Source organism: Rousettus aegyptiacus, unplaced genomic scaffold, assembly GCF_014176215.1.
Source record: "Rousettus aegyptiacus isolate mRouAeg1 unplaced genomic scaffold, mRouAeg1.p scaffold_m13_p_2, whole genome shotgun sequence".
In the NCBI taxonomy this organism is placed as follows: domain Eukaryota; kingdom Metazoa; phylum Chordata; class Mammalia; order Chiroptera; family Pteropodidae; genus Rousettus; species Rousettus aegyptiacus.
Window position 1 is genome coordinate 135,340,112 of NW_023416295.1, and position 288,358 is coordinate 135,628,469.

At 34.1% G+C, this 288,358-nt stretch overlaps 1 protein-coding gene and 4 pseudogenes across 3 annotated transcripts; 3 read left to right on the forward strand and 2 right to left on the reverse strand.

Moving 5' to 3' along the window:
• Positions 1-23,384: 23,384 nt before the first annotated feature.
• ADAMTS20 (ADAM metallopeptidase with thrombospondin type 1 motif 20) lies at positions 23,385-168,750 on the forward strand. Of its 3 annotated transcripts, none has more exons than XM_016146470.2 (39): positions 23,385-23,786; positions 24,364-24,725; positions 39,800-39,962; positions 63,841-64,100; positions 68,108-68,191; positions 68,694-68,818; positions 70,143-70,183; positions 77,204-77,309; positions 79,104-79,250; positions 81,292-81,433; positions 82,862-82,966; positions 88,277-88,422; positions 89,599-89,780; positions 89,877-90,013; positions 91,826-91,943; positions 94,249-94,344; positions 96,680-96,846; positions 96,996-97,125; positions 101,956-102,082; positions 103,806-104,016; positions 104,150-104,314; positions 104,797-104,961; positions 106,141-106,260; positions 106,856-106,963; positions 107,698-107,862; positions 107,973-108,263; positions 109,032-109,193; positions 110,449-110,625; positions 135,349-135,516; positions 142,776-142,949; positions 143,025-143,195; positions 144,501-144,701; positions 145,401-145,530; positions 145,747-145,838; positions 145,926-146,020; positions 146,540-146,673; positions 150,026-150,117; positions 165,301-165,405; positions 167,434-168,750. In XM_016146470.2, the coding sequence occupies exons 1-39, from the start codon at positions 23,696-23,698 to the stop codon at positions 167,743-167,745; spliced, it is 5,967 nt and encodes a 1,988-aa protein (XP_016001956.2). In that variant the 5' UTR covers positions 23,385-23,695; the 3' UTR covers positions 167,746-168,750. The 3 variants fall into 3 exon arrangements, with proteins under 3 accessions (XP_016001956.2, XP_016001957.2, XP_016001958.2); XM_016146471.2 differs by having other exon boundaries at positions 167,483-167,689; XM_016146472.2 differs by lacking the exons at positions 23,385-23,786; positions 24,364-24,725; positions 39,800-39,962; ... (1 more) ...; positions 68,108-68,191; positions 68,694-68,818 and adding an exon at positions 77,479-77,611.
• A 21,521-nt stretch (positions 168,751-190,271) lies between these two features.
• On the reverse strand, positions 190,272-190,390 carry LOC118614738 (annotated as a pseudogene).
• An 8,600-nt stretch (positions 190,391-198,990) lies between these two features.
• On the forward strand, positions 198,991-199,109 carry LOC118614725 (annotated as a pseudogene).
• A 22,842-nt stretch (positions 199,110-221,951) lies between these two features.
• Positions 221,952-222,070, reverse strand: LOC118614384 (annotated as a pseudogene).
• Positions 222,071-223,045: 975 nt separating this feature from the next.
• On the forward strand, positions 223,046-223,166 carry LOC118613948 (annotated as a pseudogene).
• The last annotated feature ends 65,192 nt before the right edge of the window (positions 223,167-288,358 follow it).

Here is a 288,358-nt window from a genome sequence, read left to right on the forward strand (position 1 = left end):
ATCTGGGTCCTCTGTCTCAGGGTCTCTTACAAGAAGGTTGTACAAGGCTATAATCGAGGTATTGGTCGGGGCAGTGGTCTCATAATGAAGATCCAACTGGGGGTAGGTCTACCTGAAAGTCACTGACATTGCCGTTGATGGGACTCAGTTCCATAGAGGCTAGACTGAGGTCCTCAGTGTCTTGATGACTATCAAACACAGTCCTCCTTAAGTTCCTTGTTATATGGACCTCATATAGTACCTCACAACATGGTAACTGGTTTCCATCAAAGCAAGGAAGAGAGAAATAGGTAATGCACAAGAGGGAAACTGGAGGCATTTTGCACTCTAATCACAGAGAATTAGTTTACTCATGTTACCTAAAAGAGATAGGATATACCACTTTTGCTGTATTCTCTTTGTTATAAGTAAGTCACTAGGCTCAGCCTGCATTCAGATAGGGGGCATTATACAAGGCCATGAACATCAGGAGGCTGGGATCACTGAGGTTTTCTGTGGTTGCTTGTTGAAGGCAAAAAAGCCCTGGTTCACATGTCAAGACTGATGATGTGACACATGCACCAACATGGTAAGAAAATATTTATTGCATAATGAGACTTTCTAAAGAAAGTAGGGCAGGCACAAAAGCCATCTAATATGTCTTGAAAAAAGAGAGAATCGGGTGGCCTCGGCTTTTATTGTGGTGAGGGGTCAGGGCCTCACTGAGGGTTCCCATGGAAATGGGGTTTGGGTAGTTTGAATTTTCCCACCAGCACCAATGGATGGACCCCCAAGTCTTTCTTATTCTCTTGTTCTGAAAAGGGCAAAAAGGAAAGGGGGAGGTTAGGGCAAACAAAGATTTCATAGATCAAATATCAAAAATGCAGTTGGAGTCAGAATCCTTATTACAGAGGCTATTTTAGTTGATGTCTACCATATCCATTGTAATATAATTTCTTACTTATCTGTTTGTCTTTTACAAGATAAAAAATATATTTTACTTATCTTTACTTTCTCAGCACCTAGTGCAGTGCCTGACATATCGTGGTGCTCAATAAATGTTGGTTGAATAAATAACTGAATGGATAGGCTCTCCCTCTCTTTTTGCTTATTATTTATCCCTTGTTGCCTCTCTATTGATTTTTCAAGATTCAGGTCAAGTATTATTTCCTCCTCTCTGGTAGAACTGACCACACTCTTTCTCTGTGCTCAGCTGCACTGGGTACAGATTTCTATCATAGAACTGGCATAACCCAGTGGCATTTACTGGTTTACAGGATCGTATCCTTTACTAGTCTGAAAGCTCACCGAGGGCAAGAACTTGTCTTGTTATAAATATTTGTACCCTTGTGTATTATATGATACACACAGATATTCAGTTAATGTTGCACAAAGAAGTCAATCAATTCTACTGTGAAGAAAATAGTAAGAGAAAGCTAAGTATAAAAGGGGATATTTAATCTGGATCTTGAAGAGTAAGTAAAACTTGATTGGAAGAGGTACAGAGACGAGGAAGCTCTAGAAAGAGAATGCACTAAACACAATAAGTAGCAGAAGCAAAGACAATGAGTTGCAAAAAAATCCTGGTGTATTCAAGCAAGACCTAGCTGGCTGGAGAAAAGCTAAAAAGAAATGCAGGTTCACATCTAGGTTGTGAAACTTTGTAGGCTACGTTAAGTAGGGTGGACCTTTGCTTTAAGATAACTGAAAGTTATTTAATATTAAAAAGAAAAAACTTGGGTGAGGTTGTTAATCTAAGTAAGACTATTCTAGAAAAACAATCTGATGGTAGAGTAGAATGGATTTGAGTAGGGAGTGACCTGGAAACCACCAGGGATGGGAAATGAGTGGTTTCACTGGGACAACATGAATTCTATCTGGAAGGGATCAGAGTATAGATAGAAGGTAAGTGTCAGCATTCTGAATGCTTTTGAGAGTGAACCAGAGCACTGAGATTTTCAAGGTATGGAAAACAGAAAATTCCAGTGAAAGTGTTGTGAGGATGTGAGGCAATAGAGATAAAGACAACGGAAGAATCAACCAAAGAAAGATTAATTATATAGATAATAATTATTTTGGTATCCCTAATAAGGACTTTAGCCCACTATCAGTTTAGGACACATACTTTATTGTTAACACTAATGAAAGAAAAATAAAACACAAAACAAAACCTATGATGCCCAAAGCATCACAATGGATACAGAAAATAGTTTTTTCTGTCTCTAAGGGACTAACTCCCTGAGATTATATTATCTCCAAATACTACTTTTTTATTCTAAAAGTTTTCACAAATTTCTTATGACAAGTTTCAAAACTATTTTCTAATATGGACTTTCATGCCTAAGCTTTGTGTTCACCGAAGAATGTGGCAGTTGTTACAGGCTAGACAATCCTGTGTAATTCTGCAGAAGAGAAATAGAAATATTTCAAGGTCTTTGGTGTTTCTGGTTTTTAAGTTGGAGTCTGAAGGCATTCTGGTTAGAATCCATACTCTTATACACAGTAGTGGTTACTCTTGGATAAGGAGGCAGGGAACAGGCCACAGGACAAAGAGGTGCCCATTAGCCCTATTTTAAAATTTCTATAACCCTTCTAAAGAGCAGCCTAAGAATTTTGTGTGGAATTTGTTTTCCAAGGACTTTTTGAATTTAGAGCTGGCAATAATCTTCATTTCACCAAACATTTGAAGTGTGACTTCTCACATAATATCAGTTGTAATTTTACTATTGGATGACTAATAAAAATGCAAAGTAATAAAATACTTTTTTGAATTCTATATGTCTTTTAAATTATAATTTACTAACAGCAACAGTATCTGCACGTATTTGATGACATTAGTATTGCATATGTTAGTGTGATAGTACTAGTATTTATTCTGTTGTATGTTTGACTTATCTGAGTTACTTTTTAGTAACTCCATGGCCCTGACAGTTTTTCGACCCACAGGTTAGAAATGGATGCAGTTCAACTTTCTTGTTTTACAGATTATGGAACAAGGGATTTGGAACAGGTTGTTTACATGAATTGCTCAAGGTTACACAGAATTTTAAGGACAGAATAGACCCTAGAACTCTTGACCTTCAGACCAATTAATACAATTCTAAAATTGCCCAAAATCATTAGATATATTAACACAGATGCAAATTATAAAGTGTATGCTAAGTGGTGTGATGTATGAATTCTGCTTTTCAGAGGGTACTCTCAGAATTTGAATTTTCTGGCATATTTGACACATTGTGTTGGGCCCTATATTGCTATGAAATTTAAAAGTTATTTTCATTATTCGAAACAAATAATACACAAAGTTTAGAATCTATGCTTATCTATACATGCCCAGGCACTCGATACCATAGTTAAGTTCTTTTCCTATTAGTTTTTCCACTTTGAGAGTAGAAAAGATGGAATAAGGAAAATAAAAGCCCGAACGACTTGGCATGCAGGGAGAAGAACTATGAAGGATCAGGAGGGTAGACGTTTGAGATGCTGAACCCAGGTGCAGATGGCCCTGTTCCACTGATCCAGCCGAAGGAGTGTATTTGAAATGGCATAATAATTAGGCTCAAAACTTTACCCTCTGCGTGCCCTTCAAAGAAAAATCTTGGGTTGAACCTTGAGACAATTCATTTCTGATTTTGGACTACTGTAGAATATAGCTGCAGATGAGAAATCTCAAGAGAACTGGTTTTCTACTCTTGAGAGCTAATACTGCATATTTTCTTATTAGTCAAGGTTGGTGAAAGCAACTTCCCCTTGAATTTCAAATCAGTTATTAATTCTTTATGATTAAACTAGTTCAAAACCACAGAATAAAATTATAATTAGGCCTCATTTTCTGAACTTACATATTTCTTAAAAGGCATTATTATAAGATATAGTATCTGTAGACAGAAATTTAAAGTTACCATACATAGATTCAAAACACTGTGTAATTGATGTTCCCCTCAAATAATAAAAACCAGGAAAACGATAATCATATTGCAGAATTAAAATGAAGGTAGTTATTGCATTAAATGTGAAATATTTTTCTTTTATTTTTAAAGGAGATGGATTTAAACAAACATCTACTTGCTGACACTTAAGATAAGCATTTTAGAAGTGTGTAGGAGAGTGTAATGTTATGTTCTGGCATGGAGCCAGAATGTTTTATTTTCTTACTAACATTTTATTTCTCTTAACTCTAAAAGAAGTGACAGGTTATTTTGTCTGTAATGGTGGTTATTTTCGACTTCAAAAACTTTTCTGTGATCTTAAAACCTTATAATTTGTTCACAGTTACAAGTTAATACAGGCACTGAGCAGCATCTGCATGTAATTTTAGCTAAGAGATGTAGTGGGAATTCTTAGTCCTTCCAAACTTATTTCATTAGACATGCATTGTCCAGGACCAGTCTGCTGCAATTGGGGTACCAAGTTAGCCAATCTGTTGTCGGAAATGTGGACGTTTATGTGTCTTTTGGGGTTTTAGTGGTGTCCCACATCAGTTTTGTTCTCTGTTATTTGGAGACCCTGGAAGGCAAAAGAAAGGAAGGAAACACTTGGACAAGAGCTTGTAATTTCAGGCTCTGTAGTAGTGCTTTCTCATGTACTATACCACTTATGTCTGAAGAAAAACTCACCTCTCCCTTGACACTATGCTTTTTCAGTTATTCCTTTGCAGGGTGTTGCCATGATAGCATCTCTTTGGGTCTGCCCTTTCCAGACAGTAACCGGCCCCCTACAGCTTCTCTCCTCCTCTCTCTTCTTTCAGGAATTTCCCTGCAGCGTGACTGTGGCTTTCTAGAGATGCAGGGCTTAGTACAAATTAGTCTGAAGAGAGACAAAATAAAGATTGTGGGCAGGGCTTCTCACATCACACAGAGATTACTCTTGCCTTTTTGTAAGAAATAAGTTCCGTGATAGTCTTGTTGAAGTGAAAGGTAGAAAAGTTCAAAAAGAGGGGAAAAAAAGAGTTTCTCTGAAAACAAGAATTTAGTTTTTGTTGAAGTCTGTTATAAAAAAAGGGGGGGGGGAGGTGAGCTAGAAAGCATCAAACTTTGCAATTCACTTAAAGTTGGAGAGGGTCTATTATTTATGTGAACCGAGAATAAATGTAGTCAATGTCAATTTAAAGATCACAAGTCAGAGAGAAGTGAAAGGAATTGCATGCATTTTCAAAACTGTTTGCTTTATCACATCCAGTATTTTTATTTGCAATTGTGCCTAACTGTGAAAAAAATTATTAAAGCCAGTCTTACCTGATACATTATTAGACAAATTGATTAGGTAAAACTTTGGATGAAGTAGCTTCTTTGTGGATGTCTAAAAGTGCATATTCATCACTTAAAAACAAAACCAGGGACTCTGCCTGTTATTTTTCACATAAGGTTCTTGCCGTCTGGCAATAGGGACAGAGACTAGGGTGCTTTGTGGCAGCAGAAGGCTGGCAGTGAAAAATTTATAACAATGCCTCTGTTATCTGTTTCCAATTCTTGCAGCATAGAGCTGGAATCCAGAAAATTTGCCGCCTAGAATAATTCAACTTTCAGATCTGTTGGTGGTTCATGACAATTGTGACTTACTTTTCTTTAACATTTTATTTGCCTAGTTTTCATCCCTAGTTATTTTTCCTCTGCCATAATTTTTGTTTTCGATTTTAAGAATCACAGTAGTGATCTGCTTTAGAAATCATTAGCAAGACTAGTCAGAAATAAGACATACAAAGATATATGAGAAAAATAAAAACAACTTCTAAAATAAGAAGTCAGCCTGAAGTTTACAAAGCTTTATGAGCTTATAATGACTCTGTTACTCCACTCTGATGTTTTAGGAGAGCTTTAAAGCTCATTTCTTGCTCAGAATCTCCTTTGCAAATAACAGGATTGACATGCTCTAAATATTTATGGTGGGACTCCAGAATGTTACAGAAAACAACGCAGCTTCTAGCACATGTACTATGAAGCTAGACTCTTCATTAGTGTCACATATGGTGCTAGAATGGAAATAAACAGTCTAAAATAGGCAAGCCTGGTAGGATGGATCAGCTAATGATGATAAACATTCACATGTGTCTTCTCAGTATGTATTCTATTATGTATGTTTGTGTTTTCTTATGATAAAAAAATATCATTCTTGTTTAAACAGCATGAAAATGTTAGTAAAGAAAATGTAAACTGAAAAATATAATTACTACTTCCTAATGAAACTTTTCTTTCTCTGTGTCTCTCTGTATCTCTCTGAATCTGTCTCTCTGTGTCTGTGTCTGTGTCTGTCTCTGTCTCTCTGTCTCTCTCTCTCTCTGTCTCTCTCTCTCTCACTCACACACACACACACACACACACACGCACGCATGCACGCACGCACTGGCTAAGCTTGTCTTTGCCTTCCTTCTCTCCTCCTTCACACTCTCTTTTTCCACATGACAGTGACCATGTCTGGGAAATGCGGCTCCATGATAGCTTCATGACTTTGAGGAAAGACAGGGTTTCTTTCTGCTTGCTTCTGTTTATAAAATACTTCTATGGAATAATACTGATTAACCAAGATTGAGTCTTGTGCCAATCGCTCACACCAATCCCTGTTGCTAAAACAATGACCCTTTGAATGGCGAGCCTGGTTCATGTGCCCATGACTGACAGCTTCGCTAGTGTCAAAAAGTTAGAGCATGGGAAAATCAGTTCCCCAAAAGAAGAGGTTGCATTTACTAAAGGAAAGGGAAAGGGGAATATTCAGAAAAAGATAACAATGTCTACTATATGAAAAATTAAGAATATAGCGAGAATATCCAGATATCATGTTTTGCAAGAACTGGTTATGAAATCTTCTACAGATGACAATGTGCTTATTATATATTCAATAGACATTTATTAAGTATCTGCAACCGTACCCCTCCACATGCAGTTTTTCTTGTGTTAAGATATAAGGGTAAGAAGTAGGTAAAAGTCAAATCTAAGCCCCTTTTCCTGATGGAGTGGTTTACTCATGCTTCTTGTGACTTTTAGAGACGCCGCAAGAGGTTGTTTCTATAATTTTGAAAGAATTCTGTAATTTGTTAGCGTCCACCGATGCCAACACGTCATAACATCACAGTCACAGCCGCCCTGTTGATTTTATTTCCTCGGTGCCTATGCACGCACTGACCCCGCTTCACTGCTTGGCCTCTCACCTCATTCATTTGGGCAGACTTGAGGTTTGCTGTCTTCCCTTTGATATTATGCACATATTCTCATGCTTGCCAATATTTTCTCTTTTTTTTCTATCACTTTGATAGTCAGCTGAGGTAAAAAAAAAAAATTGCCTTCTTCCCTCAAATGAAATCATTCTTAACTGGCTCTGAAATAGCATCCTTGGCAGTACCCTAGACCAGGGGTCCCCAACTCCCGGACCAGTATCAGTCTACTCATGGCCTGTTAGGAACCAGGCCACACAGTAGGAGGTAAGTGGCAGGCCCGTATGTGAAGCTTCATCTGTATTTGCAGCTGTTCCCCAGCGCTAGCATCACCACCTCAGCTCTACCTCAGATCATCAGGCCTTAGATTCTCATAGGAGCTCTGGTCTCTGGTGCCAAAAAAGTTTGGGTACTACTGCCCTGGAGGTAAAAACCCTTTATTAGGCTCAATTTCATAAAGTTCTTCACCTGGGGCTTCTGAAACCAATTGTTGATAGTAGCTTGTATTGCTTACTATGGTTTCTCTTTCTGTGTCACTTCTGCCAGTGCCCTAGGGCCGAGTCCTAGTACCTCCGCACAGATCACTCAGGTTCATCTCAAGACTTTACTCCTCACAGGTCAGGAGGTTTCCTTACCCTGGACTTGTCTCTGTCACTGCTCTTTCAAACAGACTCTGAGCTCACATGCAACTGGAATCTCCCAAGTCTTTTTCTTTTATTCCTTGATATGTTGAAAATTTACAGCGGATGTGGATTTTGAGCTTTTGTCCTGCACTCTCTTGCTACATGACTAACTATAATATGAAACAGAATGAAACAAGATCAAAACGAAAGAATACAGAAAAGGTCAGGGGAATACAGACAAAGGACTAACTGATTCCAACTGGGGGAATCAGGTAACAATTTTCAGAAGCGGTGATATTTGAGCTGAGCTTTGAAGGGTTGATTAGATTTTGATTGGGGTTATGGAACATTTCAGATTGAAAGGCTGGTATAAGACAGAGAGCTGTGACATCCATAGTAAGTTTGGGAAGATAAAAGTACACAGCCACAGAATGTTGGGGGACTAAAATATATTCTTTTTATACTGGTTCTAAGTATTAATCAAAACATTTATGTGTTGGAAAGTGAATACAGAGAAAGGATCATTGAATCTTATCAGTGAATACTGAAGAGTTCAGTTTTAATTGGGAAGGAGCAGATATCATAAAAGAGCCTGAGCAAAGAAGTAATATTTTGTAAGAAAAATACTGAAAGTGATGTAATTTGGATAAAGAACTGCTAGACTAAGGATAAAATAACCAGCTAAGAAAGTACTATGAGTTGAGAATAAACCAGTTTATTAACTCACCTGAATTCAGAGGAGATGGATCAGGAAACAGTTTTGGAGGTCAGGAGGCAGGGAAGGGCTGCTCTTCTTTGACTGATACTGCTGTTACCGGCTGCTGGTGCCTCTGTAAGGCAAATGCTCAAATGCTGCTCTTCCTCTGATGGAGTCTCTTCTGTGGCTGCCTCTGAGACCCACCCCATAGGTCTGAGGACTTCCACATTGCACCATTCCCTACTGCTATGGACAACATTCAGCTTTTCGAGTTTCTTCCTGGAAGTAGGCTCCACATAGTCCTTTCTGCTGGATCCTCTTTGCCATCAGGTAACACTCTTAGGCAGACAACTCTTTTAGGCTGGAATCTAGCTTTCTTCATTGATATTCACTTGGTTTAGCAGAACTCACACGTTTGGGTTCTGCCAAACTCTGGCAATGTAAGCCAGCCTTTCTCACTGCTGCCCTCTTCTCTCTACTCACCTGGCAGCCACACACGACTGCAGCCACACATCACCTCCAGACTGCTCCAGGTGGGAATCACATACCTAAACTATCTGCCCTCTCAAACTCCATGAATTCACTAGGTTCTCTCAAGGACTCACACCTCACTCCTTTAATAGCTCAAGATGAGCCAAGGAGTTTATGCAGGTTAGGAAGAATCCAGTTGTGGAAGGAGATGCCAGTTGACTTTCCCTATGAGTATGCCACCCCCACAAATCTATCCCGGGGTTCTCCCTTGCCCTCTATTACTAAAGATTCATCCTACTAATTTCCCTAAAAGAACTTTCTAAGGAATCTCTAGCCTTACTTTTCATACACTGTTAGAGATGATGGCTTCTGAAAAGCTGGAAACCTCTTAGTACCTCTGGTAAGGGTGTGCCCTTTAGATCATAGACGTGACACTTTTTATCCATTGTCCTCAGATCTGGAGCCTCCGATGAAAATCCGAGAAAACCAGAATAGCTCTATTTAACATTTTTTTATATTCCTAAATGTGAATACGAATAGAAAAGTCTCAGTAGGAGTGTGGGCTGTGGAGCCAGAGAGCTGAGATCTATTTCAGAGTCTGCCACTTCCTAGACATGTGACAGGAACTCTCAGTACTTCATTTTCCACAACTGGAAAATGGGAGTGCCATTTGTACCTATCTTCTGTGATACAATACTGTAAACATTAATGGAGTTGATACATTTAAAAAGCTTAGGTATTGCTTGACCATACTAATATTTAGCTACTATTACTTTTTCTATTTTTTATCTTCTCCCCAGTTATTCTTATAATGGTCCTTGCTTCTTGCTCATCTTACATTACAATATTAGGGGAATGGCAAAGAGTATCAGGACATAATTTCTCCTAAACATTTAAGTTAAAATTATATTCTCCATTTAAGTGATAAATTAAATTAGATCTATTTCAGTTTGGTTAAAAGTGTTAAGATGTTAACATAAAGGTGTTTCATTCATTGAGACAATGAATTGGAGTTGGATAAAGTTTCATATACTAGGAATTAATGTATTGAGGCTTATGGCTTTTAAGAATAGGTAAGAGATTGCTGGGTTGGGAATGAAGAAACCAGGGTTTAATTCATGGTTAGACCATTAACAGAGTGTGTGAATATTGACAACTCACTTTATTCCCTGGGCCTCAGTTTTCACATTTGACAAATTGAAGGGGTTTGACAAATAGATGGGAAGACATTGTGGTGAAGAGTGTGAACTCTGGTCACAGAGAGAACTGGTTCCCTATTAATTCTGCCACTTGTTAGGTCTCTAATCACAAGCAAGTCATTTCATCTCTTTAAGTATCATTCCCTTATGTGCAAAAAAAAGGATGTTAATAATAATACCTGTCAGGGTTGTTGCAAAGGTTAGAGAATTCATCTAAGTACTCAACCCAGAACAAGACACATATAAACACCTCAGATTGTTATTTTAATAATAAGTAACTATTAATATCTTGGTTTTATTTTATTATCTCCACTACCATTATTATCTCAGTTTTATTTTATTATCTCCATTACCATAAATTAGGGCTGGAAATCTGTATCTGTATTGACTTTGTTTCTTTGTTTCTTGAGGTCAGCCCTCTGTCATTTGCCTACTGCCTCCTACTGATACATGAATTAAATATAATGATTTTCCTCTTAGTAAGCGTACTTGGGTTTCTTTTAAATACATATTCTCATGAACAAGTAGTGAATTGAAAGTACACTTATGTCTTTCCACATTCAAATTGCCAGTAATTTACTTTTACATTATACTAATTTTTTTTTACCCGGAACCCAAGATGTCAGTATTATATTTTCACAGCAGGTTGAAGAAATTCATCATCTAGCGTTGATTTCAATATATATTTACGAACATTTAGTAAGTCTGCTCTGTGCTTGACCCTGTTAGGTCCTTGAGATAGTGTCAGGAGGGCATGATCTCTGCCCTCAGTGGACTTACAGTGATATTATCCAGAAATATGAGAAATCGTGGGTGCCCTTTTGAAGCTTCAGTATTCACGTATTTAAATTAGTCTTAAAGGCTGGCAAAAGCCATGTAATTTCCATTAAATGATATAGTTTTAGGACTATTTAGAAGGCCTTTTTTCTACCCTCAATGTCTTTTCTACTAGGTAGCTAAGTCCCACTGAAGAAAATGGCCTAAACATGAGTCTGGTGCCACTGAGAACTCTTCTAGCCTCACGTGATTTCTCAGTACTGCCTGGCTATCCTTTTTCCCTATTATCTCCCTTGCGGCCTCATCAGAATGAAAAGAACTTTCAAATTCAACTTACCTGAAACCTCTTCCCTGACCTTTCTTTTTAGAAAGTAACTTAGTTACCTACACTACAGAGAAAACAGAAGTTTGAGAGTGGAATTCCCTCAACTTCCTGCCACTACTGTGATATGTTTATTTAAATTGTAACCCACCCTTTTACCAGCTGGATATATCCTGGGCCTGACCCACAACTAATCCATCCACCACTTCCCAGGAGCCTATCCTTGCTCACTTTTCTTCTCTGTCTTCAACTGCACACTCTCTACTGGCTCTGTCTCATCAGCTTTAAAATATGCTCAAGACACTTTTGTCTTTAAAAAGTTTAGAAAACACAAGCCCTTTTCAACAGTATCTCTCAGAGATCTTTCTCTTCACAACAAAGTCACGTGAAAGAGTTGTCTGAGCTTGTTTTCTGCAACTTCTCATCACCCCCCCCCCACACTTTCATTCTACCAATGACACCACCAAGGTCATCAGTGACTTCCTTTTTATGAAATCCAATACATATTTATCACTTCTCACTTTATTTGATCTGTGCCCCTTCCTTAATTGACGATACCTGTCCTTCTGGAAATACTTTGACTCTTAAGTAATCTTGTTTTGTCTCATATTTCAACATTCTGTCCTTATTTCTTAAGATGATGCCTTGAAATGAACTAACAGCTCTTTTTTCCAATTCCAGCTATGATGAATTAATCTCATAAAGGTGGGCATATCACTATTCTTGCTCCTCTATTAGAGAAAAATGTGAGTTTGGAGGGAAGGAGGGAGGGAGAGAGAGAGGGAGAGACAGAGAGACAGAGATTTCCTCAAGATTCTGGGGTCGTTTTGAGGGAAGTGGCTGCTGGTGGAGATTTGTGGTTACATAGCACTTAAGGATGACTCTGGAAAAAGTAAAATCCTAAGTATTATATTAAATCAAAAGAGAGACACAGCGAGAGGGGATTTAAATAAGTTCACATGTGGGGCTTTGTAATAATAATTGTAGGTTCATGCCTGCCAGTTCTCCCTGATTAGTCACAGATCAGTGGTTTCCATGGTAATTTTATACATAGCTCAGGCTCCCAATCCTGCTCCTCCCACCTTCACTATAGCTTACGTTAAATTAATCAAAGCCTGAAGAAGAATAATTAATCCATATTTCAATGCTATAAATTGTGGTCCAAATCTGGGAAAACCACTGTAAAAATGGATAGCTTAGCTTATCATTCTTGATTTTGTGTTTAATCAAGGAAATGGGAATCTAAATAATTTTGAAGTTTCCAAGCCCATAAGGCACAAGTTCAGTGTGTGTGTTAAAATTTTCATTTCCTTCTGGAAGAATGGAGAAAAGATGATGACATTAAGAGATGATAATATCTGGTCTACATTCAGCAGCATTTCTGTTTTGGATACCATAATCTTTGTCTGTTCTTAGTATCATCTCAAAAGAAAAAGTTAGAATAGCTCTTATTTGTATTTATATAAAATCATGTGAGTGAAAAAAGACTAATATAAAATTAATGGTTATAATTTTTGAAAAATACGGTAATGTATATTGGAATGAAAAATCCTGGATGAATTTTTGCTTGGTGTCACATTCTCTTGAGTGCAGACATTTGTTTGGTTCTTTGCAAACACATGACTAGAGTCTTATATTTAAACCACTCAGTCATCATCATGTTAGCCTGATATATTTTCAGTGACCTCCCCAGCTAGAACAGACTTGTATTAATAGCTCCTCCCATTTCTTCCAGAGTTTTGTAATTTAAGCTGGATGAGGAGAGATCATATCTTTCCTCTTCTGCCCTTGGAATAATGCCATCCTTCATTGGCTTGCTAAATGCTCCTTGCCTTATTTTCACCCCATTTGAGAGATGTTCTACCTTAGTTGGTATTTGATAATGTCACTGGGGTAAAATCTTTAAGGCTGGCTCCTGTGTTTTCTAATCTACCTTTTTGCTTTTTTCTAAAGGTAGTATTTGTTGTCTTAGTATAGAATTAAAAAAAATCTTAGTGGTGATAATTTTTTTGACTTTTTCTATCCCTAATAGACTGCTAGAATTTTGTCTCATTAGCAAAATTAAATGCAAAATATATTATTTATTAAATCCTTTGTTTAGAAAGGAGCATTTTATTTTTATGAATCTTAGACCATAAATTATTAAGAACTTGTTTTCAAGAATATTCGACCAAAAGACCAATTTTTAGGAGCAAGACACATCAGTTCATTATACTTTGCAGAGTTCCAATATAAGACCATTGTGTGGTCTAAACAATTGTGCAATTATTTAGAAGCTATTTTCTTTTAAAGCAGTTTACTCTTCCAATTATATTAACATTACTCTGCAGAGAAAGTCAATTGATGTATTCAGTATCAATTCACTGTGTCAGAAAAATTCTTTTATTAAATAATTCTACAATAATTTTACATCCAACAGATTATGGATCTTAATATGCAGTAGAGTATAAAAGGTCAAAATGTTATGAATAAGATATAAAATCATGATTAGACCCTTCAGAATTCTACATTCTTTTGAGTAAACATAGCACTACATAGTTTAAAAGAAAACCAATCAATTATTCATGAATCCTTCAAAATTAGGTGAAAGTTATTAGATTTTCTTTTTTCCCCTCCCTCCTTCCCTCTCTCTTTCTCCCTCCCTCCTCCTTCCATACCTTCCTTCCTTCCTCCTTCTCCTGTCTTCCTGTCTCCCTCCCTTCCTTTCTTTTCTAAGTCATGAGTTAAATACCATGTAACTAGTAATGCATTTTAATTATTAAATATAAATATGTTCTTTCCTTCCTTTTTAATTTTTAAAAATTGAATATCTGGTTAATTGACTGATTGTAGCTATGGAATATATTTTTGTCAGAATTTTTCTGATTTTTTGACTTGTGAGTTTCTAATTATGGGCTTTGGTTATTGAATTAAATTGTGCCTAGAAAGAAATATTTATCCCCAATACATTATTCTAATATTTAATTACCTGAGGTTCTTTTAAACTTTTTCTACATAGTTAAAAAAAAAGGTGAGTTTTTTTTTTCCATAGTAACATATTTAAATTTCAAGCATATTTATTATGGTATTATACACACGTATACATAGAAAAGTGATGCATATAAGTATGATATGAAAATACATAAGAGTGCAGAGGTATGAACTTTTACAAATCAAACCCCCCTTTAAAATTAGAACCCAGCTCAAGAAACAGAATGTTACTAGCATCTTAGAAGCCCACTCATCTTTATTTCAATCTCTATTCTCATTCCAAGAGTTAGCCGCTATCTTGAATTCTGATGGCATTGTGTAGTTTTGCCTGCTTTTGTATGATTGCATATAGATTGAGTCATGTAATATGTACTCTTTTGGGGGTGGGGGTTAGTCTGAGTCTTTCTCTAAAGAATATTTTTGTGAGGTTCATTTATGTCATTCATATATACGGTTTTAGATTATACATTCTCAATTTGTCTAGAATTTCATTGTGTGCATATACCACAATTTGTTGATCCGTATTATTGTTGATTATCTTTTGGCTAGTTTCTAGTTTGGGCTATTACAAAATAGCTCTGCTGTGAACATTCTTGTACATGTCTCTTTTTGAACTTATAGAATAGATGCATTTCTTGTGAGGTTGCACTCAGGAGTTATACACAATGCATATGTTTAGCAGTTGCCAAAGCAGTTGTAACAATTTGCACCCCACCAGTAATGTCTGAGAGCTCTGGTTGCACCATGGCTTTGTAACCACTTTATCCCATCTTTCAGATTTATCCATTCTGTGTGTGTGTCTGGTAGAATAGATACATTTTAAATTGTATTTTTTATTTTATCTGCATTTCTTTGATGAATAATAATGTCGAGCACATTTTCCTATATTTATTGACTATTTTGATATTTTCTTTTATCAAATGTATTTTTCAGTCTTTTGACTCTTTTCTATTTAGTTATCTTTCTTTGTCTTACATGAAAATGCTTCTAATATAGTCTAGATACAATTTTTTGTGAGATAAATGTATTACAAACAATCTTTCTCACAATTTTTATTCTCAATAGTTTCTTGAGCATAAGTTTTTAACTTTAATTACATGTATCATTTTTACTCAAGTATATTTGGAAACAAGTTCTTTGTAACACATAGAATTACAAATAATTTCTTTTACATTCTTTACTTTTCTAATGGTATTTTCTGATTAATGGAAATTCTTAATTTTACTACAATCAGTTTATTATTTTTGGTTGACACTTTGTATCCTTTCAAAGAAAGTTTTGACAATTCCATGGTCATAAATATGTTATCCTATGTTTTCTTTAAAAGATTTATTGCTTTATCTTTCACTTTTAGGTCTGCTATTTATCTGGAATTAATTTTTGGGTATATTGTGAGGTATGGGATCACATTTTAATTATTAAATTTTTATTTATTTAAAATATCTATTAATAATATAATTAAATATGAATCATTAAATTACCTTTTAATTATTATTACTAAAGGGATACATGCTCATTGGAGAGAAAAGTAGAGAATAAATATTACTTATGATCTACTGTCCAAGAATACCATAACTGACACTGTGGTGTATGTCTTTCTACACACTGCTTTTGTTATTAGCTACTAGTTTTATTACTTAGTAATACTGTCGTAAAGGTTATTATTATTTTTATTCCTCTCAGTTATGTGAATTGTGGATAAGATGTCTAGATTTTTCTCTTGGGACTTCGTCCTCATTGCCCATGACAAAAAACCAAAACAAATATCCCTATGATAATATGAGTCCCTTCTTATTTTAAGATTCATATGTTATAAACTAAATTCTCAAGAAGACTTTTGAGTTTTCCTTTTCCTATGGCAAATTGTCCTACAAAGATCGATTAAACGCATTACCTTTAGTATAATTTGAGGGCCTGTAGAGTTGTTCTCTAACTCTTTCATTTTCCCTTGCATCTTTATTAATTCCTTTATTCTACTTTTCTTTCATTTTCCCCAATATTCAAATTATTTGCTAAATTAATTTTTCATTTTTAAAAAAAAATGATCTAAAAATTTAAGGTTATAGATTTTTTTCTGAAGTGCTATTGTATCTCTATCCCCTGTATTCAGATGCATAGCTTTTTATTTTTGCTAATTTTCTAAAATATTTTTTAAATATGTTTGCATTTTCTATTTGACCCAAGTTGTTTTAAACTTCCTATGAAAGAACTTTTAATTTTTCTGCTTTTTTTATGTTTTAAATTTTATTATATTGTGATCAGAAGGTGTTGTCTAAACTAGTTTTACTCTTTGGACTTTATGGATGTTACACAAAGACTTAGATAAAAGGTATATTTTCAAGATACAGCTATTTTATTAATTATATTATTTGGGTCTTTTGTATTCTCACTTATGTTTTTGCTCTTTTCCTCCTATGAACTTATAGATGTGAATTTAAAACTCTCATTACAAATCTGTACTTTCCTGTTTCTCTTTATAATACCCACAGTTTCTGCTACACAGAGGTGGTTGCTATGCTATTCAGTTGTATATATATAACTGCCATATATTCATATCTTTATTTTTCATTTTACTCTATAAAATTTGCATTCTGTTCTGTTATTCTACATTTGTTTCAGTATTAGCTCTAAGTAAAATTCTTCTAAGTTCACCATCACTCATTTTGCCATTATTTACCCATTCTTTGGTTGGCAGCATTTTGACCTCCAGAAAAATATTCTCTGAATTCTTGTATATAGCTTGAACTTGAAGAACAGCTTGGCTGGACACAATCCTTGGATCACATTTTTTCTTTCATTAAATATATATGTTAAGGATGTCATTACACTGTCTTCCTTTGTTGAATGTTGCTTTATCGAATTATAACTTTATATTTGTTCTGTTCGTTTGATTTTTTTTTCTTTAGAGTCTATTCCAAATTATGTGTATGTTGATCTTGAATGCATATCTTTTCTGTTTTTCCCCCAGTTTTTCCTCCCTTCTTTTCTTCCTCAATTTGCATTTCTATGAGGTCACTTTCCCTATTTTTTTCTGCATTCCTTATTGTTTTGTTCATATTGTTTATTCTTCCTCATGCTGTTTTAAATTTTGTTTTTATTTTGTTAAGGTGCTTTTTCTCCTCTACTTCTTTCCTGAGTTCTGCTAGATTATATTTTACTTCTTCTTGTTTTCTTTATATACCTTACATTAGTTCTTATATTTCTGATTTGACGTATTACTTCAAAAATAATCTCTCTATTTTTTTAATCTGTCTCAAAATGTTTGGCCAAATTTTTATGTGCTCCATGGCAACATTCCTCTGGTGTTTTTCCTTTTACCTGTAGGTAAGTTTTGATGTTCTTTCGCACATTTGTTTCTTACAGTATATTTGCGTTTATTGTGTGTAACTTAAAACAAAAAAAGACTCATCCTTAAATTAATCAGATTTTCCAGGACCAGTTATTTGTTGGGACTGAGAGGTGCAGAGTAGCCTTCTAGCCATTCTCTCTGCTGTCACAGGGACAGACACTGCCCATATCTCTGGCTCCTCCTTGTTATTATTTGTGTAGCCCATTTCCTCTGCTCCTCTGGAAAAATACAGTCCAGGAGGACTTTTGCTAACACAAATGCTCACATACTCAATCTCTGATGTTCCAAACAAGGACTGTATCTTTCACAAAACAGAGTGAGCACTCATCTTCAGAGAGGGTATTTTTTTTTTTTTTCTGTGTGGCTTGCTATCTACTTCTGCTGAGCCTTCTTGTTCCTTTCTGAATATTTTCTTTACTTCCCTCTCAGGCCTTTAACTCACTTGTTTATGGTAACTGTTACATGATCTGGGAGTTATCATTCTCTCTCTTTTTTTTTTTTTTTTAAGAAATTTCCAGGAAGAGGTGCACTATTCCCATGTATATAGTAATATTAATCTTTTATGTTGATTTTTTATCATACTAAAACAATATGAAATATTTCAGTCTTTAAAAATATCACACATGCATATGAAGAAATTCCACAGGAATTGGGGAAGAACCACCCAAAAGGATTAGACGTAGCAGTGCCCCTGGTTCTCACAGAGCTTGGAATAGAATCTGTTCCCACTAACCAGACTGGAAAGCCTTTTTGATGCAGGAACATTGGGTAAAGTACAAAGAAAGGTTTTGCCTCAATAGTAGGGAATAATTATCCCTAGACTTAGCACTGCTTTACTTTCACTTAATAAATCTTAAAAGCAAGACCAGGAAGAATCTACCTGTTTCTAAGCAATCTAACTGTACCCCAGAGCAAAGATAAAGAAGATGAATAAGAACACAAAAATACCTAGCATCCGAAAAGGCAAAATTCACAATGCATGATATCCTGTCAAAAATTATCAGAGATTCAAAGAAGCAGGAAATATGACCAATACTAATGGGAAACAATCAATTAATCAAAACTGACCAAGAATTGACTCAGACTCATGTGTTAGAATGGACATTGACAGAATTGTTATAATGCATTCCATAAGTTTAAAAAGTTAAGTAGAAGGAGACATGTAAGATGCAAAAAAGACCCAAATGAAAGTTCTAGAGATAAAATTACAATATACGAGATGAGGGCTACACTGAGTAGGATTAATGCAAATTAGATATGGCAGAAGAAAAAATCTGTGAATTTGAAAAGACAGCGATAAAAATTATACAAAATGAAACACAGAAAGGAAGAAAAAGAATTTAAAAAACAGTTTTAGAGAGTTGTGGGACAACATCATGCAGCCTCATAAATGCATAATTGGAATTCTTGAAGGAGAGGAGAACAAACATACATAAAAAAATAATGGCCTTAAATTTTGCAAATTTGATAAAAATAATAAACTCACAGTCCCCAAAAAACAGAAACATGAAAGAACTCACATCAAGGCCCCCCATGAAGAACAATGGCACAAAACTGAAAAAGAGAAAATCTTAAAAACAGTCACAACAAAAGATATCCTATGTACAGAGGACAATGATAACAGATTTTTTTTTGTTAGGAAAAAAATTCGAGGAAGAAGAGTGTAGATCAAAATCTTTAAAGTACTAAAAGAAAAATAATACCTAGACTTCTAGACTAGAATAAAAAATGTTTTAAAAATAAAGGTCAAATAAAGACTTTTTAAAACATACAAAAGTTGAAAGAACACATCATCAGCATACCTATATTTTAAGAAATGTTAAAGGAACCCTTGCAAGCAGAAGGAAAGTGATATCATATGGAAATAACTATTTAAATAAAATTAACAATATAATATGGGATTTATAACAATGCAAAGGTTAAATGTATGATGACAACAGCACAAAGTTTGGGAGAGAGGAAATGGAACTGGCACACTGTCACTTGAAGGTAGACAGAGATAAGTTATAGATGTATACTATAAATCCTAGGGTAACCACCTAAATAACAAAAAGAAAGAGTTATAATTAATGAGGAAATTAAATGGAATGTTAAAATCCATTCAGTTAATTCAAAAGAAGGCAGAAAAAGGAAAAAAGAAAGAAATAGAATGAATAGGACAAATAGAAAACAAATGGCAAGATGATAGACTTCAATGTAAACATATTATATTAAATATAAATGGTATAGATATCCTAATTAAAAGACAGAGATGACAAGATTGGCTGGCAATTTGACTAATATTCCTTGGTTGTATACATTTCAATATTAGTATTCATTTATCTGATGAATAATTTATTTTGTATTCAATGAGTACAGAGATTTTGATGCTGAGGATCTCACCTCACAGAGGCTATCTATAGTTCCTCCTCACATGGCCCTTACGATAGTGTCAAATGAAAACAAGTAAATAGACAATTAGAACAGTATGGTAAGTGCTTGGACAGAGAAGTTTGAATCTTCTCTGGATACCTGGAAACAATGCCCTAAGAATTTTTAACACCATGACAACTGTTTGTGCAATTTTAATCACGATGATGGATAATTTCCCACACCTGCTATGATATATAAAGAGTTTCCACTGAACAACCAGTCATTTGTGATTTAGAATAGAGCAGCATCTATAAGGTCTCTTGCCAAATCCACTTCTGTGCATTTGTCAATTCCCAATTTTCTCCTCCTATTGGATCAATGGGTCTCAACTTGGCCCATTTTGCTCCCAGGGGATATCTGACAATATTTGGAAATGTTTTGGGTTGTCACAACAGGGTGGGGTACTACTGGCATTGAGTGAGTAGAGATGCTGCTAAATATTCTACAATGCACAGGGCAGCCCCCCAGAACAAAGAATCACCTATTCCAAAATCAATAGTGTCTTGTTTGAGAAACCCTGAACTTGGGTGACCAATTAATCCCAGTTTTCTCAGGACTTCCCAAGTTTTAGCATTGAAAGTCTAGCATCTCAGGAAACTCTCTAGTGCCAGGTAAACAGTGAAGATTGACCACCATACCTTCTACCTACTAATATTAGAAAAGTAGTCAGTATTCAACTAGTTGTTTCTTTTGGTATGAACATTCAGTTCCCTATTGTAATGTAATAAAAATTGTAATCAGCATGAATGAACTGAGCACATATTTCATCCAGTATTATGCCAAGTATATTATCTGTATTATTTCTTTTAATCATCTTAACAATTGTATGAGATTGCTATTATTACCTCCATTTTACAATTGAAAAAAAGTATGCTTATAGAGTTTAGGTAAATTGTTGAATGTTGCAAGGCTGATTATGATAGACTTAAGATTGCAAAACAAGGTCTATCTTGGATATAGTGAATATAGTGAGCATAGATCTGCTTTGCAAGATTTAAAATATTTGCACTGTGCCAACCTCATAGTGTAGCTTGTATTTATAATGATGATTGTTGGAATTACAAATCGAACAAAATTACATCTGATATAACTACAGCTTTCATTTTCCAAGTTGCTGGTTACAACAGTGCTGCATTAGATTTGATCTGGTAGGAAGAATATAGTCTTCTTGAAAAAGTAGGAAATTTAAAACCAAAGAGATTTCAGTCTAACTTGATAAGTGATCTGAGTGAATTACTTAATTTCTCCGAGTACTGTGTGTGTGTGTGTGTGTGTGTGTGGTGGTGGTGGTGGGCGTGGGGAGGATATGCAAATTAAATGCACCGACTTTCCTAAAGTCCTTGTATAGTATCTAGTCTGTCAAAGAAATTTCATAAGTGGTAGCTATAATTATTGTTGTGAGGAAATTGCTTGATTTAAATGGCATAGATTAGCTTATTGATGACAGTTTCATTAATAAAGAAGGAGAGAGACAAATGATGTGAATATCCTAACATTTACAGTTAAATATAATGAAAAGACTTTGGAGTCAGGAAGGATTTGTGGAAATTCAGCTTGGTTACTTAGATACTGTATGAAAAATATAACATTTATCTTCTGTTAAATGAGGGAAATACTGCTCTTTAATGAACATTGTAAAAATTCCAATGGCATACATAGAATACACATCCCATGCATTTTACCATTTAAAAAAATAAAAAGCATCCTTATTTTTAAAACGATGTTTATAAATAGAGCAAGTTGAAAATCAATGCTCCATTACAAATACTACTTTGAGTGACAAACATTCACGGATAGAAATGAAATACCTATTCTGCTTGCAGCCAGCAGTCAGATAGCCAATTAAACAGGTGTAGTTCTATTTTCTGTTATTTGTATAAAGGAAGGCTCCTAATGTAAAGATTCATTCAGAGCTGCAGTGTAATTAAAATGACTCTAAATTATAATGTACTGACGATAACCACTAAATAGACAGGTGTGGGTAAAGTCTGCTTTTGTTTTGTTTAGAGTAACAGTATGCTTAACTTAGAAAAACACCACTAGAAGTCTGTAATTCTGTGATGAATGAAATGACACTTGTGAGGAAAGGGTACAAAAGAAGGGGATTGATTGTAAAAGAATTACCAGGCAGGGTAATTTCCTTGAGCAAAGTAAGATTAAACTCTCCTTCCTTGAATAAGATTGTTCCACGTTTGTGGTGGACGACAGATGGACCAAGTGTATAATATTAAAGAGGCATGCCAAGAAAGGTCAATTCAAAGCAAACGAATTTCATTGTTGAGAACTCTAAGGAGAAAGGATAGCTAGGAACTAAGTTGAGAGTGTATTCCTTTGTGTTTGTGAAGATTTACCCATATGTACCTTTACTTTATTTCTTATTCTTTCTCTCTTTTGGTTGGATTTCAAGACAATCTTACCATGTCCCCTTTTGTTTTTGTACTGGTTATAGAGAGAAGCAATTATGGAACATGCAAACCAAACAGGCAGGTGTGGGAAATGAGAAAGTAGTTCTGAAATGATTGCTTTCTGCTGCCACTGATATGCATCCAATCGACACCAGGTGACATAATTGGATTCAGAGCTACAACAATTGTTTAGGAAGATAGTTGTGGATATAGTTGTGGGGGTCAATAGGATATTGTAAACGAAGAGAATATTATCAGTTAAAAAAAGTAAAACTGTTAGCAGAAAGCCTCAAAAATAATGACCCACAGGTAGGGGCAGTACAAGTTTTGTGGGGTTTGACAGTTATATAATTTTGGGAGCCCTTCATATACCCATTAAGTAGAAACAACGAATAAGTTACTGGGACTTTGGGGACAGGAATTCTTTTCTTCTGAAATTCCTTTAGACAATTTCCAGAAATTCTCACCCAGAAGTGTTTGCTGATTGATTGCAACTTCAGCTAACCCTCTGCACTCACATCTCTCTAAACAACTCCTAGAACACACAAGGGCCATTGAAAGTGAGGCCTGGCCATTAAGCTTTATTAGTAGCATCCTCTGCCTATAAGAACTTCCCGCTGTAGCTTATTTTATCTTGTTTGAGAAGCCTACAATTACCATGAAACATAAATAACAGAAACTTTCCATCTGATGCTTGTCATTTCATTATAAGAACTGAAAACCTCACACACCTATCACCTATCTGAACCTCGGCCTCGCATCTTGTATCAGTCCCGGGTTTTACAGGTACCGGGATGGTGTCCAGCTGGGCCTCGGGTTACCCACCACGTTGCACGCCCACAGCGGTAGTCAGCCGGGACCGCACTCCGCGTGCGGCTGGGGGCTGGGGGCCCCGCTGGCTGGGCGCCGGAGGGCGAGCCCGGGCTGCGTCTCCCGCTGATTGGCCGGGCCCTGCCCCTGGGGGCGGGCTCTCCCCCGCGCTGGCCTGGCCGGGGGTGGCTATATTGGCACCGTTCCTGCTGGGTCGAGTGGTTGCCTCGCGCGGAGCTGGGTCTAAGGAGAGTGCTTCTGAGAGCGGTGCTGGCGCTGGAAGCGGAGCGAGGCTGCGGAGAGCGAGCAGGGGGGCTGCGGGGCTGCAGTGCGATGAAGCAGCGGCTCAGGGAGCGGAGGCTGGTGGTGTGGCGAGAAGGGCCGGCTCGGGGCCGGGGCTGCTTCTCGGGAGGCTGCTGAGACGCCGCGGCGGCCAGCGCGGAGAGCGGCGGGCGAAAGGGAGGAGAGGCAGCGGAGCTCAGGGGAAGCCGGTTGGCTCGGTTTGGCCTCCCGGGTTGGGATCCCCCGGGTGGAAACATGCGGGTGGCCAAGTGGCTGACGGGGCTGCTGTACCAGCTCTCGCTCTTCATCACCAGATCTTGGGAAGTTCAGTTCCACCCCAAACAAGGTAAGGTCACCGCGCGGCCCCTTCGGCAGCGAGATGGGGGCTCGGGGCCCGAGTGGGACAGGAGGACGGGGATGGGGTGAGAGGCTCGGCCAGTTGGGGGAGTCTGGCCCTGCAAGGGCTCCCGGGTTAGTCAGCCCCCAGCATCGCAAGAGGTTGCGCCTGAGTCGGGTTTCGAGGAATCGCGCGCGGGGGACCTGACTCTAGAGACCACGCGGCGGGGGCGCGTGGGGCAGAGTGGCGCGTGCGCCGGGAGGGCAGGAGTTGGCGACACCTGGGAAGCATAGAGGGATGGGGGAAAGGAGGTGGGCTGCTCAGGGCCTTGAGTGCCAGGGTCTTTCCCTGGGGAGGGTGGAGCAAGTCGGGGGTGTGGGAAAGCAGAGCATGCAAACTCACAGAGCGCACGTGTGTGTGTGCGCGCGCGCTCGCCAGCCTGTGTGCATTCGCGTCCCCGGGTGTATCCGGACCTGGGATCTCGAACATTTGGGTAGACATTTGGTTGAGGAAGTTTGGGGTTGGGGAATTGGAAATCTGTGTGGGGGACGGTGGGGGATCAGTGGCCATATCGCTGTGGTTGCAGAAGCGCTGGTGAGGACACTGGCCTCCTACGAAGTGGTGACCCCCGCGCGGGTCAACGAGTTCGGTGAAGTGTTCCCGCAGAGTCACCACTTCAGCCGGAGGAAACGCAGCTCGGAGACTTTGGAGTCCACGCCGTTCAGGACCCATTACAGAATCAGTGCCTATGGGCAGCTCTTCCAGCTGAACCTGACTGCGGACGCGGCCTTCCTGGCCGCCGGCTACACCGAGGTGCACTTGGGAGCCCCGGCGACCGGGGCGGAGGAAGGCAGTGCGGCGCCCCCAGACCTGCGCCACTGTTTCTACCGTGGCCAAGTCAATGCTCGGGAGGATCACACAGCTGTCTTCAGCCTATGTGGAGGCCTGGTAAGCGCCCTTGGGTCCTTTGGCATTTTCTTGGAATACTGTCGAGAGCTACTTTCAGGCAGAGTGCAATGGGCTTTTCCGACTTGGTGGTTAGTGACCTAAAATGAGAGTGAGCCACAAGACGGATTAACACCTAAATGAACCCAAGCTAGAGGCCACTCCTTCCTGCAATGAGAGGGGTTGGGAGGAACACCATGTCTACCTCCTGGGCAAAATTGACTCTTCTGCATAAAGCAGAAGAGAGACTATTAAAGTGTCAGAAGCTGTGACTGAGTCAAGAAGTGGCTCTGTGAGGTCTCTACTAGTGAAGTGTCATTTCACTCAGACACATATGGTCATCTATTGAGGCAGAATCCCTTGCATTTACTTAAATTTGTTCCTAGAACTTAGGAAGGAAAAGAATGAGTATACATAAAAGAAAAAGGTTTAAAAAGGAAGAGTTGCTTTTTGATAGTATGGGGATGGCCATTAATCTGAAGTACAGAATAAGGAAGAGGTTACATCTGCTTGTTGAAAATTCATTGCATTTCAAAATGTACAAGGGCCTGGTGCCAGCAAATGGTCATTAGAGTGGCAAGAGTAAAAGGTGGAGACTTTGTAAAAACCTCATTGTGGAGAGAGGAAATGAAATAAAATACTGTGTTCTATGTGTTTCATTTGTTTCTCTCCCTCTAAAACAGGTCCTAAATATTTTTGGCGTTTACTTCAGCAATCTGGGGAAACCTAGGACCTCTTTTTTAAACTCTAAAACAATAACTTGTGTGTTCTTTTACACACTTAGAATTATCAAATTGGCTTCCCTTTAAATACTAACAGTAATAAAAAATGTTACAGCTATTAGTGGTGTGATGACATACTTCAATACTGCATGTCATAATATCTATTGGGAGGGATCTTTACACTATTATACTTTGGTGGTGATGGGTATAAGTGATCCAAATAGCCACATCAACTCTAATGTGATATAAAAATGCCATTTTATTGGTAACAAAGTCAGTGTCTGTGGTTTTACCTAAAATCATAATTGAAGGACATCTTAAGTATCGGAGGTTAGTGAAAATGAAGACTTAACGCTTTCTCATCCAAGTTCATGGAACCCCAGGTAGGTAACACTTGTTAAAACAGATATGAGCACACTTCATCATTAACTCCTCCAATACATGTTTAAGAAGAAACTACAAGTAGGACGTTGGTTATAGGATTCTAGTGTTCTTCCCAAGTAGTTTCGCTTTTTTTTTTAATCGGAACAAATCTTAAAGAATAGTTTCAGAACGTTAACACTATTTTTTGATTTAGCAATTGATAACAGTTCTCACCAGGCCAAACATAATACTTCCTCTTAGATTAATTGATGTAAGATATCTTCCTGGGTGTGAGTATTGGTCATAATAAATAAATTTGGAAAGTCTCTTTGGTCTTTGTCATGCTGTTATCTTGAGCTATGTTTACATGGAATGCCTTGAACAATTGTTTTTCTTTTCTGCTATGAGTAAGTGTAAAACGCTTGAAGTATCAAAATGGCAGAAACACATTAATATTTACATGGTCACCTATCCAACAAAGAAGAAAAACTCTTTTCTATAACCTTTCAAAATGTTTATCTGGAAAATTCTGTATTTACTACCACAAATTGGTCATGGTTAGTATGTTTTCTTGATTTAGTATTTTATGACAGGGAAGAAACATTCCAGATGGAAAACATTATTAGGAGTGATGTTTCTGCTCATGATGATGCATGACGTTGGCATAGTTCAAATTATTCAGTATTCCCTTTTGAAATCAAAAAACAGTTGGAAATGTTTAAATCTAAACAGGAGTTCATCCTTTCTTGTCACTGTCAATTTGGATATGGTGGCCTAAGTTATAATGCATTATTAATCTGATTTATGTATACACTTTGATTTGATAGACTTATTGATATATCAGAGTTTAACATTTTGAAAACTTTTCATACCTATGTGACTCAGTTTTTCTTTGTATTTCTAAGACTACGCTGAGAACATTAGTCATAGCAGAGATAGAAAATTTGCGGTAATACAGCAAATAATTAGGGGTACCAGGATCTAAAAATCTTTCGTAGTGTGATCATGACTAATTATAAGTCTAAATTACTAACGAGATCAGTCATATTTCTTTGATCTTTCTCTTTTGATATTAGCACTAAAACATATACATATGTACTTGATCATGTGTTTCATTTCTACTCTAATTCTGTCATTAAAATTCTGTCATTAACTTTCTTTAGAATAAGTTTCAAATAGTAAATTTCTGGTAGGTTTTCGACCCATTTGTCATTATATCAGATTCCTTTTTATAAGTCTCAGATTAGACTTTAGATCCAGATGAAATTGTGGTACCCACAACCTGGCTCAGCCAAGTCGTCTGCAGATTAATCTTGATATAATGCCCTGGAAGTCAATAATACTAACCTCCTGGCCCTGCTCTTGCTTGCTTCCTGATTTATCTATGGAACTTTGCGTCTGCAACTGTGACAATCTAGCCTTGACCTGTCAGTCCATTAAACTCTAAGGTTGATTTTTACTGAAGGATTCTTAGAGTTAGTCTTATAAACTTAGAGAAAATATCTTTTTTTCCTAGTTGCTCTTTGCTTTAGTTTTGCTTTTGATCATGAATGGATGCTATACTTAATCAAATGCTTTTCCTGAAAATATCGAAATGAGTAATTTCCTAACTTTCTCTGCTAATGTGTGTTGTACATTGCTCATTGATGAAATTCGACCTCATACAGGGCCATAATGTGTTCTGAGATCTTTGTGTTGTTTGGAATGAAGATGAGAAAACCGTGTTGTCCTCCGTTCTTCTGGTTTCTCATGTCCTTTGTGCCTTAGTCTCTTTACATCTTTCTGGCACCATTAGCCAAATTTTGGGCCTGAGAGCTTGTGGTCTGCCTTCTTTGCTTAGTTGGAGCTCACTGACTCATCCCCTCCTGGGCTCTCACTGGTGATGCATATCCTTCTGAGTTCTGGCTGTAACACTCGTTTGATTTCTTGTCTGATTGATGCCTTTACTGGGCAGACCTCAGACATAAGGGCTGCTTTGCTCCTGCTACAGCACCCTCCTATGTAGGCTGGTTTGGTGATGCTATAGATAATCTAGATTGCAAGGGTCTGAAACCGTCCATAACATTTGAAAGTCAAGGGGGACTTGGTTCCTCCCTTTGCCAAACTCCACCACATTTCTAATTTTGGTGTGTCTGTGATGGGGATTCTTTCAGAGCTTCCCTTTTTTGATCCAACGTAAAATGCAAAAGCACCTCTCTTGTCAGTCCTCTTAAACTATCTAATGTACTTTTCATCTCTAGGATCTTAATCCCTAGTGGAAAAATTTGCACACATGCATCTTTCAAACGATTCCCTTGGCCTCTATCACTTATTTCTTCCTGGAATCCACTGAGTTCCCCTTTCAGATCTGATTTAGTCTACCTGTTCCCCTTCCAACTTTCCACTTGAGGTATCATCCACCATTCCTTTCTCTGGTAGCTGCTGAGTAATGTGACTTTTAGAGGAAAAGAACGAAAACCAAATTAGTTTCAAAATATCCCTTTACATACAACTACTTTAGAAAGTTAACACTTCAACATGTATATAGTTTTTATTTAGTTGCTAATATTGCTTTAACCTCAAACATGTAAACTAATGTCCTCTTTTAATTTTTTTCTAATTTTAGAGGTCTTGGTATTTACATGTTTTTCATTAAATCACTGAACTATAACTAGTATTGTTTAGTTCTCTTAAGTATTTTGGGCCCAAGCTCCAGAAGAGGCTAAGAGTCTGCCAGAAATTATGTGTATAATTTTTACTTTTCTAAAATCTATTTATATTTTTCGAGTATAAATAACACACAAGTCAAACATTTCTGAAAAGAAATTGATACATTTCTGAAAAAGCCTACAGTAGGTATGAAAATGGAGCCGAATCATAAAATTACCTATAATGTAATGGCTAAAACTGTTTTTAGTCCATCGATATACACTAATACAGAATGTGTGGTATTCAGGTCTTAATATCCCTATATTCAGCTATCAACTTCATTTTCATGGTCTTATTCTCATAACGTTGATACACTCTTGCCAAAGTAGAGGTCAGTAATAAGTTGGGGTATTTTTGGTGTATACTTGTCAGGCCAGTATGTATTCATTCCCCACAACCACTGTTCTCTACTCACTCTCTTCTATTACCTGGGGGGTTCCATGCTCTCAAAGCCCCTTAGGGACTAACCTGACAGCCTAGACAGTTAACTTCACTATTGCTTGGTGGGATTTAAAGCAATGCTGTCTTCTTGGTTGAAACAGTTTCAAGATGTCATAAAACCAGACTCTGCATCTGGCATATACAGTATTCTCATAGAATAGCTCGCAGTGGCTTTGTACTTTTTTGAAGTTTCTCATGAAACATTCTATAGCATGTCAGGCATTAATGCTCTCTGATGACTGATTATCGAGTTGCTCTAGTAACTTCTTGTTCAGACAAGAAATAATTGTATGGGAACTATCAGTATTGTCTTCACTGGTTTTTGTCTATTCTGGGAAAATTTTAACTATTCGCCCAGGACTAATATAGTCCCAGATCATTACACATACCATTCTGTATTAATATTTTTTTCTTGTTGGAAAAATTCATAGGGACTCAACATACTCAACATAAGAGAATTTCTTATCCCTCTACTTTCAACATTCTAGTGTTAGTGTAGGGTCTTCCAAGAAGAAGGCAAGCTGTGATTAAATGTGCAAGGGTTTTATTTAGAGAAAGTGCCTGTTTTAGAGAAAATAGAGAGCCATGAAGTCTGAAACAAAAGAGGATGAGAATATTGGATTAGAAATATCCTAGGCTGTGGGGCAGTCTAAGGTTCAACAAAGCATACCTTGAGCCACATTTGTTTGGGAGAAGTCTCATGCCTCTTAAGAATGAGTTTACTCTTAGCATCTTTCCACACTCAGGTACTGACTAACACTTGGGAGATATGGCTTGCAGCACAAACAGTATGGTGGCTTTCAAAACCCAGCCGCTAAGGCCTTTGGACTATTAGGCCTAGCATTCTCGGGGCCAACATAATCACTTAAGATAGTTTAGGAATACAGAGAGTGCTGCGTGGACTGTGAGGAAGGACTGATTAAGAGTGTTATGAGAACTGTGTTGGAAAGGACTTCTCAAGTGGACTTTGAGGGATGAATAAACAAGTGGGTAGGAAACGAGCTTCTTCTGGGTCTGTGTACCTGAAAAGTAGGTTGGATTGGAAGGCGAGGCTGAAAGGTAATGTTGAAATCAGATTAAGGCCTGGAATGCGTTGGGAAGGATGAGGGCTTGAATGGCAGATGATGGGTTCATTGTGGTGGGAGAGGGTCTTCCCTTTTGTAACATTGTGCAGGGTACAAGGGAGGCAGTGAATCACAGACAGGATCGTTGTTGCAGTCCCCTGTGGGTAAGGAAGAGAGAGCACTTGAAGTATGTGGCTTAAGTGAAGAGTGGATGCCTGTGGAAGGTACACTATTGTAGACTGGTGGTTCTCATTTGGGGGCAATTTTGCCTCCCCCACCCCCCACCAGGGGACATTTGGCAATGTGGAGACACTTGCCTGTCACAACTGTACAGCGTGGAGGGGAAGCTACCAACATCTAGTGGGTAGAGGCCAGGGATGTTGCTAACCATCCCACAATGCACAAAACTTCCTCCTACAACAAAGAATTATCAAAATGTCAATAGTTTTGAAGTTGAGCAACCTTACAGGGGACCCATTAGAATTTTGGATCATAAGAGGTGACAGAAATGAGAAATCCTGTGGCACCTAATCAAGAAAGAAAGTGACAGAGGACCAGGTGGCAAGAAAGATTATTTTAGGAACATTCGTTTGATTCTATCATAGGTTAACTTTAATCTTCATAATTGTTTGAATTTATAGTTACTCTTTTTGTCTAGCATGTCATTTCCCTTAAACTACCCATCCTTTTCAGATTCGTTTTGAGTCTTTTCTTTCCCCTGTTCTTTATACAGAGCTGACCAGGCCTTCCTTTGTTTCATCGCTGGATATTTTATATATAATAGATTGAATTTTAGTTACTTGTCCACACTTCTACCTCATTTGTAGATTTTAAGTGTAAAGATGATAGTCATTCACTTTGGTACCCAATATAGCATATAGAAATTCTCAATATATAAATGAATGAACGAGCTAAAGCCGCTTTTATTAATGTGCCAAATGATTGGGCTAGCTCTTCTTTACATTAGACACCTCATGCAGGAAAATTATATTAGCAGCGTTAAGTACTTGGATATACTTAAAAAATTTGTATAGATTAAATATTTTTCAGATATCTAGGTTGTGTTCCCCTTATTACTTTGTTCATATGAGCTTACATTACACTCTTGTTTGTGGCTTTATTCCTGTTTCATTTATACCTACTGTTTTCTAAAAAATTGTAGTTAATTAAGCTGTTCAATATTAACATTTAGAGGAAGAAACAGATTGTTAATTCTTTTTCAACAAATGTTTAGCATTTATGTACCAGCCATATTTAGTGTTTGGTACATAATGTCCTTATTTCAATAGCATTAAATTAAATTTATTCATGAGCTACATAAATGATTTATTACCATAGTAATAGCATTGAGAAGGCATACCAGCTCTTGACTGCTTTTGTTCAAAGGTGGCACACACTTCTATGTACATTCGTTTGATGAAAACTAGTCGCCTGGCTCTACCTTGATGCAAAAGGCTGGAAAATGAGGGACAGCAGGATAGATACTGGTGATCACCAACAGTCTTTACTACAGGCTGTCCTTCTGTTCATCAAATATCCCTTTGCTCTTCTCTTCCTACACATCAAACAGTCATCTTGTCTATAGGAGAAAATCAGACAAGAGTGGTGTCTCTGGCTCAGTGTCCAGGATCTCGGGGTAATACAGTCTTTTCCATAAAGTTCAGATGTGGTTCTTAGTTAGCAACTAATGAATTAATGTTATTTGTACCTCTCCTAAGCCACAATCAGCATGACTGGTACCCTAGTCTTAGCTTCTTAAAGAAGAGGAGATGCCTAGTAGTCACTGACTTATAGTGATTCCGGACTTCAGAGAAGGGGGTGTGGAGACCAACTAAATGAGCAGAAGGAGAGTTTTTTGATTACCATCTTTGATTTATCTTTCTGGGAAGTCTATCAGTCACCAAGGTCCCTGGTTCTGTTTTCTGGGAGGGTGTTGCCCATCCTCCATGACCACATTTAAAATGGATTCTAGGGGGAGGATGCTATAGAGTTGCCGGCAGTGGGGGAGGGAGGGCTTCAGGAATGCTACGGTAATTCTGAGAGTCTCTAGGTTACAATGAAAGCAGTCAAAGCTACTTTAGTCCATGCTCATGGTTTCTTTAACAATCCCACAAAAACCTAATTGACATCTGATAGCAAATCAGGTTTTAATGCTTGCTTCAAGCTTCCTGTGACAGTTGCCAAAGGCATTTATGTTAAATCTGTGAATGCCAAGAATCACTTATAAGGGAAAACAAAATATTGGATTCTTACCATACTGGTAAACCAAATAAAATTCTAGCCATATTAAAGACCTAGAAAAACATTACATTTATTGTAACCTTTAGGGAAAAATACAGAGGGAGACAATAACAAATGAAAAATGTTTGTCTAATAATTGAAGAGTTCCACATGTCAAAATTACTGTAAATTAAAAGATAGACTAGGAAAATAAATGCTTAAATATGACAGATGTATGGCATTGTCCCTATAAATATATCTATGATTATCTTTTCAATTAATATTGACTTATTTGATAATATTTCATGAACGTGTTTCCATTATACACCTACAAATTCGTAATGATTTATATTTCTAGTTATAATGACTTTAGGTATTTCATATTCAGATATTTTAAGAGGTTGAGAGAGGCTCTCCTGAGAATAACTACCTAGACTCCACAAGAATTTGGCCATTTCTTTGACAGTCCCCCCTTTACTTTGAGTTCTTATGACTTCAAAAACATCTCAATGCCTAGAAGAAGTAGAAATATCATAGAATTTAGTCCTTGTTGTTGTTGCTGGGATGCTAGAACCCAAGTTATTTGGCTATAAATAAAAAAATCTTGGGTAGATGAGTCTTGAGTCTTGGCCTTATTTTCTTGATCCTCATGGGCAAGGACAAGGTGATAGAGCAGCCTCTTTCTAGGTGAGGTATTGGCAACACATTTCCTCTTTATTGTCTCCTCTCACTTTTATTCTGAAATTATCCTGTGGCATGGGGGGTAAAGAATACTGCTAGAGGAGAGAAGTCTTGTCTTCAATCTTACAATGAATTTTCTGCTTTAGACTTCTGGAGCCTATTTTCTCATTGACTCAATCTGTGCTTATGTATGATACAGTATTTCCTAGGCATGATTAGTGATGTTCTAATGAAAAACTGTCAGGGAGATGACTTTTGCATTGAATAAAGTGTCCCAAAATAAAAAAAGAATCCAAGTTAATCTTCATGACCTTTTTTTAACATAAGAATTATACTCTGCCTAGGGTAAAAAGAGTGGCTGTAAATCTATTTTTGGCGGATAATTTTATCCTATTTCAAAATATATTCAATTTTAAAATAATTATTGACATTATTTTAACACACATTACCTTTCTCAGGAAATTAGGTGGAATTAGTTCTGTTTTGTTTTACAGGTTAGGGAACTCGCAGGTCCAAGATATGAAGCAACTTGTGTAAGGTTCCATGAGTGCAAACACAAGACTCATACTTAGGTTCTCATTATAAATAACATCAAACCGATTCTCATTATGACATGATTAAAGACTGAAAAGCTAAATATTTCAGTTGTCTTGGTAATAATTTTCAGTGATCCGACCCATAAGTGAAAATCCAATTTAAGAGTGATTTTTTACTAAAATAATTTCTCAGTATAGACTGTAATCACTTTGATCAACGGTACCTTATTTGTGAATGTTCTCTAGTTACCTAACGTAATAACTAAATGATTTGGGAAGAAAATCCAATATTTTGACTTGTGTTTACCCTTCAATGAAATCTGAGAGTACATTATTGATTGTTGCTATAGTACATGTGTTTGCCATGTATTTGGAAAAATATATGGATGAATGCCACAATACTGAAATAAGAACATTTTGGAAAAACAATTGTATAAAAATCCTCTAAACATAAAAATTTTGGCCTATGAGAATAAATCGAAACCAGTTGTACAATCACTTACTACTTTTCAAAACAGCTTGGCAAATAGAACATCATTGCCCCAAGTAATTGGGAAACCATTGCCCAAGTGAAAACTAGTTTTGTTGCTTTTAATAGTTACCAAAAAAAAACTGTTTGGAATTTGATTTGCATTTCTCATGAATCAAATTGCAGTGCCCATCTGCAGATATGGAGGTTGCTAAAAATATGGCATGATCTAAATATAATTCTATGAACCACCTGTTTTAAGTCTTCCAATTCTTTACCAGGTTCTTTCCCAACTTAAAAAATTAAGTGCTTCCTTGGGAGCCTTTAGGCAAAGCTCTGAAGCTTTTATTCTTTGAATAGAAAGCCCTCTCCAGTAGAGCGAATTACAGAAAAATTGGTAGAAGTAAAATACTTTTAACTCCTTCAATAAAAAATACAGGGAAATCAGTTCAAGGACTAATTATTTGCCATTTACTCTTGAACTTAGTATTTTAAAACAAAAGTTTTGTTGAAAAGGATTTTGAGTTATAAAGGTAACATTCTTAGCAGGCTAGGGTGTTCTAGCACAGTTTACAAGGAGAAACTGATGGACTCTGGATAGAACTATATTTACTTCACATGGAAATATAGGTTGGACCCATGTGCAATTTTATTGGAACATTATGCTAGAAGTATCTCAGTCAGATTGTGATTTAAAGGAGTACTACAAAAAAATTTCCAAGGTATAAATAGCTTTAATATTCTTGGGAAAATTGTGGCATTATTCAAAGTAGTTTTATAGGTAGGTGCATTTGGATAGGTAACAAGCTGCCTCATGTCAATTTATATCTTTTACCAAGAGGCTATCACATTACCCATCTTCTGCATGCTTTTTAAGGAAGGCAGCAAAATAGTCACAGGGATGTAAAGTACAGCAAAAGGAATATAGTCAGTAATATTGTAATAACTAGGTATAGCGCCAGGCAGGTACTAGACTAATTGGGGGCATCACTTCGTAAATTATATAAATGTCTAAACCGCTGTGCTTTACACCCCCCCCCAAAAAAAATAAAATAATGACTGTCAAGTCTAATTGAAGAAAAGAACAACTTTATATGGGTTCATTCACTGGGACTTCAAAAACAATATCTTTGTAATTTATCGGTATAGCTAAAATTATCTTTCTGGGAAGATAAAACTGGGATTTTGATATATATTGGAGAGAAGTGATTGTAGTTATATTTAGAAAACAGGCACTGGTAGAAATAAATGTGCTAAAGTGTGTATAGGCCCTTGGAAAAGCATGCAATAAATTTAAGAATTCTGAATATGTATATAGCTTTTTATTTTAAGACTATAATTTCAGTATATGTGATGGAACTTAATTAATTTTTAAGCATTTAAAAAAGTCTAATCCCAACATATCATATCGCCTAATTGAGAGTGCCTGAACATTTTACTTCTCATTATTAAAGTAAAATTATGTAACTATCTCAGACAAGTTCCCAAACTACCATAACTTAAGAATGTTAGGGGGAAAAAGGATTACTCAGTACTATATGGGGGGAAAACCAGGTGTTCTACCATATTTGTTACAAAAATGGTCATTTCTACAGATACATGTTGAGCGCCTGCTGTTTCAGGCAATGTTTTAGATTTTGGAACTGTAAAAATAGGTTCTGTTACCTTTTGAAGAGAAATTGATCTAGTAATAATTATAAGCATAAAGAGAACTTTATGATTATAATTGCCACAATTTAAATGTGAAAAAATGATCTAAAATGTTTATTATTTACAATAAATTTTAGAGCAATAATTTCAAAGTCATCCCTAAATTTAATATATTTATAATTAAATATATAATTAAATATATTTATAACTAAAAATGGAAATGAAACTTCATTCGCTGAAACGATTTTTCATAGTATCTATAATTCAGTAATTCATATTCATTTGTGAATTGGTTCTTCACAGATATTTGCTTTTTTAAGTGGAAAAGTGCAAAGTATTAAGTGTGGATAAATATATATCTGTATGTTCTGAAGCACGATGGGTGCTTTTTTTGGAAAAAAAATAAGTTTATTGGGGTAACATTGATTAATACAATTACATAATTTTCAGGGCTGAAGGAAACCAGACTTTGGGTGGTAAATGCACAATAGAATATACAGATGTCAAATTATAATGTAGACCTGAAAACGATGAGTGCTTTTTGATGTCAAGCATCATGAATGCCACTGGCCCCTGCCTGTCCAGTTTCTTCTGCATATTCCCTTGCTGGCAAAGCTTCAGCCTCACTGTTCTCACTCTTGAACCTGCCAAGCTTTTCCTGTTACTGGGCTTTTCAGTCACTGCTTCTATTTAGAGTATTCTCCCTGAGTTCTCCACGGCTACATCTTCATTTTAATTTCAGCCTAGAGGGCCTCCCTTCTCCACTCTCTACCATTGCCTCCTTGCCTTATTTCCTTCAGTGCACCTGTTACCACCTGGCCTATTATATTTTTATTTATTGTCTGTCTTTTCCTTTATAAGTATAAATTCTTTGAAGGCAGAGATTTTGTCATGTTTACCTATGTATATAGTTTATAGAACTATGCTAGGCACATAGTGTAAGTCCTCATTAAATATTTGTTAACTATTTTGCAGCACTTATAAATATTAGTATGTGATACCAGTACACTGTAACAGATTAACACATGAATCGTGGAGCGAGACTATCTGGGTTCTCATCTTGGTCTTGTCACTTACTAGATATGAGTTGCACAAGTTAACCTCTGCTTCTCGTTTATCTCAGTAAGTGGGGATAATGTAACTTAGAGTTATTGTTAGGTTGAAATAATTTAGAAATATATACAAATGATGTTTGCTATACCTATTGGAGTTAGCTATCAATATTATAAATGCCTACCATTGATGATGTAGCCTTTCTGGACTAGGGAAAAGGATTAGTCTACAAACACTATTTGAGAGCTTCCTTTCACTCTCTTGACTACCAACAGATGCAAACCATTCTTAGTTCATACCTTGATGTCGAAACTAAAACATCCCCCCTTACTGATTTTCCCTTAGCTGTACAATGATGTTATTTAATCTTCTGAAGTTATTGCTCTAAGTGCCCTCTCTCCTCTCACTTTTCTTCAAAACCTTTAATTATTCACCAATGGAGCCCTTCTCAAAATGTTTTAAAGTGCCTAAGATAATATACAAAATAAATTATAATGAAATATAGTCATCAAATTATTAAAATAGTTACACAAACTTTTACTTATTAGCACATCACATATGATCTAATGGCAGATCTGATAACTAAATATTGAGCATAAACAATATTTTGATCTCAAACATCTTCATGTGATAACATCTATTTTCCATTGACAGTGTCACTGTGATCTGTTGCCTACATTCACAGCTAAAGAATATGCTTAATTTCAGATAAAGTTTAGTGATAAGGATGTAACTTTTTTTTCCACCCAAGTTTATGATCTCTCTTGATTAACACATCCCTGAATGCAAGAATCTCCATATTCTAGCTCCAACCTGTATTTCCAAATTTATGCTATATATCTGTTCAACACAAGCTGAGTTTATAAAGAGTAGGAAATTGAACAGCTTTCATGGTTTAACCAATATTTACTGTGTACCATGCCTGGTATGTGCTAGGTACTATATTAAGCAATGGAAATTCAGGGCTAGGTCTCTGCTTATATGAAGCCCCCTGTCTAATGAGGGAGAATAATTATAAATAGTAAATATATAAATACAACAATCAGTGCTCTGAAGAAATCAATATAAAGAAGTAATGTATTTTCAGGAGTAGGCATAGGGATGTGGTTGCTTAGATAGCTGGTCAAGGAAAACCTGAGTAATAGCTATTTAAGCTGAGACTCGAAGGATGAGATGGAAGCACCCAGAATGACAGGGATGAGGCAGGATATGAGGTGAAGTGTGGGAACTGGAATATTTTAGGCAGAGAAAACAGCATGTATGAAATACCTGAAGTAAGAAGGATGCTATACCTAGTCCTTCCTGAACCCACCTACTTTCTTCCAACTCCACTTGTAGGATGAATTCTCAGAAGGGCCATTGCTGTGCCAAAGAGGAAATACATTTATAGTTGTAACATATTGTCAAGTAGCTTTGCATTGTGATTGTTCCAATTGACATTTTCAACAGCAATGTATGAGAGTGCTGGTTTGTCCAGACACATTTGAAGTATGCTATTATAACACTTAAATTTTTCAAGTATCATTTGCAAAATGGTTTCTCAGTTTAGTATTAATTCCTGTTCTTCTTAAGTGAAGGTTAACATTTTTTATGGGTTTTGAGTAATGATTAAAATAGCCTGTCTTACTCCAAAGTTGTAAAAGTATTCTCTCATGTTATCCTCCAGTGCTGTTACGGTTTTATTTTAAAAGTTTAAATCATCGATGTGTTGGAACTTATTCTGTGGGATATATCCAAATTATTTTTTCCAGATGTCTGCCCACTTGTTACAATGCTATTAATTGAATATTTGCTTTCATCATTGACTTGAGATGCTGTCTACATGCAATACTACCAAGTCCTGTATGATGGAGGATTTATTGCTTGCCTTTCTATTCAGTTCATTGGCCTATTGGTCTCTCTGTGCTAGCATTGACATATTTAATGTGGCTTTATATATTTTAACATTTTCTAGTCCTAGTCCTACCTCATTGTTTTCTTACTATCGTGGCTCTTTATTTTTTCTATAAACTTTAGAAGTAGTTTACATATTTAAAAATCTTGATGTTTTCTTTAATTGGGATCTTATATTTAGAGATTCGTTGGGGGACTTTTACTATTTAAGAACAAGTCAAGTGATTCCATTTATTTGTTTTCTCTTGTAGTTCTCTAGTAATGCTCTATCATTTTATAGAGACCTTAAAATTTTTTTTATTCCTGAGCATTTAATCTTTTTATTTGTAAATGGGATTGTTTCATGTGTAATATCTTTTAGTAGTTTTATATATGTGCAAACTATTGAGGACTGTATATTTTATCTCACTGAATTCGCCTAGTGTTCTTAGTTTTCAGTTAATTTTTATTTTTTATGGTATATATTCATATCATTTATAAAGATGACAGTTTTAACTCTTCCTATTCATTTTTTTATTATTCTCATCTCCTTTATCTAATTTTGTTTGGTACAGGTGATTCTGGGCATCTTTGTGTTCCTGCCCCAAGTGAGGATGCCTTCCATGTGTCTTTGTTATGCCTGGTATTGTCTTTGGGCTGTGATGTAGTTTACCTTGTTAAGGAAGCATCCATCTATTTATATTTTGTTGAACTTTTAAAAATCAAAATGTTTGTTGAATTTTTCAAAAGCTATGTGATTTTTCTCTGTATAAGGGATTGTAATGAATTATATTAATAGATTCCAAGTATTAAACCATACTAAGTGGAGATATTGAATAGTAAGTTGGCTATTGGATTCTGATATTCAGATGACATGTCTTTGTGAAAACTCTTCAATGATTCACCATTTCTTACAAATTTCTTAATTGTTAGCATCACATTTACCATCTTTTTTCTGACCCCAGCCTACATTTTGAAGCCTTGTCTCACACTACTACTTTACATAGACTGAGCCTAACAGGCTTTTTTATTTCTAGAATGTGCTAGACTTTTTGCCATTTCGATGCTGGTGCCTATTATGACTAGACTGCCTGTCATCTCAGCTCTACCCATGGGAACAGTATTTAGTGTTCAGGGTTTTCTACCTGAGAATGGAGAAAGAAAAGTGAACCATGGAAAGGAAACTTTATGCTCAGTTGATGACATGCAGTGAATAGACTCCTGGCTGGCTTTCTTCCATGTGCTCATTTTTACCTATGGCACAGTGTGCTTTCTTTTAATAATAAAAAAATTAATTTTTATTTTTTTAAATTCTCAGATGGGAACATTTAAAGCACATGATGGTGAATATTTCTTAGAACCTATAATGAAGGCGGATGGGAGTGAACATGAAGATGATCATAACAAGCCACATCTTATATACAGACAAGAATTAAAGAGGAACTATTTTCTGCATTCTCATAAGCTTTGTGACCTTTCAGGTAAACTATGAAGTAGAAGTATTTGAGTTAAATTATAATATTTATATATTTTTCTAAGTTAGAATTTTTATATTTTCTTTAAATATTGAAGTATATATTAAACATTTTCTTGACCCATTAGAAATCATCTAATGTCTGTATTCAATTTTGTTACAGTAGACTAATTTAAATCCAAAAAGGTATTCAGTATATGAGATTTGCAGCAATTTTACTTCAGTCAGTGAGTCACACTGGAATGATTTTTCTCAGCAGAAGTTTAGATAATTAAGAAAACTAAACCTAAGCAACAATAACATGTTCAATTTTGCATGCTTTCAACCTTGTACAAAGAAACGTTATGCAGAGTTTTCTGTGACTTACACATTTTGACCTGACTAGTGACCAGGTTTCATCTATATTGGTGTATGTAGCAGCATTTTGAGTATATTACAGTTTATGTGTCCTTATTCTTGTTGATGAACTTTTGGGTTGTTTATAGTTTTTCACTATTAAAAACAACACTGCTATGAATATTCTTGTCCCCTTTTCCTGCGTTTGAGAATTTCTCCAGAGTATACACATAGATACTAGATAAGTCCATATTGTTTTGCAAAGTGGTTTTTATCATTTATACTTCAGCATATATAAAAGAGGTATATTTTCATTTTTCCTCTAAAATTCAGACTATTGAAGATTTATGATAGATGCCAGTCTTTGAATCATAGCTTTCTTTAAAGTATAAATCTGTTGCTGGTAAAATACTTGTTTATCACATAGAAGTCGTATTAGGAGTTGTATCCATAGAGGTACACGAATCTTCACCATATCATTGTATGTCCTTCTGTGAAGAATGGAGAAAAAGGCACCTGCAGTTATCATCAAAGTACAAAACATAGACAAAAGAGTGGGATTAGAAAGGATTTATTTGAGATTGTAGGTATCCATAAACTATAGTTCCAAGCACTGAGATGCCATCTGTTTTGGGATATAATGATATGTAGCCCTTTGAAGGTTTTCCCTGGGAGTGCACTTCTTAACCTTTGCTATTATAAGAGTGCCATTTTGGAGTGGTTCTCACTGTGTGTAAGGCCGTGTTTTAAATCTATTGACATAATAGATGCCTTTCTAATGCTTTTAATATGAGCATAAGGGTTTCATTTTTATGGCTTCAAAGAAAACACAAATGGGTACAGCTTCACAATAGAATTCTACAGAAGGCAGCTTATGCTTGTTCTGATCTACCATTCAGGAGCAGCTTGTTTAATGAATTGTTTAGCTTCTTCAGAAAACCACCAAGTAGACACTCTGAATGCATAAATGTTTCACATAATGATATGCAGGGTTTGGTATTCACAATCAGTGTTCATTATCAGAAAGAAAATGGTTCAAGAAAAGCCAGGCCCTTTTGTTTAAAAGAATTTTTTATACTAAAGATTTATTATAAAAAACTGCAAATAAAAAGCAAATAAAAAGCTATGGGATTTAGTTTTTAATTACAATATGGTTTTCCACAGCATTTATCTACTGAAATATTAAAGGTAGTATCATTCTTTTGAGTTCTTAAATTACCTCCATTTTTAGGTACAATTGACATACATATTTTTAATCACTAAAAAAGGCAATCAGTTAATGGCCTAAGTAATTAGCTGCTAATCATCATTTTGTTTGTAAAAATGGAGAGTTTTGAATGTATTTAGTAAAATGTTGTCGAAGGCTTCCCTCCACCCCCCACCCCCATTCACATGTTCTGAAATACTAGCAGGATCTGACGTATTCTAAAGGAGAACCTTCGGTTTAGGAGAATTCTTGAAATAGGCGGGCCAAAAGATTTAGCACATGAACCAAAAGGATTAAGTGGAAAAGAAAGTCATTTCTTTATTTTAAAAAATAATTCTACTGATGGTTTTAATTTATTTTGACTCTAAAATGTGGCAATTCACAGTGGCTTCAGCCTTGACGAATTAAATTGTTTTCTAAGTCAGACTTCACTGTGTGCCTTGAGGCCATAAAAATTACATTTAGTAGCAAATTTAGCTGTTGTGAATGCCAGGCTCCCAGGTAGCCATGAGACATATTCTAAGTCACATCCAGTGGAAACGACAGAATGCACACACATTAAAACCCTACGCAATGAACAAACAACTCACCCACACTGGGAGGAGGGATGCCCTGAAAAGATTGACAGGAATTTAAACATCTCTGGATTCTGTTAAGTATATTGTTATCGCTTATCCTCTAAAAGCAGATCAGAGCTGGTCTGTGTTCCTTAGGAGAGCCAGTGGGCCTTGCTTTCTTCCATTGCCACTCTGCTCCTCTTGTCACAGTGTCATGGGGCAGGAGCGTAGAACGTTTGTAGATCAGTGAAGCAGAGGATTTGATGTGAGTGAAAATGAAATGCCTTTCAATGCATTTTGGATGATGTTGGCCAGCTTTAAAATTTCTGTGCTTTTCCTAATTTTTTAAAAATGTATTCGTTCTTCTAGTCTTTGTGTTCCTAATGTGTGTAAATGATTGTATTGGGTAAGACTTGAGTCTTTCTTTCCATCCAGGTTCTCAAAGCCCAGTTTGTGTAAAAGAACACAAAAACAAATTTTACAAAACCAAGCCATGATCGCCGTAACGTTAGGAGCAATATGGCATGCAGGTCAAAGGGCTAAGCACAAGACTGCCCTGGGTTTTACCTAGGAGGTGATATTTCAACCATTTAATCTTCTAATCTCCCTGAGACCTTTTCTAGGAAGAAAGGGGGTAGGGGCAAGGCTTGTATTAAAAATATACCTGGGATTTGTTTTGATCAAGTATGGTTGAGCTGGCATGGAGATAACTGCCTTGGAAAGCAGAATTTATTACTTATAGTTCCAAGGAAAGGGGACATGCCATACCACATAGGGCCACATGGGGCGGCATCTGGGTCGGTTGGGAGGCAGAAGGAGTGAGGGGAGAGCATGGGCTTTGTTACTACAGTGGTGGGAAGTTAAGTGGGAATGTCCACTACTGGGAAAGAAGTAAAACACAAATGTTGGGTTTGTGGTTGGAGGGTTTCTAATATGATTTTAGTGTGCTAGTGAGAGCTAGACTGTGGAGAGAGATGTAAACAACTTCGGCTGTTAGGTTGGTCCTGGAATTACTGGATGCGAAGTCATCAATTGCAAAATTGATAAAAGCTGCCTAAAACAGGTCTATAGGTGAGAAGAAATAGAAATAGTATTTGTACCTTCGAAGTCCTAATGTATGTGGGAAAAAAAGTGTGGGAAGGCGCACAGAGGCAGATCTGAAAGGGCTTTAAGGATTTTGTAGGGTATCCCATAGGTGTTGTGGAAGTGAGGTTTAAAGCAGAGACATATGATCTCTTACTGCTGTATTACTGAGCTGTCAGCTTTATTTTTTAAAGATGGTTTCAGATTTGAATGAGAAGGGACCGAAGGCCAGGGAGACTGAATCAAAGGAAGCAGCTATCTTGTCAACAAGGGATTTAAATGTCAAACAAGTGCACATAAAGAAGTAGATTGAAGATAATTTCCTTAAAGCTTTTTCTTCAACTTTGAGATGATAGATTTTGTGTGCATGTGTGTGTGAGTAATCCATTAGGATAATAGTTCTGTGAGTGCATGAGGATGTCTTTTTAATAAAATTATATTTATATACAGATTGTTTCCTTTTTTCTTTTTAAGACGATAATTTAATCAGCATCTGTTTTGGGAAATCCAGATATCTTTAGTGTCAGCCGAGGCCACAGTTCATTTAGGAAGCTAGAAATGGGGAACAGAGTTCTGGCTCTGCTACTAACTGATTTTGATGTCTTAACCTCTCTCTGTCTTAGCCTAGAGTAAGTAGTGAATGGTTACTGAATTTAATGTTTCCTATATAAATGCAGAGTTTAGGGGTTTCACAGCTACAGGGACCAGGCAGTTGCCAGAAATGAGTGAAGTGAGGTTCCATTAGGATGTCGAGGTATCCCCAGGGCACTGGAAATATATATGCTTCTTGCAAAGGGTGCATTGGGAATGTGGGATCAGCATTACCAGATCTTTTGTATTTTAAAGAGAAGCTGAAAATGTGTGTGTGTATGGGATTGGGGGCGGGGGTGGCGACGTTCAAAACATGAGAACTGAATTTGGCTTGTTAGTTACCAATTTGCAGTCTCTTACTAAATGATTTCTAAGGTCCTTGACACTTCAAACATTTTATAAATTTGTGGACAGAATGAGGTACTATCAATTAATGTGGAGACAGGATTATGAGTGTGACCATGACTGTGGACAATATTTTTAACTAATAACTTGTTACTGGTGTTTTTAAGCTCGAGCTTCTAAATGCATGTAGAAATGACTGTTGAGATCTCACGCTTCTGCCCATCCTTTACCAAAACTACTCTCTCAAAGATCAACTGTGAACCACTTGCCAAAAGCACTATTACTTTATTTTGGGGGAACATTCTTCACTATTGCTCAACTCTGCCTAATTGAATTTTTCTCCTCTTTTGGCTTCTCTGACATACTTTGTTCCTTTTTCTTACCATTTCTCTTTCCGATCATTATTGCTTTCCTACCTTGGAATTAATTTTTAAGTGTTTTTCTTGTTCATTGCTTTAGACCATTTTTTATATAGTCCACATGATTTATTTTTTCTACTGTCCTAATTTAATTTAAATGATAACTTAAAAAATGTTTTAACTTCAGCTCGTTTTAAGATTAAACCCCAAGTCCGCAGCTGTCCGATACTCATGTTTCCTTGGATGTCCCAGTGTCATCCTCGATTCGGTTTGCCTAATCTGAAGCCATGTTCTTTCCTCCACCTCCCTTTTCGTCCATACCCCCCAAAAGAAGTCTTTATATTTTGGTGTTCAAATTCTGGCTAAATCAAAGACCTACTATAATGGAAACTTAAGTGTGATTTTTGGAAGAAGTCCGATGAACTAGAATAGACTGATTTAGATTTGAATAACAAATTTACCTCAATTATTCAGGTTGTCCCTTTTGCTTTGTTGATATGTATTCTAAACTGCATGAAAGTAGCTTATTTTCTTAAATAGTTGTTTTTCAGTTTTATTGTATTAGTAATGTTCTTAATGTGAATTTTGTCCCAAACCAAAAAAAAAAAAAAAATTCTAAACTCTGAAATTGGACCTGTTAAGGTTTCGAGATGGAATCATATGGTATTTGAACTACCTCATATATATTATGGAAAGCTCTATACTTTTTTAAAATATATATTCTTCTTTTAAGTATACAGGATCTTGGTTAGATATTTATATGGTTTATAAAATAATCCTCCTAATTGCTCCTTCTCTCCTCTGGTTTTCCACCTAGGCAATATATTAATGCTAACTACATTTCCTATGCTGTGATCCCCATCCCTGTGACCCTCTATCAACTACTAATTTGTACTACTTTAACCCTTCTTCCCCTCTGTCACCAAATTGTCCTCTATATTTGTCAGTTTTTGATTTGTTTTTTTTGTTCCTTTGATTCCACATATAAGCAAAATCATATGGTGTTTATCTTTGTCTGACTTATTTCACTCAGCATAATGTCTAGGTCCATCTATATTGTTGCAAATGGTAGGATTTCATTCTCTAAATAGCTGAGTAATATTTCATTGTGTATATGAACCATAACTTCTTTATCCAATTGTCTCTTGATGGGTAGTTAGGTTGCTTCCATATCTTGGGTATTGTAAATTATACTGCCACGAATATTGGGGTGCATAGATCTTTATGAATTATTGTTTGAGTTTTCTTCGGATAAATATCCAGAAGTACAATTGCTGGGTCAAAAGGTATATCCATTTTTAATTTTTTGAGAAGCTTCCAGACTATTTTCCGTAATGGCTGTACCAATTTGCAATCTCACCAATGTATGAGGATTCCCTTTTCTCTGCATCCTCTCCAACACTTGTTCTTTGATTTATTGACCATAGCTATTCTGAGAGATGTCAGGTGATATTGCATTGTGGTTTTAATTTGCATTTCTTTGATGATTAGTGACCTTGAATATCTTTTCATATGTCGGTCATCTATGTTTCCTCTTTGGAGAAGTATCTGTTCAGGTCTTCAGCCCATTTTTTAATTGAATTGATTTTTTTTGTTGAGTTGTACAAGTTCTTTATTTTGAATATTAACCTCTTATCAGATGTATCATTTGCGAATATCTTCTCCCAATCAGTCAATTTTCTTTTTGTTTTGTTGGTTTCTTTTGCTGTATAAAAGCTTTTTAGTTTGATGTAATCCTATTTATTTTTTCTTTTGTTTCCCTTGCCTGGGGAGATATGTTCAAAAAGAAATTACTTTTAGTAATATCAGAGTTTACTGCCTATGTTTTCTTCTAGAAGTTTTATGGTTTCAGGTCTTACATTTAAGTATTTAATCCATTTCGAGTCCATTCTCTTATGCGCTGTAAGAAGGTGGCCCAGTTTTTTTTTTTTTTTTGCATATTTCTGTCCAATTTTCCCAACACCATTTATTGAAGAGACTGTCTTTACTCGATTGTGTATTCTTTCCTCTTTTGTCATATATTAAGTGAGCACATAAGCATGGATTTATTCCTGGGCTCTCTATTTTGTTTCATTGATCAAAGTATGTTTTTATGCCAGTACCATATTGTTATGATTACTGCAGTATAGTTTGATATCAGGTAGTGTGACACCTCCAACTTCGTTCTTAAGATTGCCGTGGCTATTCGGGGTCTTTTATGGTTCCTTATGAATTTTAGGATTATTTATTCTAGCTCTCTGAAAAATGCGATTGGTATTTTGATAGGGATTGTGTTGAATCTATAGATTGCTTTGGGTAGTATGGCCACTGTAATGATGTTGAGTCTTCCTACCCATGTGAAAAGCTCTATACTTTCAAAAGCATTATTCATAGTCATATCTCATTGATCCTTAGAGTAACTGTGAGACAATCATTCTCAACTTCCAAATATTTTCTGTGAGGGGAAAATATCTAGTGGTGGTGTGACGGTTGTTCCATGCATACGGGTTATTTTATTATTTTGCCAGTTATGTTCTATACCGTAATACTGAAATGTACATATGTTTAATCATTCTAAAGGGAAGAATCAATTTTTCATGTGATGTATGCATAATGTCATTTTGTCTGTGGCAGTGTCCCAGAGCTTTGAAGTGCCATTTTATTTGTTTTTATTTCTCATGAGGTTGATGATTCCCACATTAGATGTATTATGTGAAATGGGAAAATGAGGAAGGGAACCAAAATGCCCCCAAAAAGGGTGTGTTTATTTAATGAGGTGTATTTTCAGAATATACAACATGACAAGTAACTTTAATGCCTTACATTATAGGTGCAGTAAACTTCCTTTCTGAAAAAGACTACCTGTTTACTCTGAAAAATTAAGTTTTAAAAAATCTTCCTTTCTTTACATTAGGATTGTGTATTTCATTAAACTGAGAATGATTTTTTGGGGGTAGAAATGTTTCATTTCAAGTTTTGAAGGCCAGGTTTTTTTTTGTTTTGATTTCTCTGTGCTACCTTGGAAATGAATAGAAGAGAATTGTGAATCTTGAGGTATAAGAAGCTACACCATAGTTACAATCTCTAATCAAAGAATAAACTATGTTTTATCTTTAATATAATGGTGTCATACCGCTTTCATGTTTGTTTGATTTGATCGCCTCCCAATGTTTGTAAAATTAGAGCTTCTCATTTGTTGCTAGGAATTCCAATATATATATATTTTTGCAACCCGTGTCAACTTCTTCTGGTTCTTATGTTCGTCAAGTCTACTCTTGAGGAGGGATTGAAACTATTACCTCTCCTTTGAAATATACTGTACATCTGTTTTTTCGTTCTCCCTCCATTAAGAATTTTTTTGTCTTTGCTTTGTATTGGTCCACTTCCTATTTTGAAATTCTTACATAAGGTTTTTAGATTTTTGGAATTTGGTTAAGTTCCTATGAGTTTTTAGTAGACAGCAATGTAAGCCTCCACTGTGATAACTCTTATAACAATATTAGCTCTTCAAAGATCACCTCGTATTTCCTTTGGCTTGTTTCATACTCTTAAGTCACTTACCCTTTAAGAAATTATTCCTTATAATTTTTTCCTTCCACAGTGGGATGTCTCAACTTAAAAAAAAAAAATCTCTTTGCTCTAAAAGAGTTTATTTAAATACATAAGATGCTTTTCACTTGTAGAAATAGAAATGTGAATGGAGTCATTTGTTTTAGCTCTTTTACTATTTGTACCTTATTACAGACTCTTGCTTTACTGGAAATTGCTCTTCTATTTTATAATTAGCATCTTATTTTTTCACCTATGGTTAATGTACCTGCTTATAATTTTATAAGATTAAGAGTGTGGGCTTTGGAATCACTGGCCATAGGTCATCTCACAGTGTAGGGGCTGTACTATCTATTCTGCACATCATTAACGCTATCTTACATTGCTTTTAAATTTGTTATGTGTCTCTGCAATCCCACTTATTAGTTTTAAGATCTTGTTTATTTCTTAAAGTAAAAGGTTACATTTTGTTTCATTTTTCACATTCTTTACAACTAATACTATGTTGTAGATACAACTTCTATGTAAACAGTTGAATTGTTAGTGCCAAAATAACTCTTCTGTCCACAAGTGGGTGTGTAAGATGAAGTTCATTCAGAAGATGACTTGTAGCCTAATAGGAAGACCTGGTTTACCTGAGAAAATAACAATCTGAGATCCAAAAGCTGAGTAGGGGTTAGGAAAAGGGTGAGGGTGAAAAGTATCCAGATGGAAGCAACAGCATGTGCAAATACCTGGAGATAAGACACTGCTTCAGCCACTTAGGGAACTAAAAGTATTTAAGAAAAAAGTGGGATACCAGGAAGTGGCAACATGTTGTGGTGCTGGAGAGGTAAGCAGGAGCAAGCTAATAAAGATCTCTGTTAAGCCCTGTTAAAGGATTTGGGCTTTAAAATTGACACCAATCTAGTGGGTGTTGGGAGTCATCTCCCTCAGTAGTTCAAAGTAAGGTCCTGGTGTAGGGTCTGATTACTATTTTGTTTGGCCTGAGCTAATTGAGGTTATTGGAGGCAGAGTTGTGATCAGCCAGACCCACCATGCTTGTGAGGTCAGGTCCATGCCACTAGAATTATTGACAAAGAATGGATAAGGATAGGTCCTCAAAGAGAAACTGGGGACTGTTGTAAGAAGTTAGATGAATGAATGCTGGGCGGAGAAAATGAGGACACACATAAACAAAGGGTGGGGTCAGTTGTGATATTAATGTTGGAAAAATTGTGTTGGAGTTGCCACCTACTGAGAGACAGAAAGAAGGGGATGTTTTGGACAGTAATAGATTAACAGCTAAACTCTGTTGAGAGAGAAGTAGAATGGCTAGAGGACTTGAGACATTAGCACTTAAAATACAGGCTACTGTAAAAGAAAGAGAACCAGTAATGTTATTCTTAGTGTAAAACTGTCTAGAATTTTCAGATAACTCATTTTCCCTCTGCTGCAGTATTCAATAATTTTGCATATATTCCATCAAACTAGGATTATCTAATGACCACTCTTCAGTTTTTTTTTTTTTTTTTATTTTGGAGATGGGGACATACAAATAAGGCATGGTAATATTAGGTTGTGACTTTCAAAATCTGATTATGCAACAAGAAAATGAAAGAAATTTCTGAATACTCTCTTTAATATATCCATTACTAGCCCTGGAGGACTCAGTTCATAGTATTCAGCTGGAAAGAGAAAATTTATGGTGTAGGGTCAATAAATTAAAAAAAGCCTGTCTTTTCTGTTTCCCACCTCATGGTAGGTCAGGAGCAGAAAGGAAGAGTACAGTGGTGTGAAACTTGTGTACAGCTTATCCCTGCTTTATATTCTGGGGTGGGGGTGAGCATTGAATAGGTGAAGAGAGAAGCTGACTGCCAAGAGGAGAGTCTTGTTCTTATTCCACATTAATAACCCTGGAAGATGAGGCTTCATCCTTGCCCCAACATGGATTTGTTTATCCTTATCCATTTGTTCATTCATTTATAAAATATTTCAGTACCTTCTTCACTGGAGCTACAAAGGTGCTGAGGCTTGCTTAACATGTCCCGCGACCAGCCTATACAAGTACAGGTGCAGTGAGGGAAGGAGAGAGATAGCAGGAAATGAAGTCACAGTGGTAGTGGGAGGGTAGATCACATAGTTATGGGTGAATCCAGGTGTGGGGCCTGAAGATTAAAAATAATTGGGGGGGGGTAAGAAAAATAATAGAAAAATTATGAATATAAAATTTCTAGGATTCCTTTCAAGGCCTTAGAAATGGATTTTGTACATGAGGACAGAGCCTTAAGCTGCTTTTAGGTTCCTGGTACATCTGCCTCAACTCATAAGACGTTGTAAGACACAATAATGGGTGACCATAACACTGCAAGCCACTGTAGGATTTTGAACAGAGAAGTGACATACATGATCAGTCTACATTTTAGAGGGATACTCAAATGTTGGTGGATAACAGACTAGCAGGACAAAGGTAGAAACACAGAGGGTTAAGAGGATACTGCACTAATGTTGAATAATGAAGTGGTCTGAATTAGGGTAGTGGCCATGAAATTAGTGAGAAGTGACCAGATGCAGTGTACATTTTGATGGTCAAGTAGGTGGGTGGGGTGGGGGTTAAGAGTTGAGAATAAGAGTTGTCACAGGTTATTCTAAGGTTTCCCCCCACCACCACCACCTGAGCAAATGGAAGGATAGTGTTGCCATTGTCATTTACTGAGATGGAGAAGTTTGTGGGAACCACAGGTTTAGGAAGGAGTATCAGGAGTTAGGTTTTAGATATTTTGGGTTTAAGGTGCCCAATAGACATTCCAAAAAGAAAAGTCAAGTAGGCAGTAGAATGAGTCTGAAGGTCTCTAGGGTGGGGGGGGGGGAGTAAGAGGGGAGAGTCTGGATTTGAGATGATAATTGAGGAGTTAGAATATAAATGCTATTTAAAGATATAAAGCTATCAGAAATTGTATAGGGAAAGGATTAGATCCAGAAGAGAAAATGTCAAGAATTTAACTATGGGGCCTGCCAATGTTTAGCAATTGGGATGAGGAGGAAACAAGGAGGATTGAAAAGTAGAGACCAGGAAGATAGAGAGCTGAGAAACATGTATCCCAAAGTCTAGTGAATAAAGATTTTCAAAGAAGGAATAATGAATTGGCGTAATGGTGTTGAGAATTCAAAGAACATGCTTTGGAACCGGTTATTGAATTTAGCCAAGTAGGGATGATTGGAGGCCTTAAATATTCTAATTGGAATGGGTTCAAGATCATCTTGGTTATTCTTAACCCTTTGCACTGACACATACATTTTAGAATTAGCTCGTTCCCACAAAGGGGAAAAAGTTGTTATTGGATTTTTATTGGATCAATAGATCAATTTGGTGAAGTGACATCTTTATAATGTGTCTTCTAACTTATCAATATGATATATCCTCCATTTTTCCTTAATTTCCCACATAATATTTTAGGTCAGTTTTTTATTGTAAGTAGTATTTTTACATTTTTGCTTTCTAATTATTCTACATAAAATACAGGCAATATTTTTCATATTGAACTTAGATTCAGTAACTGCTCATATATCCTACTAGTTTATCTGTTACTTTGGGGTTTTGTACATGAACAATCATGTAGATAGTTATTTCTTCCTTTCCAATGAACTGCCACACTCCCCCCCGCCTTTTTTTTTATTGTATTGGTTAGTATGTCTAAAACAATGTTGAATGGAAATGGCAGTAGTGAAAATCCTTGCCTCATCATCAGTTTTAGAAGGAAAGCTTTCAACCTTTTCTAATATATACAATGTCTGTCAGTTTTCCTTAGATGCCCTTTATATGATTAAGGAAGTTGCTATAAATTTCTAGCTTAAGAATTTTTATTACGGATGTTGAATTTTATGAAAACTTTCTTATTCTGCATATGCCAATGTGATCATGTATTTTTTGCCTTTGTTAATTTTCAAATGGCAAGATCACCTTATGTTCTTACCAGACTGTATTTGAAAATATTTCCTTTAGAATTTTTGCATCTGTCTTTGTGATTTTTTTTCTGATTATGTAGGAAAAGAGAGAGGAAGATGAGGGCCTGTTGGAAGGAAATAATTAAAATGATGGATCATAGTATACGAGCTGCGTAAAGATGTCATCATCTGTTTTATACACTTAATATTCTTTTAGATTTACTTATCAGATAAAGAAGTGAAAATAACAGTAGATTTGTAAGATTTTCTATCTAAGGTACTAGATCATTAATCAGCCATATAGCTCATTTTACAGTTTTCTTTGGTTGCTTCACCAAACACAACTTAATTGCAAATGCTCAGTGAGGTAAATTTTAATCTTTGGCTCCCTACTGCTTAGCCATATGATGCTTTCTGCATGAAGAGGAAGCAAAGATTTTAATTATTTGTAATTAGAATCTGATTCGGTATTACAGCATTCAAAAGCAGCCCTCTTTAAAGACATCGAGACATGAGACTGACCCCCTCTCACAGTGAGTACAAATGCCAGGGAAAACTGCACAAGGATGGTTCATGGTCTTGGCGCGTCCCAGCCTGTGTTCCAAACTCTGCGAACATCATTACTGTTGGAGCAAAAGTCGGGCCTGTTGCCAGGTCAGGCGACAGATACACTATTTCATGTGGAGAACATCCAGATCTCTGGGCCTACCCCAAGAAAGCTGCTTTCTTGGGCTTTTTCTTCCTTGGAAGAAAGCCAGAAAACTGAAAGGAAAAAACTCCCTCAGTCTGACCTGTTAGTCTGCAGCCTGCAACTTCTTTTGCACATACACAATTGTACCTGGATGTTAAATAAACATGGTAAGATTGACAAAAACATTCTTTTAAAAAGGAGTATTTTATTCCGAGATGTAGCATAAAGTAAAATAACAAACTACCTGCCTGAAAATAAGAGTTCAATCTATTAATGATCTAAGTTTGATTTTTCCCACTTTTGTCAAAAACTAAAAGTGGACTTAATAAAAACCGACAAAAGCAGTATGAATAAAAACTGATTCCATAATAAAGATATTAAGTGCTGTTAAGATACCATATAGAATTTTTATTTTTAACATTTAGTGACTGCCTTTTATTAGACTTAAGTTTTTCAATGTTAAATTTACTTTGGAAAATACCTTTTTTTTTTTTTAAATTTTGAAACGCTTTTAAAAAAATACTAGTGGTCAGAGGACTGCTTCACGTGAGAATTCTATTTTCAGTCAAAAGCTGTTTTAGTAACTACAGAGCCAGGAGGAGTCAATTATAATGGCTAGCATTAGAATAAAGAATGAGTTAAAGTATAAGCTTAGACCGTGTTTTAGATTTCTGAGTTATAATGATATTTTCCAAAAATATTTAAGACAAATTATAGTTAATAACATAATAGGAAATGCTCATACTGATAATTCAGTAAGTTACTTAGTAATAATGTGGAAAAGTAGTTTTATACCAGTACTTGAATTGATAGAGCAAATAGTTCTAATACTTGTAAACATTCACATTGAACTAAGTTGGGGGAAGTATTTTAGAGTGCTTAACACTTAAAATTACCTCAAGGCATTTTTGTAATGATTCCACATACATGAAGCAGATAATGTAATTTTGCTAGCTCAGGAACAATTCCTGTAAAAGTCTGAAGAACAGAGGGAGTTATATGTTAACTTACATTAGGAAATGGATTTTCATGAAGGCTAATCTTAAAATAGGAAGATAAAATAGATAAGGTAGAGTTCTATACTATTGTCAATTTTAATAGCATTAAGCTGTATTCTAACTTCAGCTCCACTTTCAAAATTAACTCACTATATCAGTGTTCAATGTGAATTCTGAGTAGCTGATTTTCTTTAAAGAATCAAATGTTACATTTCTTTTATACTTTGAGATGCTAGGGCATAAATCTAACTCATAAGATTTCCAAACATATTTTTTTAGGAAGTAATAGAGAAGTTCAGAGTAACACATTACTATATGTGTAATTGTCTAAATTCTTCTGACATTGTGTTATTTGGTTTGTCTTAGTCTCATTTTGCTTAGAATTTCTGATAAGGGACAGGATTTGAAGATACGGAAAAGAACTTTGCGAAATGCAAAGGGCTACACAGTTCTTCTTCTATGCTCTTCAAGTGTAGAGGTCGGGATGCCAAAAGCTGGAAAAAGATGGTGCATATTCTCTCCCACCAAAAAAAAAAATTTTTTAAAGCTTTTGCAATTATTAATGAATGTGTGCCTGTTTTCAACTCATGATCTAGCAAGAATCCTTGATTCAGCTTATCAGGAACATCTGCCTTACACATCTTTAGAGCAAGCCCCATGGTCTTGACTTCTTGAGAATGTGGAAGAAGAAAGGGTATTTACTCTGTAATACTTGACCAGTGTGCCCTTTTACCTGTCCACACACATAGAAGGGAACTAGAATTTCTTGCTGGATGCAGGATTAATGAGAGTAATTTGAGGGTTTTCAATGCCCCCTTTTTTACTTTCGGAGCCACTAGAGTGAAAAGATAGTACCAGATCTTTCTGAAGTCTCTGTACCGTAGAACTAAATGCATTTATATACAAATCTTAGCTCTATATTTCTGTAATGCAAGGAGGACTAGACCCTTTTTTTTTTTTTTTTCATGAATATGACTAGCTGGTTCCTCTTTTGGTTTTGTAGGAGACAGCATTTTCCATTATGAATCTGGTTACTAAATTCTTAACATTCTACATGTATTACTACATATGACCTTTAGAAGAGTCATGCGAAGTGGAATTCAGATGTAATACTTGATATTGAGAAAATCTGAATTCATTTCTTTGTTATGCCACTTATTTAGAAGGTGGCTGATGAAACTTCATGTAACCTGTGTCACATGTCTGTGTTTCAAAATGTGCACTGTAATAGTAACTGATTCAGGGATGCAATGAGGACTAATGATATAATTCTTTTATGCTTAAAGTTTCAGCTGGCCACAAGGAAGTCCAAAATCCTTTCCACATTTATTAGTAGTAGATGGGGTTCTAATTAGTCATTGGTGAATGTCTTTGAAATAAAGCTATAAAGTCTTTTATAAGCTATGTGTCACAATTCTATGAGATACTGAGATTTCTAATAATATTGACATCATGGAGGACTATAGATTTTCAGAAGTTTTTGTCATAGAATACTACTGTTTAAAAACTTAATAGGCTCCAATTTGTATTTTATTATGTAATTATGGGCAGTTTACTTAAGTTTCCTGTACCTCGCTTTCTTCATATATACAATGATGGTGATACTACCTACCTTATAGAGTTGTTCATAATATAAGAGATAAGTGTACTGGTACTTGGTACATAGTAAGCACTCATTAACTTTTTTTTTATTGCCAGCTCAGTCTGGCAACATAGGATGTGTAATAGATCCAGAACACAGTTTAAATCAGAAGAAAATATGAGTTAGATTTCACAATATCTGATATAGTCATTCTTTATTTGTAAAGCACACCAATTCTTTGAACTGGGAGTCCTGTTGGGCATCTTAAAGTGTTGATGTCTAGAATATGCTTCATTTAATTTTATGCTCTTATTTAGAATGAGTGGTTATGTGCTATTGGACAAATATAAAACTTGTTTCCTCATGTGACCAGATATAGAGCATTAGTATCAATTCTAGCCACTGTACTGAGACCAGAGTGAATGTTGTACTTGATATTAGGAGAGTCAAAGGTAATCCCTTCACCTTTGAATTTCTGCCGTTGTACATTACAATTTGTATTACATTTACCTGTAAGTTCTGCTCAGGTAAGCCTTTTGTGTTTTTTTCTCAATATATTCCTTAATATATTCCTTTTTTCCATCTTTTTCTCTCTGTCTTGCTTTTTTCCCATCTCCCTCTCAACTTTCCATTATCTTTCCTTTTCCCCCTCTTACTCTTTTGATCCTTTTCATGAACATTTATTGAGCACTTACAAGAGGAGAACACATTACTCAAAAGTGTTCTCAGTCTTTAGAGAGTTTAGAGCTTAATGGTCGTGGTGGTAGTGAGTGTGTTTAGTCATAGTCTAGTGGGCTATGGCTTGGTCTTCATCTTATGAGCAATGAGGATTCATGGGAATTTCATGAATAGGATGAAATAAAAGTGATCTTCCTAAAAATAAGTGTTTTTGGACATAAATAAAGGATGAATGGGAGGGATAAGAGATTGAAAATGGTGGGACCATTTGGGAGATTGTGTCTAAATTTTGCATTTTAGTTTTCTAATGTTCTAAGGTGATAAAGACTGAATGAGTTAACAGGCAAGGGCATTGTTGACAACAGGCACAATACAAGGAATATTTGGAAGGAGAAATGGCAGAACTTGATGGTCATATCCAAAGAGTGAAAGAAAGATAGAGTCCAATGGTAGTGTGCAGTTTAGTGTGAGTTATAGCTATCAGGAGGTAATTGCTTATATTAATAAAAATAGGGAAACTGGGAATAGAAGAAAATAATGGGTGAAGTTTTGTACATGCAAGAAGTATTGGTTTCTAATTATGTTGTGTAACAATATTTTTTTTGACAAAGCAGGGATTCCTTTTTTGTTTTTTTAGTTTTTCCCTTCTATAAGGTAGATATGTTAATTGTTTCTTCCCACAATGGTGAAAAGTGAAGAGATGCAGGAAAACTAATAGGTTGCCTACACCTAAAATAAGTAATCAGTTATGTTAACTATTGTCATCAAATCATTAAGCCAGAAGCATAGAGCTAGTTAGATTTATATTGTATTCTGTTCTAATATCAGATTCTCAGTCCCCTGCCACTGATAAGAATTGAGGCCAGGTTTCAGGGTACCACTCTGACAGAGTATAGCTAGGAACCTCGTTTTGTAGATTGTAATTCTACTCAAAGTTAGCACACAATCTTATTCTATCTTAAAGAAATTTACACACGCAGGCCAACCAGATTCTTGATGAGGAGACTGGCTGGTAGCTGTTTCATGTTAATGGTGGAATACTAGACCTCTTCTCATCAAAGAACCTATCTGCAATGAGGTAAGGAGCTAATACCACAATGTAAATCAACATACTGCCCTCATTCTCAAAGTTTTGCTATAAAAAAATTGTGAGGTAAACTTAACAGTATATTGAATAAACCACTTTTGAACTGCATATGTAGAAGACCACAAATTTTCAAAACTAAGATAACTAGATGTCTTTTTTTAAGTAAATGAAGATCAATTTTTAAATTATATTGAATCACATATATTAGAGAATTGGTCAGAGGAATCTTTTTCCCTAGGTGTGGAGTGTTCAAGTAGAAATATGTGTTTTTAATTACATTATGGTTTAACAGTTTTTTAGTAGTTTATATTTTCATGGATTAACAATCTCCTTGCATTCTAGAATACATTATGCTATCTTAAGGGTGTAATGAGATGTCATGAGGTGTAATGTCACTGATGTAATTTAAATATTTTATGTTCTAGTGGGAAGATTATTACTGTTGTATGATGTTTGTGATTCGGTGGTTTGGTTTGGTCTAAATTAGTTTTGGGTTATAATACACTTGTTATTAATAAAGGACAAGACATCATTTTAGCATTTGACTTGATGGAACATAAATAGAAGTACAAACATTGCATAGAAATGATGTAATTGAATTGGTAAATGAGCTTTGAATAATGCCCATTTATTTAGGGTATTTGGAAAGGTCATGTTATCATGTGTTACACTTCAGTATAAATAGCAGAAAAAGGTAATGAGATTAAATGTTTAGCATGTAAAATAGTTATAGATGCTGTTTTTAAAAAACTGCAATTTAAAAAATAACAGTAATAAAATAAACTAGTTGTGATGATTTAAAGGGTGCTAAGATGTTAGAATTTGACAGTTTTACTGCCCACTTGCTCAGTTACACCTACCTAGTACAGCCAATGCTAAAAGTTTGAGGCATATACTTCCACACTCTTTTGGCTCATTATATAAATTTTTATGAATATGTATTTGTATATTTTGTGAAAGTTTTTACAAAAATAGGATCATACTTTACATATTATCACTTACATTTTGTTTTTTAATTTAAAAACGTCATGGACATCCTTTTATATCAAAACACAGACCTAATTTATTTAACAGCTGCATAGCATTCCATTATTCGATTTCTGTGTTGAGGATTGTTAGTTTTAAATGCTTTAAATTGAGTGTTTTGGATTTTTAGTTATAAAAGCCATTCATTTGAAAAATCAACTTCGATGAAAAACTTTCTAATATTCAATGTATATTTCATTTTATTGTCTTACTACTTTAGTAACTACTGAAACAATAACATTTAATAGTGATGAGAGCTGTCATATTGTTTTAACAGCAATTAGTTTTGTATGCTACTATTTGCTAAGAATGTGTTTATAATTATTAATACAATTATAATACATATAATTTATGTCATGAATATATGATCCAATATGAAATATTATAGGACCTAGACAAAAACCCATGTGCAGCCATATAATTCTGCTCTCAAATGCCCTCCCATTTTGTCCACCTGCCTCTCCACACCTGAGGCAACCATCTTTCTAAATACCCATGTTTGTCATCTTGCTTTCTTCTTAGTTTGTTGTATCCAAATGTATTTGTAAAAGTAAATAATTTTATTTTGGCTTTTAAACTACATAAAATGTTATATTTAATTTCTATCACTTTTTTTTTTTTACTTAGTGACAAGATTTGTACTGTCTTGTGTTGATAAAATATGAAATTAAGTTTTGTCTAAATTCAATCGTTTTGACATACTCTTGAAATACTCTCATCTTCTGTAGAGATTAAATTCTTGAGCTCTTTATTGATAGCATGTATTTGGTTTTAAATATTCTTTTTTTTTTCTTTAATCTTCATTGTTAAACAGTATCTTTTAATGATCAAATCACTGACTTTGGAGCTGGAGCCCCAGGATTTGAAATTCAGATGTTCTGCATATTAGTTAATATATGGCTAGATTTTAATGACCCAGTTCTATAAAACTTTTGTTTTAATTTTCATTTTCTTGATTATCAGTAATTTTTGTCTGTTTCATACATTTATTCCTTTAAGTTTTATCTTTTGTGAGTATTCAAGTCTCCCTTATTTTTATTGTCTTTTTTCTTATTGATTTGTAGTGATTAATTGTGTAATTTCTGTATAAGCCCTTTGTTGTTTTTATTTATATTGCAAACACCTTCTCCTATTTCTTAATGGTGTCTTTTGTTGAACACAAGTTTGAAGTCTTAATTTAGTCAAATAAATAGTCTTTATGATTACTGTTTTTAAGGAATCCTTTTCTTTCTTTTTAAACTAAGATCATGAAGATATTGTCAGTGTCTTCTAAAAGCCTCATGAAACAACTTTGAAATTCTTTTTTTTTTCAATTCTTAGAGTATTTGAAAGAGTAATATTCTTTAAGTGTTTAGTGGTATTTGTTGGCGAAGCCCTTTGAGATTGGATTTTTTGGGAAGGGTTGATCAGGATTCAGTTTTTTAAAAGTTACATAGGTATTTAGGCATTCTAATTCTTTTTGGGTCAGTTTTGGTTGTTTTTATTTTTTTCCAGAAATGTTCTAGAACACATTTCTTCCAAAATTTGCATTGAGTTGCTTATAATCCTATTAATGTCTATAGGATCATGACGTTGTCTATTTTCCCTTTTTTATTCCTTCAGAATTGAATCTTTAAATTTGAAATTTATATTTTTGCTTGAGATGTTTTTCCCTCTGCTACATTATCTCCTTCAATGTTTTCATTCCAGTTTGGAATTTGTATTTGTTTTATAATTTTAGCCTGCACAGAACCATCTATTCCAGCTTTCTGTCAGTCTGACTCTTTCAAGTCACAGTGCTTCCTTAATTGGATTTTGTTCCTGTTTTACTTACTATTGTTAGCCAGAGAGATGCTTGATTTCTTAGCATCCAGGTGGAACAGGCTTTGAGAGATTTCTCAGATAGTGAAATATTGACATACTTCGATAACTAATCATTTTTCTGTTTCTATGAATTTATACTTCATAAGTAAAATCACATAGGATTTGTCTTTTTGTGATGGGATTATTTTACTTAGCAAGATTGTTTTTATCAACAATTTTATTTATTTTATTATGGTGACATTGGTTAACGAAATCCAGTAAGTCTCAGCCGTATAATTCAATAGTAAGGCATATATATGTTGCATTGTGTGTTCACCACCCATCTTTCCGTCACCACATATTTGACCCCTTTTACCCCATCTACCTCCTCCTTCCCCCTCCCTTCCTTCTCTCTGGTAATCACTAGTCTATTGTCCATTTCTATGAGTCTCTGTTTGTCATATTTGTTGCTTTTAGGTTTATATCCCACATATAAATGATAGCATGTGGATTTCAACTTATGTCTGGCGTATTTTGCTTAGTATGATTATCGCGAGGTCCATCTATGTTGTTGCAAATGGCAGTATTTCATCTCTTTTTATGACTGAGTAATAATCCATTGTATATATGTAGCACAGCTTATTTAGCCAATCATCTATTGTAGGACACTTGGGTTGCTTCCATGTCCTGGCCACTGTGAATAATGCTGCTATGAACATTGATGGGCAAATATCTTTTCGGATATGGGTTTTCAAGTCTTTGGGGTAAATACCCAGTAGAGGGATTGCTATATCATATGGTAGATCAATTCTTAGTTTTTTAAGGAGCCTCCATACTGTTTTCCATAGTGGCTGTACCAATTTTCAGTCCCACCGGCAGTGTATGAAGGTTCTTTTTTCTCTGCATCCTCTGCAACACTTGTTATTACTTGTCCTGTTGAGATCAGCTATTCCAACAGGTTTGAGATGGTATCTCATTGTGGTTTTGATTTGTATTTTCCTAATAGCTAGTGATGATGAGCATCTTTTCATATGTTTATTGGCCATTCGTATGTTCTCTAGCAAGAAGTGTCTGTTCAGGTCCTCTGCCCATTTTTCGATTGAATCATTTGATTTTTTGTTATCGAGTCGTATGAGTTCTTCGTATATTTTGGATATTAGGCCCTTATCGGAAGCATTACTTTAAAATATTTTTTCCCATTCGATACTTGTCTCTTTACCTTGTGGACGGTTTCTTTTGCTATGAGAAGCTTTTTATTTTGATGTAGTCCTATTCATTATTTTTGCTTTTACTTCCCATGCCTTTGAGGTCAAAGTACCAAAAAGTAGAAGTACTTAGCAAGTTTTATACATGTTGTAGCATGTAACAATTGTAACAATTTCCTTTATTTCCTTTAATGAATTTTAACAATAATTCATAGTGTATGTGTGTGTGTGTGTATATACACACACACCACATTTCATTTATCCTTTTATCCATCAGTGGCCATTGGGTTGTTTTCACCTTAGACTATTTTGAATAATACTACAGAAAACATGTGTATAAATCTCTCTTCAAGACCCTGCTTTCAATTCTTCTGGATATAAACTCAAAAATAGGGGATCTTCTCTTCTGATAGAGTGCCCAGATTGCATGGTACTTCTAGCTATAATTCTTTGAAGCCTCCTTCATTTTGTTTTTCAAAAGCAGTTGCACCATTTTATATCTCACCAATAGTTTGCAAGGATTCTAATTTTTCCGCATCTTTGCCAATACTTCTAGTTTTGTTCGTTTGCTTGTTTTGTTTTATTTTAAATAGTAGCCATCCAAATGGGTGTGAAGTGATCTCATTGTGTTTTTGATTTGGATTTCTCTAATGATTTGTAATGTTAAGCATCTTCTCATGTTTATTGGCTATTCATATGTTATCTTTGGTGAAATGTTTATTCAAGTCCTTTGCCCATTTTTTTTTAATCGGGTTATTTTTGTTGTTGAATTCTAGGAGTTTTTTTTTTTTTTTTTTAATGTTCTGGATATTAACCCCATACCAGAGATATGATTGCAAATATTTTCTTACATTTAGTAGGTTGCCTTTTCATGATGATAGTTTCTTTTGCACAGACATTTTTTAAATTTGATAAGGTCCCATTTCTTTTTTGTTTTATTGCCTGTGCTTTGGCTTCATATCAATAAATTATTGCCAAATCCAATGCCATGAAGCTTTTCCTCTGTTTTATTTTAGGAGTATGAGTTTTGGGTCTTACTTTTAGTACTTTAATTCATTTTGAATTAATTTTTATAAATGCTGTAAGAGTCTAATTTCATTCTTTTGCATGTAAATATCTAGTTTTTCTAACACCATTTGTTGAAAAGACCGTTTTTTCCCGCATTGAATTGTCTTGGTACCCATGGCGAGCATCATTTAACCATATACATAAAGATTTATTTCTAGGCTCTATGTTTTAGTCCATTGGTCTATATGCTATGAACATTCTTAAATCTTTTTATGGACATAATGTTTTCCTTCTCTTAGGTATATATCTAGGAGTAGAATTGTAGGGTCATGGGGAAGATACATGTCTAACTTCACTTAGAAATTGCCAGATAGTTATCCAAAGTCGTCATAACAATACTTGGTATTTCGTTTTTTGTTGTTTGTTTTTAATTTTAGCCATTTGGATAGATAGAGCCACTTTGTTCCTTGGTTAAATTGTTATTTGAAGCACTTAAGGTTACCTTAAATTTAACCTTAAACATGTGTTTACTATTTTCTCTTCCTGCTAGGGCATAAGCTTTATGAGGTGCTCTTTGCTCCTCTATTTATAAATGTTTCCTGACATACAGTAGGTACTCAATAATGTTTGTTTTGTATAAAATGAACAAATAAAACATGAATATTTACCTCAATATTTACTTTCTTACTGAAAGTGCTGTCATTTGTATATAGAATATTTATCCAGGTCTTCTCCAGAGCCCAATAATTGGTCATGGATATTTTAGTAGTTGAATCATCCCAAGAGAAAAAGCTCATAGGACATAGTTTAGGACTATGCACTCAATTTGCCAAATTTCTAGAATTTCCCACTGCAATAAACTTTAAGACCTAAGAGCATAGTAATATTAAAAGATAGGATGGTTGTAGGAATTAGAAAAAGTTCATCTGTGAAACAATGTTTAAGAACTTTAGTGTCTTTCTTGTAACCATAGGATTAGGTTATTTAAAATAAAATGAATTATTTTTATTAGGGAATACAATTACATTTATGTCTAATTTTTATAGTATAATTCTCAATTATTTTGGTATTGATTATCTGGTTTATGAACTATCTAAGACAGTATTTCTTCTTACCTAATTATTTTGTTTCATTTTTCTGTTCAAAATTATTTCACCAGGAAAATTAGAGAAAAATGAGAAAGGAAAGGGGAGAGTATAAGAACAATTTAAAGGAGAAGGAAAATAGGACACAAACCCATGCTGCCTTTGATTTTTTTTTTATTAGCACGAATAAGAATTTATAAATGGCTACAATAAATGAATAGGTATTAAAAATGGTTGCTGTAATAATCTCCAATGTTCAATGATTTCAATGCTGTGTTTATATAGCAAACAAAGTAATCAGATATTTTATATAATCAAGTATTATAAAATTTATATCATTTGATTTTCTGAGTTTGAAAAGCTCTTGTTATATGGTTTCATTTTCTGTTATTCTTGGTGCTCTTGACATATAACAAAAATGTTTTTTATATGTGACATTTTATCCTACAAAGTGTGATTATTCTGTAGTAAGATTAAATGCGATTGGTAAATTAATGACCAAATTTACTTACTGAGGAAAACATAAGGACTCCTTGATTTGTCTTTTCTATAGTGTGGTTAATGTTTTTGAATAGTTGTAACTGTTAAAAGAAGACAATGTAGTTTTGGTAGTGTAATCTATGAAAATATGAACATTTTATTACTATGAATAGTAATGCTCATGATAATGCTGAATAACACTGTTTTAAACATTTTTGTCCTTTAATCATTTCACATTGAAAGTAGATGTTTAGATACTACTTTTGACTATTCGGTGTCATATTTTCAGTCACAATTTAAAGATTTCACCTCATATTCTTTTTTTGCCCCCAGAAAGTCAAATAAAGAAAACCACTTTACCCTTTCGTAACTACAGCAACATGAATGAAGATCTTAATATAAAGAAGGCAATTGTTCTAGGATACCCTTCAAAAAATGCATCACTGGAAAATGAAAGAGGTCAATTACATTCCAGGAAAAAACGTTTTTTATCATATCCAAGATACGTGGAAGTTATGGTTACAGCTGACGCCAAAATGGTTCATCATCATGGACAGAACTTGCAGCACTATGTACTAACTCTAATGTCAATTGTAAGTAAACTTAACAGGTATTTTATATTTTCTAAATGTTTGATGTAATATTTTTTTCACATTTAATAATTAAAAAAGTTTTCCCAAACTCTAAATGTAAGTGAATTTTATCTACGTTTAATGCAGAAATAAGTCATTGAAATTTAGATTAGTTAGATATATAGCAATTATTCATTCCATTCTGTTACTTGGACAACTTTCTAAAACATTAAAAACTCTGAAACCACTTGTAGAAAATGCTTGAATGATTTTACATTAATGGCTTCTGCCCCCTAGTGACAGGGGAGATCCTAGTAGCATTGATCTTTTTGCCCCTTAAATCTGAATTTTTAAACCTCACCCTATTTTTACACAGAGGGAAGGGGATATTATGTTTACTTCTGATACAATTATCAAATCAGAAATTGAGACATATGATATTTTAAGTTATAAATGTATTTATGGGGATAAAAGGATAGGCTATTACTAATAGAGGTGCTTTAGCAAATTTATGATGTGAGATCACAGTAGCTATGAAAGTTCCTTATCTGATGTTTATATCTCTATTGAACAGTGATGGTGACAGTATCTATAGGACAGAATTCTAGTGCCAGGGAAGAGCACCACTTCTGTGTTAGTGGTAGCACTCTGTATCTGATCCGTACATACATATAGATATACACACACACGTGCGTATCAGTTGTCTGGAACATTCCTAGATTTAGGCCTGCTGTTACTAAAAGCCCTGTTTTATCCTCAGAAGTATCCTGGTTTAGTCGATGAATAATTATGAGTGCCTGTTTATATAGATTCAGGGTACCGAAACATATTTTATGGCTGGAAATACCTTTATTCACATACAGAGAATTCAGGCCCACTTGATTAAAAAGACTTGGCCAGGACACATATGTATATATATAGTAAAATATTATGTTGCATACTTAAAACCAATACAATGTTATATGTCAATTATCTCAATTTATATAAATGGCTAAAATGATAAAGAAGAAGGCAGACTCTAAACATGTCATATGTGAACATTCGCTGAAACTATATAGAAATTATTTCAAAATGATTGATCAGTTAATGGTGATAGTAATTTTTTCATGCTTTACTTGAAGTAATTTTGCCTAGAATTTTCCTAAAAATATTTAAATAATGTAATTCACATCATTTCTTCACCTTTCACTAAATAGCTATGAAATAATGCTACTATTTTGATACAGCTAAAGAACTATGTACTCTATATGCCAGGGAAATACATATTTCAAGAATAAAAGATTAAATACAGTTCATTAGATTAGTAAAAATTCTAATACATAGCGCATAAAATGTAGTGATTACAGTAATATATTTACAATGACACATGGCTTTATAACCATATGCTCATTCATCTGCCTGGTTCTCAATTCAGCTTAATCGAATAGTTATTCAATGATAGCACCTTTTAAACATTAAAATATAGTACAAGGTACATATATTAAGTATGAGCATGTAGATTACGAAGATCAATACTTAAAGCAAAAGAAATTGTAGACAGTTAAATGGGCAAGATGACTTTAAAGAAACATAATTTTAATATAAAAGCAAAATGTCAATCTGAGGTTTTTTTGGGGTGTGTGTGTAAAGAATTGTTTAAGTTGAACCATCTGTATTTGTTTCTTTTACCCCAAGAAAAATGAGTTTTTTAAGGGTAGAGAATGCCTTGTTCATCTCTGCAATGCACACAGTGTTTGACAGGCACTAGATATTTAATAAATATTTCAAGAATTAATGAAACTGATCCTTCGCTCTATATTGAGCATATTATGTTAACTAATTTGAAACACATGAACTAAAACTAGTATTATATCTAACATATGCCTTTTATTCTGAAAAAGTTTTATAAGTAGTAATAACTACCATTGATCCCTATGACCCAGCCCTAATCTAAATGCTTTCTGTGCACCATCTCATTGAATCCTTAGAGCAGTTTGATAAGTAGATATTATCAAAGAGTGGCAGTTGGAATCTGAGCCTGGGTCTGTTTAAGTGAGGTAACTATGCTTTATAACATTACCCAAACTGCATATGTCACATTACATTTTAAGGAAATTGTGCTGTAGTGATATATTTAAAACTCCACTGTTAGAACACTGGGAATATGTTTCCAAATCCCACCTGGTAGTTTGGTTCTCAATACAGGTACAGCATCTTTGTCCTTCTGAAAGTGAAAATACTTTTGTGGTTAAATATTTTATTGCTAATGTTATAACAATTAGATTGCCATTTGTAGTCAACATATTTAGGGCAATGAGTAGAGAAATTAGCCCTTTAGATAATTCATTAGGCTTAAGTTATTTTCTCTGGAGTACTGGGAATGCATGATCACCTGTGACATAGAAGTCTTCACAACTGTTTTATTTTTAGGAGAAAAAAACCCTTGTGCATACCTTTGAGGTATAGTTTACCTTGTAATTTGACTTAGAAAAGCATCTACTTTTAAACTCACAGAATCAAAGTACAACTCTGAAGTCACAAATATGAGTATACTTCTTTTCTACACTAGGTATATATTTTAAATTTGCATGGAAAATGAGTATCAATTCAGCTATAGATTTCCACAGCCCCCATTTTAAAGAAGCAATATTGCAGTGTTAACAGACATGCTTGAAATCACCAATCATCTGATTGGCCTAGTCTTAACTTACTCTCTACCTTACAGGGGCATCCACCACTTTTGCCATAAATGACACCCTCAAAGCCAAAGACATGGTTTCAGGTAGAGATGACACCTGTATCTGGCTGCACGGCTAAAACAATAGGAAAGGTGCTAGAATGTGTAAGTCCAAGCCGACCTTGCAGTGGTAGCATTTTCAGAGATGCTTTTGGCTCTGGGTCTGGTAGACTCTGTATGGCACTAGAAGCAGCAGGGGCAGTCATGTTACTCATTTTGCTCAAGCAGCTTTGGCTAATGGAGCGAGGGCCCCACCATGGTATTTCTAGCAAACGAATCTCCACAAGATTAGGAACCATGTCGCTTCTAACTAACAAAGTACAGAGTAGATGCTGAACATTTATTAAATGAGAGAAGTAGCATCTCCTGAAGCAATTGCTGTCTTATTTGGGCAGTGGTCCAGGAGATGGTGATCCAGGTTTCGGAAGCACTTTTCATTGCTCAGGTGGTCCAAGTCCATGGAGTTATGTCTCAAGGATTGCAAGGCAGAGGCGTTAGCCATGGAAGACATTTTTACTGCATTGGGAACCTCTGATAGCTACAAGAAGAGGATAGTGAAATGGGTGGCACCTTAACTCACAAACTGAGCCCATGCAAAGTGCCTCATAGACTTTGAGTTCTCCAATTGTGGAGACTTAAGGATTAGGTTGTGACCCATGACCTCTCCTATGTGTCTCTGTATGATTCTGGAGTGAATCTGCTTCCATGGATCCAGTAGTGCTAAACATTAAAAGTCATAAGCATACTCAGAATTGGAAATATGCAACCATGGCAGGAAAAATTGGGTAAAACTATCAAAAAAGAATAAGTAAAACATATTTTTTATGGAGTATTGTGGGCACATGAACTGTGGATTGTGACACAGAATTAAGTGAATTTCTTGCTGAATAATCCAGAACAGTATTTTCCAAGCTCTAATGCATGTTCAAATCACTTGAGGATCTTGTTAAGATGCAGATCTTGACTGACTAGTCCAGTTTGGGGCCTGAGATTCTTCATTTCGAATTTGCTCCAGGCAATATAGTGATACAGTAGCAAAGGTTAGGATACTGGTTCTCAAAGTTGGCTGCATATTGGAATGATTTTAAAAAATGAGGAATTTTAAAAGATATTGATGGCTGGGTCTCAACCCTAGAAATTCTGACTTAATTGGTAAGGGATGTGGCCTGAGTGTCGGGATTTGTGAAAATCTCTCTAGGAGATTCCAGTGTGTAGCTCAGTTGGAGAATTGATGCTCTTGGACTGGTTTCAATTTGCTTTTGAGAAGAAATATTCATGCTAGGCATCTAATCCTACACTTCTTTCTTTGCAGGTTGCGGCAATCTACAAAGATTCAAGTATTGGAAATCTTATAAACATAGTAATTGTAAAATTAATTGTAATTCATAATGAACAGGTAAGAAACAATCCTGAAATTAGTACTCTTAGTTGTGGTAGGCTCCTAGCACATTTATATATAAATCACAAAACGTACTAGAAATGAGGATTTTTAAAAATTTATGTTTAAAAAACTTGAAAGTGGTGAACTTAACTTTTTCTGTTGTGATGGAAATAAAATGGAATAACAGCAGAGGAAGTAACAAAAGTGTAAGATTTAAAACATCCGGGTATCCACTTTTATAATCTTACTGTTGAAGGATTTAAAAGATGATAATTTCTGGAAGGTAGTTTTTGATCCTAAATATTGGATGGTTATATTGAGAGGGTCTAATTAAGTTCCGTTTTGGTCACAGTGACTCAAGTATTGCTAAAATACGTTTGAGATATGAGGGAGAGATATTGACACTTCATTTTCCTATGAAAATGCTGTTTTTGATAAATTGTGTGGGTGCTGGCAAGCTTCGAAGGAAAAGAGGCCATTAATATTTTGATGTAATATTGCATATTTTTGTGTGCAGGAAGGACCAGTCATTAGTTTTAATGCAGCTACCACGTTACGCAACTTTTGTTTATGGCAACAAACACAGAATGTTCTTGATGATGCTCACCCTTCCCACCATGATACTGCTGTTCTTATCACTAGGTACAGTTTTATAAATATAACTCCTCTAATCGCAATTATTTTCCATTTCCTCCTGCATGATCAATCACTGGTACTTGTAACCTTAATTCTTTATCAGTAATACATTGCAGTGTTCTATGAGAACTTGTATACAAAAGATACTATTGAATGAAAGCATTCTTCTATTCTTTGAGACCAGAACACTAGTTGATTCCTTAGGAAATTAGCAATGTTAGGTGGTAATGGTTTGACCTAAACAAAATAAGTATTATATTAGTGGCAATAAGAGAATTAGGAAGAAGATTCAGAAATTAACTTAGTTATGGAACTGAGAACAGATTTTGTTCATTCCCCACTTGATCACTTGGAAAGAAGAGCTTTCTAATTTATTTCATTGTCTAATAAAATGGTCCTGCTACTTAAAAGAATCTGTTCCTTGTTTTGATGCTCAGTGCATGTCTTAATTAGTAGGCTGATTTTCTAGGGTTTTCTTCAAACTTATTATATAGAAAACAGCTTCTGCTATTATAAAATGATTATTTACAAGCCGCTATATGTGCTAATTTACACCTTTGTTTAAGCAACAATGATACTACCAGAATATTTAGATTCTAGGTTTGTTGTCCTTGTTGCTGGTTGGTTGAACAAAGGGAATAAATCTCTCACTTGAGGGTCAGACTTGGAGAAATCTCAGCTTTCTAGAACCTCGAAGTTAAAGCCTTTAGTCCATATATAACTGGGGGTATATAATCCTTGTGCTTTATCTCTTTGGAAAACTAAAGCAGAATTGACTTAATTTTATATACAGTATTCTATTATCAGTCCATGGTTCTGCTGTGGACTATAGTTAGAGGCCAAGCAGCAAAAACTGGAGATAACAAAGATGGGAGGGAGAAAAGGGCTGTGGGAGGAGACCATGAGGAAAGACACAAGACAACTGTCAAATTGAATGGTTAGAGACTAACCATTCACAAGCAACTTGATAACATCTGAGAACATCATTATTTTGGAGGAAAAAATAATCGCTGAGGCTCATAATGACATTGAGACTTCAAGAAAAGAGTGTATTTCATACTACTGCATAAGTAAATGTGGAGAGGTGAAAAATACACTTAGAAAACTTTTCATTGAACTCGGTTAAACTTCAGGGATTTACAGCAGTCACTTTTATATAGCACTCATTGCTATGCACAAATGATATATTACTCCACGTTTAAATTTATTGAGAGCTTATGAACTGGATTTTGGAAGTCAGTTTGTAGTAATGGTCACTTCATAGTTAAAGCTTTTTTTGGCTTGTTACAAAAATATTTTCTGAAAATACTTTAAAATCTTTTGTTTTAAGGGAAGACATTTGTGGAGCTAGAGAGAAATGTGACACACTAGGTAAGTTATTTTGTAAATTAAATATAGCCTATATAATTTTTTACTGAATTATTAGATGTAATGTTTAGATTTTCTTTTTCTTTGACTTTTCAATCATTTTGATCAGTTGTCTTAATGATTATAGTCATCAGTATTTGATTCTGCTTCTATAAATTTTAGAGAATAACTAATTTTCATATGCCAATTACTAAATATCAATTGCTGTGCAAAGCCTGACACATTTTAAAGTGTTTTATTACATTTGGTTCATACCAAATAATACATAGTAACCTATATACAGATTTAAAGCAAAAATGATAAAATGAATAGCCATGAATCTACCACAAGATTTAAGAGCTAGAACTTTATCAATAGTCCACATCCTCTATTCCCTTTCATTTCCCCAAGAGGTAGCTAATACCATGAATTTTGTATGTGCCATTTCCTTCCATCTTTTGAAAAACAGTTTTATTACATATGTAGGTGTTCCTAAAGAAATTGTTTGGTTTTGCTTTTTTTTGAGCTTTGTAGTTATAGTTAATGCATTTTCACTGTTGTATAATATTTTATCCATAGTTCACATGTCCTATATTCTGTCAGTAAATATTTGGACTGAGTATAACTGTTCTATTACCTTCATTGTAAGAGCTAAGGTATATTTTTACGATTAGACTCTCTATGTCAATAAATGTGATAATTTTCAACTTTATAAGATTTACCAAATTATTTTCTAAAGTGGTTGTATCAATTTACATATTTATAGGGTATCAATATTACTTTTGATTATATCCATATAAACACAAACTACCTGTAGATTTCTCATTTTCGCCGATCCAAATGTTATATATTTCATTGAAGTAATAATTTTGGTTCCATGATTACTAATAAATTTGAGCATCTTTTCATATATTTACTGTCCATTTATAGTTCCTTTTCTGTGAAGAGTGAAAGAAATGAAAGACACATTACCTATTTTTCTGCTATGGTATTTCTCATTTTCTTTCTGTTTTTTCTCTGTTCTTTATAACTTTCTAATACCAAACCTTTTAGGTTTATATGTATTGCAAATATATTTTTAAACATTTATTTCTTAGTCTTAATTGTTTGTGTATGTGGATGTGTGTGTGAAAATATATAATGTAGACAATTTATAATTTTATGGTTAGCAATTTTGTATCTTATTTAAGAAACCTTTTTGTAGTTCAAAGTCTAAACATCCTGTTTTCTTGTAAACATTTAAAAATTTATCCTTTCACAAATCTCTAAAAAGGTAGGAATAATTTTCTTTGATGCGATATCAGGTTGAGATCTACTTTCATTAGTTCCATTTCTATTTGAATAACCCATTTCCTCATTGAATAGTTCACCTCCTTTCCTTAGAATCTGCAATGTTATATGTAAAATTCCATTTTTTTTAGTGGTGTCTGCAAATCATCCCACCATTCCATTAGTCAATATTTTTTATTTAGTCCATGCACATTATTTTAATTTTTATAGCCCTATAATAAATCATGATAATTGGTATGGTATGTAATTACACCTTATTTTCTTTAAGACTATTTTGGCTGTTTTTGATCCTCTTCCATGACAATTTTAGACTAGCATGTCAAGTCATTATAAAATAATAATTTGTGCATTTATGTAGGTCTTTTTAAATGTCTTTGAGTAGTATGTATATTATTTTAAGCCTGTCATGCAAACTTTTGTTAGACTTCCATCTTTTATTAGTGTATATGGTGTATGTTGATTGACAGAAATTCAATAGATTATTTGGTTTATTGATTTTAAAATCCAGCTACCTGATTCACCACTTTAATCTTCACAATTTATCTAGATTTTTTTATGTGAACAGTTATATTATTTGTGAATTATGACAGTTATCCTTCTTTAATCCTTGTAATTTTTTTTCTTACTGTAAGAAAAAAACCTCTTGTATGAATAGAAGTGATAATACTAGCCCCTTTTTTCTACATTTTAAAGGAAATTCTTATAAAGTTTTACCATTAAGAATAATATTTGCCATAGGTTCTTGGCAAATAAACGTATGCTAGATTTCTGAGCCTTTAAAAATGATGTATGCTTTAATTTCTTAAAAGTTTTGCACACATTGAAATGATCATGTAATTATTATATCAATCTGGGAATTCCTTTCACAGATTTTTCTCATGCTAAACCAATCATGATCATGGTTTTTCTTTTTGCCTTTTTTTTTAACACACTGCTAGATTCCATATAATGCATATATTTTCAGAAGTGAAATGACCCTTTATATTTGTTTAATTTTGATACCAAGGTTTTAGTTGCCATAAAGAATTGGTTGGAATGTATTATTTCTTTGCCAGTTCTCTGGAAAATTTTATATAATATTGGCATGATCTATATTTTTAAAGCTTAGAAGATTCTACCTAAACAACCACCTGGGTTTCACATTTTATTTGTGGAAAGATTTTAACTATTTAATATTTCTAATGGTAATTAGACTATTTTTTTTCAAAATCTTCTTGAATATATTTTAAAAGAATTTTTTTCTAGATATTTGACTAGTAATAAAATTTGTTAGCTTAAATTGTTTTCAGAACTTTTTAAAATTAAGTTTTGTGTAGCCATAGTTGTGCCTCATTCTATTTCTAATATTATTTATTTGCAACTCTTATTTTTAATAGCTCAGTTTCACTGGAATATTGTCTGTTGCATTTGTCTTTTTAAAGGACTACTGTTTTTTTAATCTCTTGTTTTTACTTCATTAATTTCTGCTCTACTTTTTTCCCCCAGTGTACTCCTGCTGTTCTATTTGTGATATAAGTTGTTTGGTTAGCTGATTAACATTCAGGATTTTTTCTTTTCTAATTTTATTATTTAAGACTATCAATTTACTTTAGTGTATCATTTCTTTTTGTGTCCCATAAGTTTTGATAGGTATTTTTCATGTCATTCAAAAATCTAAGTGTAAATTTTCTCATGATTTCTTTGACATTTTAGAAGAGCATTTAAAAATTTCAGTGTGTGGAGACTTACTGTTTTTTGTTATTGAATTCTAATTTAATTTCACTGCAGTTGAAGAATAGGATCTGATACTCATGTTTTGAAATCTTTTTATATGACCTTGTCTAAAATGTGATCATTTAAAAATGCTCTGGTACACAGGGTACTATATGTCTGTTAAATCAAACTTATTAATTGTGTTGTTCAAATCAACTATATATTTACTAATTTTTTGCTTCTTAGGTTACAAACATGAAGTATGAGTATATATCTATCACTCTTCCATATAGTATTACAATTTTTTGAAACATATAAGTTGGAATTGAACCTTTTACAATTGTGTAGTGACTAATACTGCTTTTTTAAAGAAAAAAGTATAATTATATATTTAAAATATTATGTCTGACAATACTGTAGCTACCACTCAGCCTTCTCTTGTTTAGCATCTGCAGGATACATCTTTTCTTTCAATTTTCCAGTGCCCTTGAACTTTAAGTGTTTTCCTTGGAAACAACATATAATTGGATCTTTAAAATAACATCTATAATAATCTCTGTTTAACTGGTCAGTGCATTTAAATTTATTGCAATTATTTTTATATATTGACATATATATATATAATTTTTTTTTCTGTTTATCTTTTTGGTTTTGCTGTTTCTTTTTTATTGGGTTTCCTTCCTCCAACCCCACTTTTTTGGCTTTCTTTGGGTTACTACATTTAAAACTTTTGTCCTTTTGCAGGTTGAAAATGTGTATATTCTATTTTTGAGGTTATTGTGGCTTTTTACTAGCATATTTAAATTAACTTTTTCAAAAGCTCTATCCTAAACCATACACTGTCTTAAATCACTCTAACTTTGTTCAACTTCCGCCTCCCTTAAGTGATACTATTTTCAATCATTTTGTAAACTTTGCATATTAAAGGATAATGTTTTGTCTTTTTTTGCTTAAATCTGTGCTCATTTGACAAAATTTTTAATAGTTTTTTCTTACATCTCAAATCTTGTTTCCGAGGTCATTTTTTCCCCCCTGGAATTATATCCTTTAAAAGTTCCTTTAGTGAAGCTATATTAGTGAAAAATTCTCTTATTTTTTATGAAAATGTCTTTATCCCTATTTCTACTTAGCAATTCTAAGTCAATAGTTATTTTCTGTCAGTATTTTGTAAATATATTGCATAGTCTGTTCAGTTTTATATTCTTGGTAATCTGTCATTCTGGCTATTTGTTAAGAGCCACCTTTCTTTGTCTTGGATATAATGGAGTTTCATTAAAATTGTGTCAATAGATTTCCTTCTGTTAATTCTACTTGGGATGTGTTGTGACTTCTACATTCATTGATCAGTATCTTCAGCAATTCTGAAAATTTTCCATTTTTTTTTTCAAATTTTATCTTTATATTCTTTCTGCTATCTCATGGAACCCTAATTATATTTGTATTTGGTTTTCTCATTCTGTTTTCCATGCTTTCATTTTTTTTCCTCTTCATGCTTCATCCTAGCAGCGCTAACATGCATTTTTTATTATTTCTTTCTTTGGTTGCTTCTAATCTGAGAATTCGACCATCCTTGAATTTTTCATTTAAACATATGTTTTTCAATTTAATAGATCTTATTTCTTATTCAAAATCTGTTTATTCTGCTTATATTCTTTTAATATTTGCTCATATTTGTAATTCCCTTTCATGTTTACTTAAACATTTCATTTGGAGTAATTTTATATCCATCTCTGACAGTTCCCATATCTTAAACAGTTAAGGCCAAATTATGTGGTTCCTACTCATTTTTTCTTATGTCGATATGTTTGTATGTTTGGCGACCTCATATTTACTTAATGGTAATCCATTATATTAGGAGTAGAATGCTTAAAAAGTGCGTACTTTCCTTCACAGATTTTCTGTCTTTGCTGTAAACCAGAGGGTATTATTAACAGGGTCCCTGACTTAATATGGGAAATTCAGGATCATATCCTCAACTTTGTAGCTTCCTTTAGCAAGCTCTAAGTCTCTGGGTTATATTGCTTTTATTAGTATTTACTCTCAGAGTAGCTTCTATTCTTGCTATTTATTGCTTACCATTTAGGACTTAGCTCAGGGTAGGAGTGTGTGCGTGTGTGTGTGTGTGCATGCGTGCACAAGTGTATGAGAGTGGCAAGGAAAGAACGTGTGTCAGATTTTAAAGCTTGAAACTTGACAGTTATTGTAAATCAGGTGAGCTTAATATTCATTAAAAATAGCTTTTATTAATGATCTAATTTCTTTTTGTTAGGAGGACCCTTTAGGAACTCAAATCTACAAATGTGGAAAGAGTCACCTGCTCCTCTAATTTTTACAACAGACCTGTTCTCTTCTCCCTGCAAGCTATTCTCTGGACTTTTTAGGGGTATCTTATGAGTCAATCATCTAACAATCCATAGAATATATTTATTACAATTTCTATGCACAGTTGTCACATCTTTATACTAAAGTTAAATGTGACTATGTCTGCCATATCTTATTTTTAAATGATTTGATGCTAGACATTCTGGACTATTCATATAGAAGTGGGTGGTCCTCTAGGCCCACTCTGTATCAAATTTGGGCCCCTGCCACTTTATTCTACCATTTTTAGAGAACCCAGTACTAGCTCGAGTGACTCTAGTCAAAAACTATCAACCAAATATTTACGTAGCCCTGAAAATGAATATAGTGGATTTTGAGCCACTTGACATATTAAAAATACTAATGAAGGCATAGGGAATAGCGGATTCTGACAAAGGAGACATATAACATAGACTAAAACTGACTAAAACATTTCACATACAATATGAATTTTATAAAGTTAAAGAAAACAATAATTCTCTCACACTTTGGACACAGGAGTGTTAACGAATTTTTCTTTTTTTCTTGCTGGCTTTGGACCTTGATTCTAAGAAAAAGCTCTTTGTGGTGGAACTTTGCCCAATCAAGGACTTTTGGCTGTGGAGTCAGAGAGCAAATCTTTCCTTTTTGTTAAAAAAAAAAAAGTATCAGTGAATGAATTTGTTAGTCTGAATTTGTCCAGCATTTTTAGATTCCTCAGTTAAACTTCTCTTTCTTTTAAAGCACAACAAAAGCATTCTAATTGTTAGGATATTTACTTTGTAAATGCTAGCAAAATGTCTGTTTTTAGCTTTATGAACAAAAGCGTATGTAGAAGTAGAGAGTTAACACACAGTAGATAATACTAGTCTACTCTATATTAAGACATTTCTAACTGCAAAAATTTCATGGTAAGAAATTGGTTATATATGAACAATTCTCTTATGAAATGAATTGTAGGAGAATAGATAAATTTATAAGCAAATATTGAAGGATTGTAATAGCAAAAACCATGGTATTATGTTAAAAGTAAATAAAATTTGGATGATGGAATATGGATTGTTGTAATGAACACTTATTTTGAATTTCTTATTCTAGATTACATTTAAAGGACTCTGTCAACTATAATTATTATTGTCTTTGGTGTCCAGCCAGTTTATACTGTCTTCATCTTTCAGCACATTATTCTTTAAGAGTGACTAGATGTTTAGGATACATTTTCTTTTGCTGAAATAGTTACAAAATTATTGACTGCTTGCAATAATTCTTATGTCATAATCATGTTTTATTTAACATATATTAAATTTTAGGCCCTATTCTAAGCATGTAACACATATCTGCTAGTTATCATGAAATTAAATAGTATTCTGCCTGAAAACTTTAAAAAATTAAAGAAAATTCATAGATTTATAGTGTTCCATGCTATTTTCTTTATTGTTCTACTACTAATTTAACCATTCGTTGCTTTTCCTATTATCCACACTAATGTGGCCTAAATTATCCTTCCTGAAACAAATATTTTTTTTCTGTTTTATAAAAATTGTTTGCTTCATATTTTTGGATTATTTTCTTTGGTAAACCACCTTATAAATGTTCATGCATTATTAACAACAACTCTACATTCATTTCTAAGTAGTAATGCCAATGGTAAATACTTTAAAATTTAGTTCTTACTCCATGGTATTTCCCATTTTGATGAAATACAAATGTGAAATTTTTCAGGTTTAGCAGAATTAGGTACCCTGTGTGATCCTTTACGGAGCTGCTCTATTAGTGAAGAAAATGGACTTAGTGCAGCCTTCACCATAGCTCATGAACTTGGGCATGTGTAAGTACCTTCTGTCACCTCAGTACTATGCCTTCTATTCGTTTTAATTAGAATGCCAAAAATTCCATCTTCAATTAAATAATTAGCAACTTTATGTCTTTACAGAATATTTTTAGTACAATTCTTATCCCTGAAATGCTAATTCTGGCTCTTTTGTGATCTATGTTAGGTCAGACAGGATGCACAGATCAACAGACTAAGCAAAGAACTAGAACTTGGGAATTCTTTTATTTCATTTACTGTACTGGATTACATGACAAGTACTTCTGGCCTCTATTCCTTGTTATCCTATACATGACCAGGTACTGTCCTCTACCATCTTATGGGAGGGCCGACAGGGGATCCTGGTTCTGAGCAACTTCCCCAAATATTTGTAATACCAACTCATTTCTTATTTTTATAGCTCAGAGTCTCAGTAGAGAATGTAGCACATGGGGATTTATTAAAAATTAAGATTTTTTTTTAAAAAAAGCTTTCTCCAAGATCCATAGTTTTTTTTTGTAAAAATTTGGGGTTCTATATATTCCTTTATTATTAAAAATTCTACTGGGGTTCCCTGCTCTAAGAACGGAGGCTGCGATGTGCAATGATGCCCTTGGAGCTTTCATTGACAGTCAGAAACCCCTCTACAAACTCATTTTCTGAAAAATGATTCCAAATGTACCCTAGAACTCCTAAGATTTCTGGGGTATCTGCTAATAAGGAATTGAGGCTAGAGTTGCCTCTCTCTAGTTTGACTATATATTTTTTCCTAGTCTAATGCCTTGACATCATTCAGTTATTCAGCTAGAACAATTCCAAGTGGAGATCATTTTTATTAAACTAGTGTCTCTTCAGTTCCCTTTGAGGATGGTTACAGCTCATGGGCATCAACAAGATGCACACTCAGATTTCTAAGTTGTTTCTTGAAGTGGGGAATAGGGTTGGGAGCATAACTGAGGGCATAGACGTATTGCAGTGACATCTGAAAAGTGCTAGTTGCTGGTTTTAGAAACTGTTCTTGCAGAGAGTACCATCTTAGATATTTATTTTCTTCCTGAGAAACTCTAGGTGTCTTTACAAGACGGGTAAGTAGTTTAATTCAAAGATTGATTTAAGTACACATTTCAGCAGGCAAGGACTTGAATCAGGAGGTTTTGGTGTTCCTTCTAACTGCAAGTTTATACTTGGGTCCTCAAAAGAATCCATAGTACCTGTTGGTGACTACCTAATTATTTTTAATCTCATTGCTCTTGTGAGGATTTGGTTGCCTAAAACATAGAAATGTTTCTATTACTTCAGTTCTATTGATCATCACTTATTGATTATAGACCAGAAACAGTACTTAGGTATCTTATAAAATAGATGGATATTATAGAATTATATAAACTTAGGGATTAAAGAAGTCCTTTTGAAACTGTAGTAATAATGATTTAGAATTTAGTGTGGTATCAGCTTTACCTGGTATTTCCACACATTTACTAGGATATTCCTGTTCAAAAGTGCAAGTATTTTTAAGTGAATGCTTTGTCCACATTGTGCTGAAGTGATCCAGTCTATAGATTTTGATTGTTTAGATTCAGATATCATATCAACAGCCTGTGCTACTCATCAAAGTTGTAATCTAGTATTTCTCAGAGATCACGTGCTTCTTAACACAAAAGTAACCTAGTTTCATAATGTTTTATGAAGAGATCAAGAGTACAAATTCTGATGTAACCAAATTTATCTGCATCTAACATTATAACAATAATATGAGATTTGTTACTAATGTTGTATATACATTTTAGTACTCTTAATTGTTTTTATTTTTAGATTTAATGTTCCACACGATGATAGTTTTAAATGTAAAGAAACTGGAATTAAACATCAATACCATGTGATGGCTCCAACTTTAAATTACCACACCAGTCCTTGGACCTGGTCAAAATGTAGTCAGAAATATATTACTGAATTCCTAGAGTAAGTCTGATTTTATGTTATTTAATTAAATTACTGAAGATTTATTAGGTCATAAAATTTGAAATTTGTATATTTTTTAAAGTGGTTCAATTTTTGTTTAATTTTTCATTGTTTAGATTTGAGCTTACTTTCACTGTACAAATGGAAATTTAAAAACATGGTAAAGTGTTATGTGTATTTCACTCTTAAAGTTTTTTGGGGGGTGGGCATGTAGTTCAGATCTACCTATCATTCCTTTTTTAAATTTGGATTCTCTATTATGAAAACTTCTTTTGGAAGGAGACTTAATGAGAATCACAGCTTCCTTGTGTATGTTTGAAAATTTTTAGAAGCTATTAGGTGATATTTTGAGGTGCCTTTGAAGGACAGAGAGAAGCTAATGTCCAACTGTGAATGTTACAAATAGCTCTCTAAAGTCTCGGGGATGTGGAGTCTTTGGGTATACATATTCTTTTTATTTTTTAGCATTTTATTATTAGTTTCAAGTATACAGTACCCTAGTTAGACATTTATATACTTTACGAAACAGTCCCCCTAATTACTCTATTGCCCCTCTGGCTCTACACATAGCCTTTGGAGACTCTTCCTATCTCTGAAGAGCAGAGGCAGCTGTAGATTTTTCTTCTCTCAACTCTTCATCTCCCACTAGGTTTCTTGACTTCCAAACTTCTTTTATCCAAATAGTGTTTTTATCCTAGTTACTGAAAGCTGTCCAAAAGTCAAGGCCAAACTATTTCCAGATCATCTTTTTGTGTGTGTGTGTGTAAACACAAGACTTTCATTTTGTCTACATATTCTAATCACCCACTTCTGTAGTTTCTAGTTATCTCTCTTTATGAGACTGTGGGAATAAAAGAAACCATGCTTTGGGATATATATTCCATAATTAAAATCAGTAGTGATCATTTATTCTTGTATGAGAGCTTGATTTCATAGCACAACACACAGTTGCTGATTTATACATGATCTCACGTAGCTTTGTTCAATGGCTGAGGGATTGGTTAATAATATCAGTGTGTGTGTGCTTTCTTCTTTTTGGAAGGGGGGTAGTAGTGTGATTCTCTCCAGTGGGAATTTTAAAAGTTCACTTGTTAATTTTTTTTTTTTTTTTTTTTTTTTTACAATTTGATGTGTTCTTGTAGCCACTAATTTTCCCAAAAGTATTTCTTTTAATCATTGTAATGGAACAAATTGTTGCTTTTAACCCAGTTGGAATGGTTGAACATTTTCACAAAGTTTTCTGTAGATGAGATATTGTATGACAAACTATGAGTAACAAATACACATTTCCTCTGCTATTTACCACTTTTCTAAGTCCTTTAAGTATGTTATATACTCTAATAGCAACTTGCAAGGTAGATATTACCACTCAATTTACAGAGGAGGGGATTTAGTCTCAGGGAAGTTGAATAACTTGTCCATAGCTGTGCATCCTGGGAAGCAGCGGAACCAAAATGCAAACTCCCAAAGCTGGCATTTTCGACTGTGTGTACTCCGTTTTTAGAAAAACTCTTTGAAGTGGAGATAGCGTAGTACCTTTTGAAGTTCCTTTGTTTTGTTGTTGTTTAGAACTATAAATGTACTTTCTCAACTGATTTGAAAACTAATTTTTTTTTTTACATTTTGATTATTTGGCCATAAAATATAAGGCATTATTTATAGCAAAGTAGACCAAAAGTGTAGTGTGATCAACATATAAATGTATGCTTCATAAATTATATCCCGATGGATTTATTTGTCATTCTTTTTTTATTAATTAACTTTTTATTTTGGTGATATTGGTTAATGAAATCCAGTAATCATTGTTCTTTTTTGAAATTGTACTTTCAAGGCAGTTGTGGGGCTCAAATGAGAACACACACAAAAAGTTATTTTTAAACTGTGAGGTTTTCTTAACTTTGATTTGAGCTGGGTTTTAAATTATGAAAAAAATACTGAATTCTCTTTGAAAGTACAGAACTACAGAAAATGTGATAAAGAATCTTATACTGAAATGCATCTATATGCATTTACAATACTTTATTTTCTATCATCGATATAGTACTGGTCATGGGGAATGCCTCCTTGACAAACCAAATGGAAGAATATATGATCTGTCTTCACAACTTCCTGGATTAACGTATGATGTAAACAAGCAGTGTGAGCTTATGTTTGGTCCTGGATCACAAGTGTGTCCCTATTTGGTAAGAAAAATTTTCTTTTTTGTTTGAAAGCTACCATAAAGTTTTAGATAGACTCTATTTCAAAATGCATTCATTCTCTTGAACAGGTGAACTAAATGTATCTTAAAGTTTTAAGTCATAGAAAAATTTGGTGTTTTCCAAAAAGAAGTTAAAAAAGGGAAACTAAAATTTATTGAGTACTTAATATATGCCAAATACTGCATTAGGCATTTAAAATCATCTTCTTTAACTCTCACAAAATCCTATGAAGTATTACCATTTAGAAAACAGATTTTCGAAAATTAAAAGCATTTAAATATTTATTTTCAAATGATATTATTTGGAGGATGGGGAGAAAATTCTGAGACCATTTTGTATTTTGATAATAAGTTATCAATTTATTGGTAACTTATAATATAATTTACCAATAAAGGACTAGGAATATAATAGATTATATTTTAATTTATGTAGATTTGAATCCAAAGGAATGAGATTTGAGGCCTCTTGTTTAGTTCTAATTAAGCTATTTTAGATTGTTTCAAGGATTTTTCATAGGTCAGGAATAGTACTAGATTGTGAGGATAATCAGATCAGAAAGGCAACATTATTTATTTCTTTAAATGAGGATAAGTCCCCAGTGTTCAGTTAAGGATCTGACACATAATAGGTGTGATATAGTAAATGCCGTTGAACGAAGGAATGAAAGTTACTTAATAGTGAGTGCAGGGACATATAAGGAGTACTCCAAATAGCGAATATTGTTCCTAAAATCCCAAATTTATAATCACAAATTTTAGTAAGCCTATAAACATCCCATATGGAAAGGGAAGTTTACCTTAACTTTTTGTTATAATACATTTCTGTCCTACCCAATTTAGACAAGGAGTGACCTTTAAATTCAGAATAAGAAGTATCTTGGGTATAGCTTCTGTGTGCCTCCACAGATTTTTGTTTCTTGTGAAAATTTCAGAATCCTTTGTTAAAAAGTTGAAAGTCTGCATTTTATTCACAAAGTAGAAAACCAGTATATATTATACAGTATTTCTATGCACATTATTCATACATTCCACCATTGGATCAAAAGGGGCTTTTGGAAACTCCCTGTGAATAACTCATAACAACAAAATGTCCTTTCGGAAAATGTCTTGCAAAGACGGAAAAAATGTCTCACTTCATTTTGAATATTTCCACTCTAATTTATCTCTTCCATTGTTCAATGTTTGATGAAAATCTAAAAGTTTTTAGAAATTAAATGTTGCCATTTTATGTGTTCAGGGGAAAATCAATGACTAGGACTTAATAAAAATTGTTTGTTGACTATTTCTAGCTCTGACCGTGAAACTAGGGACTGTATAAGTTCAACTTATGAACTCGTGCATTATACTGAATCAATCTGGTGGTTGAGACATTATTTTTACACTTGCTTGCCTGCCTTTTGTTCCTCTGCAGAAACAATGCAGGCGCCTCTGGTGCACGAGTGCAGAAGGAGTTCATAAGGGCTGTCGCACCCAACACATGCCGCTCGCAGACGGAACGAACTGTGGTCCTGGGATGGTAGGTTTTCTCGAAGGGTGAGTCTTGTATCAAGAGATTATCCAAAGATGTGACTACCAATGGGTAGTGACAGAATAGTCATGGAGATATAAGTACCGCATAAGGAATATAGCAAATAATATTGGAATAACTATGGTGTCAGAGGGGCACTGGATTTATTGGGGTGATCACTTTGTGAGCTATATAGATATCTAATCACTGTGTTGTACACCTGGAACTAACATAATATTGTATGCCAACTATAACTGAAAAATAAAATATTATTAAATATATATAAAAAGATTATCCAAAGATGTGATTAATCTGCATTTCAGCACTCATCATTATTCACAGTCAACCTTTGTTCTGCTAGTTCTAGTAATATTGTTGCTGTATTTGTTCATTGTACTATGTTGTCAAGTAAATTTTAATTTTGCTCTGTTCTCAAGATCTAGCAGATGAATATTAACATTGCATATAGTTATATAAATAATTATGCAGTTATATAGTTATCTAAGTATATTATAGCCTTGTTATTAAAAATGAGTAAAGATATAAAGGTCTTATTATTTCAGAAAATCCCCAAGTTCAAAGATGTTACTGTTGGATACATTTTCTCCCATAAAATTCAATTAAGTATAACTGAAAGTTTAAAGTGGCTTCTTTAGGTCTCTATTGGTTCTAAACTATTAAACTACATTATACTCCTAAAATAAACTGTCTACAATACTACTTCTTGCCATTTTAACATCAGTCATGAACTTAGGCAAATTCGCCAGCATGATGAGTGATGGAGCTCACTGTGATAATGAAACATGTATGTTTGGGTGAACTCAGATTGTACTTGGGGCTCCAGCATGAAGTCAAGCTATCTGGGCCTTGGTGGTCAGTGTTGTCTGCACTGAATAAGTTTTAGGCTCCTAGGTTCCTCTGAGCTACCACAGGGCAAAAGGAACACTTGGTTGGCAATGGGTTGTCTAGTGCTGCGTGAGTTCACATTAGGCAAAAGTAAAAATTTCTTAAAATTAAGTTCAGTGCACTAGCTGAACTTGTGCCTTTACCACCTGTTGGCTTCATTGAAATGTTTGGACCAGCTACTGCCCTTCGCTTTTTCATCAAAAGCCATGTGTTTTCCATGAATATCACTCACATCACAAATGTATTAATAAAGATTAGAACTCTAGCAGTTTTTTGCAGTATCTAAAGTACTCATTGAAATGGTTTAGCACTCAAATTATTTTAGGATCAAAATGCTACTAGATTTCTTTAAGCCATATATTTAAGCTAGAACTGAATTTTCAAATTCGATTTTTAACATTTCTATTTCGAAGATAAGAATTATTAAAATATTTTTCTCACTTCTTGTGACCCATACTGGTAATTGAGTTTGTGTGAGGGGACAGAGAGAAGGGAGAGTGGGAAGGAGTGGCATTTGTGAGACTTACTGGTTGTTTGAGGGTGAACAGAGAAAAAACTTCTTTGAAATTTGAATGTTACTGTGCGGCTGATATTAGAAGACTGGCTCCAAAATGCTTATCTGATTCAAATCTAGGAGTGTCCCTTAGTGCCTTAGCAAATTTTAAAATTATTATATGCCGTGGACCTTCAGATTCGATTGCATGTGGCTGAACTAGTGACTGCTACATTTATAAATATCAAGAGATACACTATTTATAACCAATTCACAGAGCATTCCAAATCCAGTTTGAGTGTAAACATAATTTTTAAAAATTGAGATATATGACTAAAATGCACAGATCTTAAGTATATGGTTTGTCAGGTCTTAAAAATTGTGAATGTAGTTATATCCAACATCCCAATCAAATCAGAACATTTCCATCACTCTAAAAAGTTTTGCCTTTTTGTAGATATTTTTCCTCCTCTCCAGAGACAACTCTTGTTACTGTTTCTACCTCCATCGATTAGTGTGTTCTTGATTTAATGCAAATGGAACTATATAGTTTACCTTTTTGGGGGTGACGGGGAGTGTGTCAAGGTTCTTTTGTTCATAATGATTTTGAGTTTCATCCATATCGTGTGCATCAATACTTCATTCCTTTATGTTTCAGTATAATTTAACTATAAATATAATTATCCATTCTCCTGTTGATAGACATTCAGATCATTTCTCATTTTTGGCTCTTATGAATAAAGCTACTATGAGCATCCTTGTACAGGTCTTCTTGTGTGTACATGTTTGCATTTCTCTTGGGTAAATACCTAGAAAAGAATTAGTGGGTCATAGAGTAGGTGTATATTTAATGTCATAAGAGAATGCCAAACAATTTTCCAAAATACATGTACCATTTTATGCTCCCTCAAGCGATGGATGAAAGTTGCAGTTGCCCTGCATTCTCTGCCAGTTTTTAATATTGCCAGTATTTTAACAAAACTTTAACCATTCTAGTAGGTGTAAATTGGAATCTAATTGTGGTTTTAATTTAAATTTCCCTGCTTATTATCAGTCTTGAGCATCTTTTCATGTGCTTATTAGCCATTTGAACATTTCTCCAATGACATGAGGAAATGGTAGGCATAGATTTATTGGAATTAGGTAAATGTGAAGAGACACAGACCTATTTTAAAACCCATGTAGGTAAAACCAGAGTTGTTTGGGGTAACAACGTGTGGATCATAATAGATGTGTTTCCTTTTTAAAATTAATTGAAGATAGTGAGCAGCTATACATTAGCAATATCCAGTATTAAATGGACTTTTTATTCAAGGGAAATTTTAACCAAGTGTCCTGTAATTTTGCTTTAAATGGACTCTTCTTTAGTCCATTTATCTAGTGACTATCTTACATGTGAGACTATCTGTTAAATACTTTTTCTAATAAATCCATTTGTATGAAGACATGATGAACTCAGCTGACATGAGTTAATTTTACTACATGATGAATAGTATAACATTCTTTTTTATGCCATAATCTCTTAGACACACATAAACATACCCACATATAGGTAGAGGAAGAGAGGAAACACAGGAGTGCATGCAGGGATTATTGCAATGTGTCTGGAAGATGTTCACAAAATTCACGTGCACATAGTACATTGTATTCTGAGATGATTTTATTCACCGTTGTATTGAATCATTTGTTCTAATGGAGGGCACAAAGTGTTATTCTTTTTAATAACCTTATAGGATTCATTCTTTCAACAAAGATTTATTAAAGGCCTGCTATATGATCAACTTAGATCAAGTCAACAGATTTTGAGGGGGCAGGGCAGGAGTTCAATTTGGGGTTGCTAGTTTGAAATGTTTATTATACATTCAAGTGAAGATGAGGAAGCAGCTGTATATACAGTCTGGAGTTCAGGAGAGATCTGAACTGGAAGTGATTGTTAATAGAGAAGAATAAGGGGCCCAGATCTCAGCCTGTCGACATTCTAATAAGGCAGAAAGATGAAGAAACAGCAAAAGAATCTGTAAAAAAACTAATCATTAAAGAAGGTAGACCAAGAGTGTGCAGAGCCCTGAAAACTAAAAGAAAAATAATATAACAAGAATAATAATTAGCTATGTCACACACTGCTAGGTCAAGGAAGATAGACTGAGAACTGGCCATTGGATATGGCACTGTGTAGAGCCACTGGAGATCTACACATGAGCAGATTCATGGAGGTATAAAAGGTTATCTGGGTAAGTTATGAATTAGAGAATAGGCAGAGAGTGAGACAATGAGCATAGACAACCTTTTCAAGGAGAAACAGGAGAGTAGCTCATGAAGACAGTTTTAAGAATTTTTTTTTTTTTATTTTTAAAGTGGAAGAAACAAGAGCATTTGTATGTTAGAATATTTTAGTGGAGTACTTTTCAAATTGTCTCCAGTAAAGAACCAGCCTTTTAAAAATATTTCTGGTTTTTTTTTTGTACAAAATGATAGAAATGATTCGCTAGGAAAATGAAATAAAAGAAGACATTTAAAATGTAAGCCAGATTTTTGTATGGAAAACAAGATGGCAATTCCTCAAAAAATTAAAAATAGAATTATCATATGACCCAACAATACCACTTCTGGGTGTATATCCAAAAGAATTAATACCACAATCTTGAAGAGATATTTGCATGCTCATGCTCCTAACAGCATTATTTATAGTAGCCAAGAAGTGAAGCCACCCAACTGTCCATCAACAGACGAATAAATAAAATGTGGTATATATGGACAATGAAATATGGTTCAGCCTTCTTTAAAGGAAGAAAATTGTGACATGCTACAACATATATAAACCTTGAGGACATTATGCTAAATGAAATAAGCCAGTTAAAACGACAAAAACTATGATTTCAATTATATGAGATACCTAGGGTAATTACATTTTAAGAAACAAAATAGAATAATGGTTGCCAGGAGGAGGAGAGAATGATGAGTTGTTTTTATTTTGAGAAGACGAAATGCTGTGGATGGACGGTGGTGAGGTCATGATGTGAATGTACTTAATGCCCTTGAACTTGTACACTTAAAAATAGTTAAGATCGTGAACTTTATAAATAAGTAATTAAAATTAAAAAAACATAAGCTAATTTTTAAATTAATTTTAATAAACATAGAAGTACTCTGTCAAAATCTTATAAAAGTTTCTAAATGCTTACTCTGAATTCCCATACTCATCTCCCCACAGACTGACAGCAACTAGTCTAGTTCATAGATGGGCATCAGTGCATGGACCACATTAGCTTTTGTAGTGGGGGCTGGAACAAAGACAATGTAGGAGAGGAAAGAGAACTGCTGGATTGATGTTTTGGATGTTGAGAAGGGAAGGGATGAGATTAAATGCATAGGTGGAAGGATTGACTTTGGCTAGGATCATGGATTTTTCATGTAAACAAATAGGAGGGGTAGAAGAGGTAGTGGAAGATTGTGGCAGATTCTTCTGTAAGTTTATATTTTCTTGATGAAAGTAAACCGATTATTGAGACTTTGGATAAGATGGAATAGAAATTTAGCTAAAAGAGTGAGAGCGATAACTTTGCATAAAAGAACAAAAGCATGAATATATATTGTATTCTAATATTTGCTTTTTAAAAATATTTATTTTACTAAGTTTTTTCCATATTTATGTCTTCTCTCCCATAGAAAAACTCTAAATCTTAAAAGCAAGGGGAAAAATTTATTCTTTTTTCATTCCAAAATCATCTTATAGTTACTTGGTAGATGCTCAGTAAATATTCATAACATGGTGTTATATGTAATCACATATCTGAATTAACATTTCGCTTTAAATTGTACATACCTTTGGTTCATCCATTGATCTTCATGCTGTTATCATAATTACTGTGATGTTCTAATTAGATATACATGAATCATTTCTTTTTGTGTTATTTTTATAGCATTGCCACCATGGGCTCTGTGTAAACAAAGAAATGGAAACACGTCCTGTAGATGGTGAATGGGGACCATGGGGACCTTACAGTTCTTGTTCAAGAACATGTGGAGGTGGAATCAAAAGCACAACCAGGCTCTGTAATCGTCCCGAGTATGTCTTTTTTATGTCACTGTAAATTAAGATTTTCTCAAGGCACCAGAAAATAAACATCAGTTTCATTCACTTCTAAACTGGAGGTCAGTCTGTAAGTTTCCAAGATTCGGAAAACTTCCGGAATACTTTAAGCCATGTTGCTTCATACATTGTTCAATTCAGACCTTAAAAAAAAAAAAAAAAAAAAAAAAACTAAATAGATAAAAATAATTTTCAGAATCCAAGTTGAGACAGAGCCATATTTTTTTTTCTAATTAAGTGTAAATTTGAGAAACAGTTATAATAGTAATATAATGACATTTTTGAAAATTAAATGTTTCTATTGAAAGCTCTTTTTCCCTACAGCTATGTTTTGGCTCTCCTGGACAAAATATGTAGTTTCATCACTACTTGTAATTTGACATGTCAGATTTTCTTTCTCTGCTTCTTATGATATAGATGCATCAGTGTTTTTAGCTGGAATAAATGCTGAAGCATATCGCCCCTCATCGTTATTTAAAAGAACTTAGAGATTCCATAAAGATTTTAAAATAATGTTTATGCCGTTATATATAAGTTGGTAAGCAATACGACACTTTTCACTTAGTCTGTTAACAAGATTTTTTAATGTAGAAATGGGATATACTATTAATAAAATCTGAGTTTATTTAAATTTTCAAATAAATTATGCTAGAAGTCTTTATATTAAAAAATGCTGAGAATAGTTTTTATTTTTCAGCATAAGTGGAAGTAGAGATGGATGGCTATAGATTGATACCATGAAGCTCTTTGAACTGAGTGATAAGTAGAATATACTTATCACGTATATTTCTTTTTTATTTAACATGATATTCACTTTCTTATCTTCGACTCATTTTCTATTCCTCCCAACCCCAGAAAATGAACAGACCCTATTTTGAAGTTTTGAAACAAATTCTCATCATGAGTTAATTCCTTGTTAGATGACCAAGTCACGAATAAGATATCATTTCCACCCTTCAGGCCACAGTGTCCACTACGATGGCTATTTTTAGTTTATTAACCATAGAATTACTTAAAGACCATGTTATATACAAAGTGTGAGAGGGACATCATTGGTTTTCCAGAACCTGGAAAAGAATGGAACAGATTTAGAAACAAATGGCAGATATAATATTGTACTGATGTGCTTTAAAATGTAATGAATTTGACTAGGCCAAGAAACGGAGGAAAGTACTGTGTGGGCCGCAGGATGAAATTTCGATCATGTAATACTGATTCATGTCCAAAAGGCAAGCAAGACTTCCGCGAGAAGCAGTGCTCTGATTTCGATGGTAAACATTTCAACATCAATGGTCTTTCTCCTAACGTTAGATGGCTTCCAAAGTACAGTGGGAGTAAGTAATTAGAATACTTTTTTTGGAAAACTTTTTTGAGACATAGGAACACTCAGCTGTATTACTGTACATCAAAATTTTGACTTTTTCTTACAGTTGCCATAAAAGATCGCTGTAAACTCTATTGTCGGGTTGCTGGAACCACCAGCTTCTACCAGTTGAAGGACAGGGTTGCCGATGGTACGCCTTGTGGAACCGAAACTAATGACATCTGTGTGCAAGGCCTGTGTCGGGTAAGTAAACTTACTATATTCGAGGTGGCTTTCAGAATACTTTTGCTGCTATTACTTCAGCATACATGCTTGTGAATTCCCATATTGCAACCTTTGGTAACAATCACACTATCTATAGGAGTATTATTCATGAGGAGATTGTCTAGTAGATGATTCGATGCCATCGAGAGTGGCTCATGAAACATTAAAATATGTCTGCTGATTTTGTTTTGCTCGTGGTGCTCAAAATCAAGACATGAGGTTGACTTTCTAAAAAGATAAAAAAATATCAGGACACAAGGGTTCGTAAAGTCCTTTTACTACTTCAGATGTCCCCTTCTGTTGTGACATTTTTTTCCTCTCTCCGAGTTAGCAGAGATATCTTCCCTCTTTCTGTTCCTGTCTCTTACTTCTTGGGTACATGCAACAAACATTTACTGAGTTACCTACTAGATGTCAGATAAAAGAATGGAACAGAGCACTGGCCTCCAAGGTGGTCACAGATTTGTGGGGAGATTGGTGGGTAAACAATTAGAATGCAGTGCTATGGGGTCATCTGCAAGGTGGCACAGGGATGTTGAAGAAAATGTCTTATTTATGGGGAGGTGAGTAAGGATTTGGAGGATGCTTATGGAGGGTGTGAGGCTTGAGCTAATTATTGAGAATGAGTAGGTTTTAGAAAAATGAGGAAGGGACCGTGAACCATGGTTGGAGGTAGGGCGAGCTGATGGTTGTTGTTTATGCACTTTTCAAGTCCTTGGAGATTCCTGGAAGGATTTGGAGTTGAGCAAGAGATACAGTTTGATGTGCATATTAGAATCTTCAGAATGTACTGGATTAGGAGAAGATTGGAGATAGGTGGGCCATTTAGCAGGAATCTAGATGAGAGCAGATATGACCCTGAATTAAAGTGTACACATTGCAGATGGCGATCTTAAAAATATGTGATAAGTTTGAGAACTGGGATTGACTGCTGGCTAAAGAATGCAGGTATCATCTTATGAAGTCTTATATACTGAAAAAATGATGATTATCTTAACATACAGATACATACTATCAGAAAATACCTGGTTGAAAAGATCATTTTGGAAATATTTGCCTTGTGTATAAAAATTCATGGGTTTTATGAAATTTTCTTTTCTGATCACTGTATTTAGGGGAGTAGTCCAAAGAACTAAACGGTATTGAATGTATAGAGGGGGCACCATCTGCACAGAGAGGAGCTGCGCTTGCTCTCTCAAACCTGTGAAACAAACCCTTTACTTTCACCTTTATGTATGTATTCTTTTCAGAAACACTTTATTATGCTGGGTATTAATTTTGGAGAAATAAACCGTTTCTTTCAAATGTACACAGTTTATTCCCAGAGATCTAATGTAATGAGTTTTTTTAAAAAAAAAAATAGATCATGAATGACATCTTTTCGGAATTATTTTAAGGTTGCTTACATAATCATACTTTTTATCCCTTTTAAATTATATTTCTTTAAAGAGTGGCTTTTAAATGTTGAATATAGGAATTATTGTCAGTGTTTGTTATAATGTGAATCTCTAGGCTTTCAAGGATTTTAATTCAGAAAACTTGGGAATCTGCCTTTTTAAATGTCACCCCTTGTGATTTGGATGCAGAGGTATATGGATGACCTTTTGGAAAACACTTTTTTCAACCATGTGAACAGAAGTGTGAAAATATCGATGTACACAAGATCAGTAGATATTAAAAAATCCTGTATTGACTGTTCTATTAACTGAAAGAATATTTGTAAAAAGAACTTTGTGAAGCACCATGTTCATTATTCGTCATTTTTATAATGTTGACCGTTGTATTTTGAAGCAAGCTGGCTGTGATCATGTGTTGAACTCCAAGGCCAGGAGAGACAAATGTGGAGTCTGTGGTGGGGATAACTCCTCGTGCAGAACAATGACAGGGGTCTTCAACAGTGCTCATTATGGTAAGGTCTGCATTTGTTTCTAGTTTTCCCTTTTATTTGATGTAATAATGAGTATATAATGAAGGTAAAATAGTAATGGTATGTTATTGTTTTGTCTGCTTTGTACCCTTAGTTGGAAACGGCTGTTAAAACTTTCCTAAATATAAAAGATTAAATCTTATACCAGATGTATCCTTGAATTAATGAATTTACGTATTCGGGGAAAATCTTATTAAAAAAAATGTATTGGTGCATTTATTAGAACAAATCCACTGCTATTTGACAATGATGTGTGAATAGTCCCTCTGATTAATGATGTATTTCTACTGCTGTTCTTATAATCTCTGATGTATGAATTTATAACTTTTCCAGGAAACTTACTTTTAATTGTCTTTCATCATTCGAACCACATTTTTTTGTATGACCTGGCTTATCTATTGCATTTCTTATTGACGATATATTGAAAATGTTGATTGAAGGTAAAGGTTGAAACCATTAACTTAAATGTGGATTTGGAATTATTATTACATCTGATTTTTCAGGAAGTATCTTGATTACACATGGAATTGGCATTTGGCCATGATTTCATTTTTCTTCAAAATTGTTAGGAGAATATAATATATCAGATATTTTCCATTCTAAAACTTCATAGGAAACATTTTTTTATTTTTATGGTAGTAAAGGCAGCCCTTTAGAACTTTCCTCAAAATATAAAAATGTATTTTTTAGTTTTATTGTTTAGCTCTAAATTATATTCACATGTTTGAACACAGTTTACATTAGTATGAATTGCTTCAATTAAAGCAGTACAATTTAAACAAAATCATTTTTATATATGTTAAAAGTATAGTACATTTCACACTCTGGTGATCCTTACGAATCTGACTTACTAGATGACTTGATATATTTTTCCAGTTTTTATGATTCATTATTTGGTGGGAGTCACATATATTCGACCCCCTTTTATAACCAATGGCACACATTTGTCAAAGACTGGTTCTGTATTCACTGGAAAAATTTTTTCTATGTAAAACCACACGCACCAGATTATCATATATTTAACCTTGCCAAAATTGTACTATGAATTAATCAGTTTGCAAATGGAAAAAGATGTTAAACTCATTTACAGAGTCTGAATAGCATTTGCCACTTTACTGCCCCCTGGTGGTAGCCTTTATCTTGTCACTTCTGCCATGCCTAGGAATTGCTTTCCTGAAAAAATAAAATAGCAAAGACAAATAGTAGAGGTCATAGGAATATTTTATAGTGAAAACGTGAATTAAAATTATTCTCTTAGACTGATAACCTCCCACCATATCCATATAGTGTATACAGAATCAACAGACCATTTATCAACTATATTTAAATTGAAGCCTCAGGAATAAATAAAGCTGCTCTAAAAATATGCAAGGTAATTTCATATTGGGGTTGCAAACTTAAGCTCTTTTAAACTTTGTCTTCTTAAGTTTATTCAATATTTATCACAGTTTTTGTTTGTTTGTTGCTTTCAGCTTTATATCCCACATAAGTGAAAGCGTATAGTTCTCAGCTTTTTCTGACTTATTTCGCTTAGCATAATAACCTCGAGATCCATCCATGTTGTTGCAAATGGCATTATTTCATCTTTTTTTCTTATGGCTGAGTAATATTCCATTGTGTATACGTACCACATCTTATTCATCCAATCATCTATCAATGGACATTTGGGTTCCATGCTTGGCCACCATGAATAATGCTTCAGTGAACATAGGGGTGCAAATATCTTTGCAGATCAATGTTTTCAAATTTGGGGGGTAAATACCCAGAAGAGGTATTGCTGGGTCATACGGTAACTCTAGTCTTATTTTTTTTGAGGAAACTCCATACCGTTTTTCATAGTGGCTGTACCAATTTGCAGCCCCACCAGTGTATGAGGGTTACTTGCCCCACCTCCACAACCTTTCCAACACTTGTTATTTTTGTCTTTTTGACAATAGCCATTCTTACAGGTGTATGGTTTTGATTCACATTTCCCTAATTGAATACTAGCTTCATTTTTAATCTTTATTCAGAATTTTAGAAGTAAGAAAAATTAGAAAATGCACGTTGAGAATCACAAACTATATATATATATATATATATATATATAGACAACAACCACTTTTTGTGAATCCTTAGTAATTGGTGCAGGCATTGATTAAAAAAGAATAAGCACTAGTATTTCTTAACAAAGATAAAATGAAATTAAGTCTGACTGTACTGTTGAAATGTTTCAACCATTCAGCAGTCATAGCCTCTGGGCCATCTGTTTTTTGTGAAAGTTAATGTGTATAAAATTATATTGCAGGTTATAATGTCATTGTAAAGATTCCCACAGGAGCAACGAACATTGATATTCTTCAGCACAGCTATTCTGGAAAACCAGAAGATGACAATTACCTCGGTAAACATTTCTAGTAAACAGCAGCCAATATGTGGTTCGTGTGTGATTTCATGGAGGTCTGTGGTTGATGTAAATTCTTGGAAGGCAAGAAGAGCCCCTTGAACAAACATGGAATCTCAGTTCCTATTGAGCTTGAGCTTGAGCCATCTGCCTCCCTTTACGTGTTTTCTCCTTGAGCTATACACTGTAACCTATTTAAAAAAAATATGAAACTAAAATCGGAAAAATAAATTCAGGTTTTTTCCCACAAGGGTGTTTTAGATAACCAAAGGTTATATTCAGTTAAAGGTACATGTATATTTATAAAAAAATCGTCTTCTATCTTTTTATCTAAAATTAATTACAGACCTCTTTGGGGTTAGATGTTTTAAAGAATTTTCTTAAGCGTTTTTTTTTTTTTTTTTACATTTAGCAAAAGAATTTAAATACATTTTTTTAAAAAGCTCCGATGTTAAAAACAACTATGATTTTATATTTTTAGATGTTAACGAATATAGTCAGTATATTGTCTTCTAGCTATTTCTAGAGTATATATTTCATTTGTTATTTATTTTTAGAAATTGCTTTTAGGTTAAAAGAATTTCACTGAGACCCAAAAATGACAAGAATGCTTTATAAACCTTTTTTTTCTGTTTGAGCAATACTTTAGTATTGACTGAGCTGTAGTTCACTGAGTTAGAGTATGGGGTATAGAGCTGAAATTCAGGAAATACCTGCATCACATTAATGAAATCTCAAATATTGGCCCAAGTAGTCAATGCTTTAACTAAGGATCTGGATCTATAATGAGCAGCTTATCTCAGGAATGACATTAGACCTTAAGTCAAATGTAAAGGAAACAACTACTCAATGGATGTAGGGTTTTTTGTGTTTGTTTTTGTTGTTGATGAAAACGTTTTGGAACTAGATAGAAGTGGTGGTTGTACAACATTGTGGATGTACTAAATGCCGTTGAATTAGTCACTTTAAAATGGTTAATTTTATGTAAATTTCACCCCTGTAAAAAAATGCAAAAAAGTTTCTCAAAATCAAATGTAAATATTTTGATTATTATTCTACATTTGTTTGTAATTATTTTGCTAAAAATATTACTTAGGTTCATATGCACAGGTGTATGCTAGCATACTGTAGATGAGTAATTTGTCTCTTCAGTTCCAAGAGTAGATATTTATATCTCTTTAGGGTTGGTCAATGAGTTCTGCCCTCATTTAAAAATTAGAAATATTCACCAATAAAGTATCAATATACTTTGTAAGAGAACTGCTAATGGCAATATCAAAATCTAAATTGAACAAAAACATGAAACCATTAGAAGGGATTTATAAAATATCTATATGAAATTTGCTTTGGTAACTAAAAGTGGTGAAATGTATACAGTTTTTCTCAGTCAAGATCTACCTATTTCCCTTGGTTTTAATGTAACCGATACTCTCTTAAATAGGCCTTTCCAGTTTGGCTAAAGTGCAGATTTACATAGGTAGAGTAAATGTAGAAATTTATTGATTCTTCATTGAAATCAGTGCAATCTATAGAGTCTTAATAGTCCATGCAAACCTAGAACTATCAAATTTATTTGGCAAAATGCCTTCAAACCAATGTACTAATGCTTTTTTGAGGACTGTAATATTTATTATGAAGTTTAGACATAGGCAGCTAATGCTTTGGGTGGAGTTTCCTAAAAGACCGAACACATGTTTTCCTAATAGGTTATATTGATCCACTGAAAAGCATAAGTAAAACAAACCAAAAAGTGTTTGATTAATGTGGAGTTTTTATCAGTGTGAAATTTAAAATACATATCCTCTTGAAAATTAATAAAGCCTAGTGCTTTACAGTTTATACACAGTGATAGAGTGCCTCTGTGATGTTTATTAAGAGAATCATATAGTCATTGCACGCCTTTAAGAATATGCGAAAATTACAGTGTTAAAGCTTTGTACATTTTTTCCAAGATGAGCATAAATGGAATGTTGCCACAGTCTGGCTGCTCTTTATCCTGCCATTGATGCAAGATTGATTTAGCTGATCTTTCAGCTTGGTATATGACTTCTTACTGTTTTCCATTTTCTATATGTTCCTCCTGAAGCTGCATGACTTGTGGAAGAAGTTCCCACCTCAGATAAGAAAGTACAGGGTGAATTTAATAGCTTTGGCTACTGTGCTGAAGTTTCTCTACTTGTGGGGTAGATACATTACAGCCAAATAAAGTTTATTTCCTCAATATTAATTTACATTTACATTCTTAATTCAGAAAGTGATTTGAATTTTAAAAGTTGAAAAGTTTTCTATACTGTTGACTTGTTTTTATTATTTCATGAGTACTGTTCTCTTACAGCTTTATCTGACACTCAAGGGAACTTTCTTTTGAATGGAAATTTTGTTGTAAGTATGTCAAAAAAAGAAATCAACATACAAGGAGCTATTTTTGAATACAGTGGTTCAAACAACTCAATTGAAAGAATTAACAGTACTGATCGGCTAGAAGAAGAACTTGTTTTGCAGGTAAATTCTCAGTTGTTAATAAGACTTAGCTTTAATCATATTAGTAAGCTGTGTGGTTCAGTGCCTTGCATTTATTATTAAATGTAAAATAACTTTTAAAAATATATCTTTTGTGAATTAATTGTATGCTCCTTTGTATTTTTATTGAGGTTTTGTGTGTGGGTAATTTATACAACCCCGATGTCCATTATTCCTTCAACATCCCTGTGGAAGAGAAGAGTGACCTATTTGCATGGGATCCCTATGGGCCATGGCAAGACTGCACCAAAATGTGTCAAGGTACACACTGGTATTAAACGAAAGAGATGAAAGTTAGTGCATGCTGGTACCATCTATGGCTTCCACTGCCTGGTGGTGGAATTCTCCCCACTGTCCACATGCACACATATACCACACAGACACACACAGCTTTTCTTAATTCCCTTCCCAATTTTCTCCCCCCAACCCCCAATTCTTTCTGTTTCTCAGACTTGTGTGTCTACTCATTTCAACATTCTCCATAACTACTTCTTTCCTTTCACACTTTTTCTCACAGTCACAGAACGTTTCTTTACCTTGGACACCGTTTCCCAGTGAAATACCCACCCTCTTGTCCACTCCCCTCCACATACTTTCCCAGCCCTCTGTCACTTTGAATGTTGGAGGAGCAGGCGTTCTTTTATTCTCTTATTTTCTTTCCATGGCCACAAAGTACGAATCACTGAAAGGATCATAGAGGGAATTAGAAAAGCAGGGAAATTTACAGTAGGCAAAGAAAGTGAAAAGACCGGAGTCTCTGACAGTCTGTAATTACAAACACCTAATTGTGTAAAACAGTTTGTTCAAATCAGTAAACATTTCTTGAGAGACTATTTTGTTTCACATTAATAAGACTCCAATTCTACATTCCAGTTTTAAAGTCTAGCGGATGAAACAGCATCTGAGTAGAGTATCTTAATTTATACGGTAAATGCAGTGCTGCAGGTATACTCAGAGAGGACCACAGAAGAGATGGAGCAGTTTGCAAAAAGATTAAATCTGAAGGTTTAGGGAAGTTTTTATAGCATGGCAAAGTAGTGCCTGTGGGGACTAGAGGAAAGGTGGAAAGGTTTGGGGACTAGGGGAGCAGTGGGTCAGAGGAGAGGATGCTATTTAAAATATTATGGAAATGAGCTGAGAGAAGAGAATGGCCAAAGGGAGTGACCACAGATGATAGGAATGTGAGGGACAGTCTAACAAACTGGCCTCAAGGTGCCAAAGGAATTCTGGTGTTCGAGTCAGAAAAAGGCACAGATGTGGGTGTTGGTACAGTGGTGCCCAGAATGATTGTGTGGGAACCAGGCATTCCTGTGTGGACAGTGTCTCGGGAGGGAGACTAGTAGATGACGTAAGTCCAACTGGGATGAATGCTGGAGGTAGGAATAAAGAGCTTTGGTAACACAGGAGGAGGAGGAATTCATTTTGACAGACCCTGGAAATGCTTGACAGAAGAGAATGGAGGTTTGGGGAGCAGGGGCCAGCTTTCAAGTATTGAGTGGGTAAGCTGGTCTGTGGCAATGGATATGTGGAGGTAGGAAGAAATCCATGGAACAGGTGAATGAGGGAACATTCTAAAATGTGGGGAACACCCTAAGGAAAGAATAACAAAGTCCAAAATGGAAAGCTGGGCAAGACACAGTGAGATGGTTTGGGAATCTGAACCCGGAGATGCTTCGTAAACAGTTGTGTGCATGGGCAAAGAAACTATGAATTCTATTGCCACATTGTGATATTGTGATTAATATTCTCTTTGTGTGTATGTAGCTCTTGTTTTCTCTAGAGTTAAATATTCTCAGTTTTATTTATTTTTCTCTGTGTACTGAGAGTTATTAGTCCCCAAACTTTTGGTGGAGAACTGTAAATTTAGTCTTTCAGTTTACCAGTTTTAATTTTTCTTCACTTTTTCTTCATCTGTTGCTGCTGTGGTCATCTTTTCTCTTGCCCTAATTTGTGGGGCTTTTTTTAGGCCTGTCATGTGGCTGTCATCTTGTGCTTTCCCTTCATTATTATCCAGGAAAATCTTTTTGACTTTCCTTTGTGTTGGATTCTCTGTTTTCTAATTCCTTGAATTCCTTTTTTTAAAATTTCCCCCATTGAAGGGAACATATCCTTCAGTGTTTTCCTGAGAAATGCAGTTTTTTGAGATCTTTCATATCTGAAAATGGCATTAGTCTAGTCTCGTTGATTGATAGTTTGGCTGGTATAAAATTCTAAGTTAGATTATTTTCCTGAATACTTTTGAAAGCCTTGTTTTTCTCATCTTCTGATTTTCTGTGCTTGTCCGTGGTACTTTATTGTGGACGTTTCGTGGATCCTCTCACTGTAGTGGCGTGAAATGTCAGAACAATGCACCTTGATGCAGGTGTTTCTTTTATCTTTTTCCTGAAATATTATGGTGCCATTCTGATTCAGAAACATATTCCTTGACTTGAGAAATTTTATCACATTATTTCTTTGATAATTCCCTCACATTAAATTTTCTTTCTGAAATTCGTATATAGATGCTGGACCTCCTAGACTGATCACTTTTTTTCTAATTTCTTCAGATTTTTATTGTCTTAAAGTTTCTTCTCATAACATCTTCTGCTTCATAGATGTAACATCTATCTTCCTGAGAGTATTAATCATAGTCTGTAAGTCTTCTGCCCCCTGACAAACATGTTTCATTTTAGTTCTTTTTTCTTTCTTTCTTTTTTTCATTTACTTTGGTCTCTTTTGGTTAGTGACTTTCTTAAAATGTCTGCTGATCTTTTGCTGCTCTTTCAATATTGAAGATTAAAATGCCCAAAGTCCTGTGTAGGTCAGACAAGTCAAGTAGGGCCCTCATAATTGGGTCACTAAGTAGTCCATGTGTCATGAGGGGTGAAGCCCCAAATGTCGTTGTCAGTTGATCTTTTTCCTCGGGCTGAAGAGTTTCCCAAGAGAGAACTCTCCTATCTTTTGAAAGGCAATGAGGGGACCAGAGAACCATAAAAGCTGGTTTGGCGCTGGGAAGAAATGGAGAGTCCAGTGGGCCTGCATCTCACGATTCAGTGTCAAGACTTTTACTTAACCCCCCATTTTCAGTGTGATGCTTCTCCAGCTTCCCTCCGCTGTGTCAGCGCCATCAAGTTATCTTTCTCTAGAGCTCTGCTACCCAGTGTGGTGGCCGCTGGCCACATAGAGCTGGTCTGTTGAAATGTGCTATTTGTGAAATACACATGGATTTTGAAGACTTAGTACCAAAAAGAATGTAAAGTAGATCATCAGTAATTTTTATATTGATATGTTGAAATGATCACATTTCAGATACCTAGAGTTAAATGTAAATATTAATTTCACCTATATCTTCTTTCTTTTGTTATTGGGACTACTAGAAAATAAAAAAATTACATACATAGCTCACATGCTATTTTTATTGGACAGTGCTGCTTTTGACTAAAAGGATAGGAATTGAACCATTCTTTGTAAACACTTTTCCATCAGTTCCCCATTTTTTCAGACCTACTCCTCATATTCACCTCTTCACAGGAACCTGGTGATTTTCATTTCTGGGCTTTACTTGGATTCTGTGTCATGAATGGTTTGTTTTTTATTCTTTTTCCCCTTCCACAGGTTTAAGTTTCAGCTTCCTTGGCTTTGTTAAACAGTTGTTTCCATCTACTTTTTATATTCACAATTTCCTTTTCTTGCCTACTGTGTTTTTGTTTTTTTTTGCATTCTTTTAGGTTTGTGCCTTTTCAGAATTCTTTATAGTTATTTCAGATGGTATTTAGGAAGAAGCAGAGAAAAACACTTATGTTCATATTCAGCTAACTGGAAGTAAACACTCAAACTCTGATAAAACAGAAACCCGATCAAGTCACTGGCTGCTTAAACTTATTTCCTGTCTCCTCATTGCAGAGAGTGTAAAACTTAACCTACCCTAGACTTTTATAACCACTTTTCTTAGTTCGCGTTCACTGCGGTTATGCCACGTATAAACACTCGCCAAATCTCAGTGGCTCAGAACAACAAAGGTTTATTTCTCCGTCTTACTATGTTTTGGCTACTTAATTGGCTATGATTCTTCTTCAGTTAGATATCTGTGTCCACATCATTTTAAAAAATTAAGTAGACTTTATTTTTCAGAGCAGTTTTAGGTTTATAGAAAAATTGAGCAGAAAGTACAGAAAATTCCCATATTCTCTCTCCTTCTACTCTCCCCACCTCCGTCCCCCTGCCCCTGTTATTAACATCTTGTGTTAGTGTGGCACATTTTTTACAGTAAATGCATTATTATTAACTAAAGTCTCTGGTTTATATTAGGGTTCACTCTTTGTGTTGTACATTCTATGGGTTTTGACAAATGTTCAATGACGCTTATGCACTATTACAGTATTACACAGAATACTTTCACTGCCCTAAAAATGCCTCCTTCCATCCCCCTCCCCTTTCCCCAAACCTGTAACAACCTCTGATCATTGTTTTCCTTCCATGACTTTTTCATTCATGATTCCAAGATAAAAGGTCATCCCTACCTGGGAAGGGCTGTCTTAGAGACCTGAAGAAGGGAAAGAGCTGGCAGAAGCATACAGTGGCCTATAGAGCTTCTACCTGGAACTGACATAGGTCACAGCCCTGACAGTTGATTGGCACAAGCCTGATGTCATCAGGCAGGGAAGTATGCTCCTCCCACAGGAAGGAAGTTATAGTAATGTTGTAACAAGTGGAGATCTGCAATTTTCTTATAGGGAAGGTGAAGCCAGTAATGGGAAGAGCAATAACAGTGCATTGTATAGTATCAGTGCTAACCCCACTCCCCCCGCCCCCCGCACTCAGTTATCCCTTAAAAACTACTCCATCCAGCTATAAAGAATTATCTGCTTCATCCATACCTGTCCCACCTTCCTTATGTCTCTTCAGTAAGTAAACTCCATCTCTCAAGATTCAGCTCACTTACTATGTAGTATTATTCCTGACTAGATTAATATGCTAGTCTTTCCTGTGTGCTGCATTGGAACTTTTTGGCTTTTAGCTGAGTCCTTCAGGCTTAGATTTTAAAAATTAAGAAACATCTACTTATGTGAATTTTCCTTTTTTTCCCAAAATTTTTATCTGCCTTTTGCCAAGGTCTTCGCAGAAGAAAAATGACCTGCATACGTACGAGCGATCACATGGTAATGTTCGATCAAAGATGTGATCAACTACCACTTCCACTGTTTGTGACTGAAAGGTGCAATACAGACTGTGAACTAAGGTAAAAGAAATAATGTGTAATTAACCAATGTATATTGGAACCAGATTAAATTCAATATATGAGAGAAGATGTAAAGCATCTCATGCAGTGCCTGGCACAAAATGGTAATTAACATGTCCTCTGTTCCTGCCATTGTAAAATTTCAGACTCACTAATTCATTGTGAAACTCAGCAACTGGTTTGAATTTTTGTTTCTAGTGTTTGCTGAATGCCAGTGGACAGGCCTCAATATTTTGTGTAGCAAATAGAAACAAATTTGTAAAATAAATACAGTTAAACTCTTCTGAAAACCCATGCTTTAAAGATCTGAAACAATAAATCTTGTAGCATGATTCTGTAATTTCCATTGAATTCATGTATCAAAGAACTTTTAAATTTAAGGATTAGAAAATCAATAGATAGGGAAATCAAGTTTATCAATATTTTGTCCATAAGATGTTCAGGAACATGAATCTAGATCTTGGCTGGAAAGTTTGCACTTCTAAATTCATCATTAGGTTTTCTTGTCACTGGTCTTAGAGTGAATCTAAGAACAGTTAACATTCAGGGATGGTGAGAACCTCCTTCACTCAGCAAAGAGGAGAATTGTTATATGTTTATGATGTTTGAAGATACATAACGAAAGCCTAGTGGTGGAACTGCCTGTATAAGTTGCAGCACTGAATTGTAGTGCGTTGAAACACAATGAAATCCTTGAGATGCTATTGGGAATGAAAACGAACTCCATAAATTCTGTGCTTTGTTTTACTGGTACATTCATTTTTTCTGATTGCTGGATTATAATTGGAATAATTTGGCTATAACTAGCAAATTTTACTTGTGGAAAATGTTTTTCTTGAAAACAAAATAGATTACACAAATTAAGAGAATGTGATCTGCTTTACAAAAACCTAGTTTACAAACTTTTAAAGGCTTTATCTTTATTAATGTAGTCAGATCCCCAGATAGTCCATAATCATAACTAAAGGGCAGCTGTTCTCAACCTTTTTGGCACCAGGGACCGGTGCTCCTCTGAGAATCTAATTTCTGATGATCTGGGGTGGAGCTGAGGCAGTGATGCTAGCACTGGGGAGCGCCTGCAGATCCAGATGAAGCTTCCTTCCTCACCTTCTGCTGTGCATCCTGGTTCCTAATAGGCCCCAGACTGGTATCTATCCATGGCCCCACAGGGTGGGGAACCCCTGCGGAGAGATACTGCCTGATTGAGTCAAATATATTCCGTTATAGACTTAAATCTGCCAGTAATATTTGAGCAGTGTTGATCTACAACAGATGTTTCCAAGGTTTTTGGTGAAGTTTGGGGTTTCTTGGACATACCTCCAAAGCTACCACTAAATGTCAGGGTGAGACAAATAGATATTGTGCTGGTTCCCTATCTCCAGCTTTTACCAGACTAGCTACATGTTTATATATTTGAAGAGCAAGTTAGATTTTATTTGGGGAAAAAAGTAATATTTCTAACAACAAAAAAATGTGCTTATACTATTTGAATATTCAACACCTCGGGGTCTCATTTTCTTGTCTATAAAATGAAGGTTTGGGATATATGATCTCTAAGAACTTTTCACCTATAATTCAGTGCTATATCAAATATTTTCAGGTGGCTTGTTCATCAACTCAAACAGAATTTTAGAAATAGAATTGTATGCATGAGTTTCTCCTAATTCATTTGTTAAAGTACACAAATTGGCACACCTAAGTGTAATAACATCCTTTTTTCTAGGTGGCACATCATTGGCAAAAGTCAATGTTCATCCCAATGTGGTCAAGGATATAGGTCCTTGGATGTCCACTGCATGAAGTACTCCATTCACAAAGGACAGACTGTTCCAGTAGATGACCGCTACTGCAGTGACCAAGTTAAACCTCCTACCCGAGAACCCTGCCATGGTGACTGTGTCTTAACAAGGTGGCATTATTCAGAATGGTCCCAGGTACAAAAAGAAAAAAAGTGATGCTTAAGAAAAATTACCCCTTTTTTCTTAATTAAATATTTGCTGCTCTAAAGTAAACCCTTTTTTGTTCATTTGTTTTCCTTTTGTCACATTTTTTTCCCCCCTAAATTAGTGTTCCAGGAGTTGTGGAGGAGGGGAAAGGTCTCGAGAATCATATTGTATCAACAACTTTGGCCACCGCCTTGCCGATAGAGAATGCCAAGATCTTCCCCAAGTGACAACGGAGAATTGCAATGAATTTTCCTGTCCCAGTTGGGCTGCTAGTGAGTGGAGTGAGGTAACATTCAATACACAAGTCTCAGAACTGTTATGATATTGTGTAGAAAAGCTTCGCAATCTAAGCCTTTATGTAATTCAAAAAAAATATATATATATTTTTTATCATTTTGTAAATAACTATTATCAAGGCAATAAAAATTAAATGGTTTCTTCTTAAACTATATTATCTGGCTAACAATAACATTAACTAGTGTTTAGTCTATAAGAAAGTACCACTCTTCATCGTAGCCTGAGATACATACTTATTCTAAAGTTTTATACCTTTGTTCCAGGACAAATGGATGTACACTGGGATTTGGGCAGTAAGGTTGGGGTGGCTGATCTTTATGCAGTAAATATCTCTGGAGGAGTGAAAGGAAAATGTCCTGGGAATGGTCTTTCAATTGTGTTTTAATATGCAGATTGATCATTGTATCATTTTGTGAGGCATTTATGCTGATCAATACTGAAAATAGATAATGGTCAATTACATTCCTACAGTGTCTTGTTACATGCGGAAAAGGAACTAAGCAGCGGCAAGTGTGGTGTGAACTTAATGAAGATCATTTGAGTGATGGCTTCTGTAATCCAAATACCAAACCTGAATCTCTGAGACCATGTGAGCTTCATTCATGTGCTTCTTGGCAAGTAGGACCATGGGGTTCTGTGAGTATATGATAAGGGTTTTTCTGATTTAATCCATCTTTACAGAACAGCACAAATGTTGTGGTGTATTTCTTTTTCTTTTCTTTTTTGGTGAATGCAGCTCAATTTGGATTAATTTATTGAAAAAATGCCACTGAAATAGTAAACTCTTTTCTGCAAAATTTTGTCAGTACTGTTAATTTTGCTGTGGTAAATTTCAGCTTTGTTTTTGAATTTACTTTTGTTGACCAAAATGCTACAGATTTTATGCTTTAATCAGCCCATTTAAATTATATTTTCATGTACTGTGTTTAAATTGTCTTTACTGTATTTAGCGCAGGCATCGTTGAGCAGGCAGCTAGGAATTTGCAGGAAGAGCAGTGGTCAGGCTGGATGAGGGTGAGCAGCTTATTGTCCTGAGGGAGGTCGCCATAGTTGATGGGACAACATCTCTCATCTTCTCTTTAACTGTGTTGCATATTCTTTCTTATTTATCTCTTTGAAATTTACTTAGATTGTGTGTGTACATTACATGCCATTGAGTGGGCTCCAACTGCTGGCGATTCTGTGACGGGGTGATGTCTGCAATGTCCTGTCCTCAACAGCTCTCAGCTCCTGTGGCCTCAGGCCTATGGCTTCTTCATGGAGTCAGTCCATCTCATATTTGGTCTTCCTCTTTTGTTGCTGCTTTCTGTTTTCCCCAGCATTTTTGTCTTGTCCAAAGAACCTGCCTTCTTGCGATGTGCCAGAAGCAGGACAGCTTCAGTTTTGTCATTTTGCCTCCAGCGATGTTTGAGGCTATAGAAATCACTTGTTTGTTTCTCCTCCAACATCGTAGTTCAACTAATCAATTTACTTAGCACACTCAATGACATAGATACACCAGGTAAATTTTGAGAAGTATTTCATTTCCCCAAATTATATTGGCTCTGCCCCCAAAATATCAGGACTCTATTAACATTTTTACATAATAATGTTTTAAACATGTGATCATAACTGTGCATTTTAATGTCAATATTTTATTAGTATCTGTATCAATTTGAATATATAGAGAGTAAATTTGCTGATATTAAGGCTGGAATCTGGTATAAAGGACTCATAAAAAGATCTGCTGAAAGTATATTATCTGTGTATTCATTAAGAAAATTAAGTGTATGTAATTTTTGAGTAATGTGTTTGACACCTGCTTATATCCTTCAGTGCACTGCCACCTGTGGACATGGGTATCAGATGCGTGCCGTTAAATGTGTCGATGAGCTGCTCAGTGCAGTGTTAGATGACAGAATGTGCCATGGAGCTAGTCGCCCTAGTGACAGGCAGGTAAAGAACTTCTCTTCATGGATTGAAAAAAAAGATTTATGATACAGCGGAATTGTCGATGTGTTAAAATTATTTTCGTATGTATTTTTTCCACTTGTATGCCTTAAAAACGTGTGCGTACATGTGTCAGAGGGAATTCTTCATTTTGTCAGCTTCATAGCTTTATTAATGACTTTTTAAATTCCTTATCTGCCATTGGATTACTCATTTAACATATATTTCCATCTGTTGGACTGCAGAAAGAGGACGATATCTATTATGAATATTGTGGACTTTTAAAGTGTGTCGTACTGTTTCAGGTAGTGTCTGTTCACTCAGAATGTTTCAGCTAGTGGCATTTATGAGGGACTATTGCTCTTTTCCTTTTCAACCATTAGATAGAATGATCCAAACTTTAGGATTCAGCATCATACTATCTACTTCAAGCCCTTGGCACGATTTTGTACTTTTGAAAATTAAAACCTTTACATTATCTATTTGTAGTTTAGTATGCAGCTATTCTTGAATAAGGTATGTGGAAAAAGGAAGTATAAGATTTAATATATATTAGAGTGATTAATTGATGTTTAATGAGACCCATTTTTACTTTGAACAGGACTGTATAGCGACACCTTGCCCTATTATCAGTAAAATCGGGGCCACTTCATTACCAGCTATTCCCATGGGAAAGACGGCACAATGGCGACATGGTTCTTGGACTCCAGTAAGTGAATTCCTATAAGAGATAGTTTCTATTATTGGAGGCTTTTAAACATCAACAAAATGGCAGTTGCTATGGATTCGCCAAATTAATGTGTGCATTGATACTCAGGTATTTCAGTGGTGTGGAAGCAATTTAGGGTTTAAAATCAGGTAATTTAATGGCCAAATCTTGCTGTGCCTTTCAAGAACTCTGTGTATCTGGGCCAGTAATTTCAGTTTTCTGTGTCTATTTTCTAATCTATAAAATTGGGATAATAATATTTGTCACAGGTTGTTATGAGAAGCAGATGTGATATCAGGCTTTTTATCAGCCTTTACTTAAACTACTGACATTTTCATGTTGTTTTTCTAAACCAAAACTTTTGCTTTAACTGTTTGTGGTATATATTTTTAAGCTTTGCATAATTCTCTTTATATTGAATTATGGGATCATATCTACTCTATTACTTAGGCCTTTCAAAGGTATTTTAAATATAAGATTCTCATATAAAATGCTTTTTCATATCTTTAATTTTGCAAATAACTAGTATTCCAAGAAGTTGAGTGTTTCCTTGTAAATATTTGATTTGTGAAATTTATGATCTAAACTGAGATATTCACTGTCCTGTCATTGACTCAGAAGTGATGCCAAGTGATATCATTTATAATTTTTTCAAGAAACTTTGTTTTAGAAAGGTGAGCAACAGGTATGTGTAAAGGTGCTATATAACACCTTGGTATAATTCTTTTTTTAAGTGCTCTGCATCTTGTGGAAGAGGTAATCAAGCTCGCTATGTAAGCTGTCGTGATGCTCATGATGGAATAGCAGATGAATCATATTGTGCCCATTTACCTCGGCCTGCCGAAACAGCTATCTGTTTTAGCCCTTGTGGGGAGTGGCAAACAGGGAATTGGTCACCTGTAAGTATGTTTATGATAAAAAACGAAATGAAAAATTTAAATATAACATTGATATTTAGTATAATATTGTAGTTTATTACATTGTAAACGTTATCTAAATTTGTGATCAGTGTTCAGCTTCCTGTGGCCATGGAAAAACAACTCGACAAGTTTTATGCATCAAGTACCATCAGCCAATGAATGAAAATTACTGTGACCCTGAAGTTCGCCCTTCCATAGAACAAGAATGTAATGTGGCAGCTTGCCCACCCACGTACAGAAACTTTCCCATTTCCTCTGAGCAGCCAAACCATTTTCCAGGCAGGAATTTTCCATTAACTCACAAACCAGAAGATAATCAAAATCGGGGGGTCGATCTGTCGATCAGAGGAAATCAATGGAGAACAGGACCGTGGGGATCAGTAAGCTGTCTTTATTGAGTTATATTAATTCTGTAATTTTGTGATAGTATAGCCTTTTAACAGATATATATGTGTATATATATATGATGATGATAAATACTTTTAATGCTAGATTTCTCTGAAGATCAATAATTTAAATCTTAAGCAATTTTTGATGCAGATTACAAATCTCTGGAGTTCTTATTGAATTATACATTAATTTGATATTATGATTACAGAAGAATGCACTTAAAAATAATCAGATTACAGTCTATTATAATAAAAATGAAAATCTTTTAAGAGGTAAAATTATAAATGTTTATAGAAAAAATCAAACTCAGAAATTACTATAATAGCAATGCAGTAAGCTGGTGTAAAATCATGATAAACTACAAAAACTACCATTGTAGTTCATATTTTGCATAAGATTAATGACATAAAATAAGGAAAAACACCAGTATAAAAGTTGAGTAACTTAACACCAATTTTTATTTTTTATTCTTTTATAAGTGAGACATTAGAACTTAATTCCTTATTATCTACTACTTAGGACAAAGGTGAATTTCCTATGGCAAGCTTTAAAACTTCACCTTTTCATTAGCAAATTCTAATAAAGCCTCTAGTGAAACTCAAGTGTTCTGGCAGATTTTCTGGATTAAAATTATGATTCCCATAAGGGAGATTTTAATGTGGAGAGTTTGAGTTTGAGTCAAAATACTGTTGTTGTTGTTGTTTACCATGTAATTTCATGATGTGGAATCTGTAGTTTGTGTGTTTTATCCTTGTCAGTGCTCTAGCAGTTGTGCTGGTGGTGTTCAGCACAGAGTTGTGGTCTGCCAGGATGAAAATGGACAAAGTGCCAGCTACTGTGACGCAGACTCCAAACCCCCAGAGTCACAGCACTGTGATTCAGGACCTTGTCCACGGTGGAACTACGGAAGCTGGGGAGAAGTAAGTTGTAATATTTTTTCAACATGTGGAGATTATGACACCTCCGAAGACTGACATGATCTTACTTCACTGTACAGTACAGAAAGATTTTTTTTTTTTTAATTGAGTGAGTAAAGCCATGTTCTTTTAACAAAGAGTCTATCATGGTATATATCACTCATTCATGAAAGGAAATATATGCTCCAGATTTTTCACATTATCTAACATGTTAGCCAATATGTCTGAATGTAATACCTTTCTAAAATTAGTATGTTAATGTTTTAATTTCTTAGGAAATTAGATTGCTATTAAGATAGAAAATTAGATTGATATATAGGCCATTGTTGTATTCTTTTACTGAACCATTCATTTGGTGAATCTTTCGAACAGTTAATTATTGTGCTGGCATTCTTCTAGTTACTTCGGATATGAAGATAACTTTTTAAATGGTTGTAACTAATACTAATCTCACCTATATTATGGGTGAGTGAGAAAGAATAAGAAAGACATTGGCTTTGGAGGGATAAAATAATGACCTAATTTAATTAGTCAATTATTTTTTTGCTTAATGATTGTTAGTTCATATTTACTCTTCATAGAAACTTTAGAAAATAATTTTTTAAACACATACTTCTGACTAGGTGCTAATAAATATCGACACATTTTAAGAATATACTTTTACTATTTTCTGAAATGGAAGTAACATTTTTACTTCTGAATTTAGACATGCTTATTGTGACAATTCAAATATGAAAAATTATGTAAAGATAAGAACTTTTAACATACTGATATATTTCCTCCCAAACTTCTGTGTTGGTCCAGAAATAGGTTCATATTACACATGCCACTTTGCTATGTGCTGTTTTCATGTAATATATACTAAACATCTTTCCATGTTCTTAAATTTAGCTGGTCTTTATTAGCTTTCATGGCTACATAGTAATCTATTGATAGGATACCATATCCTATTAATTAATATTGGGCCTAGTAGTTAATATTTATTAAGTAAGTAAATCAGTTTTGTTTCTGGCTATCTTATAGACCCTTGATATCTTTTTGAAAAATTTTATGGTACTAATTCTCAAAGTTATGTCTGTTTTTTTTAAATTATGAAAGTAATACTTTGATTTATTTTCTTACCCAGGAAGAAATGTTGAGAATTGTGAAGAAATGATAAACTTTAAACTCTAGTGTTACTAATTATGTATTAAACATCGAGTAAAGCAATATGTTCTTTTTAAAGCCACATAGTTTTGAATTTTCTTCTTATTTTTAGTGTACACAAACATGTGGAGGAGGAACAAAATCAAGATTTGTAATATGTCAATTTCCCAATGGCCAAATGTCACAGGAGCAAAACTGTGAAATCTTAAACAAGCCACCTAGTGTGGTACAATGTCATGTGCATGCTTGCCCTGATGATGTATCATGGCATCGGGGACCATGGAAATCGGTACGATAATATTTTTATTTTTATCCTTTTTGTTTTGTTTTACTATGTCCCTTTTACTTTAATTTTTTCTTTTTGTAAATTACGATGCACACACTGTATCTTCTCTGATTTTTTTTTTAAACAGACCATTGGCCATCTTGGCTTGTGTTATTTGAGAGTTTGGAAGAAGAATCCATTCAATTTAAAGTACTGTAATATATATATAATAGTTTTATATGTATTTATTTTTTATAAGTGAATTTTGAACCATAGCACTACTCTAATGGAAATATTTTTCTCCAGTACATCTTTGGCTTACCCTCCAATTAATCAGAAATGCTTTACTACATTTTGTATATAAAGTTAACATTGTGCTTGTAACAATGCCAAATTATGGCTGTGTCTCGTTTGAGTATATAACTGTATGTGGCTTTCTTTTGTCTGTCAGTGTCTAGTAACATTCTTTAAAACTTTGTTTTCATCATTGTTAAATGTAATATTTTTTAATGTGAAAATATTAAAGAAAAGATAGAGAAATTTACTTACATAAAGTAAATTGTTTAGTTTGTTACATACATCATGAAAAAGTATGACTTATATAGTAATTTATATGAATATTCATTTCTTCCACTGTGTGGAGTTACTATGTTTTGTGAATGTTTTCATTTTTTATATTTTTAGAGTCATGGACAAAATTCATAAATATTTGTGAACTGTTTATTTTTTTCTAGTGTTTTTCAAATCCAGGCTTTGAAGAATAATTTATATATGTGTGTGTATGTGTATAAAATTAGCATTTTGGTCACTTTTGATATTTTAAATCATGAATAACCAAGTATACTTCTTTCAGGTGAAAACTGATTTGAGTCTGTGATCTATTTATAATTAAATTTATAAAACTAAACAGTTCTTCGTTGGAAAATAGTTGACTCTAGTTTTACAATCAACCCTGACATATGCACTTGTGTTGCTTTGTCTAAGTCAAAGCTTTAAATAATATCTAAACCCAAGTTTCAACTCATGCTATTTGAAAAGTAGGTCAAGTTCTAGTTCAAGTTAAAATTCATCTTTAAAGTCAAAGTGTGATTGATATAAAACAACAGGACATTTAAACTTATAAGAGGATCTTAAAGTTAGATTCCTGCATCAGAGAACCATCACTTTGTATGAGTTAACAAAAGACATATTTTCCATGGAAAGGATTCACATGTTTCCTTAATGTTTACTTACCATCTACTATATCCTAGGCACTGTGCTACAGAGATAATAAAGACATGTTTCTTACCCCTATGAAGTTTACATTCTAGTTGGAGAGATTTGAAATACTATAGGAACTCGCCACAAAAAGATATCATTTTTTTTGTTGTTAGCCATCTGAGATTAGAAATTCACTTTCTCTTTATTGTATCTCTGTAACATTTTCTTTCATTTTATTGGTTTTAATTTGCAAACTTAGTTCTTAAGAAGGCTATGGATTGCCTTCTTGGAATTTAACCCCAATTAGGAAAGCAGACTTTTACACACTAATTAGACATTGAATTGCAATAGCATTTGTGTTTGAGCACAAAGGTTTTACTTTCCCTACTCGTTCATGAATTTATTAATTCACATTTACGTATGTCTCTTGGTTTGTGCTAGGTAGAGTACCTAAAATTAAGTGTTTTTGAGTAGATTTTCTCTTTAAGGGGTCAGCATATTATGGCTAATGGATTAAATCTGGCCCACTACTGATTTTTGTAAAGTTTTATTGGAACACAGTCATGCACATTTTTCATGCATTATCTATGGCTACTTGTCCACTATAAAGCAGAGTTGATTAGTTGCTGTAGAGACTGTCTAGACCTCAAAGCCTGAAATATTTACTATTTGACCCTTTCTGGGAAAAGTTTGCTGACTCTGTTCTATTTAATAAACCTTATAATGCTTTTAAATTTAATGTAAACTATGCTTACCATTAGAGAATATTAGAATTACAGATGTTCATTTGGGATCAGTTTTAGATGTTTCTGATCATTTGTTTAATATTTTTAAAACATTTTAAGGTTTATCAGCCACCTCTATATATTCACACATTTTTTTTTTCCAGCTTTGAGATATCATTGGCCTATAATGGTGTATAAGTTCGAGGTGTGCAGCATCACACAATGTTTATGTATTGTGTTGGACTGTATGTAATACTGTAATCTAATAGACTTGTGTCATGCTAGTTTTGGTATGTAAATGATGTCATATGGGAAAAACCTAGACTATTCATTAAAGACCTGTGCACAGATGACTTTTTCAGCCTAACAAAAACAAATGAACAAGAAAACAGTAATCACCACAAATCACAGAATAAGAACACAGAAGTTATACGGTTTATTGTTTACTACATGTCTGTTCTATAAGGAGTTTATTGAATAATTCAGTCTCTGCACTAGTGAAGAACTGTGATCTTTATTTTCTGATAAATTGAAGATGAATTTTAAAAATCACAAATGTTTATGTCAGAATTTTTACAAACTTATTTATTTTCCTTTTATATGTATAAAGAACATGTATATCATTAAAGTGCCTGGCTTTCTTTAATGATATGAAGAATTTTATTCTTTAAAATAGCCTTTTATATTAAAAGGGTTTACAAGACCTAAAGTTTTGTTAAAACCAGATAAAACCTTTTACCTCTTTCAGTGTTGCTACATTTTAATACCTCTTATTAACATATCAGGTTCATATCCTTTCACGGATAACTTTAATTCCGGCAGGTTCGATTCACTAGGTTAGACAATTAGGAATATGTGTGGGTATAAAAATATATATATACACACACACATATATACATATATGAATGATATTAAATTCGAGAACACCTCTCATTTTAAAGCAAAGTTAAAATATGAAGGGCTAAATCACTAAAATGTATGAAGTTGTTAATATACATTTAAATATTATTCATGTTGTGGGAAATCTTGTAATAATTTATAAGCATGATTAAAGAAAAGAATAAATAAATCTTAACCTATGTCTTAATTTAATGACTCTATCTGTGAGTAGTCAGTGTGAAATGATTGTATTTTAATCCATGTTTATTAACGATGTATTGTGGCTTTGTGCTTTGCAGTAATATGTGTATGTTGTGTTTTTACTTCTTGGATCAGTACCTAAAATGTTTTAAGTTACTGAGCAGATCTTGTAACGAATGTCTCTTTTCTTTTGGTGGTATATTTTTCTTAAGTAACAACTGTTCATTTCTCTTATTAAACATTTAATTGTTGACTAGAATGTTTTCATAATTTTACTTAGTATATGTATAAACTGCTATTTTTCAGATAATTCAGTTAGAAACTAACATTGTTATTAAAAATATGATTCATTGTTTAGCTATCAATTTTTAAATACTAGGTTTTATTTATATTACTTTTTATAAATTATAAACAATACAAATTTATGACACAAATTTATTTAGCAAGTTAAAAACAGATGCACTTATGACCAAGATATTCTTTAAAAGGTAAGTAAAGATTTTTTCTTCACTTTCATATATAGTAAAGAATATTACATGTAACATAAAGTGTTCTAAAAAATGTTCTTTAAATAAATTTATATTAATCTCTATTTTCCTACTAAGTCTCATTTAAGTGATTCATTTTCCTACAATGTTTTTATTCCCTTTATAGAATGAAATCATATTTGGTAAGAAAATAATGTGTATTCCAGTGTGTTCTGGGATTGATGATGATCCAACAGAAGTAAAGAGTATTTTTTCCATTAAAGATTGTTTTTTTGCACAGAAATGAGAAAATTGTTTTTAAATAATGTGAGATTGATACTTAAATCCTCTTGATTCTAGTGCAACATTTTGTAAAATATCCATATTATACTAAATCTCCAACATAATACAACGGAATGCAACAAACTGAAGTACTTCCAGAAGCGAGTAGCAGCACACACACAGTAAATCTGCAGTTTGTTGATTTTAACAGCTTTGTGTAACAAAAGAACATTGTGGGTCTGAAAAGTTGGGTTAGGCTGCTCCTCCCAAGGTAGTTTCCACTCATGATGGAATGCACTCAGGAAGAAAGTTGTCAATGACTCCATTGCCCCTCTGGCCAGCAGCAGCCAGAACAAGGTAATGTGTGGGGAAATGGTTTCAAGAAACTGTCAATTCTTTGTGAAGTAGAGGGTTCTAACATTGTAGTACTTATTTTCTTAAATTTGGGCAGGACATAAGCATAATAGTAGGCTGAAAATCCATTTTATTCCAAGTTCGTTAAAGAAATCTTTAACTATGAATAAGTGTTTCCATTTGTTTATTACTGTGTCTTTCTGTTACATTCATTGATGCTCCCCCAAATTATGAACATCTCCTTTATTGTGCTAGTCACTAGAGATAAACCAGGCATAATTCCTGCATACAGGAGTTTGCAGTTTAGTGATGAATGTACTAAGTAAATGATCAGAATGCACAATAGGATTCTTTTCTCATTTCAATAACAACTGTGTGATTTATAACATTGAATCCGCTCAATATGGAAGCTTAATAGATCACACTTATCCAAGAATTAGTAATAAGGATTGTACTTGACAACACAATAATTCCGCCAGTGGATCTTCTAGAAAGCGTAAATTAGTAGGATATATTCCATTATAACCTGGCGAGAGATGAGTGGTGGTCTGAGTTCCTACCCTAGAAAAATATTTTAGCCTTTGCATGTTTGCAGCATTTTTTTTCCCATGTGGATTTAACGCCTCACCAAAAGGGAAACTGGATTTATAGTTTGCCTTAGATATGGTGCTTTGAAAATAATTTTCGAAACACAAATGGGCCTTACAGGTTTGCAATGTATGACTTAAGAAAAATTTAAATAGCCTAATTAATGATGAGATCATGAATGAAGAGACTTTCTGAGTGTTATGTTGAGTGAAATTAGAATGCAGAGTTTAAAATAACTAAAAAAGCATCCTGACATGAAATGGCAATGTCCATATTTTTCTTTATCTTCGTATATTAAAGAAAATGAAAATGCCCATGTTTTCATGGTAATTCTGTTTTCCCAGGAATAATAGTTTGGAATGTTTAAGAATCTCTGGAAAAATAGATTTAGATGTTTTTGAACATATTCTCAGTGTTCTATAATATCTATGTGCTTATGAGACCATTTATATAAAAAATTTTTGTTATAACTGCATCAACATTTAGTAATTGTAAAAAAGTATATTTCAGTTTCTATGTTACTACAAGTCAGACATTAATATTAAGTATATTGTCTCACAATTTCTAGACGATTGATTTTTATTTTTTGATAAATACCTTAATAAAAAGTTATTTTTTTGAACTAGACCTTAGTAAAAAGTTTTGAGCATGTACCCTTATATATTTTATTATATATTTATACATCGCAAACTACATGTACATTTTGTGATTTATAGAACATATACAAACATGAATTTAAATTAAATATTTTTATTTTGTGTATACTTTTTTCCTGACTGAAGTATTATAGTTATCTCATGTTTATAAAAATGGTAGAATGTTTTATTTGTTTTGAAAATCTTGGTTTAACACTGTTATAGCAGTTCAAATATCTGGTTGTTTCAATATGTGATATCAATAGGTTTCGCAACTGAAAAAATTACCTTGCAAAAATACATACCTTCATATAGCAAAGTTCATCACTGAGTGTTCCTTCTATATACTAGTAATTGACTTTAAATCCAATATACCAATTATTCAAAACATTGAAATTTGTCTCACAAATTTTCATATTCCATGATGTCATTGAGTTCTCAAAAAGTACTGGAAGGAGTTATATTTTTATATTGTAACAAATGGCATCGAAACTCAGTGAACTTTAAAACTTTGGAAGATTGGAAGCCATTTAAACAGATTAGAAAATTTTGCTTCAAAGTTTATAAATATACATTTCCAAGAGTTTTTATAGTCAGCATATTATTTGTGGTAACAAAATTACATAACTCTAGAAATTAGGAGGCGTTCCCAAAAGCAGTTGCTTTTTCATCCACTCTTAAATGTCTCATTTACCTTAAAGGATAGATGATGGGTCTGTTTTTTTAATTATCTATTTGGCATCGCATTTTTATCACTATCATAGGAAAAAATCATCAAATGTGAAATAATCTTTTTGTAGTAGAGAAATTAGAAAAGTCATGATAATGATATCAGTAAATTCTATCAGTTGGATTTCAAAGAAAGTAACAAACTCGGGCAAGAAGTCAAGTTAATTTGAGAGTGCTAGGATTACAAACTGCAAGTTGAGGGACCCATTTGATGGTACGTAACCTGATTGTTTATTAGTCTCATATGGAAGGATATTATCTTGATTTCACCAAGAGAAATGTAAACTTTTATTGACCAAAAGAGTTTGAAGATATGTTATTCTTAAGCCTGCTGAAATGTTAAGTATTGAGTCTTTCCTAGATCTTATAGTTGAGTGAATTGTGGTGTTATAATGTCTAGTTTGAGTCAACCGCTATTAATTTAACTGAGGGACCTTTGACAAGTTATTTAATATTTCTAAGAGTTTTCTTAGAAATAAAAATAGCTACCTAAAGAAGACATTGTTTTAGGGTTAAATAAAACAATAGGTAAAGTGGTTGGTATAGAGCCTGCAACATCAAGGTTCAGTGTTTTGTTTGCCATTATCACTTGTCCAGTAATAAACACATATTCCCTTTCCTCAAGGAACTGAAAATCCAAGCGTGGTAGATAAAACTCATAACACAAAAAAATCTGAAATAAGATCTACTAAAACAAGTGCTACTCTAGTGTGAGAGAAATCAGTTGGGACTGGAGTTTGTTTTTTTTAAACGTTTATGAAAATATGACATCCAGCAAAATTTCAAAAAAGTAAAGGTACAGTTCAATGAATTTTCCAAAGTGAACACATATATGTAGCCAATACCCAAACCAAGAATATCAGCACCCCCAGAAGTTCCCCTATGTATCCCTTTAAAGCCACCCTAAAAGTTAACTCCTCTTCTGACATAAAATATTGTAGGTAAGTTGTCTGCCTTTGAGCTTTATCTAGATGGAACTTAGAGAATTTGTGAGAGTCGCAGTCTGAGGTGTGTGAGATTCATTCATGTGTGTAATTATAGTTTCTCATTGCAACCTAGTATTAATTTTGTGAATATATAGTTGTGTGACTTAAATGAATATGATTTGTATGAATATTTTCATTGTGAGAATTTGGGATTGTTTTTTATTTGAAACTTAAAATAATGCTGTTATGAACATTTTTCATATATCTTTTGGTGAACATGTACACAGGAGTTGAGTCACAGGATGTTAATGTATGCATATGTTCAGGTATAGTACATTATATCAGACAGATATTTAAAGTGGTCGTATAAGAATTTCAGTTGTTCCATATCCTTGTCAACACTTGATATTATCAGACTTTTAAGTCTTACCGAATTGAGTAGATGTGTAGTGGTATTTCTTTATGGTTTTAAATTGCATTTTGTGATGCTCAATTAAGTTGAGTACATTTTCATATGTTTATTCTTGTGAGAATTTCTCTTATGTGAAGTACCTATTTGCCCATTTTTCTATTGAAGTTTATGCTCTATTTTATTGATTTGTAGACATTAATTTTTTATTCTGAGTATAAGTTCCTCGTTCAGTACATGTACTGAATATCACTGTTACAGTTTAGCCTTTTGCTGCCATCCAGTCTCAGCCATAGCTACTGAGAGAGAGCAATAGTACAGGAGTTTCCACTTCTTCCCATTAAGTAGGTAAATGAGAGATTCAGAGAGAATTTAAGTGGACAGATATGGCGAGGACAGCATGGCTAATGCCTTGTGTCTGTCGTGAAGATTTATTTTTAAATGATTTAGAATAACTTTCGAGGAGAGGAACCTTGCTATTTTGCTAGTTTGACTTAATTAAGAGAAGAAAGATTAGCCAATCTCTGCCCAATTCTTATCATCACCATGAATTTCTAGTAAGTTTATTCATTTCGCAGATATTTACATAGCAGTTATTGTGTGTTAGTGATATTTACAAAGCATTAGATGTGGAGGATAAAAATATGAATAGATCAGGACATAGAGTTTATATTACAACTGGTAAAACATTAAAACAAAAATACATTTAAACAAATGACTGTCAAATTATGTTGGAGGCAATATTTCTTTTAATAGGATATTTATTAATGGTAAGAAACTCTACAAATAAACTAGTTCCAAAATATAACAACATAACTGAAAATACTGTAGCAAGAAGCCATATTTCTGGGTAAGAGAACTTGGATGCAATAATTAAAATTGTCAGAAAAAGGCTTGCCCGCAGTAGAACCATTTCTATTTGTAGCCTGAATTATCTTGGAGTAGTATAAACATATATTCAGGAAAGTTTTCTTCTAATATAGATTTTACCCATAAACCCAACTATAATATTCAATAGGTAGAACCAGAAAGTATTTTGTGTGATTAATGATTAATCATTCTGTTTGGGATATCATTCAGTATAGTGTGCAAATTATACTGTGTAAATAATGTGTACTCTGAGAATTCTTTTTAGGAGAACGAAAGAATAAACGGAAACTTATACTGCCACACTAACAAAAAAAAAATGACTATTTCAGCACCAGAGAGAGAGTTCACATCCTTCCTTTTGAAGGAGATTTCACTGTTTATTTGTGAGCCTTAGGAGAACTTTCACAACTAAGAATAGGGAAAATAATCATGCATGGCTCTTTCCTCACTCCTGGACATTTTTTCAGAGGAAACAAGCTGAAAAACAGTAGCTCATATGGGATCCTGTCTCCATATCAGCATTTCTCTGCTAAACTTGGCAAGATCTCAATCGTGGAGAAAACCAGAAGGAGGCCCTTCTTATCTCTATAGGATACCCCATAGAAAGATCTATTACATGAAGCTTTCTGTTATTTTTGTAGAATTAAAGATCATTCAACTCTACCTCATTCAGATAAAACAGATTGCATATTTTAAAAAATCTTTGAATGTATTTGCTTATACTTTTTTTGATGAAGCATTTATACATTTGTTTCTTCAGTATATATTTAAAGATGTGGTTTCTGCCCTTATTAATTTTAGAATTCTCATGATTTACCAGCTATAGTAGTGTGTGGACATATTTTGGTAGGAAGTAGCTATTTCGTTGATACATAATTTATATATAAAATCATCCTAGTATCCAATTTTCTGTTGTGCTCAGGTATTCCATTTATTTATATATGGTAAAGTAGGACTTTTGTGATTATGGTCTATATTGAGGAGGGCTTTAGAGATTTTTTGTGTTTTATGGAATTAAATATTATCTCCAAGTTTTTCTGTCACTCCCAAACTAAGGATTTTTTATAGTTACTTTTTAAGTCAGAACATGGACAAACTTGTTGAGCATAAAACTCACTTTCTTATTGGGAAAATGTTTCCTTTAATTTTTTTTTAATTCTTGGGAAAAGTAGAGAACTTTTTAAAAGGGAAATTATTTGGAAATATTTTAGCTTGTGGTTATAATAGGCAGATTTCTTTTGGAACTCTGTTTCATCAGAAACTAAAATTTAAAAGCCCGGGAATAACTTTAGGATTTCATTCAGATACCTGATGTCACAATAAAAAAGGCAATATAAAACTATGAGTTATATGGTAATTTTTAAGAATAAAGGCATATTTTATGAAAGAATCTCTTAATTTACTCTGAAATTTTCATTCTCTCATTTGAATAAGTAATATTTTTTATAAATATATAAAGAGTTAGTGTGATTCTTGAAATATTTAAAAAATACTGTTTTCTCTCTTTTTTGTATTATGTTTTTTAAATTGGAAGAGAGACTTGCAATTTTCTTATTCTTATATCCAATGCATAAATTATTTCAACAAGTTTCTCAACTGAAGTACACAGTTTTCATGTCTAGGAAACCTTTCTAAAGTTGATCTTACCATAACACAATATAGCCACTTCTTTTTAGGAAAACTATATGATTATTATTTTGAGCTGAAATGAAAATGTATATGTATATGAAACCTGTAATACTCAATCTGTACCTTAAAGTAAGAATACATCAAATTCATAGGGCAAATATTTGAAGATAGCTATTTTTCTCTTTTCCTGGTTAAGCGGATGGCATCTAGAGTTTCATTCATTAGCAAAAATGGCCTAACTGTAAAGAACATAGCTGTAAAGAATATTTCCACCCTTATTATGAACACTACACTCAATATAATCAATATTACATCAAATTTCAGTTTTTAGTAGTCACCCAGTTTTCTTATACTGAGCTTATGTCAGTGTAAACCTGTATGTATAGTATATGATACTGTTATTAAATCATATTTTGTCATTAGCAGCAGTTAATAGTTTTAAGACAAATGTAGAAATGTTTATATTTTTTACCCCTGATAGGCTGGATTCATATATTTTAAAATTCTCATGTCCGACTTTTTAATAAGTCCTCCTGACTTTATCACTCCTCCTAGCTATCTCCTGTAGCACTCTTTCCTACCCCAGAAGTAATTTTTAATCTTATTTACCTCCGTATTTCCAAATAATAGGCTTATTCTGTTTCTTAGTGCATTGAAAAATTGCCTCTTGACTTCCTTTTACAGAGGCTGAGAACTTAACTCTTATGTAGACCACTAATTCCACAATCCTATTTTCTGAATAAATTTTGATTAAGTCAGTAGTCAGATTTCCCATGTCAGTGTGGAGCCAAGTAGTGTACTTTCAAGAACTGCTTCCTTTTTTACAACTCTGGTTTCCCTGGGGTTAATAATTGACTCATTTTAAAATGTGCTTAGGGTTTTTTTTAATGTTCTAATCACTGTTTTTTTCTCGCAAGCGTTTGAACAGATATGTAAAATCTCTATGAATGGTTTTTCTAAATGCTCAGATAGTTCCTCTTTCCTAGACTCCTCCCTGAGGTCCCCACGTCACTCCACTACAGTCCTGATCTTCCTCCTCTAATCTGGCCTGGAAGAATTTAATCTGGGAAAAAGTGGTTTAATTTTTCCTGTCAAGTCTTTTCACTCATCTTTGATTTTGATAACTTTTTCTTGCATCACATATATTTGCTCTCTCATACTCAAGTACTTTTCTTTGTGTCTTCCTTAAAAGAAAAAAAGGGTATATTTTTTCCATCTTTTCATAATCCGAAAATGTCTTCAGTCCACCCTCATAGTTAGTTAATAATTTTGATGGTTATAGAATTCTAGCTTGAAAATAATTTGCCTCAGAACTTTTTAAGACATTACCTTATCCTCTAGCATTCTCAGCTATTACAAGGTCTGGTGATCTGATTGATTCCCGATCTCTTCTGTGTGCCCTGTCCCCATGTCTGTGCCACTGAAGTTTTCGATGTCTTCTTTTTATCTCTCTCACTCTGATATTTATGATGAAGTAACTTAGTGTTTTAAAATTTAGTTTGTTAAGAATCCTGTAGGTCCTTTTATTAAAGAGATGGTCTGAGAAAATTGGTTGTATTATTTATTTCTAGGCAACTATTTTCTTTATTGAACTCTTTCTAGTTGAATATTGAGATTCTTAGATTGATTTTCTAATTTTTTTTTAATTCTCCTATTCTTTATTTCTGTCATTCAGTTTCACTCAATGAGAAACTTTGTCAATATCAAAATCATCTAGTGAATGATTTTGGTTATATTTCTGTCAAAAGCTTTTTCTTGCATTCTGATCATTTCAGGGTTATAGAATTCTATTGTTTTATCCATACAACATCTACTCTCATATTAATTACACTTTCTTTGAGGAGAAGTTCTCTTGATTGTCCTTCAGACTCTTTCATTAGGGTGGAGGTTGGAATAATTTTCTGCTTTTCCTACCGAAGTTTCTCTTCAAAAGTTGGTGATTCTTTGCAGCTCATTCTTATTTAACAGTAAGGCACTAGAGAGTTAATTGGAAACTCTCCTTTGGATAGAGTTTGGTGACTGATGATTTTCCCTGTAAATCAATATTTTAAAGCCTTTTTCTCTTGGAGATCCAGCTTCTCAGAGAATGAGACTCTAGTGGCCTGGCTGTGAGAAAGAGCTGGCAGAGACTACTGGTCAAGAGTTCATGTGCAAAATTGCGTTATTCTTCCCCCAGCACCTCCAACTTGAGCTCAAGTGGTTTAATCCTTCCAGAGAATAGGCCCTTAATCTGCTAAAGAGAAAAAGGGGTGTGGCAGCACTACCCGCACCCAGGTGCTGAGCCTCTCAGGGGTTCTGCAGGTACAAGTTTGTCTTGCTTCACATTGGTCTTCTCCAATCTTTTTATCTTCTGGATCTTCTGCAGTTATCAAAATCTATTTTATTTACTTTGACTTTGTGGGTTGAAAAAAAGTTGAGTAGGGGGAGGAAATGAATACATATAGTCACTCTACCATTTTTAACTGAAACTGGTTAATTTTTTGTAACCAGATATCTACTTGCCTTCTATGTCACTGTCTTTACCTTATCCCCACTCTGAAAATAAAGTATGTCTGATGTGTTTTTCAGCATCTAGGCAAACAGTTTTTTGTGGGGTGGAGGAGAGAAGAGGGGATCTTAACCGAAATTCCAGAGATGATTACCCTCCCTATCTCACCACTGAATGAATTCTCACTGTATGAATCTTGAACAATCCCCACATTTCATTCAAGTTTTTAATAGAGAAAGCCATGCCACAGATTGTATTTTCACTACATTTCCTCAGGATTTGAGAAAGAAAAAAAAAGGAAAGGGGAATGGAGGTTTAATATGCATATAGCATACTGAGTCAAGCATGGTTTTAGGTTATTCATACATTATCTCCTTGAATCTCACACCCACCCTGAGGTGTAGGTGTTGTTATTGCCACCTTTTGATGAGAAAACAGAGGATCAACAAGGTTAAAACATCTAGCCCAAGGTTGCTCAGCTACTGATAGCTGAGATTCAGATGTAAATCTCTGATTTCAAATTTCATGTCCCTTTTATTCTATTCTCCACTAGTAAAAACTGAAACCTCACCTTACGTTTTAACAAATTATTCATTTTAATCTGACTGAGATAACTTTAACATTATCTTAAATTCACTGAAATATTAATCCCTAAAACATTCTTGCCTCAAAACTTTTATTGCACATGATAGATATGTATAATGAGCATTCTTTGAATTTCAACTGATTTTTCCCTTATCAAAGCATTCATAGAGCTCACTTTTTATTTTTCATCTGAGTGTTCTCTGTGCATATTCCTTTTCAGACCTTTATAACGCTACTTGAAAGCAAACTTCTTGGCTTTGTTTCTGTTAACTCCCACAGCTAGCACAAAGCAATTGTAGAAAATAGAAATGATAAATCTGGCTATTCTGCTAGCACTTGATTTTAAGAATTTTGTAAATGTTACCATAATGTGCCTTAAAAGTAAAAAAATTTTAAGGTATGCTTTAGTTATTTTTCTGAACTCTTTATGGTCTACTGTACACACTGAATAGTTTTCTGCTTTGTTCCATACAGGAAGGCAAGATGCTCATGATTCTGGTTGTAGGCTCCTAGGGGATCAGACAGGAATGTATTGATGTATTAATGACATCAAGAAAAAATTCACAAGTGGCCCCAAAAGAATTATTAAAATTAGATAAGATTTATATTACTCTTATATTGAAAATAACATTTTTTTTTTCTGTTACATAGATTTGTAAAGATTTGTGTTACTCAGTGAGTCAATAAAAACTCCAAACAGGAACTCTGTAGATGAGTTCTACTTGCTAAACAGATTTTAGAGAAGAGTTTGAAATGTTCATTACCCCTTTGTAGTACAAACTATACTATTAGAAAAGTAAAAGAATAAATCATAAGCTTTAAACTAATGGCAGTTTTGCCTGAGTATCTCTTGCTACAGCTAGTACTTAACATTTTAAATTAGAATTACATTTATTATTACTTCTAGCATAATCAACCTGAGTTCAATACTGTTGGCAGTTTTGTAATGATTGTTTATCAAATCTTACTATTGAGCCATTAGTGTACAGCTGAAACTTATTGGATTCCATTAACCAATGTCACCATAAAAAATTTTAAAAAAATAATATATATATGTAAAATAAATGAAATCTTACTATTGAGGAAAACTAATCCAATTATTGACTAGTTATCAGTTATTGGGTGATTTTTCATTCTGATTTTCTAATATTTTATGTGTAGAAAATAATATTGTATGGTAAATGAAAATTTCCATGTAAAGTACATGAGTTATTGTAACTTTGCTTCAGGTTTTATATTTGAAAGTAATCACAAAACTTTACCAAAGTCATAATTTAGAAAATATTAACAAGTATTTCATAGAAAATTACCTCTAATTATCACTTCCAATTGATTTAGCCAAATGATTACACATGATGAGATAATCATTTTGCATTGATTAGCTTAAAATTATAAACCATTATGTTGAACATAAATATATACATATGTACACTTAAAATTTTAGAATATAAAATATAAATTAAAATGTTATAACTATTACAAAGATAGGAATATAATGAAATTTTACTTTCATTCTATCATTAAGCATATATCATTAAGCATATATTTCTTTGTCTTTTAAGTTAGAAATCAACATTTTTGCAAATGAATCTTAATCATTTTTTAATGTCTGAAGGTACAAATTTTCAATGTAATCAGATACAATGACATTGAGTAAAACATTTCTAAAACCAAATGCTGTCTTGGTTTTTTAAAGCTATGTAGTCAAAGGGGATGTCTGTAACAGGTTAAAAAAGGAAAGTTTCAAGCTCCATTAAATTTTAAAACTCTAAATATAATCTTTCAGGAAATACTATAAATGGGGTCCCTGGTGATAGATTTAGTATCGTACTCTTTACTGCACATGTGCATTGAATTAAAGGAACAGTGGCAGTAGTTATTTTACAGAGCTGATACTCTTAATATGCATGTTTTGTCATTTTTTGTTGTTGTTTAAATGGTAATTGCTATAGTCTGGCTATCTTACTTTACTTTTTTTACTTCTCTAGTAATGGCAAATCTCAATATAGTGTTCCACCTTTGTAGGGAATACTCTTACTTACAAATTAGTTGTGTAAAATGTATCTAAGATTTTACTACAATGAGGCTTTTCTCTTAGATATATAGGTATCATTGACTTCCTGAAGATTACAAAAAACATATAATCCTGGGGTTTAGATATAGCCTCTTTATTTTATTTAGAGAATTTATAATAGGCTTCTTAAAAATGGAAAAAAAAAACATGTACATGGATGCATACACATAATACTGTTTTATTCCACAGAATACCTAATTTCTGATCTGTTTTGACCTGAAACTGTCATTTCCCTATTTAATATATCATTGCCCAGACAACTCTTTTGTTTCATAATAGTATTATAAAGACATTTAACAATCACCAAAACATGATTTAAAAAATTTCTTTAGCAAAATAGCTATGATCAAAATTTTTCCATTAAAAGAAAAAGTTACCTTTGCTACAGAACCATAGAATTGCTCAGTTTTGAAAAAGAAAAAAAAATATGTCTTATATTGAGAAATTTATTGATACTTTTGGTCTTTTCCTTAAGACTAGAGAATTTCCTTGAGACTAGAGAGACTAGAGATGCTTTTCCTTAAGAGTAAGAAAAACAACAAATCCTCTCAGATCAGTCCAAGGGAGACACCAGATCCCTAATTGTTTTAGTTATTATGTTTGTTTTTAAATCAAAACTATTCCATTATATACGTAAATTGATGCTGCTTGTTCAGTTGCATTTATCTTGATGGAAACAATTTCTGGTTTGTAATAAGGTATATTTGGGTTTAGATTTGTACTGTATGGTGATTGCATTTCTATGAGTTTAACTCTCCTAAAATGAAAATTGTGTGAATCCTTTTGCCACATGTAGTAGGTTGTCCTTGTCTAAAGAGATTACCTAATATCTACCATACAATGAGCAATCGGATAGATGTGACACCCAGCCATATGGTCATGAGCTTTTACATTTTTAACAGATAACTATGGAACTTACTATCATGAAGTAAAAAGAGATGATTCTATAGCTAGAAATAAAGTAAAAAAAGTTTCTTCATCTGTTTTTTTTGATTCTTTATTAAGGATTATATTTTGAAAAAACAATGAGAAAATTCTAAATATTTTGAAAAGCAAATTGATTAATAGTACTTCATTATTATTCAGTTTTGTATTTTCTTGTTAGTCAGTTTTTGTTTGATAGCAACATTAGAAAACTAAAATTAAGTCAAAAGGCTAAAAGGAAAAATTGACTGTTTGTCTAATTAGATTATTTAAGACAGGTAAAAAACTAAATACCATAATTTTTAACCATCCCTGAGGCGGTGTAGCAAAGCAATATCAATAAATATTTACAATATTATCACATTTTGAAATGTTCTGTTACAAGATACCTGTAGTTCTCATTAATTGACCTTGAATGATCTCTGCTCACTTATTTATAAAAATTTATTTTTAATTATAGTTAACATAAAATATTATTAGTCTCAGGTGTACAACATAGTGATTAGACACTTATATACCTCGCAAAAGGATCACCACAATATGTCTAGTACCTGACATCATAGTTTTGATATTATTGACTATATTCTTTATGCTGTACTTCACATCTGTGTGACTTATTTTACAATTGGCTGTACTTTTTTTTTTAAATGAAAATCGTTGAGGTGACATTGGTTAATAAAATCAGATATATTTCATTTTGTGTTCACCACCAAAGTTAGATTTTCCTCTGTCACCAAATAGTTGATTCCTTTAGCCCCTAACTACCTCCTCTCTCCCCGCTTCCCTCCAGTAACCACTAATCCACTGTCCGTGTCCACGAGTCTGTTTGTGCAGTTTGTTCTTAATCCCCATCAACTTTTTTGCTCATTTCTATACCTGTCTCCTGGCAACCATCAGTTTGTTCTCTGTATCTGAGTCTCTTTTGTTTGTTAATTTAGCAAGATTTTTTTCTTTTTTTGTGGCCGAATAATATTCTATTGCATGCATACACACATACATTTTATTTATCCATTCATATACTGATGGACACCTAAGTTGTTTCCATATCTTAGGTACTGTAAATAATGCTGCTGTGAACATAGAGGTACACATACCTTTTTGAATTAGTGTTTTTTTTTTTTTCAGATAAATACCCATAAATGGGATTGCTGAGTCATATGGTAGCTCTATTTTAAATTTTTTAAGGCATTTTCATACTATTTTCTACAGTGGCTGCTCAGTTTACAATCCCACTAACAGTGCGTGAGTGTTTTCTTCACATCCTCACTAACATTTATTCTTTATTGTCTTTTGGTAACAGCCATTCTGACAAGTATGAGGTGATATCTCATGGTTTTGATCTACATTTCTCTGATGCTGAGTATCTTTTCATGTGTCTGTTGGCCATCCATATGTCTTTGTTGGAAAAAATCATCTTTTCAGGCCTCTACCCATTTTTAAAATTGGATTGTTTGGGTTTTTTTGATGTTGAGTTGTATGAGTTCTTCATATGTTTTGGAGATTAGCCCCTTTTCAAATATATCATTTGCAGATATCTTCTCCCATTCACGTTGGTTGCCTTCTCATTTAGTTGATGGTTTCCTTCATGGTGCAGAAGCTTTTTAGGTCGATGCAGTTTCCCATTTATCTATTTTTGCTTTGTTGCCTTTGATCTAGAAGATATATCCAAAAAGCTATTGCTGAGACTGATGTCACATAGTTTACTACTTATGTTTTCTTCTAGGAGTATTATGGTTTCAGGTCTTAACATTTAAGTTTTTAATCTGTTTCGAGTTTATTTTTGTGTATGGTATATAAGAAAGTGGTCTTTTTCATTTTTTTTTTTTGCATGTATTCATTCAGCTTTCCCAACACCATTTATTGAATAGATAGTCTTTACCTGTTGTATATTCTTGCCTTCTTTGTCACAGATTAATTGACCATATAGGTATGGGGTTATTTCTAGGCTCTCTGTTCTGTTCCATCGATCTATATGTCTGTCTTTTTTTTTTTTTTTTGCTGGTACCAAGTTGTTTAGATTATTATAGCCTTGTAGTATAGTTTGATATCAGCTAGCATGATACCTACAGCTATGATTTTCTCTAAGATTGCTTTAGTAATTTTTTTCATGTTTCCATATAAATTTAGGATTATTTGTTTTAGTTCTGTGAAAAATGCCATTAATATTTTGATAGAAGTTGCACTGACTCTGTAGATTGCTTTGGGTATGTATTAATTCTTCCAATCCATGTCCACAGTGTCTCCTTCCATTTATTTGTGACCTCTTCAGTTTCTTGTATCAATGTCTTAGTTTTTAGAGTACAGGTCTTTTACCTTGTTGGTTAAATTTGTTCCTAGGTAGTTTATTCTCTTTGAAGTAATTATAAATGGGACTGTTTTCTTAATTTCTCTTCCTGAGAGTTTGTTGTTAGTATTAGAAATGCAATAGATTTCTGAGTATTAATTTTGTATCCTGCAACGTTACTGAATTCATTTAAATAGTTTTTTGGTGGAATCTTTAGAGTTTTCTCCATATAGTAGCACATCATCTGCAAATAGTTACAGTTTTACTTATTCCTGTTCAATTGGATGATTTTTGTTCTGTCTGATTGCTGTCCTTCGGATTTCCTTAATATGTTGAATAAAATTGGTGAGAATAGTCATCTGTATCTTTTTTCTGATTTATACTCACTTTGTTGAGAGTTTTTATCAAATGGATGTGAACTTTATCAAATGTTTTTCTGCATCTGTTGAGATAATCATATTTCTATTTTATCTATGCAGTGTATCACATTGTTTGATTTGTGGATATTGAACCATCCTTGCATCCCTGGAATAAATCTCAATGATGGTGTATGATCTTTTCAATATATTGCTGACTTTAGTTTTGCTTATATTTTGTTTAGGATTTTTGCATCTATGTTCATCAAGAATATTGGCATGTATTTTTTTTTTTTTTTGGAGTGCCTTTGTCTAGTTTTAGAATCAGTGTAATGCTAGCTTTTCATCTTCAATTTTTTGGCATAGTTGGAGACTATAATATTAATTCTTCTTTGAATGCCTGGTAGAATTCACCTGTGAAGCCATCTAGTCCTGGACTTTAATTTAGGTGCGTGCGTGTGTGGGGGGTGGGGGGGAGGGTGAGAATTTTGATTACTGATTCAGTTTTGTTACTAGTAAATGGTCTGTTTAGATTTTCTGCTTTTTCCTGATTCAGTCTTGGAAGTTTGTATGTTTTGAGGAATTTATCTTTTTCTAGGTTGTCCAGTTTGTTTGCATATAATTGTAGCATTCTTTTATAATCCTTTGTATTTCTGTGATGTTGGTTGTTACTTCTTTTTCATTTCTGATTTTATTCGGTCCCTTTCTCTGTCTCTCTCTCTCTCAACCTATACTCATTTTAAACAATAGGGTCATTGCCACATTCACTGACTGAAAGCTCATTTAGTGAACTGGAAATTATTTAGGCTATGTACAGAATTAATTTGAGATTTTAAATTAAAAAATGAAAAATCTACATGAATTGCCAGGCTTTTCTTTAAAATCCCTGAACTCACTTATTGGTTGCTTATCTCGACAGTCATTAAAAATATTTAATGTAGAACTTACAGTTGATGCTAGAGCTCTTTTCTAATATTGTGTTTTTAATATTAAGTATTGAATATTTTAATACTTAGGGAATTTTAGCTTAAATTTACATGAGAGATATAGAAATAAAAATATATACCTTAATCCATAGATGGCACTCTGTACTAGCAAGTAAAACAGACATTTCTAGTCAAATTTCTAGTTGAACTTAATTAAATTGGACTACATGGATAATTCTCACTCTTAACTTTCATTTCACTTGCTTTTCTGTATACCAAACTTCAAATTCTTTGTATTTTATTTGGTTTTCAAATAGCTAGCTTAATGATCTTTATAGCTAAAATGGAGAGTGATTATTACTATGAAAAATAACCATTAAATTTAAAATGTACCATCTAAAATCAGCTCCTGTGCCACCAGAGGACTAAATACCATTGTACAAGAACACTTGTCAATAAATTAATATAAGATCCATGGTGCACTGGAATTATTTTCTCTTTTTAGAGGAAGAAATATAAAATGGTTCATAACACCTTACACTAGGAAAGAGTAATTCTGGGTTTTATTTTTTATGATCTCATGTGTATGTCCTTAATAAAATTTATAGTCTTTCAGGGAAAACAGACATGGAATAGGCAATCACAGGTATGTAAAAGTCTGTTAGAGCAGTGCTTAAAATGGTCTGGGTTGGTTATCAGATATCTTCTACTGAGAAAGCGGGCTTTGCAGAGGGAATGAGATCTAAAACTCAGTGCTGAAAAATATGTAGGGATGAAATGGAAGAAGGTGTTGGAGTGGGCAGAAATGACTCGTGCAAAAGTCCTGAGCTGGAGATGCACAGAGTACTTTCTAGGAAACTATCTGTCATCTTCCCATTTCTTTCATATTATGGGAAACATTTTCAAGTTTGTCCTTCATGTAATCAATGTTCTGTTTTGCAAGATTCTTTTTAATTTTTTTTTAATATTTTCATTATAAATGTCATTAGAGTTTTCTGAGTTTGGCTCTTTTTTAAAAAGTCATTTTTCCCCTTACCTTTACCCAAATACTTATATGAAATAGATTTTTGTTGACCAATATTACACACGAAAAATGGAGGTTCAATGAGGATAAATAATTATGGTTACTCAGTTTGTAAAACTATAAAAGGCAGTTTATGCATGTATAAGGTATAGTGTAATTGTTAATTTTAAAGCTTATTTTATTATAGGTTAGGGTACATACCAATTCTCCCCATGTCAGTATGTTTCCCACTACTGTCATGATAGAAAGATCAACATATCAGGTTATGAAAATCTTATACACACGTATACACATCCCTAAGGTTTTCCATTTTCTAGAACTGGAGCTAAGTAAGCTTTATTTCCTTATATTGTTTAGCAATTTAAGATTCCAGAACTAATCAAGTCTCTCACAAATTCACTTTTCTGTTGTTCCCTTATATGTAAACAAAGCAATAGCTCACACCTCAAATATCAGAAGTAATCTTAATCTTATTATATAATGATATATAACCTTTAGAAACAAGAATAGACTCATTCCATTAATTAGAGGGAACAAATTAAGTTCTACTCTCCACCTTGGAATTGAAAGTGCCAGTCACCCTACATAGCTCTGGAGATTCTATTAAATTTTTAGGGCTTGCAAATTCTACACTTGTTTTAAATGTTGTGTTTTCCTTATAGATATTTGTCTTCACCTAATTTCTAGGAGCGATCTATTCAGATTGTTTATATTTAATGTGCCACTTCTAAAGTGGGTTGCATCCTATATCTACTGTTCCATAGTAGTCATGTAAAACATCTGATTTGCCAACTAAGGATAATAGAGGTGACTTTTAAGAAAAGTTGTTTGGATAAGAATGATGTAAGTGAAGTATACAATGTTAATAAAATCTAAAGGGAATAGGATGGTGTCAGGGATATAAAAGAGAGAAAAACCAAAAGACTGCTTGGGTACCAGAAAAAAGAACTTCCCTATTTGGGTATTCCTACCAAATGGACTATTTTATGGAATCTTTACAACTCAGAATGTGTTGTGGTTTGAAAGAGAGGGGTACCATTTCACTCTTCATTTGCTCTAAGATTGCCTTATTCCAACGAATACATAATTTTTTATGTAACATGGTCTTTTCTAACTTAAATTCCCATATGGAATTAATCAGACATGATAAAAATAATGTACTTATTTCTCTTCAGATCATAGGGAAAGATAGCTCTACTTTAAGTAAGGCATAATTTATTTTGTAATTCTTTGATTTTGTATTTTCGTCTTTCCTAGAGGAACTTGAGTTTATTAACATATTTCATGGAATGTAAAGTGTTTTAATAAATTTTATGGCTTACTGAAAACAAATAAGAATTGCTTACACCAAAGATTAACATCAGTTAATCAGCCGATATTTATTGTACTTGCCAGCCACTTTGTGGGTGAGCAAAAGGTTCTTGACCTTCAGAAGACTGGGTAGATAAAACATGTGACAAAAGTAGAAAATAATGAAGTGCTAAAAAACAGAGTGAGACTCAGAAAGAAGAGTTCAGAGTAATGAAAGAATGATATGTATTTACTTGAGAAATAGGTTGATTTAGAGCTTTAAGGATAAGATTCAGAAAGCACCAGAGGTAGTGACTGGTCAAGATAAAAAATAATATGAACAAGGTGCTGTTGTCGAGTGAATATGTCACTTAAAGAGAAGAGATTATAATACCCCTTATTAGAAAAAGATTGTATGTTGAAAAGTAACAATATAAGGTTGGAAAGTTATTTTGACTAAAATTTAGTGGATCAAGAAACCAAAGAAGAGTATAATTTTTGGTTTACTATAAAAGACAATAGAGCCATTCTTAGTTCTTGAGAAAAAAGGCAATATGTTTAAAACTATGATTAAAAATCTTGATTACAGATTAGAATAATGAAAAGGATCAAAGATGACCTCAAGTTAGAGTATGCAGTTTTGAGGAGAATGATCTTAACTTTGATAGTGTACCACAATGTTCAAGTTTAGAGTCCAGTCATAGATATTGCTTATAAAGAAAAGATATTGATAAATTCTAAAGTGGAATCTTTAATGTCTCCTCTTTTATTACATAGTTTTGTAAATGAATTGCTTATTCTTATCTGAAATATCAACAATGCACTGCGTATTTACTGAGTAATTCTTGGATTCTTGGCACTGTTAAAAGAACTGAGACTTTTATAAAACAGACACATGGGCAATGTCTAGATAAGGCATATCAGACTATATGAGACCATCCATCGAAAAATCTTCAAGACAGTTTAAATATCGCCTTGTACTTTAGTACTTACCAAATATAGTGTCTTACAGAGTTTTTTTTTTTCTCTCCTTATTTTTATGGGTTTAATATGAAGAACTACTCTGCCATTCATTAATAGATGATATGTGTCATTTAGGTTATAAACAGTTTGAGGAAAAATCTAGGGCAAAAGCAAGAGATGTTTTTTAATTAATCTGCAACTCTTGGTATATGATAGAAAATAGTATTCATAGAACGATAAATATTTCCCTATCTTTCACAACAAGTACAACTGTGTTGATATTGTGAACATTCACAATGATTATTACTTTTTAGGTAGGCTAACAGAGTAACAGAGTAATGAATGTTCTCTTCAAATGGTCACAATTTAAAAGTTAGATAAAATAATATACACCTTAGGAGAAAAACTTTCTTCTATGTGTGAACATGTATGTATACTCCCTGATAATATATGCTTGATATCTGATAATATATTTAGGGCATTATACTCTTTGAAAAATAATAAAGTAAAGAAACAGGGAAGTGACCAAGATAAGTGGCAAGGAACAGTAGAACTTATTGGTAGGCCTGAAAAAGAAAGTCAACAGCAGGAAAGAATGTATACTTAATACAGTTTTAAAAGACCTGTAGAGATTTTCACAGAATTAAGCGTGTTCTAAGTGGCATGTAAAGTCTGTATGCTTAATGGGAAGAGAAGAGAATATCTCAGATATGATAAGTCTAAATAGTTGACACCAATTTAAATTGTCTGCATATGGGATTTAGTACTGCAGATATAAGGATAACATAAATTATTTCCAAATTATTTTTTTTAATTTAAAATAGTTTAAGCTTCTAATAATCTGTATAGTCTAAGTCTTTGAACTCACATGAAATGCATAATATGGTATCTAATGTTCTCAGAACTCAGTATATATTTCTAAGTGACACCTTATGTGAAAGGCCGTCTCAGAGATATGAAAGGACTTGTCTACAATTCATGTCTTCTTTGCTTAACTTTTTCCTAGTACGTGTATTATGCTGACAATTGTCAACATCCTTTCTCAGACTATGTGAAGGAAAACAATAGAAGAGAAAGCTTGTATTTACTGAGCATGTACCACATGGAATAGGAATGGACTAGACATTTCATATTTCTCATGTTAACCTTCATAATAAACCTGTAATATTGGTGTTATTATCCCATTTTATGAATGAAGAAACCACGGCTTGGACAAGCAATGAAATGTCCCTGAAGTTATCCAGTTCGTATATGGCAGAGCTGAGAGTCAATGCCAGAGCCCAAGCTCTTTGCACTATACTAAACTGGCCTCATTCATAAAATGGCAACTGGCTGAAAATGAATTCAAACCATTGTTTTACTTATCTTTACAAGGATTTTAATTACTTTGCTTTTTACTAAATATATTGGAAGATTGATGGTAGAAAGATACAACTTCCAGAATGATGCAAAAAACAAACAAAAAGCCATGAACCAAATTGTACTTTAAAAAGTACATTTTCTGCTTCCTCAATCAGTTTCTCGAACTGAGAGAGCACTGCATCTTTTTAAACATCCAAAACATACTTTGCAATATGGGAAATACATAGGGTTAAAAATAAGTGGTGAGATTACAAACCGAAAGCAACTTTTGTTGGATTATATGTGATAACAGGAATTAACTGGAGATAGTTTTTAATCTTAAAAAATCTAAAAGCATTTATATGCCATAAAAGTATTTGGTATATCATAGACAATTTTTTTAATAGAATAAATGGATACCTTATGATATCAGTCCAAGGCAGATTGGCAATTTTTAAATTCTCTCTAATTAGAAATATCAAAGTATATCTTATTGAAAATAGCAAAGCAATAATATTTTCATTGCTTCATTTTATGCTTATAGATAAGTTTAAAATTAAGATACAATGAATCAAGTGCATCCATATTTGTTTTCTAGTGTTCAGCTTCTTGTGGTAAAGGTTTAAAGTACCGTGAGGTGCTTTGTATTGACCAAGGCCAAGGGAAGTTAGAAGAAAAATATTGCAGTCATCTACGGAAACCTCGAACTCACAAAGCTTGTAGATCTGTCAGATGTCCTGCATGGAAAGCCAACAGATGGAAGGAGGTATGTGATGTATTTTATATTTTATATAAATATATATACATTCATATTTAAAAGAATATCTTCATTCTGTTTACTTTCAATAACTTTGAAAGTTTTACACCATTAAAGTGTGCTTTATTCTTTTATAGCATTTTCGCACTAATCTCTGAATGAATACTGTCCAGTGTTAACATATTTGCTGTGTATAGTTAAATTAGTCATTTGATTTTTTCGTTGCTGCAAACTTTACAAGAAATCTGTTTCTAAATACTGGGGACAGGCGACAGGCTACCAATAATCATAGTATTGTTTCAGGTAGTCTCACAGTAAAATATATTTGATGATGTATTTAGTAACTGCCTCATTTCCACACCAAAGTCTTGGATTTGAGCTAAGTTTGCATTTTAGAAAAGGGACTTGTAAGTTCTGCAAGGAATTTTAATTGGAGATGGTTTGAAAGTTAGAGAGGTGTCCAAACTAGGTGCCCAGGCTTGGCTAAGGCTAGAACACACTTGTGCTTGGAAAAACTCAGCAGAAATGAAGCCAATTCATAGATGAGATGCAGGCTGAGAACTCGGTTTATAAAAGAAGGGCTATTGATAATTGCCCTGGCATACTCAGGGAAGTAAGCTCAAAATCTAAACTCGGGAAGGCACGACCAGCTTGGCAAGTACTGGAGGCAAGGCACAAATGAAGTCAGGTACATTCAGTAGAATAACTTCCCGAGGCCTGATTTCAGCGGGCTTGGGCTTTCAGCACAGCCGTCTGGCTGGTCTCAGCAGCACCTCAGGGTGCTTATCTGTTTCTAGCGGGGCCCAGTCTTGCAAAGGGAGAAAGAAACCTGTCTTCTGCTGATGGAACTTCTTTGTCTCTGTCTGATGCTGGATCTATGTCTATTAGGAAAACAGATTCAGACCAGAGCTAGAAAAAGTGGGCTTCTAAGTCATCGCTATTCACTCTGAGGTCAGAGCTTTGGTGCAAAGGCATGGGCTTTTGAATGCCAGTATATCAATGTTATTGAACAGAAAGCTCCCAAAAGGAGTGAGCATCTCAGGTTTCTTTCTAGAAGAGGCAGCCTCTGTTGAGTGTTAGGGTGCTGAGAAGTGTGGTTAACATTTGACTGAAAAATAAGAGCAAAAACATCTCTGTTTTATTCCACCCTCCCCCAAACACACACACACACACGCACACACACGCACGCATGCACGCACACGCACACACAGACACACAAATTCTTGAGCATTTGCTTCTACTTTTAGTTTTGGTAAAGTAAATAATTTTTCATGGTTTAGCCGAGGCCATGATTTAAAAGATCTCTTACTGACCCGTTTGTTTAGTGCGTGCCACTACAACCAAGTTGTTCAAGAAAGAAATACCAGATCATCCTGCTTCCTTCCTCCTTGTCACTCAATGGGTTCTCTCAATTCTCCTATCAATGTCGCTTGAATCTCCATTGCAACCACCTGTGTCTAGTTCATTATCATCTGCTCCCATGGCCTCCTTACGTATATTTTTGAAATTATTTACTTGCATATAGTGTGAACTATAGGAAAACTTGAATATGACTGTGTCACTTAATATCTTGTATGCTTTACCATTGTCTTTAGGTGGTAAGTCAAAACCTAACCCATGTTGATTTCTTTAGCATTATCCTATGCCACCAAATCTTAGGAGCAACGGGTAGCTTGTTCACTAAGCATCTAGCCTAGTATCTAGATTAATGCGTTCTATGAATACGCGATTTAGTTGCAAAAAGATCTTGCCATCTCTTAGTTTATTAGTTACATTTATCACATTATGGTAAAGTGGGGGTTTGTCTTATTTGATCTGGACCAAGATGTGTCAGAATAATGGCAAATTAGCTTTCCCCCAGAGGGTGGACCACTGAAAAGGCACAGAACCCAGCATGCAGCAGATACCTCCTAATTCTGACATCAGGCAGGAGCTGCTGGGGGATGAGAGTTTAAGTGGGAGAGACTTTGCTTCTTGGCCCCCAGCATTCTTGTTGATCCCCAGGATTCTTTCACTGCTCTGCAGCTGCTGCAGCTGCTGCAGCTGCTGTGGTTGGTATTCATGAGGGACGCTTTCTGGCTCTTGACCTCCAGCCCCACAACCGTGAATCAATCATCAGTGCTAACAAATTGACCTTGGCTTACCCCCAAGTATGAAATTATATAAGATTCACTAAAGGAACATATTTCAGGGGTTTCTAAGATACAGATATGAATATTCAAAGACTATAAAAAAACACAGATGCTTTTGAACAAAGTCTGCTTTCTTCTCTTTGAATTGATTTTCCTTGTCATAGAAATTAGCTTCATATGCCCACACAGTCCCCAAATCTCTGCCAGAAACAAATGACCACTTGTGAAGTTGTTGGCTTTTGATTTATTCTATAAAAAGTACCCACATGAAGTTAACAATTGCAGGCTGTCCTTGCACTACAAATAATAATATATTCAACAGAAGTGTAATTTCAGAGGTAGTTACGAGATAATCACTGGTTGCTACTTTGTTCTGACTGCATAAATTGTAACACTGCTTTAATATAATCACACATTGTAAAATAATTTTATTACTATTTTACATTATACCTCATATAGAAAGACTCATTTGGCAAATCATGTCCATAGAGGTGCTCAAATGAGTTTTGAAGTAGCACTCTTCATTTGGTATTTGATATCATTTTTTTTCTCATTACAGAATTTAGTAATGCATTTCAATGACTGCTGCTAAACAGAAACAAACACCGCTCTACAGGGCCATTTGTCCTCCTGGTCCAGATGTATACCTCGAAAGGCAAATTAAATACTAGAACTCATTTAAGAAGGAAAAAAGCATCAATTTTTTCTGGAACCAAAAAGGATTTTATCTATTTTATTTTCCCTATTTGGAAATACCAGCTTCACTTATAAATTCAAGTTTTTAAGGCTAACAGAGTGCTAGATTTTCCATTGTCTCATGCCTCATCTTAGTTCAGTGTGCATCCAAATGTAGTCTTCATGTAAAAAACAAAGAAACCAGAATTCTCACTTCCCCTTGATCATGGGGAATCTGCTAGACATCTTAGACACCTAAAGAATCTCATTGAATACCTAAAGAATACCCTACTGAATCTAGAACCACATGACATCAGCCATTTGTCTGCTTTCCTTTCTCTGGGACCCACCATTTTCTTTCTAGTATTTTAAGATCAGAGCTGTAACCAAAGGAGATACAAGTTCTAGAATCTCACAAATCTACTGGCCACTGTCCCCCTTTCCCAAGGCACCTAATTTGATTATTTTTTAAATGAAACTATATGCTAAATGCTAGTGTGTTTAAGTGATTTTATATTTCTGTAATTCCACATTTTCTGTATTTCCAAAATATATAAACACATAAATCTACGCTTCTATATTTTCAGAATTTTCTGATGCATACATACATATTTATCCCTTATAATCTAAAAAAAAAAAGTAAATCTTAATTTACTTTATTAATTTACTTAATTTACCAACAGCCCCTGACCAAAATCCCAGGTCAGGTGATATTTCTACCAGTGAAGGTAAGCAGAAGCTCAAAGACAAGGGAGGATGTATTTTTGCTCTGTGGCTGCTGGGTAGACTATGCTTCTCAATATTTTCTAGCTAGTGCCAGCAGTTCTGGCTTTGCGTTTCTATGTTGCCTGTTAACTCTCATCATCTTCCTTGACGTTTAAGATGGTTTTTATTTGAGTGGGCTGAGATGACTATTACTTTTTGCTTTGAGACATATGCCAAAAACTTTCAAAACAGAAGTACTTGTAACACTGCGAGACAAGTGAAAAAAATGGGAACCGGAAGGGAGCAGCAAGGGACAGTCACTTCCTGACCCTGCGTGACAGACTTTTATATTCCTCATAACAGTATGTACATTCATTCTGCAGATGAGGAAACTACCGCTTAGAGGTTAAATTATAGCTTGTGCAGGTCACAAGCCAGGAAGTGGTGGAGGCAAGCATTTACACATAGGCCTATTTGAGTTTTCCCTACTGTAGTTACTGTCATAATTATTTCATTATTATCATTGTACAGTAGTTCATCCTTTATTTCCTTAGCAACTTCATGCCCCTCTTACAAGGACACCTAAAGTCAATTGCAGACTGTCATTGTGCTATACATAGTAATTCATTCAGCACAAATGTAAAAGTTACATTGCAGGCTTATTTATGTTTTAAAAAAAGTTGCACTGCAAGCTTATTTATGTTTTTAAAAAGGCTGTTGCATAAATATAAGATATATAGGCATTACAGGTCATGGGAAAATAACTGAGGGTTTAGTTGATTATGATATATTTGCTTAAATCAGTAGCAACGTATTAAGCTACACTGATAGATAAATAGTGTTCAAATCTTTGGCACTGATAGATCCTGGTTAGAGTCTTGGAGCAGTGCCTATTCTGGGACCCACACTATGACAAAAGTCTCGACAAATTACCAGATCCCCAGAGAAGCACAAGCAAGTGGTGACAACTATTCTGGACTTCCCTGTATTGTTTCAAGTCAGAAAAGCCCTGATTATTTGTGGTGTAATCTCAAAGAAATGTATTGTGTGGAAACTGGAAGTTCACTGGTTTTAAGTCTGAGTCAGCAGCTCCATGGTATAAAGGAGCTTGATTGGCATTTTTGTTATTCGGCTGGTGGGCTCCTAACGGTCGTAAAATAGCTGCCACAGTTCCAGGCCTCACTGTCATGCTTTCCCACATAAAAGTCAGTATGTGTTCTTTGCTGGTAAGAAGGACAGATTCTGGACAATGGATTAAAGATCAAAGAAGAAGATTTCAGCTCAACATGAGTATTTGCTACCGTTAACGTTATCCAAAAATGGAATAACTGCTTTCAGTACATAGTGAACATACCCAGAATGAGGCCATAAAGGTATGGGTGGAACTGAGGGTCATTTACTCACTATTACTGTAAAAGAGATTTCAGAATGGAAGAGAAATTGGGATTAAATATCTAGTCTTTTCTAACTCAAAACTCTCTACTACAAATATTGCTGCTACGTTATTGATTCACTTGAAATAAACCATGGTTATAAATAATCAACTATAATAACATAAATACTTTGATATGTTAATGACACTATAAATACTGCATCAAAAGAGAAGTCATCAATATTTTCATTTTAAATAATTGTTTATTAGCAGGGTGAGTCAGCTTTGATGAACCTATTTTTGCAATGCATGTTCTAACATTTATCTATGTTCTACAATAGCTAAATTGACTGTAGTACCTGTGGATTGGCTAGAATTCATCTTCTCCACTTTTAGTGTCAAATCTTTAAAGTGCCTGTCTTTGTAGCATTATAGTATATTTAAGTATAAATAGGATATTTGGCTGATTTTCCTGTCTGAACTAAATTATGCAGTGTTGGTGCATTCCAATTAGTGTGATTATAGCCTCACATTGCCTTCACATTAGTTACTTGGATTTATAAAAATAAAGTTTAATATGCTTATTAATATGTAGTTGTATAAAGCTATTCAATAAGGGTGTGTGTTTGGGAGTTAGAGACATACCTTAGAAAATACTTTTAGTAAGTCACTTGACTTAAGAGTAGGTGATCATATCTTCACAGCTTTCATGACCATAGGAGGAATGGGCTGGGCAAAGGTAATAAGTTCTGCTTTGGAAATGTTGAATTTGAGGTAATCATGTAGCAAACACATGAAAATTCTGGTAAGTGCATGAAAAATTCTTGTAAATATATGAAAACAACAATGTATGACCAAGGCTAGAGAGAACAGACTTAGAAATTATTGGTGCACAGAAGAGATTCCTCACAGAGAGCTCAGAGAGTATAAAGAGAAGCAAACAGAACTCTGAAATATGCTGACATTTAAAGGCTGAACAGAAAAAATAGTTAAGAACTCCGAGAAAGTCCAGTCTCAGAAGAGGAGAGCACTGGAAGCAAAGAACTTTCAATCACAGAAGCCAGAATGGCTCTAGAGAAAGTGGTTAGTGGTGCTGAATGTTATTGTGAGATTAAGAAAATATCTGAAAAGTTTTTACTAAATTTGGCTGTTAGGGTTATTGAAGACATAAGGCTAAGAAATACTTAATTCTCTGTTCAAATCTAAAATCACATCAGTTTACTCTTTTGTACTTTTTTCTCTAAAAAAAAAACAAAAAAGCAAAAATTTGTTTTCTTCCAAGCAATAGTTCACTTTGTTTTCTTTCAGGGAAGGGATCTACAATAGTAGTTACCTATGGTCTCAGTGGGTTTTTCTAAACACATGCTGTGCTCAAAGGAGCAATAATTTATTGTGGTTTATTGAATTATAGAAAATTGTATTGTTTGATAGAACTTCTTGCTGTGTTTTGTGAATCATTTCTTCCAGGAATTTATTTTTCAGGTTTAAAGGCAGGAAGTTATTCAAATATAGTTTATATTTCTGAACTTATCCCTGGAAAATGTTTGCAGAAGCCTTGTTTTGTAGGATAAACATTTTCACAACAGGTTCAGATAAGCTAAACTACATACAGATATTTTAGTCTGTTTAATATTGTTCCCTGCACATAGCACACATTGTATTATTGTCTGAGTTACTGTAAAGGAGCTGTGTGTGTGTGTGTGTGTGTGTGTGTGTGTGTGTGTGTGTGTGTGTGAAGATATTCAATGAGTTGGCACAATTCAACTGATTAAGCATAAAATAAAAATCAATATAAGCTATGAAGATATGCATAATGTTCTTCATAGGCTAAAAGAAATAAAAATTATCTCTTAAGTCGCTGCTTATACACACAAGATAAAAAACTAAATTTTAAAGTTTAAAATGTGAAAATGCTGCAAAAGTCTGAGGATTTCAAATTGACCAGGTGAACAAAAACACAATCTTGGAAATTATTGTTTCTTTGAGAGAAGTTATACGTACAGTGTAAAGATTTAAGTGATATTTAAAAACAAAGTAGAATAGTTTTGTGTGGTAAATTTTAGAGGCATTTAGTGCATTTAATTCAGAAGAGTTACTAGCTAGGATGGAGTATCTGTTATACCATGCCATAAAACCTGCCGTAGCTTCCATAAGGCTTGAACAGGTATTGCAAATTAAAATCTATTTGTTTATTTGTATAGATGCTTCACACCAATCTTGAAAATACTTATTGTATATTTTCTATCTAATACATGCTATCATACCAAGCTATGTTTAAAAGAAACAAGATATGTCAAAGCGCTGTTTTGCTATTTTTATGTAGTTTGATATTTGGTAGCTAATTATTTAAATCATTTGGGCTTTTTTTTTTTTTTTTTTGGTAGTGCTCTGTGACTTGTGGCTCTGGTGTTCAGCAAAGGGATGTGTACTGTAGACTGAGAGGTGTTGGTCGGGTGACTGAAGAATTGTGTGATGGGTCCACCCGGCCTTATTTTCAGAGGCAATGCTGGCGTCAGGACTGCACACAGTACCAGTGGTTGGCAGGAGAGTGGCTGGATGTGAGTATTGGCAGGTAAACTTTCAAAGACACTGCATGAAGGCATGTGTTACTCATTTTATCATTGCATTTCTAGTGTTCAGCATCATGTAAGAAAAAAGAGACACATCGACAAGTGAAGTGCATTGATGCACAAAACATTCAAGTGAATGAAAGTTACTGTGATCCTTCAACCAGACCTCTTTCAATCAAGAAGTGCAGGAACCCTCAATGCAAGTACATTGTGGTGACAGGAGACTCATCTCAGGTAAGGAAAAAATAGGAAGTTGATAATTTTTGCTCCTGAAAACAACAGCTGAGTCTAAGATTTGACACAGTTGAAACCAGGTCTAAATTTGAATAAGGGGCAGATAATGGTATGCATGTCAATCTAAAGAGAAACCACAGACAGTTGGATGGTGCAAATAGATGAATAACAACATGTAAAACTCGAATGCAGTTTCGAAATGTTAAGTGGTGCCCACTGTGAGACCAATGACCAGAACAATTTGGCAAATTGCCCCTGCAGAATGGCTTGCTTTTTAAAAATAACTTTATTGAGATGTAATTGACAAATAATAACCTGTACATATTTAAAGTGTACAGTTTGATAAGTTTTGATGTATGGATATACCCACAAAGCCATTACCATATACAAAATAAAGAGCAATTCCTCCAAGCTCTCTCCCAATTCTTCCCCTTGCCCTTCTTCACCCTTCAAGTAACCTAACCTATTTTTTTTATTGTAGTGATATGTCACTATAGTAGTTTGCATTTTCTTGAGTTTTATATCAATGGTATCGTACAGTATGTACTATTTTTTGACCAATGTCTCATAAGTATTTTGGGATTCAGTTAGGTTGTAGTATTATCAATAACTTATTTTAAGTCCACTAATCTTCTGTGATGTGCGATTTGCCATTTTCCCCATCAAGGCTATTTTTCATCCCAGATGGTGTAATCATCTTTAGACGTTTGATTTTAGCTTTTTAAAACTACTTTTCATGTCTCTAAACTTTTTGAACAGAGTTATTAATAACTTTTTAATGTCCTTCTTTGCTAATTCTAACATCTATATGTGTGCATTCACAATTTAGGGAATTTTCTCAAGTTTATGTAACCACTGCCATGGTCTAATACTAAGACATTTTGTCACCCCACAAAGAAACTTTATCTACATTAGTAGTCACTCCTTATCTCCTTCTTCCCCAAACCCCAAACAAATTCACATCTAATTTCTGTCTCTATGGACGTACCTATTCTGGACATTTCATATAAATGGAATCATATAATTTGTAGTCTTTTATATCTGGCTTTTTTCACTTAGTAGGTGCTACAGATAGTCAATCTAGCTGAATTTGGACCCTTTCCATTTATTGGTACAACTTTGGGAAAGTTACCTAATGTCTCTGAACTTTTGTTTATTTACCTGTAAATGAGGCTAATAAATAGGGCTGTTTTGGGAATAATATTGCATTGTGTGTGTGTATATATTTGTATATATGTCCCTAGTGAATATTATGCCCTGGTCAAGTTTAAGGACATCTTCTCCTCCTTGTTACTATTTTTCCAGTGTGCAGGTAACTGTGGACTTAATTACCGTCAAAGGATTACATATTGCATTGGGATCCAGTCTACTGAGAAATATAAACTCCATCAACTGTGGCCTGTGTACTATCAAGAATGCCCTGTGCTGCCTTCCCCTCAGATTTACAAGTGCAATTTGGGAAGCTGTTTGCATGCTGCCACCTGGAGAGTTGGAAAATGGAGCAAGGCCAGTATATAATTATGAATTTAAAACCTTCTGAATGAGACTTTCTAGGCATGGGATGCCTAGTAATCTGCATATCTAACTGGATCTCAGAGTTGTTTTAATCCCCTATTGTCTAAAAACTGCTTTATCAGTTATTTGTATAAATATCTCTTTCTATGCTTGCTGTAACCTTCTTACAAGCAGGAACTATAATACTTATTTCTATTCCTCAGAGAGCCTTGCACAGTGGCTTGCATTTTGAGTGGATGGTTAAAAATATTTATTGGTGAGGTGAAGGAGTAAACAAATCTAATATATGAGGAAAAAGTTATTTGCACTATATTCCATTTCCAGTTTAATTGATAGGAAGCAAGTAAATATTGCTTTGCAAGCAGCATACAACGGTGAGAAAAACTCAGTAGTCTCATAACCAAATTTAATTAATTTTTATCAGGCATTTATAATATACCATTGATATAACTATGCAAAATAAATGAAAGGAAGCCAATAACTGAGAAATAGTAGATTCAGGCTAATGCCTAAGGATCACTCCCACCTGTGATGGTCCAGCCTCTAGAGTATATTTGTATCTGCAGTAGTTCTAGCCATTATTGATTATCCGTTTCTTCCAAAAGAACCTAGTCTGAAAGGGGGAGATATGGATTTACTGGCCTTGTTATCCATTAAATACTTTAACTTCAAATTTTACTCTGTTAACAGTGCTCAGTGACATGTGGAGTTGGGATAATGGAGAGGAGAGTGGAATGCATGACTGAAAATGATTGGTCCAGTGACTTATGTTTAAATCGTTTAAAGCCAGATGCTAAAAAGAAATGTTATGTCAGTGATTGTAAGTAATATAGACTTCAAAAATCTACCCAGTACCTAAGTGTCCCTAAGAAGTTTTAATTAAAATTTGAAAATAAATATTTGTAGTAGCCATATGCTCCACAAATTGAAATGTCTATTTTTGCAGAGTATAATAATATTTGTACGATTGAGTTAAATTCATGCTGTGTTTGTAATTTGTTCATTTTTGGTAAGTTGTATTTACTTGTCCTTGAAGGTAAAACATTTACCAGCTGCAAAGAAATCCAAGAGAGAAACATTACCAAGGATGGTGACTATTACCTTAACATTGAGGGAAGAATGATAAAGGTATTATGAGAACAGTTCCTATTTGATTTCAACATTGACCATTGGCTTTAGAAAAAGCATTTTTAAATGTTTGCATTTTTCTTTTAGATCTATTGTTCAGGGATGCACTTAGAGAACCCCAAGGAATATATATCATTGGTCAAAGGTGAAGAAGACAACTTTTCTGAAGTGTATGGTTTTAGGTACGAGATGTGTTTTGGCTTACCAGTGCATTTTTATGGTTCTTCAAGAAAAGCAGAAGTTCTGGCATTCAGAGTGATATCTGAATAGCTTGCAAGTGGGATAAGTAATTTAGAAGCAGGTTGACATGTGAACACCAAATTTAGATTTTGTCCAGGCCTGTTCAATAATAAAGACTTGAATGTTACCACGTACTCACACAGAGATAAAGAAGGATACTGTGGATGGGCAGCAGGACTACAGAGAAGGGGAGAATTTAAGACCTATGTGTATTTTCATAGAAATCATAGTAATTCCAATAACAAAAGCTAGAACTACAGATTAATTATTTTTTCATAAACTGGTCTTGAATTTTCCATTGATAATTTCAGCTTAAACTCAGTGATTTTCACTTTTCTTCTTATTTAACTGTGGACACTGCCATCCTGAAGAGTGTATCTTTTACCTTCCTACTTCCAAAGTTTACTGTTTATGGGCTAATAGCTGTATCTAACAATAAAAATATTCTAATGTTGTTACAGACTACAGAATCCATATGAATGTCCTTTTAATGGGAGTAGGAGGCAAGACTGTGAATGTAAAAATGATTACCTGGCTGCTGGACACACTGTTTTCAGCAAAATAAGAATTGATCTCACTTCTATGCAAATTAAAAGTAAGTGCTGAATCTGTTTATAAAATGAAAAGCCTCTATCTGCTAATGAAACTCTAACAATATGCGGGTATATGTAATAGCCAGGATATAGCAAAGGGTCTAGCACTGTGCAATAGTTACTTAAGTTGCTAGCTATATACTTCCTCTGCAATGACATGGACCATGGGGACCCTTAATAAAAAAATGTAGTGATAATGACAGTGATAAACTTTTGCCATAAATTGTAGTCTCAGTTGATCTTTTTAACTAGTTAAGGCAGAATTGCATCACACTGTTGCAAGTGATGAAATTAAGATACACTTATAAAAGTTAAGTGTCTTGTTACAGTTTGTAAGTGGCATTGTGGGGAGAGAAAGTCCCGCCCACAGATCCCAGACTATGAACCTGCTGCCTGTTTAGTAAGCAATTTATAATACAGTCGAGTCAAAACACACTTATGAAACCTAATATGCACTAAGCAGCCTGTCATTCTGGAAGTTACATATCTACATGAAAAGGTAAAGAAGTTTATTTCAGAAATAGAAACTCTAAATCCCAATGGACTCACCAGTGCTTAATGCAGTGCATAAACCATAAAAAGAAACAAAAATAGTTTGTCGAGACAGTGAATGCATAAATACATAATCTCTAAATCAGTCATATGATAATGAAGTATTATCGTTAGTAATAATGGCTACCATTTACTGAGTACCCACCATTACTGTAGCAGGCAAGCATTATACTGTTGTGGTTATATTATGAACTCGGGAATTAGATTGGATGTAAGTTCTCTACATCCATTTATCACTTATGTGACTGTGGACTTATCTCTTTAAGCCTAAATTACCTCACTACCTCATGTGCTATCATTTTGGTCCAAGTCCAAATCATTTTTCACCATTTATTATGCCTACTGACTAGTATTCCTATTTACTCTGGTAGCATTCGAGTTCCATTTCACCTTTTTACCTTCTCCTGACCTAGACTCTCTTCTCCACAGGGAAGCCAGAGTGATCTCATGAAAGCATAATTATTCTATGTCTTATACATCATCTCATTTTATCTTTTTAATAACCTCGAACTCTGCTCATAACTCTCCAAACATTTCCTGTCTAACTCTTAGTAAAATCAAGAACCCAGTCAATGGTCAACGAAACTCAACATGGCCTCCCATCTCCATTACCTCTCCCTCATTATGCCTTCCTTCCACACTCCCTGCTGTGCACACTCTGTTCCAGACACACTTGTCCCTTTGCTATTCCTCGACTACATCAAGCATGCCCTCACCTTAAGGCTTGTGCACTTTCTGTTCTATTCGCCTGGAACTATTGTTCCACAGTTATGTGTAGGGATCTCTGCTTAAATTCACTTTCTCAATGAGTTCATCCTAGACTATTCTCCACTTAAAGTTCCTTTCTCCTCATCCTTTTCCTGCTTTATTTCTTTTCTATAGCAATTATCACTCCTAATATAATATTTATTTCTCTCTGGTAACACTCAGGTTCCATCATCCCCTGTTTGATCCACTGTTCTGTTCTTAACAGTATTTAGAATGATGCTCAATACACAATAGGTTCTAAATCAGTATTTGTTGAATAAAAGTCTTCAGCTTTCCTTAAGAAGCTGTCTTGAGTAAATCTTAAAGCTAAATTTGAATTAATCAAAATGGGGAAATGGAATTTCAGGAGCTAGGGACAGTATGAACAAAAAGCATGAAAAAGTGAATCTTTTTAGTTCCATCAGAGAATAAAAAGTTTAGTTCTGTCTAAGCATTAATCAAATGGAGATTGGGCGAAGGCAGCTTGTTAGAGAAGTTCTCAGGAGGCAGATCATGAAATACAATGTATATTAAACTACACAATTGAACTTTATCTTCTAAGTTATGGGAACTATTAACAGCAAAAATATAGATAGGAGAGGAAATGGACTCAGTTGAAGGGAAAACAAATCATATCCGTGAAGATAATTAGGAAGCTAATGTAATAACTCAGATAGAAAGTGATGAAGGCCTAAATTAAGGACATGATTCAGAACAGAGGGCTTTTGAGAAATACAGCCACAGGATTTTCTGACAGAAGGAATATAAGGACTAGTGACATGAAATATTTAGATAGATTTTCAAAGTATATATCACAGGTATATGGTGGTATATAGTCCAGTGAAATGAGAAATACAGCAAGGGGAGTAAGTTTGGAGAAAAAGATAATGCATTTAGCTTTGGATATGTTAAGTTACAGCTATCTGTGGGTCATTCAGGAAATGATGGAAAAGATACTAACAAAAGAGGATTTGAAAATTGTTTGCTCTGCCCCGGCCTAACCCATAAGTGGTATGCATAAGCAGTGATGTGTAGATAACATCCAGCCCTTAACAACCTGGAAAAAGTCTGATTTACAGTATTTGCCAGCTTCCATGATGTATATATTCCCACCACGGCCAATTTTAAGCTACCAACACGAGGTACACAGAGTTGGGAAGAGACCCACACCATTAGTTTTCATGATTTGGTACAAGGTGACTCTGGCACACCATGAAAGGCCTTCTTGTTTTTGAAACTGCCCTTGGAGAGATGATAAATATTTCCAGAAAAGCTACCTTTGGGGGTTGCCTCTAGGGAACTGGAGTTGTCATGGTAGCATGCAGTGATCTTGAAGTCCTTTTGAAAAGTGAGGTGATTTGAAAAACATTAGCGAAGGTGAGCGCCACTAAATGAATGACCATTGGTTAAGATATTAGGTGATTCAAGCATGAATAAGTGATTGGACAAACTGACTTTACGGTTCCTTCCATCTGGTTTTGATCCAATGACTCTATTTTCAATACTTCATATAGACTCTCCAGCATTATTGCCAATCAGGAAATTTTGTTAACATTAGCAAAAGTAAGATTGACAAGAATAAAATAATATAATGCAATAATAAAGAAAATAGTATACTTTTTAACTGGGAGTTTTGGAATTGTTTAAATGAATATCCGTGTGTGTGTGTGTGTTCTATAAGCACTCATATATTGCTTTATCATAATTTACCTTTAATGTTTTCTATAATTTTGTTCCTGACTCCATTTTATCTATTTTAGATATTCGCTATAATATAAAATATAATAAAGCACTTATTTAGTTTTTAAAACTTATGGCTTAGTTACAGATTTGCTTGCCATCATTAGGGCAATTTATGAGATGAGCATTTTTGTGTTAAAAAAAATTATTGAGAGCCTGATCTATGTTGTACACTATAATTATGTAGCATTTCTGCTTTAAAAAATTTGAATCATATAAATATATTTAAGAATATAATATGAAGACCGATTTGCAATGATGATCAGAAAACATAAAATGTCTCAATACTAAAGAGTTTCATTTATTATCTTCTAGCTACAGACCTTCATTTTGCTAAGACAATATTTGGAAAAGCAGTTCCATTTGCCACAGCTGGAGATTGCTATAGTGCTGCCAGATGCCCACAGGTATTTCATATTTCTTTGATTATTTTTCTCTTATGAAAAATAGTTGATACTGTTTTTCTTCATTTTCTTGACCAGAATACTACAAGAAACATAAGTAAATAGAAAATGCAAACTTTCTATATGAACTTTATTTCAAAGGTTACAGATAAACTTTGGAGGAAATGTATTTTTGCCAATATCGGGTTTGTTCGAAAGGTGTAATGAGAATTTTAATTTGTTCAGAGATTCTATTTGTCCTTCCATGATGCTTTACTATTTTTAGTCCTTCCACTTGGTCTATGAAAATGAATGAATATATATTATAAGGAATAGATTACAAGCATGTGACTTACTACACTGCTGCTAACATCAGTTATATTAATGACCTGGGTCTGTAATTTTTCCAGAATAACTTTATTACCTGTGAAATAGTACATTTCCATGTCTTTATTCTTGTTTTAGTTCTTTATTTCCAGACCCTTTACATTATCTGTTATTTCCAGGAAAAAAAGTGTGCTTCCTAGAATAAATATGTCCCATTTTAAAAAAGGGATTTTCAAAGTCCATGCAAATAGCATTTTTCTGATTAGTTGGAGAGATGTAAGTTAGATGAAGATAGTATTGCTAGGTAGATTCTTAAATAACTGAGAAATCATGCGCAAGAGGTAGTAATTATATTATTGATATCATTTTGAAGAAAAGTAGCTAAATGGTTTACCTTCTGTTTTCAGAATTTCCCATTCACAATTTTCATCATATGACCCAGAAGGTGCTTATGTTAGAAAGAAGGGCACTTTCTATATTAGAAGAGGAGACTTAAAGAAGATGAAAAGATTCTAAAACTATGGGCTGAAAAAATAAGGAAAATTTATTGGAACAAAAATATAAATCTTAGGTCCATAAATATAAATAGAACCCGGTTATGTAATATGAAAGAGACTTAGGTGTTTTAAGCACCATGAGTTCACTCTGACTCATGTAGAACACAATGTAATTTTTAAATCTAATCATAAGGTACCAAATACAAAATAAGCCTAAAAGGTTTATTTGTACTTGACACTGGAATAGTACATTCATTTTTAAATTTCTGTCAGAAAAACTAAAATTTTAACTTATCCAGGAGTAGGAGTTGATATCCAGCACAATAAAAGGAGAGTTTAAATCATGTCATATACAGGAAAATGAAGAAGGTGGCTAGAAAAGGAAGAGGAGCACCTTGAAAGAAAGTGAGGTCAGTGAGTGTTACTCCAGGAAGCATAAAAAGACAGCAGATTCCATCTCACAATAAAGAAGATTTTTGACAGGGAGGGCTGTCCAGTGAAGAGACCTCCTGCCAAAACTTAGACCCAAATAAATCACTAAATTTTGCCTATATTTTTATAAATCGATATTGTATCCTATGGCCTTGCTGAACTCATGTATCAGTTGTAATAGTTTTTTATTGGATTCCTTAGGATTTTCTATATATATGGTGACGTTATCTACAAATGAAGATAGTTTTACTTCTTCCTTTGCAATCCAGATGCCTTTTATGTCTTTGTCTTGCTCCATTGCCCTAGCTAAAACTTCCTGTGTGATGTGGAATAGAAGTGGTAAGAGTGGACATCCTTGTCTTGTTTCTGATTTTAGCATTTAGTCCTTCATCACTAAATTTGTTAGCTGAGAGAGGTTTGTTGATGTCTTTGATCAGGTAGAGGAAATGCCTTTTTATTTATAATTTAAGTGGTTTTATCATGAAAGAGTGTTTGATTTGGTCAAATGCTTCTTCTGTATCTATTAAGATGATCCTGTGATTCTTGTCCATTCCTGTAGTAATATGGTATCTCACACTGATTGTTTTTTAGATTTTGAAGCAATTTTGCATTCCTGGCAAAAAATCTCATGGTCATAGGGTACAATCTTTTTATGCGTTGCAATATTTAGTTTGCTTTGTTGAGAATTTTTAATCTATATTCATAAGAAATATTGGTCTACCATTTTCTTTTCCTGTAATATACTTTTCTACTTTTGGTATCAGAGAAATACTGACCTCATAGAATGAATTGGAAAGTGTTTCTTCCTCTCCTACTTTTTTTGAAGAGATGGTGAAGAATAAATTCTTCTTTAATGTTTGGTAGGGTCATAGCAAAGCCCTCTAAGCCTAGGGTTTTCTTTTTTATTATGGTGACATCGATTAAAAAAATCCAATAAGTTTCAAGTATACAGTTCAACAGTAAGTCATATCTATATTGCATTGTGTGTTTACCACCCATAGTTAGATTTCTTTCTGTCACCACGATCTGCTTCCTCCCTCTCCCCTGGTAACTACTAGTCTATTGTCCATGAGTCTGTTTGTCATGTTTGTTTGTTGCTTTTTGATTTATATCCCACATATGAGTGATATCATGTGGTTTTCAACTTTTTTGTCTGGCTTATTTCACTTAGTACGATTATCTCAAGATCCATCCATGTTGTAGCAAATTGCAGTATTTCATCTCTTTAGAGTTGAATAATATTCCATTGTACATATGTACCACATCTTCTTTATCCAGTCATCTATTGTAGCATACTTCAGTTGCTTCCATGTCCTGGCCATTGTACATAATCCTGCTATGAACATTGGTGTGCATATATCTTTTTGGATCAATATTTTTAAGTCTTTGGGGTAAATGCCCAGTAGAGGGATTGCTATATCATATGGTAGATCAATTCTTAGTTTTTTGAAAAACCTCCACACTGTTTTCCATAGTAGTTGTACCAATCTACAGTCCTACCAGCAGTGTATGAGAATTCTTTTTTCTCCACATCCTCTCCAACACTTGTTGTTACTTGTCCTGTTGACAACAGCTATTCTAATAGGTGTTAGATGGTATCTCATCATGGTTTTGATTTGCATCTCCCTAATAGCTAGTGAATTTGAGCATCCTTTCATATGTTTGTTGGCTATTTGTATGTCTTCTTGGGAGAAGTATCTGTTCAGGTCTTCTGACCATTTTTTAATTGGATTTTGTTTTTTTTCTTTTTGAGTTGTCTGAGTTCTTTTTACATTTTGGATATTAGGCCCTTATGGGAGGCGTTGCTTACAAATATATTTTCCCATTCAGATGGTAGTCTCTACCTTCTTGCCAGTTCTTTTGCTGCACTCAAGCTTGGAAATTATTGTTTGATATAGTCCTATTCATTTGTTTTTTGAGCCTAGTGTTTTCTTTGTAAAAGGTGTTTTAATTAGTAATTTAATTTATTTATTTATCATAGATCTATACAGACTTTCTAGTTCTCCTTGAGTCCCTTTTGATAGTTTGTCTTTTTTAGGAATTTTTCCATTTCATAAAATTTATCTAATTGGTTGGCATATAATTGTTCATATTATTTCATTTATGGTCTTCTATATTCTTATAATATTGTCATGTGTTCTCAATCCTTAGTAATTTGAGTCTCCTCTTTTTTCTTGATTTGTCAATTTTGTTGTTCTTTTAAAAAAACAACTTTTGATTTCACTGAATTTATTTTCTATTCTTTATTTCTATTTTCCTATTTTCTCTTCATCATTTCCATGCTATTATTTCTTTCCTTCTGGTTGCTTCAAATTTAATTTCCTCTTCTTTTCTCAGTGTCTTTAGGTGAAAGGTTAGGTTGTGGATAATAAGATCATTTTTCTCTTTTAATATAGACATTTACAGCTACATATTTCCCTTGAAGCACTTCTTTTGCTGCATCCCTGAAGTTTTGATATGTTCTGCATTTATTTTCATTCATCTTATGGGTTTTTTTTTTTTTTTGATCCATTGGTCATTTGAGAGTGTGGTGTTTAATTCACATTTTGTTAATTTCCCCTATTTCCTTCTGTTATTGATTTTTACTTACATTCCACAGAGGTTGGATCACATTTTGTATTATTTAATCCTTTTAGATCTATTGAGGCTTGTTTTATGGCATAGCATATGGCTATTCTGGATAATGTTCAGTATGTGCTTGGAAAGAATGTATATTCTGTTGTTGGGTGAAGTCTGTCAGGGCTAATTGTTTTAAAGCATTGTTTAACTCTTCTATTTCCTTGTGGATGTTCTTCCTAGTTGTTCTATATACTGGAACTTTGCACCTATTATTTTTGAATTGTCTGTTTCTCACTTTGACCTTATAGTTTCATTCACATTGTATTTGATTCATTTACTTTGGGATTTTGTTGTACATGATTACATATGTCATCATTTCCTGATGTTTTCTCGTTTATCATTATTAAATTGAAAATTTATCTTATATTAGAATGGCTATTCAGCTTACTTATAGTACACAGTTTATATGTTTTCATCTCATTTACTTTTAATACATTTATATCTTTGGATAGGACTTGTTTATATCTTTGTCTCCTCCAGCAAGAACTTTGTTGGATCTCTGCCTTTTGATTGCATTGTTTAATGTCATCATTGATATGTCTGGATTTTTATTTGCCATTTTCCTTTTTGTTTTCTATATGCTTTTTGTTGTTTTTGTTCCTCTATTCTTAACCACTTTCTTTTTTATTCAGTGAATGTTTTCTAGTGCACCATTTTAATTTCCTTAATAATTTTAATTTTTATTTTCTGAACTGCTTTGTTAATAGTTGCTCGAGGGCTTACAATATACATCTGAACTTACCAGAATCTACTTCAGATTTATCCTACTTAATTTTAGTGAAATATAGAAACATTAGTCCTATACATGCTCTATTTCCTCTTCTCTATTTTTTTGGTTTTAAATTTGTTAAAAATGTACTATTTACATATGTAACAAATGCACTATACATTTTATAATATTTATATATAATTTTATGCCTTTTAGTCAATGTGAGAGAAGGAATGAGAGGAATTATATATCTATAGTTTTTAATTTTCCAAATGTGCTTTTTTTTTTTTTTTTACAATTTATTTATTATTGTGACATTGGTTAATGAAATCTAGTAAGTTTCAGGTGTACAATTCAACAGAAAGGCATATATATATATATTGCATTGTGCATTCACTGCCCATAGTTAGATTTCTTTCTGTCACCACATATTTGACCCTTTTCCCCTCCTTCCTTCCCCTCTACAATAGACCAGTAGGCAATTGTTCATATCCATGAGTCTCTGTCCTGTTTGTTGCTTTTAGGTTTACATCCCACATATGATATCATGTGGTTTTCAATTTTTTCTGTCTGATTTCACTTAGCATGATTATTTCAAGGTCCATCCATGTTGTCTCAAACCATAGTTTTTTATGAACCTTTTTATTTATCATTTCTGGTTCTCTTCATTTTTTCTGTGTATTTGGTATCAGCCGGTGTCATTTTCTTACTCTAAACAGCTTTGTTTCTACCTGCTTTATTTGTGCCATTATGATCAAATATATTACATTTCTATATATTACAGGTCAATAATGTATGTGTATATATATACACAAACACATGCAAATGTATTGGTTTATAAAATTGCTTTTTAAATCAGTTAAGAGAAGAAAAGAAATATGCAATTATAGCATCTTTTATAATTACCTTTACCAGTACTCTTTGGTGGTTTTGTGTTGGTTTGTATTAATGTGTCATGTCACTTGATTACGGTCTGAAAAACTTCCTTTAGTATATGTCTTTTAAGACAGGCCTTCTCATAACAAATCTTCAGTTTATCTTGGAATGTCTTTATTTTGCTTTCTATCCTGAGAGATTGATTTTCTTGTTGCAAAATTCTTGATTTATAGTTCTCACTTTTTAGCACTTTGAATACGTCATTCCACTGTCCTCTGGATTCTAGATAAACAGTAGAAGTTAGCTATTTATCTTATTGGGATCCCCCTGTATGTGATCACTTTTCTCTTGAGGCTTTCAGATTTTCTTTCTTTCTACATCTTTACTGTGACATATTTGGACGTCGATCTTTTTGTATTTACCCACGTTGGAGTCTTGAGCTCCTTGAATGTGTAGATTAATGCATTCACAAAATTCAGAAAGTTTTCAGCCATTTTTTCTTCAAATATATTCTTTCCTCCTTTCTCTCAGTACTCCCATTATGCATACATTGGTGCACTTAATAGTGTCCCTTTGTTTCTCTGTTAATTTTTCTTCATTCTTTTTTCTCTCTGTTCAGAGTGTATCATCACTATTGATATCTTTTCATATTTGCCGATTCTTCTGCTAACTCCAATCTACTGTCTGAGTCCCTCTAGTGAATTTTTTATTTTGGTTATGGTACTTTTAAACACTAGAATTGTCCTTTCACTTCTTGTAAATATAATTTCTATCTCTTCACTGATATTCTTTATTGGATGAGACACTATCATACCTTCCTTTACTTTTTTCTTTACTTCTTTGAACATGTTTATAATAGCTGTTTTGAAGTCTTTTTTTTGCTATCTGGCATCCAGAACTTCTCAAAGGTAGTTTCTGTTGCCTTTCCAGGTTTTTTTTTTTTTTTGCATGTCTTATAATTTTTTGTTGAAAACTGGACATTTTAGATAATGTATTTTAGCAACAAATTTCCCTTCTCCTCTAGAACTTATTTGCTTGCTTACTTGTTTAGTTCCTCGGATGGATTATTTCACTGACATCTATTCCCCTTGTAGTGTGCAGTTTTTGATGTCGCTTCTCAGGGGGTATAGCCTTGGACATGTACACGGTCACCATGATTCTCCTGAATGACATTTTATTTAGCTGGGCTTTCTGATTTTCTCTTTCCCTGGCTCCCTGTTAAGTTTCAAGCTTGTCTGCCTCTACTGGTATTGTACTTAGCTCTCCATCTCCACTAATTGCTAGATGATTGCTCTATGATTGCTCTATTCTTTTGATAACATCCTCTAGGCATAAATTACCCATGGTCTGATCCAATTAAATTCAAGCCACTTGACCAGGGTAATCACATAAGGTCAGTCTTTGAAGTCAGGTCAGACCTCAATAGGCACCCTTCTTAACTGTTCCTTTCCCTGTGTCTCTCTCTAAATTTCAGTTTGATCTATGATTTTGCTTGTTTTTCTCATCAAACTACCACCAGTCTCCTCTTAATTGCACACCAGATTTTGAAAAATCTTTTTGTCATAAGCATCTTTAGGCTTGAATTTCCCCATGCTCTATCCCAAATAAGCTCAGTTTCCTTAGGAAAAGCTATGATACTTTCTGTTCTTACAACTTGATTCTTCAGGGAAGAACCTTTGTACCAATTCTGTGGATTTAGGGGTAGGGCCCACTTCTCAGAGTAATACCTCCACTCTATAAGCAGGATACTAGGTCATGGCACGAGCCCCTGGCCTTCTTGGCTTGCCCTTCTCAGCATGGAACCTCTGCCTTACCAATGAATTTGAGTGGGGATGACTCAGAACTGCCATGCCTTGGGGAGATTTTCTGTTCTATGAGTAAGGACTAAGTGGCAGAAGCAAGCCTCAGACTCACAGCCACTCTTGCATATAATAGAGCTTCTGGAGCACGGATATGAGTGAGACAAGTGCTGGTGGATTGCTTCTCCCAGAGAGAAAACTTAGCTTTAACAGGGAGCTGTGGGAACTAAATTCCTGTGTTCTTAGACGTACCCATCAAAAGTATAGCTATCATCTTCCCGAGGTAGAGTGGAGGATAGAATAGATCGTGGTTCAAATGTCACAGATGTTCACTGTACTTACCTAGAGTTCATAGTTTTTCTTGCATAAATTTCTCCATTTGTTGTATAGCCTTAGGATAGTTTCCAGAGACTTTAAATAATTGTTATATCTTCTAATTTTTACCAATTATGTTTGCTTTGCTGGAGAGAAAATCCACAGGGTTCCTCAAACTGCATTCTAGCAGTGCCTCCTTCTTGGCTATATTTTTAAAGGTAGATAACTCTGCAGAGGAATCTCATTCAGTCTTTGAGGCAGGTTAGCTCTAGTCACATCAATTTTTGTCCCCTTCCTCCAACCCATACCACTTTAGTCGTATTAGTCTACCAGATGATTAGTCTATCTTCCAGATAGTGACTCTGTAACTACATCTTCTATTCAGTTTCCTTCCCAGGGCTGTCCTTCCTCTTCTGAATTCTTATACTGCCTCTTCGAACACCTGTTTCAAAACTTTTAGCATCTAAACAATTTTTCCCTCACATGTGGGCTTTTTTTTTTTAATAACACTTTTATTTGACCCTCTTAGAGATTATTCATTCTTCAATAACCAACCCTTGTCATGACTAGGTCAACTTTGACCAACAACCCTTCCTTCTAATTTATGTCTTCTGGTCATTTACTTGATGTGATTAAAGATAAGTAAATTGAGAATGCCACCAAGATGCCATTGCTTTGGAGAGGTCACCAAGTTCTGAGCATTTGCTCCCTTTTATTACATGCTGAATTGAGTAAGTTCTAGTCAATGAGACATCAATAATATTCACAGAAGACTGACATGCCAGTAAATCATATAACTGTCAAGTGGAATCGAAATGACTTTTTATCTCAGTGAACTTTCCTTATAGGAAATATCTTGAAGCTAATTATCATAAACATAAATTTCTCAATGAACATGGAATCTAAGAGGTGTTAGCACCATCAAGTTTTTAAATAAGACAAGCTATTTTCATTCATTTCTAACTCCTTTTCTTTAACTTAATGTAACATCATCTTACCCCTACAACATCTTAAGAAAGTTATGTAGTTGTAAACTGCGTACTCCCAGTTTATAGTTGGAGAAACAGACTCTCCATGTTAGCCTAAGATCTTTGAGAAAGTCAGAGGCAGAACGGTATAGTAGGAAAATGCTCCTCTCTGTTCATCAAGGTAGGAGCCTCCTTCACATGGTTCTCTAGGCATTTGTGGAATACAAAGCTCTATTTCCAAAATTAGATGTTATTGGGCATAGATCAATGCTGCCAAAAGGAGCTATGCTTATCTTTATTCAGTCTGTAGTCAATGCCTGAGGTTACTGTTACTAAAAATACATACTACCCTGTATTCTTGGATTTTCTGTCGAATATATAAACCAGATTCTGTGTTAAGTTACACAACATTTGCATGAATACTCTCCAGATGTTTGATGCCACAGAAAGAACTTATTCTGTTGTTTGGGATTCATCAAAGCCATATCCTCTGTTTTTGCATATGACAGGGCACCCTGGGACATTAACACTAGAAAGAGAATGGACACATATGGCACTCTTTAGAGAAAATAAACTTTGCCACATTGCAACATAAGACGAAGTTAAGGAGTGTGATATGACTTTAGAATACATATATCAAAAGCGAAGTAAAGTGTTTGGTACTTTTGACAGAGCCACAAATTTTAAAGTGTATTTCTTTTGCTATTTTGTAATTAATATTGATTACATAATAGCAAGAGAAATAACCATATTTAGCCAATGCCAGTGGATCATGGCCAACATTCAGAGTATCCAGAGCCAGTTGTTAAGTATTTTGAACATCTATTCTTTATTATCAGGATGTACAGTTTTACACACACACACACACACACACTCTCTCTCTCTCTCTCTCTATATATATATATATATACACACATGTATATATATATCCATAAGATCTTTCCTTTTGATGTATTGTTTAGATCATCTCTTTCATTTTTGCTCACTTGCTCTGTCTAGTTACTAAAAGTGATATTAAAATTTCCTATTGGGGTGTTTCTATGTCTTCTTGTATTTCCTGTAGTTTTTGCTTCATAAAAGTTGTGTTATTTGATGCATAATATTCATGTATTATGTCTTCATTGTATATTATGGTTTTGAGCACTTTTTTGTCATATTTTCCTGAGATATGAATTCTTTGTTCTTTATCTGGATTGCTGTCCTTACTCTCTTTCTAAGGCCATTTGCCTGGTATATGTTTTGCATGTCCTATTAATTTTAACCTTTATGAATCACTTTAAGTGTCTCTAATATACAGTATGTAGTCGGATTTTGTTTGCAAGCCAATTGGAAAATATTTTTCCCTAAAAAAAACACCTATTCACATTAAAAAAAATTTTTTAATAACATATGGTAAAATGGCCTTTTTTGGTATACAGTTTTAACATGTGGATAGATGTATGTTACCGTCACCATAAAAGGAATATAGAACAGTGCCCTCACGCCCCCTGCATGGATTTAATTCCTCCCTCACACCTAACTCCTGGTAAACACTGCTGCTCTCTTTTGCTATAGTTTTGCCTTTTCTGGAATATCATACAAATGAAATTTTACATTATGTAACCTTTCGAGATTGGCTTCCTTCACTCAATGCAATGCCTTTGAGATTCATCTGTGTTGTTCCATGTATCAATAATTAGTTCCTTTTTATTGCTGAGAATTATTCCATCATATGGATGTTATAAAGTTGTCCTACAGTTTGTCCATTCATCTGTTGGACAAAAATGTGTTGTTTGCAGTTTTTGGAGATTATGAATAGAGCTCACATGCACATGTTTGTACAGGTTTTCATGTGCACATACATTTTTATTTCTCTAGGATAAATATGAGTGGATTGCAAGGAACATGTAGTATGAGTCTGTTCAACTTTATAAGAAACTGTAAAACCATTTTATATAGTAGCTATGCTATTTTGTATTTGTACCAGCAAAGATTAAAGTTCTAATTGCTTTGTTTCCTTATCATCACTTAGTATTGCCAAGGTTGTTTGTCCATTTCCACATCTTCGGTGGTATCTCATTGTAGTTTTAATTTATATTTCACTAATGTTAAGCATCTTTCATTTGCCATCTCTATATCCTCCTTGGTGAAGTATGTATTCACATCTTTTGCCCATTTTAAAAACTGGGCCATTTCCTTACTGTTTAGTGCTGAGAAGTTTTTGTAATTCTGGACGCAAGTCTGTTGAATATGATATTTGCAAATATTTTCTCCTGGTCTGAATTTTTTATTTCTCTTAAGTGTCTTTCACAGAGCAAACGTTTTAAATTTTAATGTCAAATTTATTATATTTTTCTTTGTGGGTCATATAATTAATGTCCTATTTAAGAATCTTTGACTCAGAGTTACAAATATTGTCTCCTGTGTTTTGAATTTTGGATGAAGTTTGAGGGTTTTTGCAGATAGACATAGAAGTCCTAACATCATTCATTGAAAAGTATATTTTCTCTACTGAATTGCCTCCCCTCCTTTGTCAAAAATCAATTGGACATATATATTGGATATATTTATGAGCACTATTCTATTCTATTGATCTACATGTCTCTCTCCTCACCAACACAACACTGTCTTTGGTATAATACTTTTATAATGGTGTTAAAATAAAATAGTATGGTTCTTTCAACTTTATTTTTTTTCCCAATCTGTGTAACTACTTTATCTTTTCATATAAATTTTAAAATCAGTTTTCTACATTAGATATATAGATCTAGATCCCGATCATAATAAAATATGTATAACACATTTTACAATTATAAAACATAATGATGTAATGAGCACAAATGAACCTACCAGTCTAAAAGAACTGGGATATTAAAAGTAGCATCTACCTCTGTTTCTTTTCTATCTTATATCCAGAACTTCTTTTTCTTTTCTTTTCTTTTTCTTTTTTTTTTTTACACAGCTAATTACTCAAGGACAGACACTCCACTTTCTTGAATTTCTGGGTCTTTTGAATCACCTTACCTTCTACTTGTGAATTGACTATTAGAATTTTACTTTAATTTTTAATTTTTTTCAATTACAGTTGACATACATTAGTTTTAGGTATGCAACATAGTGATCAGATATTTATACCTTACAATGTGATCACCTGTTAAGTCTAGTACCCATGTGGCACCATACACAGTTATTACACTGTTACTATTTTTCCCACGCTGTACTTTACATACCCATGACTATTTTTATAATTGGCAATTTGTACTTCTTAATCCTTTCATCCATCCCTCCAACTCTTCTACCATGTGGCAACCATCAATTTGTTCTATGAATTTGTTCATTCATTTGTTTTTTAAATTCCACATATAACTGAAGTCTAATGGTGTTTGTCTGACTTATTCCACTTAGAACACTCTCTAGGTCCATCCATGTTTTCACAAATGGCAAGATTTCCTTATTTCCTTTATTGTGATTAATATTCCATTGTACATATGTTCCTCATCTTTATCCTATTTACTCCATTTATGGACGCTTAGGTTGCTTCCCTATTTTGGCTATTGTAAATAATGCTGCAGTGAACATAGAGGTGTATAAACCTTTTTGAATTAGTGTTTTGGATTTCTTAGGATAAATATCCAGAAGTGGAATTTCTGGGTCATTGGTTAGTTCTACCATAGTGTTTTTAATAGTGACTGTGTCAATTTCCAGTCCATGCACAGGGGTTCTCTTTTATCCACATCCTACCTAGCACTTGTTGATTTATTGATGATAGTCATTCTGACAGGTATGAGGTGATATCTCATTGCGGATTTACTTTATATTTCCCTGATGACTAGTGATGTAGAGCATCTTTTCCTATGTCTGTTGACCATCTGTATGTCTTTTTTGAAGAAATATCTATTCAGATCCTCTATTTTTTTTTAATTGGATTGTTTACTGGTGCTAAGCTGTATGAGTTCCTTATATATTTTGGGTAGTAACCCCTTATTGGATATATCATTGGCAGAAATCGTCTTCCATTCAGTAGATTGTCTTTGTTTAATGTAGCATCATTTATTTTTTCTTTGTCCCTTGCGCTAAGAGAAATGTCAAAGAGTTTATTGCCTGAATTTTCTTCTAGAAGTTTTATGGTTTCAGGTCTTGCATTTGAGTTTATTCTTATATATGGTGTAAGAAAGTAATTCAGTTTTATTTTTTTGCATGTATCATCTGTCAAGTTTTCCCACCACCATTTATTGAAGACTGTCTTTATCCCACTGTGTATTCTTGCCTTCTTTGTCATAGGTTTATTTCTGGTCTCTGTTCTGTTTCATTAATCTGTGTGTTTTTACGTTGGTACCATGCTGTTTTGATTATGATAGCCTTATAGTTTCGTATCAGGTATTATGATACTTCAACTTTGTTCTCCTTTCTCAAGATTACTTTGGTTATTCAGGGTCTTTTGTGGTTCATTGTAGTTCTTTGAACAATGCCATTGGTATTTAGATATTGCACTGAATCTATAGATTGCATTGGATAGTACAGACATTTTAACAATGTTAAGAATTTTACTTTTTATGGTGGCCTCTCCTGTCAAGGAAGAAGAGAAGGAGGTAAACTTTATATTCATTTTTAAAAACTTTTCTCATAGCAGCTCCTGTGTTGAACCAACTTTTCAAGGTAAAGATTAGGCTTAGAAATACATTTATTCAGTCATTTATTACTTCCTAAGTCCCACGGAAATGTACCAGTACTCTTCTCATGGAACTTATAATTCTCTACATTGCATTACACTCGTAATTCTCTACATTGCATTACACTTATTTCTGCACATATACTATTTCACTCATCAGATTTAGTTTCTCCCAGTTTTATTTATAATTGTCATATGACATCACATTAGTTCATGCACATATTATAAAATAATTACAACAGTAAGTTAACATCACTTCACAAAAATACAAAATATTTTTTTGTGATAAACTTTTCTATCTTAGAAACTTTCAAATATACAATACAATACTGTTAACTATACTCACAATACTGAACATTACATTCCCAGAATTTCTCTTATGCCTGAAAGTTTGTATCTATTGACCATCCTTACTCATTTCCCCAGGAACCACCAATCTGTTTTTATTAGACTTATAGTGAGACCTGTCTCTGTATTCCTACAGAACTTGACACAATGTCATTCAATTTTGAAAAAGTGAAATATATTTTTACCTCTATCAACATCATCCCAATTGCTTTACTATTTCTTTGAGATTGTATTATGTTGCTTTTTAACAATGATGAAACATTATGAAAATTAGGCAAATGGTGAAACATGTATTTCTAGACCCAACTGATTGTGTTCACCATCACCTAAGTCTCTGTCAGATTTTTTCCTTTCAATTCCAGTGTATTTATTTATCTTTGAACACTTCCAACAACCTTGAGCAAGGAGGTAAAGAATAAGTAGAAGACTAGAATATTAGGTTGTGAAAACACCACGTGGCCTAAGCAGGGCACTCAATAGTGGCTGGTCATAGAAAATCCTACATCACAGAATACATTTCCCTTTTTAAGGAATTCTACTTAATGAGAAGCCCATTTATCCAGTGCAAAACCTGTATCTGATTGTGTAAGTATCAAATAGTGGAATGCATCTTTAGAATTAGTTGTTATCATTCAAGTATTACCAATGTAAAATACTAATGTGTCTAGTGTTAGTGTCACTCATTATTATGGAGTATGAAGGGTTTAGATGTGTATTTGTGTATATTTACTTTTACAATGCTGCATTTAATTCATCCATTCAGAAACACTGAGTACCTAAGTCCTCAGTGTTGGAAAACATACAGATCATATTCTAAATTTCATAACCAAATGATAATTTTCTCTGGAGTTTGTTATGGAAGAAATTCTCAATATGTTATCATTGTGTTAAAATGCATTTGAATCTCTGTTTTGGTTTTAAATAGCTTGTTCAGAAAACTAAATTTATATGTAATAATTTGTTATAAATATATTTGAAATTCATTTAGCTTTCATGACAAGGTAATATTTTCATTCACATAATCCCCAATGTTATAGCACAGTCTTTCTCAAGTCTTAGGCCATGAGATATTATGATAGAAGAATGCCTTGAGTCTATATGTATAATCCTCTATTGCAAGATCATGTGACACAAATTTTGCCATGTTAGTCATGTATTTTCTCAAAAGTTTAAATTTTAAGCCTGAAATCTCGATTTAAAAATGGTTGTGTCTTAAAGAATTAGCTCATCAAGCCACTAGGGGGCTCACACGCCATATGTGTAAATTATGTGGCATCACAGGTCCACCTACACTTCTGGATACTTAAAAAGGACATAATACCTGGGATAATACCACAGTCAGTAGTTTTGTTTGGTGGGTTAAGAACTAATATTCTTAAAAGGGAAGAGCGCAGTAACAGAAGATCCTAGAAAATTCATTAAGTAATAGTAACTTCTCAGGGAAGTTAGTGACAAAGTTTTGGAGTCCTAGGGTTGGACAGAATTACTTTTGCACAAATAACATTATGTGGTATTAATTCAGTTGTCTCTTCTGTGAGAAGTGTATTCAATTTTTAAACGTCTTAGCTGGTTCATTTTCTTTAAGGTTGTATCACTATTCTTTCATTTTACATGGAAGACCCTTAAAAAGCAATTTGTCCTTTTTACATAAGTTTTGTTTACAATCCAGGGACAGTTCAGCATTAATTTGGCAGGAACTGGGATGAAGATATCCAGCACGGCAAGGTGGCTCGCTCAGGGGAGTTACGCCTCTGTCATCATCCACAGATCACAAGTAAGTTCTGTCAAAAAGCTGTTTGAAATACTTCCGTGCTGTGAACTAGTATTAAAGTCTTCTTAGAGTTATATGAGGTTAGTAACTAATGAGTTATTGTATCTATAACATTTATGGAATTAGGTTCATTTTATTCTGTGCATTTATAAGTTTTATACACATACAAATTTTTACATACAGGCTACAGATATCTGAACATGAAATATCAAATACCAGGGCATACAGATTTTATCTAGCTCACGTACGGGGCAACTGACTTGAAATGCAGATATTGCAGAAAGAGGTTGTACTTTTAACAATACTTTAAAGTGAGGGGTTTATTTACCTTATTGCTTTAATTGTTGGGGGTGATGTTAGAGCCCTTCGTCATTTAACAAAATATCCTTTACCATAGCTTCAGGATTAGAACAAATTTTTATGGTTATACAATGTTATTTGGCTTTTACTGAAAGCACATGTATTTGCTAAAGTAGAGTCCATTTAATTTTGTTGCTGGTGTGGTGTACTAGCACATATAGTTTAGGTGATGGCTCCTATTACTTAGAGTCATGCTATCTAAGAAAACTTGGTAACTTTAGTAAATCAGGATCTGTATGATGAATATTCTTACCTGTATTGCCTATAAATCAGCTCCATCAACTGCCCCTGCTGATGTTTTATTCTTTCTTTTGATAAAAGTGACTTCTGTTACTCCTGTTTATACAAACATTTAGAAATGAAATTCAATTTTCTGGTATAGACTTTAAAACGTTCTATTTCTGAAGACTGAAATTGTGTTTTAAGGGATAAAGAATTTTTGTTTTATATGTAAGAAGTAAGCTTTTTAAAACAAATGACTATTCTTGAATACAATTAGTTGGCATATTTAGGTCTAATCCACTTTTGTAAAAGAATAGGGATACATTAATTACTTCGTAAAGTATATTTCTGAATGTAGAGAGGTCAATGAAATATTCTTACCTTATTTTTCCAGCTTTTGGTTAAATGTAAAGACCGAACTCTGGCCGCGGTCACTAGCAGATAGAAATGTCCAGTAAAATCATTTCTTTTGCTTCTATTTAAGTTTTGCTCTAAAGATTATTTGAGATTTTCCACCTCAATCGAAAATGTTATACATGAAAGTCTTTCCTGAAATCTGATGCGTAGTGTGGAATTGATACTTGTGAAACCCAAATATACTTATGGGAATGCAAACATATTCACTTGCCAGTAAACTTAATTAAGGTTAGTTTTTTACATTCTGGGAATAGGACTGTACATTAATTGGAATTTTTACTGTCATTCCTTCTGTTTACTCAGATTCTTGAAAGTTAAAAAAGCTTCTGAAAGACAACTTTTAAAAGCCCCTGATCTCAAAACATTCATCATCCCAAAATGTTCCAGGAATCCTCTCAACCCTTCCTCCTAACATTAAAAAAAAAAAATCTGAAACAATGAAAGCTTACCCTTCCAGAGACCATAGGAGGTCAAACTTTTTTTTTTTTGCCTCATCCTGACATTTGAACCTAAAAATGAAAGGCAGTCCAGAAAGACTATCTTGTCCTGACTACCAACTTTGCTTTTCTTCAAAGAAAAATACTCCCTTTTTAATTTTCCTTTTCTAATTAGGGCTCTCAGTCCATTTTTCCCCTTCTATACTTTTCTTCAGGCTGTGTTTCTAATGCTTCCATGTGATGTTTGGGGTTAATGGGCATAGAAGATATACAGGTAAAGTTTATATAATATCTTTATTCTATGAGAATCTTATATAAAATCATGTAAATGGTGGGCTAAAAATTGGGAGAGGTTTTTAATACTCACCTTGATGAAAAATATGTGGATTGAGATGAATCGTTAAATTATAGTGTGGTATATAATTAAGTAGCTAATATAAATCTCAGATTATCTAATGCCTGTGACTACCAACTTCAACCAATCCTGAAATGGTATGAGCTTTGACCTCAAATGTAATTGTTACATAGGAAAACCTGGCTAATGATTTCAGCCTTATGAATCGAAGCATTTGCTTTTTCTACCTTGTCCACACAGGTACCAGCTTGTTTCAGATTCTCCCTATATTTCTGCTTCCTGTTTTCAGGATGGAACCAAACTCTACGGCAGATGTGGAGGATTCTGTGGGAAGTGTGTTCCTCATCTGGCTACTGGTCTCCCAATTCAAGTAATATGAACATTCAGAAGTGGGAAATGTGTCCCAAAGAAGCAGTATTCTCTGGAAACCTGCAAGTAACTGGTGCTCATTTCTTTATTCTTCCCTTCCTGAGATTTCCATGTCCAAAATGTCTGTGCCTTTTTTTTAAGGGTGCTCATCAGGGAGTAAAATCTCTGCTTGATTTTTTTTAAGGCCTTCAAAATAAACTCAGCAGATATGACTCTAAAGGACATAATGTTGTTCTCAACTTGGACCGGACCACAATTATATCTATAAAGACATGTAAATTTCTACTCAGTATCCTACTGTATAATGAAATGTTTATTCTACTTGCTAAACTGAGGCAAGTAAACAGTAAAATGAGCTTATTTAAAACTACCATAAACATTATTTAATCTGTCAGGCGAGTGGTAAACCAATCATCACATCAAAAACGTACATAGCCATTATACTTTCTACTGATACAGTCCAGATACCTTGTTTCATATTACCTTTAATTGGTTCTTCAGATTTTTTAAATTCTAAAAATATGGTATAATTTTGCATTAAAAATGTGTGCTTAGGTTAAATAAGAACTTTTGTGGGTTTAATACAGAAGATAAAACACCTACCTCTAATTGTACTTAGAAGAGCAATATTTCTATGTTTATATTCTATGTTTTTATAACTCTTACATGTGTATATGTCTGCTCTTAAAAAGTTATTTTCTCAGTTACGTACTATATTATCAGGAGTGAGAATTGAAATTTTAAAGATTTGAAAAACATACAAAATTTCTATTGGAGATATTCGAGTTATGTTCTATCCAAAGTCCCTCAAAGCTAGAACATAAAAACAGTAAAATTATTCATGGACAAATTCTCAGGTGAATAGTTGTATATTATATAATACAGTGGTCTTAATATTTGTCTATGGAAAACTACTCTGTAAACCAAAAAGGTGAATCTACTAATAGATTTTTGCCAGTAAATGAGAGTATTAATTTTACCCACAAAGTTTTTTTCCCAATTATTAGGAGTATATCATACCACATATGGTACTAAAGCAATTTTGTACCAATTGGTTAAACATGTAGGGATCTCTGTATCAGAAATGAAGTATTTTGCACTATGTGCCTTAAATCAGTTACAAACATTAAAATGAAATGTATAACATTTTAGAAAATATTTTCATTCATAAACTTTTAAATAAATACTTGTGATACATTAACACATTGTTTTCACTTTCCTTATTTGAAAGAAATCCTTCACCAATAAGTGTGTAATTCTAAAATTACTTCTGAAATTTTTTTATCCAAATTATTGCAGTTGGGATGCAAATAGCTCCTGTGTGGTATATACCCTTCTTAGGGGAAAGGAAATTTGAGCAAGAGGCTGACAAAAACTTGCAACACCTTTAAAAGCTTCTCTTTCTTTATACCAGGGGCACACATGTCAACTCATTCATTTGGCCAAACCACATGACCAAATCTTGGAAATATACTATATATGTTTTATGTATATTATTTACCCTAGGGATTCTAATATGTATATAGCCTTAACCTGTCATGATCTACACATGTAAGTGTATACACACTTATTTCCTGTTTTCTCCTATAGATCTGTTTCTATTATTTTTTTCCAGCTTGAACTTTTATTCACAAATTCATTTATCAGAATGTCCTTAATTCACCTTCATATTTTTAGACTTTATAAATGTTGACATAATTTAAAACTTAGTACAAATTAACATTTTGCCACAGTTGCTACATAATTCTTTTTATATGTATATATACCTATACAGATTATTCACTCTTAATAACTTGTGTAGGTTATCTTATGACCTTTTACTCCACAATACTTTAAGAAATTCAAAAATCTCACCCCTGAATTTCATGGTGATGGGGGTAAGTACCATACTTAATTGCTTCTTGTAACCCTATGCCTAAAATAAAATCTCATATTCTACATTTTAAATGCTTGAATTTCAAATATTAGCTTATTGTGACCTCCATAAATATTTCTTGGACCATTCTGTTTAAGACATTTAATTAATTCCTCATGTATTTTATTTCTTATGACACTTATTTTTTTCTACTATGTGATTAGGATTTTTGCAGCTCATCTTACCTGCTCCTTCAAGATGGTTATGTGAGTAAAAATTAGCACATGTTTGTTTCTGTTTTAAGCCAGATAGAAACTTTACGCCCTTATGCAATTTAATCTTTACCTTATGAAAACATCACCATTTTAAAGATCATTTTATAAAATGGCAAAAACTTTCCAGTATAGTGCAGATGTGTTCTGACACAACTTTTTTTTTTTACTCAATAGTATTCTTCGCTTAATCACTATGAGTCCCTCACAGCAAATATCAGTGCTAGTGATGCAGTACAGATTTAATATTTTATCATGAGTAAATTAAAATACTTAGAAATTCACTTCCACATGAAAATATTTTTTAAAAATCTATACAAACTATAATTTATAGATATTCAGTGGGATTGATGTTTTAAGAAAAGTTAGCGCCATCCCTAAACAATGTCCAGGAAGATGCAGGTATTCCTAGAGAGTTCAATCATGAGCCACTATAGAATTTGTGAGGCCTAACTAGAAGTAAACAGTAGCCACCATGCATACTTTTTCAAGGAATAAGTTATGTAGGTCTGCTTGAATTCGTATGTTTTAAGGTATTTTTTTAAGAGTTAACACGTACAAACATTGTATTTATCAAAATTGTACTCAATTGTGAATGAGTCATCACTGCAAAATTGTTTTCTATCAAACTGCTTTATGCTTCCATGACAAAAAAATGATTTTTATTTTTCATATCACTCATTAGGATAGGCTATATCTTTGCTATTAAATACAGCTATCAGTCAACATCCTATTTTTTAATCATTATTTTCAAATAGAAGACTCACTGTTTTCCTTACAATTTAGTTCATGTCTTTTAGTTGCCAAGTATCTAATTTTGTTTTAAAAAATTAACAAAAGTAATGCATAATTGAATATTTACCTTTCAAGATAACATAGTTATTTTTGTTACTATTTACTTACTGCATATTTTTCTGTAGTGACTCATCTTTATTTGAAACATGAAAAATTTTTTACAACAGTGGCATCTGCTGGCCATTCTTAACTATTCCTCAGTACAATAAAAAGAAAGTCAAACTAATTTTCCTCTGCAATTTACTGAAGAGTTGGAGGAGCGACGGCTTGCAATGCCAAAGGCAATGTCTTGGAGGTATACTTAATCCACTTTAACATGAATACCTTTATCCATCTCTATCTCTGTCATATAAACATGCATGTGTTCTTTACTTCAATCTGAGAACATTCTTAATAGAAAACCTTCCTTGGTCTCCAGGAGCAAATAAAGAAGTCTTTAACGCAATATATATTTTTTGGACAGTATGCTATAAACAGGAAACTTGGATTGGGAGCAAGTGCTTGGGAACACCCAGCTTTCCAGACCAAATAGTGTAACATTAAACTTTATTTCAAATCTTTTTTTTATAGCTGAGAAAACAACTTCTAAGGTACTTTTCAGCTCTAAATGTTTATATGTATAATTTGCATCTGGTGCATTATTTTGCAGTTACTATTATATAAATAGAGCTATTTAGTACTCCATGTGAGTGAAAAAGTTCTTAGAGAAGGTAGATTGCCACTCTACTCTTTCACTTCTTTTATACAGAAACTGTTCAATTTACCAACTAAAGATATGCTCCTTCTACAGTTTAATACCAGTGTTTTATAGTTAAAAAGACCTGAATTTTTGATATGCTCTTGCATTTTAGTATGGTGTGTAACAAACCACACAATCTCAACCTCAATATTGTAAATCATAAAATGGATAGGAGAAAAATTGCCCTGCTTACCCTTCTAAATTAAAAATTGAGATTAGCAAAAAGTGCCAAATTAGCTACATTCTCTCATTTTAAATCTATAAAATAGCTTTGAAAGTACTATAGCAAGTAGAAAGGTTCAAGGGTCTAAATTAGCTGTACCACTTATGTAAGCTCTTTGACCTTGGGAAAATTTTCCAACAAGCAAAAACTAGAGTTTTTCACCACTAAATTGATTTTACAAGAAATACAAAAAAAGGGCCTTTATGCAGGAAAGAAAAAATCTCATAGGAAAAAGCCAATTAAAAAAGCTAATGTGAAGTTTAAAAGACAAAAGTAAGTGCAATAAATAGGGGTACACAAAACAAAAAGATGAACTATCAAAAATACAAAGTATGTAGAGGGAGTAAAATTGTAGTGCTTTTAGAATGTGTTTAAATGCATATTAGCTCAAAATGGACTGCTATATAGATGGATCTATGTGAACTTCATGGTAACCACAAACCAAGAAAATACCAAAAAAGAAAAGAACCCAAACACTAAAGAAAACCAGCAAATCAAAAGGAAAGATCTCAAGGAACAAAAAAACTAAAAACTGGAAAAATTAAAATGGCAATACATACCTATCAATAATCATTTTAGATGTAAATGAACTAAATGCTCCAATCAAAAGAGGGTGGTTGAACGGATTTTTAAAAATAGACCCATTTATATGTTGACTACAAGAGATTCATCTACTTTATCAAAAGACACACAGAAACAGTGAAGGGATACAAAAAGAGTCTATGCAAATAAAGAAAGCTGGGGTAGCAAAACTTTCTATCAGACAAAATAGACTAAAACAAAGACCATAAAGAGACAAAGGGCATTGCATAATGATTAAAGGGTAAATACAAGCATATAATAATCATATTTATGCACCTAACATAAGAGCACCTAAATATAGAAAGCAAATATTAATGGACATAGAGATTTAACAGCAATAATAGGGGACTTTAATAAGAAAATAATTGCCTTAAATTTCACATTAGACCAGATTCACCTAATAAAGAACATTTCACTAAAACACTGTAGATTACAATTTTTTTTTCAAATGCATGTGGGACATTCTCCAAAACTGATTACCTATTGGGCCATGAAACGAGTCTCAATAAATTCGAGAAGACTGAAATCATATCAAGTATTTTTTTCTGACCACAATGGTATAAAATTAGAACTCAACCAGAAGAAAGCTGGAAAAAAACACAAACATGTGGAGACTAAACATGCTATACCCAACCAATGGATTAAAGAGGAAATAAAATAGAAAATCCAAAAATACCTTGAGACAAATTTTATGAGATGCAGCAAAAGCAGTTCTAAGAGGGAAGCTCATAGCTTTACAGGCTTACCTCAAGAAAAGACTCAAACAACTTTACACCTAAACTAGAAAAACAAAACAAAAAAGTAGAAGGAAGGAAATAATAAAGATCAGAGTGGAAACAGACAAAAAATAGAAAAGACCTCATTCTTTGAAAGGATAAACAAAATCAACAAGTCTTTAGCCAGACTCATCAAGAAAAAAAAGCCCTAATGAGAAACGAAACATGAAAGGTTACAACCAACACCACAGGAATACAAGAAATTATTAAAGATTACTATGAATGATTATATGCCAACAAAATGGAAAACCTAGAAAACATGGATACATTTTTAGAAACATACAACCTTCCAAAACTGAACAAGGAAGAAACAATCTGAACAGACTGATTACTAGCAAAACTGACGCAGTAATCAAAAAACTTCCAATAAACAAAAGCCTAGGACCAGTTGGCTTCACAGGTGTATTCTACCAAATGTTTAAGGACTACCTATCCTTTTCAAACTATTCCAAAAAATTAAAGAGGAAGGAGGGGTCCCAAACTCATTCTTTGAGGCCAGCATTACCCTGACATCAAAATCAGATAAAGACACTATTAAAAAAAAAAAAAAAGGAAACTATAGGCCAATATATTGATGAACATAGATGCAAAAATTCTCAACAGAGCACTAGCAAACTGAATTTAACAATACATTTAAAAGATTATACAAGTGAGATTTATCCTAGAGATGCAAGGATGGTTCAATGTCCACAAATCAATTAATGTGATATGCCACATCAACAAAACCAAGAATAAAAATCTTATCATCCAATAGATGCCAAAAAAAAAGCATTTGACAGAATTCAGCATCACTTTATGATAAAATATCTCAACAAAGTGGATATAGAGGGAACTTACCTCAATATAATAAAGGGTACATGACCAACATCATACCAACTGGTGAAACACTTAAAGCTTTTTTTCTAAGATCAAGATAAAGATACCCACTCTCACTACTACTATTCAATATATATAGAAAGTCACACAACAGTCAGGCCATAAAAAGAAATAAAAGTCATTTAAATTGGAAAGCAAAAAGTTAAACTGTCACTATGTGGACATGACATGACACTATATATAGGAAACACTAAAGATTCCACCAAAAATTATTAGAATGAATTCAGTAAAGTAGCAGGATACAAAATATACAGAAACCCATCACATTTCTATATGCTAATAATGAACAACCACAAAGAGAAATTAAGAAAATAATCTCCTTTATAATCACATCAAGAAGAATAAAATATCTAGGAATAAATTTAACCGGGGAGGTGAAAAATGTATACTCAGAAAACTGAACAGAACACAAATAGAAGGACATATGCTCATGAGTTGAAAGGATTAATATTATTAAAATGTCCATATTACCCAAAGAAATTTACAGATTCAATGCAATCCCTATCAAAATACCAATGATATCCTTCTCAGAACTAGAAAAAGTAATCCTAAAATTTATATGGAGCCACAAAAGATCATGAGTAGCCAAAGCAATCTTAAAAAGAACAAAGTTGGAGATATTATGCTCTTGGATTTTGTACAAAGCTGTAATAGTCCAAACAGCATGGTACTGTCACATAAGCAGACAAAATAGAGAGCCCAGAAATAAACCCTCACTTATATGGTGAATTCATCTAAGATAAAGAAGGCAAGAATATAAAATGGAGAAGTCTCTCTTCAATAAGTGGTGTTTGGAAAACTGAATAGAGGTATGCATAAAAATGAAGCTAGATCACTCTTACACCATGTACAAAAATAAATTCAAACTTAATTAAAAACTTAAATGTAAGACCTGAAATCATAAAACTCCTAAGAGAAAATAAGGATTCTACTCTTTGGCATCAGTTTTAATATTTTTTTGGATATCTCCCCCAGAGCACGGGAAACAAAAACAAAAATAAATGAGACTATGTCAAATTAAGCTTCTGCACAGCAAAAGAAACCATCAATAAAACAAAAATACAACCTACTGAATGGGAGAATTTATTCATAAGTGATATATCCAATAAGGGATTAATATCCAAAATATATAGGAACTTGTACAACCAACATTAAAAAATCAACAATCTAATTAAAAAATGAGCAGAGGACATAAATAGACATTTCACCAAAAAGAACATAAGGATAGACAATAGACATATAAAGAGATACTCAATATCACTAATCATCAGGGAAATGCTAATTAAGCCATTTCCTGTTTAGAAAAAAATAGTGCACCTCGCTGCCAGTGTTAATTTTATATAAACACGTTCTTTGAGGCTGAAGCAACTCTGGTTTTCGATGTGAAAATAAAATATAAAATTTGGAATTATTTCCAAACAAAAGTTGTCTCTATTCTTAATGTAACAGAAATGTATACATAAATAGGATTCATCACATGAATGTTCAGCTAACAATTGCTTGAGAACGATGTTAACGTCACACATAGGAATGCTGTTTTCTAGGATTTGCTATTTTCAGCTATTGAGAATTACTATATTTTTAAAATGGAAATACTACTACTAAAAATAGAATGCTAAAAATAGAATGTCATTTGTTTCCAAAGATTATTGATATACTAGAGTGATGCAAAAATACTAAAAAATGAGATATTTCATGGTAAACATTGGGGGTAAGATTAGGACTATAATCTGCAAGTTTTTTCAGGGTAAATGCTGTAGCCACAAGCGCCGTCAACAAATTTTCTGGGGGCAAATGGGAAATGGATTAAAAACCACAATGAGATATCACCTCCCTCCAGTCAGGGTAGCTATCATCAATAAATTAACAAATAAGTGTTCAAGGATGTGGAGAAAAATGTACCTTTGTTGGGACTATAAATTAGTGAAGCCACAATGGAAAACTGTATGAAAGTTCCTCAAAAGAGTAAAAATAGAACTACCATGTGACCAGCAACTCCACTTCTGGATATTTATCCAAAGAAATCCAAAGTACTAACTCCAAAAGATATATGCACCCATATGTTCATTGCAGTATTATTTACGATAGCCGAGATGTGGAGGCAATATAGATGTTCATCGATAAATAAATAAGTAAAGATGTGGTATATGTATACAATGGAAAATTACTCAGCCATAACAAAGAATGAAATCTTGCCATTTGCAACAACATGAATGGATCTACAGGATATTGTGATAAAACAAGTCAGACTGAGAAAGACAAATATGATTTCTGTTACATGTGGAATGAGAAAACAGACTCAGAAACAGAGATCAAACTGATGTTTTCCAGAGGGTAGAGGATGGGTGAAAAAGGTGAGGGGGAATATAATCAATAATATTGTGATAACTTTGCATGGTGACAGATGATTACTAGACTTAGCATGGTGATCACATGGTAAGGTATATAAAGTTAAATCACTATACTGCTCACCTGAAATTAATATAATATCAAATACCAACTAAAATAAAAAGTCATTCCCTACTAATCAGTCTAGACTTATCCTAAAAATAATCCTTAGTATAGTTCCCAGGGTAACTGCTACCAATCTATCATATTTGCCCCATGAAGGAATATCTCTCTGCTCTGAAAAAGGTGTAGTTAGCCAGGAACAACTCAGTTTTCCAGAGCCCACCTTAGTGGCCTAATTAGGTAGGAAGAGCTGAATTTCCCAAGGCCATTCAGCAAGTATTTATTGAAACCATCTCTGGCCCAGACACTCTGCTAAGAACAGTTGAGCAAGTACACACAATCCCTGTCATCGCCATGTATGTAGTTTGGTATATAGTTTTTCATAACCTTCTGAAGTAGTAAGTAGTGGAGATTTTTTTCCTTTTCTTTTTAGCTAGGATTGACACATGAAGCTTAGTGTCTCGAGGGTATAGGGAGGTCAAATCCTAACCTTGAGATTTAGGGAGGAGTATGAGAAAAAGTAACTGAAAAGGAAAGTTGCATGAGATCTAGGGCAAAGATAGTTTACTTTAAAGTCAGAATGGAGTACAGTCATTATTTATTTTGGTCCAAAGCCTCTAAACTAACCTTCTAATGTTTCATGAATGCCTACAGATTATCAGGGGAACCGTTTCCCAGTGTAGAGATTGAAAGTATCAGATATTTGCTTTCTTGACCTTCCTTGTGGCTGAGATAAGCATGCGACCTTGGCTCCACTAATCAGAAGCACTATGTCTGATTTTAGTCAGAAGTTATTGACTCCAAGAAGTAGAGGAAATACAGAATCTAGACAAGTGACAGATGGTGATATTGGTGATAGCTATAACCAGGGCCCAGAGGCAGCAGTGAGATCTCTTGTGGCAGCATGCTGAATCATAAGGACAAGCTGAGTCCAGTGCTTTACTATTATGTCAGCAAATCTTCAACATACAACTATTGCAGTGATTTTAGCTTTTCCTATGTTTAACCGGATACAATTTAATACTTTATTTTCTTTAGGACAAGTTTCTGAAGCAAGGAACAAAGCACAAAAAATGGTTACTATGCAGGCCCTTCTTAATATCAATCTATGTTCAGTGTTGCTAGAGGTAGATCTCTAAACCATGTAGAGATAGATGCCTGTTTCTAATTTAAATCTCATGCCAAATTACAATCTGCATAAAATAATTAAATTTCTTTTCTTGGTCATTATAGTTTTCTTGAGTCTTTTTTATTTTTTCTTAAAGTTTGGGTGTAAAGATATGAATTTCATAAGTATGCAAAAGGAAGAGCCTGGATCTCTAATAAGTTTTAACAGAATTAAAAACATATGAAGTCTTGTTTAAAAATAAAAACGTAATATCTGATTAAATATATTTTAGTGGGACATACCTGCTGCCAATATTGTTAGTTCTAAGGATAGCTGTTGTTCAACTACATTAGAGAATGCATATCTAATGCACACATAATATAAACCCTTTTCATAAAGTGCTACAATGTTAAGTATACTACTGTTATTATAAAGTTATGAATAAATTATCTTTATTGAGTTAAATATATATTTACAATGGCAGAACTCAATTTTACTGAGATTCTACTCCACTCACCTTAATAAGTCTGGGAAATGCCTGAACTGCCACTAAATTTCAGAAGTAGACCTAAGATTTCGCACCCTGAAAATGTGTCATTTATGAAACTATTCTCTCAGTCAAGAAACACTGCTTATATACCTACTGTGCTCTAGGTGCTATGTGCGCTAGGGATACAAACCTGAATTAAGCACCCTCTGTTTATCAGATATTTACATGCTGGTGTGGAAGGTAGCCTTACACAATGTAAGTTCAGGTCTAACAGTACTACACTTTAAGTTGATCCAGGGTACCAGGAGACAAAGAAGTAACTAGTTTCATCTAGAGCTCAGGACTGTGCTGTGAGGAAAGACTTTACAAAGCCTGCTCACATCTTCATATGAGTAGATAAAACCAACTTTATAAATTAGGATGTTTTTGTAAGGAACCAAAAAAAAAAAATCTCGGAGTGGCTCAAGCATTAGAATGGACTTCCAAATACAGCCACTCTGTGGGCCTGGGGCAATGCAGAACTCTCACTGCAGACTTGCAGAGATGCTGGGTAAGACAGGGCAGCAATAACCATAGAGTGTACAGCCGAGCTCAAGGTGCAGAAACGAAAGAAGGTCAATCTAATATTGTACACTCATATGAACAATGATAAAAGTGAGATAGTCATTTTCAGACAAAGACTGCATTTCTTACACATGGACCATTTAGGAATGACGATTAAAGAATTTGCATCGGTAATAAGAACACTGAACTCAGAATGTACAAGTAAAGAATTTAGCGGAACTTTTTGTAAATCCAAACAAGCCCAGACTGTAAAACTAACAGTTAAAACAATGTCCTGCTTTTGAAATTAAAATGCTAACAATGAGCTTGAAAGTGGTGGGAAGGCAATTTAAAATTAAAGCTTTCTGAAGACCTCATTTTGTTTGGGAAGAAGATACACAAAATTTAGACCTAGTCAAATAAACATTTAAAATTATTAGGATAACTACTAAAACCTCTAACTTCTACATAAGGATACAAAAAATAAAGAAAACCTCATCAAGAGGGAAGGTAATGAGGAAAATAAAAGCAAAGAAAAAGTCTGGGAAAGATAAAAACACAAACAGAATTATGTTAGAATTGTGATAGAATTGAATCAACATATATCAGTAATTATAGAAATTTACCTGATTTTAAATTAACTGTTGAATAAAAAGAGTTCTCTATTTGGTTAAAAAACACTCCAGTTTATAAGCTTTAAAAAGATGTATTTAAAGTATAGTGACTGTAAAAAGTTAAAATAAGGGATTGAGAAGAAATATACTAGGCAAATGTTAACCAAAACAAAGTTGGGTGGCATTATTAAAATTAGGCAAAATATTCTTTAAGCATAAAGTATTGAAAAAGGTAAAGGTAGTTATTACAAACAAGAGCAAATATTTATCAGGAAAATATTGCAATGCTGAACCTTGGCACCAAACCTCATAGCTTTAAAATATAAAGAGCAGTAATTGATAGGACTACAAGAAACAAATATCTGTATTGGTGGCTGGAAATTTTATCATTTCCTTAGAAACCAACTGAGCAGTCATAAAAATTGTTAGTAAATTCGAACTGCACATTAGCAAATATAAACTACGTATTCAACAATAAGAAATTATACCTTCTTTTGCAGTGTACAGTGAATGTTTACAAATATTTACTACATATTATACCACAAAAAAGTCCCAACAAATTTTGAAAGATTGATATTTTATAACCACATTCTCTGACCAGAATGCATTTCGATTAGAAATCAATGATTTAAATATGAGCAAAAGCCTGAAATCATAAAAATCCTAGAAGAAAGCATAGGCAGTAAACTCTTCAATATTGCTTTTCGTATCTTTTTGGCTATGTCTCCTTGGGCAAGAGAAACAAAAAAAAAAAATAAAATGGAACTATATCAAACAATGTTTTTGCATGGCAAAGAAAACCATCATCAAAATGAAAAAAAAAAACAGCCTACTAAATGGGAGAAGATATTTGCCAATGATACATTTGATAAAAAGTTACTACCCAAAATATATAAGGAACTTGTACAACTTAATACTAAAAAACAATCCGATTAAAAACTGGAGAGAGGACCTGAATAGTCAAAAGGACATACAGGTGGCCAATGGACATATGAAAAGGTGGTCAAAATCACTAATTAGGGAAATACAAATTTAAATCACAATGAGATATCACCTCACACTTGTCAGAACTATCATAAATACATCAACAAGTATAGGTGAGGATGTGGAAAAAAGGAAACCCTTGTACACTGTTGATGGGATTGTGATTTAGTGTAGCCATTATGGAAAATGGTATAGATATTTCTCAAAAAATTAAAAATAGAGCTGCCATATGATACAGCAATTCCATTTCTGAGTATTTGTTGAAAACAAAATAACTCGAAAAGATATACGCACCCCTATATATATTGCAGCATTGCTAATAATAGCCAAGATATGGAAGCAACTCAGGTGTCCATTGATAGAAAATACACACACACACACACACACACACACACACACACACACACTGGTATATTACTCAGCCATAAAAAAAAAAAGAATAAAATCTTGCCATCTGCCACAACATAGATGGGGCTATAGGTATTATGCTAAGTGAAACGTATAGAAAGAAATACCATATGATTTCACTTATATGTAGAATCTAAAAAAACTCAAAGCAAATAAGCATAACAAAAGACAAACAGATCCATAGAGAACAACTGATGGTTGCCGGGGAAGGGGGAGGTGGCTGTAGGGGATGAGAATTAAATAAATTTAAAGAGAGAAATTGAAATTCACCAGTCTCTCTTTTCATATACTCTCAATGTTCTAGATAGTTTCTTGTCAGCTTGTATCCCAGAATGATAACATTGAGACCCCAAGTGACTCAGAGAGAACATACAGCATGAGTGTTACAGAGATGGTCATTGAGACCCCAAGTGACCCAGAGAGAACATACAGCATGAGTGTTATAGAGATGGCCAATAGCACATGGCATCCTAGGATGCATATGAGGGAATGTACCAGCAGAAAACATCAAAAAAGACTGAGCACAGTCATCCCTTGCTGAGTTTTTGTACTTGAGCCAAATTACTCAGATAACTCAGATAAAGAAAATACCTATACATTTCATTGATGTTGGGTACAGGGTCTGAGCTGATATAATACCTGGAGACCTGACATGTCATTGTAACTATTAGAGTGACATACTGGCCAAGTTCTGATTTATAGTGGGTCATACTGGCCAAGTTCTGATTTATAGTGGGTCTACTAGGTCCACATATCTACCTACTAATAATGTCCCCAGTTTCTGAATGTGTAACTGGGACTGAAATACATGTGGTTGGTAGAACACCCACATTGGATCCTTGGGGCAATTTATGTCATAGCAGAGAAGATGGAAACCTTCTAAGCTCCCCCAATCCAGCCAAGAAGCATTATGACCTTCTAGTAGTGGTGGTGTGGAGGATTATAACAGTGTTTAGTGCTACTTTTATGGATCTAATGGATCTAAAGGTGGTTTCCCCATCTTATCTCCATTTAATTCATGTTTGTTCCATAATGAAATTGGATGGATCCTAGAAGATGGTTATAGACTACTACATGCTCAAATAGTAGCTTTTAATACTGTCTTGGTGCCAGAGCAGCTCAATATGGCTCCAGGTACATGGTCTGTAGCCCATGATTTACCATATATTCTTTTTTACTCCAGTGTGGAAGGAGGATCATAAACAGTTCACAATCACATGAATTGGGGACAAAAGCCACTTACAGTTTTGCTTCGGTGCTATATTAACTCTCATCTTCTCTTATAATGTACTTCAAAGAAATATGAACTATCTGGTTATCTTATTGACACATCTCTCGAAAATCATTGATCCATTACATAGGTGATCATATGTAGATTGGGTCAGATGAGCAAGAAGCGGTGAGTACGCAAGAGGTCTTATTAAAACACATGCACTCCAAAGGAGAGGAGATCACCCTGGGCTCAGGAAGCTGCTGTATTTGTATAAATTTTAGGGATCCAATAACCATGGGTATGCTGGAATATCTCATCTTGATAAAAATTAAAACCTTTATACCTCCTACTACAAAGAAGAAAGCAAGCAAAATGCCTCTTGGGCTCTTTGGGTTCTGAAGGCAACACATTCTACAATTAAGAATACTAATTTGGATCCTGGAAAAAAATGACAGATGACAGAGGCTTTGTTCATCCCTCTTGCTACCAAATCAAAGTGACAGAAACACAGAGAAAACAGCAAAAGCAAAGTTGCCTTGGATCTAGATGAACAGAAGCACTACAACTAGGGAGAGCAATAATTAATGGTAGAAGGTAGGAGAGGGTGAAGACACAAGGCTGTCTGGTCCATAGCTGTTGAGTGGGACAGAGGCTGTGGCAACTGCAGGCACCTTTTAAAGGGGCTGTGTCCATGAACTGATTTTCACTCTCGGCACCAGTGCTGGGTGGCTGCTCAGGAGCACCAGGGACTTACAGGGATACAGTGAGTTGTTGAAGTGAGGGCAAGAGGCAAGGATCTCTCCTGGACAGAAGTGCCAGCAGTATCCATTGTTCCTCTGTTGAACCCTTGCCCCTCCCACAGTGTGCTGACTCAGTGCTGCTATAGCTGAGAAGTCATCACACTGGATAACAGAGGTCGTTCCGCCCAGAGGATTCCCCGAAACTCCCCCAACTTGTGGCCCTACCCAAGCCACATCCAGTTATGTCCTCGAGAGTCCGGTGTTCCTTGATGAGCAGCGCCAAGACTCACACTAGTGACAGCTGGCCTCAGCAACTGGCATGGCCTCTTGAGGCAACAATAAGCACAGCATCTGTGGATTGCTTGCTGAATCTTAACAGGTGGCCCTGGAGGGGCACAGGCTGGGGCTAAACTTGGCCTGTAGCTGAACCCCTTTCAGGACTGTTTCACTGGACACTTACTACACACAAAGCCATTCTAATAAGACCGGTAGACTTAGGAGATTTGCTTAGTCCATAGAAAGGCACAAAAAGGCAGCCAAAATGGAAAGACAAAGAAGCAGAAACCATATGAGAGAATAGAATAGAGATCCAGGAATAATGGAGTCAAGCAAACTAATAAATGCAGAGTTCAAAACACTGGTTATAAAGATGCTCAAAGAACTTAGGGGAAGTGTAGATGAAGTCAGTGAGAACTTTAACAAAGAAAGAAAACATAAAAATGGAAATGGAAATTATAAAAGGGAACTAGTCAGAAATGAACACAGATGAGTATATTAGAGGAAATCAAGAGTGGATAAAGAAGAGGCTCAAAACAACAGTGTAGAGGATGAGGAAGCCAAGGACACTCAGAACAGCAAGAAAAAAGCCAAGACTATAATAATTTAAGATGCTTATGGGACACAATTAAATGTAAAAAGTGCCGGTGTCACAGGGGTACCTGAAGGAAAACAAGAGCTTGAAGAGCTATTTGAAGAAATAATGAAAACTTCCCTAACCTGGTGAAGGAAACTGACGTACAACTCCAGAGAGTACCGAAGAAGATGAACCCAAAAAAGCCCACACCAAGACACATCATAATTCAAGTGCCAAAAGTTAAATACAAAGAGAAAATCTTAAAAGCAGCAAGAGAAAAGCAGTTACTTATAAGAGAGTACCCATAGACAGGCAGCTGATTTCTCAAAAGAAACTATGCAGTACAGAAGGGCTTGACACAAAATATTCAATGTGAAAATCCAGGATCTACATCCAAAAATACTTTATTCAGCAAAGCTATCATTTAGAGTCAAAGAACAGATCAAGAGCTTCCCAGATAAAAATAAGCTAAAGGAATTTATCACTACCAAGCCAATATTACCGGAAATGTTGAAGGGTCCTCTTTAAGAAAAAAAAAAATGTATCGAAACCATTAAGAATGGTAATAACTACATTCCTATCAACAAGTACCTCAAATAGAAAAAAGTACTCCAAACAAAAGATAAAGTAGCTGAATGGATAATCAAACAAGACCTCCCCTACATATGCTGCCTACTAGAGACTCACTTCACATTAAAAGGCACATGCAGACTAAAAGGAAGGGGATGGAAGAAGATGTTGCCTTCATGGACCTAGAGGGTATTGTGCTGAATGAAATAAGTCAGATAGAGAACGACAAATATCACATGATCTCATGTACACCTGGAATCTAAAGAACAAAATAGCAAAAATGGAAATAAACTTATAGATACAGAAAATATTTAGAGGGCTACTAGAAGGGAGGGGGGTTGGAGGGATGGTGAAAAAGGGCAAAGGAATTAAAAAGTACAAATGGATAGTTACAAAATAGGGAACTATAAAATATAGCATAAGGAAAATAGTTACCAATGTAATAAACATGTAAAGTGGAAGAGGGGTATAGATTTAGTGGGGTGATCACTGTTCTGTACAATTGGAACAAATATATTTTTGTATGCTAACTATAATTGAAAAAACTCATTGAGTTGTACAATATAATAAATAAATCAATTTTTAAAAGTACTAGATTGGCCCTTATACTGGGTCATGTGACAGTCTGAATGCTCTGAATGGGGCCCATAGCAGGAACAGACTGGGATGCCAGCAGCCGTGCCACTTGGGCCATGTGATTTGACATGCCCTATGATGTTGAAGGTGTCACTTGTGGGAAAAGATGTGAAGAATTTGTGATAAGGCTTAGTGGAAGAATCATAATGTAAGGCCCTGAGATTCTGGAGTAAGGCTATGCCGTCTGGAGAGAAGAATTATATGTTTTTAAAAAAACAACTATTCTACTGCTATTCTACTGAAAGCCATTATATTTCACCACTCAAAAACAGTTTACTTAATTTCCTTTTGGGATAGTTTGTTGTTGGTGTATTGAAAAGCAACTGATTTTTATATGTTGACTTTTACATTCCGAATGTGTTTATTAGCTCAGTTTTTTTTTGTGTGTGGAGTCTTTAGATTATTTACATATAAGCATCATCTGCAAATAAATAATTTTATTTCTTCCCTTCCAATTTGGATGCATTTCTTTTTCTTACCTAATTGCTCTGGCAAGGACTTCCAGTACTAAGTTAAATAGGAGTGGTGGAAATGGTATCCTTATCTTGTTCTAGTTCTTAAAAGCTTTTAGTTTTTTACCATTGAGTATAATGTTAGTTGTAGGCTTGCCACATAGTGCCTTTATTGTGTTACGATAAATTTCTTCTATACATAATTTGTTAGTTTTTATCATGAAAGAGTGTTAATGTTGTCAAGTGATTTTTCTGCATCTATTCGGATGACCAATAGACCATTCTCATGCTATTATATGGTATATTACACTGATTTGTATGTGTTGAAACATTCTTGCATCTCAGGGATAAATCCCACTTAATCACATAGCCAACACATGGAAGCAACCTAAATGCTCATTGACAGTTAAATGGATAAAGAAAATGTGGAATATACATACAGTGGACTATTAAGCCTTCAAAAAGAAGGAAATTCTTCCATTTGTAATAACATACATGAACCTGGAGGGCATTATGCTAAGTAAAATAAGCCAGACTCAGAAGGACAAATACTACATGATACCACTTATATTAAGAATCTAAAAGTGTCTTACTCAAAGAAGCAGAGAAAAGAATGGTGACTGCCATGGGGTGAGGGGGAAACAGGCAGATATTAGTAAAAGGATATAAAGTCCGTTACACGAGATGAGTTAAGTCCTAGTGAGCTACCATATAGCATACAGCCTATGCTTAACAATACTGCATTGTATACTTTAAAATTCACTAAGAGGGAAAATTTTAAGTATTCTTACCGCAAGTAATAATAAAGAAGGCAGAAGAAAACTTTAAGATGTGAAGAATATGTTTATGGACTAAACTATGGTGGTTTCATGGATGTATACTTATCTCCAAACTCATCAAGTTGCATACATTAAATATGCACAACATTTTGTATGTTAATCATACTTTAATTAAGTGCCTTAAAAATTAAACACTATTGTTTCATTTTCATTCCAAAATGGCATAAGAGGAGGAAATAAAAAGCACTGGTAAGTACACTAAAGGAGGAATGATCTAAATCTTGTTCAAATACTTCAGTGAGTCAGTGCCTCTTGGAAAGTACGAACCACAGTCAGTAGAGGATGCTGTTGCATCTTTTATAAAGTGCTCTTTCAGAGAAAGCTTTCCAGGGCCCTGGCCCTCTATTAAGGGCGGGAAAGGAAAATGAAAGTGAGTTGCAGGGATGGGGATTGCCTGATGAAATGATTCACGCAATTTGACTTCCTCTGAGCAAAATGGCAAGGGCTAAAAAAGCCATGAAAATGCAAGGGAAATTATAAGCAGATGGAGGCTTTGGTGCCAAAACTGTCCTAGGAGTAATACGCTAAGGTAATTTTAAAGACAAAGAAAACTATATATTTGAGGTACTTGTATACTGCTATCTCCTTCAATATGTAATTTAGTCATCATAGGAGTCGACCATTCCCAGATTTCTGGAAGCCTTGATCTTAATTAAACAAAGTTGCTCTAACACAAAAGATAGATTTACTACTCCAGTGCTTTTTGACAAGGTCAAATGTGTATACTATGGTTTGCAGCATTTTCCCTCTTGGCTCAGATTGTAGATTTCTCTCACTTATGCATGGAGATATGTCCTGGAATATGTTTGCAAAATATACTATAAGTCATCAACGCAGACATTTGAATGTCTGGAAACCCCTCAAGGTGGTACAATCATGTGGTTGTAAAGAATGCGGGAGTAGGGAACTACAGGCCAGGACAAAATACCAGTTCTACCCTTCTCTAGCTCACTATGTGAATTCGAACAAGTTGTTCCATCTCTCTGAACCTCAATTTCTTTATAAATTATTCTCCACAATGACTTATATACAGCAAACCCTCAATACATGTTAGCTATTATTTATAAATGGTTTCCCTTGTTTCGTTTGATTTTCACAAGAGTTATGAAGTGGATGAACAAAATATTTTTGTCCCCACTTTAGAGATAAAAAATGGTTTGGAGAGCTTGAACTGCATGCTGACATTCCCACACCTAATAAATAAGAGAGAAGGATTCCAATTCTGCTTTGTCTGAAGTCAAAAGCCACACTATTTTTTTTGTAACCTACACCAGTGCTTCTGGTGTAATCATTAAGGGACATGAAGATCATCTGCGAATCCCAGCAAAATGCAGCTTCCAACTCAGTGGGACTACAGTGGGGCCTGAGGTTCTTCATTTCAAACTTGCTCTGAGGTGGCCCGCATGCCAGCATCATCTCCTGGGAGCTCATTAGAAATAAGAATCTTGACCCCAGATTCATTGAATCTGAAGTTGCATTTTAATAAGATCTTGGAAGATGAATTTGTTAAAGTGTAAAAAGTACCAATCTAGAACAGGAGATAATAAACTTTTTCTATAAATGACCAGACAGTAAATATTTTAGGTTTTACAATCTCTAGTGATTCCTTTGCTAATTCAAGGCTTACAAACTCAGGTTTAATCCACACTGTTCTCTTCCGTGAAAGCGGAGTAGTATTTGATGAAGTATGGTCTCAGTAAGGACACATGAGTTTTTTTTTTCCCTGGACAAGCTCCACAAACATCAAGGTTCTCAATTTTTGCCTGACAAGATACCTTCTAGTGGAAAAGCTCCTATGTCTGTGGCAACAAAAATTCCAGCTGAGTGGAAACATCTGACTCTCCGTGAGTTTTATCCACCATTTTATGATTCCTCTTCTTAAATGTTTAAGTACTCCACAAATATACCAAAACAAGAAACTTAAAGGGCAATGTTCACAGAAACAGTGTGGGACCCTTGATAGAAAGCAGATGGGATCTACCACGAGAGATGACTGGAAATTCTGAGTAAACTCCAAGAAGTTTCCTTTGAAGTCTCATACAGGTGATTCTGAAGTAAGCAGTTTAGGGATATCTTGAGAGAACCTGGCCCAAGCCAATCTAGCTGAAAATGCATTTGGTACTTCTGACAGAACTAGAATGGAGTTTAAAAAAATTGATGGTGGAATTTAAAATGTCTTTTTTTATTCTGACTAAATCAGATTTCTAAAGGTTTACAAATTGTTTGATGTATCCACTAGAGGTCATGATTGAGTTTATATTAAGGCCAAATTATGAGAGCAATAGTTCTCAAATCTTCTGGTTTTAGTATCTCTTTAAACTCTTAAAAATTAATAAAGACCACAAAGAATATTTGTTTAGTCGAGTTATATCTATTGACATTAATATATATATATACTATATACAGTAACAGAAATAAAAATTGAGAACTTTAATATTGTCAAATAACTATAATAAACTATTACATCTTAATATACATCACATATTTCTACAAAAAATAACTTCTTCGAAACAAAAATATTGTTACTGAGTAGAATGGCATTTGTTTTTATACTTCTCTTTAATGTCTGACTTAAGACACCTGGATTCTGCTTCTGCATTTAATTTTTTGTGATGTCAGACATGAAAAACTCTACTGTAAACTTGAGACAATGAGTGTGACAACAGATATTAATATCTTAGTATTATTATGAAAATAGTTTTGATCTCGTGGACTCCCTGAAAGTCTCATGGAGCAATCCTCGCCCCCTGCACCATCCCCAACTCCAATGCCCAGGGTTCCTTAAGACCACATTTTGAGAACTATTGCTTACAACAATAAAGCCATTTTCGGACTTTCAAAAGTTGGCTCAACTATCTTTTCTAATACTTATTTTCCATTTCTCTACTATCTGAACTATGTAGTTAGAATAGTGACTATTAATCTTGTTTATTTTCCTACTCGAGTCTCTGCTCATGTGTTTTTGTGTTTCCTCTTGTTTTAGTTCCTCTCACTGATCGCCTTCTGTCAAATCTACTATATCCTTATCATATCAAATATGATTTTCAAATTTGAACTTTATTCAAATTGACTTTTCAGAAATATCTTTCTTACTTTGCTCCCACTGCTCTTGGGTGAAATGATGTTCTTAAGTATTAATTTTTATAATCGTCATTTCAGCATAAATTTTATTTCCCGTGGCTAAATTTAAAGTTCTTTGAGAATGCCTTTGTATAGAATTACGCTTAGCACAGTTTTTTTCTTCCTGAATGTGACTGCCAGTCCTATCTTAATGAATGAATAAAAGAATGTATTCATTTTTTTTTAATATAAAGACATTGCTACTTATTTTAAACGAGGTTTCCAAAAGGATCGTAATCAATTTCTTTAAAATACTGGAATTTCAAAAATCAGAGAACAAATCATAAGATATGAATGAGGTTACAACTGTTAAATGTTACTTAATTCTCAAGATCACATTTGTCTGGCAAAAGGTGATGAGCTAAAAAGTGGAACTAAATTCAGCTGTGCCTTAGCAGAAATTTAAAAACATTTATAATAGAAATATTTTACATAGAAATGACGATTTTAGGTATTTCATAACCCACAAAATCATTTGGAAATAGGTTTACGTAAGCGAGCTATAAAGCTTATGGTGGTGTTTTTTTTTTTTTTTTAATTCAAATCACATAATCTACATGTTTACAGGCAATTTCATGTGTTTATGTATATTTCCCAACCGTGCCTAAGGAAGACATACACAGTCTGTTTTGTAGTACCACCTATTAGGCTGTCTGAAAAGTACCAGTTCTAAACACAGTTGAAACAATATTCCCAACAGAAAGAAAGTATGAAGTTCCTGTCTTCCATAATGTTACTATTCCCATAGTATCCAATTAAAAAATTTCAATTGTAAACTTTTAAATTTAAATATTTTGTGAATAGAATATTTTAAATGTTTGAATCATTTCAGTTCTTTTCTTATTAAACTGGAATAAAAGAACAGAATCTACACTAAATTGTTCATTCAATCCAGCTAAACTTCCTTTAAAATGTCTGCACTATAATTTTCTCTTAGAGTGGAGCAAACAGATTCAACAAATTAGGTTTTAAAGCTCAGCTCCAAATCTTTGGCAAGTTAGTATACATTTCTGAGACTGTTTCCTCATTAGTTTAAAACAAGATAGTAATATTTACCTTGCAAAATTTTGATCACTTATTCAAATGATAATAGTTATGATTTGTGGGGCATTTATATGCATTATTTTATTTAATCCATATAAACATATGCAATAACTACCATGATTTTCCCTTATAGGAATGATGATTTTAAAAAATTTTTTATTTTATTTAAATTTAATTTATATAAAATAAAAATCCACAGATCTTTAGTGTTCAGTTAAATGGGGTTTGACAAATGTATATACTCAGTAAGGTATTATACCCCAATTAAGGTAAGCAATACATAGGAATCATGCCTTTAAGTAACTTTCTTAAAGCTACATTGTTAATTTTGAGCTAGGGATTGGGACCTAGGCAGTCTGGTTTCAGAGTTCACATTTTTGACTCTGTTATTCACCCTCAGCTGCTTTTTTTTTTTCAAAATCTATTTATTTTTATTTATTCACTTTTTAAGGCTAGGTAACCCTTGGTTGACATCGCAGATTGCAAGGACCTTGTCAGTTTACAATCCCTTATTTTTTATTTTTTACACCTATAGCACCTGGTCTTCCTAGCTGGTCTCCCATCCAAGTACTAACTAGGCCGGACCCTGCTTAGCTTCTGAGATCAGATGGGATCAAGCTTGTTCAGGGAGGCATGGCTGTAGACTATCAGCTGCTTTTTAATTTAATCCTGGTTAGAGATAGAGAACATGTCTTTTAAAATTATGTATCACAACAAATATTTTTATTTGCATGATTTATATTTATTAAATATAGGCTGCACAGCTTCTATCATCTATGAGTTTGTACATTTTAAAACCACATTTACTGAACTTAGTACTTTTTTTTCTTACATAGACAACCCAAATAGCCTATTATCAGATAATCCAATGATAGAAGACACACCTCCTTTTATATGTTATCATTTCAAGCTTGAGACCTTTGTACTTGTTTTCTCCAAGCCGATGTAAGCGATGTAAGCCGATGATGTGCAATGATAAGTGCTTGTTGGGAACTCATGACTCAGAGTTTTATAGAACATGATAGTTGATAATTTATAGGTGATAAAGAAAGAAGTTTAGCTGATACACAAATGTTTCTCTGTCATTCATAAAGTTTCTCATTGATGCTCTTTTGTTCCAAATTGAGCCTAACAGATTTTACCCAGTTACATCATTTATTTTTACTTTAAAACTAAGGATCTTCACTTTGAACAGTTTTATTTCAGGTGGGACTGTTCCTGGGAAGGATTTGTAGAAATATAAAGTATCCAACTACATGAGTAATAAGCATGATCTCATAAACTGAGAAGCTGAAGATAACATAATGGCACTTTGGATTATGTTATTCTTCTAAATTGCTGAAAACACTCTATGGACAAATATTTGAATTTTTACATTTTAAAATTGACTTGTAAATTAAGAGACAAACATATTGTACTGTTTAGAGCGATATTTTGTACTTGCTCCAAATAATGTCTCTCCATACAATGGCTTTGAAAGTGATCAAGTTAAAACAGAAAAGACAAAGTTTACTTTGGTCCAAGCATTCATTACAGGTAATCTAAATACCTCCCTCCCCAATACTGCAGAAATAGAATGAAAAACAGAATGGAGAGGAAGACAACAGGTTACCACTTTAGAAAACTCTCTCAATTCAACATCAGCTTATATTTGATCACTTATGTGACTCACTTTTTTGTTCATTTATAAGTGTTTCTTATTCTTAATTGTAAAAATGTGCTTACTACGTATATATTTTACCAGATATGACAAACAGGTCCCTGGCCTCAAATTTTTACATGTTTACTGGTAGAGATACACAAATCAACATAAGGTTGCACAGTACTAAGCAAGCACCAAAAGACAAATTAAAACTATATAATGGGAAGATTTCGAAGCAGACAAAATCATGAGATCTTGTTGGAGCATAAATGAAGTTTTCATGGAAGAGGCAGCATTTAAATGGTGGCGTAAATCATAGAAAGGATTTCTAAATGCAGAAGTTTAGAGGAAAAATGATTAAAAATTAATTTGTCAAGTAAAGGAAGTAGCACAAAGGGCAAATATTGGCAATTTGTAGTTTGTTAATTGAAGCACTAAATAGTATGGTTTGAGTGAAGCATAAGCAATAGGAATCATAAAACGAGAGATACCTTGGGACAAAAAAAGGTTATTGACATTAAATTGTGGCAAAAGCCACAGAAAAATTCTAGCTTAAAATGAAACCATTCACAGGCCTTCCGCGTAAGACATGTGACACATTTTGAAACTACTTTAGGCATAGGGCTGGCTGCAAACTCTGAGGAGCAGAGCTGGATCTCCACAGTGAGGGCTGAGGTTACAGAGATCTGTTCATCTTCCATCATAGAAGAATTCTTAGGAACAAGGGATAACCAGAGATAGGTTAACTGGGAAGAAGGAGAGGTTGAAATTCAAACCCAAGAAATTCTCTGCCAACCTGGCAGGGAGCTCTGGAGCAGGTATTACTATCAGGATTATCTTACGTCGCGTTGAAATGGCCAGGCCTTTAAAATGTGCTCAATCACCAGAGGCATACTGCACTAGAAAAAGCAGAAAGACTTGGGGATGAACTGCTTCTCTGCAGTCCAGGCCCTGAAGGAGCTGACAGCATGAGGCTGTCTGCTGATAATGCTAACAGTGGATCAAGGCATTTCTTGAAGATCTGGAAAATATATCTATGTGTCCACCAGTAAATGGACTAAGTAGTTTAGGTAAAAGAATGAGATTGTCAGACCAGATAAAGAGTCAAATGATAATTACAGGAAGCTTTTAAGAGACTTCTTTAATATATGTACACAGAAAGTTTAAAAAGAAAATGGGATAAAACTATACCGTACAATCATAAACCAAGACATCAGATGTGACTATACTTACCAGAGAGAATGTATATTTTAAGGCATAAAACATTAGAGATCAAGAACATTTCATAATATCTTACAACAGAAAGATATCTCAACCATAAATCTGTATACATACAATAACATAGCTTCAAAATATGAATAGACAAATTTGCAATCTTAGTGGGAGACTTTAACACACCTTTTTCAGTTAGATATGGGAGGTACAGAAGATATAACTTACGCCATAGAAGACATCTATCAACAATATAATCACATTTTCTTTCAAGTACACATGATATATTTAGCAAAATCAAATGGAAATGCTAGAAATAAAAAGCATGAGACCAGAAAAGAATGTCTTTGATGGGCACCCAGTGGTAGACTCAGCAAGCAAAGGAAAGCATTAGAAATAAATAGGTCAAAAGACATTACCTAAAATGTAACACAAAGAGAAAAAAGGATTGAAAGAATAGACCAGAGCATTCAAAAGTGATGGGACAATATTAGTCTAATAAACGTAGAATTGTTATTCCAGAAAAAAAGGATTGAATATTGCAATACTTAAACTATTCTTGGCCATAAAATGTTATTTTGTTTCTAATCAGATATTTTAATACTGTTTTTAGAAATTTTGCTCTGTACAAAAATATGAGATTGGCTGATAGTTTTCTCTCCCCTCCCCCTTTTTTGCCTGTCTCTCTCTTTTCTTCTATTTCTATATCTCTGTCTCTTTTTTCTTCTTTTGGTACTATATCAGGTTTTGGTATTTAAGAGTCTGGTTTGATAAAGTGAAAAAGAAGACTTTTTTTTTTTTTTTTTTTTTACGGCCTGGGAAAGATCCAGTTTATCCTGAAATTATCTGTACTTGAGAGAAAAATCAGCTGTGAAAACTTCTTGTATTTGTACTCTTTATGGTAGAATATCTTCGGTAATGTTCACGTTTGCTTTTAATGCTTGCATAACCAACCAACCCTATACTTGGAGAAAAGTGTTTTATTTTCACAGGTCTACAGATCTGGGGCAAATTTGCTTATCTCATTGATCTTATTTATTCATCTACATATTTGCTGTGGATCACTGATGTCTGTTGGGCTTGGCTAGCACCTCTGTATCATGTCTTTCTCACATCCTCTTTAGAGAGGTGGCTAGTGAGGAGAAATGTGTGTGTGTGTGTATATGTATGTATATTAACCACTGGTGCAATGAAAATGTCAAGGGGCAGAAGCTCAGAGCCCAAGTCATATCAGAAACTGCTTTTTATACATTTTGTATAGAACACTTTGGAAAAGAGTATATTTCTTCCTGTTGGTTTTAAAGAAGGGCAGTACCACATCACAGGCTACACCAGTTCAGGGTGAGAGTTTTCTAATAAACCTTTCTGATATGGTTGTGTCAGAGGCAAAGAGAGGGAGCAGAAATACCTGAAATTTCTGAAGGGCTATGCTCAGAGTGGCACACTCTCCCTTCATCCACCCATGTATCATCATTGGTTAAAGAAAGTCTCATGGCCAAGTTCAGAGAGGTAAAAAAAAAAATGCAATGATCAGTGTGTGAATGTATGTAGTATAAAGAATCTAAATCACATTTCGAATCCTTTTTTTTGTAATCAGCTTTGCTAGCATTCTACTCCTTGGGGGAATTTTCAGATTTTGCAAAGAAATTAGCAATTTCCTCTGAGTCTTAAAAATGATTACCGAAAGTTGTAGATGTGATTGTTCTATAATTCTTATATTACCAACTGCATTATATCTCTCATTTCTAAACTCGCATCATTTTTCTTTCTGTATTTGTTCCGTTATTCCAGCTTCCTAGAAATTGTTTTCTTATTGGTCTTTCGAATAATGCAATTTGGATATATCTATACTCAAATATTATTCTCCATTTATTTTTTCCAACTTTTTAAGTTAATTTTGTTTATGTATTTTCTTTTGGTCAATTTTGCTAATATTTTTCTAATTTTTGCACCATAATCTTTTAAATTTGAAGGTATTACAGCTTTACCTATATCCCACAAATTTTGCTACCTCTTTTCGTTGTATAGTTTTATAATTTTAGTATTTAGCTTGTGACGTAAAATTTCATTAGAAATATATATGTATTTTTTATTTCTGGATAGTTTCATATAATTAAATTCCCCATTACCTTTTTATATTTTATTAATTTATGATCAAGAGCCTGTAAAATCTCTGCTGTTATGATTTCACTTAGGCTTCCTTTGTGGCAAAATAGTGATTTTTTGCAACTATATCAGTGAAATTTAAAAACAAAGTTGTCTAATATTGGGAAGCAATATTTTCTCACGTTCACTCTACACACACACACATATTAGATTGGTTTTAAAAATACTTATTTTGTATCACTTAGTTCTTTTCTATTAAACATATATGATCCTGAAAGAGTTGTATAAGATCTGTCTCTATAAGTTCATTTTCTATCATGTTCTACATATATTTTTGGTATTTTTATTTTACATATTTGAATTTTGTGGAGTGTATATATGGCTTATGACATTTAGGTAGTACATGACATCATTATCCTATTTCATAATTTTAACTTTAAATTCTACCTTGTCTGTTATCAATATTGCAATTTCTGCTTCTTTTTGCTAATACTTGTCAGTGTTTTTATCCATTCCATTATTTTCATCATTTCATTATTACTTAGTTTTCAGTAGATGTTTTTGCTGGAGAGATGGCAACAGAAGAAGATGCAAGACGTCTTTAATAACAAAGGATATGGAATGTGAATGACATCACTAACGAGGAGTAAAAAGATTCCACCAGGCATGCGATCCTTTCGTAATTCTCATGGCGGGCTTTCTTGCTTTCCTTCACATGTGGCTATTCTGAAGACTGGCACACTCATCAGAAGCAAGTGGCTGATATAAACAATTCTAGAACATTTACTTACATATTTGGTAAAACAATAATTTCCCAAAAACTTAGAGCACTCCTCTGCATACTCTGGCTTTGGTATATCTGAAGTCAGCTCTTTCTATTCATCATAGGACCAAAAATTCTATCTGCATCAACTCAGCAGGCTTTAGCTTTTCTTCTCTTTATTATTTGTTTCCTAAGTATTTTTTTTTATATCTCAGAAGTATAGGGGGACATAATAAATTAAACATATCAAAGTATTTCATCATTGTTATTAATAGAATGATATGTCTTCTCTGAACCATCTCTATTTTTAGTAGAAATTGGACATTGATCTCTTGACTCTCACCAGTAGATATGACTTTTCTCTAGCACACTTTGTATTTTTTTCTCTTTCAAGCATCCTCATGGACATGTAGCCTATCACAGGCTCAACTGAATCTAAGTAGCCTTTTCCAGGAAGTCATAAGTCATGTTGCGACTTCCAATTAAAGTTTCTTTTTTACTTTGCTTTAATATGAGTTTGTTAATACATTTTCCCTCTTTCCACTAACCTCTGTCATGTTAAAATAGACCCGTCAAATACTGTGTTTAAAGTAGTGTTTTTCCTGATTTTAAACTCTCCATTTCCCTTTTCAGTGACCCTGGAGTTGGATCTAAGTGTGCTGTTTCCATTGAGTATGCTAATCTGTGCGAAAAGTAGGAAGGAAATCTCAACCTTCTTCAAGGGCACTCCAAATACTACACAAGCATAGAGTACATAATATCTCAGAGAGCACTCTGTTCAGTGAACAAAGGAAATGAAATGGACATTACAGAAAACACAGTTCAGATTCTAACTAACGCTTTCTTCTAATTATTCATGTCCATTAGCAATAGTCATTTTAAAACTTTTATCTCAGTTTTAGTGTGCGGTAGTTTTTAAAAGACTTTTGGACAAATTGTAGATGTAATTATTAAGAATATTTTAATCATAAGTATACCTCAGTCCAGTGAAAACCAATTAAGAAGGAATGCTAGAAAGTACAATCCCATTGACATCAACAAATGTCAGCAATGTTTACAACTTTGCCTAGAGTTCAAAGTAGGGCAATTTCTTTAGGTCGCAGTATTTTTACATTGTGTTCCACCAGAGGCAGCTCATAAAAGACACTAGCATATTTAGATTATGTACAGCTGTGGATGATACCACCCACAGACAGGCTCTGACCAGGTGTGAGAAATTCCTGTTTGCCATTCCCAAAGGGGTTTGTAAAGGGTGGGGTCCTGAACGCCCACCACCCTTCCTGACCTGCATGTTCTGCAGACTCTGGCTAGATTCCTGCCATGAAGGTCAGTTTCCCAGAAACATCTTTCTTTTTTTGAAGTTTGCAATCTAACACATTTTTCCACTCTTCAACAAAAACACGGACCCACTGCCCAGCATACTAAAACATTCTTGTTTGCAGCTGTGTATCTCCTAAGATAAGACCTTGAGCACACTTTTACTTCCCTATGTTCCCTCATTGACCGAGGAGACCTAAAAGTACATTTAACTTCTGCCGTCTCACCCAGTCACAGCTCACTAACTACGGATCTTACTAGGCCAGCTAATGTTTTTTATTTCAATGTACTATTACGGTTTTCCTTTTGAGTAGATATTTCAAGTATAATTTAATATTTGATTGAACCTTTTGAAATTGTTGCTATTTAGGCATTTTTATATACAAAAATGATAATTTCATATGGTTTAATACTTGCAGTATGCATTCTCATTCTCTATTTACCATGCCTTTTTATTTAACTACATAATCTAAGATATTTTAAGCAACTTATTGTAGTGTAGTAACTCTTTGTTTTATTTGAATTTTTGGAGTACTCTCTTCTATTAGAACATAAATGACATACTAAGGCAGCACGGTGTTGTGTAGTGTTTGAGGGCACAAACTCTGGCGCCAAAAATCAGGGTTCAAATTTCAGCTCTGCTAAAATCCAGGTGTCTTATATAATACAACCTCCTAAACTTTAGCATAATGAGAATAGAACTCACTTCAGTTGGGTAAATATCGGTAAAGCACTTGAGCAGTGTCTGACAGCAATACAGAACTATTTTATACCCATAAGAAAAGCAAATTATTATTTTTTTAACCTAGAGATAAAAAATGTTTTTAAAATGATTGATAGCTTATCTGTACCTTGTTGGACTTCTCTGGTTAGATGTCTAGACGTGAGAGCTTAGATATTCCTGGATGATGGCCCCAGCAGGGACTCGCTTCTTCTGAAACTGTTGGGAAATCTAGAATATGTTTAAGAGATCTACTACGTTTGTTACTCATACTCAAGGGAAAATGACTTTTCTGATGAGGCCTAGGCAAGAATTCAAGACATCATTAACATAAAGAAAGTAGAAAATGCAAATAAGTACCCTAAGAAATTCAGTGTTGTTTATGAGTGGAAATAAGACATATAAATTTTTAATTAAATGAAGATTCCCTTTAGTAGTTAAGTTGTAGAATGCAGGAAATTCCCTGTGACATGTTCCTGCTGTTTTATTAACACTGATGTCTCACTGAGTCGAGTATTAGGATGAAATTCTAAGCAAATATTTACACTATTTCAGGAGCAACTCTCTAAGCCAGTTGTTGGGGGGAAATGGTGTCAAGGAAGGAAAGAAATTTAGCCTTTTGTAACCTATCTCTGCTGTAAATGCGTAGAAATTTGAGAATAAAAGGATATAAGAACTGATCAATTAAGAATTTATATTAAGGGTACGCTATAGGCTTGGTGGGTGGTACATTAAAAGAAAAGTAAACTAGGGAATAGAGATAAGTAGCAGAGAAAAAATACAATTGGGAGGAAATAAAAATTTAGAAAATATACAATGAGTAAATTAGTGAATCCACCAAATAGATTAAAATCAGTTTCAAGAAAAAGCTTGAAAGAATAGGCTATACCCATACAACAGGAATAGAGGCAAAGGTACCATAGAAATAGATTCTGTGGAATTTCCTAAATCACTCTGTAGTCAAAACTGTACAGTTCCTTTCCTATTTTTATTGAAAGCAATGGCTAGGAGTTTATTCTTTCAATTTCACAATTTCATGTTGTAGGTTAATGGTCATACTGATGAGGAAAAGAATATAGTATAATGGTAATATAAGAAATTCTTGGAGTCTAGATATTCAAGAATGACCAAAATTGAGTAATTGAAAGAGTCTAGTCATGAGTCTAGGTCTAATAATTAAGGGAGCTGTCTCTAGTTGGGTAAAGATATTATTTCAAATGAGTCCTAGTTAATTTACCAATTCAATGATTTCTTGCAGTTTGGAAGATCATTTTTTTTTAGGTAGGAAGTTCTGTTTCTTGGAATGATGAAGACCTTACCAGAAAAAAACATCTGCAGAAAATAACTATAAGACTTAGTAGTAACACATGAAACAATTACCTGAAATTACAGGGCAGTAAACAAAAGACAGATGTGGTGGGTAGTTCATCCTCACTTGGAGTATGAAGATTATAAGAACTGCTCAGTTAAAAAGTTATATTAAGGTCTATGACCATGCCACTCTGAATAAGCCTGATCCTGTCTGATCTTGGAAGTTAAGCAAGGTCGGGCCTGGTTAGTACTTGGATGGGAGACCACCTAGGAAGACCAGGTGCAGTAGGCTTAAAAAATAAAAAATAGGGATTGCAAACTGACAAGGTCCTTGCTATCTGTGAGGTCAACCAAGGGTTGCCTCACCCAAATAAATTTAAAAAAAAAGTTATATTAAGGGTAGTTTATGGGCTTGGTAGGCGGTCCTACCAAGGGAGGTCTTCAGATAAATTCCCCTCTCTACAGCTTTTATCCTTACGTGCAGTCCAGGGGTTACATACAGAAGGGGTTCACATGGAAAGACCCAAGTCTTCTGACCAGAGGAACTAGAAACATGTAGCCACAAGACTTGGCTCCCTGAAGGAAGCAGGTAAACTTCACAAGAGTAAAACCCAAAAAATGGGATCTCCAATTTCTGTTTGCCCACATTTTGCCTGACCCCGGAACCATGCACGCACAAAGCAGATACAAAACAGTCCAGCTAAAGGCAAAAGAACTGAATTGAGATTAGAGAGCCCACTCAATAAATCCAAAAGAAGTTGATGTTCAAGACCAGTTGAGAGAATTACTTGCTAAAACAAAAGAAACAACGTTCAGAGAAAACAATCTAGAATCTTAACTTAAAATTTATAATGTCTAGGATACAATCCACCCAAAATATCAAAGAAAAAGGAACACATTCTCAAGAGAAAAGAAAATTCATCCAGTCTGAGCCTAATATTAACTACGTGTTGCTACTATCAGGCCAGGATTTTAAAGTGATATAATTATCTTCAATAAAGTTAAAAGAAAAAAAAAAGAAAAACCCAAGAAGACATATTTTCAATGGATGAAAGTTTCAGTGAAGAAATTGATATTCAGCAAAGAAATGGAAACCATAAACAGGGTGAAATGTACACTCTAGAACTGAAAAATAAACTTTATAAGATAAAGATGACTTAAACAAGCAGAGAGATATTTTCATGAACTGAAATACTTAATTTTATTAACTTGGCAATTTTCCCTAAGCCAATACATAGATTCAGTGCAATCCTATTCAAAGTCCTAATGTGCATTTTTGAAGAAACTGATAAGCCAGCTTAAAAAATTACACATAGCTCTCGCTTTTTCCCCAGTATTAGCAGCCCCACTGACCTAACCGAATGAATAATGTGGATTCCCTTCTGTTGTGTTTGAAGTGGTTGTCATCACACACCTAGCAATATCAAATTAGTCTGGTCTATTATATTAAAATATCAACTCTATAAAATACCTACTGTCAATCTTCATCTGATTGGATATTATTGCAGGAACAGAAAACCAAAATTCCACACGGGTTTAGTTTCACAGTAAAGATGGTCATACACATTTATGGAAGAGTCAATGAACTATGCAGTGACATAAAGATTTTGTTTGAGGCACTCCGCTCATATTGGCCAAAATGCTGTGCAATCTCTTACCTAAGTTACTAAAGTAGTCAAGACAACTGATTTGCAAGCTGATTAAAAAGAATAGGGTAACAAAAAATATTTGAAAAGCAAGTTGGTGGTGTAAAATTTCTTCCCCTTTACTGTATTTGTTGATATAAAGCAAGTTATTTACTGTGTGGAGTTCTCTATCATCTGCTCACTTAGGAATCATATTCTTATGGGGCCAACAGAACTTTTCTTTTTCATTGTTGTGAGAGACATAACCTATTAAATGAGTAAGGCTAAACATTATTAGTATATGGAGAGCATACATTCACTGTTGAGCTGTTTTAAGACAGGGCGTTAGTGTGTGCATCATCTTTTACCTGAACATCCACTGTTAAATACCATTTACTGTCTTAAGCAATAATGTCTTCATTGCTGCTATAGCTTTTGGGACTCTTGTCTTAGAATCCCTAATGAGCCTGTAAAGAGTGCCCGTTGTGTAGATGAATGCAGAGCAGGTGTGCAAGTGTTAATCTCATGGGCACTCTATCCTCCAGCTTAAAAGTGCTCAATCTGTTCTTGTGTCACTGGTGCAAACTCATAAAATTTGAGAATGGGGGTCCTACACATTCGTGGAAAGTGATTTAAACCAAGCAATTATGTCTGGAATAGTGACAATAGCCTGAATCTCAAAACTGGTATATTATCAGCTTTGAGAGCCTCACAAAGTTGATAGTCATTAATATTAAAGATAGGTTTATGTTGACAACTTCCTCCGCTTCAGTAACAACAAACTAGGTAGGGCCTCAGTGAAAACAACAAAGTGACCCTGGAAATAAGAGCATTAAAGCAGATGACAGGAAGAGCTACTGTTTATTTCCAAGCAATAGTCAAAGAAAAACTCTGCCATGAATTTTCAGAAATAAGTATCTTGTTTTGCTTAATTTCAGACCAACTACTGAAATAATGTTTTTAAATTTTTTATCATAAAATTTATTCTTACTCATATTACTCTTAATAAGAAATACAAGACTTCTAGAAATAAGAAAAAATGACTGACATAGTATTTGTCAAATATAATTCAATAATTACTTTTACTTAGAGGGAATATGTTTTACTAGATATACTAAGATTTGACTTCAAAATTTATATTTCTTGTTTGTGGCACAGAGAAGCTAAAATGAACTACACAAATTCCTCCCTTTTTGAAAATTTTTTACTGTGAGGCAAAATTAAACTTGAATAGAAATGTTACATTGAGTACATTAGTACATCTGTGCAAAAAAAAAGAGGCTATTCTAGAAAATTGGAAAATAACCTCAATACATTCTTTTGTGATTCATTTTTATGAAAGAATATTTGAGAATAAAGAGTTATTATGCTCATCAGGGTCATTTGACAATCATCAGTGATTGATTTAGGCCTGTTAAAGACATAAAAATAATTTAAAATATTTTGAGATATTTCCAGAAGCATGTGGAAGCCTAAAGAACTGGTTCCAAAAGGCAAGGGAGGCTGGATAGCTAGACAAGCCCAGGTAAACCATGTCACACCACTAGGCCAGTAATAGCACTGAGAGCTGGATGCCTGGCTTGCCTCACTGATGCTAAGCCCTCGACGTCACCCCTGTAACTTAGGACAACTCTGTCACTTCACTCTAACATTACTGCCTCCAAAAGAATTTGCTACTGTTTTTGCACAGGGGCCTGAGAAAATGAGTATGTAGCTCTTTTAAATTCTATACTAGGAGATAATGAACTCTCTTTTCTTCCCATAAAAAGCTAACAAATATCTACTTCAGTCCATCCTTGCACAATATTATCTTTTCAGTTAAAATTTTTTAAAATTACTCTTTTGTAAATAACTAGGAATTTTGAGGTGGTCATGAGAGAAGGTGAGCATAACCTTTATCTACTCTGTCATCTTGCCTGAAAGTCGGTTTTATTTTATTTTTCACCAAGTAACACACAGTGGCTCTATTGAATAGGTAGATAAAACTGCCAGCTTATCATTAGGGAATTTTTCAAACACTGACTGGGAAAATGCAAATTTATGATGTTGGTTGGGATAATTGATATTTACTATCAGGAACAGATGAGGTTGCTGGTATTCAGTGAGGGCTAGGAGGACTTTGGATGGAATAGGTAATTTCTGGGATACTTCCTTTTACAGCCCCAATGAGACTGGTAGGAGGGGTGAAGACATGGAACGAGCAGGTCCCAAACCCAGCTAACACAATTCGCTCTGCCCTGGTGATCCTCTTAGACCCCACCTCACTCAACTCACCCACCAGACTCGAACCTCTTCCAGCTTTTCCACATGAGCAGTGGCCTGCCTTGGCTCACACTCTGGACTTTCTTAAAATTTCTCAAATGTCCACAAACCCCAAATAAGCAACAGCCAGCCTCAGTGTGCCCTGTACCTTTGCTGAGCAGCCCCTAGCCCAGAATAAGCAGTGACTGGTCTCAACTTGCATTGTAACATCTCTAATGTGGCCCCAAACCTGGCATAAACTACAGCTAGTGCTGGCTTAGAATGTAACTTCAATTAAGTAGCTACGGGCCTGGCACAAATAGCAGCTGGCTTACTCACGCTGTGGTGCTCACCAAAGAATCTCAAGTCTGGCACTAGTGGCAGCCAGCCTCAATTCCCAGCATAGCTTCTCTCAAGTGCCTCCAAGCGCAGCATAAGTGGCAACCAACTGCAGGTTCCTTTGAAGCTTCCACCAGAAGCTTCAAGGTCAGGCACAATGGTGGCTGAACTTGGCCTACAATGGAGCCCTGCGAAAAGGCTGAAGAACAAACACACCTAGTGGCCAGCTTCTCACCACATCCAACACTCTCAAAGGGTGAACTCAGCTTGCACCAGAGCCCTGCTAAAGCGAATCTCACTTCATGGGGTCAGCACCCACACGACAGCTTGTCCATGTAGTCACGTCCTGTACTCCCAGCCAGTCTACCGGAGGGTCACTCCTACTCACTGATATGCCAACAGCAATTAAATCTCAACTACGACAGGAGAACACAAACGACCCACACAAGGGATACCCCTGGAGCATCTGGATTAGGGATCTGGGAGACTGTGCCACTGGGCCTCTAGGGACACCTACTACATAAGGCCATTCTGCCAAGACTGGGAGATGAAGCAGATATACCTATACGTAGACAAACAGAGGGAGTCTGCCAAAATGAGACAAAGATGTCCCAAATGAAAGAAAGGACAAAACTCTAGAGAAGAACTAAACAAAATGGAGACAATTTACCAGCTATTGAGTTCAAAACACTGGTTATCAGAATGCTCAATGAACTTAGGGAAAGAATAGATTCAATCAATGAGAACCTCAACAAAGATACCATAAAAAAAGTAATCAGGCAGAAATGAAGAATACAGTGGGAAATCAACAGTAGATTAGATGAAGCAGAGTACTGAATCAACAATCTGGAAAACAAAGTAGTGGAAAACACCCAATTGGAACAACAAAATGAAAAAAAGAATTTTTAAAAAAATGAGGATAGTTTAAGGGAACTCTGGGACAACGTCATTTGTATTGTTTGCATTATAGGGATAGCAGAATAAGAAAGCAAGGGATTAAAAACCTATTTGAAGAAATAATGACTGATATTTTCCTTAACTTGGCAAAGGAAATAGACACGCAAATCCAGAAAATAGAGTCCCAAATAAGATGAATCCAAAGAGGCCCACAACTCAAGACACATCATAATAAAAAGTGTCAAAGGTTAAAGACAAAGGTTAAAAGTAGCAAGAGAAAATCAGTTATGTACAAAGGAGGTCCCAGAAGACTGATTTCTCAACAGAAAATTTGCAAGCCAGAAGGAAATGACATGAAATATTCAAAGTGATGAAAAGTAAGTATCTACAATCAAGATTGCTCTATCCTGAAAGCCTATCATTTAAAATTGAAGGAGAAAGAAAAGGTTTCCCAAACAAGAAAAAACTAAAGGAGTTTATCACCACTAAACCAGTGTTAAATGTTAAAGGGACTTGGACTTCTTCAAATAGAAAACAAAAGATCAAAAACATGAATAAGAAAATATGAAAAAGAAAAAAAATCACTGACAAAGGCAAATATTTTGTAAAAGCAGTTGATCAACTAACTATAAAGCTAGTACAGAGGTAAAAAAGACAAAAGTAGGAAGATTATGTATAATTACAGTAAATTAAGGGATATACATAAACACTAAGTAAAAAATAATACCAAACATAAACAAGTAGGGTGACAGTGATTTTAGAATGTGTTTGTATTTAAGTGACCATTAACTTAAAGTAGACTGCTATAAACATAGCTTGGTTTATGTGAAGCATATGGTAACCACAAACTAAAAATCTACAAGAGATATATAAGAAATAAATATAAAGGAATCCAAATACAGCACTATAAAAGTCATCAACATGCAAGAGAATAAGAACTACAAAACAATCAGAAAACAATAAAATGGCAATAACTACATACTTATCAATAATTACTTCAAATATAAATTGACTAAGTATGCCAATAAAAAGATAGAGGATGGCTGTATGGATAAAAAACAAGACCTATACATACGATGTCTATAAGAGACTCACTATAGATCAAAAGACAGAATTAAAGGGATAGGAAAAGATATTTCTTGCAAATGGAAATGAAAAATAAGCTGGAATAGCAATACTTATACTAGACAAAACATTAAAACAATGGCTATAAAAAGAGACAAGGAAGGGCATTTCATACTGATAAAGTGATCTGTCCAACAAGAAGTTAAATCTTGTAAACATCTATGCACCCAACATAGGACAACCTAAATATATAAAGTATTGACAAAGGGAGAGATTTACAGTAATACTGTAGTAGTAGGAGATTCTAACACCCCACTGATACCAATGTTAGATCATCCTGACAGAAAAATCAACAAGAAAATAGTGGATCTTAATTGACATTTTTAGAAAATTTCACCCAAAAGCAACAGAATATAAATCCTTTTCAAATGCAAATGGAACATTTTCCAGTATAGACCACATGTTAGGCCAGAAAACAAGTATCAGTACATTTAAGAAGGCTAAAATCATATCAAGTATCTTTCTAATAAGAACAGTATGAAATTACAAGTAAATTGCAAGAAGAAAACTGAAAACACAAACATGTAGGGGCAAAATAACATGTTACTGAAAAACTAATGAGTTAACAATGAGATCAAGGAAGAAATCAAAAGATATTTTGAGGCCAATAAAAATGAAAACATAATGACCCAAAAATCTATAGGACACTACCAAAGTACTTGTAAGAGGGAAATTTATAGCAATACAAGCTTACCTCAAGAAACAAAAATCTCTCAAATATTAGGTGCAATGTAATCTTACACCTAAAGGAACTAGAGAAAGAACAAAACCCAAAGTGAGAAGAAGGAAATATTAAAAATTAGAATAGAAATAAATGAGTCTAAAAAAAAGCAATGGAAAAAATTAACGTAACCAAGAATTGGTTCTTTAAAAAGATAAACAAAATTGATAAACCTTTAGCCAGATTTATCAAGAAAAAAAAAAAGGGCCCAAATAAATAAAACCAGAAATGAAAGAGAAGTGACAACAGGCACCACAAAAATAAAAAGGATTATAAGGAAATACTACAAACAATTATATGCCAACAAATTGGACAACCTAGAAAAAATAGATAAATTTCTAGAAACATACAATCTTCCAAAGCTGAATCAGGATCAAGTCAAAAATCTGCAGACCAATAACTCTAATGAAATTGAATAAAAAGCCTCCCAACAAACAAAAGTCATGGACCAGATGGCTTCACAGGTGAATTTTACCAAACATTCAAAGAATTAATACTTATCTTTCTCAAACTATGCCAAAAATTGAAGAAAGTTTCCAAACTCATTTTATGTGGCCTGCGTTACCCTATCAAAAAAACAAACAAAAAAAAGACAACAATAAAATAAAATTATAGCCCAATATTCCTCATGAATATAAAAGTCCTCAATAAAATATTAGAAAATTGAATTCGGTATTACAATAAGAAAGATCATATACCACAATTGAGTGGAATTTTTCCCAATATGCAAGATTGGTTCAATATCCTCAAATCAATTAACATGATATAGGACATAAACAAAATGAGGGATAAAAATCATATAATTTCAATAGATGCAGAAAAAGCATTTGATAAAATCTAGTATCCATTTATGATAAAAACTTTCAACAAAGTGAGAATAGGCGAAACATAATGAAACATAATAAAGGTCATATATAACAAAACCACAAGTAATATCATACTCAATGGGAATAAGCTAAGATTTTTTATTAAGATCAGGAACAAGAGAGGGATGTTGACTTTCATCATTTCTATTCAATGTAGTACTGAAAGTACTAGCCACAGAAATTAGACAAGAAATAAAAGGCATTTGAACTGAAATAGAAGTAAAACTATCAATATTGGCAGATAACACAATACTATATAGAGAGCCCTAAATATTCCACCAAAAAAAACTATTAGAATAAGTGAATTCAGTAAAGCAGAACACAAAATTATTATACAGAGATCAGTAGCATTTTTATATACTAATTATGAGCAAGCAGAAAGATAATTTAAGAAAACAATCCCATTTAAAACCTAACACCAAAAAAAAAATATCCAATTAAAAAATGCACAGAGCCACTTAATTTCTCCAAAGGGGACATACAGTTGGCCAGTAGACATGTGAAAAGTTTCTCAACATTCTTAATTATGGAAATGCAAATTAAATCCATTATAAGATTTTACTTCCGATCTGTAAGAATGGCTATCAGAAATAAATCAACGAACAGCAAGTGTTGGTGAGGATATGGAGAAAAGAAAACTCTCATGCATTGTTGGTGGGATGGCAAATTGGTACAACCACTTTGGAAAACAATATGAAGATTCCTCAAAAAATTAGAAATAGAATTACCATAGGATGAAATTCTTCTTTTGGGCATTTATCTGAAGAAATTCAAAACACTAACTCAAAACACCCCTATGTTCATTGCAGCATTACTAGTAGTAGCCGAGGTATGGAAGCAAACTAGATGTCCATCTAAAGGTAAATGGATAAGGAAGATGCGGTACATGTATACAATGGAATATTACTCAGCCATAAGAATGAACTCTTGCCATTTGTAACAACACAGATGGACCTAGAAAGTATTATGCTAAGTGAAATAAGTAAGACAGCAAAAGACATATACCATATGATTTCAGCTTTATGTGTAATCTAAAAAATGATAAATGAACAAAACAAACTCATAGATACATCATTGCCAGATGGGAATGGGGTGAAAAAGGTGAAGAGATTAAGAAGTACAAATTACCAGTTATAAAAACAGTCATGGGGATATAGAATACAGCACAGGGAATGTAGTCAGGTAACTAGGTATAGCGTCAAATGTGTATTAGACCTATTGGGTTGATAACTTTGTTAAGTTATATAAATATCTAACCACTATTTTATACATATGAAACTAATGTATTGTATGTCAACTATAATTGAAAATGTTTAAACAGACGAGAATCTAGGGAATAAAAAATATATATTTTGTGTGCGGGTTATTTAAGAAATTTCCAATTTCTGCCTTTTTATTCTCGGACTCCTATATTATATCTATAGAAGAAATAGTACTATTATATTGGTCACTGGTCAGAACATATACTCTTTCCTGCAGGACAGCATTCCAACTTCACAAGGCATGGTTCCCAGATGGTGGAATAAATGAGTCTTACAAAGCACTCAACCATTATGTAAGTCCAGCTGCTTATAGGAAATGGAGTCTTCACAACAACAGTAAATTTATGGTCATTGGCTCTAGGCCTTGAATCTAATTGTAAAGTAAAGAGAATACATGTGGTATGGGATACGATAATGGCATATAAAGGCTTTATAACTCCACTGATAATAGTGCTGGAAGAAGTATGGTAGACAGAAAAGCTAATAAATTTAGAATAATTATCTTCCAATGAAAACAAATTGAAATAGATACTTCCACCCATGAAGAAAGTATTCCATTATAATCAGCCAGCCACCAGGTAACTAACTAGTTGCTCTGAGATAATGGTAACTCATTTGCTGCTGTTTGCAAATGGAGAAATCAGTGCTGGTAGTAGCTGAGTAAACCTTGGTAAAAATAAGTCCATTTTGTTGAGTGCATGAAAATCACTTATCCTTGAGACTATGATGCTTTTCCCTCTGCTACTAAGACACAATAATAGAAGTTTCTTTACATTTGTGCAATGTATGTTACATGGTGGTATAAATATAATGCTTTACCTTGTACTGGAAAAGCTGTCACTTTTGAATGGGTCCGCAACAAAAGAAGTTCTTATGCAGTGCATAAATTTCTGCCACTTAGACTTCTGCTACTGTGCCATGAAGCTATTGGCAATGATGAGAAATGAGGCTCAAGGATATCTACAGAAGTGGTCAACAAGCATGAGCTTTTTGATGGAAATTCACATGGAACACGTTTTGAGACCATTCTTGGAGATTTATCTCCATATCTTTTTCTAAAAATTCATGAGTCAGTCTTAAGATTACTATATATATCTTTGATTTAGACCATCATCTCTCTTTCCACTGTAAGACAAAAACAAGATATTTCACTTGATTTTGTTTTCACAGGCCAAATATTTCTTCATTATCTACTGTGGTCACACTTCGATAGGGCTCTAATCCATCCATAGGCCATTTCCAGCTAGTGCCAGAATATCATGAAAAGATGCTTGTAAAATAATCCAAAGATCACTTCTCTTAATCATCTCATGGAGAATACCCTCACAAAACCATAAGTGCTATTGAATGAGGGCTGACAAAGCAGCAGGCATAGGAAATCAAGGGTATAAGCGATTGGTTCATGTAACTTGTTTCTACAGGTCTAATTCAGACCTAGCCTCATTTTTTTTTCTACTTTTTATGAAGTATTGCTTGGAATGTCTGAATTTATGTTAATATTGATTGTAAAGCATCCAGTTCATACTAGTTACCTTGCATTGTATGGTAACTTAATGTTCAATATTTACCAAGTTAAAACTTTTCAAAAGTAAATAGTTGCCAAAGAACTTAAGGCCATGTTCTGAAATCCTAGGACTCTACCAGTTCTAGTGGTACATGCCATATGCTTAACATGGCCATTTAATCTGTTAGAAATACTCCGAGAACCATTGAAATCAGTCAGGTGAGTAACAGAACTGCGTTCATTGCAGCCTAAACTAAATGGAACACTTCTTTCCATGGACTTAATTGAAACTAGCTTTCAGGTCAAAGGTAAAATTTCTATATTTATACCTCAATGTAATGTACCTTGTCTCCAAAATATAAAGAAAACCACTAATTGCTACGACTCTTTCTTAGTAGCATAAGGCACAGTAGCAACTTAACTTCAAAGAGGCCATCTTTTACATATATACTTCAGTGATATAGACTAGTAGCTGGCTAACTACAACCTACAGGTTAAATCTAGCTTGCCATCTTTTTTCTTAATAGCCTGTGACCACTGCTTGAAGGGCTAGCACTGTAAGACGTGGGTACCTATGTAATCCTTGGATCTCCAGTGAGTCTCTCATAGACGACATACAGTTGGATCGTGTGTTTTTATCCATTGTACCAATCTGTCTTTTGACTGGAGTATTTAGTCCATTTGCATTTTAAGTGATTGGTGATAGCAAGGGACTTACTTCTGTCATTCTGCTATTTGTTTTTTATATACCTTATAGTTTTGTCCCTCATTTCCTGCATTGTCTCTTGTGTCTGTTTTTTTTATAGTAAAATGTTTCCATTCCTTTCTCATTTTCTTTTGTGTATAATCTAAAGCTATGGTTTTTAACCGAGGACAATTTTGTATCTTAGGAAACATTTAGTAAAGCCTGGAGATATTTTTGGTTGTCACAGAATGAAGGTGCTACTAGCATCTAGTGGGGAGAAACCAAGGGTGCTGCTAAACATCCTGAATGCACAGAACAACCCTTCCCCCAACAAAGAATTATCCAGCTGAGAAAGTTTGCAATTGGTTGCCTTCACTCCTCTTGGCTGCTTTCACTCGTCTTATCAATATTTTACTGTTTGATTTTTAAACATAAAAGTATGTATGAGGAAGGCCGATTTCTGATTCTTAGTGGTAAAAATGGAAATGAAGACATTTTCCTAATCTATACTTCATGTAAGTCCTTCAGCAAACTTCTCTTTGGAGTGTATTTGGATAGGAGTTAGGTTAAATTTATTCTATTCCACCCTAACAATGTGCTTTCATTTCAGGTGATATAGACTAGTGGCTGGCTAAAATATATATGTACATATATATTTTAAACTCATAAAGACAGATCAAAAAATCATCTAAAAATTAGTCTTGAAGCAAAATTTCTCTTAAAAAGCTAATAGTATCCTCCTAACATTCCTTTTAAAACTTAGAATTTTGCATTCTTTTCTTGCAACCATTTCGAAAACCTACCCAGTGTTGTTTTACTTAAGTGGAAGAAAAGAATTATATACTTAATATCATTTCGTCTTCTGGAACCTGTTTATTAACACTAATTACCTTTTCACTTAGACTAATACTCATCTTTTCCGATTTTCAAACTCATAATCTAATATTTCTGAGGATATACACAAATCAGATGTATGAGTTCATCAAACCGGTGGATTCGAATTACACATTTCAAACGATTTTAAACTAGGCTTAAAGTGCTCATATTCTTCACAAGCTCTTTTAGATCTTTTAATAAAAAGGATATTATTTCCACCTAAAGAATTTAAGATTCTAGTCAAATTCTCCTTAAAAGATTTATTTCCTCAAACAAATACAGACTTTAAAAACACCATGGTCTTTGGGAAAGCTTCATGATGAAAATGTGATAATGGATTAATGGTTGCTCTAGGGGAAGGTATAATTCACCTTCCGAGAATAGCAGCTGTTCCATGATAAATGTCCTGGGGGTTGCACTCCTGGTTTTTGATACCAGACAGAACACCTGATTGACATCTAACAAGAGGTGACCAGATGACATTTTTGGTTTTTGTTATTTCTTACTATACCTTAGAATGTGGCTGGTTATATTAGACTGAAGAGTCTGATTATGCCCTTCACATAGCAGTGGTATTTCAGCTGGTATTAATTTTGTTGTCAAAGATACAGCTGTTGTAGGAATTTTGGAATTTTTAGTACCATCTGGTGTACTGAAGTAGTTGTTCTCTGAGCACTGGCATCAATCCACTTTCTAAGTGGCTAATACTAGTGCTTTAAAAAGGGGCTGTCAAAACGGGAGTGTGTCATTAATTTGAACTATTTTCATCCTTGTATTGCACTACAAATATTGCACTACATCAATTAAAACAAACATTTTGTATGTGTGCATGTTAACCATCTTTAGAATAGTTGATCATTTACACTTAACATTAGCATTAATAGTTCATATCTCGAAACTTAAATATCACAATGAAATAGTAAAATTGCGATAGTAGCTACCAGTGAGGAGAGAAACATGTGGCAAGGTTGGGCTATACCTTGTTAAGGGAGGCGATGAATGGGTACCTAGTTAAATCGGTACCATCACTCCTTATTCCGTATCTTATTCAGATGTTCAATGAAGTCACATACCCACCCGAAACAGGTAGGTATTGAGTTGGTATAAATTAAAAACATGCAATTACTTATGACACTTTATCTTACTTTGAAGAGTTGTAATCTTTTTTGCAATCATTGTTTTCAGCACCTGAAAGTTCCCCAGATATCAAAATATAGTAGAAATAAGATAGCCAGGACCTGCCTAGGACACAAGTCTAGATAGGGTACTAAACCATCATTGGGGCATAATACAGGTAATAATAAATTTTAAATGTATATACCAGAAATCCTTATACCGAGGAGTATAAGTGGTAGAAGGGGCTTTTCTGATAGGACAGTTTGAGTGTAGGGTGAGAAATGCTTCCAAGGGGCTTGCTTAAATAATAGATTCCTATGAAAGTGATAAAGTATATTGGCTTTTGTTTACAGAGTGAGGTGATCTGGGGATTCAAAGCTGAAATTTTAGAGAAAATAGTCTGACTGATGGTTTACTTCTGTCTATTATCCATGCAACACTCATGTTCTCCTCCAAGTAAATGGTGAAAACTTACCTAAAAATATATTTTTGAACAAGCACAATGTGATTAGCTTCTCAGGACACATCCAGGTTTCATAATAACCTAGACTCAAAGATTATATAAATTGCAAAGTTATAGTAAAAATCCCTAGAGGCTAATGAGTATGTGTAAGGCCTAAGGTGCTATGATATTTCAGAGAAAAGTAGACTTATTCAGTTGGTCAAATGGGATGAGTTAAGGAAAATGCATTATAGAAGAATGGGCATTTTAGCTAAACCTTAAGAAATAGGATTTCGATCATTGATTTTAGTGAGAAGAGATGTCCAGGCAGAATAAGAGCTAGGATTCAAACAGAAGAAAATTCAGGGTGTTTGTGAAAGAGCTGGTAGTCTAGTGTTATTGAGCTATGAAGTCCTTGTAGAAGAATGGGAAATAAGATAAGGGCAAATGTGAATCGGACAGGGAAGTGTTTAAATGATGAGTTTGACTATTTACTGGGAAACTTCTAAAATTTCTGAGAGAGTATACAGCAACACAGCCACAGGTAAAACAGATACTAGCAGGGAATGAGAAAATAGAGGTGAGTAACTTGTCAGCTGGCTACTACAATGATTTAAAGTTGCTGATGGTTAAAGAATTGGTGATGACTTGAATAAGAATAAATGAAAATGAAAATACAAAGACAAATATAAGTAATATTTTGGAGACAGAAGAAGTAAGGCAGCAACAGAGCAGATGTTGGAATTCTAGTGGGATGAGGAAATCAAAGAATGGAAATTTTACAATGTTAGCTGGAATAAAGCAATCAGAAAATGAAGGTGTCATGGAAAAAATAGTGAGGTGATGATATGATGAGTAGAGTTTGATACATATTAAGGTGATTTGAATGTGATTTAGCATGATTTCCTTCTTTGTAGTACATCATGATAGAGGAGCATCTGGTGAAATAACTAGCATTTATTGAGCTGCTATAATTCATCAGTTACAACGCAAGATGTTTTACAAATGCATGCCTCCTAAAACAACTCTAGAATGCATGCTCACCTATCCCCATTTTAAGATTATGAAAGTGAAATTCTGATAGGTTAAATTATTAACCTATTGATCAAGGTAATGTACTTAATGAAGAGGAAATGTGAAATTTGAATCTGATTTGACTAAACTGAAGAATTAAAATGTGATGGGAAAAAGGTAGTCTTAGGAGACTAATAGAGGAGCAATTGCCTTTATAGAGGGGATTTTATCTAAGCAAGAAAAGGAAATAAGAGAAATAAGACTAAGCAATTCTCCTGAAAGATTTGTCCTTGTTAAAATAGAAAGTGACAATCTTCCAATTGTGGTCAATAAGTTGTTAGTTTTTCAGTAACTGTAGGACACCTGATTTTTGAAACATTACATCCTGAAATAGAGAATTGAAGCTATATTACATCAAACTATATCTTATGAAACTATATGAGGTTGGCTATTGTTTTCAGATTGATATTGTCTATCACCAAAAGGAAGCTTTCTTTTATTCCTTGCTTAATAGATTTTTCCTATTTTTGTTTTTAAACAGAAACAGATGTTGGATTGGATTAAATAATTTTACTACAGATTTTAAATAAGCATGTATTTACTATTTTCTTTTGCTTCTCTTATTCTATCAGCCCCTACAGTCAATTAATCATGGCTTCCCAGTTTTGCTTCCTCTTAGATTACTTTCTACAGCTGTCCATTTGTTTCAGTTTCTGATGCTATCCTCTTTGCCAATCTGCTACTGGTCTTGAATACATTCCTGCTCTTTTACAAACTACTTTCTACACTGTAGCCCCTGTAATTATTTAAAAGTGTACATCTCTGTCTTGCCTTAAAACTAATATATATTGTCAATGCATTTTAAATAAAGACCAAAATCTACAAAATGACCCAAATTAAAGCCTGGGCTCTGACAGTCTTTTCAGAATCAGGCAGATAGTAGAATCCTTAGAGTCATGCTGCCTTTTGAAACTGTCTTTCCTACTCAGGATCAACAAGGTCAAACATATTAAAGGTCTGCAAATATGACACAATTACTGTCCATTTCGCTTGGATTTTTGACCCATTGTTTTATCTTTTCTTCTGAGGATTAATGCCAGTTTTCGTCTTTAACGTGTACATTCATGGACATTTTAACTAGAAGTCAAGGGAAAGAGTTAGGTTTGGGAGGTGGAGTCTGATTCTTTATGTTAAACTAGAAGTCCTCATTGTTTCAGAGATCTGTAGCAGGTTTAAATCTTTGGTGATGTGTTAAGTAACACTCAAAGAAAAGTCATCAAGGTAATGGTTCCAGGGAAGTTAACTTTCTTCTCTCACCACATTTTTCTCTTGGGGTTTATTTAAGTCAAATTCAGGATTCCAGGGAATCATATTCCAGAAATATGCCAACATTAAGTCTTTGCTGAGCTAAAAACTATGTTTCCGTATACATCAAACTTGAGAGCTCAGTTGTATAAACAACTGTTATTCAGGTTATTATATTTTATTATACAGCTTACATCTTCCTTGAACTCAAAACATGAAAGCATCTCATTTTATGTGGAAATATTTACAATCTGTACAACCAAAGACATTTATTCTGTTGCATGTTCAAACTATTTTCTGAGGTTTAAAATCACCAGAACATAAAGATAAACTATGTTAGAGAAACATAACTGAGAAACCAGAAGAAAGGTGGCAGGAGAATTGAGACTAGAACAACATAACCAAACTTTAAACATTTTGGAGAGAAACATTACACTGGATTGAATTTGCCAGGAGGAGGCTAGCAAAATATTGAATTAATTAGTTACCACTGTCAAGAAATCCACCACCCTCATACTTTCTGGGTTGGACAGTTTTCCTTGCAAAACCCTTTCTGATAATACAGCATTTTCCAAACCAGCCCTCTTCTCCTCCTTAATGTTTTGTGCTCATTTATTCTAGATGGTTGTCAGCTAATTTTTTAAACTAGACAATATGATTATTTTATCTGGTTCTAATGGGTTAATTTTACTTCTCCCATGAGGACTGAACTACCACAATTCAAAGAAGTTACCCTAATGGTGTTTATTGTAGAAACCAAGGCAGGTCAGAAGGGTGATTAGGGCTCTTGATCTTCATCAGTGCTCCATACACTCAAACACATAAGCAATTACAGAAGAATATGGAAAGTCACCCAGATCTTTGTTAGAAATCTGTCATATACTAGGTATATGCCATGGGAGAGTGAATGTACTAGAGACTAGTGTTTCAGGGCTAGGTGAAATATTTCCCCACCCATGTCCAGGACAATTTACTACTACTGATATTGCATGATTTGGGAGAAACTATGATAATTTCCTCTCCTACTGGCCCAATTATACCAATCTCATCCTATCCTCCTTCCCCAAGTTGTTTGTGATTCTCAAATTCTAGAACAGAAGTTCCATTAAATATGTCTCCTTGCAATGAAAATTTAAATCCAAATTTTAAATTTGTAAACATCTGGGAAAGACTACATATTAGATTAATGGAGTGAGAAAATTAGGTGTCTAGAAAAAAATTTAGAACATATGGAATGTCTCTATTTTCTTCCCTAAAAATTTTTCTCCTCAGCCTAAACTTTGAGCCCAAGATAAAACGTCTTAGGCCCTTAGAGTTGTCAGAAATCCTTAATGATCAAAAGTTTCTGTGCTATGTGTGTGCATGAGTGTGTATGTATATGCACAGGTAGGAAGAGGAGGAATGGCATAGCCTAGACATTTGAATTTCCACTATCCATTGAATCACTTTGCCTCCTTCATGCCACAGAAATAAAAGACATCTTGAGACAGTTCACACAGAATATCTTTGTAATAATATCCTCAGAACCCTCAGAGCCCAAGGACAGAAAAATAAATATTGGAGCGTAAGTGCAGTTAGTTTCAAGCAGAACATCAGCTCAGCAGGGACAAGATAGGAAACAGACCTATAGCTCAAACATACCACTGAGTATCTAGACCATTTCCTAAAATGAACTTCTTGGATATCAATAGCATAGAAATACAAATAAACATACTTTTTACTAATGTGTTTCTGAAATCTGCTTTGAAATGAATTTAAAAAAGCAATGCACTTAGTTAAAGAGAGTTACTTTAGGAAGCTTAATAACCATTATGGCTAATGGGACTATGCTTTAAAATTCCATTTAGAGACAGAATGTTAAAAAAGAATGTGTGTGTGTTAATGAATGACCCTTCTGTCTATTTGTATTTTATATAGAAAAATCCTTCACAAATTAATGTAGTAGGGAAAACAAACAGCAATAGTTTACTAAGAACTTGATTACTATTCTTAACCAGATTAAACTGATGTTACCGAACACATTAATTTAGTCATGATAATGACGACTACAATGGTCTTTTCGATATTAGGAAATTTAGAAAGTTTTTAGAAACGCCTAAGAGAATTTTAGGAGCTTTAATTTCACCACACAGAAGTATTATTAGCAATTTGATGTATTTCTTTCTAGAATTTTTCCTGTTTGAGTATACAGTTGGTCTTCTAATTGTAGTCATTATTGTCTTTTTCATTTGCAATTATCTTGATTTAAAAAACACTTTTATTTTAATGTTTGAGCCAATTGGGGGAATTTAGTCACTGGAAATATATTTGATCACATTTAACATTTGCTTTTAAATGTAATAATGTTATTGAAATTATGTTCTAGAGATAAAAAGTGAATGTTAACAGTTGGGATGGCATGATGCCTTGGACTTGTTTTAAAAGAATCCAGAGTAGGATGAAGAATGTAGGCTATGAGTTAACTATTGAAGTGATAAATACATGGAGGTTTACTATACTATTCTTCAATGATAAGTTTAAAACATTTTAGGTTAAAGGCTGTGAGGCTGTAACTTGTGGGAACTACATTATATATACATTCATAAACACTTTTAACTTCACTAATTTTATAACTTAGATTTTCTATACTCATTTTTATGTGTTTGACTTATTAAAAGCTGAAAAGATGTAAAATATCAAACAATTGTGTTTGGTTAATTTTTTTCTAAGTTTTTTTATGCTGAAATTAGATTATTCATTCTATTAATGTTCTTTCTTCATTTATGTGTTTATATTTTGACATGTTTCTCTAGTCCTACTTAAGTTTTCTGTCTTGTGCTTTAACTTTCACATGTGTTTTTTTTTAATCTTTGCTTGATATTTCTTGAGTATCTAGTGGTGGTGGTGGCTGTTGACCATTCTGACATTTCATTTTTAGAATATCTGCTTAAACAGCATAGTTTTTTTAAAAAATAATTATCTTTTTAACTGAGTAAAATCAATTATTGTTTTCTTTCATAAATTATATTTAAAATTGTAGTTCTCATTTTGAGTTTAATTTCTTACTCATTAGTATGTATATGTAGAAAAATACAAACACATACACATATACAAACACATGGACAATTTTTATTTTCTTTCAAACTCTGCAGAATTTGTTAGTTATATAAACTGCTTTTACCGCTACTAATAAAAAACCTTTAACCTCATTTCTCTAAATTTGAAAGCTAGGAATGAAAAGATTTAGCTAAACTCTACCCTATATAAGAAATTCAACATTGCTTTTTGTCCACACCCTGCCCATTTGTTATTTGTTGATATAACATAGGGTTTGGTTTCAAAACATTGTTATTAAATTGTTTCCACAAGAGAGCTCTTTACATTGTTTTGACTTGTAATTCATTTTTGTAGATGGCATAATAACAAACATGTCTAGATAACATGTTTTATTGATTTTAATGTTCATTTGTTAACTTTACATTAACATCTCTTTTATATAAAACAGCATGTATATTGTAAAGCATTATAAGACACAGAACTCCAGTATCACTTTATACTGTTTATTTCTAAATCTACAGTACTAATAGAATTTATTTTTCTCAAACGATCCTTTGAGAAACTGAGAGGACACATTTCTACTCATTCTATGAGGCCAGAAATACCCAAATAACAAAATCAAAGGCATTACAAAGCAAGCTACAGACCGATACATTTTGTGAACTTAAATGCAAAATTCTCAAGAAAATTTAGCAAATAGAATCCAGAAGTGAGTTTTATCAGATGATATAACATTACTAAGTGAGGTTCATCTCAGGATACAAGGTAGCTGCCTCATTTGAAAGCCAATCAATGCTGTTTACCATATAACAAACTAAAGGAGGAGAAGCATGTTTTCAGTAGGTGCAGAAAAAACTATGGCAAAATTTAGCACTCATGATAAAAATTCTTAGTAAACTAGAAATACGAGGGAGCTTCCTCAACCTGATAAAGGCCATCTAACATAAATATGCAGCATTATACTTAACAGATTCTTTCTATAATCAGGAGCAAATCAAGAAAGTTAGCTCTCATCCATTTTATTCAGTATTGTACTGAAAGTTCTAGTTTTACATCTATCTTTCCAATCTATCTTTATTCATAGGTGATATAATCTATGTAAAAAAATTCTGAAGAATTTATGAAAAAAACTACTAGAAATAAAGAAGTTAGGAAGTTCATAGGATGTAAGATCAATATAAAAAACCTTTATCTTTTGGTACTAGCAAAAACTGGAAAGGAAAGGGAGAGGGAAGAGGAGAAGGAAAACGAAAAGGGTGAAGGGGAGAAATTTAGCATTATTCTGAATACTTCAAACTCAAGTATCTTTAAATCATACTGCAATGGAGGCAGGACTAGGAGACAGGAATAAACTAATTTATTTATTAGTATTTAATAAATTTACTAACTATTCATTGAATAGCTATTATGTACATATAAGATACACAAGATAATAGAGATAGAATACTTAGTCATAGCATTTACCTTCCTATACCTCAAATTTTAGTTGAAAGACAGACCCACAAATAATTTTTTACCATAAGAATTTTTTTTTTTTTTTTTTTTTACCATAAGTATGAATGCCAACATTATTTGGAAGTGCAGTGTAAGTGTAGTGGACAAAATTGATATATGACCTTATCCCATTCCCCATTTTATAAGGTAATTCAATAAATATTTAAGCATCTACATATTCAGTTCAAATACTCTTGACTGAGTCTATGCCCTGTGCCTATTACTGTCCATGCATTACTTAGAGGAATATGCCCCATTAAGCTCTCTTTTGTAAATATTTCATTTTCTTTGAAATTAGTTGGAACTGTTATTGAACACATCACCCTTACCTCTCATTTAGTAGGACAGAATTAACAGGAGAGTAAAATGGGAGTAAGATGCCAGATAATTGTTTCACTTAGATGTGAACATCTCCATTTGCTTTGGCTTTTCATAGGCAGCAGTTGCCACTGTGTAATATTCAATTTGTTTGACAGTATCATTCAGTTCCTCATCTTAGGGAGAGTGTCGTGGACACTGGTGGCCACAGTTCTGCCTCAGATTCCTTTCTCTGAGCCCCATTTTTGTTCTCTCCTTTGACCACTATTCCCAGCTCCTCTTTTCCCCTCTCCCCTCTCTCCCCATTCACTTCTCCCTCTCTCCCCTTCCCTACTCAGAGCATTTACTGTTGAGTTTTAAAACTTTCTCTGGAGAAAAGTATAAGTACTTTTCTTAACTTTCATAGATTAATTACTTCCTCTTTTGTTATAAAATTTCTTGGAATGCCAAGTGTATTGAGGATCACGATCTCTTTAATTTCCTTCTGTCTCAAAGAATTAAGATTCCCAGCAGACTTCTTCACTGCTTGCTCTCTGCTTTGGGAAAACTTAACTCTTCTCAAGTCATTGAGTGATGATTCAGCAATGCTCATAGAAAGTAAGTCCAATATTTTTAAAACCCATGCTTTAGGCATAAAATGTTTTCCATCTTCCTTACAAATGTGATATATAGAAAGACACTTCCGAAACTATCATTCTCTTTCTTCAAATGAAATTATGTCATGTAAGTTTTTGTATTTCTCACTTTTGGTAACTAAACACATTTATCTCCAATATGAATAGCTTCATACCTTTAGCTACAAATATAATCATATTTTTTATTTTTAAAATTAATTTCTTTGGTCCTTACAAGGCACATTAGCAGGAAGTCCTACCTCTTAATTGTCTAAAAGCTCTAGGGACTCCTGTAGAAGGCTTACTCCATTTTGTTTTTCACTACCATATGCTGTTTTATTCTCCCAAATATTCTGACAGACAGTGCTTACTCACTGCCATGAAGGATGACTCCCTTGGATTGGTAAATTGTGAAAAGGTGTCCCACACATAAACTCCCAAAGGTGCTGCTTTCAACACTCTTAGTTGAAATTTCCAGCAGCTACCACCTCATAAACCTGGAATCATCATAGGCCTTTTTTTTTTTTCTGGCGACTGAATGCATTCCACTGGGGCTAATCCTCACACACAGAACTCTCCTTCAAAGAAAACTGCCCTCAGCAATCCCAAAGTGATTTCCTATTCCCCTTTGCACCTTAATATGCTGGGAATTCTGAGAAACACGTGCACACACACACACACAATTTAATTGCTGGTGGGACAATATCTGATGGGATATCATTATTTATAGATGGTGTATGTGTACATATATATGTATAATACAATGTGTTTCAATATGATCTATACTGTGTTGGTTTAAGCTCATTAATTGACTAAAAATATTCATTAATAATTATATACTAGCTACTGCATACAAATATGGTGTCAACCCTGTCTACACATTGACATGCAAATCATTCAACAAATTTTGGCTATTATTGGGCTATTTTAACACATGAAATTTAGATAAAATTGGAAACTTTAATGGTTTAATATTTTTAGTAAATTATTGTTGCTTTTAAATGTTTTATTCTATTTTGGATTTTTATTGTTTCAATCGAAAGGGGAAGAAGGAAAAATGGCAGGAAAAACAATTAGTTCATCGGGATTTTAATCTAGTTTTTGAAACCAAAAGTTACTGCCTGTGGCTGTTAAGTTGTTCTATGGAACTTCATCAGATACCGACCAAGGCCAGAAATACAGTGGAAGCTGTTTAGCCCCCCTCTACTTGTGTGCAGTGGTGGGTGGGTGTGTCTGAAGTCACTACACAAACAGGTCTTCACATAAAAAATGCTCAATTGACTGCATGTTAATTTACCAGAAGTTGATTATAATTTGAACAGAAAAAATTTTACCAACTTCAGTGATTGTATAATGTTATCTGGGTGGGGTTAGGGAGGAGTTTAGGAAGAGATTAGACTAATTTTGACCTCTACAATAATTAGCCTAATGTTTGAGTTCAATAACAATTTTCAAAATATGGGGGGAAAGATGTCGTATTTTGCCTATTGTGGTACCACTTGCAAACCTTAATTTGATAGGTACCTATTTTGCAAGAAGTAGCCGTGCAGGGGGAACAAGTGTTCTAGTCACAAGCACTGATAAAACAATTAGGTCAGAATGGACATGTGTATGCACCCGGTTAGAAGATAGTTTTTCTTTTTCTTTTTTTTAAAGTCTGCAGCACCTGGTCTTCCTAGGTGGTCTCTCATCCAAGTACTAACCAGGCCCGACCCTGCTTAGCTTCTGAGATCAGATGAGGTCAGGCACGTTCAGAGTGGCATGGCCATAGAGTAAAAGATAGTTTCTGACAAGGTGCCAAGGCAATCAAGAATTGAGCAACATGTTTAGAGGACTTGTAATAGAGGCTCCAGGAAAACACTGATGGCAATATTTGCCCAAATTACTTTTAATTCTTTAAAATTTCTCCTTTCTTCTAAGAGGTAAATAAATGCACCTGGAATTTGGTTTTTAAAGTAACAGCTACCTTGTTAAACTTCAAATGTAAGAGTATGGATTTTATGTCAGGTTATACCAGTTCAGCTGTATCCCTTTTAAATGGGAATAACTCAGTAAAGCTCAAAGTAAAACCAACTTCCTAAAGTACCAAGAACTATTACTCAGAGCAACATTTGGTACAAATTATTTTGCCCATCATCTTAAACCACATTAGTTTTATTAGTATTAAAAATGAATACTCGCCTGGCTACTAGATTGTGTCAGTTCTGCAGCTGATAGTGGTTTGGTTCCAACCAGATTCAGAGGCAGCTGCAAAAATAGGGACACATCTTGTCTGTTGCCATGAGAGGATTAAAGTTTAATTCACAGCAAGCCAGCTTTAGGCAGACTTCCTCAGGTTTATCATGTAAAAAAATCAGTCACATGTGACTCATGTAGAGATGTTAGCTGAAAAACTACCAGTCCAAGAAGCGGCGAAATATAACCACAAACACCATGAGACTTTCTACAGTTACTGTAATACTTGAAACTAATTTAATTTAAAAAAAGAGACAAATGAGTGAGGCATTGTCACAGAGCTATGTCTACCACAGGAGCCTGTCCCATTCCCACAACTGTTAATTGCCTTCTCACCCTTCATCAGAGGTTCTCTCATGAGAAATGGTTATGGAGCTTCTTCCAACAACATCGAGCTCTCCTCCAGAGCACTGCTGTCTGCACTCCTTCAGTACCCACTGCTATTCATAAGCCCTAGACTAGTGTTATTAGAATTGTTTTTGAACTCATAATCGCAGCAAGAAATCCATTTTCATCTTTGGCCATGCCACCCTGAACAAGCCCGATCCCATCTGATCTCACAAGCTAAGCAGGGTCAGGCCTGGTTAGTACTTGGATGGGAGACTACCTAGGAAGACCAGGTGTGCTGTAGGCATAAAAAATAAGGGATTGTAAGTCGACAAGTTCCTTGCAATCTGTGATGTCAACCAAGGGTTGCCTTGCCAAAAAAAAAAAAAAAAAAGGAATAAAATATTCATTTTCATCCACATCCAGTACAAATACTTCATGAAAGACCTTCACCTTACTACATAGGATGAATAGATAGTTTCTACTTTATTCTATTCTGTTTAATTTTATGGTTTCTGCAGACCACCAAATTGACTTCATTACACACAAATATGCCATGACATACAGTTTAGAAAACACTGTCAAAGTTCAGTCTTTTCATTTTCAACTGTGCTTCAAAGTTGCCAGGGGAATGTTTTCAATAGAAGCAGCTAGGGCTGAGAGCGGGGAATGGAAAGTGCTACTAAAGGCAGGCAGACAGGTTTCCCCCATTGTTTGTTGTGTGACCTTGGGTAAGGCACCTCTAAGTTGTTATTTCCCCCACACCTGTCAAATGATAGAATCTTCCAAACAGAGTTGTTACATGCATGAAATGACAATACCAGCAAAAACACTTTGCATTAAGTATGGAATAGTAAGAAGGCAGTAACGTTATTCTTAACAATCTTGCAACCATACTATTTCTAGAGTTGGGATGCATTACTGATGTCTAACAAGGAATTTTCACATGTCCTAATCTGCCTCAAACTCTATGCCTCTGTTAGAGCCAGAAGTGAATGAGAACTCAGTTGTTTCATGAATGCCTTGCCTGGCTACTATATCGGAGGTACCTAAGTAAGGTGCTGAGGAGGAGACCGAGTCCTAACCTGATTTTGGCCCCCACCAAAGGTATTAATGAGGTGACCAGGTTTTAACCTGTTCTTGGCTTCACATATATGTTTGTTTTCAAAGCAGGTGAGAACTTGTTTTTTAAAAGGCTATTAAAACATCAACTCATGAGCCTTGTTCTTTTAATTTTAAAGAAATATAAATGAGAAATGTAAAGGAACGAGACAATTAATTAGGAATCCCTAATATTAACCTTTCCCATTAGCTTATACCAATTTTCCTGAAGAACTGTAGTACATTGCAATTCACATTGTTTAAGCAAATATGTTGGCCTTTTCAGAGAATTATTTTCAATTTAGCACATTAATATTCTAAATCCATAGGTCCTAAATCGAACCAAATAAGTGTTTATTGAAAAACTCAAACTAACCACAACAAATTAAGTACTATGAGGATACTAAGACATTTGAAATGTAGTCCATTCGCATAAAATGCTCAGTCTGCTTGACAAAAGCTGTTTTAAAAGATAATGTATTCGCTGAAACTTTAAGGTATAGTAAGGTCAACAAACCAGGAGACTTCTGCAATTAAAAAAGATAGATTGTTACTTACAGTTCCCAAGCAGAGGGGACGTGCTACGCCATGAAAAAGCGCCCACGGGAAGAAGCATCAGTAAGGAGGCAGGCTGAGGCGGATTATGACCAGAGCCTTTATCGTGGTTTGCTCGGGGAGGAACAGGTGAGGCAGCTTAAGCCGATTTCAGATTGACTGATTTGAATAATTTTAGCATATTTAAGACAAAGAAGCTGTGCCTAGTTGTCTGGTACCTCACACAGGGGTGATTAGGGCAAGTGGGTAGTGGCTGGGGGGTAAACGCTGATAAAGGAGGTGGTTGGAGTGTGGGCTCCGGATTGGTTGGGTTGCGTTTGACAGGCACTCTTGCAGGTGAATTATTTACCATCTCAAGGAACTAGCTAAACCTGGAAGGGGTGGTTACTCCAGTCAGCAAGGCCCCAGATATCACAGTATCAGAAAACAGAAAATAAAAAATCATGGTTAATGTGTAAACAACCCCAAAACTCGGTCAATATTTACAACAGAGTTTACCACTGATAACTGCATTATATACCAAAAGAATTGAAGAATTTAGAGAAATGGTTCTCAACTTTGGCTAGATATTGAAATCACCTGAGGAATTATAAAAGTACTAACCTTGAGTCCCCATCCCAGATTCTGACTTGATTTGTCTAGGGTGCAGCAAAGCATCAGGACTTTTAAGACCTCCTCAGGTGATTTTAATGTGCAGTCAGGTTAAACAGCTCTGGTTTAGAGCAAGAGTAAATAGGACAGGTGGGAATAGACATATTGGGATATTGAATGCTCTAAAGCTGGACAGTTTATGTCACATCTTTTGCAGGTGAGAGGAGAGAAAAGAGGGGAGGAAAATAAAAATAGAGTAAAAAATAATGGATCTAACACATATTGAGTATCTGCTACATGTTGGGTCCATTTTAAGATACTTCAAATACATTATCTATTTTTTTTCCCTAGAACCATAAGAGAAAAAATATAGTAGAAATCCCTTAATTTTACTAAAATTAAAATTAACTGAAACTCAGAAAGGGTAAATGATATGCCTATGATCTAAAGCTATTATGTTGATAAATTACATATCTCATCTCTTCTAAATTAGAATCTCATTAGTTTTTAAAGGAGGAAATAATATTTTCTCCCAAGTAACCAATATTTTCCCTGTACAATAACCCAAACACAAATTTTTTACTTTGTTTCCAACTTCAAATACTTCTTTCCTTGACCAAATACCAATTTATTAGTACTGCAGAGAAATTTGTGAACCCTCACATAGTTATATTTATAATCTTTTTCTGTCCAGCATCTCAATTTCTGTTCAGTTTTTCCCCACCCCCATCCTGTCTGCTTATGGCTACCCTGGGAATGACAGTGTAGTCATAGGACTGGGGATTATCCAGCCTTGGTATTCTAATATTTTATCTATAATGATTGAGCTAAGAGATGGTCACGTGAACTAAGTTAGGCCAATCAGAGTGCTCCCACTGAGATTCCAAATGCAGATGCTGAAGAGAGAATGTGTCTATTCCTTATGGATTATAGGCTGTAAACACAGAGACTTGAGCTTCCTTGAGAATGAGACCAACAGGAAGAGAGACAAAAACACCAATAGATGTTTACATAGATCCAAGAGATGGATAAGCTATTATTGTTTGAGCTTCTGGATTTAATCAGGCTTAAATGCAAACATCTCCACCCATGGGCTTAATGATCGTATGAGCTAATAAATTTTCCTTTTACTTAAGATGTTTTGAATTGGTTTCTGTTACTTGCAACTGTCACTTACGCAATCAGATGTCTCCAAAAAGTACATATTCTTTTGGGGACAGCCTGTTCAATTTAATGAAGGCATACTCAAGAAGAATTGGAACTAGGGTGGACCTTTCTTCTTATATGAACAATGCCTTGCAGTGTGTAGGCTCTCCAGATCAAAGTATAAAATAAATCTGTACTGAAACTTTAAAATCAATAATGTATAATTTCGAAATGGTTCTTTAGAGAAGAAGATTGAGATCCCACTGGCAAATCGGTCAATCACTTGAAAACAATTACTAATTATCTGCTGTGTGTCAAAAAATGTGAAATGTTCAGGGAGGCTCCAACAAAGGATATAAGGTCAATGCTCTCAAGAAGCTCAGTGACTGTTAAGAAAATATAGACCCAAAATAATCAGTGCTATAAGGTAATGAATATTTGGTAAGTTGCCAAATGAGGAGAATGAAAATATTTTAGAGCTATGTATGTTCAAAGGAATGAGCAAGAGCTATTGGATGAAGGTGGTTTGGAACGATTTTTTATTTTATTTTATTTTTTTAGAGGAAGTGTAACTTGACCTGTTCCTTGGAATGAAAAGATTTAGAGGAGAGATAGTCTTTGTCTACACAGAGAAAATTCCACATAATATACTTGGGCCATACGAGGAATCTAATACAGATGGAAAGAAGTAGAATTTAATGCAGCAGAAAAACATCTTTTTACTTCCACCCTCATATCATTATTTCCTGATCTATATTCTTTAAAATGGAAAAAGAGATTTATTAAAAATGTTACATATTAATCTACACAGTCATGATTCCTGTCTGTCTCAATAGGGTTTTAATCGATTTAGAAATTTTAGGAAAGTAAATAAGCCATAATTGTGAGTAATATCTGTAGGACAGAGCACCTAACCAGATTAAGGAAAGTCAGAGTAGGGTTTTGGGAAAAACTAGCATCTAAACTAAAACTTTACTAAAGGATGAGTAGAAGTTAGCAAAGATTCTGAAATGAGGCAAAAGTGTGACATGTACGTTATGAATCGAAAGAAGGTCAGAAAGCGGAAGGGGCAACAGATGAGAATAAACTACGTAGAGAAAAAAAGGATAGAGTAGCTTTACTCTAAGAGCCTGGGCCTCTGGGACTCCTTGAGAGACTTTCAGAGAGTCCGTGAAGTGAACTAATTTTTGTGATAATGCTAGCATATTATGTGCCTTTAAAAGCTCATTTTCTCACATGTGTGCAGTGAAGTTTTCTACTGTACATTTAGAAGAGCTATATAAAAGGCGAGCTAATAATATATTCTGAAAAACAAATCATGATGTCATAAAAATCATGAATTGATAAAAATAAAAAAAAAAGCATTCAAGGCGCAAGATAGGCCAATGTAACAGACTACAAAAAAGTTCATGAATACGGTTTCAGATTACATATAGAAAGTAATCTTGAAGAAACTATCATATTTTGAATTTTGATGTAGTATAAAAGGATATTCATAATTATCTAAAATGGCTATTAAAATACTTCTCCCTTTTCTAACTCTGTATATGTGTGAGACCACATTTTCTTCATATACTTCAACCAAAATAACACATGACAACAGATTAAATCCAGGAGCAGACAGTGATAATTTGCTCACTATTGTTCAGATCTTTAAAAGATGTTCAAAAGTATAAAACAATTCCACTCCTACAACTAATTTTGGGGGAGAGGAATATAGTTATCCTGCATAAGAAAATGTTTATCTGTTATTTAAAAAATTAATATTTTAATATTTTTCAGTTTTAATTTCTAATATAGTAAATATAGGCAGATAAGACCCATAGAAGCTCTTTAGTGTCCTTAAAACTTTTAAGAGTACAAGGGGATTCTAAGACCCAAAGTTTGGGAATGATGGCCACAATAAGTGATATAGAAATTCTGTTTCATATATCTCTTTGAGATCTCTTCTTTTCTTGGCCCTGTGTGATCGATGAACACTCAGGAAGTTCTCTCAATAAATGCTGAGTCATCTCCACTTCCCTTCATTTACCGTCTCCAACTGCCCATTGTTGTAAGCCTGAAGGAGTAAATGGGTCTTGCTTTCACATCACTACCAGCTCTTTGGGTCTGAATCCTCATTCCCCATTGATAATGTGTCAGAGGTAATAGCTGCTATTATGACAATTTAAGAGAAAGAATCATGTAAGGATCAATAAGCAACAGGATTGAACTCACAAATATATCTACTTCTCTGCCGAGGGGTCCGTCTTGATAAAAAAAACTGAAATTGACTGGGGAGGCAGTGCTGTTTCCCTGTGGTTTGGAGTGTTTTACATTATAAAAGGTGAAACTTTAAGAAGATAAAAACAGAATATTTTAAGGCAACAAAAGTTATGACTTGTTCTCTCCATCTCTGAACCAAATACTTGTGGAAAAGATTATAATGAATAATTCCTTATCTTTAGGGGAAAAAATGTCTGATTTCTTTCTTTGCTTTGAAGCTTCTGACTATTTCTGGCTGTTTGCCCCCCACATTTTGATCTTTGGATAAGGATGCTGTTCCCTGGGCTCCTTTCCTTTTGAGGTCCACGAGGAATATCTGAAGGCTTTTACTGGAATTTTATATTTAACACTTGGCAGCTGAAAGATTTCAGAAAAAGTGAGCATCCATTCATATGTAAAGCTCTACAGTCCTCTGAAAGAAGACCCTCTTGACAGAAAGTAGAGTGGCGCTGGGGGCAGACAGTGATAGCTAAGGTCAGGACATGGAGCTCGCTCTGCCTCTCGACTCCCTCCTGGCTGTGGCATCACTGTTCTTCCAAGTGCCAGCGTCCTCTCAGTGGGCTGAGTCAAGGGAGGCATTAGACTGCTCTTTGGAATGGGTACAGTCCTCTCCTTGGAACTGAGTTGAGATGATGCCATTCTTTTCAGTTATAAATGCCGGCAATTTTGATTCCGTGTTATCAATCAGAGAACATTCTTTTCAAATCAAATCTAGCTTTTGCCAAATTTTGATTAGAAAAAGTCTTTCTCATTCTTTTCAAATAGTATTATTTTTAAATGCTTGCTTATTTCATATTGAATTAAAATCAAACTTAGCAGAAAATTTTTTTTTACGTTGTTCTTATTTGAATTTACTTGTCGTATCTCTTTAAAGGGATATAAAAGTATATATAATAATCTTCCAAAAATTCTTTTTCCCTGCTTGCTTCTTTGACAAAAAAGTGGCATGTTTATATCAATGTTATCTATTATTTTTGTAATTTTAAATGCATTTTTAAAACCTTTCAAAATGCAGTTTTAAAAATGCACTGAGGATTTTTAAAATCAATCCTTTAACAGCTGAAAAAAATTATGCACAATTATATATAAAATACATGAGTGCCCTCTCTTGTCCACTTCAAAGTAAAACAGTTTCAGTAATAAAAGAATTTACTCTCCGCAGTGGCAGGAAACAAAGTGAGCTGCCTCTAGTAACATAAATTATTTGTCTTCCTTCTTTGAAAATTTGATGTATAAATACATGAAATTTCATTAAGAAGGGAGGAATTTACTGAGAGAAAATGAATTTTAAAGGGAACACAACTTCTTTTATAAGATGTGAAAATGATAGCCTTCATAACATAACACTAAGCCTAGTTTTAATTATCTTTTTAATCTGGAGGATATGTTGAACTCCAGTAAACCTGGCTTTTAAAATGTGTTTTATTTTCATTTTGACTGAAACAATTACACTGTAAACAAGTTCTAACTTCCCAGAAAGCTAAATTTATAAACAATAATATTCCAATATTCACTTTTTTAAAAACAATTGAAAGAAAAGCAACAAATATACCTCTTGTTTGAAGCCAGTAATTTCTCATATGTCTTCTCAGTAATGGAAATGCACAAAAGGACATACTAAGGTACCATTTGTTTTGAAGAGCATTTACTTACCATTTCTTTAGCCCTATTATCTTCTTTAAGAGGTTACTGAACTGGACAAAATGTACATACGTCTTCGTGTTTGGTATAAAAGGCAAAATTGGAGTAGAGATTTCTGGTAGATCAGAGGAAGTTCAGTGAACACACTGTCATTCATGCTATACTCAGTAAGGATAATGAGGAATACTGCTGTGGTTTCAAGAATCTATGCCATTTCAGTTGCAGTTCCTCGAATGTTTTAAGTAGAAGAGCGCTGGACCCTGCATAGTTGCCTCCTAGAATCTCAAAGGAGATGGTTTTCACCATAAAGCCTTCACATCCTATGAAAAATGTTTCCTGAAGGCATGAAATGAAGTTATTATTTATTAGAGGGATTTTTCAAAAGAGCGGCACAGCTTTCTAAATCTAAGAATCTAGACCTCCCCTCCCCCAGCTTCCATCCCCCTCCTCACCAGGGTTTTACATTTTTGTCAAGTGTGCTGGTTGCCAAATGAAATATTTTAGTACAATTGTCACTGCAAGCTTTGTAATGACTTCCGCCAGTGATAGAAATACTGCTAAGAATCAGATGTTTCCACACTGTGTATAGAGAGTTCCTCAAAAGGTGGCTATAGCTGTTTGCAGAGTCTAGGATCATAGGTGAAAAAATAATCTGATGTTTATTTCCTTCTAAGATATGCTGTTAGTGATGTTATATGAATAATTTCAACATTCCATTTCACTAAAGAAGGTCTGCCAAGTATTATAAGAATGAGGTGACCAGTTAGTAGAAATGAACCTGATCATGTGCCTTTATTAGGAAAATCCACATAGGAAGTAGGGCTATCTTCACAACTACCCTGTAAAGCAGAACCTATTATCTCCATTTCTCCCAGTGGTTAAGTAACTTCATCAGTGGCAAATGGTTAAATGACTAGATAGTGCTACAATTTGAACTTAGGCATTCAGCTCCAGAATCTAGGCTATATCTTATTCTAGTCTTCTCACCACACTTATCTATATTTCAAGGCTCTGTTCATAAACTATGTCCTCTCTTTCTTGATTCTCTTAGCTGATCATAATCTCTCCCTTCCAGACTCTTGTAATACTATCTTTAGTCTTTCTCTAACACTGAGTTGCTACTTGTGTTTTTATTATTTATGTATTTATGTATTGTTTCTCAACCTAAACTATAAGTTCATCAGGGAAGTATTCATATACAACTCATTTTTGTAGGAAAGGACACTTATGAACTTGGTGGTAGTTCATGAAACAGCATTTTAAAGTTATTAGACTCACAACCTTTCATCAATGTATTTATCTGTTCTACTAATATTTATTAGTATCCAATGATATGGCAGACCTGTTTCTAGGGGGTTACTGTGAAAAACCAAACTCCAGACAAATTTTTATGATATAACTGAAAGATTAAATGTTATGAGATTTCTAATCACGAGTGTTCCATGAATGCACAATCTTATTACTAATGGTCAGTTATTAATAGAAAAGCAATTTGTTGATCTACTTTATACAATTATTGATGGAGTAACTCAGAGACTGTCTATTACACATGAGGAGCTTTCTGGGGAGCATTTTAGTATAAAATGTAGAGGCATTATAGACGGAAAAATGAAATAAATCATTTGTACAAGTGCAACGGACCAACAGTGCAAAGAATACAGCATTATCTGATGTTTGAATATGGGTAACCAGTTAGATTGAGTTTCAGATAATATTGGAGAAAACTGGCAGAAAGCACACCGAGACATGGAGTTCTTAAAAAAAAAAAAATGAACGAGGATCCAGTTCTGTTTCATTCATCCAGTAGATCAAATATCCTTCTCCATGGGTTCAACTTGACCGGGAAAGGTGACACTTATTTAACATCGTTACTTTCCAGGTTAATTTTTTTTTTTTTCCTGAAGGACTTTCTTTAAGGTGCTGTCCAGACAGGACCCTGTTTATCAGACAAAATTAAACTAAATAGCCTCAAGTTGTTTTGACTGCTGATAGATGAGGTTTGGAAATGACAGTCTGGAGTCACGAGAAACTGCAGTTACACTGAGTTGATTGTGATTGCCTGTGGTACACCACTTTGATTTCTTCTACTTGGTCCATCTCAATGGATAACTTCTAACAAATTTGCAAAAGAAATAAAATAATCTGACAGCTTGTAAGGATGGGAAAGGATATTGGTTCATTTCCCTAAAGACATATAGAAGGGCCATATATTATACAAAAAAGAAATACACTGCAATTCAACACAACTCTGCCAGAAAAGGCAGCCAAAATTTTTATATTGTTCCGGGAAGAAATGATCTTTCTGCAATTTCCATTTACTCCTTCCTTACCAAGCCCAGGACTTGACTTCATTCTTCTGGAGATGGAAATGGTGTTGCAACATTTTCAGGAAGTAAAGCTTTAAACTACAAAAAAATTTCATTGCAGGAATCTCAGCCTCCCTCCTTTTTCTCAGTGGAGATCCATCATTGTCTGCAGCTCCTCTGCTCTCAGTCTTGGCTTTCTGGTTACCTACATCATCTGTTTCTCTGTCTTATCTGACCCTTCACCACAAAACTGTGGTATTCTTTATAATAACATGTGGGCCAAAATGAGCTCACACTGATTAACATAGAGCATGTAATTCCATAGGAATTTTATTATAATTGAGCAATAATTCTTGTATACCTATTTTAAAAATTTATCCGGAATGCAAATTATAGTATTTTTCCAAGGCTCTTAATAACATTTTCTATATTTAGAAATTCTCTATTCTGGTGCTCTAAGCTAATTAGCTTAATAGTCTTAACAAGGATAAAAGAGGTAGAGCTTTTTTAACGTTATTTTTATTACAAATCTGGTTTTTGGGGTTTTTTATTTTGGCTACCAATGAATTCCTTCTGTGCCATCCAAGGGCGTACAAAATAATCAGAGTGAAATAAATAGAATAAATAGACAATTTGCTAAATACATATTTCTTCATCATTTTACCTTACCTCGAAGCTCTTTATATATTCATGTATAGGTACAATAAGCATTTAGTTCTCTTGTTCAATAGTTTACTGTGGATTATTGTCTTTTCCTGGATAGTTTGCTGAAGGGAAGGGCTAATCAGAGTAGGTCTCGGGGTAGAGAGATAACAAAGGAATTAATATTTATTTGTCCATAAATAAATAATAAAAAGTGCTTTACACATATCCTCTTGTCCGTGAACTGGTTAATATTGCCTCTTGTAAATGAACAAACTGAGTTTTCAAGAGGATAATGAACCCCAAAACACTGTTTTTAGTTTTTATCTGTTTAAATGCTACAATTCCAAACAATTATTTATGAAATAGAAACTTTCTTCTCTATTCTACCCTTTCAAGTCATCCTCCTCCCAAACACACACACATACATGCACAAAAAGACACACAGGTGAGCACACACACACTTACTAAATTGCATATCTATAACACAAAGCTCAGGAAAGCCTCCTTTCCTAAGATGGAAATACAATTAAGCATCCCAACTAGTAATCCTTAATAGCACAGTTTAGCTATCAATGTGATTAATCTGTTATTTGCACCTAAATGACAATTCTTCACCCACTAAGGCTGGGTGTTGTCCCTATTAATGCTCGCAGTTCCATCTAGCCATCCCTACCCATCTCACAGCACCAGTCTCTTGAATGAGTTGTCATAGCCATATTTGATGATGTCCCTAAAGATTTCAGTATGTAATAAGTCAATTAGAGCAGGCCTGGACTTGGGGAAATGACTCTGGTCACGCCCTGCTACACAGTATGAGTGCAGCTGCTGACAGAACAGGACGTTTGCTTTCTTTTCTTTGTTCATTGTTATTTTTCCTGCAATCCAATGAACTCTTTCTTTCCTAATTAGTTTTCTGCTCAGCAGTTTATCAACTTTGTCTTTTTCAAACTAAATAGATCAAACAACTCTAGATTGTTGTCAAGAGACAACAAAGTTAAATCATTTGGGGAGAGGGTAAAAATAGGTCTAACTGAATCTCCACTGTGCTTTGGGGAAAACTAAAATATGCTCCTTTTTCGTTCAATTGGCTGGCTGGCTTCATTCTTCCTTTCTAGCATGACAGTAAACTGCTTTTTTTTTTTTTTTTTTTTTTTTTTTTTTTTTTTTTTAATCAACAGTGTGGCAGTGTTTAGATAAAGCAGGGCAATCCTAGTCAGGCTTTTCTTCTCCTGGATGAAAACAAGAAAAACAGTATGTTTTGTCAGTATGAATTTTTCTCCACCAAGATAGTCCCCAGCTCAGTTCTACATAAATGTTATTAAATTCCACATTAAACAGACTGTGTGTGTGGGTACTGAGCCCAGAAGTGCCTGACAGCTAATGAATAAACATATACTTTATTTCTAACAAGGTTTTTAAAAAAGTATGGTGACTGAATACTTTTGGCAAAAAAAAAAGATATTTATTTTGTTTAAAAAATACATATGCTCACATGGAAACACAAGTAAACCAGGCAGAGTGTCACCACAATTGTTGAGTTTATAAATAAGTAAATCTCCCGTGATTTTGCCTAAAGTACGTCAAAGGGACTCAGCCCCATTCAGTTCAGAGAAAATATTGTTGCTACATTTCTAGCTCTAAGCCTACAGTCAGGATCCTGGTGTCATTTGTCTATCTCAGGCACTCTGCAGAGCACTTATCTCTTTTCCAAAATTCAAGAATTTGTCAACACAAAGTTCAAAGCACCTTTTCCAAAGTACAGCCAGCTTAACCCTAATTTGGAAAGAAAAATATGGTTTAAAAAATCTAATAAAGACAGTAGGTATACCAATATAGAGTTCAGAACATGTGTGTATGTATATGTGTAAGAATCTTAATTTTGCATTTGTGGGCTTACATTATTCTGCTATTTTATGAAACATATACATGTCTAGATGAAAGAGTTTGCCTTCTTTTGGCATCATGATGAAATGAAGAATTACTTATTACTTTTTTGTCTCATGATTATTAAATATATTATCCACATTTTTATACCTTATCTGAGACATCTGAGATCACTGACAGCTATAGAAGCTACTTAACTCTAAATACATAGCACAAAGTTTACACACTCAAATAGAGTATATGGAACTAATAAAACTAGAAAAGCAAATGTGATACAAAATGTATATACTATACATGGAATTTCAAAAACTAAGACCACTTTTAACTATACCACATTGCCTCCTGGTTTACCAAAGTAGCAGACACTACTTTGGCAACTACTACTTTTATAGATAGTTGAAAGTTGCATCACCCAGCAAAGACAATGAAGCATTTGAGAGCTGAATCCCTATAATGACGTGGACCTGCTCAGAATGAAGTCCAAGGCAGTCATGGTTGATGACTATTCTGTGGATAACTTCCTGGGCTCATCTTTGCATCATCACCTTGGCACTGGGACTGTGGTTAACAACTGGTCAGCTTGGGACTACAGCCTCTTGATGAACTCTGTGCCATAGAACAAAGCCATCATTCTAAGGAGTAGCTTAGTGTGTTATAATGAACTGAAAGTAGGCAGAAAGTAAAGGCAGAGAGATACAGGCACTCTGCTGGAAAGCAGGGTCATTAAAAATAATGAGCACTCTTTCACTTCCTTCTTTTTATTAACTTTCTGCAAAGGACAACCCGGCATTTTATTTTTTAGCACAGTCTCCACTTTTATAATATCTGTTAGCAGATGGCGAAAAGTTTTCCACAACATGTTCTATAATACTTAGAACCTCCCTGGAAAACACTCAGGGCCTTTTCCTTTCCTTTTTTTGCTCTGTACATCTTAGAAGAATTGGTTTTTGCAATAAGTGCCTCTAAGCTAAACAAAAATTCACCATCCCTCCCAACCTCTAAAATATACAAAGAAAGTATTTTAGAGGAGTTAGAAGCACAGAGCAAGGGCAAAGAAAAAGACTTTAAATGCTCATCCTAAAGTGTTATGTGTTCCAGAGTTCTCCCTCGAACTGCCCCTGCAGTACTAATTCATGTCTAGGAACCTGTAGGAATGATTTTGACGTTTAATCTTTGGCACCGTTTTGCTTTTCAGAATTCTGATAGGAGAAGAGTAGGCTTAATGAACCGGATGGTTGGTAAAAGGCCAGATTTTTAGTCTTGAAGAGATTTCTAGAATGAATTATGAAACTAACTGCTCTGAGTTAGTACTTTGTTCCCTTGGAGAACTGCTGCCTCTGTTCCAAATAGCAGAACTGAACTCTGATCTTTTTCCCTTGTAGTTAATAACCTAAGCCAAGTTTTTGATCAAAGGGAAGGAAGCATAACCGCGAAGAACTAGGAAAATTGTCAGCTTGATCAGAAGTCTCTGTAACCTGTGGATTAAAGGGGCCCAGGCTTCTACTAATCAGAGGGCAAGAGAGGAAGAAGATATCCAAGCACCTGTTATATGTCAGGCACATGTCAGCTCTTTATGCACATTATTGCACATAATCCTCACGCTAACTCCAAAATTTTGGCATTTTTATCCATGAGTGAGATATAGAAAGTTAGGATTAACTTATTTATTCCTTCATTCATTATTGCACAATATGTTCTAGGCTTGGTGCTAAACACTGAGGATACAATGATGAAGTAGACAAGTGCTTGCCTTCGCAGAGCCCACAGTTTCATGGGAATGAGAGTGCATAAGTATTTACAAGCCCAATGAGCACTACAGAAGGTCAGCTTCAGGTGCTTAAGCATGGATAGAAAATAGAGAGATTATTTACTCAACCATTTAGCACATGCTTACTGGAAGTCCATGGGGATTTGAGGTCTACTGCAAAATTTTAGCTTGAGAAACCAAGTGGTGTTCTTATGGAAATGTTCTAGATCTGTGTTAGTACATGGACATGTGGCTACTGAGCTTCATGTAACTGAGAGACTGAATTTTTCATTTTTACTTAAAATTTAATTTTAATAGTGACATAGGGTTAGTAGCTACTATATTTGCAGCAGAGTTTGGTCCTTTGGGGCCAAACTATTCTGAAACATACTCCTACTATTACTTTTGGAGACATTTGGGTATGAATCAGTCTAGGCAGCTTAAAGAAATTTGTTTCTCTAGAGTCATACTGAGACTCTACTAATCTATAGGAGTCTTATATTTCTCAATTGGCTCTAAGGAAGATATAGATAGATTTAAGAAGCCAAGTCTAATCTAGGACCCAATTAGATTCAACTCCAAACAGACCTGGATTAATTCTTAAACCAAACTATTCTACTGAGGTTAGTCAATCTAGTCATAATCTAGCACTGGACCATTTCAGACAAGAGCAGAATTCCAAGTTTTCCAGCAACCACTCACATACGGTGGGTCCCAAGACCTGTCATGGTCTGTTAGAGTAAGAAGTTTGAGGGCAGATTAACCTTTGGTTATCTCAGTTATCTATAGGAAAAGAGGATTCAAATTCTCGTCTCCCAGGGTTAGAGCGGTGACTATAGGAAACATCACACACACACACACACCAGGCACATACACACAGATGCCTTTAGATGTTGGTGTCTGTGTCAGACTTGGTGAAATGAAGCAAGAGAGGGTGACTTAAGCCTAAATAGACATGAAACTGAAATTACTTTAGGTCCTTTTGCCAAAGCACCTAACTTATTAACTGAGTTTATTTTAAACAAGAAAATTCTATCAAGTAATAAAAAAAGTTAGTCCTGTCAGATAGTTAATTATTCATGATAAAATTTACTACATTGTTGTTGGCTTAAGTTCCTATATTTTGTAGGGTTCTTGGCCTCAGAGATATACTCTTTCAGCTCCAGACTGCTTTTTTTTTTTTTTTTTTTATAAATTCTATATAGTGAGACGCACTTCATATTTCCTCTTAGATATGCTTTGGCTCTTTCTCCCTGCTTTGGATCTACTGGATGCTACCTCCTTAGCCAGCCACTTAACCTCACATCTCCTAACTATAAGATGATACACAATATTTCTGATGTAACTGCATTGTATTACTCACTCAAGCCATTACTGACAGACTCCTGCCTCCAGGCCTATCATGGGATCTGGCAGCCATATCAGGAAGCAACAGGAATTAGACTCACAATTATCTCTTGCTTTATTCTTGAGGAAAGGAATCAGACCATTAAAAATATGATACATATGGTATTTTAGTATGCTAGCTAGTTGCCAATTATCCTCTCAAAAATTGGTCTTATGCAAGCGCTCTTCAAAAGAAAATTGGCTTGGGGCATGACTGACCTCAGATCATTTCATGATATAATAGTAATAAAAGCTTTCATTTATTGAAAGCCAATAATGCGCTAAAATATTTATCACACACACACCATTATTATATTCAGTTTTAACAACAACCAGTAAAAGAGAAGAAACAATTCCTGCTTTTCAAGTGAAGAAACATAGCCTCTATGAGCCTAAACAGCTACTGGAAGATCATATGGTTTGGAAGTCACAAACTCACCTAACTGTGTTATTTCCAGTTCTCCATTTTCTCTTCCTGTAAGCAAGGTCCCTGGGGAAGAGAGCTAGGGGGGAAATACAGTGGAGCAAGGTAGGAAATAATGCCAAGTGTTCTAACTCTCACTTTATCATGTTAGTAGAAAGTGATAAAATGTTTGCCTTTTGATATATGTTTCTTACCTTTATCTAGCACAATACTAAGCCGAAGTAAGTGTTTATTTAATAAAATAAACTTTTAAAAATCTGTTCCTAAACTATTCACTTGAAATATATTTTTGAGTGTGTATCATACGCAAACATTGTCTTAAATACTGGAATACTGAGGAGAACAAGAAAGAAAAGGTCCCTGCCTATGAGGGCTCATGTTCTAGCCCAGCAAAGTAAAAAGTAAGCACAGCAATGAACAATATAATTCCAGGTGGTGCTGAGGGATATAAAAAAAATAGAGTACACTGATGTGATCTGATGCTCTGGAGTAGGGGTCCCCAATGCCTGGGCCATGGACTGGTAGTGGTGCGTAGCTTATTAGGAACCAGGCTACACAGTAAGAGGTGAGCGCCAGTGAGTGAGCGAAGCTTCGACTATATTTGCAGCTGCTCCCCAGAGCTAGCATCACCCCCTCAGCTCCACCTCAGATCGTCGGGTATCAGATTCTCACAGGAGCACCAGTCTCTGGTGCCAAAGACGCTCTAGAGTGGTCCCCAACACTAGAAGGGCAGGAACACAAATTTAGACTGGCTTTTTAATCTGAGATGAGTGCCGACAAGAAACCATCAAGATTTATGAGGAGAGTGTGTCAAGCAAAGGGAACACCATATTGCATGAGCAGTATAGAAAGGGAGGAATCAAAGATTTATCTTGAAGTTCGGTTTTTACTATTTACTGAGATTGGAAGACCGGGAAGAAGCAAATTTTGTGAAGGGAAATCAAGAGTTATATTTAACTTCCAAAAGGCATTTCTATAATGCTCACTATTACCAGGTAGACTCAAAATAAACTATCTTAATTCTGGTGAATTTGTATGAAGATTTTATACATTTAGTGAACCCACCAAATATTTCCATTTTGAAACAAAGAATACAAGAAATGTTTATAATTTTTCTTTTAAAATTAGCTTTATTTTACCAATTTTAATAAAGAAAAATAGTAATCTTTTGGAAATATCATTTCTACTTTTTCAGATTCTCTAGAATATTTTTTAAAAATTACTCAATTGTGTTCCTAAACTTATTTTTAAAAGAAAGTTTGTGTTCAATCAAAATTCAGTTTTCTGTTGGATGTACTCAAAAAAAGTAGATAAAAAGTTATAACAAAAAACCTTTTTTTTTTTTTTTCCCCCATGAGCTTACGTTCCTTGGGGAAGATTATGAATTAGTAAAATTTTTCATTCAAAAATACAATAATTTATAAAGTCAGTTCTGGAAGAAACAACATCATAGGTACATTATTACAATCCAATAATTGCTACAAAGGTGGCAAGAAAGAATTATCCTTCCTTTGTCAGAGTGGATTGGAGTAAATCTCTTAACCCACCCTTGGAAGAAAAAAGGTTCCTTTAGTAAGCAAATTTTAGGGTTGTGGGAAGGGAATTCTGGGCCAACACAGGCACAAAAACTTGGATTTTTTGAAAACATAATCTGCCACTTGACTGGACAACTTAATCTTCTCCAGGTAAATGAATCGTAAGAGAAAAAAAAAATTGAAAGCCTTGGCATCTGATCCCCCTTGATGTTTTGTGTCTATCAAAGCACCTTCACTCTCCTAGTTTTAGGACCACTTCAGAACATCCGAATATAGCAGAGTTTTAAAGGGGCATTGACTTTTTAGGTCATTATTTGTTACCTTAAAACTATTCCAAAAAAATTATTTGACATTTATGAACTTAATTATCTAAATATTTAGAGAGATATTCATTTGTTTGTCAGAGTTCTGATATTTGTATAGACAGGATAACTGGCAATTGATAGATTTTTATTCTTTAATTAGTTTAGTATTATTTAATACTATCCTCTCAAGGTATATCATTTTATATAAATTTGCTTTGCTATTGTAACTTTTTCTGTACTTGGAGATTATTTTAGCACATTTAGATACAAATTTAATTGAATATAAAGTCTATCTTAACTAGTTTCTTAACCTAGTTTTTTAATCTCTGTAAGTTACTAGGCATACTGATTTCACTTAAAGATAATTAAAAAATCTAAATAATTTAAAATGTGAAGTCTGTATAACTTGGTCAATTTCTGTTGACCAGTAATTATAATAATTAAAAATATGTATTAGTTAATGACAGTGGCCTAGGTAAATTCTAATTTCCCTCCTATATTTAGATTTAGATGCTAGCCATTGTTTATAGAGTTTAATGAGTTCTCCTTATTATCCTAATTGTGAAAGCAGTAGAGTATGAAAATTACTAGAAAAATTTCCTACTGATAAACTATGTAAATAAAACATCAAGTGGGTGGATATATTCTTCTATGTCATTGATCAATTCATTAAACTCCTAAAATGCAAGCTGACATGGCTGACTCCACCTTTCAAGCCTCCAAAGAATCATTTACGTTGTCAATAATGTAGCCAAGATAACGAATGCATATTCTTTATATTTCCTTTCAAAAGCCTGGAGGCTTTTAGTTATCCTTGCAAAGATCCCAGGTTATAGCCTATCTATAATACTATTTATAATAATATCATTAGAATTCCAAAGCAAAACCTGGGGTTGTTGAATGGCTCAGTATGCAATGCAATAATAGATGAGTTTTCCAGACTACAGTTCTAAGGAAGAAAACCTGTTGGAAAAGAAAAGAAGGGAAGGATTTCAAGTATTGTTTGTTTTCTTTTTTAACTTGGCTTTTCTGCACTCCTTTTTCTAAGATGCCGTTTGTACATACAAATCACTTGAGTTTATTTTTAAAACCCACACAGAGAGATATTGTTTTGTTGTGGTTACATCCTAGTCAGTAGAAGCTCAAAGCTTCCCATTGTGAGAGGAAATGAAGGCTGGCTGGGTCTTTAAGAGGCCTCTATATACACGTGGCTCCTTTCATCTCAGGCTTGTAATTGCTGTGATTCAGCCTCAAGCTTATTTCCAAAGGTAGCCTACTGAGAAAATCCTCTAGTATCTAAATCAAGATACATTAAAGAAGGTTGGTGCCACGAATGAAGCAAAGTTTGCATTTATATTAACAAGCAAAAGGACAAAGTCATTTTCTTTCCTCTTCTGAAGCTCTTTTAGTTATACCAATATGCTTTATTGCTGATGTCATTTTAAAAGTAGGAGATCCAAGACACTTTGATAAAATGCAACAAAACATCAATACAGATCAGATCCCAAGGATTCCAAATGCTTTTTTTTCTTTTAAAGTACATATACCTATAGAATGTTGTATTGTCTAATCATGTGGCAGATTATGTTCCTTCAACAGTTCTGTTTGGATGCCTGTGTTGGCGCAGAATGCTCTTCCCAAGGTTCTAATATTTGCCTGCTAAAGACATGCTTTTTCTTCTAATACAGGACTAAGTCTCCTCAAATTTGATTCCCTTCTCCCAAAGAACAGAGGATTGTCTTCCTTCTTACAACCTTTGAAACATTGTTCTAGTATAGTGTTACTGTTTAGCAACCTGGCCTTCAGCTTTGGTTAGACTGTGAATTCCATGAGGGCAGAGACATTCTTGTTATGTCTGCATCCTTTGTGCACAGTATATGGTAGACCTGAATCAGTATCTGATGGATTGAGGAGTCGTAGTCTAAGCATGTATTCAAATTTAAGTTCAGAAAATGAGTTACTGTATTACTGGCTCTAATATCTTCTAATGACACATTTTCTGCACTTAGCACTATCAGGTGAGTACAAACTTGTCTACTCTGAATAGGGAATTTAACCACTTCAGAAGTGTAGATGTTTCTCAGAAAGAAAAGAGGAAAATAATAACTAAAAAAAGTGGACTGGGAAAGGCGGGAGGAAATAATGTTATTAAACAAAATACAGTAATGTGAAAAATTTTAATAAACTCACTATAAACTATCATTTTTAGAATATTTTGTGAGGATAACAGATTTCTCCATTTACCTTTATCCCTCCATTCACTGAATCTGCAAATTGCCTAGAAAACAATTAAAATCTTTGGGTTATCTGAGAGAGATTATTTTGTCTTTCTTTATAGAAACATATTTTAAACACCTATATGGGAGATTGCTACCCTTGCATGATGGTCTCTCTGTTCCTATAACTTCATATAATTAAACATATTTAACAACTGAAAAAAATAATGTAGAAATGAACTGAAAATTAAAAAAAAAATTTTAATCTTTCTTACTTTATGGATAAACTAGGATGTAGATAACAGAATTGCTTATCAAGTGATATCAGTTATAGTGCCCATAGTTCATCAAAATATTCTAATAATTTCAAATCATTTGTTAAATTTTGGGAATTATTGGTATACTCTATTGTTTGATGCTATCGTTATTAGTTAAAAGATGCCCCATCAGAATTACAATTGGACATAGGAAACCTGATTTCTCCCCATTAAATTGATAGCATTAGGTTTACGCTGGTACTTTGTGGCTGCCAATGAGAGGATGGGCAGGCTGATCTAGATCCAGACAGACTGCACTTCTACTGCACCAGCATCACTATCATTGGCCTGTGTGAATGCTGAGCCACTCCAGGGCAGGTGATGGGCACTGCAGATTCTCAGTCACTGTTCATTTCAGTCTATTCTGTAGCTGTCCCCCCACTCCCAGGCCCCATGTTGCAACTCATAAAATAAGATATGAGTTTAGTAATTTAAATCATTTACCATCTAGGATGGAAGCCTTATATTTCAATGTTTTAATGGCCAATATTTGTAGTGGTGCTTGCCAGCTAAATATTAGCCCTGATTAGAATATTCTAGTCTTTATAAATCACCAGACTAGACAATGAAAGTCTAATCTCTTAAATTAGCCAGTCATTTAGAGCCTACATCATAATTTCTGGAAACTTGGCTTTGACACTCACGAACATGAAATGAGAAGACAAAATAGACAACTACTTATACTGTCTAATTTTCATGAATTGAATAAAAATCATCACTTAGTACAAATTGAGCACTAGGTATATTTTATCTCATTCAATCCTTGTATAGATTCTGTTTTAAGTATTATCATCATTATAAGTGGGAAAGCTCAATCAGAGAGAAGTTATCCAAATTGTCTAAGCACCAGTACTTTGAAAGTGGAAAAGACAATTCAAACCCTCTAATATGTCTTCAGAGTCTGTACTTTTAACCATCACGCTATATTATCTTTCTATTAAGTAAATAATTGATATATTTTCTCTAAATGACCAGTCTCATGGAGTGAAATGAATAGAACTTTGGTTTTAATTCTGGTTTCATCACTTGCTAGCTGAACCTTTAGCAAAATGATTTTACCATTGTACACTTCAATTTTCTCACCTTTAAATTGGAAAACGTAAACCCTTCATTGAAACAGTTGTTATAACAATTAAGTACTGGAACATGGCAAGTCTTTGAGAAACATCAACTGTGCACTTTATGCCTCTCATCAGCACTATGAGGGTAACGGCCATATCTGGTTGACTGCCATAATTAGAGTGATGATCATACCCACTAATGCCTACATATATAACCCTCATAATGTAGCAGGCATGTTATCGATATTTTACTTACATGAATTCATTCGATTTTCTCAAATACCTTCAATACATATGTGATTGGTACTATTATTATACCCATTATGTAGGTGAAGAAAGAGGAGACAGAAAATCAGGTTACTTGCTCCAGGTCACCCACAGAGAGCAAGTGGTCAAGCCTGGGTTTTCACAGAGGCAGCCTAGCTCCAGAATTTGTGCTCTTAGCCACTGTATTCATTCTTACCATTTAGGAGGGGTTCAATAAGTATCTGTAGAGGAATGTATAATTCCTGAAATTTCACAGTTATTATCTTTCGTTAGCTTTAAACTTTCTAATCGCTAGGAAATATGAAACCTAATGGTAGACTGCTATAATTTTTAACTTGAACTTTTATGAATTTGTTTATTGATCCTCTAAGGATAATATATTTGATAGGAGAAAGAAAATTACAAACAACAAAAATGACTAAGGAAAAGACCCAGTTAAGAAGCCACATGAAACATGAGACTCCAAATTTGGATTCCAATCCCATTAGCCTCCTGCGACTTTAACATTTATTACATATTAAGGCTCACATACAGTCTGTTTAATTAAAAAAAAATTATATACTCTTCTTTCTAAAATCGGAGGAAATGGCCAAAATAGTATTTTTTACTAGATATTTACAAAAGTTTTCAGCAAATGGATAAAATAAAGCACAAAGCAGAAAATAATTCAGTTGTGATTCATCTTTTGGTCTAGATTGTCTCAAGGATGCATCAGATATAATCAATAATTAAAAAATAACTTATGTGACTCAGAAAAAATCATCTTTGATTAAAAAAAACACTTTTGAATACTTCATCTCAGGTGTCTTCCAATTTACTGTCAGCTTAGAATTTGTTCATATATCATCGTACAAGTAGGCCATCTGAAAGCTGTTAGACACAAATACGAATAAACATTTCTTAAAAATAAAAATTAATGTTTAGTACTATTGTTTAATCTCCATTACTTCTTCTGAGGGCTTACACGAAAATATTCAAGGCAAACTTCTAAATATCTCCAATGATTTTTAAGAGATAAATCTTCCTTGGTGAGATTTATTTTCTCTCTTTTATTGATATTACCAGTGAAATAATTCCATGCAATGAATTCATTACTATATTTTCTCAAATTTACTGTATGGGGAAACTATACACTTGGCAAATAGAAATAGGTTTAACTATATTATCCTGTATGGTGATCAAAATTTCCTTGAGACTTAAGAGGTTGTCTAAAGACCAAAGTCATATCTATAGTAATTTCTGAAGGTAAGGGTCTTCTAAAGCCATCTCAATCCAATGCCTGAAGTATTAACTGCTACATTTACAGCCAAACATCAGTCTATCCAAAAAGTGTTCTGTGGAAAAGGGAGGATCTGAAGACTGCCAAGCCTTAATATCCTAATAACTTGAAAGTTAGCATACATCGATTTTTAAAGCAAAAGTTTTTAAGGAGAGATGTAGGAAGTGTTGCTTCTTTAGGTCTCATTTTGAACTCCTGGGTAAAGACTGTCATCTTAAACTTTGTTTTATAGTTCACAAATGAGAACCCAAGTACAACCTATTTCGAGCACCAGAAATGCTCTCAAGTGAGAAATTCAGAATTTTTCAAGGGAGACCATAAATCATACAATGGTATGATCATGGGTTCTGGAGTCAGACAGTTTTGGGATAAGTCCTGCCTCCATCTTTCCCAAATCTCTTCTTGTGTCCTTGTCTTCTTGTAAGATTAAATGAAGGAACACACATAAAGTGCTTAGCACAGTCCCTAGCCAAAAAATCTGCCCCCAAATCTTCCATTTGCCAGCTGCCCGATATTGGGTAATGATTTACTTTGCTATGCCTCAACTTTAATTCTTATGTAAAAATAAAAACATAATACAAATTTTGAGGATTTGTTATGGGCATTAGGAAACATGCAAAATTTCTGATATTTAGAAAGCACAATAAATGGTAATTGTAATTAGCATTAAGTCTCAGTTCTGCAACATATGTGTGCATATAATGTATTATCTTTAAATTTTACTCTATAACTTTTTAAAAGCTGTTGGCAAGGCTAAAATGCAGCAGGGATAAATAACTTAATTTGTACCTCTATAATGTTGACATGTATTTGAATGAGGGAAATAAAATAAATCCCATAATTTCAGTTTAAATTAGTTCAGATGCAATCAAACTACAGTCTCAGACTAGGAGCTGGTTTTGAAGGTCAGCCATCCAATGATTTCTTTAATAGTATCCTCAGAAATTATACATTATAGAAGAGGCATAAACTCCTTCGTTGGGGTTCTGAGTTAGTCGAGCAGAGCACTTTATGATTTGAAAAATAATTTTTATACTTGCATATTCTGAATGTTCCCTTTGACCCTTTTGATTTTTTTCCCCTTACTTTTGTCCCTTTGAGCTTTGGTCAAATTCACAATGATTCATGTTGTTATCCCAGTAAAGGAGGATTTCTTAAAGTCATGTCTTTCTTCTCTTGGTATTACTACTATTCAACACAATACTGTTTGGCAATGAGCAGCATCTGATCATGAGAAACGGTTTTTAAAAGCCTGCTATTTTGTTAAAGACTACAGAAAAAATATTAAAATTTTGATGGAAAAATAAAAAGCATAGCTATGTCCTCCCCAAACTTAAGCAAACAAAACATATATACAAACTGCAAGCTGGTATGGTTTCATTATCAATCCCTGTGTAGAAATAAGGTGGCCACAGCAGATTCAGATCCTTCATGGCCATCCCATAAGAGTGTACCCAATGCACAAAGTCCCTATATCCATTAGGATCAGGGCTTCATTGAGTCACATGCTCATTCCTGAACTTGTGCTAGAGGGAAGGACTTTGCTCATTGTTTTAGCCCTAGGTGACAACTCCATTCTTAACTGGGTGATTGGGTCCATCAAACCACATGGTTGGAGAGTAGGAAAGAATTAGATCCCTGTGCCAAAACCAGGGATGACTGCCAGGCAAGGAAAAAGGGCCCCAGAATGCCCAACAACCAATGTCTATCATTGGGCATTCATACTATTTACAAAGTCAATTCGAACTTCTTTCCTGTGACTAGATGGTCAATTTCTGAATGCAGGGTTCCCATCGTAGTCCTTGACATGCAAGAAGCATTCAAACAGTGCTTTTGCTGGTTTTGTTCCTCTTTGTTTTCTTCTCAACACAGCAGCCAAAGTGGTCTTTTAAGGGTTTACATTAGACTATATCAATCTCAGTGTCTTTCTAGTTCATGCCAAATAAAAGTCAAACATTGAAAATGACCCAAAGAGCCCTTCGCAATCTGGTATCCCCATTACCTCTACGTCCTCATACCCTACTATCTCTCTATCCTGTGCTCTGCTCCATCCAGGCTCACTTCCTCACTGTTCCTCCAAAATGCCAGGCCTGCTTCTGGTGCCCCTCTGCCTGGGGCACTCTTCTCTCAGACAGGCAAGAGGCTTACCCCTTTTTTCCCTCAGGTATTTATTCAAATTTTCTCCAGTAAATGCTTCCCTGGCCAGCCTATCTGTAAGCTCCTGTACCCTCTTCTCTCCTTAGCCTTTACCACTATCTAAAATATCTATGTTATTTATCCTTTTTTATTTTTCGTTCTGTTTCAATCACTAAACTATATACACTATTAGATCAGGGGTTTTGGATGTTTTACTCGATGAGTACACCTAGCACCAGAATAATGTCCAGCACAAATGGATGCTCAATAAATTTTACTAAATGAATGGATGATGTTCCACTTCTTTCAGTCATCCTTCAGGCCTTAGTGTAAAATGTTTTCCAGTGCTCCCTGCCATGGGGAAAGTAAGGTAGTCCTATTCTGTATTTCAATAGCACTTTGAGCCTCATTACATAGTTGCTGTTAACCTCACTCACTCTTATTTCCCCTCTGCCTAGCACAGATGATACGCTCAAAAAATAAGTAAATGAAGTTAAGTGAATGATCAATGTCCTGATGTGACACAGTGAATGATCAAGAAAGATTTCAGGAAATCTTACATTGTACCAAATTATCACTCAGTCAAAAGAGAAAAATAGGCCCATATGTAATCATATTTAGTTATGTAATTTTTTTCTGGCTATAACATCATGTCACTCTGATGAGCCTTTTCCAAATTAAACAAAAGATTAAAAATTTCTTTAGCCATTCATGTTTTCTATTTTTCTTTCAATGCTCTCCCCCAACACACACACACACACACAATCTGAGACAGTTTATCATCCAATACAGTGTATTACAGCAATATTTTCATTAACATGAACATATTAACAGAAATTACAAGACTTCTAAGTATCTATTTCTTTCATGGTGTAGAATAAGAGACAGAAGCCTGATATAACACAGGAGAGGGTGAGAGGGAAGAGGGAAAGAATCCCAGAGGCGATGTAGCTACACAGACCCCCGGGGCCCCACTTGGCCCACTATACCCTGCTGGCATCCGGCATGACTCAGTGTGAAGCCCCCTTAGAGGACTTGGCTAACGTTACTTCCTGACCCAGTCAGACTTGGCTCAACGAGCGGAATAGGCCAGAGCCTGCTGAAGAGCCCATTAGCAGATTCAACAGTCAGGAACCAGGGGAAAGGAAAGAGGAAATAAGGCAAGAACTGAAACCTGTTAAAAAAACATTAATTCCACTTAAGTGTCATTCTTTATCAACAAAGCTTATTTGAAGTCTTGGGAAAGATTTGAAATTCTCAAAAGGATTTTCTGTACTAAACACTCTCATACCCCATATAAAATCGAGTAATGTTAAATTCCTAACAATTATGAATCCAAAGATGTTAAAACATCAAAACCTCCCCCCAAAACCATTAAAACATGAAAGTCCGAAGTGATTGGACATTAACAGTCTAGTCTACCAAGACTATATGGGTGATTCAAAGATATTGTTTGTTTGTTTGGATATTTGACTTAATTTGTAGAGGAAAAATATATTTATAAATGTGAAAGAAATTGGGACAAAAGCCAGATACACATGGAATCACACTGAGAAACACAGGTAAGTAGTTCAGAATATCAGCTTCCAATACCATTTTTAAAAGTTTCTAAGTAATTATTGATTTTTTAAAAATTATAATACTACGTGCTTAGAGTATTATAAATTTTTTATAATTAATAATAATAATAATAATAATAATAATAATAATAATACAACTGATACTGAGTGCTTACTATATGCCAAACAAGAAATTTTAAAAGGTTTTAGATATTCAATTTAATCCTCATGACGGTTTTATAATGTGGGTATATTACTACTGGTCTTATTTATACAGGCGAACAAGTGGAAGTACGGAGAATTTAAGTAGCTCTCATACAGTTTGTCACTTGCAGAGCCATTATCTAAATCTACCCTGTTTGGCTGTTGAGACCACATTAGATATCTCGCTGTACTTCTCCTCAGGGAATAATAGCCATTTTTAGCAATCACTGGGTCCTTCGAGTCTGAAGACTAAGTAATTCCTGGGTTGGAAGGTGAGAATTCTGCTTAGACTTTTAAGGCATATTCCTCATTCTTTAAAAAGAGCTAAATCTTGGTAAGTTGCTGCATGCTGGAAGTACATTGGAACATCTGTTTCCCTCCTAAATTTCCATTCTCTGATGACTTGTTACTCTTAGTCATTCTTGGCCTTGGCTCTTAATCATACTTCAGACTGTGACCTGTGTTCTATTCTGCTTTTGGATCCTCTTATCCTATAAGAAAAATGATTTTGCTTTACATTTCTAACATGGCTTATCTCAGAACAAATTTAGGATTTGCTTTTATGGTACAAACTGAGGGTTGGCCCTGATATTTATTTCATACTGTTCTGTTCTGCAGCTGGGATAAAACAGTTTGGAGGCCTAGAATCAATTTGAATATTGACAATTCTATAAACAAGTACACCACCTGCTAGAGCGTATAATGTCTTGAAGACACATTTTTCCCCATGGGCCATGACCAAGATTGCTTATCTTTAGAAAAATTCCAAGTGAAGACTTCTCAAAATGATTAAATGCATCCTTAGGCTCTTCACAAATCTTTTTAAAAAGTTATAATTTTGCACCAGGTATTTGCAACACACAATTTGGCAAATGTTATCCTTTGTTTATTTAAACTTAGCTGAATTGTAGGCTGGAGATTTATTCAGGTGCTACTGCCGTATATCATCCTAAACCAGCCATGGAATTGTTGGAGGAGATTAAGTAACTACCATTGTCAGACTTTTTTGTGTCTCAGCCATGATTTCATGAGTAGCATCATGAGTTACTAAAGGGAGGACAGGATTCTCATTCATTGGTCTCTATCCAGATTTAGCTAAAAGCTTGAAAGATAATTATGATTTCGCTTTTGGAATTAATTCAACAAATGCTAGTTAAGTATAAATTATGCACTAGGTGTGGTAAGCTACAGTGATATAAGAACAAGTAATCATCATCATTATCGTTAATATTTTTTACCTCTTTCTATGCTTAGCTCTGTGCCAAGCACTAGAGATTTATTTATTTCATTTGATCCTCACAATAGGATAATTACATTATGAATATCCTATCATCTCATTTTATAATGAGGAAACTGAAGCACAGTAAATTGTTCAAAGTCACTCAGCTAATATCTGCAGTAGTTGGATTCAAATTCTGACTTCTGTATAAATTCAGGGTCCTCATTTTGACAGCTTTTTGCACACACACACATTTATAAAATAGGGATAAGATCAATGTGCAAATAATTTTAGTACTGTTTATACTTAGTCTTAACCCAAGAATTTAAAAAATCCCTCTTCTCATAGGTATTCTTCAGCTACATCAGTGCGGGTGGGCTGAGAGGGTTGTGCTCTATAATATTCAGAGTTCAGCCAAGCTAGAGTGGTATCTCCATATTGAGCAATATTAAAAACATTCCTCCTAGGTTGTTATAAAGCAGCAGAACTAATAGGAAACATCCATGACATGTGACCTTGAATTTTCTATGATAACTTCTGATGACTAGAGCCACAAAGTAAAAGAAACAATGGCTGTTGTTTGTTTGCTTGTTTGCCGTTGTAAATGCTGAAGTTAGAGTCACATATTACTTCTCCCATCACTGTTTTAGCATTAGTGGTTCACAGTAGAGTGCCATCTTAATTTTAAAAGTTTTATCTAAGACACAGGTGACTGTGAGCTACCAGGCACTAATGTCCTTCATTAATAATGTTTTTATTCCTTTTCAGTTATTGGAGCTGTTGGCTAGTATGAGTAAAAAAAGAATGTGGAGAGGGTTCTGTAATAAAATTGACAAGCCCAGTAACAGAAAGTAGCCTCACAGGGTGATCTGATCATAAATTCCTAACTGGACAGGTCATGGTGAGAAGTCACGACCCAGGAATATAACTTATCAGTAAAAAATTTATCTTTGCCCCAAGCAAGCCCTGTTGTCTGTTTCTGTACAGACCTTGGAAATGCCAGAGTAATCCTCTTCTTCAGACCCCCTGAAGGTGTAACCACCCTCAAGGAAGCTTCTGAGATCTTGCTTCCCAGCATTGTCATCAGTTTGGTTCAAATAAATTCAATTTAACTTATAAAAATTCTCAGCGGGTTTCGATATTTTTATGTCAACACTAGGTAGTTAAAAGCTAGAATCCTGTCTGGATAATAAAGCCTTGTTGGCTGTGCTAAAAAGTTTAGACTTTCTAATTTATAACCATCTCAAATGCTCGAAGCCCTTACGTGGCTTCTTCCCAACTCGTAGCCACACACTTATACTAACGTTTGAGAAAGACGCTCTCCTTGATTAAACTTGACCAAAGACTCAGGCTCCTGTGAGTCTTTTCTGACTAGGCCTCACCTTGGGCTCTGTCCTTGGCCTGCTGTTCAGTTTTAGCAAGAATTCTCTGAGTCAGTGTAATGAAAATCCTCCATTCTTCCTGTCTTATCACTCTGGCCTACTATTAGCAAAAACCATGTCAGGCCCGGTTAGCCAGAATTCCATTGGCCTTGACATTTCCTCATCGTGATTTTCCATCCACTCACCCCACCCTGCTCCTTGACCATAAATCTCCACTTGTCTTCTTTGTATTCAGAGCTGAATCCCATCTTGCTCCCCTACTGCAACCCCCACTGTGATGGTTCTTCTTGAAAAAATTTCTTACCATTTTTAACAAGCATCCTGAAAATTTTTCCTTTAACACTTTTTAATGACTTTTTTTCTGTTTCATTAAAAGCATCTTTTGGAATCAACAGATATTTGTGAGTTTTTGATTAATCATAACAGAATATACCGTGTGTTTCTGCAGAATTTTAACTTCAACTCATTACTCTTTCGAGTATTTACAAAAAACTAACAAATAAATTGACTTAAAAATACTGATTTGGTAGAATTACAGATGCTCCTTGATTTACAATGGGGTTATGTCCTGATAAACCCATCATAAGTCAAAGTTATCACAAGTAGAAAATGCCTTTAATACTACACTGTAGAATATTGGCTGTTTACCCTTGCGATCCTGCAGCTGATTGCTAGCGGCAGGTCACTGCCGTAGCCCACTGCCCAGCATCATGAGAATCTTACTACCTATCACTAGCCCAAGAAAAAATCAAAATTCAAAATTAGAAGTATAGTTTCTACTGAATGTGTATCACTTTTGCACCATTGTAAAGCTGAAAAATTGTATGTTGAATGACCATAAGTTAGGGACTATTTGTAAAGTGTGCAAAGCTGCTTAGACATTTTATAAATATGTGGCCTGAAACCTCTCAAGTCCTAGAATATGGCTTGCAAATGAACTCATAATGACTATCAGTTTTCTTCGATAGAGAAATAATATTCAGTAGTATAAAAAATATTTGTCTCTAAATAAATCAATTAAAATCAAGTAAAAGAGCTGAGCAGGCTTAGTTTTAAAAAAAAGAAACAAGAAACAAGTGATCAGTAATCATTTGGATTCAGAACAAATTGTAAGCGTAAACTATTTTTCTTAAGCATAATGTCACGGTTGGAGGAAAGTAGTTTAAAATCTTTTGAATATAAAAAATTTTTACATATTAAAAAAGTTTAGAAAGCTGTATGTCACTCTAGAAAGTGAGATTAACTATGCTTAAATGAAAAAGTACTATTTCTTGTTACTCGATTTTCATGTTTTCTGTTTTTCTCAGTTTGATAGGTTATAACCAGGTGGACCAGACCCAGAGAATGTAGACCGGTTGACCTGTTAACATTCTACCCTCCAGCCTTAATTTTATCATTCTGATCATTCATACAAGGGTCCTAAGCCACATTAAAATTATTACCTGGGAGGCATTTCTAACTGCTAATAAGATAAACAGGATGTGTTAGTTGTAATTCAAAAATGCTTTCATAACTTAACTAGGATTTCTGGCAGTTTACCAAACTTTTTTTAAACTTCCATCCTCCTCACTCTCCTCTTTTTTTCAACAACCTCAGATAGGAGCAAATTCACTCTATATAAACTCTCTCTAAACTCTACCTTTAATGCTGGCAAAAGTTGAACAGACATCTCTCACAAGGATAATTTTTTATGGGTGAGTCCAACTTTCACTATAGAGAGCTATGAGTAGATTTTTTCCAGGTAAGCAAAGGATACAGAAGAAACATTCCAAATGATGTATAACTTTCTGACACTCCGATTTCATTTTTATAACTAAGAAAAACATCTAACATCAAACATAAAGAATAATGATCATCTATGCACTCACGACCCAAATTTATCAAATGTTGGCATTTTTGCCATAATTTTTAAAAATCTTTTTTTAAATAAAGTGTTTCATATTACTGAATTTCATAGTGTATGCTTTCCTCGGCTGACTTTCTTTCCTTCCCAGATGTAACCACTATCTCAAATTCATAGTTTATTATATCCATAAATATATTAAGTTTTCATTACAAACATGTTTGTTAACAATATATTGTATCTTTTGTATGTTTTTAAAATCTCTTATGTATATGTAATTTTTGTCCATTTTAAAAATTATATACTATGCATAATTTCAGCTGGTATGTTTTTAAAGTTCTATAGTGTTTCATTTTCTCTTGCTGATGGATATTTAAGTTTTTTCCAACTTTATCCTTGGTGTTTTCAAGTTCGACAGAAATGATTTCACAGAACATCAACATCAAACAATGCCATTTTGTGACTGAAAGATCAGGATAAAAAACAGGGGTACCATGTAATCAAGTCTGAATATAGACAAAAACATGAACATTGTTCAAATAACAAGAATGACCAAACATCCATTTATCCTGGCTAATATGAATGACTGCTTCTTTACCAATTATAGATTTAAATTCATTTAATACTTTCCTCTTTCTACATAAGCTTTAACAAAATACTCATACGATTACCCCACTTCCGGACAACATCCAGTCCAGAACAAGGCAACACTTGACACACCCTCTCCCAAATCACCTACACAAGCCCAAATCCATAACAAGTTCTCTCTGACCCCTCTCACTGAGGTGCCTCACAGTTCGCTACAGTAAGTGTTCTCCCTCAGTGCAACAAAAAACCCAAACTGTTCAACCTAGGTATGTTCCTGGTGGCTTGTGGCTGGAGAGCACTAACACTAATGGGGTCGAACACCTTTTCACATGTACTGTTGAAGGTTTTCATTGATTCTATCTCCAGGGTACTCAGAGGGGCCAAAGCTTTCTATCTTCTTTTATTTTTTGAATTGTCTGTTTGTGCCTCTCAACCATGTTTCTACTGCACTGGTTTTTGTTTTGTTATACACTTATATGTCTTTATATTTTCTCTATATAAATTCTTTGAAGATTGTACTTTTATATTTTTATAAAAGTTATAAAATTTATTTTTATATAGTCATGTTTATTGATTTTTTATGGTTTGTGACCTTTATGACCTAAGTAATTTTTTTCTTATATAAAGCTCACATATACATATATATCTTTTTTTTCTACTTCTATTATTTCTAATATTAAAGTTTTACTTTTCTTTTTTTACACTTTGGCCACTAATAGCCTAGAATTTATTTTTGGTATGGTAAGAGTTATTCATATATTCCATTTTTTCCCAACTTGGATAATGAACTATTTTGATAAAATATGTTGAAGTCTTTCCTTTCCCTATCCATTTATAAAGCTATGCCTGACATTCATCAAGTTCCCAAAGATGTATAAATTTTGTCCATGATTCTGTCTCAGCCCAATGTTTTGTCTATCCCTGCACCAATATATATTGTTTTAATTACTATTGTGCCCTATTCTTTTAAGCCACAATACTTATTGTTGGTAATTAACTCTGTTATTCTGCAATGTCTAACTTCCTCATTGGATGGTATGGTCTACATGGTAGGCTCAGTGTTTTTTGCACAATGCCTAACATACAGTCGGGACTCAAAATACATTTGTTAAATAAATAGGTAAATGAGTGGAAGAATAAATTAGTACTAGAATATAACCACAATATCAAGTCAAATGATCTGACTTTTAACTGCCTGTGGCCTCCTGCATGTCCCATTTCAACTCTTTTAATTTGGGCAGATTATTGGGCTTCCATAAAGGTCTTCTCAATTAACCTCTTTCTTTTTTTTGCAATTCCATCGGGGGTAGGGGAGAAAGACAGGCAAGTCTGTTCTTATTGCTTTATTTGGATCTCACCCCACCTGTATGTTATCAAACAGACATATTTAAATTTTCATGCAAGTGAAGATTTTCTTGGTGTTTTTTTTTTTTATTTTATAACCTTCAAATTTTCCCCCAAAGTCGCATCAATATTTCTCTCCTTTTTTTTCATAATAATAATCTTAATAGTAAATGCTTATAGAGTGAGTACTACAGGCCAGGGTCTGATCTATAAGTACTTTGTCTGAGTTCATCCAATCCTTCAAATATCTGTGGAGTATGTGCTCTGATAGCTGTTTAAAGATGAGGAAACTAAGGCACCAAGAGTTTAAGCAGCTTTCTTAAGGTCACTCAGCTACTATGTAGTTAAAACAGGATTTGAACTTAGGCAGTCTTGGTTTAGGGTTCATGCTTTTGGGGAAGGAGAGAATCCAAATGTCTATGTTTACAGCTTATCTTATACAGATATTGTGAATTCTATATTTTGCATTGTACTTCTAATTTTATTTTTATAAGGACAATTTATTAATTACATAGGGAGATATTCAGGGATGGATTTTGCTTCATTTGTGGAAACTCTAGAGGCTGGCCCTTCCTACCCTGCATAGAAATCCTAAAGGAAGAAAGATCTTCTCTCATCTAGTTTCTGTGTATTAAAAAGTATCACACTCACAATGGCACAGATACACATATATTTTTTACTCTGAGTTATCTGTTTTCCTCAGAGTCAGATGTTCTCAAGTGTTCAACAAGAAAGCTTCTTTTTTGCATTCTATGGGCTGGAAGCTGTCCTATGAAAAATCAAGAGAGAAATCAACAAACACCACTCACTCCACTGACTGACTTGCCCTCCATTAGCACTGCTTTACATCTCTTTTAGGTGATTTTTTTTTTTTTTTTACCTGCTCTTACGGTCTTTGTATGCATGAGAGTTGAGATTGGAGTTAGTAGAATTGGTTTGCATTTAATAATTCTATGTTTTTAAGTATATATTCCCTTAATCAAATTATAGTCTTTTCTTTCTACCCATAACTGCCCCAAACAGAGCTAGTAAGAGGCTCTATTAGGAAGACTGGGTTCCCAATGGTTTGTCCTTCAGAAAAATTTAAATTTCACATTTACCATTCAGTTGGGATTCCTCATAGTCTCTGGAAAATATTATCCCTGTGCTATTATGGATTTATTTTCTTTTGTACACCTTTACTGTAATGTAATGGGGTTGAGGAAGAAGGTAAGTTAAATACGTACAGTCTACTTGCCATTTGAACTGGCAATCAGAATAGAAATAATTTATGAGTTCTTGAGAAATATTTCAAATTTTCCTTGATATGTTACATGACTTTTACAGGTATAGAAACATTAATTTATAAAAAAATACCCTAAACAAACAGAGTCATCTACTATAACATAACTGGAAGTAGACCAAAAATCATGAACTAGGTAGTATTGTGCAGGTTTTCTTGACTTCTCACTTGCTGGTGATATATTCTGCCACTTGATCTTATTTGCATATTTCATGGTGCAATCAGTTCTCTAAGGTAGTGGGATTTTTTTCCCCCAGGAAAGGTGAAACAAAGGACAAAAGTTTTCTAAAAATATACTAATATAGTAATACATATTTTTAAAAAACCTGTACATGGCTTTTAATATAGTTAGTTTGATCTATTAACTGCAAGCCAAAGTCTGGGAAATTATCTTGTAATAACTTCTTTTTATTGATTTTAAAGTGTTTAATGTTCATTAGAGAAAATAGAGGAACACATTCAAGTATAATAGATGAAATAAAAATAAATATATCTTTTAATTGTATCATAAGAATGAGGAACTTCTTGAATCTCTTCTTGGCTTGTGACATAAAATGTTTAATAATGGAACCAAGAAAGGTATCAAACATTTTGCTCATCAGGCCTTATTAATGATTAGTCAGTAAATTGCTTTCTCAGGGCACACAGAAAGCTAATAAAGAATTTAGAATTACTTGTTTTCTTACAAGGCATAATTTAGGCCCTAAAGGATCTGACAAAATCTTCTGCAACTTTTTTTTTGTATGTTTCCTTTACTTTTTTGGTGGAGAGAGGTCAAAAAAGGGATTCTTCAGCCATTCTGTACTCACTCTAAAAGTCAGCAATTCCAAACCTGGTTTGTCTGTATTTTTTTCTTTTTGTTTGTGCAAGTAAAACTTGAAAAATGCATGTGGGTTTCAAAACTCCTGCTGCGCCAGCCACGATTTCCCATAAAAGGGGGAACATTTATTTGTGTATATGAAGTCCTGGACAGCAGTACTTGGTCAGACGTGAGACAGATGTATGTATGCACAGCTGTTTGTGTTTAAGGACAGAATACAGACATAAATAAGGTTAGATATCCTTGGTTTGATGCTAGAATATTTTCATACACCATATTCAAAGGAATATCTGTCATAACTGAAAACAAGGGGAAATTTATCAGAAACAGAGCACAGACCCCTTCCCCAGAGCCAGGATAAACAAAACCAATATGGGCCTATCAAACTATGGTCTTGTAAAATAAACTTCACTGTGCAAAAAAATACCCCACCTTATTTATTCATAAAAACATTGTCAGTTATTTCCCCAAAGTCAGATAGTACTGTCTTCTATAAAATTCAAGAAGAGAGGTAGACTTTTCTGACTCATCTGTCACTATCGGGATTGCTATTATGTTTAACGCTAAAAACACTAGAAAAGAATGCTTCATTAAAAAAGTACCATTGCTGCCTTTTCCATTAAGCTTCGTGCCCTGGCAACTCTTTTCTTTCCTACGAAAAAAAGTTTATACTGAAACAATACCGCCACTTCTGCAGTACATTTCAATGACAAAATGATTCCCAGAAAGGTCTTTTTCTCTGCATGATTCCAAAAGCACAGAATAAAAAATGACAAATCTGAGACCTAAGGTCACAGAGATTTCTAGAGAGAGTCTTATAATTTGTTTTATTGCTATGATGACCCAGAAGTTTGAGGAGTGCCTCAGAAAAAAGGCTAACTGGGAATTTTGCTAATTCCTTTACTTAATTATTTTTATTCTAATTCTTTAGTCAAATTCGATTAAGAAAAATCATTTGCATTATGTGCTATCTAGATTAAATAATTTATTTGTAAATCAAAATTTATTCAAATACATTTTTCTAATAGATGGTATAAATATATACTCATTTTTGCATTATCTCTGCCAAAATTTTCACAACTCAAACCCTCCCTTCCTTCTCCCCAGGTCTTCCCTCCAAGAAAACCCCTATAAAAGTTCAGAGTGGGCCTTCAAAGTAACTACATACTTTGTTTAGAAGGTACTCTTGTTTTGATGAAAATCCTAAAACAACTCCTTTAAAGGGTTTGTTTAAAAGAATGTAAGACACAGAGATACCCATAAGACTGAAATGCTACACTTTATTTACATAAGTTTGGACTTTGAAGAAGTGTTTTGTTTTGTTTTCTTGTCAACCCCATAAATCATATTGAGAATCATGGGTGACTTACAGTGTTCAAGACCTGAAGAAGACAATTTAGAGTAGTCTGTCCTTTTAACCTCCACTTTGGTAACTTGGTCATTATTAATTGAAGTCACATAATAAAAATGGAGGACTAAAATATAGAATTTGCTGTTATAATCTCTGCCTATATAGTTAAGTATTCCACACTGTGTCCAAAAGTAAATATAATTACTAATATTTTATACACCTTCAAAAATTTTTAAATCTCTTTGATACATACACTGTATATAGCACTTATTTAACATAAGATTTAGAATCACATATTTTTTGTCATTATATATACAGAGAAATATAACAGGAAAACAATAGAAATAGAACAAAATTATGAAATTATGAAAAATCCTGTTTATTCTCATAATCTTGAAATTAATACAGAAAGCAGTGTTACTAAGAAGTTTATACTATAAAACAAAATGTGTTTTTTATTGCAACGGATCTATATGGTAGCATGATAATTTGGAGGGGAAAAGTACCCTAAAGAGTGATATACTTTCAAGAGGAAGCTTATCAAATTAAATTATATTTCGTATAAACTTCCTTAGAGTGTCTGTTCATTTTCTGATTTGATGATTTTATTCTCAATCTATTTTCATTCAGAGTATTATATCAAGAACAAAGACCGAAGGCTGCTTGCAGAGAAAGAGAATTTGCAAGTTTACGAGGAAAACACTATTGCAAGTCACAGGAAAAACCATGCTATATGTGGTGATGCGAAGGTTTTTCCCAGCACCTGCTTAGGGCCATGCCCATGCCCACCAGCATAACACGCACAACACCAGATGACAAGGGCTTATTTTCTTGTCTGCTCTGATCCCTCCCCTTTTGGACTGTGAGCTCCACGAGGGGAGACAGGACCACATCTTAAGTCATTCTGTCATGTCCAAGACTTGGACAATGTTAGTTTAGTAGAAGAAATAGCCTTTTCTCCCACATGGAAAATAAGAACATGTCATATTCCATTTGTTGGTGTCACCACACCCAAAAGGGTTCCATGTGAAGTCCTTAGGCTCAGGCGGTCTCAACTTTTTGGTATCACAAGAGCATTGTCACTCCATCCTGCTTCCATAAACACGTCACAAATAGATTCTCTTTTGGTACCCTCACCCATATTGTTTCACCCTAATATGTGGGCTCATGCTAGTGCATCCACACATGTCCACCCCTCACCCCACACACACACACACACACACACACACACACACACACACACACCATTCACTCTAAGGTTTATAAGTCATCGAGTAAAATAACTAGATTAGATACAGACTTCTCCCCTCTGGGCCTGAGTAACCTCTCTGAAGCCCACTCATTTTTACATTTGTCTCTAGGATCCTGTTAAAGGGATGCTTCCTTGTTATGACCCCTAAGTGGCTTAGTTATCCAGCTCCTGGCCAACCAGATGGAAGTGTGGTGGGAGACAGTGATTAAGAGCTGTGCCCACCTCATTTTAACTGAAATATTCCAAATATACAGAAAATTATAGATAATGATATAATGAATATCTATAATCACTACCTAACCCTATTAAATCTCAATATTTTGCCATATTTGCTTCAGATCTATTTTAAAACATAGAATAGATGTGGTTAAGCTCCTTATGTCATCCACTTTGAATCCGTTTTACCCCCTGCCTATAACATATATGAAGCTTAACACTAATCTGCACTTGTTGGATGTTGTTCCTTTGCATGGTTTTGTATCTTATGTATCTGAATACCTACATAAACATCGTGTAGTAGTGACTTGTTTGTTTTACACACATCTTGTTATCATATTTTATATTTAATTCTATAATTCTTTTTCTTTCAACATCACGTTTTTATAAATGTTGATTTTGAGTTATCTCAATGTTTATCCTCAGAAGTGTACAGAGTCTAAGATGTGTTTTTTATAATGTTTATGCATTCTAGAAGGAATATTTTCATTGTAAATAACTGAAATTTCCCTTAAAATATTGCACAGAATTACAAAAGCACTTCAAAAGTATGTCTTATTGCAAAACTGCCAAATTAAACTCCATATATGCCCATTATATGATAGGGAATTTTCTCAAAAAGGAACAAATAAATTGACATATTATACTATATGACACATTCTTTTCTTACTTAGATTCTGGATAACTGCAAATGTTCATCAGAATAATTTATAAAGAAGAGTTTTTTCAAGAAAAGTGATTTTGTTAAGCCAACAGGAAAGAGAGATGCTAAAAATATACAAACACATTTACGCTAATAATATTTGGAATGAAAAATATTAATATTAACTTTAATTATTAAAATGCTATCTGACACAGAAAAGTATAATGAACTTACTTCAGTTCATATGGAATACTAATATTATTTTTTTTAAATAAGGAGCAAATTCCTTAGATTTCTTAAATCAGTTTTAAGACTTAAAGCCACAAGAGGGAGTCTTGAGTGAAAAATCCATAGATTCACATATTTTGTGAATCTATCCTTAAATTAGTGATACGATGATAGTAAAAAACCAAACATGAGGCAAAAGTGGTAAACATAGAGGGTAGAGTGTTGAATCAAGTGTTTTATATGTTTCAGTAATGTACTTTCTAAAGACACTGTTAATTTTTAACCAACAGCAATATTCATTAACTATCTTTGATTTGTAATGTATAATTAACAATGGCAATAACAGTAAAAGCTACAGGTTATTCAACTTTTACTATATGCCATCCACTTTATATAGGGTACTATACATAGAAGATTACATTACATAACAAAGGTTTAATTTTTTTAATTATTCAGTAAGGTAAGTTTTTGTGAGTTTTTTTTGTTTGGTTGTTTTTTCAGTTTGTTAGCTTTTTGTTGTAGTCGATGCTTCATCTTAGAATTTAGGAAATTGAAATTTAGAAAGATGAAGAAAATTTTCCAAGGTCATTGAACAAATAAGTAACAGATTCATATGCAAATCTATCTGATTTTAAAGGGTTATCAAATTTAACAAATACAGATATAGAACAGTTATTTTGAATTTCAGATAAAAAACAAATAATTTTCAATATATATATGTCCCATGGAATATTTGGAATGAATATATATATGTATATGTATATGTATATGTATATGTATATGTATATATACATATATATACTAACATTGATTTTTGTTTGTCTGAAATTTATATTTATCTGGGCATCCCACGTTTTCACTGGCAGCCCTACTCTAAAGTTGATCTAGCATCTTAACTCCCCGTTATTCTGACTCTCAAGAACTAGGAAGTCTGCTCTAGGATGAAGGGGACCACTGTTTTTCTGGACAAGGAAAAGTCAGTAATAATCATCTAGTTGCTCCTTCAGCATTACGCAATAGCTCGATGGTTCTTAAGTTTTACTGGGTGTAAATATCATCTAAGGTGCTTATTGGAAATACACATTCTCCACCAGAATTTCTGGCTAGGCATACAAGTGTACATTTTTAACAAGCACTCCAGATGTTTCTGGTGTAGGTAGTCCTTGGCTTGTTCTCTGAGAAACAGTGAAATAGCTGCCCTACTCAAGAAAAATGTAATAACATTGGGAAAATGTGTTAGAAAAAGTAAAATTATTTTAGAGGCAATGTGAGCTCTCCTATGAAAGCTGACTAAAATTATTAGGAATACAGTCTGGAAAAATATAAGCTGAGGAAAGATCCAATTCAATTTCATGTTGTCCTGATACCCATAGGTCAACAATATATTTTTTAAATGGAATAACCAATTAAACTCAATGTGAATTTGATAGTCTACTACTGTTCTTCTGGACACTGGTCATTGGAATTAAGACTGAGTCTTTGAACATGTTTTACACATCAAATTTTAATATTCCCTTTTCTTCACTGCTAAATTACTCATTTCCATGCAAAGCCTACTATAACTATTCAGGCTGGCTGTTCATGGCAGAGATGATTCAATCATTCTGAACTTCTTCCAGATTTTGAAAGTATGTACTGATCTTTAGATACTTCATGAAGATTAAGAACTTAAAATGAGAATCAATTTAAGTAAACCCGTGCAACTAAATGTTTTCCTGCTAAATGCTGTAAAATAGCTCAAATCCCAGGAAATCTTAAAAAGATATAATTAAATTACTTTGAGATTTAACCTCTCCACATTCTTTGAATGTTGCCTGTAGACATTTTAATATCCACATTGTTAACCATTACAATATACTTCCTCACTTTGAATATACACAGTAATTTTTAAAATCCTGTTATTTCAGTAATTTGATAACAATGAGAGCCAGAATTGGAGGAAAGGTGTTAAACATGGAGAGGAGAGAACAAATACTGAAGACATTTCGATGGTAGAATCTGTTTCCTTCTTAATTTAGTCTTCACAAAAACACTATGTGATAGATATAATTACTCTGTTTTATAGATGGGGAAACTGAGGTTCAGAGAGCTAAAGTTATTTTTATAATATTATATAGCTAACAAGCAGGAGACTCATAACTTGAATTTTGTGTGTTTGGACTTAAAGACTGAGTTCTTTTCCCTAATGATACAATTTTCATTAATTTTTCAAACGTGAGTTGGAAGAATAATTTTGCATAAGTGGTGATACAGAACCAGCTTACAGAGAACTAAAGTTATTTGCTTATGAAGATATCATCAAGGAAAATGTATAGATTTTAGAAAAGAACCAAAAAACAAGCTCATAGGGTATTTGGTAGAATTTATCCATGTGTCTAGAATTGTTTGGTTTCAATGGATACGTGGTTTAAGAATGCTGAAATTAAGCATTGCAAGAGATTGAAGTAGAACAGGAATACTCTAGTGAAGACATACAGTTGGTAGTACATTGAAAATGTATAAAATTTCTTTTAGTATTTAGATACATTATTGAGGACCTTCTACATTCACATGTTTTCACGATCCTTACAATCATATATGATGGTCATAATTATCAACAGTGTTTACAGATGTAAAGGAAATCAAAAAGCTTGATTTTGAATATTCTACCTACTAAGTCACACCAGCTTCATAATTAGGGCAATAGAGCCTATTCCCTTGAAGCTCGCCTGAAAAACAAGGATTTTAAAAATTGGTTCGAATTTTCAGAATGATAGTTTGGTAATATGTGTCAAAACATAAAAAAATGAATATCCATTTATACAACAATTTCACTCTGAGAAATTTCCCTAAGAAGTTAAGCATTACAATAACCCCCCCAAAATGAATATTAGTGTGAAAATTTATTAACCCAAGAGACACAATCAAACCAATTTTAAAAGTAATCTCCCATCCTAATGGATTTTAAAAAGGGACTGTCTGATCGAAAATGCATAATAATTTGTCAAACTTGGAGTAGGGTGGCGCAAGGTCACAATGGAAAAGCCATATGCCATATATTGTGAATCAACAGCAATTTAGGGATGAGAGATAAAGCACAGAAGAATTGAAGGAGTAGCATGATGAAAAGCTGGAACCTGAGTTTAAGAATGATCTAGGCACTTTAGCAAAATTAATACATAATATAAAATGTGAACTCGTTTGCCTCGTTATATAGTTTCCTTTATCTCTGCAAATCTTCAGTGCCTTGCACAAATGACAGCCTTCTTAACAGCACCAATAGAAGCCAAAAGATCTCACTAAAGCAATTCTAAACAGAGCTTTCAAGCATAGTAAAGATGATCCCAGATAGAATATTAGAATGCAAAAAAAAAATAATAATAATAATAAAAGCAACTTGAGATATTGGTAAATCATTGAGATGTAGGTAAATCATAAAACAATAACAATATGCTTCATTTATGGATAATAAAACAGGATAGAAAAATACTTTGGAAGATGGTGATATAAGCTAATAATTGGGTTTTGCCTGTGAATTTCAAACATACATGGAAGTTATGAAAATTAATTATATTTTAAGCCATTAAGATAGCGTCACCAAATTTTTAAAGGATTAATATCACACATACTTCATTTGTTAACCTTAGTGCAGTTTAGAAATCACTGACCACAGACACCAAAAGAGTGGAACTGAGAATCAGGGACATGGAGAAGAAAACAAAATGAAATGATCCAGGAAGTGAAAGCAGACTACTAATGACGTTATGAGGAATATGCACAATTGAACCCTCAATTCTTGTGATTTATGAAAATATAAAGAAACATTAAATTCAAAAAAATTAGACAGTATACGAATTTAAGAAATTTTTTTTTAATGAGAACTTGCTTGACCGTCCTATTTAAATTGCAATTTAAATCCTCTGTCAACCACAGAGGATTGACAGAGGATTGTCCGCTATACATTTTGTTCTATTTTTCATCATTTTCTTTTTCTTCTTCTCTTTTCTTTTCTAGGGAAAGAGTTTCTGTTAGTTTTTCATACTGAGCGCCTTGAATACTATAGTAGTCACATAGTAGACAATAAATAGTACTTAGTACAAAGCAAGCACTCAATAATTTTTTTTTGAGTGAATTAAAAAATTTCTTAAAAACTTTTGATTGTGGAATGGGATTAGTAAGAGAACAATATTGGACCTGGACTTATATTTTTCAAAATATATATGGGAAATGCTAATTCTTATTTAAATGCTCATGGAGCAGATCTTCTAGAGAGGAAGAGATTGAAGAAGAGTAAGTTAGAGATAAGCAATGGAGAGAGGTACCTGAGAAGTCAGAGGTGGTGGACCTCTCTTTCATGGGAAAGAAGTGGCCTTTGAATGGAAGAGGGAAACTTGCCTTGATAAAAAAGAAGGAAAAAATCGTGTAGGTATATGTGGGTGTATATACTTAACTGGCATGAAAATGAAGGGCAGGGAGGTGAAGGAACAAATGGCCAATTGTGTCATGAAAATAGAAAATTTACATGGTGAGGCTTAGATATGATGCGTACTTGTGGTCTTCAAATAAACTTTGTAAAATGCTATAGAAAAAAATTTAAAAAACAAACTAACATTTTTCTTTAAGCAGCCTTTCCAATGGAAGATAAACAGAGAATTATTCTCTAGATCTAAGGGGAGAATAGTACATGAGCTAATTCATCTACCCAGCACTGAGAATTCATTCCTTGGGGCAACTCAAACATTATATTGGTGCCAACCTAGAGTTGGTCTGGAATTCATTCTTGTCATGGTAGCAATGATGTGTCACACAGAGAAGTAGCAATAATATGGTTACAAAATATATACTTCAAATAGCTCAGGCTCAAGAAACTGGATTTCTTCAGTTACCACCCAACAAGACAAAACTCATGATGAATGTTAGAAAATCTATTTTCATCTTTAATGATATATTTGAATGAGTTTTGGAATATGAAGATTTTATCATCATAATGATCATTTCATGTTAATCATTTCAATGTTTTTGGATGAAACTTAGATTTTAACTGGCTAAAATCCAAGTAATGTAGTTGTTAGAAATTTCAAACATAATCATTCAGTTCTTTAAAAAAAAATTGAAAAAAAGGTAAATGGCCCATTTTGTAAAAATGTGTGAATTTCTCTTAGAAAAGAGGTTACTGAAAGGAACCATTTATGAGACAGGTAATTCCTCATAGATGTGACTCCACAACTGAGAAATTAGAGACCCTCTACCCCTACCTGGAAAAGCCCCCCCACATGGAAGAGCCCTATGGAGAAAGAGTAGGAGGAAAGCTAAAAGAGAAATGTCTACAAAATCCTACCCACCCCCAGGGAAAGAGACATTTCAAAGTACAAATCCATCCCCCCAAAAAGAAGTCTAAAATTACTCTATGTTTTTTCCATTCCAGAGGTGTTAAAACAGAACTCGGCAAAAATTTGAAAACCTGTATACTGGAGGCTTTGAAGGATGAGAGTGGAACAAAGTTGGGTTTTTAAAAATATGCACAAAATATTTCTTAAATTATCACTGTGTTAGAAAAATACCTTATAAACTATAGAATTAAATTTGAAGCAGAATCAAGTAATTATATGTTGTTCCTAGGTCCTTATATACTCTGATATTTATAAAAAGTTTTCCTTCAATTTTTTATTAATAAACTAATTTTTGAGAAACAGAGTAGATAGAAGAAAAAAACTTTTTTTCTTTTTTTAACATTTTTGCTCTTCCTGAGTATAAGGTACATGTTCCTACAGTTTTGCTCTACCTCATCAGTATAGAACTAGTAGGGCTTAAAGGATCTCCTTACCTCCTGATGTTCTGAGTTTTTGAGATGTTTAATATCAATAAAATTGCATATTAAAGCAAAGGTTAATTTTATCATGCTCATTCACTTCAGTTCATTCCTAACATATCTGTTTTGATTTCTTTATAGTTTTGAAAAAGCATAGATATGAGAGACTAAAGATACAGACAATGGCTAAATCACATATGAAAATAGAACTCTGACCTATAACCTTTAGTAACCAGCCCAAGAAACCAACCCATTACCTACTGCGACCAGGCCAGCTAACTCTAAGTCAGACTTGTAAGAATGTCAGATTGTTATCCATAGCAAGTAGTCCAGGAAGTCAACAATAAGTTCCATAACACTTGGCCCTGAATGGACAGGACTTGATTAATAGCTGACTTAATTCTCTAATTTTTGTACTCATTTCCAACTTAGGACCAACCAGAGAAAGCCCATATGCAGGCCTAATCAATTACATAGGACACCCACTTCTAGTTCGCCTGCCTTCGGTTTCCCTGTGCCAACAGCCTCAAATCAGGGCATACCTGAAGCCTTCCCTTTTCCCACTAAAAGCTTTCTCACTCTTGTTGCCTGCCTTTGAGTTTCTGCCAAGACATAAACGACAGTAGCTGACTCTCTTGCCATATAGTAAGCTTGGAGTAAATAGCCTTTGCTTGTTCACATTTGGTCATTCTTTGTTCATTTCCACAATTTCTGTTATCATTTCCACTCCAACCTGTTGAACCTGCTCTTCCTTCAATAGGGCCTTTGTACCTCCTTCTATCTGTGTGGAAGTCTCTCTCTTCCCTCCCCTCCATGTCTAGTTAACTACTACTCACACTTTAGATTTCAGTTTCGCAGCCCCTTCTACAGGGTTTCAACTAGGTCAAATCAATGTACGTAGGTCAGATTCTTCTAGCACGAAACATTTCTCCTTTAAAGACATAAAAATTATTTGAATCGAATTAATATCCATCTCCCCTACTACATGTTAAGGTTCCCACAAACGGAAACTGTGCATTTTGCTCACCATGGTATTCTGAGATCCTAGTGTCCACATAGTTGGTGCTCAATAAATATCTCCTGACTTGACAAATAAAACAGTGATTCCTACACTACTACTTTGTAAAAGAAATATACCATTTAATAATATGGTCTAGGAATGATTGATCACAGGAGTCATTAATCTTTCTGAGCCATTCACCTTTTATGTAAGGCCCTGTACATTCAGTCCCATTGGAAATTTTCCCACTATCCCTGCTTGACCTTTATGAGAATCTTCATATTTTCTTAGGTATTAGACAAACTCTTTGTTTCTTTTAAGATTCTGGTATAAATGGTAGTGCCTCAAACAGCTTTGATAACTCAAGACAGATAGGGCCCTCTGTGGCCCCGTACCTTGTCTATACTTCTGCACATTTTGCTATGATTATTTACATCTTATCCTCTTCAGATACGGAACTCCTAAAAATAAAAGCCTATATACTATTTATATTTGCAAAAAGGAACCACCACATGGCTGAGTAAATTACTGAGCCACAACAATTGATTGGTTTTACTGTGTGCTAATCAGGTATCAATAGATCATACACTTATTCCAATTATCCTCACAATAACTCTGTGAATTAAATAGTATTATCTTTTTTTCATGGGTGAAAAAGATGAGTCTGAAATAGGTGTAGTATCTTTGAAGCTCAAACAGATCCTACTTGAAATTCTGTAATCTGAACTCCACTCTATTAAATATAGACTCTACATTCAATTCAGAGATCTAAAGTGCTAGTCTTGTATAATTTTTTCTTTCTCATTTGTTCCTGAAATTCACCTTTCATTGTCTCCAGACATCATATTTAGGGTGTAAACATAAGATCATGAACTAAAATATTTAATTCTATGTCATCCTCTATGTTTACATTAATATATTTCTTAAAAAATAGTTATTTTAAAAGTCGCATGCTTTTTCAAAAACATAAAATGTCATTCCTTAAAATTTTAATCCCTAAAAGAATATATTTATGTTTAAAATATATACACAAAATACTGTATTTTAATCCTTTTCATATTCTTCTGTTTTTATTTAGAAAGTTTTGCTAGGAAGTAAATTATTCTCATATTTATTTGTCTAATTTCTTTATATAACTAGGTTTCTAGATAGTTCTATGATAAGTTAAGTCCTTAGAGGTGATTTAACATCACAGAACATCAAAGCTCATTGCTGACATTAATGTGATGAAATAAAAAAGCAGTAACATTTGAACTGTTCTCAGTGTGCTATTTGCAAAATATAAAATACTCATTAAATGTAACCTAGAGTTTATAAATTGATTTATGTCAACACATGAACCAAACACTACCATTTACTGTTACATGCTTTTTATTAAACACATCATGGGATCAAAATGGCAGTTAGAATACTTTATTCTTTCATATTAAATGGCAACATGAAGCTGTTGCCTGTATTTAAGAAGGTAATAACAGGCATTTTGCATTTCTTTTCTAGGCATGCTACATCATCTAGAGCTCAACTAGTATTTCCTACTAAAAATAGACCTCAGTATGAAAAGGAGAGAGGCAAGGAAGAAACAACAGTTCTTTCCTCTTATAGAAAATTACATTTCTTGGGTTCCCTTGTCCTAAGTAAAATGAAAAACATATAGATTTTATATCCTTCCCTTTAAATCTTGGAATAGCAAAGGTACACTTTAACTCTTTCTCCCAATTACTCACTTTGTTAGCATAGAGGAATTTATTTTTATATATTTTCATTCATGTAGCTTTTTAACATCTGGTAAAGGCTATAAAGAGATAGTTTATATAATCCTAAAGGAAAATAGACTGAGAATAAACTAGGACTGTATTCACTAGCCAGAAATGTGAACGCCAGACAAAGCCACCTTGGTGATATTTTCCCTTTTTCTTCTTCTTTTTTTTCCCCTATTTTTCATTTTCTTCCTCATGATTAGAACTAAAGCCAAAGATCATGCATCTGCATATGTGCAATATATAGCATTGGCACACACTGTATGCTGTCCCAAGTCAAGAATAATGACATGTTATTTTGTTTTGTACTTAATACTACTATTAAGTAAACAAACTACCATGGTAATGACTGGGCCACTCTGCCCAATGTTCATATTTTAACATTTTCATTATTGAAAAGAATAAAATAGAAAAACATTGGAGGATGGAGGGATGCAAGGAAGGTGTTGTAAGAAAACTTCTGAAATTCTAACTGGGGATATATTTATCAAAACAGAGTGTTTTGCTTGACTCAAGCAGTCTTTGTGATTTTAAAATTAAAGCTCACATCCCCAATTTCATCAAATCTAAGATGTCAATCATTTATAAGATACATTCTGATTTCAGAGTTGTTAAAATGTGAAAACAAATATATTTTAGAAATAATGTAAACGTCTGGATTTCTGGATTCTTTCAGCAAGACAAAATATTTGACCACATCAGGGCTGGGAAACCCAACGGCAACGATCGTTTGTCAAGTAGTAGCTACTGCATTTGGTTTCCATTCCTCGCTTTCCCCGTTCCCTCCCTCCCTTTCTTTTTCTGTCATTAATTCCATACATATTCATTTAGTGTCTACTAAGAGCAAGGCACCATCCTAGGCTATTCTAAGAAGATGCATGTGCTCGTGTGTGTACTTATACATTTTTTAAAATTCTCCTAATCCTATTCCTATCTCATAGTCTCAGCTCTTGCATTTCTCTTAATTCTCTTTATTTCTCTATTTCCCCTCTCCCGTCATCTTGATGCTTCCTTTCCACTCAGCTTGGAGCCAAGAAGAGTGATCTGACTTCCACTTTCTCCAGCTCCCTCTCTTCCTGTGTGCTATTATTTGTCTGCCATGTATTCTCTACAAAACGTAACTTTAAATTAATGCTACACTTATTATTTTTCTGTATGCCCATAGAGAACATCACATAAATATTTAAACTAGAACTTCTACAAGCTCAGAGGACTAACATGACTGGGCCCTCATTGCTGCCTGGCAATCATGTAACTTGTGTCTAATCAGCAAACTTTTTCACTTTTCTCAGTAATAAGTAGCTCTCTATAGTTTAAGATTTCTCTAGATAAGTGATTACCCTAAACTGCATGATGAGATCCAGAAGATGACTTGGAGAGAATAGAAGTGAAACTCTCTAGAATAGCACCATTCATAAGAAATATAATGTGTGACATATCTAATTCTAAATTTTCTAGTAACCACATTAAAAAAGTAAGACAAAACAGATGAAATTTGATAATATATTTCATTTAACCTAATATATCCAAAATATTATTAATGTATAATCAAGATAAGATATGTATAATACATAATAATAATGAGGCATTTTATACTCATTTTTCATATTATTCTTTGCAATCAGGAGTGCATTTTACACTTAGTATATCACAGTTAGAACTAGCCACATTTCTAATGCTCAACAGCCACATGTGACTCGTGGTTCTACACTAGACAGAGCAGATCCTGAGCTAAGGAGGTCAGGGAACGGTGAAGTTTGGGGATGAGATGTGTTCACTACATAGCTGCTAAAATCTCCTTGGATCTTGATGGAACTCAGGTATCATACAAGAAGACTGTGAATCAGATACCAAAGATTCTGATGACCTCAAGAAAGGGAGCAGATTAGAACAGTCAGGTATGCTTTCTGGTCATTTAGAGAATTATTGAAAAGACATGGCCTTGAGGGACCCTAGGTTTAAAAGAGACTGGGAGTTGAGTTCCTACAGGCTAACAAGAACAAAAAAAAAAAAAAAAAACACCAAATACAGATTAAAGAACTGGATCCAAGTTCATGACAGAAAACTTGGGGCTGGGGTAGGACTTTTTTACTTTTAAAGAGATCGGAGAATTCTACAATTGCTGAATAGAGCTGTGGCTTTTGAAAGCTACTAGAGAAAGCAGAAGCAGCTAAACAAGCAATACCTGGGCCGAACTACCTGCTGACTTGGTGACTAAATTTGCAAAATGTGAATCTCCCAATTATACACAGAAAATGTAACTTTAAGAAGAAGAAGCAACAAAATCAGTTAAAAGGAGTTACATTCACTTTTGGCAAAATGCAAATGATACAGAATTTTTAAATGATTTAAATTTATGTTAATCCTCAAGTAGGTAAAGAAAGGAAGATATCCATAAAAATAACTTATAAAATACATGTAGATAGCTATAAATTAAGGTCAAATGAGTATCCGAATGACCAATTAGCAATCTTTGAAATGAAAAATACAGCCACTGGATTGAAGAACTCAATAGATAGGAATTCTAGACTGGATCTAATCACAGAAAAAATGTGATAGTTCTTAAAATTCAGCCAAAATAAAGTACAGAGATATAAAGAGGGCGGAGGGAAGTGAATTGGAGAAATAATGGTTAGATGGAAAGGCTCCAGGTTAGTTTTAATAAAAGTTCCAAAAGTGTAGAATAAAGGAAATTGTAAGGAAACTGTCAAAGAGATAATGGCTGAGAATGTCCAGGACTGAAAGAGGAAAAAAAAAAGAAAAAACTTCTGAGGCTGAAATAGCACATTAAGAGCATGGTAGGATGAATACAATTTATACCCAGATACATCATAATGAAATGGCAGAATATCAAGCATGAAGAGACAATTCCAAAGGCTACCAGAGAAAAGACAGGTGGTCAATAAAGGTTCAAATTAGACTGACAACAGATTTCTTATACACCGAAATACATTTCAAAAGTAGTCTAAAGTCAAGTTTTTTTTTTATTAGTGAGTTCATTTTTTTCGAGCAGTTTAGGTTTACAACAAAATTGAAAAGGAAGTATATAGATTTCTCATATACTCCCTGCCCAGTACATGTAAAACTCCACCATTAACAACATCATTCATCAGAATGGTACGTTTTTTACCAGGGATGATTCTACACTGAAACATCATAAGCACCCAATATCCATAGTTTATTTTAAAGTTCACCGTCGGTGGCTTTTTTCACTTAGAAATATGCATTTAAAGTTATTTTAAATTTTTTTATGGCTCAATAGTTGGTGTCTTTTTAGCGTGAAATAGTAATTCCATTGTCTAGAGCCACCACAGTTTATTTATCCATTCACCAACTGAAAGATACCTTGGTTGTGTCCAAGTTTCAGTAATTATTAATGAAGCTGCTATAAACATCTGTGCGTAGATTTTTGTGTGGACGTAAGTTTTTAATTCCTTTGGGCAAATATCAAGGAATGTGATTGCTGAATCATATGCTAAAAGTATGTTTAGTTTTGTAAGAAACTATCAAAGTGTCTTTCAAAATGACTATGCTATTTTTGCATTCCCATCAGCAATGTAGAAGAGTTCCTGTTGTTTCAAGTTGTTGTCAGCATTTGATTTTTGTCAGTGTTTAGAATTTAGCCTCTTTAATAGATACATAGTGGTATCTCATTGTTGTTTTGATTTGCATTTCCCTGCTTACATATGATGTGAAACATCTTTTCATATGCTTATTTGCTGGTTGTATTTCTTCTTTAGTGGAGTGTCTATTAAGATCTTTGGCCCCCTTTTTAAATTGAATTGTTTTCTCATCGTTCAGATTTAAGAGTTCTTTGCATATTTTGGATAACAGTCCTTAATCAAATGTGTCTTTTGCAAATATTTCCTCCTAGTTTGTTCATTCTGCTGACGTTTATCACAGGGCAGAATTTTTTGATTTTAGTGAAGTTCGGCTCAACAATCTTTTTTTTTTTTTTTTTTTTAATGGATCATGTCTTTGGTGTTGTATCCAAAAAGGCATCACCACACCCAAAGTTATCTAGATTTCCTCCTATGATATCTTCCAGAAATTTTACAGTTTTGCATTTTAAATTTACATCTATGATCCATTTTGAGTTAATTTTTGTAAAGGGTATACTATGTTTGGATCCCCTTGCTCCTTTTGTGTGTGTGTGGTCAATCAATATCTAGTTGTTCTAGAACCATTTGCTGAAGAGACTATCTTTGTTCCACTGTATTGCCTTTTTTCTTATGTCAAATATAAAATGATTATATTTATGGGGGTTTATTTCTGTGCTCTCTATTCTCCTCCACTGATCTATCCATCTATTCTTTTTCTAATACCATGCTATCTTGAATATCGTATATTTATTGTAAGTCTTGAAGCTGCGTAGCTTCAGTCCTATGACTTTATTCTTCACCTTCGATATTATATTAGCTCCTCTGGGTCTTTTGACTTTCCTTACAAATTGTAGAATCAATTTGTTGATATTCATAAAATAGCTTGCTTGGATTTTAACTGAGATTGCACCGAATCTATAGATCAAGTTAGAAAACACTGACATCTTGACAATATTGACTCTTCCCATCCATGAATATGTCTGTTTTTAATTTTTCTTTGATTTTGTTCATCAGAAATTTCTAGTTTTCCTCGCATAGATCTTATACATATTTTGTTAGATTTATGCCTGTGTTCAATTTCTTTGGGTGCTAATGTAAATGGTATTGTGGGGGTATTTTCCAGCTTCATTGAGATATAACACATACAACATTTGACATACAATATTGTATAAGTTTAAGGTATGCAATATATTGATTTGATACATTTATGTATTGCAAAATGAGTACCACCATAGCATGAGATAACACTTTCATCCTGTCACATAATTACTTCTATTTCGGTGGTGAGAACATTTAAGATCTGCTCTCCTAGCAACTTTCAGGTATACAATACAGTATTTTTAGCTATAATCACCATGTTGCACATTAGATCCTTGGAACGTGTTAATCTTATAATTAGAAGTTTATACACTTTGACCATTATCTTCCCATTTATCCCACTCCCTAGTCCCTGGTAACCACTACTCTACTGTTTCTCTGAGTTTGGCATTTATAGATTTCACATAAAAGTGATATCATACAGTATTTGTCTTTTTCTGTCTGATTTATTTCACACAACTTAATGCTCTCAAGGTTCATCCAAGTTGTTGCAATGACAGAATTTCCTTCTTTCATTCATATATATGTGTGTGTGTGTGTGTGTGTGTGTGTATATATACACACACACACACACATATATACATACACATAATCTATTTTCTATCAATATCTATCATCTATTAATCATCTATCATCTATCTACCTATCCATTCATAATCTGTCTACTTACCTACCTACCTAAATCAATAACATCTTCTTTATCCATTTATTTGTTGTTGTACACTTAGGTTATTCCCATATCTTGGCTATTGTGAATAATGCTGCAATGAATTTGAGGGTACAGATATCTCTTTGAGACTGTTTTCATTTCTTTTGAATATACACCCAGAAGTGGGATTCTGGATCATATGGTAGTTCTATTTCTGTGTTTTTAATTTCAAATTTCATTTGTTCATTTTTGGTATACAGAAGAGTGATTGACTTTTGTATATTAACCTTGTATCCCACAACATTATTACAATTATTTTTTAGTTCCAGGAGGATTTTTTTTTGTAGATTCTTTTTGACTTTTCTGCATAGCAGATAATCATGTCATCTGTGAATAAAGGCAATTTTATGTCTTCCTTCTCAATTTGTATACTTTCTATTTCTTTTTCTTGCTTTATAACATTAGAATGGACTTCCAGTACAATGTTGAAAAGAAGTGCTGAGAGGAGACATCTTTGCCTTGTATATAATCATAGTGGAGGAGCTTCAAATTTTCCACTATTACGTGTGATGTTAGCTAGAGATTTTTATAGATAACCTTTATCAAGATGAGACAGCTCTCCTCTATTCCTAGTTTACTGAGAGGTTTTTTATTTTTATTTTATTTTTTTATCTTGAATAGATGTTGGATTTTTCTGCATCTATTGATGTGATCACATGAATTTTTCTTTTTTGGTCTATCAATTTTTTAATTGACTTTTGATTGTCAAACTAGCCTTGTATACCTGGGATAAATCCCATTTGATTGTTGTGATTAGGTCTTTTTATACTTCTTTTGGATTCAGTGTGCTAATATTTTGTTGAGGCTATTTTGTATCCAAATTCTTGAGAGATATTCCTTCTTCCTGTTCTTTGTATTATTGCTGTCATTCATTTCCCTATAACATATATAAGTATATATAACATATATATCACATACATAAGCACACATAATCAAATGCATTATTGCCATTATTATTTTAGGCAAATTGTTGTTAGATCAATTATAAACAGAAAATTTAAAAAAATTATTTTACTTGTATCTATTCCTTCTCTGATGCTTTTCCTTTTTTTGTGTAGATTCGAAGTTCTGATCTGTATTGTTTCTTCTCCTTAAAAAACTTCTTTTAATATTTCATGGAAGGCAGTTCTACCGGCAACAAATTCCAATTTTTGTTTGTCTTAGAAAATATTTATTTCTCCTTCACTTTCGAAGAATAATTTCAGAGTACAGAATTCTAGGCTGATTTTTTTTTCCTCTTACTACTTTAAATATTTTACCTGCATGCATGGTTTCTGAGAAGTCAAATGCAATTCTTTGTTTCTCTATAGCTAAGGTGGTAAGGTATTTCCCGCCCACCGCCCCCTCGCCCCGGCTTCTTTCATGATTTTTCCTTTATCTTTAAATTTCTATATTTTGGAAATAGTAATGCCAAAGTATAGAGTTTTTTGGCATTTCTCCTGCCTAGTGTTCTCAGAGCAACCCTAATGTATGCTTTAGCATCTGACATTAACTGAAGGAAGTTCTCATTCATTATGTTTGGAACTTTTCTTCTGTTTCTTTCTTCATTTTTCTTCTGATATTCCCATTATGTATATGTTACACATTTTATAGCTGCACCACAGTCATTAAATATTCTGTTTTGTTCAGTTTTTGTTCTTTTTTGCTTTTTGGTTTTCAAGGATTCTATTCCTTTAGCTCAGATTCTTTCCTCAGCCATGCCTAGTCTACTAATAAGCCCATCAAAAGCATTCTTTATTTGTGTTATTGTGTTTTTAAGCTCCAGCACTTCTTTTTGATTCTTTCTTAGGAATTCTATCTCTCTTCTTACATTGTCCACCTGTTGTTGCATGCTGTCTACTATATTTATTGGAGCCCTTTGCATGTTAACCATAGTTATTTTAAATTCCCTATATGATAATTCCAAACTCTCAGCCATGTTTAATTCTGATGCTTGTTTTGTCTCTTCAAATTGTGCTTTTTTCCTTCTGCTATACCTTGTAATTTTTTCTTAATAGCTGAACATAATGTACTGGGTAAAAGGAACTTCTGTAAATAGTTCATTAGTAATGTGTAGTAAGGTTTGCAGGGAAAGGAAGAATTCTATAGTTTGATTAGGCCTCAATCTTTTACTGAGTCTATGCCTCTGGACTGTGAACTGCACAAGTGTCTCTCAGTGTTTTTTCTCCCTATTTAGGTGGGACAGGTTAGCTACAGTGGGCTGAAATTGGGTAGTACTCAGTTTAAGGAAACTAGTTAACCAAAGGCTAACTGAAGGCAATCCATGTTAAGAATAATGGAGTGCTCTGGCATATTTCAAAATTATTCCTTTCCTCTCCCCCTGCCAGAAACAGGCAGTGATTTTTCTCCAATGTCTACTGTGGGAATCTGGTAGAACTTCTAAAAGTAAATCTCACAATATTGTGGGGGTGCCCCTATGACTGGGTCCCCCTGGAATTTTTACTCTCAGACATGCCCGCACAGAGCTTCCAACAATTCGTCAGTTACAGTTCAGGCTTTTATACCACAGCACTGGTTCCCTTGAAGGATTCCGTTCCTGAGTCTCTGTTCCAATGAGCCAGGACTCTCCAAATTTGCCAGCCTGACTCTCCAATCTTAGTGGCAGCACTTTGCCCTGTGTCCTTACCTCTCTTATGCCTCCAGGAAAAGTTGATTTTTTTCAATCTGTTCAGCTGTTTACTTGTTGTTGGTCAGAGTGTTGATTTCCAAGCCCTTTACATATTGAACTAGAAATCAGAAGTCTGAAGTCAAGTTTTCAGTCTTAAGGGGGCTGAGCAAAAGTTGTAACATCTAGGTACAAAGCCAAGTGAGCCAGGCACAAAGGGCAGCAGTTGATGGGAGGGAAAGTTTGATGTGGCCCATGATTCTGAACTGAAGGGCAGGCAGTGAAGGCAGATTTAATGCAGCTCCTGCTGCTGTAAACATTGGTATTCCATAGGTGATTAAACAGGAATTCTGGAAGTTTACTTCCAGAATTGCATTTCCCAAACCAGGAATGAATAAAAGTCTCTGTCAAATTAACAGAAAGGTTCTATCGTCAAATATAATTGGAAACTACTGGGAGAAACAAAATTAGGCTTTTTCACAATAGAGTTTATCAAACCCTTTGCTATATCAATATGCCCTATAAATCTCTAAGATGGGTGTTTAGAATGCAGGGTGCTAATGAGATAATCCACAACAATGCTTTGGAGGAAAGGCTTCTTTAGATTTATCTAGTCTCAACCTTTTCATTATATTTTCTGACAACTCTCTGGAGACACAAGGTAAAGTAAGCAAAAAAAAAAAAAAAAAAATTGTTCTCTAGTCACTATAAAACTCACCACAAAGTGCCCACCCCTGATGATTAAACACCATGTTAAAGTGGAGTCTTACATATGCCAGATTGCCCTGAAGTTCAATTATACTTTTGTCCATTTTGCAATCCACTCCTCTTTGCCTTCAATGATTCAGGGTGGAGTCATTTTTGCAGCTATAAATGTCACTTGTTAAAGACTTGGCCATTCTTTACATGTTTTATTGCTTTAGAAACCTGCTTAGAGTTTGAGTTAAAGCAATCCCAGAATCACATGTTAATCACCCTTAATGTGCAGAGTCCACAAACAATGAATAATTCATCTGGTCTTCTATTTTGGGACATAGAGGTGTTTCTCTTGATTAACAACTGATGCCTCTTGGAAAGAGTATTATTGAAAGGAACGGAACTTCTGAATTGTTATCTTCTTAATGAAAAATCTGATCTTCTCATTCTTGTCCCTAGAATGACAACTGCAAAAGTCAGGTAGATATGCCAGTCCATATATATATTCTCATATACCTAGTCCTGGAGGGTCTTTTAATGTAAGACTTCATATAGAAAAAAAAAGGATTATACAACAATTAGTAAAACCACATGAAGCATAAAAACAAAGTTCAGCTTTCTATGTAAATAACAATAATAACATCTAGCACTTACATGGTGTTCACCGTGACCTAGAAGTCTAGGTAATTTTTACACCTGAACCTATTTAATCCTTATGAAAATCCTAGGAGGCATAGAAGGTGGCCTTAACATCTGGAAACGCAGACAACAGACATTATAAATGACTTATAGATCTTTTATTATAGTAGATGATCTGTTCAATGTGCTGTGTGAGTTGCAATGAATGTGGTGCATTAATTTATTCCCATCAGTCTCTGTGCATGCATCCATGATGTGTTACCTCAGACAATCTCTGAGTTTTCACTGAATAAACCTGTCTTTTAGCAAACCCCAGGAGAAGTAAATCAGAGGGGTTCAACCTGTAAAAAATAAAATTCAATAACATAATAACATAATAGCATATATGCTTCTGGATCTTATAGTTACTCTGTATTATTACCTCCATTTTAAAGATGGAGGAAATGGAGGCTCAGAAAAATTAAGTAATTTGCCCAAGGTCATAGAGCTGGGGGTGATGAAAAAATGATTTAAATCAAGGCCATCCGACTATCGGTTTCATCCTCTTATTGGAACCATAAATAAATAAGATAACCTATAAGTAACATACAGTAGGATTTTGATATGAATTTACATTCTCTAAGCTGGTCTGGTAAAAATTTTTAACTTTTATTTTCCAAATTATTTATCTATTTATGTCCTGCTCTGTTGTAGGGAGTTCATCTATCTTTATTACAGATTTTATTTCTTATAATTGGAAAATTTTTTAGACTTTCTTGGTGCCAGACCTAAGGATGTTTATGGTGCCAAATCACTGCTGAAAAGTACTCATAAGCAACAAGACTGACCTCTCTGCTACTTTGCGAGCAGATACAATAATATTCCATTAATTTTCTATGGAAAGAATAACTTTCAATTGGTTCCAAGCTGAACAAGAACTAACTAAATGCATGGATAACATTATACTTCCTGTTAGACTCTATTAGATGGCCACCAAGTTTCCAATATCTTAGGTTGACTGTTAATTTCATGACTCTTGTCATGCAGGTCACTTTACATGTGATTATATTCATGGCTATATACACATCCATCTATGACAGAGTGGAAAGAATTTCAAAGAGAACAGTTTTCTCATTTCCTTTTATATGTTAACATGACTTCCTAATTCTATTTTTTCCTTGAATGGCAAATCCCTGAATGATCTCCCTCTAAAGAATGATACCTCAGACCAAAAATAAATTTTGATGGTCCATAGCCTTCAGAGAGAAAAGTCAATTATTAAGAATCTGTTCTTTAATATAGGATTTCTTATAAGTTTATGTACAATCAGACTATTACAACCAGCTTTGAAATTATTAGTGGCGAACAGTTTACACAGGAAAAAAAATGTAAAGAATGTAAAATCTAAAGGGAGTATAAATTGATACAAGGGAGCGAGGGAAGAAGGCAGTAAGGACAGAAGGGAGGGAGGGAGGGAGGAAGAAGGGAAGGAGAGGGGGGAAAAGAAGAAAGACTGACGATGTAGAGAGGAGAAAAACAGATATTAAAGGTCTTGTTTTGAATACATTTTTTATTGGTTTTTGAAATTTAATATCTGTGACCAGAAAAAGTCCACCACTTTCAGTAAGAAGTAATGATGGGGCTGGATCATCTCTGCCAGTGATTTGATAGACATATTACTAATTATCAGGAATGAGTTACAAAAATAGCTAGCTCTGGAACAGAACAAAAGGGAGTGACTATTCTCCAAGGAAGGTTACTATTCGTGCTTGGCTAACCTGTTTAATAGTCTGTTCTTGGAAAACAACAATCTTAATAGGACTGAACCTATAATACTTAATCCTTTTAAACTCACATGTTTGAACTTTTGAGATTAGTAACTGAAAATTTGGAAGCTAATAAGTTTCTCGATTTTGTTATAGAGGGAATATCCACAACAGGCTACATTTTTCTGAATAAGAAAACCTTGAGTATAAAGCATTCATGAAATGTCAAAAATAAGTTTTTACCTGGCAAGTTTAACTTTGCAGTTTTAAAATAATAAACTATGTCTCAACCATTAAAGTAGCAGCTTAAAACCATTTGCCATTTTTCACTAAGGTGAAAGACTCATAGAGAAGATCCTATGGAAAACAAGAAGTATGTAATATTAGAACTGCAAAGACCAGTATAATATTTTAAGAAATGAGCATATTGTCTCTCAGCGTTTATTGTGGTATGTGATGTGGCTAATAAAAAAATAGAAAACAATTTAAATCAGAAATAATAGCAATAGTATAGCAACGGTTCCTCTGGGTTTTGTCATTGTTATTGTTGTTACTTTTAATTTACATCTGTGCCCATACATCTATAGTACATATAACTATAAATTTTCATGTATAGATATTCAGAACTGAACTCTGATTTATTTGATCAGCTTTGTCATTAAAATACGTTAGAGGATAATTTCTCCTTGGGCTACACAAAATTATTTAGTTTTACTTGTGCGATGTTAGAGAAGTCATTTAAGATCTTCTTACTAACTGATATCTTTTCCTTAATTTCTTCTGAAAATCAGACAGAGCACTAATTAACCATTCAAAATCTTTAGCTTTATACTGATGATACCTAATTAATATTAGGCCATTCACATTTTCCGAGATTACTAGAGCTACTTTGCCAGTAGAAAAAAAATTTCTTTGACTTTCTCAATCCCTGTATCCCACTAAAAGTAATGTGCTAAATTGTCATCACTCTTTTCCTTACTCCTATGACAAATGGGATAATTACATTAAAAGATACAAAACTATTCTTGTGCACTCTCTGTCATATCACAGTTTCTATTCTAGGAAGGAAGATCAGGGAGATGTGTCTGCTTTCTTCATGCAGTGCCTCAGACGGCACCATATGCTTGTGGATTCTTAATACATGCTATTTGATGATTGATTTATACACTCCATTTACAAGGTGTTAATGTAAAAAATGGCCAAATTCAGTCTCATGTCTCAAATTAAAATCGATTTTACATTTTTCCAGTGATGTCTTTTATAAACAATACTAAATATTACTTCAAATTCGTCAACAGCTCTTTATGATTAGTTGATAGCCTATGACAATGGTATGTACATGAAATATACAAATAAATATGTTCTGTGTTAGATGAACAATGCACAGATGGTTTTAAATTTTTACAATGGATTTATGGCCTGTATTTTTTTAAGGATTATTTATTGCAACTAGTCTGGAGAGCTATTTTGAGATATAGAATAATGCAAGCAAAATTGAATAGAACTTTAGAAAATAAAAAGGAGAGGTAGAAACAGTAATACAGCAAAACTCTATTACTTTTGTTTAGCACATATGTCCAATATTCATTGCATGTACTAGAAAATGCCATATATTTTGACAATTATTTGCTATCCAAACAATTATTTGAATGTGAAACAGTAATAAAGCAAATTCGAGTGATTTTCCAGGCTTAGAAACATGGGAGACTGAAACAATCATAAGCTTTGAATCCACCACACTAATAAACCCACCTCCATCTCTGATATTCAGATTTTTTTTTGTCCGTAAAATGGAGAAAATATCATCTACCACACGGAATTAAAAGATAGCAAAATGAGATTAATTACTACACATGAGATTTTAATAGGTTAAAAGACATATAAGTAGGTCCATAGTAATGGTAGTTCTAATTGTCATTTTTGTTAGGTTAGTTTCTCTCCTTTTAGGTATATGGAAACAGCAAGAAAAGGGATGGGAAATGGGAAATGCAAGAAGTTAAATGCAAGGGTAAGAAATTTGGAATTTTATTCAGTAGTCAGTGAGAGACCATTTAAAATGTTTTGAGAAGAAAAATTAACCTGATTTAGATTCTGCATTACGATAGTTCTAAAATTTTAGAATGCATGAACCTTGAGGGTGATGGTTAAAAATGCAGATTTAGGGACCTCACTCTGAGAAGTTACACCTGGTCAGGTCTGACTGTGGTATCCAACCGATTCTGTTACAGAAAGTCCTGGGGTCACATTTTGTGAAATGCCACTTTAGAGAAATGAATCTGAAAGCAATATTCAGGGTGTTTTTGAATGGGAGAAACTGGACAGAAGGGGTCACTTAGAAGCTTGCTACTCAAAGCGTGGTTGGCCAGACAAAGCAGTGAGATGACCTGGGCACTTGGGAAAAAGGCAGAACCTGAGCCAAACACAAAACCTACCAAATCAGGGTCTGTGTGTTTTCAGCTTCACTGAGGTATAATTGACTAGAAATTGTACATATCTAAGGTGTGCAACTTGATGTTTTGATATACATTGTGAAATAATCATCACAACACAATTAAGCTAATTAACAGATCCATATATTACGTCATATAGTTACTCTTCTTTCTCCTCCTCCTCATTTTTTTTAAGTATACAATACAGTATTAACAATAGTCACATGGCATTTTAATAAGATTCATAGGTAATTTCCTACATATTAAAATATGAGTTGATAACCAATAATAACTGAGAGTACAGATGAAAGCCAATAAAGGCCTAGAATTGGGCAGTGGCAGAGGGAGAAGAAAGGAAGTTAAAAGAGAGGGGCCATACTATTGAGTTTATAAACTGTCAACATAAGAATTCGGACAAGAAAGGCCTTCCCTCTCCCTAACTGCAGTGGGTCAGTTTTTGTTGAGAACAGAGGTCATTTTTCACAATACAATCTGGGACTCACCCATGCTTTGTAGGCGGAACTAAACGGATTTGTAAGAAGGAATAAATGCTCACCTTGCATCCGCCTCTGCTGTCCCTGCACAGAGCCGACATGGAGTTAAAAAGTTTCCCTAGCAGCCTTAGGAACAAATTTCAGACCAGCTGTAAAGCAGGCTGAGACACTTTCAAATAAGCATCTGGTCTCACTTCCCACCATGGTGTAGTATAAACATGGAGATGACAGAGGAGGGGGCGTTTATCGGATTGAATTTGGGAAAGCAGGACTGGACATTTTAGGGTAAAACAAGAATTTGGTAAAATTTGGGCAGGAGGGTTGGGCCCTTTTAAAAATGCCTTCTTGATGCAACAGCTTCACAGAGAATAACAAAGGCATTCATCTCTTCTTTTGAGTCGTTTGAGAAATTCTCATTTTCCAAACTGAAGAAGGTTGCTGAAGTGCTGGACGTGCCAGGATATTGTTTCTATGACGATAAAACATATTACTGCCCACTGAGTTGAGCCTAGAAGTTTGTAGCTGCACAGCTGCCTCACTAATTACTCTCCTAATGTGACAGAGGGAAAAGTACACTGTAATTTTGATGTACAGTAGTTTCATGAACATAACATTAGTGCAGAACTTCAGGGGTGCCTCTATTAGCCAGAATGTGAGGCTGAATTAAATATGGAGTAACTATGCGCTAGCAGAGGTGTTCTATTAGCTGAATGGCAGAGCATGCAATTTAGAAGCTGTAGGCTCTGAGTTTTCTCTCAGCAGCAATGTCTAAACATAATTAATCAGTTGCTTCTCACAGTAAGTGACACTAATTAGTTGCACTCTAATTGCTACGTATGGAGTAATGTTACTCCATTCTAAGTGCTCTGTAGAGTAGCGACATGAGATCTTTAATACATTATCATGAATTTCCATGTAATTACAATCCTTTCCAATGGGGCAAAAGGCAAATATTGTAGGCCATTTCATCAGGCATTAATAAATAACTTATATTACCGTTATTAAAAAAAATAGAGATCGAGCCCCTTCCTTGTTATTAGCATGTATGTGATTAGAACTGTGTATAGTTGTAAGTGTGAGATCCTGGAACTAAAAATATGCCTTTTGCTAACTAGGTTCTTGCTAGATAATTTCTTTCCCAAAGGAAATAATTCTAATTTGTCTCGAATTTTATTAATTTTCTGGAATCAGACACATAGAATTGACTTGATTTGATAAATGGAGGAAAGGGGTACATTAACTTCTATTTTGACTTCAGCTTTGTCTTTATCTGATTATATTCTTTATCCTTTATTCCATATTTTTCTCCTTTCTAGATTAACTCATTATTTTATATATTTCACATTGTTCTTCATGCTTAACCATTTGAACTGGCTAAGCAATGCTTGACCTTCTTTCTAGAAGCTCTTCCAAGCATTCGGAATTCTAGAAAATTGTTCTTTAAAAATTATCCTGAACTCTAGCTGAATGGGAGAAATATTCTTGGTTTCTCCTCAAGTTTAAATCTTATAAGGAAAGAATATCATGCGTGCTCTGAAGAAAGAAGTGTGAGAGACTAGAAAGGAAAATAGCAAAGGAAAATAGGCCTCTCTTTATAATTGCACTAAAGTATTAGAAATGAGAAGAGGACTTTAAAACTGTATAACCTATATTACTTATTATTTCTTATTTTCTAATTGCCTTACTCAGGTAGATTTTAATTATTCTGTTTTGTATGGATTTAATTTTCTCATCCTTATGAATAGTTATTTTTTCATTATATAATTTATGTTGAAGAATTCCTTAGTTGTTTTACCTGGGAGCATATCTGTCCTTCTATTGTGGTTGCTTTCATTCCAGTGTTTAGCAGAATTTTTCTTTAAGGAAACTGTCTCCTTTTGTATTTGCTGAATCATTCTGTAGGTTTGAGAAATTTTCTTCAGTTCTGAGATTTCTGCTATCTGAAAAACTTTAAATACCCTAAAAAAAAAATATGACTAGTGAAGAACTTAGTGTATGGCCTAATGTAAAGATATTCCCTGTAATGACTTCATGAGGTTTAGACAAGTTTGTCTACTAGGCATATTTATTTGTCTCTCTTCATTAGAAATATAAATGACTAAAGAAACTTAAGTTATATATTCAAAAATTAGTTTAGCTTTCGAAATAGAAAAAAAGATTGTTGAAATTATAGAGAGAAAAGACAGTTTCCAGCTTCCTGTATTCCTATTAATGAATATATTTAAACCAAAATTGATTTTAATTATTTCCTTTCTGATATCCAACGCTATTTTGAAATACGTTCATTTTTTTTTTTTTTATTTTAGGACTGTTTCCAGCTGTTTGTATTTCCATTATTAATTGGATTTATTTATACTAAAATTAATTTTGTGTCCTTTTCTAATCACTATCAGTATCATGTGTGCTCCTGCTCACCGCTTTACCTAGAATGCCCTCTTTTCTCACCATTCTTCTAACCTACCCCCATCCCCAATCATCTTTCCCATGCACCATTACAATGGAAACAGTATGGTGTATTTTTTTTTTGTATCTATCTATCTATCGTCTATCTATTTATCTATCTATTTATTTTTATGGTGACATTGGTTAACAAATTACAGTAAGTTTCAGCTGTACACTTTAACAGTAGATATATATATATATATGTGTATATATAGAGATATAGAGATACAGATATAGATAGATAGATATACATATACACATACATACATACATATATTTACACTGTGTGGTCATGTGGTATATTTTAAAACAGTATCAACAATATAACTGATGCCTAGGAAGAGGAGATATCTGGCCTGAAGTCCTTAATCTATCAGCATATGTCCCTGAACTTCAATTTCTTCATCTGAAATACAAAAATAAAACCTAACTAAAGTAGATAATTTTCCAGAACTGAGTCCAAGGAAGAGAAAAAATTAAAATAGTTTTATTTTAACAGGAAAAAAAGAAGATAAAGTTTCTATCGAGAAACCCTAAAGCACCAGGCTCAGATGACTTATAGATTTTATAGGGTAATTCAACCAAACCTTTAAAAGGAAGGTAATTCAATGCTATTTTAACTGTTTCAGAACATAGAAAAAGAAGGAAAATGCCCCCAAGTTTAATAAAGACAGAATAAAACAAAAATTTTCAAATTAATTTCATTTTTGAATATAGATACAAATATCCAAAATAAGTGCAAAATCTATAAGCACATTAAAAGACTATTACATTAGGACCATGAAGAATTTATTACAGGAAAGTAGAGATGGTTTAATATGAACAAATCTATTAAAATAACCCATCATATTATACTAACTTATGACACTAAAAAAAAGTCAACATTTTACTTAATTACAAAAATTTTTAAACACTTGATAAAATAAGACTAAACTAAATATAATAAACATGATAAAATCTACCTTTACTTAAATTTTTCACTAAAGTCAGAAACAAGGTAAGGGTGTGCAATATCGCTTCTATTATGTAACAAATTTCAGTGGAGATAAAACTCACAATTTGCAGATATGATATAATAGAAAGATAAAGAAAATCAATTTAAAACTATTAAAAATGATAAAAGAATTTAGAAAGCTAGTGAAACAGAAAATAAAACAAAATGCAAATATTAATTACTCATATATACAAACAATATAAAATTTATAATAGAAGATAATGGGTATAGCATTTTAGTTTTAGAACATGAAATTGTTCAGGAGATCTATTGACCACCAATATGATTATATATATAATATTCTGTTTATGAAAATAACAAAAATGTTAAAAAGGCAACCTTGGAGAAATATTGTATCTAAATGTGAAATTAACTTTAAAATGCTATTTCAGGACACAGAGGAGATGGGAAAATGGAAAAATCACTCGTGTATATCATATAGCTATCATTACTCTATTACTTTATACATTTAAATAATCACTTTAATTATTGTTTTCATTTTTCCAGCTTTATTGACGAAACCATATATATTAAAAATGTACAATGTGATGACACACATTATGAAATTATCATTACAGTTAAGTTATTAACATATCCATTACTTCACATAGTTACCACTTTTTTTATGTGATAAGAATACTAAAAGTCTACTCAGCAAATATTCAGTATACAATACAGTATTACCGTGTGTATATTAGAGTCCTCAAACATATTCCTCTTATAACTGAAGTTTTTTATCCTTTGACCAACATCTCTCCATTTC

What these genes read in the sequence shown, in the direction of transcription:
- ADAMTS20 (XM_016146470.2), top strand. Translation starts at nt 23,696, where the DNA reads ATGCGGGTGGCCAAGTGGCTGACGGGGCTGCTGTACCAGCTCTCGCTC. An exon ending in CACAAGTGTGTCCCTATTTG is followed by an intron (nt 81,434 to 82,861) that starts GTAAGAAAAATT and finishes GTTCCTCTGCAG; the next exon opens with AAACAATGCAGGCGCCTCTG. An exon ending in GTCGCCCTAGTGACAGGCAG is followed by an intron (nt 106,261 to 106,855) that starts GTAAAGAACTTC and finishes TACTTTGAACAG; the next exon opens with GACTGTATAGCGACACCTTG.